The sequence below is a fragment of the Agelaius tricolor genome, unplaced genomic scaffold, assembly GCF_023055355.1.
Source record: "Agelaius tricolor isolate 1412-34295 unplaced genomic scaffold, bAgeTri1.0.p SCAF_8, whole genome shotgun sequence".
Classification (NCBI taxonomy): Eukaryota; Metazoa; Chordata; class Aves; order Passeriformes; family Icteridae; genus Agelaius; species Agelaius tricolor.
Genome location: NW_027269268.1, coordinates 34,300,964 through 34,520,289, shown reverse-complemented (window position 1 = coordinate 34,520,289; position 219,326 = coordinate 34,300,964). Strand labels below are relative to the sequence as shown.

General features: G+C 39.0%; 3 protein-coding genes across 9 annotated transcripts; 2 read left to right on the top strand and 1 right to left on the bottom strand.

The window, feature by feature from the left end:
* Window positions 1-17,625: 17,625 nt before the first annotated feature.
* On the top strand, window positions 17,626-68,073 carry SLC7A2 (solute carrier family 7 member 2). 2 transcript variants are annotated; one of them, XM_071432287.1, is made up of 14 exons: window positions 17,626-17,742; window positions 41,040-41,112; window positions 44,524-44,585; window positions 50,514-50,904; window positions 52,132-52,287; window positions 55,182-55,347; window positions 55,707-55,843; window positions 56,503-56,725; window positions 59,732-59,868; window positions 63,060-63,162; window positions 64,348-64,547; window positions 64,835-65,001; window positions 65,581-65,689; window positions 66,246-68,073. In XM_071432287.1, exons 4-14 carry the CDS (start codon window positions 50,529-50,531, stop codon window positions 66,422-66,424), a joined length of 1,953 nt encoding a protein of 650 aa, XP_071288388.1. In that variant the 5' UTR covers window positions 17,626-17,742; window positions 41,040-41,112; window positions 44,524-44,585; window positions 50,514-50,528; the 3' UTR covers window positions 66,425-68,073. The 2 variants fall into 2 exon arrangements, with proteins under 2 accessions (XP_071288388.1, XP_071288389.1); XM_071432288.1 differs by lacking the exons at window positions 17,626-17,742; window positions 41,040-41,112; window positions 44,524-44,585; window positions 59,732-59,868 and adding an exon at window positions 59,187-59,326.
* Window positions 68,074-68,086: 13 nt separating this feature from the next.
* Window positions 68,087-94,380, top strand: PDGFRL (platelet derived growth factor receptor like). Of its 2 annotated transcripts, XM_071432290.1 has the most exons (7): window positions 68,087-70,556; window positions 72,618-72,752; window positions 81,031-81,325; window positions 88,586-88,737; window positions 89,987-90,280; window positions 90,571-90,710; window positions 93,721-94,380. In XM_071432290.1, exons 3-7 carry the CDS (start codon window positions 81,126-81,128, stop codon window positions 93,907-93,909), a joined length of 975 nt encoding a protein of 324 aa, XP_071288391.1. In that variant the 5' UTR covers window positions 68,087-70,556; window positions 72,618-72,752; window positions 81,031-81,125; the 3' UTR covers window positions 93,910-94,380. The 2 variants fall into 2 exon arrangements, with proteins under 2 accessions (XP_071288391.1, XP_071288390.1); XM_071432289.1 differs by lacking the exons at window positions 68,087-70,556; window positions 72,618-72,752 and adding an exon at window positions 73,616-73,744.
* Window positions 94,381-94,636: 256 nt separating this feature from the next.
* Window positions 94,637-216,523, bottom strand: MTUS1 (microtubule associated scaffold protein 1). Of its 5 annotated transcripts, none has more exons than XM_071432282.1 (16): window positions 215,980-216,523; window positions 180,715-182,873; window positions 178,332-178,527; window positions 166,451-166,633; window positions 162,561-162,692; window positions 160,619-160,708; window positions 159,322-159,369; window positions 127,007-127,224; window positions 114,560-114,626; window positions 106,560-106,774; window positions 105,933-106,038; window positions 104,876-104,949; window positions 104,676-104,771; window positions 102,089-102,205; window positions 100,791-100,888; window positions 94,637-99,993 (listed from the first exon to the last, which is right to left on the bottom strand). In XM_071432282.1, the coding sequence occupies exons 2-16, from the start codon at window positions 182,689-182,691 to the stop codon at window positions 99,777-99,779; spliced, it is 3,834 nt and encodes a 1,277-aa protein (XP_071288383.1). In that variant the 5' UTR covers window positions 182,692-182,873; window positions 215,980-216,523; the 3' UTR covers window positions 94,637-99,776. The 5 variants fall into 5 exon arrangements, with proteins under 5 accessions (XP_071288383.1, XP_071288382.1, XP_071288384.1 ...); XM_071432281.1 differs by lacking the exon at window positions 215,980-216,523 and adding an exon at window positions 215,691-215,825; XM_071432283.1 differs by lacking the exons at window positions 166,451-166,633; window positions 178,332-178,527; window positions 180,715-182,873; window positions 215,980-216,523 and adding an exon at window positions 164,890-165,159.
* Window positions 216,524-219,326: the final 2,803 nt, after the last annotated feature.

Genomic DNA, 219,326 nt, shown 5'->3' with positions numbered 1-219,326 from the left:
CATTTTAATATAATACAAAATCAAAGAATACATTTAGGTACTTTTAATGCTTATTTTAAAGTTTAGTCCACAGATTTGTAGACATAAATTAAATACTGATATGTAGGCAGGAAAATAGCTGAAAATTGGTGATATAACAGCTTGGTTGCTAGGACAGCTATAGCCAAGGTGGCAGAATCCTCCAGCTGAAGAGTCTGGTATATGGGATGAAGATGTGGAGATTGGGCTCAGCCCATGTTACTGTGGGCTAAAGGCAAACAGTGCCATTTGAGTGCAGCCCTGGGTTTGTGGATAAGGAATGGAGCTTAAAAAAACCCAGCTTGACATTTCACCAAGGAAATGCTTTTGGACCTACTGATGGCAAAAAGTGGGTTTTGGGCATCAACTCTTTCTCATGCAATTCACCATACAGGTCTTTGTACATTATTTGTTGAAAATTACACACAAACCAAATAGGACTGTATCAGAGCCAACTGACTTTCTTATCAGTTTTCTTCTAATGAAAATATTCAGTAAGATGCATGGCAAAATCGACTTTTTATAATAGGAAAAGGGAAACAGTACCACTTTTTACCATAAAATATGGTATAATAATAAATTTTCAAACATAACATATCTACACCAGTAATACGCAAGAGCATCAAGAGTAGTTACAAGCATGTAACTTGTAACTACTTTGTTGTTTCAAAATTGTTTTCTTCCACAATTCCACAGTACTTCTTTGCTGGTTTAACCCCTTCATATGCTAAAAACCACCCTTATAATTTATAAGAATTATGGAATCTTTAAGTTTGGAAAAGACCTCTAGGATAATTAAGTCCAGGCATTAACCTGAACATGTTACCATTAAACATCATATCCAACCTAAACCTTTTCTGGCACAGCTTGAGTCCATTTCCTCTCATCCTGTCACTTGCTGCCGGAGAGAAGAGACCAACCCTCGCCTGGCTACAACTTCCTTTCAGGTGGTTGTAGAGAGTGACAAGGTCTCCCCTGCCTCCATTTCTCCAGAATAAACAACCCAGCTCCCTCAGCTGCTCTGCTCCTCATAAGATTTGTTCTTGTTATTTCCTTTTGTCAGGGTTTTTCATGCTACTTGTCAAATGATAAAGATTCATTCTATTGGAATATGCTTACGCCCTAGGTAATAAGTACCACAGATTCAGAAACAGTGTATCAGTTTATATTTGTTTCATAACTTTTGAACCTTTTTCAGGGAACATGCAACTTTCTCCTGGTAAATGAACTTGGACACACAGACTTCACCCCCCAGTTAATATAGCAGGAACTGCATGTACAAGGTAAAGGATGTGAGGAGCAGCTTCTACTTTATTGTTTAACTTGACTGTTACTAGGTTTGACCTTTTAACTTTTCCTTCAAGAATGGCTCAAAGTCTTTGATTTGGCCTTGTTATAAAACATTGCTACATTCTTATAAAAGCAAAATTTTTGCAGGAAAAATACCAGCCAACCTCTGGAAATTGGAATGGTTCTGCTGCTATTCTGCAGATAAACAAACTGACATTTATATCATGTAACATATACCATATAACATTGTGATACATGATATATGGTACATCACACATGATATCTGGCCAGGTTTGTGATAACTGTCCAGAAGTGCATAGTAGAGAAATAAAATAGACAAAACTCTAGAATTACTCAGGATATATGTACAGTTATTTACATGATGATTTCACATATTGAAGAAACAGGTAGGATTATGCCAAAGTGGTCACTGTTGATCAAATAAGAGCATTGCAACAAGATTAGAATGCTCAAACCTGTTGCTCTGAAATGCTGCATTTTACATAAGAAAGCATGTTAGCACAACCACCCGGAGAGATAGTGGGGGAAGGTGTGTCAGGATGTCCTGGAGCTGGTATTTGTCATCCACACACAGCAGTTACAGAAAATCTTAGCACTTACAGGAAGGGGTCAGTCAGTTACTACAATATGGATTGTAGGGGCAAAAAGGAGAGAAGTGCTTCTCAATACAGCCAGCAGAGACACAGACTCTTCCACAAGATAATTTAAAGCTCCTAAACTCCTGAAGTGATGAAATACTGCTTAGAGATTTGCCTCTGAACTGTAGCATCTGCCGTATGCTGACTACTTTTACACTAGCTTTTCCCAAATCTTAGACAGGAAATACTCCCCTAAGTGATATTAGAAAACAAAAATAACTTTAAAAAGAAGGTATATATTGTTAAAACCACCTTATCTTAACTATTTCCATTGAAACATTCAGTCAGAGGCTCAGCAACAACTCAGGAGAAGAAAACAAAGATGTAGAGTTGAAAGCAGACTGCAGCTCTGTGTAGTCTGAAGTAGTATTGCTCAATGAAAAATAACATCATTATAGCAAGGCAGGTTCCAACACTTTCACAAAGAAAATTTTCTTAACTTATGGGACCATACTAATGGTGTGCCTAGAGCATTTTTCCCAACATGAAGAAAAAGATATGGACACGGTATATTTGGGTTTAGGGAAAGAAGACTAGAGAAGAAAGAAAAAGTGGATAACAAAGGAAATTTATTCCCTGGCCTTTGTATAAGAATTAGTTAAAGCTATGTTTAAAATACTGAAGAGTTTATCCTGAAGTTTCCCATTGACCTATGGTGATCAGAATTCAGTGAAGTAATTGTGTCTTTTATAGTCATGCTTATGCATGAGGGTGTGATAGTTATAAATTAATTCTGATTACTCTCTAAATTTTACAGAAACTACAATGCTGTATGAAGTGAAATTTAAAATAAGGACAGTTGTTTCCCAAAAATATATAATAAAACCCTCAATGAAATTCTGTTTTATACTTCAAATTCACACAATATGAAAGTACATTTTTGAGATAATATGTTTCTTTCTGCCTCTAAAAAAACCCCTTAAGATTAGCCTTTCTTTTTCTTTCTTTCTTTTTTTTTTTTTTTAAATAAGATGCTGAAGCCAAACACAGTTCTTCAAATCTCTGTGCAGAACAACTGAAACTGATGTGATTCCTACCACCTGACTGACAAACAGCCATCACAATAAGTGGCCAGAATCAGTTTTGGCTGCCTTGCACTTCTTGAAATCCTTCTGAATTTCAGGTGATTGCCCTGGCCCCTTATCTACCATAGGATTATGGAAATAAGCTGACACTGTGGAAGCTGCCAGTGAAGTATCACTAAACCTCTGTGGTAAAGGGGCTCAGAATATGCAGTAATCTTTAAGCTACTGACAAGCAATTTAGTTTTTGAGAAATAGCTGATTAAGCAAGGGTCATAGAAACCTCAGTGTTCAGACTGAAAATGTGTTATGAATAAATTCACATGTGCTTTGACAAAACTTGCCCATTTTATACTTGAATTCACTTTGTTTCACCTGGTCAGTACTTTTCAGGGTCCATTACTGCTGCTTGGGCTTAGGGAAAAAGTTAAATTTTGAGTGGGTTCTGAAGAAAGTTCTGGCATTTCTGGGCTGAAAGCTCTGAAGCTCAGGAAATTTTCTAACTCTTGACATTTTTTCACCCTGTGTAGTATTACATTTCTGTTCTTTATCTCTGTCAATTATTTTCATGAGAAGACAGCATTTGATGTAATCTGTTCCCAGAGAGGAATGTCCAGAGTATTGCTAAAAAATACTTTTGCTCATTGGTAACAGGGTGCGTGAATTATTATGGTTGAATGGTCCTCATCTGAGTGGAAAGGATGCAATGTCTAGCAAAAAGTATCTGTGAGATGAGATGTACTATTAACTTCAGATGGTTCTGGACATGGTTGTACAAAACTGCCCACTTTGAGTCAACAGTTATAAAAGCCAAAGAGTTAACAGTTAACAGTTATCTGACTTAATGGCTATGGTCCATTCACCCAGCACATGTCTACACCGTGTTTTTTGCTGTGTGACACAACATGAGCCACTGAACTGGGTTGTTATTGCCAGCCTACATCTCTAATGCTGCTGATCTACATCTGTACCAGTATCAGGGGGACCATTCACATCCTAATGTCTCAAGCTATTCCATGTCTTGGTGCCCACACAGGGCACACAGGGCTCTCACCTCTGTGCTCACCAGCCACCTGCCTCATGCACCTTACACATCACTGGGTTAGGCAACATCAATGCTTCTCACTCTTGGCCTTTCTAGTCCTACAGAAGAGCCTGGGCTTTGGTTGGAATCCCCTGTGGTGTTCTCAGAGGCAGAAAATATTCTGTCTCTATAAAGCCAGAAATGAGACCTTCTATGTTCCATAGGCATCTCCTTTCTTGCTGAGATGAACAGGACAGCAAAGATTAGGGCCAAATCCTGAAGTGGCTGCTCTCTGGCATGTAGAACTTAGGTTTATTAGCACATTGTTTGGTGGTTCTTATAAGGATTGAGGGCATCTCAGGGCATCTTGGAAAATTTTGGATTTTTTCAGAGGGAGAGAGAATTGCACTTGGCAATTCCTGTTTCTACACTGTCAAGGAGTGCTCAACTACAAAATTTTCCTCCCAGCAGTTCCAAGTAAGTCCGGGGTGGATCTAGCTTCACTGTCTCTGACTATATCTGTGGGCAAAACAGGAGAGAGGAAGAAAGAGAAAAAAAAAAAATTGCCAGATTGACAAGGTAGAAGTACTTGTGGACTGGTATTAGAGGAACAGATTCCCTGCCTTTTATGTTTTGCAAAAGTTGCACTCCAGAAGTGTCTGTCTGTAGTATTTATTGCATATTCGTAGCTGGAAAATAAATTTCAGAGAACAAATTCTCTAAATTTCCAAGTGTCTAAGCCTAGCTTCTGTACTATTAACTCTATTATCTTAGAATATGTTTATCTTAATTGAATTATTTGAAGTCTTAATCTTTCTGCTGTGTTTTGCAAGAGGGAAATTTCAGCATTTGTAGAATCATTCCATAAAATACTGGAATTCAAGATAATTTTATTTCTTTCAGATGCTTTGGCTTTTGGTGTTATTTTTCCTTGTCAAGGTTCCTACTGTTTGTTGGACAAGCCCTTTATTGGAATATTTCCAAAATCAAAGGAGTCAATTCATTTGTTTCATATTTCAGTGAATTTTTAAATGCTTGTCTTTAAATCAGCATTTGTTGAAAAATAGAGTTATTTTATTTATTTGGCTTTTGTTTATATTCTCATTATAATGCAGAAATGGGCAAAAGAAATATGGCCTACATGAGAGAAACAGAGACAGTTAGATATATTTCTGATACATGGAACTTATAAGAGACACAAACCTCAAAAATTTACTTCTAAATAATAAACCCAGATATCCTATGGTTAAACATTTATTTGAAGTGAACCTTTAAAAACACCAAAGGTCTGGTGACACAAGTGAACATTTTTAGCATGACTAAAAAATTTGTAAAGTAAGAAAGATAAGGTTTGTCTGAGACTTGAGCTGATTAAACAGTGCAGAAATGCACTCTTTTGGGGGAAGACATGATGTTTTTACTAGTCTATCACTTATTAACACCCAAGTACATTTTTATCTTGAAGTATAATATGCCACTGTGATTTTTTTGTTCAATGTGATCATCAAAACATAATTTTTGGTACTTGACAGGGAAGATAAATGGAGGATATGAAAAGCAGATGACAAAATGAAACTACATAGTCTTAATTTTTATTGCCTGAATCTCTTTCTGTATTTGATATTGGTAAATATATTACACTGGTATGTTTTCCAGTTAAATAAACAATCAGTCAAACAAAGCCCTTGAGGGCTTATTTAAATAGAAATATGTGATGTGGATTTAGTAGAGTAGAAATCCAAGGTCTGTGTAATTTAGAACCTTGTGTAATTTTCCCATCGGTAAATCACACGTGGTTTCCCTCACAGCAGTGACCTTAGTTAGATTTTGATATGGCAGTAACTGTAGGCATAAATCATAATAAACTCCATGCTACATCAGTTCAAGGAAATCAAATTTCACAGTCTACACTAACCCCATCATAAGCTCATTTTTCCAGCATTCATTACATTAACGATTCATCGAGTCTATTAGCCATACAATGCAATACATTACTTTTAATATGAGAAAGTAAATTGCAATATGAATTACAAGCTAGAAGGGCTGGTTTTTTTCACATTTTTGAGAAATCCTTTTGTGGATGCTTCTCTTTGTTATACTCTTTGTTGGTACATATTGAAGGGATTAGGAATTCTGGCTGGCACCTGGACACCTTAATGGGTACTCAGAAGTTGTACAGTCAGATTCTTCATTTCCTGAATGATTTTTGTATTATTAACTAAAAACGAATCACAGAATTAACTGGTTTCTTAGCCAGCAACCCTTTGCACTTAAAAAGTATGACAGCTCCCTCTTCACCAGGTGAATAGAGGAGCCAAGTTGCAACAACTGATAGGCAGTAAATGCACAAGCACCAGAAGTCTTCAGGAAAAGACAGACTGACGTAGCATTGCCAGCAATAAAATGTCCACATAGATATATGCAAATCATACTGCTCAGTGCCAAGCCTTGCTCCAAAAATTACTGCACAAAAGCCAACCTACTAAACTGCATTATTCCACAGGTTAGAGCAAAACTAAGCAAGGAGAAAAACAGCTCTTCTACTCCAGGATGTGACATAGCAGATAGTGCTTCTCATTATTTCATCCGTAGTTGTCCTCTTAAAAGGACACTAAGGTCTTGCATCACCTTGGTAACTGTAGATCTTGGAGCAGATATTTTAAATACCATAAAGACAATGGCAGTATGTCCTCTTGCTATGAAACTCCCAGCAAGCTGACCTGGTCCAGGATTCCATTCCAGAAGATGATTTCACAACATTGAATTAAATCAGGATTTTTACTCACAGGTTTTTCAACAGATTTCAATGTTAGGTATTTGTTGGAGCCTGGTATGTATTTTTATATTTTCCCTGAAAATTTAGAGCTGTCATATTACTCAAAAGATGAAAAATGCAATAGTCAGACAGAACCAGTTAGTATCAAAAGAAATACAAAACTGTGTAATATTTCATAATTTTGTATATTTTGTATATAATACTCTGAGGTTTTTCTTTTGGTTTTCTTGTTGGTTTTTTGTTGTTGTTGTTTTTATTTTTAATTTGCATTTAACAAGGCTCATTAAGTCAAAGGAATAGTCATGTGCTTGTTCTTACTGGCAGTAGAGTGTGAGGTAGCTACTTTTTCTCTGTATGATTTTTCTGATCTGTAGAAATTGAGACATTCCTGGTTATTAAAATGAAAACTGGTAAAAAAATAGCTATTTTTCAGAGTTTTTTCTGGCACTGTCTTTTCTCTTGAATGTAACCTTTGACAGAAGTAAATAGTGGCAAGTTTGAGGCCACTTTTTAAAGCATCTTGCTAAAATTAGCCTTATTTGGAGGGTGTAAATGAGAACAATGTGAAAGTTCCTATTCAGCAGAAGGAGTCATAACAAATGTATCAGAGTATTGTTGGGAGGAAGTAGACCAAAGTCTCTTTCAAGCTGAATTACAAAAAAAACCAAAACCAAAAACCCACAACAAACAAAAAAACCCCAACAAAACCTAAAAACAACAACAAAAAAAAACCCCAAACAACAAAAAACCCCACATAAGTAGCAGTTTAGAACAGAAAATATGTTTCTGTTATTGCTGGTGGATGACACATTGTGTAAGACAGCTGCAAGTCTTCATTTCTCTGAACAATCCCCATCCTCCTTCCCCCTGAACTACTCTTTCCTTTTTAATGGAGGATTTTGTTTCTTCATTAGGAATCTAATTCTGCAATACACTGAACTCACCCAAACTCCAGGGGCTTTAATTGGGAGGATTAAAGTCATTAGAGAATCACAGAATCATAGAATATGTTGAGTTGGAAGGGACCCAAAAGGATCACCAAATCCAATTCCTGACCTGCACAGGACATCCCAAAAATCTTCCCAGGGGCTGTGCAACACCTTGCAAAATTAAAAACCAAATAAAAGGCATTTCTTCTATTGCCTTTGAACAGGCTTCCAGTTAGTACATCTGTTCAATGAATGAGAATTTCTGGGTTGGCACCTTCAGTACTGCAATACATACAGTCTTTGTCACCTTTTTACTATCAGGTTTAACATACATGCCAGCAAGTGCTCAGTATCTGAACCTCATTCTTTAGTCTTTGCATGACTTGAGTTGGAATGACTCATTGTATCCTTATTATGTAAGGGGGCAAAGGGGTCAGCAAAACACTTTTGTTCCTGTTGTCACTACAATGCTCTGTCTTTTTTGAAAAGGAGAGGAAAAACAGCTAACTTGCAGCAAATCCATCCATGACACAGTTCACATAAACCCACTTTAGGCACAGAACTTCAGGAGCTGATTTGGAAAACTCCACAGGTACTCAGTGCAGGCTGGAGGGAAACATTCAGTGCATCTACACTACACTGCTGCTCGGAAAGAGACAAGAGAGGAAAACTAGCTAAGTTAGGATTGTGTAACTCTATAGCATGAATGTTATGTGTAATGTAAGAGGAGTAACATCAATCCATCTCTCTGACATTGCTGAATCAGTCCTGTATTCCTGATAACAAGCTGGGCAAGAGAGCATCAAATTCAGTGGGAAGCTGCTCATGCAAGCTGAAGTGACAACGATACTCTGAGCCACTTTTGGATGACCTTCACCACTTTGATTTCTCTGAGGGGAGCTGGCTCCCACATTGCACTGCCAGATCCACCCCCATTCCCATATGTGATCAGTCCCTGTGGACAAGAACACTGACACAGCTTCTAGAGGCTAACTATTAATGTGCAGTAACACTTCTGGCTTCCATACTGGGCATGGGAAAGTCCACACTGCATAGACTGATGTGTTGGAAATGTGCCTAGCAATACAGAAAGCCTGATTTTTTTGTTAGGTTTTTTTTAATACTATTCCGTTTTTCAGCATTCTTGATTTTCTGGCAAATTTCTATGTACTCTGATGGCTTATTTTTCCCACAAAACTGGAGAGTTTATAAAAAGTGTAATAGTCAGGAACTGTACCTTGTCTGACTTTTAAAGGCAGTCAATTTTCCTTACTAACATCTCAAGGCAGTGAATATGGCAATGGGATTAATGATTAATGGCAGGGGATGGAGTGAAAAGAGAGAGAGAAAGAGAGAGAGAAAATTTCTGGAAGTTTTTGGCTGCTGTGAAAAGAAAGTGAGAGTCTCACCTAAACAACATGCTGCAATGTCAGCACAACCTCTACTAGAGACCAGGGAATCTGACACAAGAGGGTGTGGGAGAAATCCAAGATCCCTCTTCTTGAATTTAGTAAACCAAGCAATATGCATTTTCTTTCTTTCTACTGCGGCTAGCTTCCCTTTCACTTGTGTGGTGGCAGACTTAAAACTTAATGGCTTCGCTATGAAATCCTGTTTCTTTTTCACTTTCCTCTACTCGGGCTTTCTGTAACGTTTTCTTACTAAATGCCTGAAGTTCTGTCATATTGAAGTTTCAGTATTAGCAGTTTGACTCTTTGATTATTCTAGCATGGACTCCTAATTTCTCTTTTTAAGCAATCTTGTCTGAATTATCCCCTTAAGGTTCTCCTACTTGAATAAAAGACTTAATCACCTTCCATTTTTCATACTTCCATGAGCCAGATGTTTAAAATACATGAAACATTTTATACAAATCTGAAATTGCATGTAAAAAGAATAAATCAACTTCTTGAAGCAGTAGTTCAGACACAATAAAAGCCAACACAATCCTGGTTTGAATGCTGTATAGAAATACAGGAAGTATTAGTGTCCTGTAGCCAGTGTAGAGGACCTGGTAAGCTCCTATATGAAAGAGTCTACAATTTTTTCCATCCATATTCAAGAAATAGGAACTAACTTTGAATGGGTGTAAGAAAAGGCAATTAGCTTGATCAGGGATATGAAGAATCTACTGCACAAGAGAAGACTGAAAGATTTTTGCTTATTGAGCCTGGCAAAATAAAATCAGAGAGAGAATAGGGCAACTTCCTGAAAACATATCTGAGAAGAAAAGGGTGAGGGAAGGTTATTACAACTAGAGGATATTACTGATACTCTAGAAAAGAATAAAAATATAAATTGTCTATGGATTCACCTGAGAATGAAACAGGAATATCTCCTAACAACAGAGCAGTGAGGCTCTGAAATTCCCTTTTAGAGAGACAACTTGGAACTTTTGTACTTCAGTGACCAAAAAACTGCTTATATGATTCTGGTTATGATGAGTCATTCTGTTTCAGCGCGTAGCCTGAAGCATCCATCTTGAACACAGATTCTCAGTTTTGTGAAATTTGCATAATAGAGGATTTCTTAGGAAAAGACCAAGTCATAAGTTACAGAGAGAGAGCTGCACCTTTTCTGACCTTTATATTCACAGACATTTACGATGTAAACTGTAATAGTTGCAAGATTAGAGACTGCACCATAGCTGTTACCATTAGCTTTAGCACGAGAAATCTGCTATTTTTAAGCAAAATGGATACCACAAAACTTGGGGCTGGAAGGTCTTCAATACCAGGATTAATAGGTCATGCTCTATATTACTTCTGGCGGTGATGAAAAAATTACCCTGCAAAGAACTGCTTTTAAACCAGTACAGTCTGTGTCCAACAGGCACTTCCAGCATGTTACTTTCTATGTCTTATAAAGCCTTTAGAGCCAGCCTGTTAATCCTCGGTGTTGTTGTAACAACTTGAGTTCAGCTCTGTTTTGAATATCTTGCTTCTCTGGGTCATACTAACACACTTTTTTTCCTGGACTCTTTTTAATTGGGAAATAAATCAAACCCATGAGTGCTCATTCTTATAAAAAGCATACATCAAAAATAAAAAAACAAGTTGTCTCTAAATCATTGTGCTTAGGCCTAATCTTTCCTGGGCAACGTAACTAACATAGACAGTGCTCCCCAAAACTACTTTTGTAATTAAAATACTTCCACCCTTTCAGAAAGACAAAGGACTCAAGGGGATCTTCTGGAAATGATGAAGCTATTGTGAACTACTCCCCTATATGATCTTCTTCATAAATCAGACAGCTCCATTTTGCGACCAGTTACTTTCTTTCCCCTCTCCACATATATCACTACTACAAAAATTTAGATATTGACTCATGCATCTCAGCCAAATATATTCATGGGCTTCTTGTGCCAATATCTTCTTTTGCCAACATCTTCTTTTGCCAACGTCTTTTGCCAACCTAAACAATTCCTCTCTCTTCCCAAAACTTAGCCTTTTAAATATATGCTGCAACCATATCTCCTACCAGTCTTCTATTTGCTGTGATAAAAACATTCTTTTTGGAAGGTTTGCACTGCAGATTTCAGTATAATATACATACATCTTGAAGCAGGATTTGATGAGGCCAATTGTCTTGTGACAGCTGGCAGTTATTTGACAAGATTTTTCTTTGCAGTTTCTATGTATTTAGTAAGCTTACTATATGGTGTCTTGTGCATCAGCATTTTAACAAATGTAAAGATCAGCCAAAGAATAAGAAATGATAATGCAAACAGATATATACAAATGTCTTATGCCAATACTAATTCACATTTAAAGTTGTGATTCACTGCTTTCTATGCAGTAGATTGTTTACTCCTCCTGCATGAGTGTCTACAGGCAGGACTCAAGTACATATGTGGGTGGCTAGAGGGAAAAAAATATAATTATTGATGACATGAGAAAAATGAAGTCTTCTATCACTTGTTGCTCAGTTAAGATCAGAACAATTCAAGTATCAAAAGAAGAAAACGATAGTATTGCATGACTCATACTTTTTATTCAAGAAAACAAATAGCAGTGTACAGAAAGGTGGTGAGTACAAATCCATCATATGAATAATACCCTAGATTTAATACCTTAGAATCCTCTGGTGGGTTCATAAAATTTTGCAGGACACATTTTCAATGATGATTTCATCTCTTCCTGATGAATAGTAACTGCAGGAGTGGAACAATACCACCATTTTGTGGGTGCCAGTGGCAGTTGTAGGAAGTTATCTATGTGATATTTTTCTTTGAAGAAAAAGCTTGAAGAGCAAATGTTCTAAACCATGAAGAATTCTGTGCAATATCCAAAATTTTGCATTCTTTCTTACTACTTAAAAATTTAGCTTCATCTCATCAAAAAGCTGCAAACATATCATTTTAATCAGCTTCAGAGCACATATATGCATAATGTATACTTAGTTATAAAGTATACACATTGGAACACTGATGAGCAAAGACATATGCAATGTAGCTAGTCATAGAATCTGTGACATCGCTGTAGTAAATTACAAGCCCCAGTTGTAAACATTATTTTCCTTGGGGAATATTTATACTCTTTCTTTTGCAAGGGCAGAAGGGCTGTTTAAGTCTTTCACATCTGGCTGCTCTCTCCCACCCTTTTACTGTGGGAAGTTCTCTCACATCTTCAGCCACAGAGAAGGGGAAGAATAGCTTTTTGAGGGACTGCACAGCAACCCAAAGGTCAGTGAAATCTTCCTGGGAAAGCTGATTAAAAGCATTACTTTATTCTCAAAAGTGATTTTTAAAAAATTTTGGTCAGTTTTCTGAGCAGCAGAGACATGCTGAACCGCAGAGACATGCTGAACCACAGAAACTGATTTAGGAGAGCTGGAGGTTGTGATAAGAAGGAGATCAAGGATACAGTGTAAAACTGCTGAACTGAAACTAAAATGTATGGTGAACATCAAAGTAATAGACTGTTAATTAATTAAAGACCAGTGCCATTGATGTAGAATTGCCTTTGGCATTAAAATTAACTGTCTGACTGAAATGTGTAGAGCAGCTCATGTTTCTCATCATTTGTCTACAGTACACAATTGACATGGAGTGTTAAAGTGCCTCCAGACTTATGGAGAAACAAGTTCACATGTCAGGAAAAATGTAATAGCAGAGACACAAAGCTCTATATAAATAGTTACCAGAATCCAGAATCAAAAACTTGTCAAAAGATAACTTTGGCATCCTTTGCAGAGAAACATACAAACCTTTACACAGAACAGTTTGTTCTCAAGTGTGAACTTTTTTTCCAGGAATCCCAGAAGCCCAATGAGCCAAATAACCATTTGTATCTGGTTATTCAAGCTTTGTTTATAAATCTCAGGCAAGGTACTTTCTTCCCTCTAAACTGAAAATTTGGACTCTTCAAGACAGCTGAGTGTCTGAGGACATTAAGTCCTACAGTCTATGGGTTCTGTTGATGCTGGGAAAGAAGAGAAGTTAATGGTTCAGAAGCTATTCTGAGCTTGCAGAACTGATGACAGTAACAGTACACGACAGCACCACTTTTACAGGACCGTGTTTAAGCTTTTGCATTTAAATTCTGCTGCAACACATTGTAGCTCTCTTTCTGCTGCTCCCCTTACCAGACAAGCCTGCATCGGCAGATGCTAATTTTGTGCAGAACTCCACTTAGTAATGCATGTGATGCATAAATGCATAAGTAGTGCATACAATTTCTGAATTTAACTAACAGCTCCACATAGATGAGATTGAAAAACTTGCAGCTATTCCATGTCTTAGAAAAAGTAGAAAACCAAAATCAGCACCCTAACTTAATTTAAGAGATTACCTCCTTAACTTCTCTCAGACAAATTAAGGTGTCAATTCGATGCACAGGTCATGTGGAAAAGTAGAAGAGATGAAAAGAAGCCAGCCCTTACAATCCCATAAGGTACATTTTTTTCCCTAAATGGGCCAAAACTCATGCTGCTGGTTCAGCCTCAGCAGTTCACCTAATACTATCTTACTGAGGCCACTCATGTGATTCATTATGGCTAATCAAACCCTAAGGACTTAAGTAAATTCTGATCCCAGAAGAGACTGTGTTAAGCCTATGAACACAGACTGCTAAGCAGTGGTAAATACATCAGCAACCTGCTGAAAACTGAAACAAAAAGTATTTCTTTGCTGACTAGTCTGGCCAAGTTTCTTGGCATGCTCCTTCTCCTTTTAAAAGTTTCATTGACATGGCCTCAGTTGCTCAATGCCTGAGACTTGCCATAGGTTGCTGGAGGTAGTTATTAGTTACCTCAGTGCTGTTCTCTGGAAAACAGGCGATGATTGCAGCTCTCCTGCCACTCCCCCTTACACTCCCCTTGGTACACCCCCTGGAAGTCTCAAATGGCAAGCCTGCTTTTGGCAGCTGAGGATCAAGTCCTGCTAGAACTTTTTTTCCTACTGGGGAAAAGCAAAAATTTTTGGCTCAACACGGACAAGTTTTCTAAAGAAAATCAATCCCCAACTGTTAAAAATTGTCATTCAGTATTCATATAAATATTTTAAATCCTCATACTTCTTTTTTCCCCACAAATGGGCAATTAATTACTTACAGAGATTAAAAATACTTTTTGGCTTTTTTTTTTTCCTTTACAAACCTTCTTCCCCTCTGTGTTTGTATTTTAGAAGTTTAAAGGACAATCTATCCTGCATAATAAAAGTTCTTAGTTATTTAATGAGTAAATGTAGTCCAGGCAGCCAAAACATGAACCTTCTGCTTTGCTACATAAGTCCATCATGGCCATATCAGCATTAACCTGTTTGTAAGGAAGATTGCCTTCATTTTTACAGCATTTACATTCCTCAAAGGACCACTGTCTATGAATAACTTTGCCATGAGCTAGGTGGTGAAGAGGGAGAAGGCTAGAGCTTAGCCTACTCCCCCAGGTCACCAGCCAGCACAGCTCACAAGTTTAAACTTCAAGAGATTAAGTTTACTATATGTTCATTGAGTATATTAGTACTATCTCTTCAACATTTCCTCCTGTCAACAGGACACACAGGATAATAAATACTCAGAACAGAAACAACTACATACAAAACCACAGTGAAAACAGGAAAGTGAAAGGAACACATCAACAGAGGATAATACTAGAATTTTCAAAATGAGAACACAGTCTTAGGTTTCAATTGCTTCACTCAGGTAAATGAAGAATGAGGGAAAGAAAGAGGATGAGTAGTTTTTTCATTTTGTTTTGTACACGATAAAAATTTCCTTGCATTTATCAGCTAAAGAATGTGGTGGAGAATGATCATTTAATTTAATTCATGCAATAAAAGCACATACAGTACAGCAAGAATATGCTGGGTAACTGGAAATTTCACAAAAATAATTTTGTATCACAGATTTGGTGAGACTAATTTATTCTGTTGTGCTTAATTATTTTCACATCTGACTTCTCACATGTAATGTAATATATAGGCCATTTAGTGAAACATTTGTGTTTACAAATCCAATTACTCGAAAATTACCCTTCAGTAGTATTCAGAAGATTTAATGTATCACATACATAATTTCCTGAGATGGATTGGAATGTTTAGTCAGAACTGTTGTTCTGCACACATGGGAGGGCAAAGACAAATAGACAAATAACTTTCTGATTGCTAACGTTTGGTTAAATAGGCTGCCCCTTAGTCACATGATTTCTCCCAATAACTGAGAAAAATCTTCACTGTATGGCTTACTTTACTGATGTAGCTATTTCTTAGTAGACTGATGACACTGTCCCTGAAATGTTCAGAAACTGAAAGATAGAAAATTATAAAGAGAATTTAAATGTAAAAGGAGTCCAACCACAAGGGAACACAACATGAATGTTTAACAGAATGGTTCATGATTATTTTTCTGCAAACGGAGAATAATTTAATTTATAGCCATAAATTCACTTATGAAGTGCTTAGTCACTAAAAAGTCACCCCCTCAAATATGTTTCTCCTCTTCTTATCTTGTCAGATTGGCCCTCTATATGATCTTCTTTTGCAAGAAGAAAGGGACTCATGGAATGAGAACTCAACCAGAGTTATAGATGTCTGACTTCTTTCACATTTACAGTTCTGAAAGAGTTTCCCCTGTAGAAGGAGAAAGGCAAAACCTAGCCAGGTTAAAGATGGAATTTTTTGAAAGGCAGTTCCTGACAGTAGGGATGCATGTGTGTGGGTACATGAATATGTAATGTACATATTTACATATGTACGTACACACACCCATCCCATATCTAGTGACAGAATATCATAAAAAAGAGATGAGCAGATTCATAGCCAAAATTTGTAAAGGTGTGTCCAAGGATTTTATATATTCATAGAATCATACAGAGTACTCTGAGTTGGAAGGGACCCACTAGGATCATCACAGTCCAGTTCTGCACAAGACAGCCCTAAGAGTCACACCATGTGTCTGAGAGCGTTTTCCAAATGCATCTTGAGCTCAGAAAGCTTGGTGCTATGACCGCTTCCCTGGGGAGCCTGTTCCAGTGCCCAACCACCTTCTGGGTGAATTTTTTTTCCAAATATCTGACCTAAACCTTCCTTGACACAACTTCAGGCCATTCTATCAGGTCCTGTTGGGTCACCAGAAAGAATAGGTCAGTACCTGCGCCTCCACTATCCCTCATAAGGATACTGAATGTTGCTATGACATCTCCTCAGTCTCCTCCAGGCTGAAAAGACCAAGTGACCTCAGCCTCTCCTCATATGCCTTCCCCTCTTGACACTTCACCATCTTTGTAGGCCTCCTTTGAACACTCTCTAATAGCTTCATATTCTTCTTGTATTCTGGTGCTGAAGATTGCACACAATATTCTATGTGAGGTTGCAGCAGCACAGAGCAGAGTGGGATAATCACCACCCTGAACCAGCTGGGCGATTCAGATAATAGTGTTAAAAGGAAAGGACCTATGTAAGTGGAATATATGCAGAGAGAAAAAGATGATGACTTCTGGATATTCTCAACGTTAATCTTAGCAGTAGCTATTCTTAGCCTTAAAATGAGTTTTTAAAGATATCTAGCTGAGAGAAATTATTTGAATTATTTAGGTTGAAGAAGAGGGAGGTACTAACACTCTCCAATCTGTGGATAGATAGAGCTGCCAAGTTCCAGGTATCTCAAACAAATATGACAAGGATTGTAGGAAAAGGCAGTGCTTGACAACACTGGAATGAAAAGAAGCTGCATTGTACTTGTACCCATCCTATGGCACTTTCTGCGCTCTCAGGCAAATGTTGCCTATGATGTCTCCCAAAACAAGCATAGAAAGCGTTATCTGCTAGGACTGTCAGGGCGGCACTTCTACCTCCATTCTCATCACTGCTTGGAGCTTCCTTACAAAATCCCATCACCGGCTTCTGAAAGGTGCCTCGGAAAATAGATCCAGCAAGCGGCAAAGGGCGCTTGGGAGGCGGCCGGCCCTGGAGCAGCCTCGTCTCCTGCCTCCCGCACAAAGCCCGGGCAGGCAGCCCCCCCACCCGCAGGCTCCCCCCTATGATGCTGCGGGGAAATCGTTTCTGAGGGCGTATCACTCACGAACCCCCCGCCAGGGCTATTCGCGTGCGGAACATCCAACACTCGGGGCAAAGCAAGGCTAGAGAAGCCCGTGGTTGCTGGGAATGAGGAGTGGGAGAGCGTCGCGGGTGGGACCCCAATGGTCGCTCCCGCGGAGGTGCAGTGAGGACGGGGGCAGCGGGGATGTCTGCACAGGCTCCGAATCCGCGGTGCCGGGGCGGGCCGGCCCCCCTCCCCCGGGCTACACGGCGGGGAACGCGGTCCGACCCTTCAGGGAATTCTCCCATCGCCTCTGCGCCCCCGCGCCGCTCAGCAGAGCGCACTGCCCGGGCCACGGAAGGGAGGAGGAGAGGGAAGGGCGGGCAGGGGGTCGGCAGGGTGGGGTTTGCCCGCCGCACGTGTGGGAAGGCCGGGCATGGGGGCTCCCTGAGGGGAGGAGCGCCCCGGCTTTGGCCGCCGAGAGAGCCCCGCCGCTGGCAGCGCCGCTCCGCCGCCGCCGCCGCCGCAGGGAGCCGTGCCCGGGCCGCGTAAGTGGCTCCCCTCTCCGCCTTCCTCCTCGGGACCGGGTGGGCGAGGGGCTGGGGGAAACGCCGCCGTCCGGGCCCCTCGGCGGCTTGGACGCGGTGGGGAGGGATCCTCAGTCCCAGCTCCAGCCAGGCTTGTGCGGCCGGGGGGGCGCTGGTTCCCGCCTCGCTCCAGGAATAACTTGATAACTTGAGCTGGGCGGCTTGCGCGGGGAGAGAAGCACAGGAGTTCCCTGCTGCCTTTTAAAGCCCGCGGTCGAAAGAAGGGCGCTGGTCCTGGGGCCCCCGCTCCACCGCTGGGCTGCGGCAGCCGGGGGCCGCGGGGCTGGATGTGGCACAAGGGAAAGGCTCCTGAGGGTTCCTGGGCACGTGTGGCACCTTGCTTGCTGGTCCTGGGTTGGCATTTGCTCCTACTGTAAAGGGTTGGGGGCGTCGATGGGTGAAACGCCCCGCCTTGGGTTTCTGAGGAGCTCGCTGAAGGCGCTGGCTTTAGCTGGAGGTGTGGTCCGTGCCGGTGTTACTCACCCAAAGCGCGCAGTGCGACCCCAGCTCTGCAGCACCAGCTCTTCACTGCGTTTTGGGAAGTTGGGGATGTCACACTTCAGTGGAGAGCCTGAAGTAGGCGCAGATCCCTAACTGTGGTAAAACAAGTTTAGGAAATGTTCCTTTCGGCCAACTTTGCATGTTTAAATCTAGAAATGTGTTTGAAGTATATATATATGACCCTACATATAATGCTACTGACAGCTGGAAAAAACGAGTCCAGTAAAATAAGTTTAAAATCTAAGGTATCAGAAGCTGCAGAACATAATCCTTCCACTTTAAAATGTTTGGTATCAGTTGAGATTTGTGATATTTGGATACAGGGTCTGGGTGAACTCCATTAATTTGGCTGAATTACATTAATTAGGCTGAATTAGTTTTGGGGAAGGGGGGTGTCTCACACTACTTCAGTTCTGACAGCACATGTAGTTTCTGCTGATTTTTATGCTAGTGCTTAACACATCATTCCAGCAACTTGCCTGGGAAAGGAACAGAAGTTTCCTGAAGTTTGGCCTAAGGTGTGAAAGGACTTACTTCAAGGCTGCCCTTGCTTCAAGTATATTAATACCCAACGTTATTTTACAAGCTTTCAAACTGTTTTTATATTCTTCCAGTTAAAATAAAAACAAATCTATTGTGAGGCATCTGGATGTTTCAGAGATGGAGAAGGTAAAACAAGGGATCATGGTGTATAGAACTTGTATATATTGAAACAAGCTGATGGTGGTTTGTTTATGCTAGAAAGACAAAACACATTCTATAAAAGTTCCTGTAGACACTGAGCAGACAGTACACAGTGGGTCTTGGAACACTGTGGAAAATGTTTTCAGTTCTGGTTTGTGTTACCTAGTGGCATTAAAACATCAACAGTAAAAATAGGCATCATGCCTATACAAAAACTAAGTTTGTTTTCTTTGACATCTATGATGTACTATATGCCCTGACAGAAAAAGAAATGGTGCCTGCCTGCCCTGTTCCTGTAAGATCTCCATGGCTGCAATTGATTTCATTTGACTCTGCCCCTGACCACACAATTCTTCTAAACCCCAGTTCTGATACAAATTGGCACAGAAATAAAACAGCCCCACAAAGACATAAGTAGCCATATTGGTATCTTATGAAAAGTGCAGTGATGTTTTGTATGAATGACATGCATTTTTACTCTTTTGCCACATATTGTGATAAAGATTATTCATGCATGGAGTACTAAAATGCAATTTGATTCTTCAGATGTGGATGAAACCCAGCACTTTCTCAAGTTTAAATGCAATGAAGTTTTGATCCTAAAGCTCAGTATGTTGGCTACTGTGTACATGCATAAATGGTCTGACCAAGGTTCCTGATCTCAGTAAAAGTGTACTTGCTAAGATAAATGACAAAGTAGCTGTTTCTAGTTTTGTACACACAGATTAAATCAAAATGAGTTTCAATTTTCTTAATAATCATAGAATCACAGAATATCCTGAGATGGGAGGAACCCATAAGGATCTTTGAAGTCCAATACCTGGCCTGCACAGAACAGCCTGAAAAGCCATATCATGTGCCTGAGAGCATTGTGTTAATAAATTAATGCACTTAGCATATTTTAGTTAGGGATCTATTAATGCCATATAGCCAAAGGTGTAGAAAGCTAGCAAGGCCATTTCAATGCATATTTGTGGCTTTAAAGCAGAACTTCATGCATTCGTATTAGCTTTTTCCATACTAAGATATTAAAAATCATTTTTTATGTTGCTGAAATTATTAAAAAGTTTACAGTATAGTAAAGTACTTGGAGCCATGTTTCTGTGTCTGTAAATTTTCATGTGTCCGAAAGTGTCCATCTTCACAATGCCACTTAGCACATGGCCCTTGATTCTTCAGCATCATGATACAATTCTGCTCCTCAGGCTTCTCAATTCTTTATCCTTTTGTTCGTTCTGCACTTGGGGAGAACTTCATCCCACTGGTTTAGTAGCTGAGAAATTTAGTATTGGTAACTCAACTGACAGACCTCTTGGAAACAAACAGTTGAGCTTTCAGAAAAAGACAAATGTGTCCTCCTTTCTGCTGGGAAAAGCATTTGTATAAGTGATCTGCCACTAAAACTCCAGTGAGAGTTTTAAAGGTCACTAGTAAAGTGGCTTCTGGGACTCCTAAGCTTAGTCACTGCTGAAAATCATCCAAGATCACAGTAATATCTTGCCTGATCTCAAAATTATTATTTATCCAAGTGGACATACTCCAAGGAAAAGATCATTTAGATTGTCCTTGTCTTCACGAGTTCCTGCATGTGTGTGGAATGAGAGATTTCTGAATGGATGTACGACACTGATGGGAAATGTGACTGACCACAGGATGATTTCAGGACATCTTGTTCTACACACAACTGGAGAAGAAATTACCTCAAATAAAGCATTCCAGTTGCAAGATGATTGTTCCAGGTCTCTTAATGACAATACACGATCTACAGCAGTTGCATACATGAATGTCCCTCTTTCTCACTTGACTATGAACTGAACCCCTGTAGCAATTAGGGTTGGCAGGTTGTGACAGTCTAAAAAATTGATAGTTTAATCAACAGTTAGTTAAACATAGGCTGGTGTTGAGCCTGTGTTTATTGAGGCTGGAGAGGTGCTACTGGCATAGCATACATAGACAATTGTCATATATGTCCTTTCTTTACTGTGGCTGTAAAGATTCTGTCCTAGACTACATGGACTCCAAGTATATGTGTGATGGTTGTGAATATATATAAGCAGCCCCCCAACATCTGTTATGAAGAACTAAGCCACAAACTGGAGTAGAACATTTTATGGTTCAACTTAATAACAGAGGTCCTCACAAATAAACTATATCTCCATTCAGATATTGTAAAGTTTATAGAATCTCTAAGACAGATGGAGCCTCTCTAAATATTGCTGAGACAGCAATGAACTTTTGAATGGTATGGAATAGCAACACCAGAGCTCTGATGACAACTGTCTGCTCTAGTTTGGGTTATGGCTTCTAGAAACACTATCTAAAGCTTATTTACATAATAATTCAGGCTATAGGATGACTTTCACAACACTTACTTTGGAAGAGTATAGTCTCTCATTATTAGTGTCTGAATGGTTGCATGTGTCTGACAAGCAGTAGTAAACCAGCCACACAGGAGGAAGCAATCATACATAAACCATCACATTATCATCATGATTGCTCACTGGCTCTGGTTCTTCCCTTTCACTTTTGGAGTTAACTTTTCCTTCCACAGCCAGTAGTTAATGAAGGTGACCCATTGGGGAGAGGTGGGTTTTGGTGCTCTCTGTTCCCTGTGCAGTGGAGTGCACATATCTGCTGTTTCTGATAAGTAATCAAAACAGGCAGAGTCAGTGTTGGTGGTTCAGTGTTGTGCTGCAGTTCCCTCTATTGCTGATAGCAGGGTAGTTTTGCCTCTTTGTGATGGTAACATCAGTTTTCAGAGTTTTCTTGCATTGCTGTTCTCACTAAATGACCTCCTTTCTGAAAATTATGTTGCCAGATGTACTACTAGAAAGGGATGATTGCATTAATCCAGTTAACTGGTTACTGGAATTTTTGTGAATTTGTCTGTTGTAGCAAGGTAACAAAACATGGAAAGGTGTCAGCTGGCAAAATGCAAAATAATCTTTTGCAGGGAGCTAACTTAACTAGGGAACATTTGCCGGTTGGGACTGGAATGAAGCAAAAGATGAACTGTACCAAGTGAGTTTGCCAGACGTTTCTTCCATCGTCTGTATTTAATATACAAATTTACTCCACCTGTGCTTTTTCTTTCCAGAATATTTTTCTTTGAGAAATGCATGGAATAAACTTATTGTTGCTTTAAAGAACATTATGCTTTAAGTGACTTTTTTAGGGGGAGGGAGTTGGATTCAGTGCAATATGATCTTCATTTCCTTTATTGTAGTAACAGTGAATGGTGTGGATTAGCTGTTCTATAGCTCTGTGAATTCATGTAGCTGGTCTCTGCTCCTTGCTCACTTTGTCAGAGGTTAGTTATTCTTTGCCTGGAGTTGTATTGCAGGCTGCTTGACAACATGGGAAAGCAATTGTGCTTATTTTATTTTGTTTGTGCAGTACCATGCACATTGTGGTTATGGAATAAATAATCATTGAAACAGAATTTGGAAGGGATTATTATTGTTTCAGTCTCCTTAGACTAAGAAACATCTCCATATTATTTAAGGAAATTGAAACATTTGGATACTGTGCAGGTATCTGATTACTCCTGTGAGGGCCTAAATGAATTCCTCTGAGTACACTGCTTATGAATTATTTGGTCTGATATTGATTTTATTTTGCCCTCAAATGTTTTTGGACTATCATGTAGTTGAGAGAAAATGATGGGATGTGACTTGCCAGGAAATAACTTTCAGCACTGTGAATTAGATGAAAGTCTTGTGGATATATAGAATTAGCATGCATGTGTGATTCTTTTCAAAGGTACAGTGCTTCAGTGTGCTTTTTGGAGCCATTAGCTTAGATGAGTAGGCAGTATTTTTGATCCTTGTAATGACAGTCTAACTTTAAAGTATTGGTAAGTCTTTGAGTACAATCAGTTTCAGAATTTAGTTGCCCTGTTCTTTCTGCAAGGATTTGAAGACAAGGAGAACTTTTTAGGGTAGTACTGAAGAAGTATCCTGAAACATCAGGTTTTTTATGCGCAATAATATGTACATAGTAATTTACATGTTCTGTGGTTGTTGTTTTTCCTCAGCAATATGTTCTTAGAAAATCTTGATGCCTTATCTCTCTACACTGTTTACCAACCTGTGCTCACCCTCCTTCTTTACGAAGACTCAAGGAGAGGCCCTGGGCACTTTTTGATAAAGAGGGGCTATTCTACAGGCATGACAAGGTCTCATCCTGAGTGAAGAGGGAAGTCCTGAGCTGGAGGCTTTCTTCAGGCCTATTTGTAGAAGGCACCTTCTAGATCTATGAATTTGGCTTTTTTAAAAAAGAATATTTTTCAAGGAGGCATGAATATGCACTAGGTAAATTGCTGTGCCAGCAAACTAGTAAGAGAAAAATTGCACTTATCTCAAACTAGATTAGTAAAAAAGATTCAATATTAAAAATTCAGATATATGAATTACCAAGAAGTACATGGTGCTTGGTTAGAAACACCACGAAATTTGCGATTTTAGTATTCACTGTCAGATGGAGAAGTCCAGAGCAATAGAAATCAGTGTTTCTTAAAACACCACCTATGGGGAGACTTCCTATTGTATATAATAGACCTGCTTTGAGGTTTTCATTGTTTTAAGGTAGCCTGTGTACCTGTCCTTGCCATCCTTTGACAAATAACTTACCATTTCTCTTAGTTTTATTCAGTGCCCCAAACCCAAATTGGTCAGAATAGTTGCTACTAAAAAGATTAAAATATCTCCCAAGGAAGCCTCAAATGTGAGTTGCTGTTCCTCATAGTCTCAGAGTGCTGTTTTTGCTGTTTCCCAGCTCCTTTTTTCAGTGCAGTAAAGACTCCTATACTTCATGTTTACATCACTTTGTACAGAATAACTTCATGGATTTCTGATCAGGGAAATACATGGTTGGTGCAACACAACGTCTAGGAAAATAATGAGAGACCGTTGTGTTTGAAAGACCTCTTGGAGTGTGTGGTGGTGGAGCAGTGGCAAACTTGTGTTATGCCAGTAACATGAGAAAAAAGAATACTGTGAGGTTGCCTGTGGTAGTTTGTAGCTGAAGAAGAGATGCTGCATAGAGAAGCAATGGTGATTCCCATGGTGTGTGCTCCTGAGAGTTTGAACAGGTTTGTTCAAGACTTATGATAGATCCAGATCACCTGAGAGCTCTAGGTTTTCAGTCACATTCTGCATAAATTCTTGTGCTGCCTAGAATGTTATGACCATATCTGGTCTCTGGAAAATGTCAGGGAAATTGAATGTATTATAGGTAGAACATTCAGTGCTGACTTGCTTACAGAACACTAGGAGGAAGATCTTACTTTGTGGACTTTGGTTTTACTCTTGCTCCCTTGACAATAAAATAAATAGGTTAAAACACTCCCACAATGGACACCAAAATTATTTAACTGCATATTTGGACACCAAAAGTATTTAAATACGTCTGCAGGAATGACATGTTCATAAGTATGTTTTATATGGAAAGTGTTGTGACTTCACAAGTGATGTGTTCTCTGTTTCTTTCTTTATTAAGTATATTTTATTATCTAAAAACAATACAGAGTTAAAAATTGCTTGCCTAATTAGGAACAATAACTATTTTATTTTGCTGAAGTGCTTGACAGACACACCAGAACTTGAGTTCATGGAGGCTTTAGGCCAAGATCATCATGCAGACTAATCAGTGATCTTCCACTGCCTCCCCAAACACACATACTCCCAAAAATCATACATTCAGATTTTACAGCTTATTTTTATTGTAGGTTTGCCAATTACAATATGATATTAATATATGACTTTCCTACCAGTCTTGCTTTTTGTTTGTTTCTTCACATTTGCTTAGTTTTTCCTGCTCTCTTTTGAATGCCCAACCTCTGAAACTGAATAACTTTTTCTGGGGATTATTTCAACCAGCTATTGATGAGAGACCTTTAGATTTTTGAGGCAATTACTATAAGTTTTCAGGAGTTAAAAAGTAGATGTTGGTGTATCATTTGGAGAAATCCCATTTGTCCCATGAAAATGCAACTTTCATCATCATGGTAGAGCCTGATGCTGAAAAATACCATGTGGTAGTAATTTATCATTTGCCATGAGGTGTTCTGCTAGAATGAATGTCTTAGAGCAATGAGGGGTTCATTGTGTGGATTTTGCATGGTAGAGAGAGAAGGAACTGAGAGGGAAAAATCAGCCCTGTACTTTCTCTAAGTGAAGGAAATCTCTTCTAATTGTCTCAACATTTATTCCCTAGTGGAATAGTGCTTCTGAGTTTCTGGTCCAGAATGTTTTGCATTCTCCCATGCAAGGTACAGCTCTTAGAAATAATTTATTAGACTGTTTCAATTTATTTTTTAATTTATGCATGTGTCTTATTTTGAAATAATTAGTTTCAACATCAGACTTAATAACGCCATTTTGTATTTCTGATTGTCTCACTTACAAACATTTATAAACCTTTATTCAATTTTACAGTACTCTGCAAAGTCTTCTGTGGAGTTTAATTGCCTATATACTCCACTTCATTAGCTGTCTAAGCAAATAATTTTAGAGTTGTATTAAATAAGAGGGGTTTTTTTCCTATTTGACAGCTTTTCTGTCCTATATGGTAACAGATGGTTTGCACTTAGTTCAATGAACCAGATGCAAAATGAGCAGAATTTGCAGTTAAATGCTGTTTATGTTGCATTTTTATTCGCACACAATAAATTAAGTCAGCTTCCTGATTATGTAAAGTGAATGTTTACACTCTTTCATCGAAATTAATTAAAATGTATCCACTCTTCTCTGTGAAACAAGCAGTTTTCCGGGCCTGCATGGGCTCATAGGTACAATTTGTGCATTTCTTACTGAAGCAGTGTCAGCATAAGGAACACTTATGTTGTGCTCCAGGCTGCTATCTCTTGTTCCTGCTCCTGTAACCATCCCTGTGTGCCTGCACAGCTGCTTGTGGTTCTGTGCAATGAACTGGATTAGGAAAAATTAATCTCTTTTCTTAGGATGCTTTTGATTGAGGATCAGTTCCCTATTCCAATTGGAATGGCCACACACATGGCTATGCAGCCGCAGCTCAGAAATAGACACAGAGGAGAGAACAGACTGAGTAGTGTGAGCTGCTTCAATTGTACAGCCATTGGAAAACTATTTATCATGCTCCACGTAAAACATAAAGTAATTTCTCTTACACCCTCTGATTTCTGTCTTCACTTCCTTTAGAACATCTTTGTCACTGAAGTGACAAAGTTTTCATTAGTTGAAAAACTTTGACCGTGACAGTGGTATCCCTCAAATTTTAGAAGTTTTGGCATTTAGAATCGTTCTTTTCCTGCAACAAAGGAAGTCTTGTAGAATTCAGTTCCATAGTTTTGTTCCTTTGGACTGGAAATAAAGGAACTGTAACTTTTCAAACAAGAAGATAATACTTACCAAGTGCATTTTTTGTGATACTCTTCTAGACTGTCTTGGTGAATAACTTGTATGTGAAATGGTTCTGAAGGAAGAATTTTGGATAGTTCTTACTTTTATTCTGTCACATGTAACTGTAGCTCCTGTAGTGCATATTTGATGTGTTTCTTATCTCTGTTTGTCTGAAAATATAGAGAATATTTTCATAGGAACCAACAAAATTAGCAAAGCAGCAAATATCTTTCCTCTTCCCTCCCCATCCCAAACACTATCTTAACTCTCATTTGCATTTATTAGTAGACTATAATTTTCTAGACTATTATTTTTCTTCAAAATTATTTTCTTGTGCTTTTTCATGAGCACAGGCATATTTGTCCAAACAGCTATGTGATGACCGGTACAAATGACTCCTGTAGAGGATGATGAGTCGATAAGTATCTTCCTTTAATCTTCATAAAAGAAGAGTGAAATACAGTATTTTAGCTTGGCTGGAACCTAGCTAATAGAAGTGTGGGTTTCAGTGTTCCATATGCTTTCTAAGGATTTGATAACAAGCATTGCTGATAGCACAGAGACAGTGAGTTGGCTAATCACAGCTGTTAGCAAATAGCAGAAAGGCAGCAAAGGAACAGAATGATGTGAATGTTGCTCATAGTGTTCCCTGGAGGGGTGGCTGTAAAGAAACCTGGAACTGTAAGGGAATAAGCTCTGCTGGTACTTTGATTCCTTCTGTGTTGAGGGAAACAGGACTCTGGAAACACACAGCAGGGCATGTGAAATATGTGACTTTGGGTTTCATCACCTCACTGGAGGAGACTACAAACTCTGGAAAACATCATCTGAGTTGAAAGGGAAAGTCAGAGCAGTTGGAGACACTTCCAAGTGCTATATGTAGAATCTTCTTTGATAGTAAACACCCCCTTGGAAAACAGATCCAAAGGCTGAAGGAAGACCTGAAATGGTGGTATGAAGCAACTTTATTCACAGTGCTACTTCTGTCATGTTCTCCTGAACAGCTAGCATGGCTGCTGGCTTGAGTATGGAATACTTCTGCATTTCTCTTAGCAAACTTAGAAAGCAGGGTTTCAGGAACCACAACAAATAAGTCTCCCCAAAACTAACCTGGGAAATAAATCTAAGAATTGGATAGGCTATAGAAGTTGTTTCCCTCAGTATAAAACTTAGTCAGACAGGGAATTTGCATAAGGCAGAATATTTAACATGGACTTCTACTCTGGAGGCTCAGGAAGGGAAAGTTTGGATTGCCCCATCAGAAATACTGCAGTCCTTGACATTACTATTTTTTGTGACTGATACAGTTCTGCTGAAACGTATTTGGCTTGGTTCAGTTTTGCTGATAAATTGGGTAATTCACTGGGCAGAAGAGAAAGATAAGGTTCTGAGAATAGACTCTGAGGTAGAAGACATTAGAAGAAATATAGTTTTTTGCCTGAAGAGGTGATACTTGATATTGTAGTGGCCTTCAAGAAATGGAGAAGTGGGATATGCTTCAGACCAAGAAAAGAGAAACAATAGAGTTAAAATCCCACTCCCAAGGTTGCAAAATGTGAAACAGTGCTGTTCAAACTGATGTTTCAAAATATGCTCCCACAGCAGGCTGTACTGGGAGGAGTAGTGGTTTGTGTGTGTCTTCAGGCTTGTACAGTGAACGAGCTTGTCTTTAGGTAGTGGGAAGAATGTACTGCCCACATGCCTGCCACAGCCCTTTTGTTATACTGAGGCATGCACTGTGTACTAAGAAGGTATATAAGGCCCTGTCAAGCAGGTGGACAGTCATCAGTAAGAAATTTATAACTGAAAGGAAGGGTAAGAAGTCTGCTTTGTATGGAGTTAGATATATGAGCAGTACTTCCTACTTTAATTACAAGTTCATGTATTAACACCATCTCAGCATGTGGTGGGGATGAGCTTTCATAATGTTCTTCTCCAGAAACTGTGGAAACAGAAGACTGAAATAAGAAAGTAAATAAACCCCTCCTATACAAATGCAATCTCTGTAGGTTGCTGTCCTTGTCTTTCTTAGCTGCTTTTTTCCTACAGTTTGGACTGAAATGAGAGTATGCACACTGAAAATAAGGCATGCTGAAATAGAACCTAGGCTGTGTTTTCTTAGAAATAAAGCAGAACTAATAATGTCTGTATTATTTCTGTAGTATCCTTAATATGGTTTTTGTATTTCAGATCAAGTAACTTGTAGTCAGAGTTTCATTTGGCCTTCCCATGAGTGAATGCCACATCAGGGTGCAGGGTGTGGTGTCAGGATTCAATTAATTTCACAGAACTTGGAATGGAATAAGACTTAAAGTAACTTTTGTAACTGTTACATTCTAAATATCTTTATTCCCTTAAGATGTACCAGTAATGCTGTGTACTGAACAACTGAATTGTCCAAGTTTACTTAAAATGGATTTGTCTTTTGCACGTGTTCCTACCAGTGATGGACTCAGATTTTACATATTGTTACGAGTCATTCATCATCAACACTGCTGCAGTGTTCCAGTCTAGACTTTAATCTTGCCATTCAGACTGTTGTGGCCTTTCTTGAGAATAATCTTGTCCTTACTTGGACTTAAGGTTGCACCAAAAAGAGATGAAATATTTAAGTCTTGCCTACAGTAGTTAATCCTTCTCCATATGTATGTATCTTGCAGTAGTGCTGCTACAAGAACTTGTGCAGCTCTGTAGTAAATTGTATCAGGAGACCAATCTGGTTCAATATTGACTTACTGCCTGCCCAGTGTGTCTCCATTCCCCAGTTCAGTTCACTTTTTGCACCACAGAAATGTTTATGTTGGCCCAAGGGAAGAATACAGGAGCGAGTATCTGGTTAGGGTACACCAGGTATTTTGGTGGAAACGCTGGCTTCAGGTTTTAGTTCCAGCTGTGCTATAGCTGCTGATGAAGCAATGGCAGCACAGAGCTTAACTGTCTGATAAGCACCTTTGTATTCAGGTGGGTTGCAGACCAGCCTGCAACTTTTGCACCTGAGCATTCAATATTATCTGTGTGCAGTGGCAGTGTCTACTTCAGCAACTGGTGCAGCTCTACAGGAATGGAGCTGCAGAGGAAAACTTCTGATGTTGTGGATTCACTGACCACACCACTTACACTTTGCTATGTGTTGGGACAGTTGGGAGGATGTCAGGTTAGTTTTTGTCTGGTGCCACAGGTTGAATTTCCATTATCACTTGGAGTGTACTTGGTTGCTGTTCTGGAATACATATCCAAATTCCCTTTCATACAAAAGTATGCCTCAGGATTGTTCCATGGAGTGAACCAAGGCACAGTGATTTGTCTGGATGACAGGGAAAATATCTTTGAAAATATTCATCTGAGCAAAAAATGCCAGTGTAAACATACCAAGGGTAACTTGGCTCTGCCAGTAGATGCTGCAGTCAGACAGTTGCTCTGTGGTATCAGTGGGGTTTCTGTTGTTGTACATAACTCTCCCCTTCTTTCTGATTCCAGTTCAAAACTTATTTTGCTGACAGTTCAGCAGCTGGTCCCACTTTGATCTCCAAGCTTTGAGACTGATGTATTCATTCACTCTTTGTTGGTGGTAATGGCACTCTTTGTTGGTGGTAATGGTCAGAAAAAGAGATATTTTCCAGCACTTTTTATCACCCATCTCTATCTACCTTGGCAGTATTCTATGCAAATTGAGCTACGTATGACAACAGGAAATTCAAATAAAATAAAAGGGTTTTGGTTGGACTGTTCATGGTGTGCACATGTGTTTTCATAAAATTTAGTACCCAAAGAAGGGAATTTCTTATTCCAGACTGACTGTGGATCTTCCACTGATGGAAACAGAGAATCATAGAAAACCAGTTTGGAAGGGACATCAAGGATCATCTGGTCCAATCTTTCACAGCAAAAGCACGGTCTAGAAAAGATGGCCCAACATCCCATGCAGCTGAATCCTAAAAGTATCCAACACCTGGGAATCCACCATTTCCCTGGGGAAGTGGAAGATTTTCCTGGGGAAATCTCCCCAAGAACAAATTTTACTGCTTACCCTTGTCTTTGCCATGTGACTCCACATAGAAAGGGAGTATCCACCTCCATGAAGCTTTGCCAAAAAGAGGGAAGTGTAAAGACAGTGCTTGAACATGTTGCATTTGCTGTGTAAAGGAAAATGTTGAATCTGAATAGTCTAAAAAGCACCAATGAAAGAAACCTGGCTGTGTGTTTGGCAGATGAACTGTACTGACTGTTTCCATCTTATTCTTGTTTGGTCCTGTTTGACCAGCAGAAGCTACACTGGAGCTTCTTGGTATTTTGACAGTCAAGCATATTCATTGTGCATCTGTAGGAAAACAGATGAACCTGCCAACACATGCACATTTCACTGCTTAACTCTACTTTTTTCATGTTATCAATTTTTTTTTGGATTAAGCTCTAAAGCCTTGATTCTGAGCTGAGTATTACTGCAGTATGAATCAATGCAGAGATATTTTTAATCTTAGCATAGTTGAAAGTTTTTCGTTTCACTAACTAGGGCTCAAAGTATATTTATAGAGAGAATTATGCCATGTGGCTACAATCTGTAGTAAATTCAAGTGCTTTTATGACAAAGCCCTAATTTTGAAGGGATTTCAGTCTCTTTTGGTTATGCATGGATTTGAATTTCTGGATCAAGCATAAAGGATTAAGTATTTTCTTTTACTTTTTAAAAGAAATAAACTCCAATTCTTCCTTTTCCTCCTGTTTTGGAGCTTAAATATCTTGGCAGCAGTGTTTGAAAGAGTTCTAGTTAAACCAGTTTTGGAAAATAGTTTGGCAGGCTACAGTGGAGTAAAGCCAAAGTATGTACGAGGTAAGTTTTAAAAGCTAATTGTAAGCTAAAATTACAGCTATAGTGGGAGAGAGTGATGTGCAACTCAAAAAAAAAAGTATTTGGTCTTTCCTCACCTCCTTTTTTCTTCTTTCTCCAATTAGCCAAGCTGTGCTAGACTGCTTGAAACAGTACTCAGACTTCTCATGGATCCTACATTTCTTCTGCCTGAGCCTCAATCGGTGTAGACAGGAAATAACATAGCTAAGTAGTTCTTTGAAAAATAGCTTATTTTTCATATCATCATATCATATCATAATCTTATCACATCATATCTTATTATCATTAGGTAAAATTTCACATGCCTTAAAAATTTAGTTGTGTGGAGTCTATAGCACTGCAGATAACTGACCTTTTTCTTAGCTGCATCATTTCTTGCAAAATAGTTGAAGCAAAGGCCATTTCCATTTCCCTTGATACTTTCCACTGCTGCACAAACACAGCTACTTTTAAATGTTTTAGTTTATCTGCTGTTGACTTTAGAAGTACAATTTGTAATATGACAGGATGACTGCAGGATATTACTTGTAAAGTTTGCATAAAATGGATTGTGCATTTTTTTCCCACAGTGAAAAATGTCTAGACTCTTCAGAACCTTTGTAAAGCTGTTATCCAGACAAATTAGTTCCATGAATTTGAGTCACATAAACCTCAAGAATTATACAAATAAATGGGGTCACCAAGTCATTTTACTGTTAGTAATAATACAAAACTCTCAAAACTCTGCTTAAAATCTGTAAAACTGACAGAAAATTGCTTTTCTTCTTTCTTCTTTCTTCTTTCTTCTTCCTTCTTCCTTCCTCTTCTTTCTTCTTGCTCAGTTTTTCTTTTTTTTAATCTAAGTCTGTTAATCTAAGTCTTAAACATATTTCCCATCAGGGTGGGCATTCTGTTGCATATACATTTGGCTGTCTCTGGGCATTGCTAAATTGTATTAAGCACAGATGTCATAGGGAATAATTTGTGGCTAACATCTGATGGCCAGCCTAAGAGTAGAAGTCCGTGTAATACCCAGTTCATTCTTAGAGAGATGTTCATTCTGAGGAAGTAGTGATGTCATGTTCTTTATGGTCAGTATCTTCTTTTTGATCTTTTATACTGTTCCAAAATTCATACCAATGCCAAAAATTAATTCCTCCTTATCCATGACTTCTCACCTGGTTTTGATTGCACTTTTCAAACAGCCTCTGATCCAGCATGTGCTTCTTACTTGTGCTTTCTTTGTGTTCCATATACTCAGTCTGATAAATTTTGAACACAGAAGTACTCTGGACACAACTTGCATTCACTTAGAATCCATCTCCCTGCTTTTACACAAGCTCTGACAAATGTGCTTTGTTTTACTTCCAAGCAGTTAAAACTGTGAACATTATTTTGGTAAGTCTTTTGTCTTTTCTGGAAGGAAGGGGAGAAGAAAAGAAGCAATGTGAATAAATTGAGTTAAGCTAAGTTTAGGAAGTTCCAGATGCATAGTTTTAACAATTTCTTCAGCTGAATGGTATTTTCATGCTCTGTTTATGTGTTGTCTTTGAAGAGAACCTGTTAGCAGAACATAACTTTAATCATATGAAATAGCTTTCTGAGAGGTTTGGTTTTTTCAGAGTTGGCATTATAGAATTAGGAACAAATAGAATGAAAGGAAACATGAAATTACTTTAATTCTGAAAAAGTCATGGCATGTCAGCACGTCATTTATCCCAGTGTATATTTTATGGTGATAGGCATGAAATGGTAAAGTATCTGCTTTCTCAGAAGCATTTGCTGCTCTTTTGGATAATTTATGTCTGGATCATGACAAAATTTCTAATGTCACACACTCATACAACTATGATCAGAGGGCAAAGTTATAAATAAAATCTAAAAAGTGTCTTTTTTTCTGATGGAGTAGCTGTCTTTGATCTGTTTGATCTCTGGGCTCAGTAGCTCTACTGCCTTTTACTCATTTTCTCATGTTTTGGCCTAATAGCTGTCACCAGTTTCCTATGAATCATTGCAGTCCAATGCAGAGTCCACCAATATCTTTCAAGACTAAACCTATTTTTTCTGCTCTGGACGATTCATCCATTTGCTGTTGGTCTGCCCTGAATGCCCTTTCAGAAGTATGCCTGGCCATCACACAGTTGTCTGCTGTTTGTGGTGGGTTTTGTAATTCCCATCTGAAAAAAAAACCAGCCTTTTAAGGCCTCTTTTGAAGATAATTGATCAGTTCTAATGATTTGGAGTTTGTTTTGGTTTTGGGTTTGTTTTTTTTTCATTTCTCTTTGCAACTGTTGGGAATTGCAGAGTAAGTGAAATGTGTTCATCTGTACCCTTGTGAAGTCTTAGCTTTCCTGCTCAGGACATTACCTAGCTAATAGTTCACATGTAGAATGAGTTGTCTTGAAAATTTCAGAAGAAATACCTTTTTATGGTAGCTAGAAGAACAGCATACATTTTTCTTTCTCAGACTTTTACTCTCAATTTTCAAAAATTTCTCTCTACATGATGTCAGCAAGAGACTGTGGAGTGTCATCATCCAGTCCATCTTTAGGGATAACCAGGGTGAGGTCGGACAACTGCTTGTGCTACTGGAGAGTTACACACGAGGGGGGTAGAACATCTGCTGTCATTTAGAGGTGAAGTAATTGCAGATGTTTTGTACACAACAGGCAGGCTGCTATGCCAGCTTCCTTAAGTATCTGCAGTGCTGAAGCAGAGCATTAGATTTCACTGATTTTTGTCTTCTTTTTTAAAGTTTTGTGCATGCAGGGTTTGGAAATAGAGAGGAACTTAGACTTCAGGGAATAAATACCTGCCTAAATCAGAAGATGACAATTAATTCCAGGTAAATCACCTGGATTATCTTCAAGGTTGATTTTTTTTACCTTTTGTTCTAGTCAGAAATTCTGCTGTGTATATAATGATAGATTTTTAAAACTATATTTGGCTAGCACAAAAAAACATGTCCAATTTGTGCACCACTGAAACTTTGCTAGGAAGTACACAGCTCTTCTTAAGCCACAAAATTGCAAGGAGCTTTTCATCCTTCAAATCCTTTTATCTAGACCCAGACTTCCTGCCTCGAATTTCCAAACTTACATCCTATTTTGTTACTTCAATTAGAGCTTATTATTTGTCTTTATACCAGATTGATAGCATTTAACAAGGACTTTTTTTCAAAATGATTTATTATCACAGACCAAGTAACCTCAAAGAATCATGTTGTTACTAATGGATGATGAATGGACTAGTAATTGCTGCACTTCTCTTCTTTTTCCCCCCCTCTTTACCAAAAAAATTGATGGATAATGTTTTAGGTAGTTCAATAACAGATGCTGAACTCTAGATGGTTTGTTTGAGAAGGCTACATAACATTTGCAAAACTGGAGGTATTTTAGTCTTTCGACTTATTATTTTTAGATTTCAGTGGAAAAATGCTGAAGAGTAGCAGTGGTTTTCCTTCTGTTATCATCAAAGTATTTCTAAACTGTTTTTCTTCTAGGCATTAGAATTACGTTAGGGGTTCTTTTTGAGCCAAAACAAACAATTCTTACTATATAACTAGAAGCAACTTAAAGCATTTTCAAGAATATTTTCGTAGTGGAGCAATTACTGTAACTTAGTATTTTCCTGTCTGATGAATCATGATTGAAGTAGGCAGAAAATAATGAAAATTTGAACCTAGTATGTATGTGAAATGTGGAAAAAGGTCAAAAATGCATGGAAATAAAAGAAAGTAGCTGGAAGTTATGGGAGTCTGATCACAGGGTACATTTGGTTCTTCTTAAGCCTCTTCAGCTGCTGGAAATTGAGATGCGTGAGATATGCATGTGCATTGCTGGCTAAGATTCTAGGGACAGAAATAAAGAGCAATAGTTGGACAAATGCATGCCAAAGTGGCATTTTCTGAAGGCAAATAAAGGAATGCATAGGTGAGAAAGAGTCTTAGCCAAGGTATTCCTCTGTTGATTATCATTGAAACTAACTAAAAATTTTTTTAGATTAGGCATGAATGGTTTGACATTGATTATAATAATTGTAAGTAACAAAATTAATTTCTGAGTATCTGTTCCTGGTGTATAAAAATTAAAGATTCATGTTTTTATAATTTCCATGAGGAATATGTACTTACACTTCATGCCAATTTTTTTTTTCCACTATGAAAATATGTATCATTTACAGGTGGTACTTACCAGTGATCAGGTTCAATAAAAATCAGTAGGTTGCTGAAATATTCCATCTAGTACTAGTAAGGGAAGTGGTGGCAGTTTGAAATCAGAATTAATTTCTGTGACATTTTCCATTCAGTATTTTACCTCTTTGGGGTTGTATTCTAATTTCTCTATGAAACAAGATACGTGATATCCGAAGCTTTTTGCAAGCAGCTGCTGAATTAGATGTCTCATTTTTCCTGCCTGTGATTTCCTAGACCATTGCATTTCAACTGGCAGCTTGTTCTTTGGGTTTGGCCCTTGAGACAGTGACTCTGTCCTGGCCTCCTTTTTCTCCTGGGGCAGGTAAGGAATGGGTTGTGGCCAGACCCCACCTCTGCTCACACAGGTAGCCAGAACTGAATTTGCTGTCGTTGCTTCCAGAGCTCATGAGAAGTGAGCAAGCAGAACACTTTTACTCCAAAATTGTGATCCAGCCATAATAAAAGTATCTTTTTGCATAGTAAGAACTGGAAAATAATGTAGTCTGCACTCATGAATACACATAAAGCCACATATACACAACATACGCGGAAGGATATCTCCTTGGTGACAGCTACTCTACTTATTGCAGTGTTTGGACTTTTGAGGGCCTGACTTGTGCATTTGGAGTGGGTTTTTTTAGGCAAATATATTTATCTGTATTAGGATCTAGTGTTCTACGGGATTTTCCCCATGACTTATTCACAGGGTGGCTGAGGATGAGGTTAATTTTTGTATTGACTTAGAAGAAGTGATTGATTTAGCAATAAATAAGGGGAGAAATACCTCGTTTCACTTAAATAAGTAAAAGATAAGAAAAGAAGAAATATGTGTACATAGAATTGAAGAGCAAATATGAGTTACAAGTTGGTAACTAAGTGGGCTTGATGTTCTATATTGCCTATGTTCAGTACATCTCAGTTAAAAGAGGATGTTTGAGGGAATGATCTGTGTGATTTCCCCTGACCTTTTCAGTCTGACGTTGCTCATGCCATTCAGGATCATTGGATGTGGCAAAGGAAGAAAGTGACTGAGGGGAGGAGTGGTATAGAATGATTTTTGAGGCGCTTTGTGTTTGCTGAAGATAGAATAAATAGTTATACGTTTATGGGACCTTCTGTTGCCTTAACAAAATAAAATTGGAAAGCTGTATTTCACCTGATCTTCCTGTGGGAGAAGTAATGGCTGTCCCAACAACTTCTATTTGCTATGTGACACAAATTGTCACATGTGACCCTGCAAACACATTTGCTAGTATTTAACTGGTGCGTCATCAGTTAGTACTGCAAGTAGATTACTGTGGACAACCAATTCATGTGGTTTGTTCCTCTGGGCTATTTGGTAGTCAGTGAAGTAACTAGTAGAGTAAATGCAATTTAATGTTCAAATGACTTTTGATTTTTATAAGCAGAACTGCCTCTTGATAAAACTGTGAAACTGCTAAACTGTTTGCTTTTTCAATACCTCCAGATGATTTATATTGAAGATAAAGTTCCAAGTAAAAAACTATTGTGCTGGCTGGCTGGGAGTACAGAAACACACATGAACACCTGAGTTGGATTTTCTCTCAAATGTTTATGTTATTCTGTATATTATTTATTATTTACAGAACACTCATTGCTTTATGAACCAGTGCTTGTCCTTCCTCAAGGCTCTGCTGAAATGATTCTCCTGTTATTGCTGAACCTGGATTTATTCCAAGAGGTCTGGTTTCTTCAGGCAGACTTGCCAATGTTTTGGTCTTCATAGGTTATGTAAAATCTGCATGGATCTGAAAGCACGTCTTCATCACAATTATGCAAGTATCATGCATAGCTGTAATTTGATCAAAATACAATAGATACTTCTTTCTTAATGGAAGTTCACAGAGGGTTTTTGATGTACCCTCAGAAGATGTAGAAGGTATGCTCTGTTATGTTGCATCATGGAGCTCTGCAGCCTGTTCAGGCTCTCTGGAAAGCCTGGTTAGGGTCACTTGCTGTACCTATTGCTAACGGCCCTGGAAATCTGTCAGCAAGATCACAGTGGGCAACTGTTGAAGTCAGTACTGGCTTCTGCTGTGTTTTGAAGTCTTAGTCATGTTCTACTTGTGAGATGTTACGTGCAGTCAAGCTGTCTATTGACTTACTTAAAAAATACTGAGAAATTTGAAAGTCTTTCCAAAATATTACCCAGTTGAAGGTTGTAATTGTCGTCCAACTCTGTTCCTGAGGCATTAAATGTAGTGGTGCTATTTAAAGCCAAGAATGAAAAGGGAACGCTCTGGCATTAGTTTTCTCAGTTATAAATCATGTTAGATGTCTGGATTTATGTGATCTTGATATGTACAGTATATATTGAGAATGTCTGTCTAGAGCAGCCACATTTAATGTCAAAGGGTAGTGCTCTGCAACAGGATTGCTCTAATGACTTTGCAGGGACTTACTGTTCTGGAGATTTCATATTTGAAATAAGTAGTGTTTGATTTTTCAGGGTGCAGAAAGTACCTGCGAGGAATCCGGGGATGGTTTTAACAGCAGTAATGTCGGACCACAGAATGCTGTTTAATGCTTCTGGGATTAAGCATTGCAGATGCAGTTTATTTATATCGTGTGAAGTAACCCTTTATGTTTATGTTGTTTTGTACTGTTCTGATGTATAAACCTAAAATAAATCACAGCAGTTCACTTAGCAGACATGTTATGTCTGATGTGTGGCAGTGGTGCTGGCATATCACAGTTCCATTTTCACACAGAATGGAAGCAAACTCTGATTTAATATTTAAAGTCCAGTACAGATGCGGTGAAGAATCCTAATTTAAATACTTAGCCATTATTCCATAGTAATATTTGGTTTCAAAGGAGATTTTTCAAAACTTTTATGCAAGAATATCTTAAATTGATTCTTACTGCCTTTGGCTTAAGATAAAAGAAATATGGAATATAAATAATGTGCATCTAAATCTTGGATTTCTATAAGCAAAAGCAAGCAAACTTAAGTTTCAAAAACTCTTGTTTTTGAACTCTTAGCCAATAATAATAATAATAATAATAATAATAATAATAATAACCATGCTTCATTTTAGACATTGCATTATGAGAAAGTTGTGCCACCTTGATCAGACCTAGATTTTTTTGGGGTTTTTGTAAACTATTTGAGATGGCATCTTCTCCATGTGCCTTAAAAACTCATACAGAAACAAGATGTGTAATAGGAATTCCCTTCCTTCCTCTGCTCCATGATATTTTTATAAGTGAGGCTATTTCTGTGATTTCTTTTAGTCTTAAATTATATATATTCAGCTTTTCTTTCTTCTCCACTCACTCTTGTTCCTTTCTTGGCCCCCACAGAAAATAGGGAGAAAGGCCACTTTTTAATGCATATGAAATTGAGTTACTTTAAAGGGTTTTCAGTGACTGAGCACAGAATATTAATTGCATTGCCCTTTAAAACAAAGAGACCCACTGGAGCCCATTAGTGTATGCTGCCTGGTCAGATGGGCTGAGAGGGCTGGGAGTGGACAACCCCAGCAGAGTAGGAACCCCTGGAGCTGGTGCTGCCTAAGCCATGAAACCAGCCAGCTGAGGTTGGGAAGGGAGGAGAGAGAAATGAGCTGAATCATGAGTTCTTTGCTTAATCTCCACTCTTGCACCATGAAACCAGGCTGTTTTTTGGCTTTACAACTCCCCTCTGGAAGTGCCCAGGAGCACACAGGCAAAGCCATTTTAAAAATACAGACTTTATAGACATTCCAGAAGCCACCTCAGGATTTTATGCAAGTGAAAGGAATCTCACTATTTCTACTTCAAAACCAGTGTCTAAGTCCCTTCTAGAGATTCATCAGCTTTTGTGCAAATCAGTAAAATTTTCATCAGGGAAATGTTTGGGACTTAAAATTTGATCCTGCAGTCATTGTGTATCTTTCCTAACGTCACTGCAAAAAATATTCCAGGACTGTATTTGTAAATACATCTCTATTAATTTTTCAGAGTGTTATTTTTTGATTCTTTCAGGTTTTCAACAGAACAGAATACAGGGAATTGATCTGATTTAACTTTCTGAGAGGCTTTTGCTTGTGTCTTACACAAGAGGCTGTTACTGAAAACTTGGTAACCATGGGGTGAAAGGTAAAGCTCTGTTACTGATTAAAAAGAGTAAGTGAAAAAAGCAACCTTCTTATCATTTTCCAGAAGGGAAAGTGATTGTTAAGTAGGAATGGAGTTAATAGAAATTTTCTGGATGAAACTGTTTTTTATAGAAAAAAATGTTCATTTAAGATAGTAACTGGAAAGATTTCCCGTTTTGATACAGGGAAAATGATAATTTTTAGCCTTTCCAGTTGAAAAATTTTTAAAGAAAAATAAAAACAAAACCAGAAAAAAACACCAAACAAACCAACAACAACAACAAAAAAATCTCCTGAAAAAACAAACAAATGAACGAAACCACTCATCAATATTCCAGCAATAGAACATCCAAGTAAACTGAGGAAAGAGATTGATTGGCTGGGGTGAAAAACAGTAGGTCAAAGGAAGTCCTATATTATAGAAGGATTGGTTAATTCAGGTAGTGATGAAAGTGATAACTAGAACAGGGTGATCTTGAAAAGCATAATGAAGCACATTAAAACAACTAAAAAAACTGTTATCTCTGTACATGACAATACAACTTTTAATAATTAATAAGCCAGAGCCTCATTATTTGGGTAAAAAAGTTTGGTATTTTGTCTTTTTTGACATTAAGTACTACTTTTAAATGTTAGTTGAATTTACATAGGCTGGGATGATTTCTATGAAATGTGCCTAGTTACCAACCTAAGTGGCCTTTAGATGTGCAATCCCACGTTTGGCTCAAACATGGACTGTTGTCAGAAATTGAATACTTTTTTTCTTTTAACGTTTGCTTCAGTCCAATATGTTGTAATTTCTAATAGGCTTATAAAAAAAAAGCAGAGTAAGATGTTACCCAATAGCTTACACTGCAAAAAATCAACCATGCCTTAATAGTTTGTTTTCTGTTAGATCTTTGTCCTTGCTCTTACTGAAAGCCCATTTGTAACCTCCTGCTTCTGAGGGAGAAGTGTGCTCATGCTTCAGCTGGCTGGGGGTGCCTTCTCCTGCTCCTGTGCAAGCTGCAATGTGGAGCTGCATCTGACACACCTTTCCCAGGTGTCCAGGGAGACGCAAACAGAATCATTTCAGTTTTGGCAAGACATAGCATCATAGTTTATTTTCAATTACAGATCAAGTCCTAGTTTTAAATGTGATTTTCTTGGTTTTTCTTTATATATATTACAAACTTTTTAATCTAAATTTCCTATCTATATTTATCCTGCAAGCAAGGTCAAAGAAGGCTGTGTGGATTTTTTTTATAGAAAGTATGGCTTTAAATAGTTACTTTCCTTCTCGAAAAATCTGATTTTAGACTTAAGGGACAGCACTGTGAGTCAACACTACAAAAATTTCCTTTAGACCTCTGGGAATATTTGGAATTCAGCAAATGGCAGTTAGTAGCTGTTCGGGACATGCTCAATATTAGGTTAAATGACTCATTCCTGGATTAAAAAAATAACTGGAATTTGTGCTAATGTAGCCCTTCTTCCTGCTACATATGAAATTATGCAGGATTTCAGGTTTATTCTTCCTGCCTGGATTAGTCTAGTAGTATGTATTTATTTTTTATAAATTTCTTTTCCAGAAATTCAGGATTTGATGTATTTTCCTAAGTATGAACTGAAAAAAGAATTATTAAAGAAAAGTTGAGGGACTTGGTAAGTGATAATTTTATATTAATCTGTACAATATTTTGTAGGAACTAGTTTCAGTAATTTGCTTAAACCATGAGAAGCAATCTAAAATAAACATATTTTTATTTTAATAAATAGGAAGTCCTTTAAAAAGTGTTGAATTGTAATTTCTTCTCTTTAGAAATGATCCTGTCATAATGTTATAGAGACAGCCTACACTACTGTTGAGCTTTATAAAGATTTTTTTCTCTCTTGAATGTTTATGATCATCTTGTGTAGATTAGCACACAGATTGCACTGGATTTTTATTTTCAGAACCACAAGTCAGAACCACTAAAATGTAATTACTTTATCTTGAAAAGATTCTTTGTGGCTACTTGATGAATCCTCTTCTGAATACCAGTACATCTTCTCATAACCCATCAGAGCTGCACAAAGTGTACAAAACACGTTGTGTTTCTTTTTCATTGCGCATGACAAAAGTTGAGTTTGTTACAGTTGGTTGCAAAGTGGAGAGATTGCCATGGTTCACTAAGGCCTGGGCCTGCAAGCACTTTTGTTCATGTTTAACTTTGGCGAGTTACATGGGCAAGCACATGGATATGCGTGTGCGCAGTTAGCACTTCTGGTTATGTAAAACTCCACAGCCCCTAGCTGTGAGGCTGTGCCTGTGAGACAAGTCAGAATCAACAACAGAGCAGCTTTTAATCACTTTGTCACTTGGGCATCTGAGAACTCAGTTTCAGTTTGTGCAAGACTTTCAAAATTATTTGTTTGGGGTTTTTTTTGTAAAATTAAAATCCCCCAAGCGTGAATTTCTGTGTAACTGTATAAAAATATACTCTAATGAAAAGTCTTAAAAGGAGACTTTCATAGGAAAATAAAATAAAATAGTTTTGTCCTTCAGATAATTCCCTCTAATGTGGCCAACTGCTTCCTGGCAGGAAGAGAATTCCTGATCAACTTTTTAATGCAAAGAATGTGCTACAAAAGTCCTTGGGGTACGTAAAGCAGAGACCTCTTGGATGAGGCTGTTTAGATTCATCCAAGTGATGTAGTTTCTAAGGAGCAGAAAAGTCTCTAAAGTCAGAACTTAATGTTGTTGGTCCAAACACAGCTGGATTTGTAACTGGAAGGAAACTGGGAGCCACAAAGTGGATCTACCACAGCTCTTTCCTGGAGAGAAACAGCAATCTCCTCTGATAGAGAAGCTGGGTATACTACACAGGAAGCTGCCTCCAGACATCACTGTCTGCTCAGTCTTGCCCAAAGAGCAGCACGTCTGATGAGCATCCTTCACTGATCCCCACTAGACCCAGCCCTTTATGATCATCTCTCTCATGCTGCTTTGTCACACACCCTCAGCCACACAGATACACCTCTCAGCTGAATCTACAAAAATGACCTTTCCCGGGTGGCAACATGTTAGTTTTAAGCATGTGTTACTGAAAACACACCCAAAACTATGCCTGAGTGTCTGTCCATGGGACCTTTGATCCAAACACTGCGTAATGGGGATGTACTGATCTACCCCCAGTGCTCTAGGTCGAGGTGGCACAGATAAAAAAAGTAAACCAGAAATAAAGTAAACCACTTTATTTCACAGCCAGAGTGCTCTCTGCCTCTTGACTGCGAGTCAGGAGGGGCCTAGGTTTGAGTGCCTTTAGCTTCTGTGTGCTACTGTTCTCAGGATTAAGTTTTAGAAAGTTAGATAAACCAAAGCAGCCCAGTCCTGTCATTGTAATGATCCGTAAGTGTGGTGGTGCTACCAGGGATGAATTGTTATCACAGATAGGAGATAAGCAGCAAAGGGCAAAAATATAAGAGGCAAAGATAAGAGGCAAAGGGCAAAAAACGATGCACAGGAAGTTGGCTAAATACGAGGAAGAAATTCTTTACTGTGCAGGTGACCAGAGCACTGTCAGAGATTGCTCAGAGAGATTCAGAGTTTTCTTCACTGGAGACATTCAAAAACCATCTGACTAATTCTTGAGTCAGTCATGGACTCGTTAGAGAGTGCTAGTTTGATAAAAAAAAGATATTGCCTAGATGTTGTCACAGGTCAGAGTGATGTTCCTTAAAAGTGATTGTCATGCATTTCTGCACAAGAAACCTAACCTGTAGCATAACTTCTTGTTCTATCTTCTGACTGTGTATTAACTGTGAAAGAGATAAAGTTCATCTTTAACAAGGATGAGGTCAACATGAGAAGAAGCATTAGCATGGTCATCAGCAGACCTTCAGCAAAAAAGACCTTTTCTCTTCATATGTTTTTGCCTGTCAGAAGATAATTGGCTTGGGTAATGTAAGCTGGACTCCTGGTCTTGAAACACATCCCATCCTTGTGAAGCAAACTTTCTTGGATGCATTTCTCCTTGGATGAGTTGAGGAAAGCTTGAATTCTTCCCTTCTGTGTGGCTGCAGGAAGTCGGGCTGTTCATAAAGCAATAAATGCTCTGCTTCTGGAGCATTGGCAGACTTTACACTAAAGGAAAAGTAAAAGCTGAGAGAAAGTTGCAGCTGGCTGCTACACAATGTGATTTTCTACCTATTTTCCTAGGAAAGATCTTTTAATGATGAGAAGCATAGCACTTTTCTCTGCAAGGTTTATGTTATGTTGGCTGAACAAAAATAAAGTGATTGAAACATGAGTGTTTAGAAGGAAACAATATGATGTGAACAATACTGGCTGGAAATACTACTACATGTTTAGATTGGGGTTGTCTGCCATTGGAAGTAATAAAAATAGAGCTGTAAATTATACATTGGGGTTTAGTTTATTCTGGAAGCTAATTTTTAAGAAATTCAGATTTATTTATTGGTTGTGTCACGGGAATGTTTGACTTGTTCCAAGTCCAGTCTTCAGCATTTTTAATTTCAAGCCATATAAAAGAGAAGATCATCTATGGTACATCTACCCCAGTTCAACAGAATGGGCTCTAACCCATTTCTGTAAATATACTGCCTTCTGTGTTCCTTCTAGCCACAGCAATACTTTCAAAATTACATACATTATTCTAAAATGTACTCAGGTCTCAAAACATCGCAAAGCATCTTTCAATATGCTTCAAAACCAGTTTGCTTTTCACAAGGGCAATGGAAGAGTATTACAGTGGGATTTCCCCATGTATTTCCTTCAGGATGTGTAACTAGTTTCCCTGACATAGGCATTTTAAATGCAGGGAATGGCATTCTAGTTGGGTTTTGTGCACTGAAAACGTGAAGAGTGGATAGGATTTATCTGAACGCCAGCGAGATTCCCTCCTTCCCTCCCTGCCTCGCTGGCAAATAGCTAGCCAGCGAGCAGCCCTCCAATCACCTGGGCAGCCAAGCCTCCCCACCCACTCTGAGGGCTCCCACACGGTCTGCAGCTGGCTTTTAAAGCAAGTCTTTTAATAAAATCACCTTAACTCATTACTCTTCTATTTATGACAGCAGGAGTTCGGGACTGAGTAGGAAGAGCAGAAGTTTGCCCAGCAGAAGTTGCTCTGAATCAGGTTAGTAATGAAGTTTACTGCTGAAAGAAGCAACCTGAGAGCAGCCTAGGTTATCTTAGGGAACCTTGCCTTTAACTTATGTGCTGTTTGAGTAGCAAGAGCTGTGGTATGCAGTTTGTTTACATTACAGCATTATTCTGTCTTTGGTAAAGATTCTGTGTTTATATATAGAAGATGCAGTTATATTTTTCTTCCCAGTCTGCCTAGAAGGTGATTCTGCTTTTTGAATGATAAAACTCGCTTTGCTTTTCCCTTTTATGCATCTTATATTTCTGTTACAGGTGCTGCTTTCCAATTTTATGGTTTATTATTGAAATACGATACTTTAAATATTTCAAGCCGTTAGGAGTTTTGTCAAAGGCTTGAGCACCACATGAATTTTTAGGACACTTGCAGTAAAATAACGTATTGCCTGTGCATGTGTGTACACACACACAAATCATAGATTATACCTAGTTTTGCTTCATCTCTGTATTCTTTTACTTGCATTATTTCACAAGACCTTACTTTCATATATTATTGCACAAGACCTAATAAATGTAGTACTGCAATTTTGAATAATGCTACATGTACTTAATAGGAAAAAATGCATAAACTTTTACAGGTTTTTTAGGAGAAATTAGGCTGAAAAAATATGCTAAATTAATCTGTATTAAGCAGTATATATTTATATTTTCCCATTTTCTATATGTTACAAACTTATTGGAGTATTTTATCCTTAATTAGTATGCTGTTTAACATGTTTAACTACTGCATCTAAAATTAATAGTATATTATATAATACTAGCTCAACAGAATAGTTTTGAGTAAAACATCCTTATTTTATTTTGGCTTCAAAAATCATTAGACATAAATCTCAACATTACTAAAACTTTCAGAGGTTTCATATTGCTCTATAACATTTGCTTTCCATATGCAATTTTTATGGTTTTTTTATTAAAATTTTTAATGGAAAAATTTATGGGAAAAGTTGAGTGGCAACTGCAGCAAAACTTTGGATTTTCCCATGTGTAGCTTGGGTTTAACGTGTACTAACTTAAACCATGTATGAGACAATCAAATTAAAATTTTATTTTAATGGAAATAAAATTATTGGCACATGATGGAAGTTACCTTTTTTGCTCCAATATCCAAATATTTTTTGATTTTTCTGTGGAATAGGAGGTTAGATCAGATTATTTTTTACATGAAAAATACTTTGCAGAAATGGTAAATTTTGTATGACTTTGGAGCAGTCAAAGCAGGTTTAAATATTAATATAATCTTTTCAGGTAGAGACTTTGTCCCTTGTGTTTTTAGTTACACATTTTTTGACACCAAACATTTCCTGACAGAAGAGGGCTGACAACAGATGATGATTAAATGTTCCTGATCATCCACCTGAACAAAGAGCTGATATGAATTGTAAGGCTGAACTCATCTTCTTGGACTGGCATTCAGATGTGTAGCGGACAAGCATTAAAATTACCTGGTTTACAATTGACCAGGAGAGGCTCAAATTAAGATGATTTTATCAGCATATACTGTAGAGAAAAAAAATTACCCAAGACAATAAAGAACAAAAGGGTTTGGAGAAATACCTGCTTATTCAGGTACTCTGACAAATACTATGAAAGTCCACTAGACATAAGAAAGTTTTGTTTTGTTTTATCCTCTCTCTGTTAGATAAATCTGTCAAGTTCCTTTCCTGTCTAAATTATGTCCTACTCTCCTCCTTGCTGCATCTTTGCTGAAGGTGGTTGAAGGGGTCAAACTAATCTGTAGTGTGGATAGTTTAGCAGTTTTCTCTAGGAATTCCTTCAAGGAAGAAGAAGGTTTCCATAACGACTGGTCATTGGTCCTCAAGGCTAAGGCAGTTGAATTGAGCCTTGCCTTTTTTGAAGGGCTGTTGGAGGTGTATTTGGTGTTTATAGCGTAACCCGTAGCTAAATTAAAACTTGGTCCAAAGAGCCTTCAGGAGCTGGTGACCCAGCAGATGGGAGCCAAAGAGCTGCCATCTCGGCTGTGTGCAGCAGCAGGAGCATGCCAGCGTCAGTAACAAACAGACTTCACCGCTCTGTGAAGTGTAACAAAGTGAAACTTGCTGTGCTTGTGGCGCAGCGCTCTCTGCAAAGCAGACTTCAAAGAGGAGCCTAGCGCAGTTTGGATTGCATGAGACACTAATCAGGTCGTCTCCACACTTTAATTAGAAATAACTGTTAGTGAGAATTAGAATACTGTTGGTGAGCTCAAGGGGTTTTTCCTTTGTGATTTCTTATCACTCATTGCCTATTTTTAAACTCTGTATAAGGTGAGGATTCAATATTTTTTCTGTTTAAACTGCATGAACAGCACAGCCCACCCTGACTGGTGGTCCTAGCAGCCTACATGCCTAACATTGCTGTTCAAAGGCAGGCAGGTATCCAACTCTGCTCCAAGAAATGTAGGACAGGTGCACCAGAGATGCCTCAGAAGCACTCACTTCCTCCTTGATTGATGACCCAGTGTAGTTATCAAAAACCCCCTTTCCCAAGCTGTCAAATGTGCCTTCCCAGGAAGGCTCAGAGCAGAGCCAGTGCACTGAATGTGCAGCACATTTAGCAGGGGCCCAGGCCAGCACTGGCAGAGCTTACATCAGTAGAGGCCAAGATGAAGCAGAGCCCACAGTTGTGTGCTAGGATGAGGCACAGTGAGGCTGCAGCAGGGAAAGGAGGAAGAATCAAGGAGCAGATAGGAAAATACTGAAACCTGCTAGTCAAAAAGTAGGAGAGATAATTTTTAATATGCTCATTTACCCTAGTTCATTTTTCTCTCTGCCATAAAGATCAGCAGAGAAGAAAAGTGCTATTTGTCCAACTCAGAAAGCTCTGTAGGTCTGCAGGAATAAGACCCCATATAAGAAGAGTGTGTGGTGGCAGTCAGTATAAGCTTGTCTAGGACAATGCTGCCACCAAAAGGCACACCCAGCTGTTACCTTCTTTGCTCCTGTAGGTTTGTATTTTAGCATGAGATGTCTCTGCCTCAGTGTTCTGATAAACTGCTTGTGAGTCAGCACACATCAGCAGCGAGCCATTGCTCAGGCTGTTCTCTTGCAGGAGTAATGCATTAAAGGATCTGCTTTACAAGAGACACCTCAGAAAAACATTACACTTGTCAGTTATTTCTGAGGACACTTGTCTCCTTGTAGCTATGTCATTTGGTCCTGTGTGAAACCAAATATCTTTGTAAGATATTCATCAGTTCTTCCTGCTGCACTGTCTTATCAAGTATGAAGTCTTGGAATGTCTCAGCCAAATCTGAAAGAGGGCCATGTCTGAGGTACAGTGCTGGTCTTGGCACACAGCAACAGAAGTTGTGAAGCAGGGTTCAGGCATTTTTTGCTATGAATTTAGGCATACTAAGTGTAGGAAACTGTGGAAGATGTGCTGGATTCCACCGGTTGTTGTAAAAGGACATGTGTTTGTTAAATCCATGTTAGGATGGATATACTTAGAAAGAGAAGTTTGCCATGCACAAGGTGTTTTTTTTTCCTCTACTGACACAAAGTTTGTATACTGAACTTTGTCTTTGTTTGTACTCCAGTTTCTAAAGGCTGAAGAAGAAAGGCTGATCTTTCTGTCAGATGAGGTGTCTTTACTGGCTTGTGACTAGCAAGAACTAGCCTCCTTCCTTTCCCCAAGAAGCAGAAATCAGAAGCAGAAAAACTCCTCCTATTTTGCCATAGAGATTCCTTCTCAGCAGAGAAAAGCATAATATCCAGAGGTATTAGCATATAATAGCAGAGATAACCATAATATAATATCACTTACTGGCCACTGGCCACTGCAGTAAATGGCTGTACAATTTTCAGGACTTCTTGTCCCAAATGGCAGAGAAGCAAAACAAGCTGAAATGCCATTTGAATAACAACAAATTCCTTAGTGGTCTGAGAACAAGATCTGCCAGAATATTTCTTCATGTTAATGACTTACAAAATTAAATATTATCTAGTGGGGAGGGAGAAATAATTCCTTAAAAAATGCTATGTTTCTGCAACATTGAAATTGCTAAGGTGAAGGGCATGGAGTCACAAGAGTGGCCTCAGAATATTTGTCCAAGTACAGCCCAGGAGAAATAAACCTGGCTCTGTGGGAGTGGAGTGCCTCAGCCTCAGGCCCAAAGAAAGGCTGCTCTCCCTGAAGAGCTCAGGAGACACAGCAGGGAATTTTGCCTGAACAGTTCAATGCTAATTCCCTTAGAAGATGTGGATGTTGGCTGACATGAATATCATTGGAGTTCTGTAACTGGTGAGGTTTTCATAGTGGGTGAGTCTGCGTACCATGGGCAGATTCTTGTCTCTGGTGTGATGAAAGGACTGCCTGATTGCAGCAGAGCTTTGGAAACGTGCCTGTCTGCCTCCTCCCACTGTCCTGGACCACCTATCACTTTTCTAAGGGGATTAAGCATCACTATCCACAGCTATTCAATTCCATTCACTACCCTTTGTCAAATTCCCTTTACTTAAAAGGGAATAGAGACCTTTTTTCTAAGGGTGCTCTTTGAAGGCAGGAGTGGCATGTTTGAATGTTCTTGGGGAGCTATTACACATAGACGGTGAAAATGTTCTTTCTCTGGTGATTTTTTTTCCCCAAGCAATCTTTTATAGAGATGGCAGAGTTCCTGGTACTCTCTGCTTCTGACTCTCTGTTTTAGGATCAAGCACTGTTAATTGAGCTATCCATCTTCATACGAAATCCTCGCTGTTACTGGATTGAGCTAGTGTGAGTAGAAATGTCCTTTACTGTTCTAGGAAACTGATACAGACGAGGAAGAAATAAACCAGCAGAATATCTTTGTCTAAATTAAATAGATTTTCAGTTCCCAGGAGCGTTCCACTTAACAAATCACGAGCAGAGTATAGATATTTCTGGTATGAGTTGCAAAGACAAACATCAGTTTGGGAAGATGACAGATGGTCATACCAAGGTCTTAGCCATCAACGATACAATTCAAACAAATACATGAAGATAGAACTTGTACATTAGTATTGCCTCTTTAAAATATTATTTTCTATGGGATGCCCGTGGCATCCCTCCTAAGCAAATGCTTTGGACCCTCAGTGACCATTTGTTTTAGTTGGGAAGCTGGATCACTGCTGCTCCTAGCAGGCACCCATATCACAAGCCAGAGAGGCACTGCCCACCTGCTGGCCTCCAGGACCGGGTTGGTCACAGAGTTCGAGCTTGTGCGCTAGAGCTGATCACATCCCCCCACTGTGACGGGCACTGAGAATATTGAAGAACTGCAGCTGGCATGGGATGAACGGTTAGCCCATCAGGTTTCGTTAGATGATTGTTGGGCAGAGGTGTGGAAGATTTCTTGTAAGGATAATCAGATCTGAGAAACTTCACTGGTATGTGAGAGAGTAGAAACACTATTTTAATCTGCTTCCAAGCAGTTCTTACTGAAGCAAATTCTAAATGCAAAAGCTATGTATTTGAAGACAAAAGGATATTGAATTGGTGCTCTCAGAATAATGTATTTTAAACTTTTGCTGTTTATAGTCTTCGTCTTAGATCCCAAAACACCTTATTTATGTTGTTGATCCTTATCTTAAAAGGCTCTATGATATACGAGATAATAGTCTGTTTCTGTTTTAGAAGTGGTTAAGAAGTGGCCATTAGCAGATAATTACAAACCATTTCTTCTTTTTTACAGCAATGTAATAAACTGAAGGATAATGGATCTCCTTCCTTGGGGACATAAGTGCTACATATAATTAGGAATAGTTTATCCCTGATTTGTATCCTGGGGAAAAAGCACCTGCCATCTTATCTGATGTCACAAAACAGTGTGAATATATTAGTTAGTAGATGTGATTAAAGTTCTTCATGCAAATACTTTTTCCCATTGTTTTTCGCCAGAGTCTGCACTACCTTTTGCATTCTGGAATAATTTCCTTTATTTCAGAGCTCTACATCCACCATGTTGCCCTGTGGAACGGCTCTGTCCTTTATTCGGTGTCTGGTGCGGAAGAAGAACATTGGCGGCGAAAGTCTCGAGGACACCAAGCTGTGCCGATGCTTATCAACAGTGGACCTGATAGCCCTGGGAGTAGGGAGTACCCTTGGTGCTGGTGTTTATGTGCTTGCTGGAGAAGTGGCCAAATCTGATTCTGGACCTAGCATCATTGTTTCTTTCTTCATTGCTGCCGTCGCATCTGTGATGGCAGGTCTCTGCTACGCCGAGTTTGGCGCTCGTGTCCCCAAGACTGGTTCTGCGTATTTGTACACTTACGTTACAGTAGGTGAACTGTGGGCCTTTATCACTGGCTGGAACCTGGTTTTATCCTATATCATAGGTAAGCTAAAGAACAAACACCGCTCCCAGGGGTTTCTGAGACAGCAGATTAAAGATACAGACTTAGGGCTCTTTTTCTTTTCTGTCTCTACACTTAGCTGCTCTTTCTTTTTAGTCTTGTTGAGATGAAATAACCAAAATAATTTGATTAGGTTATTTCCTTCTGTGCATCACCATTGCAATCAGGTTTTTTGCAAGATATTTTTGTAACAGTGTGACGTATGAACCACATACTTTGTATGAAGATTGTGTCAGACAATTCTGTGATGATGCACAAGAATAAACAAGATTTATTTGCCATCTTTGGTCAGCAAAAATAATTTCAGTAAAACCAATAAACTTTTTTTTTTTTTTATATATACAGCAAGGACATTTACAGGGACTCCACTATAGTATCTTACAGGAAAGTCATGATGTTGAAGTACTAACTGGCTACATTGTGCTAATTAAGTGCTGTCCTATCAGGTAATCCCATAAAATACAAAGTTGACCAGAGTTGAATAAAATAAATACTTATGTTGCTGATAGTCAAACAGCTATTTCAGTGCTTCAGCAGAGATAGCATTTTTGGATTTAAGAGTTATTTCTCCTCGAGGAATGTGTTCCGAACTTCCATTATATTGTGTCTGAAGATGCCTAGCTTTAGATGTGTACCTACAGGATGGTTATTCAAATCATTACAAAACTGATGTTCCCCAGTATTGTATTAATGTATTTCCTGAGAGGAGAGTTATACAAATAAGATTGGCCAAATTGTATTTGGCCGTGCACTCTTTGCCACAGGAGTGTATTAATTTTAAATACAGACTCTAGTACCATATGTCTTGCTAGTAATTTTTTTTTGCTTTACTTACGGGTGGGCAAACTTGTCTTTATGTTCTTTCTTAAAGTGCTTTCTTATGTTACGTTTTATTGTTTAACATATGTAATGGAAATTAGAAATAGCTTGAAATAAGCTTCATCCAGGATCAGACATAAATGACAAAGAAATAATTCTGCAATCTTTTGGGAATAAACAAGGCAAAAAAAAATTGTATATTTTGGTTCTAGGAAAACTTTTTACCATTTAACAAGCAAAATTCTTAAGCATTAAAATTCCTCAGCAAAACAAACATCACAGGCTCTGCTTTTTAAAATACAAGTAGTAACAGACTTAGTTTTGTTTCCTTTTCAGTAGAAGTAGCTGTATCCCACTGTAAAAGCCTAAACATGCATATGTTTTATGAAGGTACATCAAGTGTAGCAAGAGCCTGGAGTGGCACCTTTGATGAACTTCTTGGAAAACGGATTGGTCATTTCTTCAGTGCCTACTTCAAAATGAATTACTCTGGGCTAGCAGAGTATCCTGACTTCTTTGCTGTACTCCTTATATTACTTTTATCAGGTAAGAAAATATATGGCTTAACTTATGGTGGTTGTGATATTTTACAGTTAAAAGTGCTAAATTGTAGGGTTTTGCACCGGAAATAGCTTAAGGAAGTTCAGAGCCACATTTTGTACTGGCACAATGGCTCTGTGAATTACATGTATATAACCAAATTTTCACATGCACCCTCTTTTCTTGAAACTGAGGTATGAACTAATCACTTGTTCATACTTTTTTTCAATAAAACCCATTCTACAGATTTATGGTAACAGGAAAATTACACAGTTCTCAGTGTTTTCATGGCTCTGTCACCAGTAAATGCCTCTGGAATGGCCTGGAGGTTAAGCTCTGTAGTTTGGTGATATGGTCTCCTTAAATTACAAGTTGTGCATGTAGTGGGCATTTGTAAGGGGGTTTTTCCACCTAAATTGTTCTCTTATTTGGTATAAAATAAAGTTCCCCTTTTTAAGTCTTCAGTTGTTTATCCTAGAGTTTGTTGACCTAAAGGGCACCCCGAGGTACTTATATGGACCAACAGACCAGTTTGAAACCTGAGTAAACCTTTCCTGTCTACTCTTCTAAGTCCTATTTTTGTCTTTACTCATGTATCATGCTTTTAAATCACAAACTGGCTATCTCCTATTTGAGGGATCAGAAAGCTCAAAAATACTGCAACTTATTTCCATGTTTGTGTTTAGCAATTATTTACCATATAGAAATGTTCCTACTGGCACTGGGAGTGAAGGAAAAAGGAAGTGTATTCTAAAGCGTGCAGTTTGTTTTCAGGCAATACTAGAAGCATTTCAATATTCAGTAGAGGTCTTACCCATATCTCATATACTTGTCATGTGCAGTCTCTCTTTGGATTAAGCCAAAGCAGAAGCTTTTCTTCTCTGGAAAGTGAAAATAAGTTATAAGTATATAACCTGTTCTCTTGTTCTGAGTGGGGTTTTTTGACACAGGAAAATATTTCTGTTCTACCTACTGCTAGAATGAATGACCAGTGCATGTGAAGATTTATTAGGTCTCTGTACATAAAAGAATGGCTTCCTATACTTAGGAAGATCTGGGAGTTGACTTGGTTTAGTCCAGCATCCTGCCGCATTTGTGGCTAAGAATTGCCTGTAGGACCAGTTCAGACCCTTATGTCCTCAGGAGGGTTGGGAATGAATGTGGAATATAACTGGAGCAGACCTTTCAGTTCTACCTCTTCCAAATAAAGGAGACAAAAATTAACACCCTGAAAAGCAGAGCACTGAAACACCACAAACCAAACTATACAGTCCTAGTTTAGATGCTGACATCTTTCATGTTTTCTCCATTGCCATTGCTGCTTCAGAACATAAGAATTAGAGGTTCTTGAAAAAAGGGGAAATGTTTCCCCTGTTGTTCATCACTGCTACTGAGTTTTCATTTGTATCCTGTGTTTTCATCCCTACCATCATTCTTTCTTCACTCCTTTCCTATTTTTGCTGCAAATTGCCTCTCCAGGTGTCTGTGATCAGAAGCCAAACCCTCAGTGACTGAACTGGGTGGAATTCCCCACTGCTGAAAGGAGGGAAGTGGGGATGGCTCAGGACTGTGTAGGCTGAGCATGATACAGTAATTGGATTGTGAGCTTTGTAAAGCTGAATCATAGGAGTAGCAGGTGATGTTTTACAGAAAATGTTATGTGCTAAGCACAGTGAAAAGTACACGGAAACCTCTGGGGTTTGGATTTTTTTGGTTTTGTTTGGGTTTTTTGTGTGGTTTTTTGGGTTTTGTTTGTTTAATTTTGGGGGGTTGGGGGTTTATTTTTTGTGTGGAGTTTGGGTTTTTTTGTTCTGTTTTGGTTTTTCTGGTAATGAAAGGACTTAAAAAATGCACAAACTATGATTCACACTGCATTAGGCTGATTGAGACACTGCCTTTTTGGGAAAAACTGAGCTGAAGAAAGCATACATCTATTTCAATAGAAATGTCATTGATGAAGAAAACCTGAGCAGCTCATAATTTCTGTATTCTGATAAGATAGCAAATATCTCATTAGAGGAGTCAGAAACCTTTTAGACATTACTTTGAGAGGCTTAAAATTTTCAGACTTAATCTCTAAATAATGAGGGAAAGTATGTATGTGATATTAGTGGAAATGCTTAGAGTGCAAAGGATCTGTTAAAACTTTCCAATTTAATTTTTCCTGATCTGCTTACTGCATGTTCCATTAAATTGCTAACACTCTAGCACTTAAAATTGTTTGTAATCTAATGATAAAGTAGAATCCCGATGGAATAACTTTCAGATTGTTTAAATGTTCTACTCTGTAATCTAAAGCTATGTGTATCTTGTATCTGACTGTTTCACAGAATCTCTGTGCATCACTGTTACAAACATGAGGTGTGCAATTCTTTTAAAGTTGCTATTAATGAACTAGGAAGCACACTCTGATGGGTGTGCCCTGAGAAATGTAGAGTCAATCAGTCATATTTTTAATTTAATAATTCTGCTTCTTTTCTTAATCTAACAGATAATTCTTCTGAAAGGAATATATTCTACCAATCTATTTTTACAAAGTACAGTATTCTTGTAGCTACTTTTACTCCATGGCATAAAACAGAGATATGGATTGGCATCTCTGAGAAGTAAAAAGTAGCCATTGCTAAAAATACTTCTAAATACTTAAAGAAGAAGCTTTCTCTTTTGTGGTTTCCAATATATTTGCCTATTGTCATGCTGTTAAAGAGTCTAGCAAGTTTGTGATAATGCTTTTTTTAAAATCTGGTGGGTGATTTTTTTAGTATTATTCACAGTACTTGCATATACATATACATGCACGCACACATGCGCACACCTTCTTTCACATGTATCCCTTCTTTAAATGCCATTTTATTAGTTTAATGGGCCATTCACATCTATAAAATATTTCTATTTTACAGGTCTTTTATCTTTTGGAGTAAAAGAGTCTGCATGGGTGAATAGAATTTTCACTGCTGTTAACATCTTGGTCTTGGTCTTCGTTATTATTTCTGGTTTTGTGAAAGGTGAAGTTGACAACTGGAAGAAAAGTGAAGAATATCTCAGAAACTTTACTGCAGTAACAGAGTAATTTTTAAAAATCTATTTACTTTCTCATATTCCTAGCAGTTTCCTCTTACACATGCTTTATTATAATAAACACTATTAGTGTTTGAATATGTTTTGTCACAAACTTCAAAGTAAGTAAGATGGTAGTTACTTGATTCAGACATTCTTCCTCTTGCTGTTATTCTTCTCTTTCTTACAAGTTTGGACATAAAAATGTAATCTCATGCAGTTTTGTAAAGCAGACCTCTGTTATGATGAGAACATTTAAACTTTTTTTTAGAGGTCTAGGGTAGGAGGGTGCATGTATTTATCGTATTATCGTACCAATAATGGAGGGGGGGAAAATTATCTTTCTGCTGTATTTTTGTCCTTTATAGGAACCGCTCATCCTATGAAAATGTGACAAGTATGTATGGGAGTGGTGGCTTTATGCCATATGGTTTCACAGGAACATTGGCTGGTGCTGCAACCTGTTTTTATGCTTTTGTTGGATTTGACTGCATTGCAACAACTGGTATAGTGTTTATAATTGTGTGTATATATGTTTAACATGGGGATATTTTTGCAAAAAAAAAAACCCCAAAGAACCACAAAAAATATAATACTCAGTCTACTCTTCTTACTTTGCTTTCTTCCAAAGCTCTTTCAGTCAATGTAGATTGAGTCTAAGTTCTTTCCTGAATGTGGCTGTCTTTCTGGTAAGAAGGAGGAGGTTCTGTTTATTTCATTCCTGTTCTAAAGAAATGATTGCTGCTTTCTAAGTCTGAAAAGTGCTTAGTATATTTTTTCTGCTCAAATAATGTTAATCACCTGCTCACTTTTACAGTTCTCTGATATAAGGTGTCTTTCCCAATGCCTGATAGGGAATGAGTATATCGAGTACATTGAAAGTGAGGTAAATAACTAAAAATTATGGGCTTGGAATACTCTGCATATAAAATGTATTTTATGGCCTTTAATTTACCACTATTTTAATGCTATTTCTGACAACAAAATACTGAGTTCTGTTCTGTACATCTCAGTTTATTTTACTCAGGTTTTTAAAACTTCTATTACAGATCTGATTCTCATGACTTAGATTAACAAGTGATTTGTCTTTGATGTTGTCTCTAAAAGCTGAAGGGGAAAAATAGTACAAATTTTTGGTGGGGCATTTTCTTTTTCTTTTTTCAGGAGAAGAGGTCAAGAATCCTCAGAAAGCCATACCCATAGGAATTGTGGTGTCCCTACTTGTCTGCTTCATGGCCTATTGCTTGGTTTCAGCTGCACTGACACTTATGATGCCATACTATCTCCTGGATGAGAAAAGTCCTCTGCCAGTAGCATTTGAATATGTTGGATGGGGTCCTGCTAAATACGTTGTAGCAGTGGGATCTCTCTGTGCTTTGTCTACAAGGTAAAGACATTGAAATACTAATTCTATTGGGAAAAGCTGATTAATAATATGTTACATTTGTTTGTATGTTCGTGTGTTCATTTTGAAGGCTCAGTCCCTGCAAAGAATTAACAATAAGTAATATAAGCAAGTATTAAACTTAAGCAGGTCTAGTTGACAATAGCTGTGTTAATTTGGGCTCCTTTTTTTCTAAACTGTACTGTTATTGAACTCTACCTCTTTAGTAGAAGCTTATTACACCTAATTTTTTTTAATGTATAAGTATTTTCAAACATATGACCTGCAAGTTATCTTTATTAACTGACAAAGTAAATCTCCCCCATTTTTCCTTTCTTTTGCTGTCTATTCCCAGTGACTCAGCAACTTTATGGGCTCTGTGTATTTGCAGGCAAAATTGAAGACATGATTAACTAGCTCCACTCCTCATCTTCATTGCCTGTCTCTGTTTTCCTCCAGCAGCCAGTCTGTCTTCTGACATCATCCCTTCCTGTGGTTTCTGTGTGGGTATTTGAGATGTAGACTATAGCTGTGAAAATACTATAATTTAATTCCCTATGTGAAATATGAATGTACCTTAACGTATTATTTTGATTAAAAAGATCAGGGAAGGCACAATATATATTAGTATGTGTTCAAATATATTACGCCCCAATTTTAATATGATACAAACACTTTAATAAAATAGAAAATTGCTTGATACTTGAATTTAGGGATAGAAAAATGCTGATGCCAATCTTTTACCTGAGCTTATGTAGGAAAGGAGTCATTTCCATGAGCTTCAGTGGTAAGAGCACTGGCTGCCTTTCCATGAAGGAAAACAAGTTCCCTGTGGAAGCACCAATAGTAACAGCACACCAACATAACCCTGCAGGCATTAGCCTGAATATGAGTTTGTTAACTGTGGGCAATGGTTTAAGGGAAAGGAACATTTAGATCCAGGAGAGGATAGAAACATGAAGTAGTTCCAGAAGGACACTAAAAGAAATGTAGGACTGACTGAAGAATGTCACAGTTACACAGTTCATCCTGGGATTATTTTTGTTATTTTCTATATATTTGTCATGGTCCCCTCAGGTTAGAGGGTTTCATTGATTTTTTTTTTTTCTTTACATTGATAAATAGTAGAAGTTATGTATAAGAAACCAGATTAAAGAAATTAATACTGGAAAACAAAACTAACTGAGATGGTAAGAAATTTTTAGAAATTTGAACTGTCGGTCTTTTTCCAATGTATTCTGAAGAATTATATGTACTCCGGTGGAGAGATTAATCTTTCAATCTGTTGACTGATGTTAGTCTAGAACAAAACAAAGGAAACTGTATTTCATGCTCCTCAGTTTAGAGGTACAATGAAGAAAAAACTTTGGGATGAATTGCTTTTGGTTTCCTGTTACTGTGCTATGTCATGAACTTGTTTGCCAGGCAAAGATGTTTGTTAATACTGCCATTATGAGTGCAAATGTACATAAAGAACGGTAGGATAAATGAATCTTACAAAGCTAAAACAACAAAAAACTTCTGGAATTTTTTGGAATGTACCTCCTTTGTGGAAGGTACAGTTATACATCAAAATCAGTTCATTTGCAATAAAACTTCTCTCCTGTCCACCCTTAATACTTGTGTCCCACAAGCGTTACTGGATGTACCTAGCACCTGTGGCATGTAAGAGCTGTGCCTTCTTTAAGTGATATAGTTGTTTCTCTAAAGTAAGAAAGGAAACCCTTCACCTGGTTAAAAACTTGTGTGCTTGCTGCAGAGGTTATACTGGCTGTGATTTCGCCTTTTTTTTCTTAATTAAAAGTATTTCTCTTTGAGGGAAAGAAACCACCTAATTTAAGAAGTATGTTTAAGAGCTTCAAGTTATCAATAGTTTAAAAGCTTTATGTGTTCTAATAACATCTAAATTAATTAGCTTTACTTCTTCCAAAATAAAGTCTTAATGCAGCTTGCCTAGAGGTGTTTTAATCAAAAGAATTAATCTGCCCAAGTACACTTGTATGGTGCTCACTTTGAATTACTTTAATCAGCAGGCTTACATGGAAATATAGAGTGTAAGGGATGCTGCTTATGCTTATTTATTTGCTGCTGCTGACTGACAGACTTTCTCCAGGAATACTAAAGCTGAATTGCATAGTTAGTGTGATCTGGAACATGTTCCTGGTCCATTAATACTCAAGAACTATGGTGATGGGAAGAGAGTTATCTTGATAATCTGGATTCTGTCTGATGAAGCAATTTTATTATCTAAATTAATATAATAATAATAAATCAACTTTGCAGTTAAAAAAACCTATTTGTGTCTGATCTGTAATACTTTGGGCTATGGGGCTTTCTGGTTTTGTCTTACAACCATACATTTTGTTTCTATACGTGCCATTAATTAACATTTTTTATCTTGTCCATGAATACAACTCTGCATGAATTGTGTTTGCCATGTTGCATGTGTTTGCTTTTTACTTAGTCTTCTTGGATCCATTTTCCCAATACCACGTGTAATCTATGCTATGGCGAAGGATGGGTTGCTTTTCAAATGTCTAGCTCAAATCAATTCCAAAACGAAGACCCCACTAGTTGCTACTCTATCGTCTGGTGCAGTAGCAGGTGAGACTAAGAGCTGATCCTTGTAAAGAAAGGTGCACTGCTAAACACATTGAATATATGGAAATAAACCACTGTTGTGCAGCTTTGACTTGCTTTGGACTGAAATGATCAAATCTGCTTGTTACTAGGTAAAGTAATCTACCAGTAAAATTTTTTCTACCTCAGATTTTTACTTGTTGGTTTATCTCAAGTGCTTTCAAAGCCTAGGGTCAAAATAAACAGTAACCCAAAACCAAGAACATCAGTCGACCAAACAAAATCCTAAGAGCAGCAACACAGAGCCTAAGCAAAACTATACCTAAACCCATTAACTTCTCCAAGCTTTCTTTTTGTGTAGTTGAGTTTACCAGGAAAGCATTGTGCTTTTAATAACCTGTACTTGAACTATACATTTTTCTGTTCTAGTCTTCTCGGCTCTATGTTCCCTTTGCCCCGAATTCTGTTTGCCATGGCACGTGATGGTTTACTCTTTAGTTTTCTTGCCAAAGTGAATAAGAGGCAGGCACCAGTTTCTGCCACCTTGACAGCAGGGGTCATCTCTGGTAAGCTCTCAAAGCCCGTTTTACTTCAAACTGAGATTTAAACACTCTATGCACGTGCATGGTACTTTATATTTTTGAAAAGGGCTACTTGTTAACTTCCCTTGCATGTACAATGGGAAAAAAATTACTGAGTAATCAACGGGTGTAAGAACTCCAGATCAAGCCAATCATGGTGGTGGTGATGGCCTTAATGCCACAGAATTCAATTTTTAATTTTTTTTTTTAATATTAACCCCCATATGGTGAATAAGCTTGTTACTTAATCTGAGTCCCTTAGGCTGATGCTCTACTGACAGGGCTTCCTTGTCTGATGTAGACCTAATATGTTTATCCCATCTTTAATGGGGGGAAAATAACTCACTTTTTTTTTTTTAATGAGATATAAGAAAAAAATGCATTTGCAGCAGGATCAACTTTTTTGTCAACTACAAGGATTTTTTCAATTGTCTTCCAAAGAAAATGATTGTATAGGCTTACGAGGTTGTGGTTGAGAGGCATGTGTGTGTTGGGTGCTTATATGTCTGCACATATATGTATACACCTAGGTGCCTACATATATTTTACCAAAACAGTATTTTGGGAGCCATTGCCAACTCCTAAGGTAAATTCTTAACATACAACTCTTTCACTTGGGTTCATACTTCTTGCAGAGGTACATATAGCTTTGCCCAAATTTCATCATCATTTTAGTGGGATGTCTAATCACCCGGGAAAACTGGAAGCTTTAGAAGTATTTAGCTCAAAGGAAAATATATAAGTTTTTTAAGTAATTCAAATATCAAATACATGCCTTTAGAACTTTTACAACTTTGGCTAAAATTTATCTCAAATAAGAAGTTCAGGAATGAGACAAAAATATTTTTATTTATAGTCAGAGTCATCCTCAGATGCCACAAGACTGGAACTTGTGTTCCACACTTGCTCAAACTGTGTACTTGACAATAATGCAGAAAGGCACAGTCTTTATCCAGATAGTTCCCACATGAAGCATTATTATCAGTTCCCTTTTATTTGGTCAGAGTACAAATAGATGGCATAGCATTACTTTTATTATTTCAACTTTATTTTATTTGAATTTATCTTATAGACATATTCTTCTATAAGAATTTGAAAGTGCACTTTTGTGGGATGAAATCAAGATCTTTATGTGAAATCACAGGAATGATGAGAAGAAAGAATAGTGTATTACCCAGCTGGTAAAGTGATTGGTATAGTTACACAGCCCTGCCTGTAGCTCTGCAGCAGCTCACATTGGACTGCTTCTAGACAATCTTTAGGAATTTGGTGCATCAACAGCTCACTGGAAAAACAACTTTCTCTACTGCTGGAGCAGCATTTCTTCTTCTATTTTTTTTTTTTTAATCCATATTTGGTAATTTGTGGTCATAAATAGTTTTGACAGAATAGTTGTGGATGTATGTGACTGCTTATGTTATCTGACTTTTCTATGCATTTGTAGCATGAATAATTTTACAGCTGTAAGAAATGTTAAGATGAGGCGCCTAATTAAAGTTATCAAGTCAAGACTACAGCTGAGGCAGCTGTCACGTGTTACTGTGTGACTGACCTTTTTACAGGTGGTTATCACCATGGCAGACCTCTGCACATGGCAAAATGTTTTGGTGTCAGTCCAGTTTCACCATTCATGGACCTACTGTTGTCTCTTGGAGTAGAACTAAGAGAGGTGGAAAAGAAATACTCTGCCTTTTTTTCTCTTAGTATAGAAGAATTACTAAGAAGAAACTTGCGGGCATTTTTCACCTTGTTTCTAAAGTTAAAGAACATCTAGGCTACAGAGTAGCCTTTTGAAACTGGGATTAAAAATTAAATATAGCTACTGTTCATGAGGTTTTAGTAGGTTCTGTTCTTCCTCAGCTTTGCTCTTTAGAACATGAAAAGCAGAGAGGTATTCAAAAATCTACACTGCAAATTGCTTTTTGGATTTAGGAACATCCACTCTCATTGAGGGAAAAAAGGATGGTCTTAATTGGAAAAAGAGACTCCGAGATTATATAAAAGTGATGAAATCCAGCAGTCTTGTTTTCAGAAAATCACATTTTGCTTCCTCCTTTAGGATCAAATAACCAGGAGTATGTGCCCATGTGTTTGTGCACTCATGCAGCTGTCTACAAATACATTAACAAATGCATATCATAAATATTAAATACAAATATTTTGAATATAGAATAATTTGGGTGTGCATATACACACTGTGTATAAAGACTACATTCAATAGTTTCTTTTGATGTTGAGATTACTGATGATTCAAAAAATCTGCATCTCAAAAATGTTAATAAAATACAAATACTTTAAAAGGCTCTTTGAGCACATGTATTTCAAATCAATTGGAATTAGCCTTTCATTTACTGATAGCTTCTCCTAATTTCTTTATAAATAATGTGCTTCTGTGTGCAAACAGCATAGACAAAAAAAATATTCCAGATTCTCCAAATCAATATGGCATTAGCTTTTACAAACATAAGACTTCTAGAATAACTTCCATTGCCATGGAAGTTTCTGCCTCTGAGTTCAGTGGTCATAAGAATATTAATTCTTGAGAGATGTTACTGGTTGTTCCTGAAGGTGAATTGAAAACTATTTTTAGTAAGATAACCATTAAACAAAACCCCACAAAACTATTTTTTTTGAGACAACTCCTGAAAGTCCTCTTCACATAGAGCTCTTTACCAGCTCAGCAGAAATTTTACACCACAGTGACTTTTCCTCAGTTTGGCAGTGGGATCCATCCTTTGGTGAGATTCTACTGCAGGATCTGAACTTCATTCTATAAAAATTTATTTTTAATATGGCCCAAATTCAAAAATATGTGTGCAAATACTTACATCCAAATAAGTCTGACATAAGCATTTGTTTATGCAGCATGACTGTAGGACTCATCAGGGACTGTCTATATGAATGAGATTCCCAGCTGTAGGGAATTAGGTTTGGAATGATACCAGTACTTTAAAAGATGTGGTTTTAAGGATTATCATGATTTCACTCATATTGCTGTCAGTAAAACAATAAGTTACGTTGCAGACAGGTTTTAAAATCTTAGCTTAATATATTTTTAATATTAATCTTGGCACTTATGCTTAGACTTGATGATCTTAAATTTCTTTCCCAGTGTAGATGATGCTACAATTCTATGTCAGTCTCCTGGAATTTTTTCCCATTTCTTTTCTTTTTAGCTGTAATGGCATTTCTGTTTGACCTAAAGGCTTTAGTGGACATGATGTCTATTGGCACACTTCTTGCTTATTCACTTGTGGCAACCTGTGTCCTCATTCTTAGGTGAGCTAAAAATATCCTTTGTATTCTACTGTGGTGGTTTTTTTTTGGTTTGTCAGTAAATAAACAGAAGTCATATTTACAAGACATGTTTTTTGTTAGATAGCCAGTAGCTAAGCATAGCCAGTAGCTAAGCTAAGCTAAGCTAAGCTAAGCAGTGACTCCTCTAAGTAAACAATGGTATATAAGTATAGCAGTGAGTCAGGTTAAAGCTTCTGGTGAAATCGAGACACCTTTTATTTTCCAGAAGTAGTATTGGTCCAAGCATTACTCCCAAAGGTACTAAATATAAGCTTGAGTACAGTGAATGATACTTGTATATGAATACGATCTACACTGTACATCAGGCATATTGCATTTTGGAGACTATATGTGAAAGGGGATGACATTCCAGGTGGTTCGCAGGATGAACAAGTTCTAATAGTTGCTTTGTATTATCCTAGTCAGAAATATAAGACCAGACAAGTGTTTTAAGATGTGGTGGCCCTAGAAGAGAGTGCAAATATGTGTGAGATCATAAATACTTCTCAGCAAAACTCTGGTATTGGTCATATTTGTAAAGCTATGGAATTATATATTCCTTGCTGCAGATCACTTTATTATGTATTGCTCTTCTGATTTTAAAAAGTCAGCCTTTATTACTTAAGGCTAAGTAATTAACTTTGAAAAGTATAACAGCTTAAATTCAGCTCAAATTCATTGTTGCAATAATTTGCACTTTAAAAGAGAAGCCTATTCTATTTAAAAAGAACTCACGGCAAGGATGTTTTAAAATACATTTAAAATCTAACAAAGCAGTTGCCAATTTTCAGTTGATGCCAGTTAGAAGCCTCTTAGAGTATGGAAAGCAAGTCAGAAACAAGATCCCTTACTCTTTCCTTGCTGTTGACTACCAGACCCTGTCGTTTCTTTCTGTACGGGACTGTTCATTTATCTGAGCTATTGATGCATTCTGGTAGCTTAAAAAACTGCAAAAAAACCCCAATCTCCAAGCAAACCAGTCCAAAAAGTAAATTGCCATAGTATTTTTATATATGACACTGACTATTAATGCTTTTGCAATGCAGTTATAACTTGGGAAGTTCTAAAGGTCTGCTGTAAAGAATTTAGGGCTTCAGTACATTCCTAGATTCATATTGTTCAAATTTAGAAGTGTGCTTTATGGTTATTACTCTGTTTTATGCATAGGTACCAACCCATCTATGAGGAGCCAAAATACCCTCCAGAAAAAGCAGCTTTGGCTGCAACTGAAAGAGCATCTGCAGTAAGTGAGTCACAGATAAACATGATAGAAGAAAATCACTTCGGTCTTCAGGCTTTGATTAATCCATCCAGTTTACCAACTGAGCGGACTGCAACTATAGTTAACTTCTTAGTGGGCCTCTTAGGTAAGTGTTTAGCTGTCCAAACTCATGTATGCATTAACATTTGTAGTGGGATTTTATTAAAGACAGAATTAAAAATCCACTGATAACATGCCCTCTTTCAGTCATACATGTGTCATTCTGTGCTTTTATCATTCATGAATCAATCTAATCTGTGGTCATTTTCATTTAATTAAACATATTCGTAACAACAGTTCATGTTGAAGCTTGCTATCACTCTTCTTAAAAGTCACTTCCTCTTCAACACAGAGATTAAGTGACCTATTTCTGTAATTTTGTTTTTCATACAGCTTGCTTGATTTGTGGCTTCAGTGTCCTCATTACATACGGGATTCATTCCATTGCTAACTTGGAGCTCTGGAGTATTGGCCTTCTTGCTTTATTGGTGATATCCTTCATAGTCACCATTCTCCTCATCCAAAGGCAGCCTCAGAACCAGCAGAAAGTAGCCTTTATGGTGAACAACTTATTCTCTATGTTATTCTCTGATGACAGCTTTGGATGGATTCTAAGGAGTGGGAGAGAGAACTTAAAGCTGGAAAACAACCTCATCAGAAGTTGATGAGTGTACAATCACTTGTCTGTGTAATCTGCAATCCTTTAGACTTAATACACAGTATAAATCCTTTAATTTTGCACTTTCATGTATATTCTAAGATCAGTTATTTAATGGAAATCGTGAAGTGTAGTGATGAAGGTCAAGGAATCTAGTGGAGGTGGGGGAGCATTTCAGAATAAGAGACATATACTGTTCTTCAGCTGTAAGTACAGAAATTCACTAGTATATGTTCACACAAACTGGAAACTTTTTTATAGCCTTAGAGAATATATATTAAACATAATGTATTTTAAAAGTTTAAGATCTATAGAAACTGTTGGTTAAACACAGTAAAAATTTCACTACATTACAACACCAAAAAAAAATTCAATTCTTTATTAGTGATTACACTTTACCTCTAGTTTGTGTTACATACCTGATATGTGACATGCAAAAAAAATTATGTTTAATAGAAACATATTAAATATTTCCTTTTAGGTTCCACTGTTGCCATATTTGCCATCATTCAGTATACTGGTAAATATTTACTTGATGGTACAATTAAGTGGAGAGACTTGGATGAGATTTAGCTTCTGGATGTTACTTGGTATGTACTTCTGTTCACTTCAGTCACTTCATACACTAGAAATCACGATTCCCATCTTAAAACATTCATTTCTTTCAAATATTTGAAAAAATCTCTGTGATTTAGTAAAAATCAGCTAATATTTCTGATGAAAAGGAAGAGCATGCTTCAGAAGTATCTATATGCAGTCAAAATTACAAATACAGTTTTTAGGTAATAGGAAGAATTCCAGTAAGCCCAGGAAATATAGCCAAAATTATGTAGAAACCTGCTTATAACAGGTTTCTTCCCAGTATATCAGTCTGTCCTCTTTTAGATCTAGAAAATGGTATTAATTCCATCTAGACATGAATTACAGATAATACTTTCCATAACTGATTAGAGCATTTAAGTATGCAAAAATGATGCACCAGAATTTCCTGTAGAAACAGGGAAGACCTGAAACATGAGCTCTGATCCAGATATCTGAAGAAGAATAGTCTTTAGCGAAAATCTGTTCAGCCAGAGAAAAAGATATTCTTTTTAATGCACTACTTGCCTGAAAACCCCATGAACTTTTTTTTTTTCCTTTTGGAAGGCTTCCTCATTTACTTTGCTTATGGCATCAGACACAGTGTTGAAGGTCATCGTGGCAATGGAGATGATGATTCTTGTTCAGAAAATAGTGGGATGCAAGAAAAGAACCCAGTGGATGACCCTGAAAATGCAAATGAAAGGGATCAATTTCTTCCACCTGAAAGGACAAGTGAATGTTAAACTCTGCAAACACACAAATCTTTTAAACCTTCAATTGGCATTTTAGTTGCAGACTGAAATTTCAGAAGATTTCTGCCAACATGTGCCTCTTGAAAGTGTTTACTACAAGGCCTAACTGATATTTTGGACAAGCTGCTAATCCATCTTCACAATTTCAGAATTGACAGCATGGAGATTAATATTTAAATTTTTTTTTAAAGTACCCTTTAGCAAGCAAAAATTTGGAGACATTGTTTGAAGTGTCATCCAAAATCACTGGCAATCATCAGATATGAAGACTTTTAGAACTGTCTGCAAGAAGTTCTGAGTATTTGACAATCCACTGTGAACATAAGTACCTTTCATACCTTTTCCTTATCTTTGTTATGTGTTTTGGCAACAATCTAAATTCTCTTCTTTCTGTTGAAGTAACTCATGGGAGATAAATTTCATTCATACAGGCCTGGAAAGTATTTGCAAAATGGTAATTGCATGGATTAGATACTTAGTAAAAATTAGAGGAGCATTTATTTATGTAAAAAAAAGGTAATTGCTTATCTTTTCTAATTATGACTATTAATCTGTAGTCATGGAGAACTTAAGCGGTGAAGATACTTAAGAGGTTTTTAGTCCCTCTAAGTAGCATTCAAGATTTCTACTTAAGCATGCCTTTTCTTTGAAGGATGCTTCTCACAACAGAAGCTCTTGTTCTCTGCAAAATCATCAGGGAAATCTGTTGGTTACAGTATTGACAGTGACAGTCAGATGTGATTTAGCAAATTCTGTGCTTTTGACTTCAGAAGGGCCAGAATTTCATCTGACTGGTACTTAGTCTGGTACTTACATAATCTGGTACTTACATAATCTGGTACTTACCTTCAGCAGTCATCCAGTTTTCCTCCTTACTACTCACTTCTCCCCCTATATTTTCTCCTTTATACATGTCCCAGAACTGATATTGCTGAGATTAGTGTTAGACATTGCTTCTAAAAAAAATTAATGCACAAAATCCCAGCTTTCTTTTCAGATGGTAGGGAAGGCTAAAAAAACCAGAGTTCTGGATTTTGGAAAAAAAAAACCTTATCAAAACAGTATTTAATTGCTTCATTACGTCTTAAAATGTATGTTAGCATAGGACTTTTTGTGAGCCAAGCCTACATCCACAAATCCATTCATGTGGGTATAATGTCTAAATGCTAATTTATGTAAAGAACCAAACTGGTGTGGCAGCGCTGGGTAAACAATTATTTTAATGCTGGTAAAACCAGAAAATGTTCTTCTTGCAACATAAGTCATGTTATCTGTCAAAGGCACACAGATATTTTTACACTTTTTCTCAGCAAGGAGTCGGTTCAAGTCCCATGAAGAATTCCACAATATGAAGTAGTTTTGCAAGAATATATTGACAAAAAGTCCTTCCGTAAAGTAAGAACTGTGTTGGACTTTGTCATGGAGAGTTGCAATCTGTTGCTGGTACTAACCATTGGTATTAATCTCCATTGTTAGGTATAAGAACTTTTGATGCCATGAGAGCTATGTTGGTTGACAGTGAAGAGCACCTTATTTTTTATAAGAGCTGGAATTTTATGAAAGAAAGAAAGAAAGAGAGAAAGAAAGAAAGAGAGAAAGAAAGAAAGAAAGAAAGAAAGAAAGAAAGAAAGAAAGAAAGAAAGAAAGAAAGAAAGAAAGAAAGAAAGAAGAAAAAAAAACCAAACTAGTTAGGCTGCTTCTGTCTCTCTCCTTTTTCAGAGCAGTAAGTTGCTCTTTTTAATCTGAAAATGACTTCTTTCACAGTAGTCTTAAATCCTCAGCTTCAAAAAAAGCCATTGCTGTGGGAGCAAGTCAGCTGTGCCCATGTGAAGATTTTGTGTGATGTCTTTACAAGCCTACAGTGAAACAGAGCCCTTAAAATTCCTTCCACATCTCAGCATGTGGGAAGCACAGACTTACTTTTTGCTATGGTTGTTGATGCCACAGAGCAGGCCAGCCAGGCTCCCAAGGCACAAACTGCTGCTGTTCTGTGCTGTGCAAGGAAGACTCCATTCCCTCCCAAGGCTATCCTGGAGAATGTATGTGTGCACACCTGTCTGTGCATTTGCATGTCTGAAATTAGCCCATAGCAAATTTGATGTACTGGTTAAAATAATTTCTGTATTGCACTGGACTTTTCCTTTCAAGAGATACTGCCAATACAATTAGCTTCTGACTAAAGCAAGTGCTAGCTAAGGCCTCTGGAGAGAACTAAAGGAAGTAAATTTTCTAGCTTAGTTACCTGATGGATGTGTCAGCACTTTGTGTATTGACAAATTCCCCTTTTACTTGCATGAATATTTCTCTCCACTTGTTAGCAAAATTAATTATTTTAAAATAATAGGATGTGCCTGTACAAGTGTTGCTAAAACAGATGGGAGGAGCTGCAGCACCAGAGCTATCCACATAACTAATGAGATATAAAATGAAATTAAAGGAAAGGCACTGGGTACTCTTAGTTGCTTCAACTGCGCAAAGCTTATTTATGCGTGTGTATAGTCATTATGAGTCAGTGGCTGAGTGAAAACAGGCAAGCCAGAAGTAAAATATTTATGGTAAATTTGATGTGCATTTGTATATGCAGTCTTAAAATTCCAGATGCTTTACCGGGACCCTGCAGAAGCAAAGGACGTGCCATGCTAGTCCTACATGGAAGTGATGGATGCAAGAGATCCTGATCCTTTCTCACATTTGCTGTATCTCTGCACTTGCTGAAAGATCAGCTGAAAGCACAAGTCCATTGGAATGAAATAATTGTTATTTTTTAACACAGTAGTTGGTATTGTAAATTGTTCTGTGCAAGTAATAACGGTACATATTAACGGTACGTATTAACGGTACATATTAACGGTACATATTAACGGTACATATAACGGTACATATTAATACAAAATATCTACTTTTGAAGGTAGCTTATTGGGTTTTTATTTCCTTTGTAGAAAAAAAGTTATTCTAAGCTTTTTTTTTTTTTTTTTTGGTAAATTCAGGATATGCCATTAGATAAATTATTCTTCCCTAGTTGGCTTTAAGAAAGTAAGCCAAAGCATATTTAACAGAGAACAAATAAATATTTTTGTTCTGATGTAAAGGAGTTATAAAACATTTCTGAATATTTCATGTTAACTGAAGTGGTGTTCCTGTGGTATTCCAGTCCTCATTCTGCAATGGGATTTTTATGAGGTAACCTAGATTTCACTGTCTGTTATCGTGGATAAAACTATTCTGTTAATGGTACGCTTTTCCTGCACAACAAATGCTGGTCAGATTCCTGAAATCTGTCATATTGTGCTTATGTTGCCAAGTGTTAAATACATTTTTATTATCTGCTGTAGGAGAATTAGCAGCAATAAATGTCAGTTGTAGTGATACAGAGTTACTTAAGCAAGAATTGACTTGTGTCATCCAGAAACTTAGAATGATACAATGAATTTAGAGGCAAAGCTTGGTAAAGCTTAAATATATATTCTGTATTTTATTACACAATAAATTTACAAGTCTAGTCACCTTTCCCCTAAAATTTATGAAAAAAGAGATATATTTGAGAAATATAAGGTACAGTGTATAAGGTACAGAATTTTTAATAAGTGCCAATATCAATGTGCCATAAGCATCCTGAGGGGGTGACAGTGCAGGAAACCTGTGTGGGACTGTGCAATTGGGTATGAGGCCTTTGACACTGAGACACATTTTTTACAGTAGGAATTCACAAGAAGTCTGGTGTGTCTTACTTGAGTGCATAAAGAGAAAATGAAAGCACCTTTTTAATGCTCTTGGGCCCTAATTCTTCCTGGACACGCTGGGAAGTCGGTACGAATAGCAGTATGTTCACTGAAGGCACTGAGGTTACTCAGTGTTAAGCAAATACAAATTTTACAGGAAGAGTAGGTGGTATTTCATATAGTATAGGATCTTTGTGTTTGCTTTTAATTTCCTGTACCTTTAGTATTTCTTTCTGGTATGTTTTGAGGACCTCTGCATTTTTAATAGTTTGACCTTTTCAAAACTAAATATGATGCCTTTACCCGGTGCTGATCTATTTTCTGTTTGATCTTAGAAATCAAACTCCTTACATGAGCTGAAGGATTTCTGTGCATAGAGATGCAGACATGCATTACAAAGAACTGTATGTGTATATATATATTTTTTATTGTCAGTTTGACAAATTCTGTTGTTTTTCTATGTTTTCATGAGCCTTGTATGAGGTCAACTCCAGGTTCACCAAGTTTAGTTGGGGTCAGAATATGAGGATTTGAATATATAGGAGAGCTTTTTTCTTTCGTGGTACCAGAAAGCAAAGCATGAAATATGTGTTACATATCTTTAAAATCAATTATGTGTGAATCATTAAAAAAAATTAGCATTCATATCCATCTTTTCTTTTTGTTTGTTTGTACATTTCAGTCATTATTTCTGTATCGTATGCTGCTGAACATTCAAAGTGTAGATAAGATGATTATGATGCAACTTAAACTACAGATTTGTATTTCTTTGAAGTGCTCTACCAGAATGAAAATCTTGAATTTTTATTAATGTAAAATTGCTTGTATTTAAGAATATGGTGCTTTTTTCCACTTTACAACAGAATTGTTACCAGTGACATTTTTAGATACCTTAGTTCCAAATTTTAATGGAAATTACATTGCTCCTCATTTACTGTAAAACATGCTTTGTGGGATAACAATAGTGCATTTGTTCCATATTTTTAAATAAAGTTGAATATCACTTGTATGTCCTTCATACAGTAGCTGTAACTTTAACCACTACTATCATTTTAGTTAACACTAAAATAATATAGTAACTTAACATCATGAGTATGCCAGATATCTAATGTCATGACATTGCACAAATCATAGTACATTTAAAAGAAATAACATTGTATGCACTGCATAGAGGGAACAGAGAATAACATCCTTTGATTTGGGCATTTTGTGTTACCCTGCCAAACCAGAGATGATGTTAGGTTTGATTTCCAGAGGGGGTGAGTGGCCCTTAGCTTCATGCTCAACTTTCTGAAGCACCAAGCCTTGTCCTGGTATTCACCCAACCACAAGAGTTGGATTAATAAATTCATTGTTGTTTCCTTGTTCCCTATTTTTCAAAAAAGCCCAAACCAAATCAACTAACCACAACACTAACAACAACCCCCTCCCCCAATCCCAGTCCTTAAAAAAACCCTCCAAAACCCAAAAAGACCCCAAACAAACCAACCCCAAAACCTTCCTCAATTTTTATTAGTACTGTGAGTATAGCAAGAGAATTCAAGCATATATCTAGGCAATGGATGACAATAGTCTGGACACAGAACCCTACTGACAGAGGAAGATTGTCATCTGGCACAAAGACATTTGAGTAGTCATCTTTGTTCACAGACTTAAAAGTGGCTATGACAGTATTTTTTCTGAGGTATATTCTTTATAAGGAATTATATAATAATATTCAAATTACTAATAATCACCTTACTGTACATACAGATGTACTAAGACTGGTCTTGAAAATCTTGGTCCCATGAAGCAGTGGAATAGGGCCACTGATTTAAATGAGGGCAAGTCATCTACAAGCATCTCATCACATTTAAAATATTACTCGAAAAATGTATTTAATCGATCAGTTTACTCATGTAGAGGACTGGGGTCGTCACATAAAGGTTTACATTAGTTTCATTAGTTTTTCTGATGGCTATAAATGAAAATTCATGCATACCCTTTGTAAAGTAGGACATGTAAAATCCATGAAATAACTTTCTTCATTGTACACATTTTCATAGGAAAAAAGAATATGCCAGTTTAAATATGTCTTAATGCAGTCTGAGTGTTATTTTCATGTGCTATTACCATATTTTCCACAATACACTAATACTTGCAGCTCAGACACCATAAGATCATTGACCTACCCTGTGTGTGAAAGCAAAAGGGAAATTTCACTTAGGAAGGCAAATAAGGATTGCAACCAGTAGTTTTGCAGATGACAGGGGAAAAAAACCCCCACTCTTCATCATAAGCAGGAGTTGTAAATATTTCCACTGCAAATTTGCAGTTTATACTACACAACTTTTTAAAGTTCTTTCTGAGATTCATTTACCTTAAAACAAAGACTGATAACCTTTTCAGATATAATACTTGTTATTCTAATTGTTTCAAGGGGGAAACACTGTAGCAACAAAATTTTTTTTCCTAATTTGTTACAGGTAATGGATGACACGTTTATGATAACAGAATGAAAAAGAGATCATGAAATTTCATCAACCTAGTCCACTCCTGGGCCTGACTGGTTTCTTTATGCTAACCAGGTGCCCCAGGGTGAAGTCTCAGAGCAGGGTTAGGTAAGCAAGTCTCCAAACTCTGCACGTGCGTGTGTTTATGAGGGTGGGGGAACATTATGCATGGACCTTCTAACTTTTTTTGTGTGGATACAGATGAAGTAAACCTTTAAGTAATCTGTAAATACTCTACTCTGACATCTGCTGTGGCCCTGGCGCTGTGGTCAGGGACACAATTTTTATTTATCTTTATTCATCTTGGACTGTGGTTGTGTCTACTACGGGGTCTGCCTTTGATCTCGGACAGTCATTACTTCCCCCCACCCCATTCAAGTCCAACCTTGCCTTGCATCTACCTTTGTGGCCCCTCCAGTCATATTTTCCTCTCCCTTCTCCTCCAAGGAAACCCTCAAATTTAAAGGAATAGCTTTTTACACCTCATTCTGAGCAGATACACACACACGGCAGACATCAAGTTTACCATTTTCATCCCTTTGCTAGCAGCATTGAGAGACGTGCGCCTTCCCAATGTGCTTCACCTGTGTCCAGAGAGAGACCGCCTCTCTTTCCCACAGCGACGAAACTTTCGGTGTGGCAGGCTGGTACGAGTGCAACAGTCTGACGTAAAAATATGTTTTTGCTGTCTCAGGCCAGCACTGTTCAGTGCCCTACGTGCAGCCCCGGGGTCACCTGCGGTACCGCCCGTGCTCCGCTCTGCCCACCCGGCTGTGGGCCCCAGGGCAGCCGCAAACAGCCGGACCTGTGCAGAGCCTCGTAGGGAGAGGGGCAGCTGGCACCGAGGAGCTGCTTCAAGAACAGCCCTCCCGCGGTGTCCCCGAACGTCCTGCGGCTGCAGCCCCGCTCCGCACGCCGGGTTTCCAGCGAGGAATGGAGCGTGGCGGTGGGAGCGGCCCGGCCCCGGCCCCTCCCCGCCGAGGCGCCCCGGGGCCGCCCCGCGCCGCGCCCGCCCCGCTGCCGCCGTGCCCGGGCCGCTCCCGCCATGCGGCTCTGGGTGCTCCTCAGCGTGCTGCTGCTGCAGGAAGCGCTGCCACACGGTGAGCCGCCGCCCGACGGGTCCCCCGCTTTGCGAGGCGCCGCCGGCTTCCCTTTTCCCAGCCGCACCCGCCGGCCCGACCGTCCCAGGGACGGGAGCGGGAGCCATCACGGGAGGGGCGGCGGCGGGGCTCCCGTCCCGCTGGGCAGAGGCGGAGGGAAGCCGGGTTGCTCGCGTCGTGTGAGGGCAGCAGGTCGCCGAAGCCTTCAGGCGAAAATGTGGGTTTGGGTTTTGGGGAGAGGCGTTGGCAGCGGCCCCGGCTGCTCCTGCCGCCCGCTCTCTTTAGGGTAGAACGTTTCAGTCTGCGTCCAGTCTCGTGTGGCGCCTGAGGAGGGGACAGGGCTGGACGTGGGACAGCGTTGGGTGTGATGCTTGGATTTAAAAAAAACAACAAAAAAACATTTGGCTTTCTGCATCGTTGTTCGATTGAGAGCATCGAACTTCACTCATAACTTGAGTATTATGAGAAAAGTTCTCATAACTTTTTTCTCACAGCCGCTTCAGGCTGTGAGAAAGTCTTGGTGGAGAAGGGACATCCGTAACTAATTTTTGATTTAGGTAGACTTTAATCAGCAAAAGGGAGACTCTTTCCCCCTTGCAAAATGTAAATGAACTTATCAATACTTATTCGGAAGAAACAAGAAAAAGTAATTCCATTGTTTTTCACTGTGCAGGGGCTTGGGGATCAAGGCCTGCATAACCCATGGAAGGGTTTGTAGAGAAATAGGAGGCAGGCTCTTAGGTGTGTGTTGGAAGGCAATTACCACAAGTACTTTAGTAGGTCATAAGGAAAACATTCTTATAAGAACATAAAAAATCCTCCACCCTAAGAGCTGATAAATATAGAGAGAATTTGTCAGAGGAGGCTGTAGAGTCTCCAGCCTCTGGGAAAATCAGAGCTCAACTGGACATGGCTCCGAGCATTGAACAGAGATGGGAAGGGAATTCCAGAAGCCTTTTCCAGCCTAATTTTTCTCCTGGCTACATGCAGAGGAATTGCATTGTGGATTAGATTGATGCAGGAGAGGATTTCTGTTGAAAGATCAGAAAGATATGTGTATACCACATCAAGAAAAGTGGTTTCTATTTGAGAAGTAGACAATAAAAACAGAATAAGAAATGAGTTGTAACTTGGGTTTCAGAAAGATTTCCCAAGTGTCTGTTCTTGTCAGTTTCTTATGTTTATACTGTGGTGTGACTGGGTGCTCCCCGCTCTGCTATCCAGAAGCTTAGCAATGGAAGAAAGCAACCAAGTATATTTAATTAGAATTTCTTGTCTAAAGCTAAATGTAGAAGTCCTAATGTAGGAATTGTAATTTCAGAATAGTCTTCCTAATTTATCCTATATTAATTTATGAACTAATGAAACATGCCCCTCCAGATTGGCACTGTGTTTGGATGATTAACTTTTTGTTTGAAGTATCCCAAATGATGTGTCCAGCTTGTTCTATTACTTGTAATCACAAAGACTCTTTCCTCATATAGTAATCCTGCTGGTTAATTATACTTTATGGTAATCTGACAATTTATTTTTTATTTCTATTTTAAAATTTATTTTTAAAATGTATGGTAACCTCACAATTAATTTATTTTCACCTCAAGGAAGAATTAATCAGTATAAGCTGAGAGAGTTCTCAGTCTCTGGTGGTGCCAAGATGTAGCATGGGACCAGCCTTGTGGAGTGGGTATGTCTGGTGGACAGTGAACGTGACTCCTTTGTACTTGTGAGACCAGGCTCACACACTGCTTCTTGTTCTCTGGGTTGGCACTTGAAGATCAGGGGCCTTCTTGAGTTATAACCTGTTCATCTGTGAGACTAGTGGAATGTGCATGTGGATATAGGGGATGTCTCAAAAAACAAATGCTTTTTAGGATTGTATAACTAACACTCATTTTGATATTGTTGTGTGGGTTAACATTTGTGAGAACAAGGGGCAGACATTAAAGAATAGGGTAAGACAAATACTGTCAACCAGGAGCAAAGGTGCAGCGTGATACATTTCTGTGGCATATGGATGCATAGTCTCCTACTTTGGCATGATGAGTTATTAGGGATCCCGAATGTACTGTTGCAGCTGAAAGTTAGTACAGTGCCTCTTTAGAACCAACTTCAGGAGCTGATCAGTGGTAGAAATGAGGCATTTTCTCGATTAATATTTTTCTAAGTCTTAATTTTATTATATTTTATTATATAATAAGGAATGCTGTTGCACTAAAGCAGTGCAGCATTAGGCAGTGCAATGTTATTGAAACAGTGAGGGCTCAGTGCATACCTCTGGTGAGATAGTGAAATATCCCAAATGTGGCATATTCATGTGCTTGCATAAATGGGCTGGTTGACTTTGTTCCCTTTCTTGGGAAAATCTTGCCGATTGCATAAGCAAATGGAGGATTCTTGGTGATGGTTTCTGTGTTCCTGGAGGGATTTGTGTATCCTCTTTACCTTGGGTGATACTGTAGCAGTTAATTTTGTTACCTGGCATAAAAAGACTTAATTCAGCTGAGAGAAGACAGGACTGTGAGGTGCAAAAGAGGTGCTAGAAGTGGTCAGTAGATATCTGGAAAGACAAGGGAGTGTTGGGAAGGAGCATGGCCACAGCTTGCTTGGAAACTCACCTCTTTGGGAGGTGCAACAGAGGCAGAACCAGGTTTTCTGTGTAAGAAGATAAAAGCTCATCTGATGTGTTTCCTGAAATGCCCCTGCTGTCACCTGGAGGGAAGTACAAGGTCAGGCAGACAAGGCTCTCACTGAGCAGCTGGGAGTGTGGTGTAGGAGGAAATGTGAACTTGCTGAACTGCAGAAACATGAAACAGAGAGAGCTTGTGTGGAGAGGAAAGACTTAATCTTGAGAAAATCAAAACCAGGCTTCTGGCACTTAAAATTGGAAAGCTTTCATAGGAGAGTCTTTAACAGTTTCTTAAAGGCAGAGTCTCAGGTGTGGCAGAGCACACAGTATGGGATGAAGCATTTCCTAGGGATGAGGTTGCAGGGTCCATGTGCCTTAGAAATAATGTCAGGATCGAGCTTGGCAAAAAGCAGTGGAAATGTCAAAGAGTAGTTTGAACAAATTTCAGTAGGGTTTGATGGGGGGGCGGGGGGAAAGAAAAAGGATGGCTGAGCCAAAGCTTGTGTGCTGCTACAGAGTAATCTGGAAAGTTCAGCAAGGAACTGGAATGGCCAATTTGAAATGGGAATGCTTATTCAAAAGGCTTATGGGGCCTGTCAGTGGCACCTCCCTGTACTATGGCACAGCAGTGTGATGGAATCCCACTAAGATGGAATAGCTTACCCAAGGCAGAAGTGGCAGTATGTGTTGAAGAAAACTTTTAAATCTGTTTCCTAGTGGGTTTTGGTGGTAAAAGTTGCCGGGGCTGAAATACCAGCCCTGTGGAGAGGAACCAACCTGGTAACTGACCACCCAATGTGTAGTGACTGCTCTGCTAAGGAAAATCAGAGGGGCAGCAAGATAGAAAAGCAAAAGGAAGAATAACTTCCCCTCACATGGGCTGGGTCACGCACATCAAGGCGTGGTGCAGAATGCAATTGTTTAGATGGCCACAAATAATGACTTAGAGCAGCTATTCAGAGAGCTCCTCAGAAGAGCAGCAATTCTTGACTTGCTCTGAAGCAGTACTCAAGTAATTGGATTCAGATGTTGTTGTGGAAAGGCCTGACTGTAGTTCTAATATTCTTTCAGGAATAATAAAAGACAAAGAAACCACTGATGTGTTTAATTTTGGAAGGGGGAATTACATAAGAGGAGGAGGCTCCTTAACTCACATGTGGGTTAAATATAAAAACCAGAATAAAGCAGACCAAAAGAGCTTGAGAAACAGCTTACAGAAGGATAAAATCAGCCATAAATTCTCTTTCTTCTTCTGATGTACCATGATGGGGCAGGGAGACATGGCTGCAGAATTTTTATGACTGGTAGGAATGGGGGATAAGAAAGAGCATCTATAGAAAGTGAAATTTAAAAATTTATCAGTGTACACCCATGTTAACTATGGAAGTGCTTAGAGAGGTTTTAATGGCAAATGGTGACATGATAAGCATAGAAGAAACTTAGAGTGCAGCATCCTATGAAGCACTGTAAGAGCAGGTTCTGAAATAGAATTTTTCTCTATGGGGAGAATCATTAAAGGACATCTCATTAACATGCTAAAAGAATCAGTTCTCAGATAGAGAAAATTAGCAACATAAATTGTTTAAGTGCCAAGATAATATGATATACACCTGAGTTGTAAAAGAAATTTGAATCTGAAATTAGTGAAGCCTTAGCCCAGATGCTTGTCATTACTTATCTTTTTCCAGAGAAGGGCAGTGAAGCTGGTGAAGGGTCTAGAGGGTAAGTTCTGTGAGGAGTGGCTGAGGAAGCTGGAGTTGCTTAGTCTGGAGAAAAGGAGGCTCAGTGATGACTTTATCATTCTCTAAAACTACCTGAAAGAAGGTGGTAGCAAGGTGGGATTTGGTCTGTTCTCCCAGGCAGCAAGTGACAGGATGAGAGTACAGAGCCTCAGGCTGGGCCAAGGGAGGTTTGGGTTGGACATTAGGAGGAATTTCTTCACAGTAGGTGTGCTTAGACATTGGGATGAGCTGCCAGTGGAGGTGGTGGAATCACTGTCCCTGAATGTGTTTAAGGAAAGACTGGATGGCACTTAGTGCCATGGCCTAATTGACATTGTGGGTTTTGATCAGAGGTTGGACTCCATGATCTCAGAGGTCTTTTCCAACTGAATTGATTGTGTTATCACTGCATATCACTATATCATGTCAAAGAACTGCAGCTTTCCAGTGAAATGGAATATCCCAGTATTTTACAATATTTGGAGGAGGTAGAGGCACAAAACCAGATGTCTGTATTTTGTAAACTGAACTAACGAATTGCTGTAAAGTCAGTATGGCTTTGGCATGACTGCCTTTTTTTTTTTCTTTTTTTTCTGGTTGGTTTTTTTTTTTCCTTTAGAAGTTTTGTTCTTTGGATCTGCTGAGGTTCTCTAAGGACTTTTTGTAAGAGTGTGGCCATGGATGAGTTGGTTGATGTAGTTGGATTCCCAAAGGCTTTTATTGTAAGCCTGTTGTAAAAGATTCTTTGGGAACCAATGTGCTGTGAGACAAGGGAAGACCTCTCATGGAATAATAACTAATAGGAAATAAAGATTAGGAATTAGTCTTTTTGCCATATGGATAGAATTGCTTTTAACCAGCTGAATTTAACAGGGATCTTGTAAGGCACATGATTTTCAGGATGTTTAAGTAGCTGTTAAAAGAAAAGAAAACTGTCAGTAAAGAGTTGTAGAATGATCTCTCAATTTTGAAGAACTGGGCAGGGAAAATAAGACTTCACATTTCATGTTGGTGGATGCTAAATAACACAAACTGTTCTAACTTCATGTATGCCTTGATGGGTTTCTACTTATGAATTTTTAACCAACACTTCCTACGTGGGAAAGTGGTCCTGGAATTACACTTGATTTTTTTAAAAAAAGTCAGTTCCTAATATTGCTATCTTGAAAAGTAATGAGCTGTTTAGACAGGAAAGAAGACACCATTAATATGTACAACTAGATCTGAGCATACCTTGAACCTGGTGTACAGTGTGCTATTGTGTTCTTGCCTTCAGCCAAATGTGGTGTAGCTGAACTGTTGTAAGATGCATTTTCTTTACAGGAACAATTAGAGTTGGACTTGTCAGTCTGGAAAGAAAATTAGTCAAAAACCCTCAAGTTCTGTAAAAGTATTTGTGTTAGAGAGAATGTTATTGGAGAAACATGAAACAAAAACTAGAAGGTATCTGGTATTTATGTGTAATTTGTGTAATTTTCAAAATTGACCAGACAAATCAATGAAGGAAAACATCCAAGGACAATATTAAAAAAAACAAACAAGAAAACCCCCAAACCCAAAACCAGCCAAGCACAATAAAAGCATGACAACTGTGGTTCACAGACCCCTTGAGCTAAAGGTTCTTGGAAGCTCAGGAGAGTAATATCAAAGGAGCAGAGTGGTTGCCCTGTTCCCTGATTGGCATCTGACACTAGGTGGTGTCAGTGCAAATAATTTTGGCCTGACCCACTGTAGCCTTTCTAATGTAATGCAAAGAAAAAATGCTACAAACTCCTGGTTTTTAAATTTGTGTTCACAAGGCACTGAGTTGTTTAAAAGAAATGTGTTGTGCATCAGCCTGGACTTGGAGAAGTCAAAGCTGACGCAGTGCAAGGTGTCCAGCTGGGGTTTGAGGAGTGTCACAGGAGCCATCAGTGGCAGGAATCTGGAAGTCCTGCTGTTCATACTGGCAGCCTGTACTAGTTTTAATTATGCTGAGTATGTGTGTATGCTGAGTTTTTCATTCCAGAGGGAGCCTGTTGATTGATTTGTAAAATGAAATACCTCAGTGTTTCCATGTGGAAAACAAGAATTAGCTGTCAGGTGCAGTTAGTGGTGTTTCTGGTGTCTGGCAAAAGCAGTTTTAGGCTTGTCTCACAGAAGGACTGTGCTTCCTGATGTCACTTAAAGTTGGAATTTTTTGTTTGTTATTATTTTTAAATATTTGAGACAGCTCACCTTTTCTTTCTGTTTCCTTTGTTTGTTAAGGCAACTGGGCATCCTTGTTGTCTCTAGGAGGTAATGAAATCTCTTATTGTTTGTCTCTAAATAAGATATTGTCTTCATCTGGACTGTCAAAATAAATGGCTCTTACGGGAGGAGTGACAACTTAAGTAAGTCACCTTCAAGTGACTGAAGTATCACTTGCATTTCAGTAATTACTGTAAACTAAGAAACCTGCATCACTATTAGTATTTTATAAATTGTCATGAAGTTCTAAACTTGTGAGTTCTTAGTGTGTCCCTTATGGAAGTGTGGTGTGTGAAGAGGTCATGCAGAAGTGATGGGCACGTGACATGGACGTGGAGAGCTTGTGTAGCCTTGAGTGCTGCATGGCATCACCAGGAGGTGGAAATGACAAAAGTGCCTGCAGATAGAAGTGCTGTATTTCTTTCCCTTACCATTTGTAAAGTTTTCATAGCTTGCATATTTCTCTGTTTATGTAAATGTAGATTTTCCACATGTTCTTGAAAGCTTTTTTTCCCCTTTTTCCCCAGGAAAATGGGTCATGGCAGACTTCAAAAACTTAAGGAAATTAACTCTTACTAAGTTCTATTCATCTTTTCTAGGAAGAACAAAACTTCAGTTATTCTCTGGGATAATAAGATTTTTTTTTCCCAGAGGACTATATAAACTTTTTTCTAATCAGTAACATTGCCTTCTTTTCTTTATTTTACCAGTTATTGGACAGCCTGCAAAGAGTAAGCGTCCCAAAGAACCTGGAGAAAACAAAATTAAGCCTGTTAACAAGAAAGTAAAACCCAAGAATGCCAAAATGAAGGAGAGAGAGTCTGTGGACTCCTCTTTGAAGTCTCAGTCCATACTGACACAGGTGATGGATAAAGGTCATTTCCAGAAACTAGCTGCCACCTTAAGCCTGGCTGCAGGACAGAGCATAGAGCTGCGATGTAAGGGGAGTAATGTTACTTGGAGCTATCCTTCTTATTTAGACACCTTTAAAGACTCCAGACTCAGGTAAGCTATTCTTCATTTTTTGCAGGAAAAATCCAGAACATTTTTTCTCTTACTGTGTTCAGCACCACTGGTGTTTTAGTTTGTGTGTTTATCTACATTTTTACAGTTGTGATGTTCTATTTAATAGTTTTTAGTGTCCACAAAAAAGGATGAGCAATTTTTAGTCATCAACTTTTAGTCATCACCAGTTACTGCCTTGTGATGTGCAGTCTGGGATAGTCTTACAGCATGTGAACTCTGTTTCCTTCAGATGAATCTAAAATGAAGATGTTGTTCACCATTTGCTCCAGCCACAAACAGGGAGCCATGTTAGGGTTGGTCCAAAGTAAAACTCAAAATGTGTGTGTGGATGTCAGGTGCTCACTACCAACCCTGTTGCTCTGCAGAGACCTGCTCGTGTTGGGCTGTACTGGTTTCTAATGTGGCTACCAGGTGAGGTAGTAAGGTTAATTTCCTGAAGAGACTCAAACCCACATCTCTTAACTAGCAAAAAACACACCAGCCTTCAGGAGCTAGTGAGAGTAGTGGTTCAGTCAGAGTTGCCTTTGCGTGCAAATGAAATTGCAGGGCTTGTGTTGCATCCCAGTTTAATGCTGAGGGTTATTACTTTAAATTGAGGAAAGCTTTTTCTTTCATCTTGTGACATCTTAATGAAAACCACAGAAAGATTTGTTAGAGCAGGAAGAGGAACTGACTGCCCCACCATCTGAGTGTGTTCTGTTGCTCTGAGTATCTTTTCTGAGACTCTCCATACATTAGCTTCCTGGTTTTTTCAGGGTAGTACACGTAGCTAAATGTAGATTAAATGTAGTAATTTAGTTCTGTATTAGAAAGAGGAGGGGCATGTAAGGAGCTTAAGGATGTCTTGCACAGGCATTTTATTGTTCTGAGAAGTGTTTGTTTTCAGTGGCTGTTTTATGGAGACTGTGAAGCACTGTGAGTGATACCCAAAGAAAGAACAGTTAGGAGCTTTTATTGGATTATTAGGTGAGAGGGACACAGAGGTATGAGTCAAGGTGTCTGCTGCTCTTGTCCTGTTGTTCCTAAATGAAGTACAAGTGAGTATGCTCTCACTAAGTCCCTCAGGTTATCTGAATCTCAGTGTCCATTATAAGTACATTATTTACAGGTGTGATGTTACCTTAAAATCACTCCCAGTTAATTAGTTTTTCAGATATATACTTCTTCTTTCCACTTCTCTTTCCCAAGGGTAGTGTTGATGAATGGCAGTCACCCACTGTGATCTCTAGCACATCCTCCTGTAATTCATGAGCCAGTTCTCTGTGCCATTGTGTGCTTGTCCCTTGCTGGCTGAGGTGCTCAAGGACTGCCCTGGCTGAGTGTAAGGCTTCTGCCACAGTAAGTTACAGCAGCAAGCTGCTTCCTGCTGCGGGCTTATCACAGCAATATCTGTCAAAAGGCCTCTTTAACCTGCTGCTGCATATTCTTTTGCAAGGAATACTGTTCTATCCCGGCTTCTTTCAGCAGGTGGCGTTTATTAGCTGCAGTAGAGGCCTGCCCTCCCAGCAATCAGAGCTGGAGGAGCAAACCAGCAGGGAGTGTGCGTGTAGTGGTGGTGGCATCGTTCTTAATGTTTTGTGCATTTGCAAATAGCTGCTGGCGTGGTTTGGTCCTGTAGACCTCCAGGCCACGCCATCTGTGTGTCAGAATCTGGCATTGAAGAAGGCAGGGTGAGTATTCAGGGTTTTTGGAGAGGAATCTGAATCTTTCCTAATTAGTTATTTGACTGTCTATTCCTCTCATGCAAAATTAAGTGTTCTCTCTGATGCAAGAAATTGAGATAGTTTGGGAAAACAGAAAAAAGATATTTATGTCATGATTGTGTAATTTTCTGGTTTCCAGTTTGAAGTAATTTGGGATCCTTCAGCAATTTACATTTTTGTATTCAGTCAAGTTAACAGTGGTAGTTTAACCATACAACAAAAGTTAGTTGCACCACATAAAATAAGTGCTGTAAAACATTTTGACTGGGGAGATGTAACTTGCCTAAGTATCTCTTTTCTTTTAGAAGTATGTAAGGCATATACTTAAGGATCAGTATTGAAATATAATGGTCATTGCTTTTGAAATAAGTTGTTAAAGCAGTAAGGCTGTGTTTGACTAAATAATCAGTTTTGAATACAAGCAGAAGATCCTAAAATTAACTAGAAAAATTGAAAACATAGATTAGAAGCAGATTCCAGAGTCACAGAATAGTAATAATTTATGGAGACATTGACCACAGAAACCTGTGCAGTTACATTTTGATCACGTTTTTAGCATGGCTTTGCTAATTATATCAAGGTCTTTGCTGTAATAGGTGCCTGTGAAACAAAGTCTGCTCTACAGAATGTGAAATTTGAAATTTATGTTCTGTGGTTTGAGAAAGGTTTGATGGATTTTAACTGGAAGTACAATAAAGGTACCATGTTACTCAGCTCAGCTGGCAGTGTTTGTAAGTGAGCTGGCAATAGAAAAGGTCAGCAAAGCTATGACCTTTCAAGAGGAGCTCAGATCTTCCTCATGGAATATGCACACCATGCACCAAGCATCAACTGCAATAGGCAATTTAAAAAATTTTATTAATACATTACTTTCATTATTTTAAAACAAAATGATTAATATAGGGCAGAGGGGGGAGATTCAGAAAACTTATTAGCAAATAACCTACAGCAGAAATTTTTTAATCATCTAGGTAGATAAATGTCCAGTATCTTCTGACATTTTTGAGTACTTAAAGATCAAGTATAAGATAATCCCCTCATTACCAGTTAGTGAGGTGTGGGCCAAAACCCAAGCTAATTAACTGGGCTGGGCCTTTTTTACCTCAGATTTCCATGTGGGTCTTGCTGGGCTTGGGGCACTGGTGCAAACCAGAATTGATGACAGCAGCAGGGGGATGTGATGGGGCCAAAAGGAGGTAATGGAAAATGAAGAAGGAGTGAGAAGGTGTGCCAGAGGAAAAGTGAAAAGGAGGAGAGACACTGGTGATGAGATATCCCTGCAGTTGCTGGGGACTAATGACTACAGTTCTTCTGTTCATAGCAACAGATGCTCAGGCATCCAGTTATTACTTTTCCCTTAAATAATAGAAGGTATGTACAAATTCAACTACTCTGGCATTTTGGCTTGCAACTAGTTAAATTTAGCATCAATGTAATGTATTTTGTATGGGTGGTTGCAAAAAGAAGTAGGGATAAAACCCAGATGTTTTGCCTCCATTCTATGGTTACCACATTTTAAACTCACCCATATGGTAAGGAGAGTACCACAATCTGGGGAACAATATGCCTTTTCTAAAAAAAAAAGATTTTCATTAGAAAAGCCATTTCTGTAGTATTAGTGGCTATGCTTTCATTGAACTTGTCCTTGTAGGCATACTCTACAACCTGGTAAATAAAATATTTTACTTGCTGTACTAGAGAGTCTCGGTTTTTAATGGGTCTGGAGCTGTTACATGCACTATAATTATCACACCTGAGGGAGTGAGAGGAGGAGGAGGAGGACTCTTTGGCTGCTTCTTGCTGAGATTGAGCAGAAATTCAGCCTTTCCACTGCTCTAACTGGAGTACACAGCAGTACACACTGAAACAATTTACTTAGCTTTAGAGACTGTAGTGTGCCATACAACTCTTGAGAGAAAGCTTGAATCATGCAGACATGGTTCCCAGCTTAAGGACACTCATAAGCTTGCTGCAGAACTTCAGAACTTGCCTGTTATCTGTAAATGCTCTCTTGCTTTGTGCAGCACTTAAATACTTTTTGTCTGAAAATTTTGGGTGCTGGCTGAAGTGGCCAAAAACATTGGTGATGTTAACAGTCAGAGGCTGCTCTTGCACTCCTAGTATGGGAAGGCTGGAATGCTGTTTTGTAAGACTGTGAATAACAAATTAATGACTGGAGGCTCACCCAGAAACTGGATCTACAACATAAGAGAGGGATAAAAATAAGAGCAGGCGTATTTTCCCTTTACTAAAGCTTTATAGGAGAAAGCTGTTCTGACTTCACACAGTCCTGTGCTGCCTGGCTGGAGCATGGGTCTCCTCTGCTGAAGGCAAACTGCTTTTGACTTTGTCTGATAAATAAACTGACACAAAATGGAGCTGCTCTGATGGAAGAAGCTGGAGCAAACAGCTGGATGTACATCACATGTGCATTCCTGTGAGAGGAGGATGTCTGGACAGGAGCACTCCCACAAATATTGAGGAACCTGGGTGTGGTGGGGGCCAGAATTAGACTGAAATTAGACTGCTTTCACTGAATGCAGTGAATGCATCCCACAGGCTTAGTGGAATGTCAGTTGTGCTCATGTGTATGTATAACTGAATTTGATTTTGCTGCTTGTGCTTTGAAGTTTAAAAGCTAAGGATATTTTTCTTGTGTAAAACAGCAAGATGTTATGTTCCTGACCTAGTGAGTGTGTATTTGAGATAAGCTCTCTTTTGTCAGTATGAATGCAGCTACTTGAGAGTGGTTGGGTAGATGGTCTTTGAGTGATGCCATGTACACTGTCTTTATATTTTTTATATAAATATATATTTTAGCTTCTAAATGTGGCATAGTTTTCTGGCAAAAAAATCTTCTGAACTTTGAATAAAGTTTATTAATAAGATGAATGTATGGAATAAGATTTTGGGCTATGTTTCTAGTTTCTTTAAACAGTCTGGTAGTGTTTGTATATACATACGTGTTTGTAATACAACATTTTTACTTTGTGACATCTACAATGCAGCAAAGTTTTGGCTTCTGGGTCAGATTTCCCAGCATCTAAAATACTAATAAGATACTAATGAAATTACACATTTCCCTGGAAATATTGGTTAGCTGCAGGATTTACCATTTATACTTTATTTTTTATGGCCTGTTTTGTCTGCTTAATATGGTCATGTCTCAAGTTTTCAACACCTGCACTCTCAGATGCCAGGTTTTGTTATTGCATGTTTGTGGATGACTGCCTTGCTAGGTTATTACTGAATAGCTTGTTCACAGTTAAGAAGAACACACTGTACAATAATTAATTAACTCTGACCTTATTTTGCTATCTGTTGGGATTTCAAGCTATAGCTCAGTGTCTGCATTAATGATTGGAGGCAAAAGAGTTCTGGCATAATGGTTCTCTGTATTGTAGACATTTATTACTTGATCTTTGGAGAACATTTTATTCTGAGGTTGTCATATAACCTGTGAAATGTGAACTGTGAAACTAAACAGTAATAATACAGACTAGGACATGCTTTGGGTTTATCTTTTCTTCCTTTTGGGTATGAAACACAGCATGTTCTCTTGCACAGATAGGAATCTCTCAAAAGCTATCCAAAACCTGAAGATACTTTATAATGTAAGGTAGTGCATATATTAAAAATGGAAAGGCTACTGCACCATAATTACATGATTCTAAAAAGTGGAATCAGACATGGTTGGGTAGAACAAATGCATTAGTGGATAGGAATTGTGATTTGCCTGTTTATTGAGGCAGGCCTCAAAACTGCCCTGTGGTGGATCCATGTGTTTCTGTGTTGGTGTGGGTCTAATGGTGTCTGAGGGCTTACTGGAAAAGGCAGCTCTCAGTTATCTCTGTTTGAGGTGTGTACTTGGTGTATTTTAATCTCTGAGCTGCTGGCCTGGCTGAAGGCTGAGATTTGGGTTATGTGGACTGCTGCTTGTGATTGCTGCTAATGGTGCAAGCTGCTGGCAGAGCACCTGAGGAGCCAGAACTCCTGGGAAGCACATGCAGCTGAAGTGGTGGCCTCTGTTTAAACAGTTATTCTGCCTGCAATGGACAGTTAAACAAAACTCTTAAAAAGAATTACAATTTCTTCAAAGATGCTAATCCTGGAAAGAAATTATTCAGTCAGGTATCTGCCTTACAGAATAACTACCATAATAGTAAGAATTAGGAGGGTAATAAATATTCAAAAAACCCACAGTTGAATGAGTATGAGAGCTGTTCAGACTTAATGCAAGGTGTATATTTGTCCAAATCCCTTTTAAAACAGTAAAAGGAAGTTCATTATCAAATACCTAGCTTGGAAAAATCATTTCTGACTTGATTAGAAAGAAATTACCTTGTAACTCAATTTCTTGCAAAGGAAAGAAGGAACCCTTCATTACCTAGATCCAAGTACCATGAGAGGCAGCTGGTTGAAAAGAGCATTTTTAAGGGTTGGAGCAGCAGCAGAGCGCATCAGTACTGCCACGTGGCTGTGCTGACAGCATTCCCTGAGAACTGGTACTTTTGGGCCATTGCTTTTGCAACCCATCAAAAGTCAACCCAGTAGACTGCCAACCACACCACCATCTGTCGGCCAGAAAGAGCCAGGAAGGTAAAGTTTAAAATATATTAAAAAATAACAAGGTGAGACTGTAGCTGCTGTATTTCATAATACAGGACCTTTGCCTTTTAGAATAATTGTCAGTATCTATGTAAATGTCTGCATATTTATAAATATTTGCACATTTACAAATGTTAATCCACATTGAGAGATGTGCCTGGGAAATTCAGGAGAAGGAAAAAAAAAAGGCAAATCAAGTCTGAAATAATCACACAGACTGTATTTTGTGTAGTTACGTGATGGCACTGCCAGTACACTTTCAGCAGTTCTCAGGGTCATGCTCTAAAATAGCCAAGGGATGTGGAGGAAACTCCAGTGAGGTGGCTTAGATCACAGGAGTAGGTCTTGCAGAATGACTTAATTTGCAGGACAAATTCAAGCTGAGGTAGCAGCTCTTTGCAGGTGGAAACTTGGACTGGTATGTTAAAAATTGGAAAAGCATTCATACTGAAAGCAGGCAGAAATTATTAAACAAACTCTCAGTAGAATACCTGCTACTAACTACTTGTCAATTATCTTTGTTAGATTTTATTGAAGCAGTATTACAATATTGAAAAAGGACTGAGGTGCATGTGGGTTGATGTGTAGAATGAAGGAAAGGGCTATACATGGACAAACTAAGCCAAAACATAGATGAACATCTGGCCTAGAACAGTCAGAGCCCAGTTTCAAAATGGAGACTTGAAGGAATCCAAAAATGAACTGTACAAGACTTTTGCAAGTTCTTGTATGTAGTTAAAATCAATAAAACTGCTCATGTAAACAGTCTCTGCTGGAGCAAAAGGGAAGTGGCAACAGAGCTCTGAAAGTAAAAAGTTGTTAGTTGCAGAGAAGGAATAAAAAAAATAAAAAGTGGAAATGAGCTGACAGAAATATACAAGGAAATACATCTGTGCTTGTCTTTGCTTTTGTTTTTATTTTTCCACAGCATAAAGCAGCTTGACAGGCACAGTCAGCTGATCCTTGCAAACTCCACTGCAGCAGACACAGGTGAATACAGCTGCTGGCTTCAGCTGTGCAATGGTAACAAATGCAGGAAGGATGAGACTAAAACAGGGTCAACATACATCTTTTTCACAGGTAATTAACTCACTGGGGGATTATTAGTGGAAATATATTTGCTGGTAAGGCAGGAATAAAGCTATATCAGTGATTTCATCATCAAGATTTTACTGCCACAATTTTCATCTATTTTTAGTGGATGTTAATTAAGACTCTGTTGGTGGGCAGAAAATTACTTGCTTAGTGTGATTTTTTTTTTTTGAGTCCATTTTCTCTCAGATTATGCAAAATACCCAAAGTAATGGATAATGCAATGAAAAGCACGTACTTTATAACAGACTTTCTGAGGATTTTCTACAAAACTAATAAAAAATGTTATAATTCTTGAAAATGTATCTTGATAAAGAAAATAAATCTGTGCAGAAGATTCATTTTGTCATGGCATTCAGATGACCCCATGGACTCTCCCACTTGTCACTTCATTCCAGTTACTTGCACTGCCTTAAAAAACTCAATAAGGCCACAGTTTCTCTGAGGAGTCATTATAGCATGTTGAGAGGCAAAACACTCTTCAAGTGCACATGAGCCTGTGCACAGTTTGCAGCTGCTGGGTACAACAGAGCTGAAATCAAATGGTTCATTTTTTCTTCTGGAAAGCATTCTGAATAGTAAAACAACCTTTGATGCCTCATTAGAGCTGAAGTATTCGTGGCTAGAAAATGTTTTAGTACAAAATGTTAAGATAGAATTGTTTGCAATACATTTTGGAGTTAAATTGGACCATGAGAAAAAAGAGCTTAATGTTTTTAGGATACATTCCTTAGAAAGGCTGGAATAAACTTTTCAGTCAAATTATTATATAAATGCTTGTGCTAGAAAGAGGAATTTCAGATTTAGATTTCCAAGAAGCATGCCAATTACAGAAATGCTCCTTAACTGTGATTCTGAGGGCACTAAATATTTCTTCTACTTAGTACAGTAAGCAAACATTTTGACTAAAAGCATAGGTATAAAAAGTTGTAGCTTCAAAAAGTATATTTTTCTAATAGTCCTTATCTTACCAGTGGTGATGGGATTCCAGATAAGTATTTGGAAGCTTACTAGAAGACATTCCAAAGATTAAAAAAATACTTCAATTCTTAAGAATAAAAAAATACTTCATTTTTATTTTCAATTTAATGTGTCTTTTGTGTGTGCATATTAAAATTAGGCCAAAGCTTTTTGTTTTAAATGTTGCTCACAGCTGTTTTCTCTTGTCAAATGTACTTTTCTTTCTGTTAAACCAAGATGTAATTATTTCTGTAATTATGTCATCTCTTCTGCACAGACAAAGAGGAGCTTTTTGTACCTACTCCCAGTTATTTTGAGATTGTCTACCTGAACCCAGATAAACCTGCAGTCATCCCATGCCGTGTTACTACTCCTTCAGCAAAAGTGACTCTTCACAGGGAATTTCCAGCAGAAGAAATTGAAACAGATGGAACTGATATTTTTTATGATGCAAAGAAGGGTTTTGTCTTCCCTCACCCTACTTCTGATCATAAAGGTATTGTCTACTGCAAAGCAGAGTCACAGGGAGCACCTCAGATTTCCATCAAATATCACCTACTATATGTGGAAGGTAAAGTGCAGTTTTCTCTGTCCCTCAATTGACTCTTCTGCTGACACTAAGAAAATAATTTTTAGAAGGTAAAATAAGTGATGTAATGAGAGTTTTAAAATCTTGATCAAAAGTATATGTGATAAAACATTTATCAAGTTTAAAGTCCAGCAAGTTTCCCAGTTTAAAGGGGAAAGTTGCAGGTGTAAAACACCTGTTGCATTAAGCAGACTGAGTCCAAAACTGACTCTTAGTTTTATCAGTGTATTTAACTTTAGCAGCTAATTTTTTGTTTCTAAACACTGTCTCAGTTCCCAAGGGCCCACCCTCAACCTCCATCACGGTGTCATCGGGCAGAGCTGGACTCAGTGACGGAGTTCGTGTCGTCTGCACAGTCCTTGGGGAGCCAGATGTGGATGTGAGCTTCAGGTGGCAGTATCCAGGGCAAGAGGTAAGAGGTGTATGCCCTGCCTGAAAGGGTTTGTTCTTCACAAAGGCAGCATTTTGAATGCTCTTGCCAGTTCAGGCATGCTGGCAGGAGGAGGCAGCATATCCCCTTTCAACTTCAGCCTTTCTTTCCCTGAGAGTCTCCCTGAGAAGTCACACAGGGATGAAGCTGGAGAGCCCTGTTAGTAAAAATCAAATTCAGCAAAGCTCACTCCTCTGTCAGATTTCCATTCCAAAGATACTTTTCCTCTGGCAGGATTTCCTCAGACAGGGTCAAAGCCAGGCAGCATCAGGAGGCTGTTTTAGGGCAAGCCACAAGGCCCACTGCTGTCTCTGTGTTTGATATCCCTTCTTTCACCATGGCTTGGGTGCGTGAATTATGCCAGCACAGAATTTTTAAGCTTGCCGATATCCTGAAGCTGAATCTGCTTCTGCCCAGCCTCATCTGAAAGAATCCACAGGAAACACAATGTGAATCTGTGGTCTCTTTTCTTGCACAAAATAAGATGTATCTGTCTAGCATTACTGAAGGTCCCTTCTCTTTTCCCTCTAACCACCCTCACCTGTTACAGTAGGAGCTCATTTCTTAATCATTCTAGACCCAGCCTGGCCTTCCAAAACTCTGTATCTTGTTAGTGTCCACCCTAGTTTTGCATCTTTCCCAGGCTGCCCCCAGCCTGGTTTGCTGGCTGTTATTGGCCCAGCTGTTCCCAGTGGTTTTAGTGCACCTGATGCATGCTGGCATGTGCATGTTTACACCTCTGTAGCACTGATAGAATATAAACAGCTAAAGCATGCAGGTTATCTCCCTGGTTTGCTATGGATACCAGAGCTGCAATGCAGGGTACATGGGCTATCAACAGAGGACTACACCCTCTCACTGCACCCACCTACGGGGTGAGAGAGGCTTTGGCCTGTGGCCTGCCTCTGTGCTTATCCACCAGGGTAAACTATCCCAGCTCCAGCTGTGCCTGGGGATAGGGAGGGGACAGTTGTGTTTGGGTTTCTGCCCCAACAAAAGGATCAAGTAAATGTCAGAGTAGAAGCACTGCACACTTGTTGAAGACTTAACATTTATTGAGTGTGTTCACATACTGCAAAGAAAAAAGGTAGGGTGGAAGGAGAAGAGACAGGACCATCAGTGATGCTGGTCATATAGACCTATTATACAAGAAAAAGGACTGACATTGTTCTAAGATTCACTGGATGTTTCCATTCATGCTGCTGCTTTCAGTGCTGGGAGCTCAGGGGTGGTTTTGTCCCAGCCCACACCACCCAGCAACTGGGCTCTCACCTACTGCCTGATTCCTGAGCAGAAGCAGCACATCAATCCCTGCTTGTCCCTAGGTATGGTGCATTGTGGAGACCCTCCTTTTACCTCTGTAGTCAGTAACCTCTCCTGGTTTTTTTCCACTTGGTTAGTTTTTTTTTCTTGTTTCCCCTTGCCACTCCCTGACAATTGCTGTGAATGCATACAGATCCACCCTTAATCTGATTCCATGCAACAGGCTTCAAAGCAGGCAGTTAGTTTGAGGAAAAATGGACTAGCAAGAGCCTAACCAGGTAAACAGGGTCCACTTTGTACAGTCTTCACTTTCAGCAGGGTTAAGGAAGTTCCACTTGCTATATTTAAGAAGTAACTTAGACTTGAATTAAGTGTGCAGTATTACTTGATTGTAGATAGCACTTAATTTTCAGGCTTGGAACAGGAGGTAGACCTTTGCTAAGTGGCTTAATTACTTTTAAAGGTTTAAGAATTTTTATTACATTTACAACTGCCAAGAGTTTTTATGGGTTTTTTTTTCTAAAGCTGGTAATGCCTACCACTTCCTAGGCATTCACTGACTGCAATGTGACTCATCCCTAAGTTTCAGGAAGACTGAGAGCTGCCTTTGTACTGGTCATTTTGCAAGTGTGAGATTGTAGCTTTGACTCTGCTTAAGTGTCTAACTTAACCTATTGCTACATTTAGCTTAAGCCTTGTAGCATTCATATTGGTAAGTGGTTAATCCATCTATGTCATGAGGCAAGGGAGGATGGCTTCCAGAGAAATCTCTCCCTTGCATTTTTATCCCAGTTATTGGTGTAGCAGAAACCAGTCTGCTTAAAGCTGCTGACTAGCAGCTGCTGGATTTTGGAAGAAAAGAGACTGCCTTAGTCTATCATTGGGCCAATTTCTCTTATCCAGCATTTTGTGACCTCCTGAGGTGCCAGGCAGTGTGACCTCATAACTAGTCCATTAGAGAACTCCCTTATAGAATTAAAAAAAAAAGCACCTTTTATTTAATAACGAAAAAACTCCAAACCAAAAATCCAAAACAACACCAACCATGAAAAGGCATTTTTTTATATAAACGGGGGTGGGGGGGGGCAGGGGTTGTACTTTTGGCTTTGAAGTTACATATACATTTTGGAAAGCAGAATGTGAAGATTATTAACTCAGAAGTATTTGAGAATTATTACTGTTTTTTGCTCTGTTATCTGATGTTTCTAAAACTAGAGGAGGAGTTAGTTTTCAAATGTGACTTACAGCTGTTCACTGTGCTAAAAGAGAATGAAAGCTCAGTCAGCTACCTCATGCCACTGCCACTGCTGCCTTCTTTTTGAGACATGCTTGAAGTCTGAAAATGAGCTCACACATCTATCTTGACACCTCCCCCAGGACACCCCACCTATTTGATCAAGTACTCAAATGCAGCTTTAGTTAAGTGGCCTAAAACTGAGCTCATGCACAGGCTCCAGGCAGAGCTTTGGCAGGCCTGGTACCTGTGCTTGGAGTGGAAGAGCCATTGCATTATCCTCATTTGGCATAGCTTATTTAATCAATATTTAATGCAGCAATGTTGCTGCCACTGCCAGACACCTTCAATTCCCTCACTTAGGGCTGACTTTTGGATATAGGCTTGTACTCTCCAACCTCCTGCTTCAAGGTGCTGGGGTGGTGTCACTAAATACACTTTGTGAAATCACCTGTTTTGTGTGGGTGGGTTGTTTTTGTTTTGTTTTGTTAACAGTCCGGGAGGCCTGTGATTATTCAAAACTTCTGGAGATTGATAAACAGAGGAATTGGCCATACTACAAGAATCTCAAAGAGTATTCTTCTTGTGGAGGATTTTGAAGACACAGATGTGGGAAACTATGTTTGTATAGCTCAGAACCTACAAGGAGAAACAACAGTAGCTACCAAAGTTGAACTGAAGTGATAGAAAAGACTTCTGGTTGTGGACTGACCCGTATGTTATTTGACATTATAGCCATTAATTTTCTTTATTAATGTTTAAATGTAACTTCTCTCTCACTGTTTCTTTTATATGTCAGTGCATTTCATGTTGACTAGCTTGACAGGCCACAACAGAGTTCACTCTGTCCAGCAGTAGTGAGTTAGTGAAACTACAATGAAGCAGTAAAGCGTAAGTCTGAACATGCCTAGGGTGTGTGCATATTTGGAAACAGGTGCTCTTTGGGCTTTCCTTTGCATATGGTCTTTCCCTCAGACTCTTGCAGGAGGTCAGCCTGCTGTGTGGAACGTGCAATTTTAACATTAAGAGTACTGTACACATTTAGAACAACAACAACAAAAAAGCAAACTAAAAAAGCCTTGTAACAAAGTTAGCCAATAGCAGTTGTTTATTTTGCAAGAATAATTAAATTTCTGAACATTATGAAAACATAAATGTGTGTGTGCTCATTTTCATATGTGTGTAAAGACAAACACAAAATTTTCTCTCCAGGTGAAGATGAATACCCTCTAGGACCTAAATATATATTTATTATCTCCTTAATATATGTTTAATATCTAGTTGGGTATGCTCGATTTTCCTTATGTTGCTGCATTCTTACACCCTTACAACATGTAGCTTACTTAATAGTTCACTCCTCTTTAGATGTCTGGTGTTATGTTTAGTAAATTATGTAGCAAATTATGGTTGCTAAAGGTAAAACTTGCATTTATTTATATATTAGCATTTACAGAACAAAAAAAAAAAGCAAACATTAGAATACTGTTCAGTTTTACAGGAGAATTTCCTCTTAGGTTAATAACAAGTTCAACTTCATTGTATTAATTTACTTAGGAGAAAAGGAAAGATATTTTCATTTACACAGAACTATACCTGGATAAATAAGACACTGTTTTTATCACCCTGGGTTCAGTTACCAGTACAAAGAAAGAGCTTGCCAGAGGATAAGGTAAGAACTTGATAACAACATTGTTGGACATTTTGGCAATGTTTGATTTTTTTCTTAGTCTCAAGCACCATCTTCATGTGGGCTAGAACTTTAAATACAAATCCACTCCTTAGTAGTGAAATGACAAAAAACATTTAATACAAGCCATGTTACTTACAAGGCAAGTGAAAACCAGCTTATTCTGAACAGACAAGGAAGCAGAGCAGGAACTGGTCCCTTGGTCACACACTTCCCTGTTTCAGCCTGAGTTTGGAATTCCTGAAATTTTCTTCTGCTGAAGGCCTGAGGTAGCCCTGTGCTCCAGCTAATTCAGACCTTTGAGCAGATGTGTGCAGCACTGTTTGGATAGTGGCAGCTCTAAGTGCTAATGTAGAAATGGCAGATTCCCAATAAAATCAATGATCTGATTAGTAGAGTAGCTAATGAAAACATTAGACACGTTTGCTGAATGTGTTTTCTTCCGCATGTAGGAACCTAAACCAATTTAACTTATAAGAGAAATAGCTCCATGGTAAAGACTGAAATGGTTCCATGCCAGTTTCATGTAATAGCCTACATGGAGAACATTCCCCAGGAACTTTTTTTACCTCTGGCCTCTGAAAATAAGATATCTAAAAAAAAAAAAAATTAAAACAGCATGCAATAGAACTGACTTTGAAGGTGTAAGAAGTGAGGTCAATCTGTTAAAATGTGTCAAGAACATTACACTGTAATCCAAAGGACTAAGTAGGTTATACAATTTCATAGTAATACCTAAAAAGCATCTTGTACTATTGTTTTAGGGAAAAAATTTCCTTGTATCATGTGGTTTTTTTTATTCTGACCAAATTAACAATGTTTGACCTTCTAGATGAGGCTGTGCAATGTGTTAATTCCTTTTTAGCATTTTCATTCCTCAGAACAATGTCTTTCCCTTTGAACTAAAGGAGTTGTGCCAGCTTTTTGAATTTCAAAGTGCATTTGAGCCTGTAATTCAATAATTTATTTCCTTCTCAGAGTATCTGGGAAGTGGGAGATCGTGTCACCTGCCCACCCTTGTTCAACAGCACAGTGAAGGCATCACTTCCTTGATGACCGTTTGGCAGGAAAAGATGGTGTAATTCCATTGCTTGAGTATTGCCCTGGGGTGTAATGGTTATGCCTAACCATCATGTGCAGGTCTCAAGCTGATACAGAAGCAATGCCTCTAAGGAAGAGTTTTGGTGGGTGTCACATCCTGTCCATCCTTTCTGTCCTTGTCCTCCCACCAAGAATGAGAATAATTCTTGTAATTGAAAACTATGAGAATTCTTTTACTATGTATTTTACACAGTTTTTATTTTACCAAAAGCGTCTTGGGCAGAGCTGATGTTATATTGATGCAGTTAATTGCACATTTCCACCTAAATGAACAGTGACAGGGGAAGAGAATGAGGCCTGGAAAATAAAATTTACGTGACTTGTCAAAGTTACATGCCTAAAGCTGCCAGTGCTGTTATTTCCATTTCCATACCTGTGTCACTGCTCTTCTAAGGCAAGGCAGCAGCAGTGGTCAGAAGGTATTTTTTTCTTCAGGGTTCAGTGGTTATCCCAACTTTATGATGACTGTTTTAGCTGCAGCTCAGCCCTAAATGATTTCCTGGCTGTCAGACAAGATCAGTGGTTGATTACTGTCTAGAAGGAATTTCATGCATGAATTGCATGACACCAGTTTACATGGAAGTGTCTTTGGTGTTAGCAGTGAGAAACATCAAGACTTTAGTTAGCTCAAGGAAATGATTCACTTCAACTTTTATAAAAAATACAGTACAACTCATATAATGACCTTTAGAGAAAAGCATTGAAGGTGAACCATACTATGAATACTTTGAATGGTAACAAACTATGTGGTACAGCTGTTAAATGTCACCATAGCTTCCTCTGAAACCCATCATTAGAGTTGGAACTGTAAAGTTGGAGAGTAAAGTTGGATATCTGAAGAAAATCACTTGTTCAATTGCTTGACCTTTGGCTTATGATGATGAGCAGGTTTCTAGCTTTTCCTGAAGAAACCTTATGCTAAAGGAAAAAACCCCAAATATGTAAAAGTTACTGGATTGAACAAAGTCTTTACTAACACATGGTACTTAAGTTAAAGCTTGAAACACTAATACTCAAACAGAGAAAAACATTGAAACAGTATTTACAGATTAGCAGAATTATTTAATTTGTTGAGACCAACAGGACAAATGCTAAACAGGTATTTCTGTAATCTGATTTCTACACACAAGCAGCCTTCATTTCTTCATAAAAGCATTAAAGAGTCTACTTGCAAGCAGTTTATAGACATGAAGAGTCACCTTCACTGTGGACGTAAATTATCAACAAATTAACAGTCTTTGTATTATCTCCTACACCATACTTACTTTTCTTGTAGGGTAGCCTGGAAAAGCTTTCCCTGCTCTTGCTACAGGAAGGGCTATGCCATAATTAACTTTCAAACATCTGTGTGCACTCTGCTTGCATGTTTTATTTGAGGCATTACACTGCAACTGAAGTAATAAAGTTCTTACTAGTGGCTAGGTAAGTGTCCTTGTGACAGGACCTGTTATACTGCTAACCTCTAACTGGGGCTTTTCTCACCCACAGAATGTTCTGAAGAATCACAAGCAACCTCCATAGATTTCCCACCTACCCATAGCTAGGCAGGTACCTATCCTACCCTTATGTCTTCTACCCATATATCTAAGTGGAGGAACAAGGGGAAATTTTCTAAGGATAGCTGAATAATTTGTGCCATGAAGCTTCACCATTGTGGTTTGGCTGTGCAGAGCAGATACCAAGAGTTTTTAGTAAATGGAAAAATGTTCCTCAGATTAAAGATCCTTTGACTAACATAAGCAGAAGAAAAATCCTTCAGTTGGTAGAAAATATTTATTGTAAAGCATTCAGCTCAAATACATGCAATCAAATCTCTTTGACTGTAGAAAGTAAGAATGTTCTGAGACATACTTAAAGCCAAGTTGTAGCCAACATAGGATTTTCATAGTTAAATTTGAACCTCCTAGTAGACATTTTAAGTACTGACACCACTAATAAGTGGTATGTACAGTGCCCTAGAAAGGCTTAAAAGAAAGCATAATGTTGTTACCTAGAAATGGCACCCTCAACTTGTACATTATGAGAGGTTTAAGTAAATTTAATGGTGAAAGAGTCAATCACAAGTTTAAATATATTACAAATTTACTTACTGTATGAGCACTGTTAACAGTGTTGTTTCTATGTCTGTGTTCCTCATTATTAGCCAAGATTTCGCAAGTCTTAGGTAAAATACTTTGAAGTGGTTCTCCAGTTGAGTTCCCTAAATGCTTTCCCATGCCCTTGATTCCTGTCCCCAAGCTACTGAAAAAGTCAGGGAAACTCAGCCAGCTATCAGCATGAGCTAACCAGCAGTGTAACAATGTCGTGGCCCTGCTGTGCAGCCCAAGCTACTGTAAGAATCAGTAGTATTTTCTAAGACTAATCTGAAGCTGAACCTGTTTTAATAGGTACAGAGCAGTCATCTTAAACAGGTCTGATCAAGGGTGGAGCCAGGCTATCCAATTACCCTGCTGAAGCCGAAACTCAGCATGTGGTATTTCCAGAAATGCTGACACTCTCATCCTCCAGTTCCAGCAGCCAGGACAACTTTTTCCCCTACTCTATAGAATCTCTTGAACAGGATTTTTCACCTGATGAACTATCAAAACACCAATATCCTGTAGTCTAAGAGGAAAAGTATGGCAGAATTAGCAAGGTAAAATACCTTCATCCTCAGGTGAATTTAGCTAACCCTGAGGAAAGTTAATATAAATGCTAATGCTTAAAAAGGCAAGGTGTGTCACCAGCTATATTGGGATTCACAAATTACTTAATCTTCTTGAGAACTGAATTAAGAATGCACCTAGTTACAATTATTGCATTTCTCTTTGGCTTTCAAATCTACATCTTGTTTATCCTCAGGAACAGACATGCTATTTTGGGGAAATCAGTGCCTCCTTTTCAGCAAGTAAGATGCTAGGTCTAGGCTTCTAAACTTGCAACTCAGCTAAGAACTTCTGACCTTGAGGGCTACTGTGGTTCTGACTACAACCCTGTTGACTTGAAATCCAAAATCCATAGCACTCTGCAAAAAAAGTTCTCCTCATAAATGGCAGAGTTGTGCACAGACATGAAACCAAGAACCCATGCAAAATATGGCTGCAATTCAATTTGTTTTTAAAATTAATTCAAAGTTGCATACTGAGGTTGGCCAAGACACTAATAAATCAGTTGACAGAGGTCTTCATGGCATTTTTTTACCAGCCAGAATGATGAAGGAAATTACCTTACAGTACCAGTGGCAGTTTCTCCTCATTCCCAGGCAAGGGTACTCTGTTAAGCATGCATACTGAGAGCAGTATCAAGGAAGTACATGTCAATGTATAGTCTTCAGCTTTTATCCTTTATTACGTACACAGCAAAGAAGGCAGCATTAGACACACGCACAGTGTGTTACACCCACTCCATCCACGGCACACGCACACGCACACACACAGCCTTAAAAAAGTGTTGGTGATAAGGAACATATTATAAAGGTTGTGATCTTTATCTCTAAGCCCCTGAGCTTCTTCTTATGGTTAGGTGAAAAGGCAACAAACAAGTCTTTCCTTGCTCTATAAGTGCTTTGTGCAACGATGTCCATAGAGGTCATAAGTCTTTTTGGGAGGAGTGAATGTCTTACTCCCATATTCACAGTCTCCTATCGCTGTTTTTGCAACACATAGTTTCCAGTTATGTTCAGTTGTCATAGGCGGCTAATATAGCTCTTGCTCCTGTGATTAAAGTTAGGAAAAGTTCTGCAGATCACAAATGAAATGCAGGCCCCTTTTTCTCTCAAGAGATGTCATCTTGGTGACACTGCAGGACTAGAGAAGTTACCAGAATTTCGTGGGGACTGAAGAGGCACAGATGAAGAACTGGGAGACAGTTTTCTTGGGCTGCATAGATCACCATTGTGCAACTTCCACAAAAGTTCTTCATTTTCCATTGACAGGCGTTTGTTTACTTTTGATTCTTTCTCTAGTGACTCCTGTAAAACAGCTTGCTCTGTAGAAAGTTGCCTGCAAATGGAAGATTTACATCAGAACACATAACCCAACTTGGAGGCTGCAGTATTAAAACTTAAAGAAAGGTTTGAAAGTGCATGAGCCTTTGCTTGGCTCACAACTGAATTCCAGCTTTAATAGGAGGACTGAGCATGTTCTCATCCTAGCTATATTTAAACTGGTAGCTTGCAGAAAGCAGGAGAAAGTCCCAGTAAGAAACATCCCCAAGGACCAGAAAAAGCATCAGAAAAGTGAGGCTTAAAACAACACATGCTTTTAAACAGCTGTGCTGGAGCCTTTGGGTCTTGTTGCAGGCTCAGCTCAACATGGAAGCTACAGATTTCTTCACACCAGAAGAGTCTGGCCATCCATTTAAGCAACCGCTAGGAGGAGCTCAGACCCGTTTTATTCATGTTAAATATTACTGTTATTGCTAAATAAACCACACTGATCTAAACTGGGGAAAAATCACTCACTGAAGTGGTTATAAGTATGACCTAAGTCTAGCTTACAAGCCAGTAGTACTTAAAAAGGTCAGTGTTTGTATGATGGTATTTCTGAGTTGCTTTTTCTTCCCTAAAATACTGGAGTACTAAGAACATACTAAACCTTTATCCCATTTCAAAATGTTCCTGCTTGTTAACTGTACAAAGGAATGCACATTTGTAGAGATACAAGTGGGGAATGGATATGTTCTTTCACAGAGTACTAAAAAATTGCATTCACCAATACTTCAAGAGAATTTTCTTTCTTGTCACAGGAACCCCTTCCCCCTGATTAAAGGCATCTAAATGTCCACAAATGTTTTTCACCTTGAAAGCTCCATGTGCTTGTCCATCCGAGCTTTTAATTCTTCATTTTCTTGCTGAACCTTCTTTAATTTATCCATTAAGATTGTGTTGTTCTCCACCTTGGAAAGAAGGACACAATTTGAAATAAAACCCATACGTGCACTCATCAAGATTCTAACTGAGCTATCAGAGATGCTGGCAATCTAGAGTTTGCAGAGCTTGTTACAGTACACACAAAAACATCCTACTTAGCTTATCCTTGCATAACACTGGCACTTGGCCACTTGTGCTGATTAGATGCCAACAAGGACGATTGCTGTTAACCACACATTCCAGTAATTTCTGCCAGTGATGGGCAGTTTTAGACACTGTAATACCTTTCTAGACAGAAGACTGTCTAGAAATAACACAACAAATTCAAGAGTTCCCCTAATAAACAGCTTTCCCTCTTGCTCTTCTGATTCCACATCACTGCTGGAAAACATTATCAAAAATAAAAGGAAAAACTGATGAAGTGGTTGCATGGTCCAAGGCCTTTTACACTGAGGCCAATGTCTGTTGGAAAAGATGAAGGTTTGCGAGCAATTTGCCAGTAACAGCAGACTAGAGTAACATACAGTGCTGCACAATAGTGAACAACTGACATCAATGTGTTCCTTTGCATCCAAACCTCTTTCTATACTTCCTCATTAAAGTCTTGCTTAAGCAAGTATTACAACAGTGCTCAAAGGCCCCACCCAGGAGAAGGACCCTGTCCTGTCACAAATAACAGCATGCTAAGGGATTACAAGTCCTGCCTCTGAAATTGAATTTTCATGTGGAATTACACACAGGTCAAAGAGCCAGTAACACAGCTAAACAAACAGCTTAACAGGTAAAATGACTGGCCTGAGCTAATCAAGACTTACTCCATTTCATGTTTGATCCCTTCTTGTTAAATTAGGATCATTTCCTTCCTAATGTTTTCCTGACACTGCAATCTATCTTCCATACCACTTGAGCAATGTAGCAGGTAAGGATTTTGCTCTTTAGGGGAAGAGGCTCCCAGATAACTGTACTGACATAGCAATAGTTTGTGCAAACCAGTAGTTGTCTTAAGACCTTAAAAGGTCATTTAGAGCATCGGGTCATTTTTTTTTTGCCTCTTGACATACATCCCAAAACTGTACCTGCAATGTGAGCATGTCCCATCATGAATTCCTGTTTCCTTTTAAACAAAAACTATTAATTCTTGCATGTAAGTCCATCCAGCCCAAGCTCATTATAGGAACACAAGTCAGAGACACAGCCCCAGCATGCCAGACCCAAGGAATGCTCACCAGCTTTTCCATCTTCATTAGCTTTATGTCCTGCTGATGGAGTTTCTCATTCTTGATCTCCAGCACTGCTTTCAAACTTTCCAGCTCCTGTTCCAGGTACATAATCTGTGGGTTTTTCTGAAAGATTGCCAGAGAGTTTGCTTAGTACCCTGAATTTAGGAATAATTTAGATGTTTCTCTGCTATTCTGAAAAAACAAGGAAATAATTACAGTAACAAGTTACTTGTTCTAAGTGAACTCAAGTCAAACACGAGAATAAATAACAAGATCTGATATCACTTTCTCCTTGTTTTTTGTTTGTCCTTCAGGGTAGGTGGACAGTTGCAGTTGCTTCATCAGAAGTTGTTCAGAAAACACTTAATGCACAGACATGAAAAAGCCTTGTGAATCAAAGGAAGGCATGAATGCTGTCACAGCAAAACTTGTTTCACAGGAGTGCCCAAAGGCCTTAAGGCTAGGAGTTCCAAAATTTATTTCATATTACTCATAACCCATCCCAAGAGATAATTAGAGTAAACATTTCAAGAGTTTTCAGGCACTGGAATACTTCAAAAAAGCACTAGAAGTTTAAGTTCTGAACTTGACTGTAGCTTATCTTCCCTGGTTTGAGTCTGAAAGTAGCTGGCTCATAAGCAGAAATTGAAAGTTTTCAGCTTTACATTCTTCTGAAGCCTGAAAATGCACCTATACATAAAAATTTTGCACTGGTACACATCCATAACTTATCTACAATATAGCAAGTTAGGACTTTTTTATTTTTCCTTTTTGTATTGTTTTCTGGGAGGTGGAAGGGAGATCAGGAGGAGGCCGCAGCAGGGTAAGATGTGGCTGCCTCAAGGACCTGTTTTCCAGAGTAAGAAACCATTCAAACACTGCAGAGTAAAACAGATTGTCTGCATTTCAAGGCAGTCACAGCCAAAAAAAGGGAAAATAGAGCAAGCCTGAGTCCATTTCCAGATAGTGAGAATGGAACATGAGCTGAACTCAATCAATGATTAAGCATGTTGTGTAACTAAGTTTATCTTCAAAATCAAACAAAACTTGTTTTAGTGCATTTGGGTAAGAACACAGGTGCACTGCACTGAGTAACAGCTTCACTGCCACACCAGAAACCTCGGACAGGAGGGCAATGCCTGCAGCCTTGTGGGGTGTGGTCCCAGAAGCACAGGGCCAGCACATGTCACAGGTAATAGGGGCTCCATCACCTAGTTCATTCTCCTGCTTGTTTTTAAGGCCTGTTGCAGTAGTGGTTCTTGTTTAACTTTTGAGAAGTCAGTGTGAGGGTGAAGCATGCTGTGCTGCATCAGTGAAGGCAGCAGACAATCTGTTCCTGTTTTGTGACTTTAACATGGAATCTAGGAGCTAACAAGGAAAGCAATCCTGAAAAGTTGAAATGTTACAGTATGTTCAATATTCACTTTATTTTCTTTCCCTCAAGTCCAATGGTCTTAAAACGTGTTTTTAAAGTCAAGTCTGAGCCCCCACATTAGCTACTCAGAGAAGAACACACAGGCAAATAAAAAGACTGAAAGGCCTACATTTTTTTAGCAAAAAAACTGGGAATATCAAGTGACACTATCTAAATGATACCAGAGGGGTGGAAATACATCTCTCTCTTCAAAGGGCTATTCCAATACTGCAGAATTTGTGCTTAGTACAGAAGAGTATGCTGAGTCAAACTGGTGCTTTTCCAAAGACAAGTCTCAAGCTCATCATGCATCTTAGGCTGCCAGGAAAGCACAAAGCACATTTGCAGCTATGTAAAGGCACTTGACTATTGCTCCTTTAATTTAGGCAACATCTGAGCGTGCCTGTGGAATTACAGCTCAAACTCAACATATTGTGGTTGCAGATTCTTCTTGTGGCAGCTTGGCCCTGCTACTAGAATAAGCAATAAGAGAAAACAATACAGAACAAATTCCGGTGAAAACTAGGGCAACTTCCACTAGAGGCATCCTAAGTGAGTCTTTAACATGGAATTTCTCTTTGTGGAATAAACAATACTACTGGTACTCCACTTACTTCTGGGTAACCAGAAAGATAAGCATGTTTGTGTCTAAGGCCCACCACCCACTGCATAAAAACAACTCTCAGAACACATTTCTCTCCCAGGAGCATCAGAGGCAACAGCAGCCTTGGGAGGAAAGGCAGGACAAAATCAAAGTTTCTTTGAAGGATAAATCAGCAAAAAGTAAGAATCGACATTTGAATAAATGCATTAGAAATGAGCTTTGCAGTAGTGATGCAAGCCCACACTGATCATAGCACTGGTACAACAGTTACTGACTGTGCACAAAAATGCTGTGGTACAACTCCTGTACACACATGGGTCTTCAGTTAGCTTAGGTAGGCTATTATTTACACCTCTGACTTAGATACTCAACAGCTTTATAGAATTATAATGGTAAAGTTAATACACAGCATCACAGTGCTTGGGAAGAACATCTGGCTGATGAGCCATTTACAAAAAAATATTACTAAGTATGGGACCCCTATCAGGCTTCATTGCAAATTTTTTGCATTATGCAATAAAATAAACCCAGGCAAGATCTGTTCATCCACATTACTGTGGAAGATCAAGACTTACGAGATTGGCTTTTTCTTTGGCTATTTGTTTTTGTTCTTCTAATTTCAGCTTCTCACTCAGAGAGTTGTTTTCACTTTTTAGTTCATCGATTTTTTTCTGAAATGTAAATATATTGTATCATTAGGCCAAGAATTCAGTGCATATATCCAAACTGCTTTTCAAGTTTTAAACTGTTGCAATGAACCCAGCCCTTAACAAACCTCCAGCAACTCCTGCTTCTCTTTAAAGGAATCTTCAAGCGACTTCCTTTCAGATTCATGGGTACTCTTGAGCTCTAAAACAATATTTTTGCAGATTTTAATACCACATAAGACATGAAAATTCTTTTTGAAAATAAACAGCTTGAAGAGCCAGCCTACAAATATATGCATAGATACATACAGTTGATGGCAACACAGAACATTTATCATTAACTGATGCAAAGCATTTATGAAGTATCAGATTTATTCCCACTTCAGATTTGCTGATTGTCCCCTCACATATCCATTTCATTAGCAAACAGCCTGCCAGTTTTGGGAACATTCATCTGCATGCAACAAATGGACTTACTAAGCACAGGTCACATCTGACACAAGTTGAGTTTATGGAAGGAAACAAAGCAAAAATTGAAACTGTTGAAATTGAAACTTCTAAAAAAACATTTTTTTCCCACTTTGGATGCCATGCAGAGGAGTTTGCTCTTTGAAAGCAATTAGAAGCATGACCAGTCTTCAAGACAAAAAAGTATCACTGAAAACTTAGCTATCGAGTGGAAGGAGTATGGAAATCATCATCCCTTAAATCAATGAGACCCAATGTCATTTAAACCTGAGCATGTCACCACCCCCTCCCTTGAGAAACACCTCTGCCACAGTGTACAGTACACAGTGTAGGATATTTCTTAACATAGCCATGTCATTATGGAAAGCACACAACCCTACTCATCCTCATTTTCAGTTCTGAGGTGCTCCTTACAGAACTAGGGGATGGGAGGAATTACTCAGTCATTTGAAATTTTGAGGGCAATTCAGGTGTCTTTTACTGCAAGAAAAGTCATTTTCACTCAAACTGTTTATAAAGTTTCATTCAACTACAACTGGATCATGGTTTTTGCTGTATGTAAAATAAGACTTGTCAGTTCCAATGGAAGGAATTCAGCCAATGTTTTTAAACATTAAACAAAGAACAGCAAAGCGGACACAATGATCAAAACACCTGAATACTTTTGTTTGTGACTAGCAGCACTATAGCATACATACTTAAATACAAAATACTTGCCTGAAAAAGAGGATTCATACTCCTTTTTCAGCTCCTCTACTTTTTCTGAGTGCCTGTTTTCAAGTTCCAGCTTAAAGCTTTCATGTGTGGTATTTAAATTGTCCACCTGCAATATGACAACATGATTTTTCTCCCCTTATGTGTATCAACTTAACCCTTGTTGAAAGCATTGTTTCAATGGCTTCATGTACTATGTCAAGTATATTTAAAATGGTCTAGCAGGATTCAAAAAGTAGAAGCTAAGCCATGTACAAGACTTAATAAATGAGAATGATGCCTTACAGTTTACCACTACCAAAGGAAAATGTGTGCATCTCTCACAAGCATGGAGTTGCAAAGCAAGGTCAGAGGGCAGGTGTGTTTACAGAAATCTTAAAACTCAAGCTGACCCAAATATCCCATGGAGCTCTAGAAATAACTTAAGCTGGCAGAACACAACCAATCTCCACCACATTTAAACATAAGCCCAAGATCTGTACAGCTTAGTGTGGTAATATTTTTTATTGCTGCAATGAAGTGGAATTTCACATTAAATAACTGTTATTAGCAAAACCCAGGATTCTCTGAAGGCTCATTTGTAGCAGAAAGCAGTTGCTAGAGAACTTTTCTACTTTAAGTGTTACAAACCTGCTCCTGGAGTTGGGCTTTATACTTTTCAGCTTCCTCAATGCAGATACTTCGGAGTTTCTCACATTCTGCAGTGTAAAACTGTTTAAGCTTCTCCTCCACCTCAGCTAAGTCATCATTATGTTTCTGGTTTAACTTCTGCAAATACCCTTCATAAGCAATTTGCAGTTCATTCCTGTCTCTTTCCAATTTCTCACAAGCTGCAGAAGTGGTTACTGAAGATGTCAAAAGGAAAAAAGAAAAGAAAAAGAAAGGAATTGGATCAAGTTCAATACAAAAATCACATCTTCATTTACAGGTACTAAAAACAGTGAATACATTACACAGCAACATGGTTATATACAATGATAAATATGATTTATCCATTAAATGTGTGCCTCCAAGGACACATGAACAGATCTTCTCAAAAATATCAAATTCCATGTTTCTTAGGATGAGAATTAATTGAACCCAGCTAAGCCAGGAGCCCACATAAAAAGCACAAGTGTGACAGATTGACATGACATGGAAGGAGGAATGTCTCATGAGAGACACTGAAGAGCTCCAATATAAAAATTAATTGTATTTGCTACTTTACCTTATTTGATCCCATTCAGTAGAATATTTGTTGGAGTACTTCACTTTTTGACATAGAAACCACTTAGCTAAATTTGAAAGTCCTAATTTCCTGAAAACTGTATGTTTAATGACATCCATACTCAGATATACAGCAAAGAAGCAATTCTAGCTTGACATGGACCTGATACAGATCTGCCAATCTGAAAGGTACCCTCATGTGTTTATGCATGAGATATTTAAATATGCAAGACAGAAAATGGTTTTAGGCAAAAAGTGAAGAGTACTAAGAAAAGATAAATGCTCTGCAACTCTCTTTACATCTGCATTAACACAGGTCTGCTAAGAAGGCTGCCTAAGTTTGTCTCCCCATATTTGCAGCTGCTTGAAAGGCAAAACAGAAGTCAGCAACTTGCATTTTTGAGTTTGAAATATAGCATGCCCAAGTCCAGCCAGCCAGGCCTGAATGGGAGGAGTCATCCTCCTACTGTTAATATGACTGCAGTAAATGCTTGATGCAGTTCCAGCTGCACCCAAAGCCTGGAAGCAAGGTGAAACAGCATCTCTAACCCAAGTGTGTGGTCACTTGTGCAAAACCAGTTCTATACAGACTCTGTAGTGCTATGGTTTAAAATAAATTAGTCAGATGAGTGGCTGTTTAGGAGAAAAATCAACTAAAATGTTAACTTGATCCTCAAAGGCAGGAGAAGTCATGCATGCATGCACTTCACAGCAGACTGGCACACTGCCCAAACAGTGTAAATATAAACTCTATGTAAAAGTATGGGAAGAGGCAAGGATTTCTGTAGAGGCAGTACAGGAAATTCTCATCACAAGAGTGTTTGAGCCTTAAGATAAATAAATTACAGTATCCTCAGGGACTGATTCCCAAAGTAGTAATGGGTCAGCTGAAGGGAAAGCAGCCTGCCCCAGCAGAGTGCCTCAAGTTACACGTGTCTTACTCTTCTTTGCTACAGCTTATTAAAAGCATGTGAGTAACTTGATGGATGATACTCTTTTAAGGGAACTGTGAAGAATCTTGGCCTTGCTACCATCGCTTGGAACCTGCAGTGGAACTAGAAAGTGTTAAGAGAGTGAGCTGTACTGCACGGAAATCAATCTACATGTGTGTCTACCTGAATTAGGCTTAACAGCAAGCTTAGCTATGCTGGGTCTGTGCAAAAGATGTGCTGATCTGGACAGATTTAGGCCAAGCTCTTCGTTCTCTGACTGGCAACGATGCAACAGAGGCTCAACTGAAACCTACCACAACATTCTCTGCAACTCAAGCAGATTTCACAGTTTTTGCTACCTTCTGCAGCAGCACCAAAATAAGTTTTTGCTCCCCTATCTTTATTCCTTTCAGAAACTTCTCTTACAACTGCTCCCTTAGGGAAAGGGAAAAAAAAATAAATTAGCTTTCACACTACTACCACATTGCAGTGGCACAAAGTTACTGAATATATATATACTCTGCATTGCCACATTTCTGGAGAAGAGGTAACACCATTGTTAGGGGACATTGTATTACAATGCCAAGAACCAGGCAGCAAGCCAAATGGAGGTGTTACACAGCCAGCCATGTGCAGATGGAGTTGACCTTCTACAGCAGAGTAAGGGCATAGCTGAGAGGTAGGCGACTTGCATGGCTCAGTTGAGGTAACTGCAGCAAAATGCTTCAAATCATCCACTTCATTTATAACCAACAGAGGAAGAAGCATCAAATTCCTTATTTGCAAGGCCAGAGCTATTCATTTGCCTCCAGTTAGCCAGAGAATTTGCTGCCTATCATTGCCTTATCTTTAAATGTCAGCACACAGAGCTTCAGATGATGCAAAGCACTTCAGAAAAAAAGCAAATAGCAAACCACGCCTTTGTCAAAGAAAACAGACACATCAGTTCCCCTTCAGGCAGTTTGCAATTCAGATTTATGAGAGGACTAATGTTACAAAGGCAAACAAAAAACTTTTGAAACTTGCACTAGCAGTTCAAAATTGTTACCGTAAAGGAAACTCTGGCCTCCACAAAGCTGGAGGCGGCAACGCTTCCTTGCACATCACAAGCCTGACTTATATCCCTGCCATGCAAACAAGAAGCAGAACTCCTACATAACCAGTGAGCTCCCAGTATCATGGTGGTGCAAGAAACTGACCGTGGTTTTTCTTGACTTCGGGAAAAACACCAACTAAAGAACTGTTAATTTGAAATTATGAGGTGTCCCATAAACCAAAGCTTGTCTAAATACTTGAGATTGAAATGTGTGCAGCAAGTATTTTGCACAGTCCTATCCCTCTGCAGACTGAATCATGTATTTTATGACTGCTCTGCTTTTTTTTAAGAAAGTTGCCTTTTTCATGATTTGTCCCAAATTCCTTAATTTGGCCATTTAGCCACTGGCTAACCAAAGCTGATTGCTGCTCAACTGAAGAGTAATCTCACTGAACTCATGTTAAACTTGGAAGAAAAATTTGTAACTGGAACATGTGCTCTTCCAGTAGCAAACACACAAATCTATTTCAACTTCTCATCCACTTCAGAGATACCTGAAGTGCATACTTCATAGTTTTTGTACACTACTACTGTGTTTCCTTTCCCTTCTTGAAGTGCTTTTCTCCACAATTCCACATCTTTAGAACACAAACCTTGAGAAAAAAAAAAACCCAACAGGAAACAAATGGTCCAACAGCATTTCAGGGAAAAATCAAGCCAGAGAGATGAACAGATGCACAATTTGTCTGTGAAGTTTGCTCCATTTTACCTGTAACACTAAACACTTTTAAGGACAGTGTATATGGAATGCTATACTTGGCAGCCAGAAGCAATCCTTTTACTTCTTCATTCATATAGCATAGCCATTAATTCATTTTTTCCCCTCCAAATATTTTGCCTCCACTTGGTTGTCCCAGCCTCTCTTCCCAATCATACAACTGTCTCTCCCTATATCAGTACAGCATGGAGCAAGATTAATCTGTGGTTTTAAGCTTCTTAACACCTCTAATTATAAATGAAGAGCCTCATTCTTTTCCATTCAACCATGACCTTTAGAAATCATGAAAAGTTTCTGAGATTTGGTAACAGCAAATCTTCAGAGCAGAAATGCTGGTTTTGACATATAAAATTACCCTTTATTTGTAGTAGTTAACATCAGCCACTTGCATCTTGGGTATTTCACTACAAAGCTTTTTAAATGCCAAAATCATAAAACAAATGCTTGCAAGAGCAGCATGGAGAACCAGGCACATGGCAACTCCCTGCACAGTGCAACAGCAGCACATCCAAACCACAGCAACAGTGGCTGCAGCTGAAGGAGAGGACTACAAAAACTGTCTTTATATCTCCTAGAAAGCTATTTTGTATTTTCACTAAAAGTAGCCAAGAGATAAGACCTTACAAGTGTGCATCTCCTTTCACTTTTTTTTTCTTGTTCTAATTATAAAACCATCATCCAATACAGCCCTTATGGCTAAACTGCTTAGCTTAAACATTTTTCAATTTACATTCCCCTAAAGCTACCATAACCATAGCTCTAAGATAAAATACAATGGATTTTTTGAACCCTGAATTAAATGGCTTGCAAACAGTAGTTATCTTCATAAAATTGTCCAAGTCACTCACTGGCCTAGTTATGATTTATGAAAAGGCATTAGACTGTCTGAAATTCTAAACCAGAGTTCACTAGGACAGTAAACTGTCAGCATTTTAATAGATGTGGGGGATGTGAAATGTGAATAATTACCACAAAAAAGGCCCAAGTATTTAGTACTACGTGATATTACACTGCACTAACATTTAATTGCTCAAACCTTGTATTTCACACTGCAAGCTGTATGTTCACTTGACCAGTAAATCTGCTACAGACAGGCACATTTCCTTCTCTATACAAGATATATTTTTATATATTTTGCCAGATTGTCAAAATTTATGTATAGAGAAGGAAATTTATGGTATTGGCAGATTGTCAATATTGAAAATTCTTCTTCCCAAAAACGCTTTCAAGTTTATGACCAGGTTTCTCTTCTTTCTCTTTCTGGTGTTACTTCCATAATGAGACTAATTATACAGGACATTAAACCACATTGCATATTTTTGTTCTTGGGCAAGTTAGACAAGGCAGGTAGCCAAAAAAGCCTGCTTTAAGCAACATTTAAGCAGGTATGATTGAATAAATAATGTGAAGCATTCAATTCTCTGCTGGGAAGTAAATTCACATCCCATGTGCTGCAAACACTGCAAGTGACAGAATGTTCAAGCAGGCAAAGAGGCAAGTCTGTGAAGTGTGGCAAGTCAGGCCCTGTCTCAAATAAGTGAAAGAAGCATCTACCTATTATTAAATATTGTTACAGATCACCTTAACCTGAAAACTGAATCACATTCACTGTAAAAACACAACGGTCTCTTCTATCTGAACTTCCAAAGCATCTTGAAGATAATTTAGTAATAAAAAAGAACATGAAGGTATTCTGAAGGAAATACAGTTTAGCACTTGCCATGCAGCAGCTGGAGGTGAGAGAGAGGGGTTTGGCATTTGGCTGTCTGTCCAGGGTACACACAGGCCTCTGCAGGTCATGGAGAAAGGCTCACGAATGGAAATGTTCAAAGCGCCAAGGTTGGCGCCGGCTGAGTCAACTTTGCACCTGCTACTTTGTAGCAGGACTCAGCTGGATCACATCCAGCATGACTGCAAGGAGGCTCTGAAATGATGTGGAGTGCAATTGATTTAGAGGAACAGTTTCAATACCTCTCAAGAAATATGCAGCCCTTGCAATTTCTACTCAGTTAATTAAACAAGTAATTAGAAGTTTACGTACTAGCTTGCATCTTAAGAGAAACAGTTGATAAGCAGGACATCCTTAGCTGCTCCAGGCTCCCAGAACTATGGTGCTTTCATTTCAGCCAGTATCAGTAAAACAGTAGCTGGAGATTTTAAGGAAGTCCAAGTTCAGAACCTAACTGTTACTGAATTTTAACTCCCTTTGGAAAAGCCCATCCCCAAACACCTATCACTGCTAATCCTTGCACATGTTTCCAGCTACTGAGGGCAGAAAGCATTGTCTGGTAACCATCACCTGGCTGGCACAGTCACATTCTGGGACAGGAATGCCTATTTAAACCATTTAACAAAAGGTATTTTGGTAGAAATGGTCATACACAATAACCCAGCAAAACAGACCATCTGACAGCAAGTCAATTCGGTCTTGCAAGGTAAATCAAGGAGCTTGGGAACGTGCACAGTTAAACTTCAAAGTAAGAAACTGAGAAGTCTGAACTGCACAAGCTTCAGGATACCCTCAAACTCAGCAGCATTCAGGGAACAGGCTCCACTGGGCTGTGCACATCTGGTTCCTCTTCTCAGACTGCCTGTCCCCAAACTGCAAACCAACAGTCATTAAAAACATGGCAACTGGGACTCCACAAAACATTACATGGCCAAACTAAGACTCAAACTGCACTTATCTTTCCCAGCAAATGTATGCTTAGATTGTACTGTGAATGAAAATCCACAGTACTTACGTCAAAACAGTCTATGGAAATCTTAAGTTCAGCTGAATCCATTTAACAGTGTCAATAGAAAGCTGATTAGCAGGTATGGATTTAAGCAGATTATTTTCAGCTAAAGCTACTGTTTTAAGAATGCCTTTCTCACACCTTGTCAACAAATTATTAATTTAACTTCAAAAAAAGCCCCAAACCAAGTTCTTTTTAAAGGTAGATAGAATTGAAGACCTGGATAGTTTTTCATTGCTATAATTAAATCCACTCCCTTTACATGCTGAGGAGAGCAGTACAGACAGGCTAGACATGTGACGTGGTTAAGACAAAGGAACTGCATGAAGATAAATAAATGCTTCATGAAACCATGGTCTGGAAACCTTACAAAGGAAGTGAGCCCCAGGCTGCCATTCAGATACTCCTGCAGAACTGACCCAGGAAGATCAGCTCTGTGAAGGGAACAGCTGATGATGGCATCCAGCAGCACATCAGCCAGCATCCCTGTCTGAGAGCTCTGGGCACTCGGGTGTCACAGATCCATCAGGCACAGCTGCATTTGAAGACTTTTCTAGTTATCAACCTACTGAATGGCACATGCTTGCAATGGGAGTCTCATTTATGAGCTCATCAGGCTGCTGATCAAAGCAGGAAGATAACAAGTTTATGGAAAGCTCATTTAAGCATGAGGCATCCTTACAAAGAGCTAAGCATTCAAAAAAAACCTGAACTCCACCAAAACCCTCAAATGTGGTAATGGCAAAAGTGTTGGCCAGCTTTTGGTCTACCCATGTAAGCAGAATTTTCCCCTTCTAGGTAAGTGATAAACATAGTACCTAGGTTGATTAAGGAAAAATAATATTGAAGATGCAAGCCTAGAGAAGGAGACTTTTTTGCTCGGATAGCAATCCTCCTGAAGTAGTTTTCTTGAGGTAAACAAATGGGGTTGCTCAGAGAATCACATTAAGTACATAAATAAAAAGAAATCTGGTTTATAAAGTTTATAACACAACTTTTTGTGATGCAAGAAGGCCTTTTCCACATTAAAACTCTAGTCCTGTTGTCACTTTAGGGTAATAGAAACATCAGTTGCAGCTGATGGGGGACACAACCCTGCACCCTGCTACTCCTTCCCTTTTCTCTGCTCCAGTCCCAGTATTCCTTCAGTCTCATACTGAAGTCAGGGCAGGCAGCTTTGGCAAAACAGACTACCAGGCAATAGTTTCAGCTGGCTTAGGTCCCCAGGCAGCTCACTGCATCGGTGGGGGCATGGCTGTCCCTGCAGCAATGCTCCCACAAGGAGGACAGGGGGATGCAAAGGCAGGGGAAGGCCAGGCTCTTTCAAAACCAGCCCCTACTGAGAGCTGCCTGGAACATCTGCTAAGTTCAAATACATTACATGGAGCTACCTCTAAATGCAGCTAAATCAAACTTCAAAGTTGGCAAAACCAGCCCCTGCATATAATAGCTCAATTTCATGTTATAGCCATCCACTAGGATGAGTTCAAAGATTTAATCTCATCAGCCTGAAAGCATTTCCTTCTTTTAATTTTACACTCATTCACCTACAGGTCACTAAGGCAAAAATGCAGATTTTGCACACGTTTTACAGGTTTATAAATTTTTTGCCAGCAAATCTCTAGAAGACAGCATACAAATGAGTTAGGGATCAAAGAGAAGTACATATACTGTCAGCCATCCTCCCATTTTTTAGAAGTGAGTGCTGTGGTCATCAGACACATGTTTTGTAAGGAGGCCCTGCAAGGCGCAGTGAGATCAGTGCCAGGAATTCAGTGAACCTGGGGTCACGCTGTCAGGGCTGCGCAGCACTGAAAGCATCTGAGCGGAATTCAGTCAGGGAATTAAATGACTGCCATTACAGTATCAGGGCATCTGCCTTCTGCAGATCTGCTTTGCTGCATTTCTGTTTCATGATGAATGCAAAAATAAATTCTTACCTAGCTCTCCTCGAAGATTAAGTAGCTCTTGAGACAACGCTTTCCGCTGCTTCAGTGCTTCCTCCCTCTGCAGAGAAAAGAACAAAAAAATCCAAACGTTTGGTTACTAGTGGTCTGAGCAGGGCACCTTCCAGTTATTAACTTCCATGTGTTCTGTAGGAAAAACAAGAGCAAGAAGCCAAGATATGACTCATTTATGATAACAGTTCAGCTGTCACAATATACACAGATGTTCTTCTGTTGTTAAGGAAGTTATACTTTAAAACAAAGAACAGCTTTTTCCAGGACATCTCTGCAATTAAAATCCTACTTTGCAGCAATTAATTATATATTTTATGGTGGGTGTAGCAACATAAGCCTCCAGAACAAATCAGTGGTAGATGTCAAGGGCACAGAAGTATAGTGTATATGTGAAAGAGGCATGCATTAAATATTTATCTTAAGCTTACTCAAACAGAAACCATCAACTTTGCTAAATGCTTAGTCTTTCATGAAGAAAAGGCACAGCCCTGTTCAAAGTTGAATACAACCCACCCTGCCGCTCAGAGCTCCTAACGTTAAGATAGATGGTGTTTCCTACAGCGAGACCATCACAAGGCATGTGTGAACAGACCATACCAAGGCAGAAACACCATCTACCTCCCTGCTTTCCCCAGGAGCCGTGCCCCGGCCAGGAGGCCAGGCCGCTGTGCCGCGGACCCGCAGCCCGGGGGCGGCGCAGGCACGGCCGGGCAGAGCGGCTCCGTGGCCCGGCGGTCACCGCCTCACGCCACGCGCGGAGGTGACAAGGTCCACGCGTCCGCCTGGCAGGGCGCTCCTCCGCTCCCGGCCGGCTCCCTGTGAAACAAGCACTCATTACCCTTGCTGCAGCGCACTGAGAATAGAGGCACAGCTTGCTGCTAGAGCAGCCCATCTTCCAGCGCCGGCAGCCCCCCGCTCGGCCCCCGGCCCCTCATCGGCGACGCGCGGGCGGCGGCGGCACCACCGAGCCGGGCAGGTCCGGCCAGGGCCGGGCGGCAAGGCTGGACCTTGCCTCCGCAGGTTATCGTGCGTCCGCGCCCAGCGCTCCGACAGCGGCAGATACTGCAGCTCCTGCAATTGGCACAAGCAGCCAGCGATTGCTTAAAGCCACAGCCCTTCTTTTATGCAAGGCGAGCCCAGACATTAGATCGATCGATCTCCACTTGCTCCGACGGCAGCCGGGATCACCGAGGGAACGCTGCCCTTCTCTGCAGATAACCGAGCTTATTTTTAGCTATTTCGAGCTTGCTGTACGCTGCTTTCACACTTAATTTGTTGATGCAAAAATAAGCCATAGGAGGCCTAAACTGAATGGGAGAGCCACAGATACAGCAGTTTTGCTGCTGTCAATGCCCCCGGTTTATGTTCAATAGCCCCAGTGCACGCAAATAGCTTCAAACTTTGCATGCTTTTCCTTTAGCGAGGATACACGAGGGAAAGAAAAAAAAAATCCTCGCACTTGTCCACAACTGAGCACAGCAGATGAATTTGCAGACTGGTCAAGCCACACCTACAGCTGGTTCTCCCCAGGGAAAACCTCACCTTTACAGCAAACTCCCCCTTTGCCCTTGGTCACTCTCACTACAACCTGACCACAGGCTTGCATCTTAAGAGCACCCCATCCTGGAGGTAGGAGATACTCACTGCATGCCTGCAGAACAAATAAAGCAGTAAAACACACAATTCTTAAGAAAAACTAGAAAGAAAAAGCACCCAAAACCCAGTCATGTATTAAGGTCCGACACAAGACTAATCAAAATGAGTCATTTTTACGCTATGCGCTCATTTGCAAGTTTTAGGAAATTATTATGCAGCTGCTAAGGCTGTTTGAAGAAACTGCCAGCCCTTTACTAGAAATATTTGTATTTTTGACGTTGTATGAGAAATACTCCCCTTTAATCACTCAATTAAGCAGCCTTAACAATTCTTTGGACACTTTACATTTTGGTAGGGCTATTAAGCAGCTGTGTTGCAGCTTTATATTAAGCACTTAGAGGCTTTTTACAGTGTCAGTGGGCTAAGATTGACAACCACACCTCACCTCCACAGTAAATTCTCAGGAGAGCAGAGAGCTCAGTTATTGAAGGGACTTGCCCTGCTCTTCCCTGCTTCTCTGCTCAGAAGGGAGAGATGAGTCATCTCACTCCGGTTCAACACTATGGACACAGCATCTGATGATGAAAATGGGAATGCTACAGTGAGTTATTTGAGCTGCATCCTTGCACACTGGGACACAACCTGCTTTTTTCCAGCCTTTGTCAGTAGAAGATCTCAAATTCTCCCTGCTGGCTGTACCATGATGCAGACCCTTTTTGTTTAGTGTTTCCAAATGGGCTTCTTCGTGGTCTACACATTTTGTATTTGCTTTCAGTTAAAGAAATTTGATGCAACAAGGGCATGTACAACCAGCATATACTAAGGGCTAACGAGAGGCTAAGACTAAAAATCCAAAACAAAATCAAATAACACTGCCTGTGTAATCCTCATGGTTCTTGCTGCTCCTAAGCCCTGTTGCTCTCTTTACTGGTGTTGCTTAACCTGTTGCCTCAGTTCAGCTTGCCCATTCATGGTTTAACAAATCCAAGTAATCCAGATGGACTTGTATCATCACCTCCTGCTCACAAATACCTTCAGAAAAAACCTGACAGCCTAAAATAAGAAGACCAAGCTGCTCATATGGATAACCAGCCACCTAAAGTAGTCAGACTGACTAGCAGTTAATTTAGTATACTTTTATCTAAGTTCTGAGAGAACTGGAGCTGCAGGCATGGGGGTTTCCCCAAGAAAACCTTGAAGTTGCCAAAATCTGAAATCTAAATGCAGAAAAATACCAAAAATACTTGAATAATCCAGTAAGGGCCTATCTTCAGTATTTAATTTAAAGACAGGTATGCATATGCTTTGGGCTGGAATATCCAGCAACCTTCTAGTTTATGCTGAACAAGATTCTAGTTGAAAAATCAGTACCAGAAACTGGGAGAGCAGAACCAAGCTGGAACATACAGGATCAAGCAATTTTGGCATTGTTATCCACATAAATCCAGCAATAAGGATCATCCTCATTTAGTTGTCAGAGACTCATGAAGCATCTTCATACCCCTTTACAATTTCTTCTGGTACAATTTATGAATTTATGTAAAGATCAGGTAGATTATTTGGTACCTATTTTTTTCTTTTTCACAAAGAACCTATTGTAGGTTGCACTTAAACCAAAATATCCCCCTGCCATGAACATGGAAGCTTCAGGAAAGAACAAGAACAGAGTTTAGGGATAAAAGATTTGCCACAGGCAATATTAGAGCGGTGCACCTCTGCCATTGAATGCTACAAAAAAGTTCTCAGCATAATGAGGGAGACCTGGACACTTCTTGTTCTGAGGAAAATGAGACCGTTAAAAAATCCTTCACATTTTGAAAATTTGACAAGTTCAGGTTAACATATGGCCCACAGCAAAGACACTTGAAAAGGTGAGGCCCAAGGTAGAAGGTTAAAGAACACCACAGCTTCAACATGGCAAAAACTACCAAGTCAGGAATGGAATAAATTACGAAGTTTGTCATCCGTATTTGTTTTGTTGGCAGTTATGCAGCCCAATTACAGGCTTAAGAGTATTTTTCCTGGTAACTAGCTGTTTTTGCTAGAGCTTGAGATTCAAACAGACCAGCCTAGGGTCATTTTAGATACAAACAAGGGTGAGGACATATCACTGTTTGAACAGTTTCCATTGCTCTGCTTTGAAAGCAGGAAGCTCTACAAAAGTCCACATTCCAGAATGAGCAAGAGGGATATTTGTACCAAGCACACAAACAAACAGCCTTCCTGCCTACATACCTATACCAAATCTTCACATAAGACAGACCCAAGTTACCTCCAAGACATCAGGTTCTGAGCAGCTCTCAAGCTAGAATAGGTGGGCATTCCTCGAGTATGCCACAGCAACTTTGCAGACCACAAATATAAGAGCATGAAGTTTTACAGCAAACTGGCAACTTTGTATTTCCTTGAGAGGATGTGCAACCAGACAGACTAACCATTCCAAGTTTCCCAGCACACTCCTGCTCCTGGCCAGGTGGGGTGATGCTGGTGTGGGAGCCCCATGCTCTGCCTGCAAATCATGGCTTTGAGAGCCACAGATAGGCTGTGCCTGGTCAAAAAGTCCTAATCACTTTTTGTAAGTTTTTAATCCATGATAAGAGCTGCAAGTCCTTCAACAGTTACTCAATATAAAAAAGCAAATCACAACAGAAAACAGGTTTTGAGTATGTGTGTCCAAATAAGCTAACATTGCCCAATCTGGTAGTAATTATCCAAACATCACAGTTCACATTTTAAACAAGGCACATTCCTTTGGGAAACAAAATATGTACTCTTTTGGAGCTGTATTAAAGAAAGAAAAATTCACAAGAACCAATAATGAAAAGTTCCCGTTTACATACCAAAATACAGTAATTGTTGCTTTTTAAATTTCAAGCAGCTATATCACACTGATATCTATGTGATAAGGCACCTGCTACAGTTGCCTAGTCTACCCCCAGTAACAGATTCAGAAGAAGCATTATAGATCACTGCAACCAAAAACTGCTAAGCACTGGTACATTGTGAAGAAAGAGACACAACTCACTTTGAGGCCATGAAATACCCCAGGGAATCAGGCTGTGTTGTGGCCATTTTCCCATGACACAAATGGAGCAGCCATCCTGGAATGTTCATCTCAGTGCTGGGATGCAAGGTGGTCCCTGCCCAGGGAAGGTGGAGAAGGGCTCTGACAATGCCAGTGCCAATCCCTCTGCAGTGTGCAGACAGGACAGGCAGATGCAGGTCTCAGGCAAAGCCCAGCAACTGAACCTCTCACTGGTGTAACTGGCAGGTGGGAACACCTCTGACTGGCAAGGCTGTAATCAGCCTTCTAGTTTCCATCAGCACTACACTTCATAAACAACTAATTTCAGGACTCAGAACTTAAAGGAGTAGAAAATTAAGTGTTAAATATAAAAGCATCACAATGCTCTTTTCAAAAAACATTTTATTATAACAGACTAAATAAAATTTGTTCAGAGTGCATAAAGCAAATTCATCAATGCAAAGAACGGAAGCACTTAAATGTGTTTTACTATCATACACAGGGCCAAATTAATTCTATTCTTGGAAAGAAGAGTCTGGTTTTTGTAAGATGTTTACTGTCAAACCAAACCACAAGCACTTACTCCTAATATTAAACTTAGAGAGAAATGCTGAGGATTTAAAAAACTTAATAAATTAGTAAATTTCCAAGCACTTCTGTAACGTGTATGGTTACAGCCTACTGGAGATATGCTGCAGTTGTATGGAAAAAAACATCATAATTTAAATATTTTTTAATACTGGTACAGTCTCAGTTGTCAACAGGATGTCTTTCTCATCCAAGGAGATTTTCCTCTTGGGTACGAAGCATTAGAAATTTATGTCTACTCGATCCTTGTGCAGCTCCAGTAATAAAAACATGATCACCATCACTGGCTGTAGTGTAGAAATTGAGTCACATCTTTGCATAAACTCCAGTCACTCATGTGTCATCAGCTACAGCCTGGAGGTAATTAGGAAGGGACAACAAAAGGACCATTCATATCCGCTTTGCAGTATGACATTTGACTTGAGGATTTTGGTCCTTATACCACAGTATTTCTACCTGTCCCTGTTCCTTCTTCCCTAGCCAAATCCAGTCCTCTAAGTAAGACTTCTCATTAGATACTAGCAATTTTGGAAATGGATTTCTTATAAACTCACCTACTCCCTACCTCACTTAACACCCCCTTGCAGTGTCAGTTCCTCTGCATCATTCAATGCAAAAGCAAGCTAAAGACATGAGCCAAGGAAGCAGTACAACAAACAAACAGTCTCTGCTCCAGCAGCAGACTATTACTGTGATAAAATAAAAATGTCATTAACCCTCTCAAATCAATAAATATACAGTGAAATGAACACTTCTCATTTACTCTTGGCCTCATTTGTGTTAGCCTCTGTCTTCTTACCACATGAAATATGCCATCAGTTTTCACCTTGACATACTTCAAGCAGAATTAAGACTCAGAATACAGCATTTACATGATTAGCTGATAGAGATTTACTGCAATTTCTAATATTTTACTTCTTTTATCTACTAGGTACATCTATGGAGAATCAGAGGTTTTTTCCCTGATGTTTAGTGTATGAAACACTATAGCAGAAAACACTAAAGCAGAGAACCAGCCAAGCAGGATTCCTATGAGTCACTATGTATTTAACACATTTACTTGCAGGCTCTTTATGCTTTTGCAAGCTTTACACAGGATCTTAGGCTCGCAGGGACCTTTGTTTTCCAATTTAGAAGTCATGCCCACCTTCATGCAACAGCCTTGCAAAGATAGGGAATAATATGGGCTACTTAATTTTATTTCTCTATAACAGCCTGTTTGCTACTTTACAGTTTCTGAATGCTAACATTAGTTCTTGCTTCTCACACAGAATGACTCCTTCCTTCCCTGTAGAAACTCCAATCTCATAAAAACTAAGTTTACCTCATCTAAGTGATCTCTTATTTCTCACTATTTTGTTAAAGCTTTTTGTCTCAGTCCAACTCATCTGAATGACACAGCAGCCACCGGATACCTTATAATTTTGACAAGTTATACTGTCACTATTTTTCTCATATCTATAAAACTATTATTACCATTATAAAGTTATTCAAAATGTTGTAATAAGAGCCTATGCTTGAGCATAATATGCACTATTAATTTCATTTTTAAGACTGTTTAGAATTTGACCTGAAAAGGTAGTACAAATCAAGAAGGAAACAAGATAGAAACATGTTGCCTTCTTTCTTCTACAACTGCTCCCTTAAATTTTGCAATAGATAACTCTATTTTGCTCCTGTCATTAATTCTTCAGCTTCTTGAAAAAAAATACAAGAAATAACAAGATAGTCATGAAAATCAGGATCTTTGTGGAAAGCAGCACTGGTTGCCTGAAACACCAAGTTTGTTTCAGTCAAGGAGTAGCTATAGGACAGGAGTAGCTAGGAGTAGCTATTGGACAAGACTCCCAATTCTCTTTAGCTGTAACCCATTCTGAACACCCAGGTGTACCATTTAAATTGCTTAACTGACGCATCTTCTAAAAGATTATTTCCATCAGAGCCTAGTTTCAGAGTAATTAATGGATTAAAATGTTTTTCTGGATGTTAGAGCTCACAAATTTTCAATCTGTTGCCAAAACATTCTTGTTCATTCATACCATGTTTTATAGAGACATTGAGAATCACCTGAAACTTCCTTGCTTTCCAAGTGCTTCTCATCAGACACAGGCTTCCAGAGCCTAGGTCTTCTCTACAGGGGGAAACTACTGTGCTATTACTCAAATCCTCTCTGTTATGAAACAGAAAATATTTGCATTCCTCAAAATCAGGATATTACATTTTGACTTCTAACTGATTTTTCTTTTTTCTTTTTTTAAAGTAGCCACAAAAATTATCTCAATTACATATCCTTATTCTCTCTCATACAAAGTTATGCCCATATTTTGGGAAGCCAGATACACCTGGTATGAGAATTCTAAAAAAAACTGGCCAAGTTTGATGTTAAGTTCTAGAAAATCAAAACTAAAAGTTTTCCTCAGAGACAGCTGCTCTAAACAACATAGGTCAAAAGATATGACTGTTCCAAAACTCTTGGGGTCTAGTGATGCAATGTGTACTTCTGCCCCTTAACCTAGATATGCACTTCTCATTTGATAAATATAAACATTTTCTGCTGAACTTCCACAAAGGCCAAGACAAACATTTCTGATAGATGTGCTCATGTATTCCGAAATGAAAAAAAAAAAAAAACCAAAACAATTTAAACTGCTAAGTTTCCAAGGAAACAAGCATCTTGACTCTTACAGTCATGCACATGTCAGGAAATGCCAGTTACTACAGCTCATATACTAATGGTTAATTTCTATTTCCACCTAGAAATGCTGAAGCCTGCTCAGTCACACCATTTCTAGCATATCCCTCATGTTGTTTCCTGTGTCACATCCACAATTAGTGTTACCCACTGTCAAGGCTCTATACCCTCTCAAATGGCCTTTTCCTCTACTAAGGAAACTTATTAAAGATGGCACCACAACATTCCCAAGTAAAGTCTGACCAGTAAATAGCAGCATTCCCATGACCATACCAAGAAAAGCACAACAGTAAAGCTTTTTTTCATCTCTATAGTACCCTGTTTCACAGATACAAATTTGAAGCCCATGTCCATATCAGAATCTGTAGACAATTACTGAGATGCTTAATTTGGATTAATTTATTAAACTAGAAAAATAAAAATGGATATTCATAACTAAACATTTTACCATCTAATTTTTTTTAAACAGCTTATGTAGTAGTTCTGAATGTAGCAGTTTATGCACTAAAATTAGATGAAATATCTATCAATTCACACTTTGAACAGTTACAAAGCCATTCTAATTACACATTACCCTTTCCTCTGACAGCCAAATCTGCCTTAGACAGACAAATGTGAAACTAGATTTAAAACCAAGCTAGTATCACACTGCTAAAACAACCACCCTCCACTCCCAAAGATGTAAGAGTTTATACCCAGCAGTGAGCTGGAGGTTAGAACAGCCCAGGTGCAGGGCTCACACAGCCTCGGGGGACAGCCCTGAGGCAGGGGAAGGGGCTGAACACCTCTCAGGAGGCAGGAGACACCTCTCAGAGGTTCAGGCACAAGCTGCCATAGCCCCAGCCTCATCAGCTGGTGATGTACTGGGGGTTTTTTGCTTCCCAAGGGAGCAGCTGGCTCCTAGCCACAGCTGCAGACCTCTCAGGCACACATTCCCACCCCACCCCAGCACTGGCAGTTCTTCACTTCCACTCCTTCTCAGTGTGAACCATTGCATGGGGACATACCCAAAACACTTTCAGCATGGACAGACCTGTAAAACTAGACCCAGAGTAATTTTTTTACTGGCTTTCCAAAGAAGCCCAAGCATACACAAGGGCTAGGGAAGAGAAGAGAGAGCTGCAAGAGTGGCATCCCCAACCTGATTATCACAGACATGCTAACCACATTTTTAAAGCATCTGTGAACATATCTCTTACTGAAGGGACAATAAATTCAAAATTAATACTAGTGGAAGTTAAAAGATCAACTCAAATGCAGTAGTGCAAATTTCAGAACTCAGTGCAGTTGAAAGTTAATGGAAAACTGCTTTCCTTGGCACTTCATGCACTTATTGTAAATGGCCAATTTCACCATTTCCTCTGTACTGCCACTTTTCTGTCACTTAAGAAACAGGAAAGCAGTCATGAAATAACAGGAATTACCAGGGGATCAGGGGAAGCACAGTACTCTAGAAAGCCTCAACTTGCTTTTGTGATCAGTGTGCAGTTTAACATGTGCTCCTATCACTGCCAGCACACACACAGCTGTCCAACAATGGAAAAACTCTGTGTTCTCATCAGCCCCACTGCTCATTGCCATCAAATATTCTGGATGCCAAGAGGTTTTCCATCTAGCATTAATCCAGTGCAACAATAGCTCCTGTGAGGTAGAAATCAGACTTTTAGGATTTTTTAACTCAGAAGAGACTTGGTAAAGGTAGCTAAGCATAGACACCCTCCCTAAAGAAACACCAACAGATCAAGTGGGAAGGTTTTATCAGAAGCAGCTGTTACTACTGACAGCTCCAAGGTAACTCTTGCAACAAACAGGTTTGAGCTCAGGGTTTTCTGAGAGATTCCTGCTCAGCTAGAAACATCAGAGCAGCATTGCTCAATCCCATTTAACCCTCTGACAGCAGCCTCTCAACCTCACTCCAATGGGCTAGCTGCAGTTTTGGCAGAAGCCATTGCCAGCAAGTCCTGATTTTGTTCTCAGCTATATTCCACTTCAAATGAGCTCATAAGAAATAACTTTAATCTTTTGTGCAGAAATATATCGGGAACTCTTGGGGAAAAAAAGAAAAAAAACACATGACAGTAAAACCAAACAAATCTAACAGCAAATCGTATCCCAGTCACCTCAGCTTTGGGGATAAAGCAGGAGAGGCTGCAGCAGATTTTGCCAAGAGGCTCAGGCTGGGCTGCCCAGCCTTGAAGTGACCCAAGTGCTCACTGCAGTACTTTACTCCATTTGGCCAGGCAGCCTGTCCTTCACCCCATCTCACCCTCACACTGGCTCTGGCAATCCATGTCAGCACCTGGCAAAGAAATGCTCCTTGGCTGGTTTAGCTTTCTGGTAGTGGTGGGCTGAACTGGCTCTCTGCAGGGACAGAGCAGCAGTAGAGGAGTCCAGAGCAGGCCCTCCCCTCCCTCTGGTTCCAGCAAGCTGTTTCTTAGGCTGCATCATGTCACTTCACACTTGCTCCAGTGGGAAGAATGGAAGCACAGCTCTGTTCCTAGTGTAATCAGCTAAGTATGTTTTTTTTTTTTTTTTTAAAAGACAGAAGCTGAGGCTACTTTCAGTTGGCTATGCAGTAGTTAACCTATGAAAACCTACCTCATGAGTTAACGCCTAACTTAAGTTTTTCCCTGAGTTTATCCAGAGTTTGAAAACTACATCAAAGAGTTCCCCAAGTGATACTTCAGACAAATAATCATATGGGCAGCTAAGACTCTTAGCTATACCAGACTCCACCCCTCACCATAAAGGAAAAAACTCAAACAAGCAAACAAAATTAAAACTACTCTTCACAGTGTTCCCTTGAACAGTGAAATCCTTCAGGATGTCTGCCACAGCTAACTAACAAGTAGTGCTTAAGTATTCCTTACAGCACCAAGAGTCCTTCTCATCCCTGTGGTACTTCCACAAGATTAGGGCAATGAGTATTTGTCTTACCCCAGGAAAGGAGAGAGCAATCTCAAAATCAATAACTGGTATGAAAATACATCAGTGTGTCATATCTAGCTCAATTTCATGTGCTCAAACTTAACTGTCCAAGATTACTAATTTTATATCATTTGACAGAGTTATTTTTTCTTTCCATCTGCAAAAGACTAACAAAGAGGAATAAGGAAAAGAATCACTAGTTTCTTCTATGCAGTTCTCTCTTCTCTCCTTCAAAATCACTTTTTCCTTAAACCCCCCTTTCTTTAAAAAAACCCATACATTTAGGCTAGAGGAACCTGTAAAATAGCCTAGAAAAAGTAAATTAGTATGATGATCTTCTTCTTACTAAACATGACATTTATAAAGTATTTGTGAGTTTTAAAATGTTGCAATAAAAATAATGGAGAGAAGAAACTAGGCCAAGACATTTAATTGTAAGAGTTACTGAAAAAATCATTGTGCTTCTTCTACTGTAATTAGAAGACGGTGCAGAAGTTTAGCAGGGAGAATTTCACTTAAAATTTCACAATATCATATTGGATGACAGGCATCCAAAAATCCTGCATCAAATTGCTTTGAAGATCTCAAGCTAGTTCCTTAGGCAGAGAAAGGTGTTTCAACCAAGAGTTTAAAAAAACCCAACCAAACCAATCCCAGAAAATTGGCTGAGAGCCACTGCTCTTAAGAGTTGAAGCAGACTAGGAGATAAATGCAGTATTTTTAGATGAAATGAAAGCAAGCAGATATTATCCCATGAGAATGTTACATTTTTGCCTGAATACTAAGACAATTTAGTGCTTTTTTGTAAACAGACTCTAAAATCACTACGTAGCAGAAGAGTTGAAATGAAATTGATACCAATCTTAGCACATTAGTTATAAATGCAAGAGTAATGGCTATTAAAGCCTGCATCAGCTGTGCAGTATAAACACATAACTGTTATAATTTTCTTGACTTCACATTTTCCTTTTCTCAATAGTTTTCAAAGCAGACCAACAGTTCCTAGTGTAGTATCAAACTATTAAGTCATTACATATTTCAAACAGATTAGAAGAATTAAGATTAAGCCACATCCGATTCATTCCACTCTATAATTCCAGATGCATTTCTGTATTTTTATTGGTAATTTTAAAAACTCCATCAACAATGCAATGCAGGATTCAATAAATAAAACTGTAACAACTCAGGCTCTATTCTGAGTAGCTGAAAAACATATCCACCCCTTAAATACTCTTCCATACAATGTCAGATAACAAAGCAAGGCTATGTAGATTATCTGTTGAACCTAGTCTTTCCTACAAGGGCAGAACTTGAAGAACATACTTGGAACGCTACTCAGCCCTGAAGGACTCTCTGACTACAAACATTTAAAAACTCTTTTAAAGAGCACGTGAAGCATGCAGAGGCCACAAAGCCCAGTATCATGGGTTTGATTCTTTTTCTAGCTAACTAATGCTAGAAGTATAACCTCCACAGGGAAACAGAAACCACTGGAATGGAAACAAAATTTATTATCAGTATATAAGTATTTTCTGAAGCCCTTGCTGAGAAGAGTTCAAACAATTAAAGCCAAAATTGATGAGCCATGAGTTTTTACCTCAGACTGCAGGTGCTGGATGACAACTGTTAATGCTTCAAACTTTTGGTTACTGGACGTTAGGAATTTTTTCAGCTGCAGGATGATTCCACTTTGGGTCTCACATTTTGTTTTGTACTGTGTCAACTCGGCTGCTTTAGTGCCAGGTGAACGTGCATCTGTGGAAGCCTGAGTCCGTATGCATGAGCTCTTGGCACTCCGCTGCTTGCCCTTGTCAACTAAGAAAACAACAACAACAACAACAAATCAATATGCATTTCATGCTGAAATCTCACCACAATGTAAAGGACAGGTGCAAAAGAAAGTAGTTATAAATTCCTACAAACACTTGCTGAAATACTAACTAGGAGAAAGGGTTATTTCAGTAGCATTGGAGAGCAGGTACTACCAATTTGTTAATTCCTAACACCATAACCTTGGATGCCATGGTCTGTACTTCATCCTCACCTTCATGTGATCTGCAGCATACGTTTCAGCATACTCTTCACACTGGGCTTTGAAAAAATACTTTTATAAAATGCAAGATATCTGTCCTCCTATCTATTCTGTAACTTATTTCTAACATAAGAGTTGTCCTCTTTTGTGTGGCCCATAGAATGCAATCTAAAGTAACACTGAATACAAAACCATTTTCGCTACATTTTCTTTGTTATTTTTTTTCCTTTTAAAATTTTAGTTATAAAAACTCCCCTCTCTGCAGCTGAGACCTGAGCTTTATTAACTAGAGGTCTTGCAGCATTTCTTAGTGCTAGCAATTTTCAGTCACAAGGATAAGACTTTAAGAAAGCTCTAAAATGTAATATATTTCAATATATATTCACAGTCCTGAAATTACATTATTAATTTAATATTCTTAGTTTTGTGGCAATCTCAATGCTTTCACGGTACACATTCATCTCATGTCAGAGGAAACCAGATTACATAAATCAGCACTTGACTCATAAACACTGTATTTTCAGGTTTCCCTGCTGCCTTCAGACTGGAAAGGGAGTACAGTACTGCTGTCTTCCCCCTTGATCACAACGGGAATGAGCAAACAATTTTGCAATAAAAGGCTGATGCAATAGACAAATATCCCTTGGCAATTTAGTGAAGACATCTAAGCAGATTACTTTGTACAGTTTCAACTTAACAAGATTTCTTCACGATAGAGTGAAAAAACCTGAGAGGTGAGATCTGGATAAAGGAAAGATAGGAACATGTGAAAAAAAAACAGGGGACAAACTAAGCAACAAGAGTCAATCTGTTCTGAATCCCAAGCACCTGGTTTGAAGGTTGTCAAATGACCCTAGAATCATGCCAGCAGTGTAAGGTTCAATCTCACAACTGGATAAAGTATTAAGAACAAAAGCTTTAATTCTCAGTTAATGTTAGTCTGACTGACATATCGGCATTGTATTAATACATCAGTCTTCCACAGCCTGCATTTGTTTTTAAATTCTTTGAAAATAGTTTTCCTGTTCAAAATACTAACATCCTCTATGCCTTCCTTACTGAGCCTATTAATTTTCCAGATAAATCTGCTCTGGGCAAGAATTTCTGCTAGTTAGAGAATTGTCATCATATCGTGCTTTATAATGTTCAAATGCCCTTGTACTCTTGGAGATCTCCGTACACTTCTGCTCAGAGATGCAGACTGTTAAAGACTGTTAAAATTAGAAACATACAATTGTGCAGCTTAATATTAGAGCTATTAAAAGGTGTATCAACCCAAATCAAAATACAAATGTGTAGGACAAAAGCATCAAGGCTGGCTGCCAGTTCTAGCTATTTTTACCACTATTTAACTAACATGACTACTTCTCTCACTGTGTAACAACATCTTTTAAGTAGACACTTTTACACAAATGCCAGTTCACATCTGAGAGCAACTGTGCCAAATTTCCAGCAATCTTATGGACAATACTGTGTGAAGGAAACTACTGGTTACCTTCTGAAGCTCCTTCAAAAATCACAACAAATAATAATCGAGAAGGGGGCGTGGGGGGAAGAACAGGGACTAGAGAATAAACATGTAGAGTCAGTTCTTCCCTTCCCTACTGCCTTACATACTCCTACTCTCTCTTATATTCCACCTCCCTTCCTGAATGCTCCACTTATGACAAATAGAGAACAAGAGCATTCTTCTTGATGTAGGAGTATTGGGTAAATTCACTGATACAGATGCTAGTGTCATAATTTAATTAAATATTTGAAATTAGTTTTACAACCACCACACTGACAGAGTTGTGTTAAACCTGAACAATTGCAGACAGTTTTTACGCTGGGGAAAAATTACATCACACAGTTAATTACCTAATGAAAAAGTTTCATTTAAATACAGTGATACAACAGCTAATCACAAATGACAAAAGGCTCCAAATACTCATTATTTCTGTAGTTCAGCCAGCCCTTATCATTTTGTCAGTTTCATGCCACTGCTTCTATCCTGCTGCCCAGACCACCAAGTATTTTCCAAGAAGCTCATTCAAGCATCCAACCAAGCCAGCGCTTGATACTACACTAAAAAAAGCTGAACAAAAAACATGCATGAAGTGAAACTCAGTGACATTCCTGTTGGCAATTTTATCATAGACATGTGCTATACACAGCCACTTCAAATGCTGAAAAGCATGAGCCCTCTGTAGCATGAACTGCCTCTACAGATTAACACCACTGACACTACGATGTTTATTTATGGCCTACGTACCTCTGGGCAATGACAGATCGTTTCCAGATTTGTATAGAAGGCATGCTGTGGTGTCAAAACAAAAGCCATGCTTTCATTAAGACAAAAGCATCATGATTACTGGTACCACCACATCAATGACAGAGACTAATTTAAAGATGGTATTGATTAACAGCCCAAGCCCTTCTCACTTGGGCCGGTTCACCTACCACCTCTATACAGTCAGACTTGTAATACAGAACAATTTCCACCTTTAAATCAGGTTCTGGACTCCTCTCCAGCAGGCCTTTCCCAATGGAAAGCTTGGTAAGTTGGAAAGCTTGGTAGTTGGAAGACAGAAAATCAGATTTTCAAGTACTACATGTAATACAGTAACTGGACAGAATCACCATCCTAAGTCCTATCCTTCACACCAGTAAAGAAAAAAAATAGCAGTGATTTTGTAAAGACTAAGCCTTTTGATGATTAAATCATTCACAGAAGATTTGATTTGGATCTTGGACAAGCTCCACAAATCCTCTCCCTCTCCCCAGAGCCATTATATGGATGGCACAGCAGTCTCCAGTTCACTGGGGAGAACATTAGACCCACTCCAAGCTTCTCTGTGAAGCAAACTGTTTCTCATGCATAGCTTCTCTAGTTAATAGCTGTTCAGAGGCAAGAAATACACAACTGTCAGTACATAGGGTGTGTTCCATAAAGTTACATTTAGGTGCTGGGAGTTTGCCCAGTGCTCGACACAGTATTTGTCTGGCTGGCTACCTCAGAGCTTGCATTGTGCTACTGGTTTCCTGAGCCTCCCTATCTTGTGCATTGTTGCTGGATCACCAGAAAAATCTCTAACCACTTTTTTTGGATTGCAGAACCAAATCAAAGCCTTCCTTTGCATATCATGTACTAGGAAGGTATGTGTAGTAGTATCTACACTAACTACAAATTATTTTAGGCAAGAGATTCAATTTCTAAAAACAATTAAATTTCTTAAAAGCATTTAAAATAGACTAAACAAGTTTCTTGACAAGCACAAATAGAAACAACCTCACTTCTCTCCCCACACCGACAGTCACAATTGTCTTACCCCCAAGCACAGTCTTTTCACATTCATCATCCAAACTGTTAGCTTCTACAGGTCTTTCAAAACCCACGTGCGTCGGGTGTAAGCATTTTTCAAAGAAAAATTCTTGCTCAACATTTTCTGTCATGGGAAGATGCAGGCTGGTAAAAACTTTCTGCCTCTCCTCCATTTTCTGGAAAGCCTTGTCTACACATGTTAAATTGGTGCTCACTTCTTTGATCAGTAGCACCAGGTCAGCCTGAGTATTTAATCGAGCTTCCATTTCTTCTCTTACTCTCTGGATTTCCTCAAGGACAGTTCTTATATCCAAGTGACTGGACTTCATTTCTGCTTTGAGATCTTCTTTCACCTGTTGCTGGCTCCTCTGCAATGCTAACACCGTTCTGATTTCCTTCTGAGAGGTTTCCACATCATGCCTTAGTGCCTTCTGCCCAGCCTGCATTGCCTCCTGGCTAGCTTTCACTTCTGCCAACAGAGCAGCAATGCACTCCATCCCGATCCCACGGGAGTTTCAGGACCTCTTCCAGTGACACAGCTTCCACACGGTCAGGGACATCTGTGAGCCAGTATCAGATTTCCCCTGATGGCAAGCCAGCAAGCACACAGCCCTTGGGATGGTATCCTACCACAATTTACAGCACCCTGCAGTGAAGGCACTCGGTAAAAGTCTCGTACAAGGTGAGCCAAAGGCACTACGTGAAAGACTTCAGCAGGCAGGGCTGTAGTCAGAGCTCCTTCTCAGGACTCAGCCAGAGCACTAATCAGTTTAATTGGCAGATTATGCCACACCTGAATTTTTTAAAATCTTTTGCTGACATCACTGTATGTGGGACGTCACCTCAAAAGCCACTCCCAACAGTCACTAGATCTGTGCATCAATCAAAATATGCCTGGGCATCAGTAACCAGGTTTGTTGCAACGCAGCCAAACACTCTGCGAGAACACACTGGCCCCTTCCTGTATGACACAAAGGCTCAAAGGAAGCCTGAATTGCCTGCAGGAGCTGAAAGCCAAACAGTTCAACAGTGTGTAGTTATTTCAATTGTATATTCAACAAGGTGATTATGCACCTGTCCTGCTAATGTGAGGTTCAGGTGTACATCTGAATGTTTGATAATGCCCCACTCACACTGAGTGCTCTCCTTATTCACACAGCAAGCAACACCCTTCTGGCAATCTCTGGAAGAACACAGTTCCTGAGGAAACCCTCTAATCCACAAACAATAAAGGCTTATCGCAGCAATATGGGGAAAATTACTAATGAGATATTTTTGCCATGTTAAGGAGGCCAAGCCTTTTAGCTCCCATGTCTGAGTGTTAACTTTTCTCTGGTAAAGCTAAGGCTTCTTATTTCTAAGCACAAAACTCTTAAAAGGTCTAGGCTCCATGTGAAAACAGGTAGATTAATGGCACTGGGCTGTTGGCTGTTGTGTTATACAGCAGTTTAATTACACAGGCACCGCATTCAATTTGAAAAAAATTACCAACACCATGTAGATCTTCGTCTACAGAAGGTGTCAGTCTCTGCTTTCAAAGAGTTGAGCACATACTCAGCATGGCACCCAGCAGAACAAGGACTCAGACCACACAACCTGGAACTCAGGAGAACTTCTACACCACACCACACCTTTGGCCCTGTCATGACTCCAGGATGCTTTAAGAGGCAGTGATGATCCCAGAGCAAAAACCCATGCTATCCATCAATAACTGCAATAACTCTCCTCAGCATTGTTTTGGGCTGGGAAGCATCACTAGGAATGCCAATAGCCCATGCATGCAAGATTCAGGATTTCCAAATCACCACAGTGCTGCTGGCCAAAAGGCCAATCTGGGGACTCTTGCCTTCAGTGAAAGTTTACTGCTGGTTTGCCAGTGCTCCTCCTACACTAGTCCAGGCACACTAATGGGATGAGGAAGGTCCCATTAGTGTGATACAAGGAAGGTATCAGAGATGCGCCCTCCACATAGAGCACCTCATGGCTTGCAGGTATTCCCAATTCTTTTGCTATCACAGCCCCTGATAAACACAAAGTCAATGCTGGAGGTTTTTTCCAAGTCACTGCATCACCTGTCAGAAGGCCAGACATGGATTTTCTGATGGGATTTCCCAGCACAGGCCACAGACATATTTTCCTCCCATTTTGGCTCCTTGCACCATTCCTAGCTACCCCAAGAGCTCCTAAGCATTATTATTCACACTGTCACCACTAAAGACTAGCACATGGGTTGCAGAAACCCAAACTGAAGTCTGAATCTAGTTAACATGTTTGACAGAAGATTTAGGTAGGTGAAGAGAGCCAGGTAAGAGCAGTAGCAGTACTTCTGCGTCCCTTGACCATCAGCTGGAGTAATTCAGCTGAGCAGTGTAAGTTTTCATTCCACTTTTCACCATACCTTAGTGGTTACTAAAAATCTCACTTGGTGAACCATTTGTGAAGACCTTGTCAGAAGCAAAATCTATCTGAAATTATTTCCACTATTTCTGCTGTGATAAAGCTGGAAAACAGGTGAAAGGGAGGGTATTTCCAGACTCATGCATGTAACCTCCAAGATCCAAATCTTCCTAGAAACTTTAGGCAGCTAACATGAATCCTGTGTTTATAGTAAGATAAATAGCTTAAGTGCCATCCTGCATAATATCACTTTCTGATGATTTTAAAGGCATGGTTACACAAAGAGTGATTCCATGAAGCAGTGATTTCAGCTGAGTTAACAAAAAAAAAAAACAAAACCAAAAGACCAAAACCAAATCAAAATACCTGCACCATTAAAAATGTTTGGGGACAAAAAATGTCTCCAACTGAGACCCCTCTGTAGTGGAACAGATTCCTGCAGATACTTAGAGCAGAATCCTAACTACAACATCAATAAGTACTTGAAGGAAGCCTTTCTCTACATAAACTACATTGAAAACCTGCCTGACAAAGCTCAGGTGACTAAATTAGGTGCTGTAATTGTCCTTCCTGTCCAGCATCATCAAATCCAAAAGCTGCAGCCTCCTTTCTACAAGTGTGAGCACCCACCCTAATTGCCAAGTGTTCTCTGCTATAATGTAATACACTGAGAAAACCTGTCCTTGGAAGCTGGACTCTTGCTCTATATGAATACATTAATTCCATCCAGAATGCAGTCAATGTGTTTGGTACCTTCCTCACTGAAACGAAGATGGGCTGATTGATCATAAGGAATCTTGTCAATTTGTAAAGACCACCTTCTTGACATAGATTTCAGAAAGATTTCCTTTACTTTTCCCCACTCTGAAAGACACTCTTTAAAACCTTACCTAAAATTAAATTTATAGGTTAATATTACAAAGCAAATTTTAAGTCCACAGAAGCTGTTGCTACTCTGAATTTTACAACATGTCTCTCAATTGGAATACTTGATAGCCAACAACAGATGGAGAACATTCCATCAATGCACAAGTTTCAGAACCTAGAATTCATTGTCTCAGAATTATTCATTTCACCTGCTGCACATCAGCTTCTGCTCCAGCTGAGATGTCTCTATCCTTGATGCATCTCAAGTGTGTTAACAGATTTTCCTGTTTAGCAAAAAAACTCCTAATTTCATAGAGTAACATGGATCAACCACTGTTGAGGATTTCCTCTCAATTGTACATTAAGAATTAGGGCAAAACAAAAAAGGACTTATTTTACTTAAATAAAATCTGGTCTATTTTGTGTGAGATATGTTTGAGGGTTTTTTTGTGGGTGTCTTTTGTTTTGTTTTTAAGGTATTTCTTTCGCATTACAGAGATACAAAAATCTTCTACACAATTGCCAACCAGCAAACACAAAGCACCCCTATTTCTACAGCTCTAATTATGCTTTTCCCCCAGTACAATGTGTAGAAGTTATTTGAGCAATGCAACAGGAAGACTGATTTGCCATTTAATCTCATGGCTGTAATTTTAAAGCTTGCCTTGTGACCAGCTATGCCCATTAGGAGAGGACAACTTAAGAACACCCATGCAAATAAGGAAGCTGCTGGGTTTAGTCTGCAGCAGTACATACACTACGTTTGAGAGGACCTGGAAATTCAGCTAGCTGTAAATTACCACCTTAAATTCTTCCAAAACTCCTGCTCTGGGCTATAATATAAGCCAGGTCGGAGAAATACACAGGGATAGCAGTCACAAAACTAAATTAATGGTGTCTGCAGACAGCCTGGCAAGGCTGGACTTGGATGGAAGTCTTCAAACCCCCCCAGGCCCTCCACAGCTTCGTCAACTGTAATTTTTGCCCGCATCCATCTTGGCAAGTGGTGAATACACCTTCCTCCTGTGCCTCTCACAGTCCTGGCTGGTGATTGTACAAACACAGACTCCTGAAGAAGTGATGTTTTGTTTCTAAGCTCTGCCTCAGGCCTGTCTGTATAAGCTGGTGCAGACAGTCCCAACTTGCTCTGTTCACACTTCAAGCATGCCAGTCAGGAGCCAGCTCTAGTTTGCAGCAAGAGATTTCATTCTTCAGAGTTGTACCTGGATTATCTGCTCAACTGAAATGCTTAAGATGCTGTACCTCAGAAGCTTCTTTATCTGTGGTCTTAGCTCAAAGCAAATGGGTGACGAGAAACAGCACTTCTCATCTTGCATCTCCCCTGCATCAACATGGTGTGAAGCCCAAGAAGACAACTAAATGCTTCCTAAAGCAGTATAGCAGCTCTCCCTTTCCTCTACTCTTACTGTAACCTCTTGAGTTTCCCTTCTTTAATGTCTAGTACTAGCCCATGTCCAGGAACACCAGCTTATTTCAGCTGTCATCAAATCTGTTTCAAGCTGTTCTGAAGAAACCTATCAAACACCACAGAGGCTTTTAAGAAAGATGCAAGAACTGAACAAAATTTAACTGCAGGTAGGGGAACTTGACCTAGATGCTTCAACTGACTCAGCAGGACTAATAGACACAGCAGAAATCTCTCAGCATTGTTTTTTTTTCAGGGGTACAAAGGTTCTTCAGCATGTATTTTTTAAATGTTGTACAGCCTGGAGGGGGAGTGCAGAGTCATCACATATTATTCCAGGCATTCAGTTTGAAGTACTGTTCATGAAGTCTCTGTCTATCCTCACCCACTGACTTTATTACAGCACTGACTTGTAGCCTCAGTGCAACATTTTAAATCCATCCCTTTTCATTCCTCTTTTCCAGCCAGAACTCGATATTATCTTTATACACACAATAATAAAAAGGAAAGGGAAATCTCAGAAGTATTTATGTTCTTCTAAAATCTCACTATAGTTCCCATCACATCTTTTATTTTATGTACCACAGGTGTGTTTTACAGAAACACTAGTTGGGCTTTGAACACCTACTATACAAAGTGATTTTGCCTTTGCATTCACAGTGTATATTTTGTCAAGTTAACAGGAACTGTAATATGTAGAACTGAATTAAGTCTTCATAGCTCAGTTGGTTAGAGCATGATAGGGTTGTGGGTTCAATCCCTCTAAGGCCATTCACTTGGGAGCTGCACTCACTGACCCTTGTGGGTCCTTTCCACCTCAGAATATTCTGCATGATTGTGTGTGATCTAGCTAGTAAACAGCAAGCATGAATATGAGACACATGTCTACTACAAAAATAAAAATATTAATAAGCTCACCATACATTCAGAGATGACCACAAACAAAACAAACAAATTTGGAATGCAATGCAATTCATAGAAAACAACTCTAACATTCACCAGTTAGGCTACCAGTGCATCAGGGCTGTCCTGGTTATTTTCCAAACAACCAAGGGTGATATTGATGCTTGATTTTTTTTTAATATTTTTTAGCTTGTTCTGAACTAGGACAAAGCCTAACACATGTTAGTTACCCATACAGTGCTACATACCACTGTCTGAGGGGAAAAAAAAGGAAGATGGCAGAATTAGTTTATTGTACTAGAAAGCCTAGAGCATGGGTATTTTGATATGAGAGGGATTGACCATATCTACATTAATAAAACTACTTCATCCACCTTAAAAAACCCACTGTCATCCATTTTTAATGAAAAAGATGACAACAAGATGGAAAATAATTGCATGAGGATATTACAGTGCACTGATGCTTTGGCCAGTGAGGACTGAATGAAAGACTAAACTACATCTCAATGTATTATCCTCAGTTTAGTTATCTGAACTCTGCTACATCAGTTCATCATATACATTACAGGCAACCTTAAATCTTTGAATTTCCTAACTTTAAAATATACAATATAGTGGAAGCTATACTTATTTTACATAAGGGGTTTGTGTTTCATTAAGTTTCTAGTTCAGGTATTTCTCTGATTAGGCAAAGAAATATGCGAACCAGTTCTCCTTTTTCTTATAGTTGCAGCTCTGCCATGTCATCCATGAAGTACACAACTTCCCAAAAAACCAAGCCCAAGCATGGAGTGATGTTGAAGACTGGTGTCTCTCCCTCCTGCTCCTATTTCCTCAGTCTGTTCTTTCCCTAACTCCTGTATAAAAAGTTGCTCCTTACTGTCTGGTGCCCTCTACTGCTTCATTGCAAGTACAGGATATGGCACATTTTTGCCCTTCATTCTGCAGCCTCTATCCACAAAACTAGAACTCAGAGTCACTGGGGACAGGGGTCTCACCATGATTAGTTCATACTGCTGGCAAACCTTCCCAGATCCAATGAACTGTCCCCCCAATACAAATCCTGATCCCTTTGGTTCTCCACATCCTCCTTGGATACACTCAGAAAGTATGTGTGTTACAGACATGTGTAGAAAACCCTCACACAAGACCTGAGAGCAGAACGATGCCAATACAGGCCTCTTCCTGTTTGAGCCTTTGTGAAATCCCAGCCCTCACATGTTACCATGGGTGAAATGGCTGAAACACAGCCAGAAAGGAGGAAGCCATTTAAGCTGCAACACTTGAATGTATTCCTTCTTTAATACTACAGTCCGCACCACCTTGCTCAACATCAAGAATACAGGGCTGGAAAAAGCCTCCTGAAACCATTTACATCACTCCTTGCTGAAGCAAGGTAAACACTACCTAGACACAAAGGGCATTTCACCAGACTGCTCAATTGTTTTACCTCAAAAAGTTTTTTCTGCTCAAAAGTTTTACCTCAAGTGTTATCACAAAGAAGGTAAGACTTGCTGCATTTTTTCATTGTATATTTTCTTCCATATGAAACCCAACCTGATTTCACATAGATGAAATCACTGACATGAGTTTTTTCTTCATGCCACGTTTCACACAGATACTAAAAAACTATCTGAGTTTTCTCTTCTGCTCTCACGCACGCAGAGCAGTCTCCTATGTTCTGAAAAGTCAGATGTGAGAACAGCTTAATTGTTTTTCAACTATTTAACACGCTTCCTTCTGAAAGAGCTGGCAAGCATTATAAGTTATGCTAGGGATAAACATAAAGTGACTGGGAGAGGCACTGTTACTTACAAATCCAAGTAAGAGAAGAAAACAGACTTAATTTTTTGCATCATAAATTAAATCTATATCTACATAAAAAAACTTGGCTTCAACAACCCAAGAAAGGACTAGGAGGAACTCCAAACAGGACTCTGATAGCATATACAACTAATATTTTAAATTTGCAAACTGCTTTCTGCTGATGTACTATAGAGGTCTACTTTGTTGCAGTAAAGGCAAAGAAAACAAACAAACCAATCAAACTGGAATGAATTTGGAATTTTGACTGAATCACTAAACTTCATTTTGTCAATTGTGCCTGCTTCTAATTCAATATGGCAATTCTTTCTTCACAACTAACACATTAGCTAACAGTCAGAACATATATTAGCTCAGACTAATGTTAGATTCAAGAACTTGATTTTTTTTTCCTCAGCAATTTGAAGTCCTTCAGAGAAGAGCCTATGTAAGGCTTAGAAATTTGCAAAGAATCATAATCTTCCCTTGAAAACAACTGTACAAAGAAGAGACTTGAAAAATACATTTTTGACCACGAGACTAGTACATTAATATGCAGCATTTTTCCTTGTGCAGTATCTGCAGCTATCTTGGATAGAGAGGACAGAATGGCTTTTAGTTTGAACTCAGAAGCTATTTATCTAATCATACTAGTGTGAGCTGATGTTATATGACTCTAACAAATGTCACTGATTTAACTATGGCACTAAAATCCTGCCTAAAGGATATACTGGAAGAAAAAGTAGGGCAGACATTGGGAATTTAGAGAGCCTCCAAAGCCTTGCCTGCATTATTGTCTTTGTACCAAAAGTGTTTCTGAAGCTGAAACACATCTTCTTGTGTTCATGAAACTCTATAACCATTTAAAAGCAAATTCAGATTAAAAATCAAATCTGCTGATAATGCAGATTTGACTTTTAATCTGAATTTTCTTTTAAAAAAATGTTCTTTAAAAAGGAAGGTGACAGCATTTCTAAGCATGTAGGAAGCAGTATAATCAGGGCTAAGTTATCCAATATAATCATAATTTATCTACCAAAAGATCATTAAGAAGTTAACTTCTAACATCTTCCTCAAAAAATTGATGGCCACAGATTGCAATATCAAGTTACAAAACTAACAGTTAGCATCCAAATTCTCTTTTTTGGTACATAAAGATTCACTTTGTAAGAGAAGTCAAAAATTTCTGAGTATAAAATAGAGTATAACCCAATGCAGAGACAAAGCTAGTACGTGAATTTTTACCAAGGATTAAAAAAAAAATAATTCAGTGATGATATAGGCATGATTAAACTTATAGGCTGGAAATGAACTAAGAAAGGTAGCTGACAATAACTGATCAAATTCCCAAATCCCTTCAAGAATCAGTCCTAGCACTCTTAGGGGCTATGCATAAAACACTGATGCAGTGGTTTCAACATTGTTGACTATGGCATCAGTGACTTTGCTCCAATCATTATCTTGATTGGTTTTAATCACAGCCCAAAATAGTAACCTAGCAGGCTGCTCTTCCCCAGCTGCACTGACTTCATTTGACAAGTTCAGGATCAGTCCCAGATTTAGTGTTTTCCCATGACCAAAAAATAACCAAGCAATTACTTTAAAGAAGTGTTAATTTGTACTGTCATTTCCACACAACAGGGCAGAGACATACCATTACCCTCTTGGCAGATGACTACCTTGGCGTGACAAGAGCACATAAGGGAAGTTGCAATAAACTTTTCTGTGTCTAAGTAAAGGATTATCTATTTCTACCTTGTTTTACAGCTCAGTTAAGACTGAGTTACTATAGATCAGTACTGATTTTCTAAAGCACTAAAAATATTTCTTGCACACGATCACTTCCACTGGGCTGGTTCACACAAGTGAAAGTTGTTTTTCTAAGGTGAAATTTAAGCACTTGTGCTTTTCATCCTTTTGATTACATATATCAGAACAATTAACATTAAGGCCCTGAAGAATAAAAGAAAATTTAAACTATCAAAATTAAACTCACAACTTTAGGAAAATGTATTTAAGGAGACAGCAGCATAGCATGTTTTAAGGAATACCAAGGTAGATGAACATGTGTATAAAACTAAACTTGAAATGGTACTTTAAAGCTACCCTAGCACTGAAAAACCATTTGCTGGTCAACAGAATAGCACAGCATCTTAACAGAAGCACTTCAGTTGCTGCTGGTTAAAATCATTCATGTGAACTCAATCTTCCATGCTTCACTGCAAGTTCAAGACAGAAAATATCACATCCCAAGTGCCTCATACCAGCTCTAAGTGCTGCTGGAAATCCACATTTTCAAAAGACACACAAAATGTGCTTATATAGATCTTGGCAGTCACACATCAAGGACCTATTTATGTCTCTCCTGTCATGTTAAGCAGTTTTCTTGCTATTAAACAGCAAAGGTATCTCCCCAGGGATGTGCCTGGGACATTGCACATCATTGTTTCAGGAACACCCTTAGTGCAACATTTCGGAGCCTATTTGAAAACATCTTGCCAAGCTGAAAACAAAACAGAGAACAGGGCAGCATCCACCACTTTCATCAGCTAACAATATGTCTCCACCCTTTGAGAGGCACAAAGTCCTTCTGCTGCTTGCTGAGCAGTTAAGGGACTTATCTTTCCAGCTGCTTCTAACCAAGCTGCACAACTGAAGACCATTTTGGCAAACGTTGCCTGACTGCTACCAGTGCTTCCATCAAGGAGGGGCTGCTTGTCATGCTTACTGTGGAGACCAAACAGTTCCTGTGGAGAAGGTTTAAAACATTCAACATATCATTCCTTGCACTTTATGTGCCCCTGAGTCTCTTCTGTTCAAGCTAACAAACTACAAAGATGGCAGACAGATTTTGGCTTAACTGGGTGGTGGGCTGGGAGGGAGGAAGAGAAAGAAGACATCAGAAATCTTCTTGAGGAGCTGACACTTGAGGTAAGTGTGGTGTTCATTGGGGCATACCCACAACATATCACAAGGACCAAAATCCATATGTGAGGTCAATCCTCAAGAAAAATCTCCAAATATGAGCACCTTTAATTGCCACTAACAAAGGCAGCAAGATAAATATTCACTGCACATTACACACACATCTTGCTTTCCTTTACATTAAATCCTAATTGAGGTCCCTGGTGAAATACAGGTTTAATAGGGTTATGCTACTCATTTCATATCAGGACCTTTAATCTTTTTAACTGGCAAAATGTCTTAACTTGATAAGTGAGTTAAGCAGGTGGCAGATTGTACAGTAATATTTGTGGAAATAAGGAAGCCTTATTATATCTGTTACACAACATAGCCATGTTTAAGGCTAAGAAAAGCAAATTTTTTTCTAGTCTTCTGTTTTATTTGGAGTAGAATAATTGCAACTGGCTTTCTAAGAAAGTTCACTTATTCTTTTGCAGAAAACATTTCCAATAATCCTGTCTTATGACTTAAAATAGCTGACAAGGCTTAGCACAAAGTCTATTCATGTAATAAATACAAACAATACATTTTTAATAACTTAGATGCTTCTGATATAAGCAATATCTGAAGGTGTAAAATTATTCTTACAGAAGTTAAGCAATAAATGAGTATAATTTGTAATACTGTGAATTTTCTACTGAAAGACTGCTATTCTTTGAGAAAAGGATGAGCTTTCATAAAAAGAATTTCACCACAGATGTTCCCAGCCGTTCTATTTCCTGCCTAACTAGAAGTATTTCCATAACATCACATACAAACTGTTTACACAAGGATCCTGAGGATGATCTTTTACTTGCTATAAGTGTACAAGCAGCACACTATCATGACAAGAAGTAGCAAATATAAATTTAACCAGGAGTTGAACACAGGACCCCAGATTATTTAATGCCCTAGCTACAATTACTACACATCAGTAAAGAAGATACCAATGAAAGGTTTGTAAATAGCAACTGTAAAGCAATATCATGTGCAGATACAACTCAGGTTATTTAAGGTGAATTATTTTCACATTTGAGTATCTGGACAGATAAATTAAATGGGATGTTGTTTTTGGGGGGCCTTTTTACGCTATTTTAAGACATAAGTAACACTGCCAATACATTCATTTTTCACCAGATCAAATGCTATTTTGTTGTCCCTGTAGGAGAAAGAACAGAAACAATACTCCATGACCTGTTGGTGTACATGGTCAGAAAGGTGCTGGTGATAGTGCTAACGTTTTTAGTTGTTACAGCAACAACTTTTAACTTGTTACTGTTTAACTGTAACAACACTATTCCAGCTAGACTGCTTGACCAGTGCAGCCTTCACAGATTCTTTTTCTAAAAGACAAGCCAGGAGAGATAGGGTCTGCTTGCAAATAATTTATGTTTTGGCATGATATTGGGCAAAACAGTCAAGAGCTGTTTGGAACAACACAACTTCCCTAAAGACATCAAATCCAACACCTTTGGATCCAGGTTATTTCTATGCAAAATCCATCACCTTTGGATCCAGGTTATTTCTATGCATTGCAGTACTGAGAGATTACAATTTTTTTTAAAATAAGGAAAACACTAGCAATACTGCTTCACTACATGATACTAAATTAATAGCAAATATCTATAAACAGAAATCATAATTTCTTGCCATTCGTGGCAGTAAGAGTGGCAACTGTGGTCCCAATCTACACATTGCTTAACATAAAATGAAATTAACTAGAAATGGAAGAAACTCTATTCTCATTCACACATCAGTTTTCAGTGCCAGCAAAGAAAGAAGGGTAACACAAGACAGTGAGACAGTTGGCTAACACTCAAAACATTGCATTCTCCCACTGAAATGTCATGGTATGTTCCACAAAAGAAAGCTATTGCTGTATGTTTCAGGAAGTTCAGATTAGAAGGGATGAATAAGTAGTAATACTTCATTTGTCTGAATGCTGCAAGCCATTTCTACTATGGTAACAGATTCATCTGCACAAACTGCAAAACTGGGAGAGGCAGATTTAGAAGTATAAGCCTCGTTTTACCACACTGGGAATACCCTGAAGTAATTTAAAAGCTATTCAAGTTTTTAAGTGTAAGTGTAGCTGCCTGTCATTTTCAAACCCTAACCTACTTCACAGCAACAGAACTTGCAGCCAGACGCTTTTCACCTATTAGATCTGTCAAGTGGGAAAAATGCACACTTAGAATATGCAGTGGTACTAGTAGAGATTATTTGTTGTGTCTTTTATATTTACTCTCCAACTTACTCCAACAATTTACTCTCCGATTTTCTTTTATGAGGTTGAGCTTGAAGCAACAATTCTATTTACTTCCTACTGGCAAATACTTGGGGCATCCTTCACATATAATTATCTATTTAAGTGAAGGAAGAAAAAAATCCAGCATCACTTGCTACAGTGGAGTAGAATGCAAGTTGCTATGCATCTGTTTTTCAGTAGCACACCAGTTATTCTTTTTCCGATTTTTTGGGGCAAAGCTCCCCATTTCAATTCTTTTTCATACTTTATTAAATATATGCACAGGTTAAATGTTAACATCACATATAAGTTACCCTGTTTTGACTCTGGCATGTTTTTTGTTGGGCTGGGAGTTTCTTTTGTTGTTTAGGGGGCAGGGTTTTGGACGAGCTTGGAAGATCCTTTCTGCTGCTGAGACTACCTTTGAAATTCCTAGTGCTATCTTTATTTTATAGCTATTGTAAACACATCCATTGAATTAGACTTGCACAGAGTAAAAATTGTACTTACAAACCCAGAAACACCTGAAAATAAGAATCTCCATTCAGTTTTCATGTACATGCCTACTGAAGCTATGACCTAGGCACATCAGGCAGGTCATTTAGTATCCAGTCTTGAATAGATTAAGTCAGGAGCAGAATGTCATTGACTTAAACAGGAACATGATTAAATTCAAAATCCCCCATGACGACTGGTTTCCAGCTATTCAACTTCTCTTGCTCAGAACAGATAAGCTGGCTTTACTTCTGAACTATTTTTTTCCTTGGAGGGTGACACAAATATTTAGCATACTTGTCCTGTATAAAATTTCTTCAGCAGACTTCTGGATTTAGAATACTTAGTAGGATTCAGTGTGTTGGGTATCTTTCAGTGGTGCTGTATTAAACTGCAATGTCAGACATTTAATCAGTATTTCACTTATTCTTCAGGGGGATGGGAAAAAAGTGATATGAACAGTTAAGCAACCCATAACATCTCAGGCTTTTAGAATCCTTTTTTAAGAGCCCTGCTTTGCAACACACAGAAGTCATTTTATAGTTCCCGATGTGATCAAAGAACAACTTTGGGAAGAAGTCATTGAAAAAGGATGTCAGCTGCCCAAGTAAACCAACATTTATGATGTTTGCTTGTTATTAGCCAGGGAGCTTCTAAAACTGGTATTGCTGAAAAGACATGTTTAATAAGCAATGGAAATCACCAGCAAGACAAGAGCACCAAGTGCAGTTTGCTTAAGGGAAGGAAAGAAAGAGGAAAAGCAGCAAGAGGGGCTGGATGAAAACATTTTGAGACAAAACAATATAGAAACATTGACAAATTCTCAACAAAAATCACAAGAGCTTTGACCTCCATTTGCAAAGCTAGTTTCTTGTCTGGACTTTTATCCTTATACAAGAGAAAGCATAAGCAATTCAAAACTAGTATTCTGAATCATTCATTAGAGAATGTCTTTCTCTCACAGTTTACACAGAACTGATGATCTACACAGAGATGATGATTTACTCTGTCACACCACTGAAGCATGAAGAACATAAGAGCACTTTAGTCACTCTGGTAAAAATCCTAAATGGCTCAATAAAGGAAGCAAATATAATATTTCATCACTGAAAGACAGTGGTTCCCACTCTCCTCTGCCATGTTTATGCAGTTCTGAGGTGTTTAGATTTTTGCAGTTACTTGCTACAATTATGTTTTATAAGTCACAGGATGGGAAAATAAATTATTTCCTTAAGGTATCAGGATTCTATTTTGCTGAAGAGGGCACTCATTATATACAGCTAACAATGCAGGTGTAGTATACTTCCAGTTGCTGAGAAAAATGATACTTTGATGTCTGCCTGCATTTAAGGAGAGAGAAGAAACTTCTGGATATCTTGACCTTGAAGCAGTGCAAAGCACAGTCATGGAAGTTAGACACAAGGCAACAAGCTGCAACACCTTAAAAACATGTTCAATATTACATTCAATTTCATCTGGATTTATTCCCTTCCTATGGGAAAAACATCTGATTTTATTTGGCTTCCCCTGAACAGACTGCATGGTTATGCTGCAACATATCTGAATTACTCTAGGTACTTGGACACCTCCACATGAATGACAATACAAGTAGTGCAAAGATATCCAGCCCAAGGATCCATTCAATGCTAAAGTGCAATGACTAATGTAGAATAACTTAACACCTGTGTAAACAACTCTCTGTCCCCCCATGCTCCATGTGAAGAAACTTCATCAGGCTGCTGCAAACTACCCTCAGGTCATACTGAAAACCCAAGAACAAGTTCCATCCTCTTCCTCCCAAAAGTGCTTACATCCTAACCTCACCAACTCACTGCACTGCAATTGTCAAGCACAATATGACAACAGAAGAATCCAACCTGACCTGTGCTCTAGATTACTTCAAAATTCTACACTTCAACAACTGCTGTATCTCAAGGGTGGTCTATAGTAATAAAGGCAGTCGAGATCTATGCTATGAACAAAGAGAGCAAAGAATGAAATTCATGATAAAGCTTCTTAGAAGTGCAATCTACATGAAAACTGGAACTCAGGGTTGTTTACATAACACTCATACATATTCATGTTCCTAGATGGACCCTGAAATTCCATCTGGCAGTTACCCCTTCCCTTATTTATTGACACACTCTCAACTGCTTATTGTGCCTACTGCTCATGTGACCTTGGAAAGAAGCCACACGTCATTTTAATCAAATTAAACCACTACAAGAAAAGACAGTCATATTGGTGCTGCAAAACTAAATATGGCTCCTCCTGGCATTTAACAACAACAGAAAATAACCTTTTAGGCTTGTGATATACACAGTCATTGCCCCATGTACTGTTGCTGAGTTTTATGAACCTGAAATAATCACTAACAAGCTTCAATGCATTCTGCTGTTTCAAAACCCGCAGTATTATCTATACATACTTGCATTCTCCACTACAGACTATGACCTGGTTTTCACATGCCCTACTTTTTTGGTATACTCAGCTCTAGCTAACCACTGGTCATCTTTCTGCTAACATACTAACTTCCTACAAGACACAAGAACAGCAAAGCAGAAGGAGAAAAGCAGGCAAAAACCTCTGAGTCTTCAGTGCTGTGCTATTAGTCTGTACAAACTGTACATAGAGAAAACACACAAAAGGTCTATTCAGCACTTCTTATTTAATGTAGTGCTGCTCAACTAGAACACAGGGCTTGAAATCTATTTTTCATGTTGTATTTCACAGACACTTTCAGGCAGGTTTTGCTTTCACATCCACTCAAAATAAATGAAACCAAAAGCTGATTCTTGTAATTGCAAAATTCTCTTAATACATGCACTGACATTTATTTTTCCAAAATTACACAAATTTCAGTAGCATTTAATGAACATTTGGAAGACTGAGCATTATCTCCCCTTATCTTCTTCTATAGGATTTTTGATCCTGGAGTATGTGTTATGTAGAAATTTCACATTATTTATATAATTATATGCACAAAGGCACCCTTTACATAAGAGTTTTTGGCATCAAGGTATTTAAATCCTAGTTTAAAGCCAACACAAGCAACCTACAAACAGAAGCCTATATCGTACAGTTAGCCTGTATTATGTTCATAAATGCATTTATCGTCCCAGAAGAACTTTGAAGCTGGATTTACTTTGGCAAGGATAAGAAATGATAAGGCAAATGGTTTAAGCTGCTGTGTGAAAAGACAGGACAGTAAGGAAAGCTGACTGGTAGCACTCAACTCCAAGAAAATAAAAGCAGAAACGGTGGTATTCAAGTGAGAGAGGAAATTCTTGAAGAACTTCTGCAAAACTAGCTTATGTAGCTGCTTGCTCCCCTCTAAATAAAATGAAAGAAAATTGTAAGTAGTACAGTGGAAAAAAATACTTATATAAGATGCTCTTGGGTATCTCAGGATGTCACATAGCTCAGCTCAAACAAGAAAACAACTTCCACCCCTCACCCCCAAAATGACACATGCATGTCCTGGAATAAAGCCCACCTTCCATAAACTTGCTTTTTTTATTTGCTTCACCTGACACTGAAAATAAAATCAGGTCAGACGCAGCTGAGAATTTTGTAATTTTTTTTTTGTTTGTTGTGTTCTCTGTGTGTGTGCGTGAATTAAACACACACACATACACACTTGTCTCCAGTGTCTCAAAATGTTGTACCTTTTACATTTCTCTCAAAAGAAGAGGCACAACAGTTTGTTTGTTCCACTTGCAAGTAAGATGTATTTAGCACAACTGTGATAATAGATATGTACAGGTAAGTATTCAAATATTTCCCACAGACAGAAAGCCACACCATGACAGCCTGTATTCATTCTACTTCCCTCCCGGCTTTCCCCCTTGCACCCAATCAAGATACAGAAAAGACAGTGCTCCCAGCAGATAACCATTAAAATGATTAGATAAATATTTAATAGCACAGACTTCCTGATACTATTTTTGGATTTGTGCAAGGAAAGAGCAAATCCCAATTTGCATTTCACAAACAGAATAACTATCTTCCAAACACACAGCTCAGCACACATGCAGAGGCTTAGAATATGAAACTACTTTGCTTGAAAGTCAGACTTCTGTCTGAAATTCAAAAACTTTCATGCCCAATACAATTCTTACTTGCTAAAAATAAGATGCTGTTAAAGTAAACAAGATACTCAGTGCATGCTCTAATCATCATATTAAAAATACACAAACCTGTATGAAATATAACAGTGCTTTTCTTGTAGCCAGAAGGCAGACGAATGTTTCGGAGCAATCCCTTTGCTGTCAGCCTTATGCGCATGTTGGATAAGGAAAATTTCGGGGACCATAACATGTCTTCAGTGCAGTTGGAAGATAAACAAGCAAGAAATAGCCTCCATGTACCGTCACATACTATGTTTTTAAATCACTACTGGCAGAAGTGAGCAATTCTTGCTAAAGAAAACAGGCTTGAAGAAATAATCAGGTCTCCATTCCTTTGCTGTTACTCCTTATGCACAGACAAGCAAAAAATCAGTAAAAGCAGATATCCACAATGTAAATGCTGCTGGCAGCTTCTCCTCACCAGATGTTCTGGAAACAAAGCTTGTCCTCAGAATAAAACCGACTTAGTGATTTCGAAAACCAGCAGCCTCTGAATTGCATCACAGTACCAATGCTCAATCTGCTATGGGACTCTGTGAGCTGGGAACTGGAAAAGGAGAAATGGGAGGAGGAGGATGAGGAGGGAGGAGGAGGAAGTGGGTGGTCTCACCAGCTGAATATATCATCCGGCAATGTCACAGTCCATGTAATTTTTCTTTGGAAACTGTAAGGAACATTATTTGAATATTCCTGGAGGCATAGTTCAGCTTTGCTCTCCAAAAATCTTCACAGGGTGCACTTTTTAAAACTGTTTCTTTCAATCAAATATTATGTCCACATTTAAAGTACTAACAAATTCAAAGACACATGTATTCTCTAAGAACAATTCACTATTTGAGAGCTGCTTAAGGGAAATTCTGCTTAGCTTGGCAGCTCAACACTGCAGATGCTTCCATTTATCATCAGAGGAGAAGGACTCAGGCACTAATTCACATTAAAGCAGTTCTCTGCCAGCTCGGTTTTGAAGGCACCCAAACACTGAGGCTTAAATAAGCAGTGTTGGAGGAATTCTTACAAAATAGATGTACTTCCCATATTTGATTAGCCCTCATATAAAAAGTTTCCTCTTACTATTTAACAAGTTCAAAAGTTTTGCATATACTTTGTTGAAGTCCACTGCCATTAGCAAAAATTAAATTAAAAATAAATTTATAAAATAAAGGAGTAACTGTTTTACATATTAGAAAATGTCACATTTTTTACCTGCGACCATGAGTAGACACACATGCACTGGCCACGTTCCTGTGCAAAAAGAAACCTTTCACTATTTTTCCTGAGGTCAGCAGCTGCCTTACCAGGCAGCCTCTGCAGCAGGGACCACCCAAGTACTCTCAGCCAGAGGTGGAGACAAGACAGTGGCAGCTCATACTTTTTTGGCGTTGTTTGAAGAGCTGGCCTCCACAGACTTTGTTACTCTTTAGAGACAAGAAAATTAGGGACTTTTCCATTGATTCTGCACTTCTACCATTTCAGCAAACCCCAGTCAATGTTCCCTAACATCTATACCTTTGAACAGTTTTTCCACTTCCAGAACAATTAACTCAGCTTAGTCTGAAGCAGGTATAAGCCAAATCAAATATCACAGTGACAGGTCTCATTTCAGCAGTGCCTTACCTGTCCTCTGTTTACCTCCTTACCTTACAAATCTAACTTTTATATTTTAATAGCATGTCTTACTTGCTCAAGATGCACTTTAAATTTATAGAGCTTATTTTCCACATCAGCTAGAACTAAAAATAGCATGTTGCTGCTGTATCTGGGTATCTCTGAGATCACGCAGAGCCCGGTACAGTGACAGTGAAGCAGATGCTCACTGTATGTAGAGCAGAAGTGCTGCAGCACAGCACCCAGAGAGACCCATCAAGGCAACCTCCACAGCAGACTGTGTGAGAATACACCAGCATGTTTTCAAAGCAGGTACCAAAATATTTATTTCCCAGCACACTGATGAAACACCAACTCTGAAGTACTATAATACATCTTCGGTCCACACGAAACCATTCAAAATAAGTACAAAGACAGTTTTTTTTGACTGTCTTTGAGAAAATCCTTTGACAAAATCAGGTTTTTTTGTTTGGTTCCCAGGGCAGCCTCTGCACACAGCAGGGCATGCATGTCATTACTGCTATAAAACCCCATCTATTCCTTCTAGTCTGAAGAGCTTTGGCACAAGCAATGTGTGTTCATCTATCTTTCCAACAGCCTGCAGTTCCAGACTCTTTCCTCATCCAATAGTATTATCAAAGACATTGCCCCTTTCTGGGCTGCATTATTATGATGCTTGAAAACCCCACTGAGCAGTAAACCAGAAGGCTTGTTACAGCACAGTTCAGTAGACTTGTGTATTCACACATGCACAGTTTCATTAGCACATCTCATCAAATATTAGATCATTACTGTCAAATCCTTTCTTAATTAAGGCATTTTGAGATTTTTGCTAGGCATACAGCCAGTCTTCAGACATCATTTAGCACCCTGCCACACCAAGTTTTACCCTTTTGCCAGGGCACCCCCAGAAGAACTCCCTTTTATTTCCCTCCTATTCCCACATTCCTCCAAGGGAGAAACTGCCCTATGTAGTAAATGTTTTCTCACCTTCCCAATCTGATGCTCTCAAAAAGGTGGAAACAATCCAATCAGGCTAAAAAAAAACCCCAAACCACTGCAAACCAACACAACACATCCAAAAAACAACCCACCACTTCTCCCCATCCTTGCATCAGTGCTTAGGAGAAAGGTAAAGAACTCCTCATTGGCTGTAAAACCAGAGAAGATGGAACACCCTGCTGAAACCTCCTAGGAATATGAGGTAGAACAAAGAATCTTACAGGAAAAACATGATGTAATGAACCAGTTTGGAAACTGCAGAAGGAATGAATCACCAAACAAAATATGAGCAGACCAAAGCTCTATATGAACATCAAAATCCTTTTAGGAAAGACCAAAACTACTTTTACAGAGATACACAAATAATACTTATACTACCTCTTCTTTCCTGCTCTTTGTTTGGGTGAAAATAGGCCATGAAGAAACAGATACATCACACTACTTGTAAAAAACCTTCTAATCTGACAAAAATGCCTTTCCAGCCTCTAGAGTTTTAATTCTATTAAACCCCAGAAACCTGAAACAAGTCTGTGTTATTCAGAAGCAGACCTGACAGCACAAATAAAGAGCAATGGATGCATGTCTCATCTAGTGCCATCTAGTACCCCGTGCTCTGAGTGCTTTGACAGCAGCCAGCAAGAGCACTGCCCATGCCAGTCTGAACAACTCCCAGGCAAGATTCAACTTGCAGAGAGGCTCCTCCAATAATCTTTCTAGAGCTCAGTGTCACACCACAGCACAGCCCCACTGTCGTGGCCATGCATGTGCCAGCATGGTTTCCTTGGCTCAGGAAAACAGCACCTTCCACTCCTGTCTGCACTCCCATGAAAGTCATCTAGGGCCTCGTGATGCCAGACTACAAAGCCAGGGTGTAATCCATGGGATCTTAACAGAGCATGCCAGCAGCGTGCACTGTCTACATTTCATGCATAATATGAGGATCACAGACAGGTCTTTCTCTTTCTTGACATTAGAGAAGGGTGACAGAAAACAGCACCAGAAAAGAGCAGAATAAAATAGAAAGCAATACACAAAGGACAAGACGGATTTTATTTGCTAGCATCTTACTGCTGGCTTCCCTCTGACTCCAAGGGCACAACTTGTGATCAACATGGACAAAGGGGCTCTATCCTGTTATGACCCTGTAATTCAGTCTGGGTTGCTAAATGCATCAGTACCTGATGACACCATCAGATTGATGGAGGGGCCACACCTATTTTAACCCCAGCAGATTTAGTATATCTGCCATTCCTGGGAAAATTAGCAACATGAAAAAAAAGAAGCAAAGCGCACTGGCATGCATAGGCTCTCAATTCAGCCTCACGAGGCCTGCAATTCTGCTGCCCCTTTCCCTCTCTCCTCATCCAACAATCTCTAAAAATGCCATTGGAACACAGTTAAGTGTCTCACTGTATAAAGGTCTAAATCAGGAGCTAGATATTTAGATCCAAGAAGTCCATGTAAAGGACACTTGGCTCCATGTCACAAGACGGCAAGAGCAGTGCAGAGCAGATGGATTTTACTGGCATGCTTTACTTCAGGAAGAACTGAAGGGTAATTGCTTATGCAAAGAGAGATGCAAAAAGCAGGAACCTGCTAAGAGCCAAAGGGTCATCTGTGTCCTCATTTTTATTTCTGGAAAATGACTGCTCCCACTCCACTCTCCTGTGATCTGCTTGCTCTAGCCAGTGCTCCACTTTGAAAAGCTAATCGTCCTGTAGGCAACAGTACCTGCTGCCACAATGAATGCAAACTGCAGCTTCAAGACTAATTTTAAGCTCAAATCCTCTCCTGGAAAAAAAAAAAGGAAATATCTTCCTTCCTCAGAGCAGGAACTAAAATCCTAAATAATTTATGTTTCTTCTTTCTGTATACAGAAGCTTTTAATCATTATAAATTCAGCAGCCTGTCAAACTGAAGGTGATGCTGCAGTGGAATCCCAAGCAAACTGACACAGGAATCAGGCTGATCTGTGTCTCCCACATGCAACAGTGGTATTTAAATTATCTCCACTCTTCTATAATTGAGAATAGCCACAAAACACTACAAGAATAATTTCACTTTTAACTTCTGATTTAAGGGAAGTGCATTTGCAGGATATCCCTTTCAAAATGGCATTTTGGTTAGACTTCCTCAGTCAAAATCCTACAGAGCTACTACTCTACAACACTGTACAATACCACTAATGTTAGAGTAAAATGCCCTAAAATTTGAAATAAAATGCCCTTCAATGATCTGGCCAGATGTGAAAAAAATTCGCAACCACCTCTTAGCTGCCATTCAGAAATAGGGTAGGTGTATGCTTAAGTTCTTGTGAGCTCAAGCCTCAAGCAACACAAGAAAAATAAATGCTTTAACTAGACCCACAGCCTACAGATCTATTAATTATTTATTTACACAATACTGATTTATATTCCCCATGCACGTGTATTTCACCCATGGCCTCACAACAATACCCAGAGAGCCTCTAAGAAAGAGCAGTATTGTAAATAAAGTCAATTTGGCATGTATATGTCCTAAGACATGACAGTGGTTTATCTGGACAGCACAAAGCACATTCAAGATAACTCATTGTCTTTTGCTCACCTGTGTGGGCTCTGTACACCCTCCCTCACTGCAGACATGCAGAAAAAAGGCAGATGTACAAGTTGTTTAACCATCTTTGTCACAAGGCCATGAGTTTCACATTTCTGGGACAGCTCAATGATCTCTCAAGTATTATGTCCACTTAAGCCCCTAACAGGGTCCAACGAACTCCAGCTCCCAACATGGGAATTTTCTCTATCACTTGGACTGAGCTGATGCACTCTGTAGATATCCCTTTCAGCTGCCCTCTCTACTCACACAGAGGCTGGCCTATCCAGTATTTAGACAAGTGTGAGAAAACCAAAGCTCTGTGCTGCTCTCCTGTGTGGCTTGTTATTGTGAAACATCAAAATAAATACCAGGGAAGAGAACCACAGACATTCCTCCCCACAACAGAATAAATACCACAGAAATAAACTACAAACATTCCTGCTGCAGAAAGCCTGCATACTTCTGCATCACCACTTGTTTGGGGTATGGATGTGTGGAGCTGGAGAGCAAGGTTCTCACAGAAGTTTGGAACTAAACTAAATAATAACAAAGAACTCTGAAATATCTAACCTGTAACCCACAAAACAGGTCCTTATTTAAAAACATTAACAGACGAAACAGACCTGGTATTGTGAAAACCATTTTGGTTGGGCTACAAAAGGCCTTAATGAATGATCACCTGTCACGAGAGCAAAACTGATAAAACCCCTACCAAGTCCTCATTGCTGGAGTTTTAAATATAATCCCAACATTTTCAGTCCATCAATCTCACAAACTGCCCACACAATACTACTACCACTTAAATTAGATGGCTCATACATTATTGAAGGCACAGGGAACAGTGCTGCTAGCACCCAACAACAGACAACCTTCCCAAATGGCTAACTTTCAGAAGATCAAGTTTGAGAAGAACACAAGGAACATGAATGCAAATACACTGATGGACTCAGCTGAAGGGACCAAATCTGGTATATGTTAATATAGTGTTGTCATGTACCTCTGGCTTTTTTGCATCCTATTGCCTATTGTAACAAACACACTATATCAGGAAAACACTATTTCTTTAAATATAAACAATCAAACCAAAAAACCCCACCCAAAACAGATTACTTCAGCATTCTCCGATTATCAAAACCAGCCATTCCACTTTGAAGACTTCTGGAGCATTCTGGTTCTCACCCAAGAAATTAAATCCTTAGATCCAGTTGTTGTACTATATTTAGTAACAGTGAAAAAATCTGGCCAAGAAGGCAACAGCTATTGTGTTTCAAAGATTATTTCAGGTTTATAGACATTCCTTTAACTCTTCAAAATAAATATCATTATATGTCCCCAATGAATACAATCATTAAAAAACTCCAATTCATACATTTAGATTATATGTATTTATTTATATAGAAATGGCAAAACAAATGCCAGCTTTCATAGCTAGTTCACATGCAGCAGCTACTCTACTTAGCTTTGCTGTCTGTTTATAAGAGCATTAGCCTGAGGGTATTCTAAGGTTAGATCACGAGACAATTGAGTCATTCAGATAGTCCTCATAGTTCACATGAATGAAAAAAACATCTAAAAAAGACTATAGCCAGCTTTCTATTGCAGCTAGGAAGGCAACAAAATTGTGCAGCCACAGTAAAATATCTGCAAAAAGAGGTTTAAGCCTGATGTCTGTTGCTTTTCAAGGGATAAAGGGAAAATATTAATTTGCATTGTTCAACTCCCAGAATTTCCAGTGTGTAAAACATTAACTGTTTTAAATGAATACAGAATACAATCTTGTACTAATCTGGTCCCCACAAAACATACAAAGCTGTTTCAAGTTCTTCTTCAGGATTTCCTGGCTTTTCTTGTGGAAATAGGGACAGAGACAGAAAAACTGATGAACCCAACTTATTTACAAATGCTGAAGCTCTTAACACCAGAGACTGAGAATCCAGAGTATCCAGTGCTTCTGTATTAAAATTCCCACTTAGAGCTAGTCAGAAGTCCCATTTCTGTAATGTAGAAGACTTGCACCTCTTGGCTGCCAGGGCATGTTATGTTCACATACATATCAAGGCCTTTTCAAGTCTCCAAGCAACACCACTGCCTGCACAGATTCTTCTACACTTGCAAAAACTCTTACAAGCAAATACACACCACTCTCCAATCAATAACAAACCCCTAAAGATCTTCTAATCAGATACAAAAGGAGAAACAGAGCCCTAATGAGTTACTTGAGCAGATATCCCTCATCAGTTAGGGTAATTTCCCGTACATTGCTGAATGCCAGTCAACTGAAGACCTAATTAGCTGGCACTCAAAACCATGTGCATCACACCTCAGAACAGTCTTCCCAATTTTTAAGAAAAATACACATTTTGACACAGTATAACATATAATTTTGAAATATTAAGTCTTGTTTGTTGTTGACAAATCACAATCAGAGTGTGATAAACATCAATCCTTGTTTTTCAGACCTGGAAAGTGCAAGTATTTTGAGAGTAACCTTTTCTATCAAAAAATCTACAACATAAGAACTGCTTCCTCTCAAGTTTCAACAGGGATGACTAAGAGCATGAAAGAAAGGGGTGTAAACTGAACCTTAAAGCATGCCTCCAACTTTTGTCTGAACCAGAGTATTTTGTTAGTATTTTGTCAGTATAAGGGTTTGAGTGAAGAGTCAGACCCCACCTTTAACAACCTGTTCCAAGGGACAACTTCTTAGACTGTTACATTTATACATTATTCTTTCATTTGAGCTTGATCTGCACTATTACTCACTGCTACAATAAGCCCCCTGACTTAATTTATTCCCTCTCTCAGTGTTATATTTTCTCACAAACAGCCGAACTAAAACAAACATCCTTTCTTTAAGATAGTAAGAAAACAGAACACCATGGTGGAGCATGTACCATTTTTTGATAAAAGCTTCTTTGATTTTCATGGCTTCTACAGCCTTTAGTAACCAATTCTATGCTGCAAACTCCATCGCAGTGCTAAAAGATACAACATAAATCACACTGTTTATATTGAATAACACTTTACAGGTGTATCCATCAGTTGTTCTTGCTGTTATCCTGACAATGGTCTTATCCTGCACATGTAAGTCTAACTTGTCATCCATAATACACCACAGATCCCTTTCAGGGTCATGGAAAAACAGGATAAGCCAAATATTCACATGCTTTATTCCCAAAGTGATTGCTTTACCTTTGGAACTGCCAAACAGGATATTTGTTTTTGCTTGACTTACATGGGTTCAGAGATTACTGCGCTGTAACTTAACGTTTGGCCAGTAACAGAGACCTGAGATGTGAATACCCACTGCCTCCACACACACTGCACTGTAATATACTACAGAGGGATTAGACACAGCCAGCTTTTTCTACAGGGAAGCTGAAATAAAAAGGAAACAGCACTTACTTTATGCATTTTTAGAGGCAGTTTTGCATATAGTTCAAAATTCCATCTCATAAGAGACAACATTTTTATTCATATTTACCTTAAGACATTACAGCAAGTGCACATAAACATCATTACTTGAAGTTAGAAAGTTAAGAAGTATAATAAAACATTCCCAAGAACTTAATTCTGCCTTAGCTTTAAAGCCAGTGCTGAAGAAATACACCATAGAACTTGTAGAATTTATCTAATGCACTGAACATCACCCATGAAAAATACAGAATTCAGAAAAAGAAGCCTTGTGAATGTTTTAACACAAACAAGAAACAAACTGTTGCAAACAGGCAAGTCTGTCCAGTTTTACAGGCACACTAACAGTATGTTGTTGCTTGCTTCATCAAGCAGACTCTGGCTGTGCATCATTGCTGTAAATGAATGGAAAATGGAGAAACACCACCAACATTAAGGGAACAGAAGTGTATCTAGAAAAACCTGCTATTTTTTCATCCGTGAAGAAATGTGAAAGGCAGCATGAACAACTGAGCTAGACACTTACTTATACCTTAATATCAGAATTCTGATATTAAGAGTTAATATTTTAACTCTTGGTTAAGAGTTAATAAATTACCAGAATTCTGCTGTAACAAATTAGTCCTGGGCACATGGGTGGGAAATAGAAGTGACGTTGGAACTTCTGACTGGATAAGGCTAAAAACTGTAGACTTAACTACGGCACTGAAATAAAAGAACAAAAGCTTTATACTAGCTGTAGTCATTAGAACAAAGCTTCACTGTAATATCAAAGCCAAAAGAAAAAAAAAAAAAAGAAGATACTGGGCCTCATTCTACATGGTACTGGCTGGCATTATTTCAGTTCATTTCAAAAAAGATCATTTGTCTTTTCTTAAAATGTAAGACATTGTACTGCAGAATATCCAAGCAGTCACACAGTATTTTTATTCTGTAAGAACTATCTGCAACTGTAAGGATGGAAAAAAGCCTCTTAAAAGTGCAAAATACTCCACCAGACAGCTCTGCATTCATAAATGGGATATTATACTAATTCTCTGTACAAATTAGAAATGTATTAAGCTGAATGTCTAACATCTCCAGTTTTGGAAACTGATTCAGTACAGTAAGCAATTCAGGTTTGTTAAAACAAACTGAAATACCGCCATTTTATAGGCATAAGTATGAGTAAAGAGAATTTATTAAAATATTGCTAAGTATTACTGTCAATTTGGAGTTTGGCTGTGTTTTTCAAATCCAACACTTCAAAGTTATGTAGCTACACTTTTCTTTAGGTCAGAAAAGATGAATCATAAGCAAAAGTCTACTAAACCAGTAAAAAGGGGAGAGAACACTTTCTGAAAAGCAGAAAGAAAGGGCACATTGAATTTTGAGGGAAATAAAGTTATATTTTGAGACTACTGTAAGCAAGGGTAAGAGAAATTTACTTTTCTAGTTTCTAGTCCAGACACGGATTTTATTGCTTATTAGGAGTTTCCTCAATTGAGCTGATGAATGTTGCTAGCTTAATCATGCCCTACGTCCTTATACAACAGACTAGGTTTGAGTGTTTGAGCTCTTGAAACTCAGTGTCAGGCTTTACCTAAACTAACATTAGTTCAGTCAAATATCATTAAAAGCAACAAACAGAGCAAACTTTGGGCAAAGTCTGACAGAAGCCCTGACTCTTAACAGAAGATATTGAAGTACTCAGCCACAATTAATATGAATATATTTGACACCCAAGAGAGGAAAAGACAAAAGTATTAAATGCATGTTATGACTACAGGAAATGTAAAAAATACTGCCACAGTTCCAGAGTTACAGGTCAGAACTGATTTGCCCAGTAATTTCAGACTCAAACTTACAACATCTGCTTGGCTACAGCCCCTCTTTCAGAAAGACATCTGCTATTCACTCAGGGGACACAGGGCTTTCCGGTGATCTTCAGTCTCTTTCAAAAAGGGCTTTTCAATGAGTAATTAATTACAAGTAGCTTTTAATTCAACAAACACACACTGATTCTCGGGAAGCTAATTTAGACTGCCAACTCTCTTGAAAAGACCTGGAAACTGCTGCAAGTAGAAGCATCATCTGAAGACTTTTCAGTCTCTTGGCAGACAGAAATTGGCACCAGGTGTCCTGACTGGCGCAAACACCAAAAACAAACCCAATATGAAGTCCTTAAAACTCTGCCAGATTTTGAAACGCCATCTGCCATTTAATCAGCTGCGATTTGTCCCTCTGCCACATGAGCAGACACTCACATCAACATGCTCTGATAACTTCAACTTCTTACACAAACATAGCCTACAGTGATACACAAAGGCAGCTCACACCGACAGGTGATCTACAATGAACATACCAGAAATGTAAGGTTATGTGGGATTCTTCTATTTGTTTGGTTTTGGGGTTTTTTTAATGCTGCAACACACAGGTTCATTCAGTACTTACTTTGGCTAAAAAGTAAAAAATACATCCAAATTTAATTTCCTTTTTCTTTTTTTTTTTTGCATACTGTTTAAACCTCCTTAGATTTCACTGGAAACAGAAGAAACAGAACAGACTGTATAGCCTAAGCTGGGTAGCCAGAAGACAGGAAGGAGACAAAACCCAGGAAAATAGGCTTTTTTTCCATATTCCTTGAAATTAGAGTCAGTGATAGTTTACAGAATTATCCATTATGCATCTGTTCTTTCCAGAAAAAAAAAACAACACACTAATATAATGTATAAACTTAATTTGAGTTGCACCACAGAAAATATAAAATGCACTCAGAAAACTCACCAGGACCCAAACAAGATAGGCTTTGGTGTGCATTTCTTCCAGGAGTACCTTCAGAAAGGAAACAAACAAAACCAAAAAATTATACTTCAAGCCAGTAAGGGGCAGTAGGGCTGCCTTTTTTTAAGATTCAAGATTCTTTCCACATAAGCTCCTCCAACTTTGCAATTTCAGCTTCTTTCTTCTGATGGCATGATCTACAGCAAGATTTAGCATTATAAGAAACTGTTTGGGAAATGTAGGATGCATTCCCAATTACAATTATCCCATTACAATTACTATATTTCATTTAAGTCAGGTAGCACTGTTTCACTTTACTCATTCAAAGAGGACCGCAGAAAACGAAAAACTATTGTCTATACTGGTATTAGAGCATTTTTTTTCCTTCTGTATGCTACAGTTATGTTATTTGCATAGAACAGCAATAAATTACCAACATTCTCAAATGTGCTAACAATCAAGTTAGACATAAATGACAGCACTGAGAAAGTTACCCCACCCTTACTGTATTACTTAAAAGTTACGTGAAAATTGACCTACAAACTTTATTATTTTGAAGGATATTGAATGAAAGCAATCTTTTGGACTGCTAGGTGTAAGTGCAAAAGTCATGTGCAGAAGTTCATAAAAGCTCTTTTGACAACACCTTTCTGCAGGCTTTAGGAATAGTGTGGATCCTATGGCACAGGTTTCCTCAGGAAACAAGCTGCCTGGTATCACCACTGTACTTGTTTCCCCCCACCTCAGCCTTTCAAATAGAGCTTTGCTCCCAAACTGAAAATTTGGTCTTACAAACCTTGTCCTAAGGTTTTTATCTGTTCTTTTGATTCACTCTAGCAGAAATAACTAATTTTAATTCAAAGTTAAAGGTAAAAAAAACATCTGATACAGAAACATAAAGTGGAGTAAATATCCTCAGCAGCCAGGGCTGATCAGCATGCTGTTGCAAGAATCTTGCTTAAATTAAACACAAACTTGGCAAAATCCAGTCTACACTGTGTCTTGCAAGCATGCAACCTTATAATCAGGTGACAGAACATCATTTAACACACAGATTAATTGTGCTGTATTTTTAGTCCTTATGGGATGCAAGTTTCAAGCAGACAGTAGTAGACAATGAATATCTCTAAAGCAAATAGGTAAGGAACAGAACCTTGCAGAGCCAGTGTCCAGTCTGGTGAACTGCAAAGAAAATGAGTCAACTATCCCAATTATTCTGAAATCATAAACATAGCTGCTCCTCCTCAAGCCAGAGAGATCCAAGAAAAAGTGAAAAATTGACTACCCAACAGCTGATTACCTCTAGTCTCACCAACTTTCCTTGCTAAGTGTAGAGGCCCAGATGATTTTGGTGTGCACTGGTTCAGTGAAGCAGACCTGGCCTTGGCTCCTAAAAGTAAAAGCTCAGATTAACTTTAAAGTAGAAATATTTAAAATTTTAAAGTAATTAAAGACATATCTTACATTTTCACATTTAAGTACAAGATGAACAAATCTATTCAAACTCAAAAAGAGAAACCTAGACTGTTTAGGCTGTATTTAAACTTAGCTCTGCTCTGCCAGAACTCACCTTGGAGGAAATAAAAAGATAATTTAAAAAGCCTTCTAAGCAGGAGAAAACATTAGTAAGGATTTCCTTTTAGCACTAAGATCAAGTTACTGAAGTCTCAAAACAGCAGCAAATACAATGCAGCTAAGGAAACACTGGCTGAAAGAGACCTCCAGAGGGCAGATAGCAACACTCCCATTCAGAGCAGGGTCACCATTAAGATGAGATCAGCTGACCATGCTTTTGTCTAGATGGGCCTTGCAAACCTCCTGGAAGGGTGGTTCTACAGCACCACTGGGCAAGGATGCATCTCCCACTCTACAATTTGCAAGCACTTCTGATTGCTGCATGATCTGGTGCTACTGAGAAGAGTTTGGCAGCATGACCTTTATAGCTGTCCTTTTCAAGTTACTAACTGCACAGGCTCAACTCCCTCAACCTCTTCTCACTGGACAGAGACCCCACCCATCTTCTTAAGCATCCACTGGGTCTGGAAAGAACCCAAAACACAACACCAGAGTCCAGGTAATGCTGATCTGAAGGGGAATACCAGCTTCCTTTGGCCACACTGCTCCTGCAGGTGCTCAAGACACACTGCCAGGTCACTGAAGATGATGAGCTATGCATAGCTGGGCTGCATGTGCTGGACCCCAACAGAAAGCATCAGCCTGTCAGAAAGCCATATGATTCGTGTTTGTTTCAAAGTGACTTATAATTTGTGGCCAATTCTGTTTCTTTTCACTGTTTACTGTTTTAAAGCATGTCATTACAGCGAGATATTTGGCTGGCATCTCTTATTCATTCTCCATTATGTCAGATACCAGCTTAAAATTTAAGTCTAATGCAGGAGTACAGCATTTAATTAGGTTTTATCCAATTACAATAACGAGTTCACCACAAAGATGGTCAGAAACAAGCTGATTACAGCTAGGACTTAGGAAAGAGACACAGCAAGCTTGTTTATCTGCTCCCCTTATGTCTTTAATTTTGGTCAGAGAATGACTTGTCAACCGCTGTTTGTGGCCTGAGTGGAAGTTGCACTGTTGGCCAATCAAGAGTTCCTAGCTCGAACCAAAATAGGAACCTGAACAATGCTTAATACAAAGTTGGGAAGTACAAGTAATATTTCTTTTAGCACAAGGTGATAAAACACAAGTAATTGTCTCGTCTCCATTAAATCTTCTAATTCAGCCCAAGAAGAATATCAAGAAAAAGCAACATGAACATCTAAGTTTCTGTAACTCTTCCCTTCAAAAGATGGGACAGTGTCACTGATCTACAGAAGAAGATACATTTTAACAATATCTTATTCAAAAATATATCCCCATTCCCCAAGACCCTGACGGTCCTGAAACGGGTGAAGATAATACAAAGTCTGCATAAAGACAAGAACAACCAAACACTCAGGATAAATTCAGGTGTGTCTGTTCTGCAGATTACCAGCAGTGGTAAACTCTTTAAAACAACACAAACCCCACGCAATGACACCTGCCATGTAGCAAGATGCATTTAGTCCCTTTACCATGCAAACCTGAGCTGTACCATGGCATACACCTCTTCATTTCCCTGAAATACCTCCATCAATTAATTATGTCAATACAAAGAATATTTCAGCCTTCCTATGAAGTGTTACAACACTTGAAGCACCACTGATGTGATTTTACCTCCTCTGTCTACAAACAGACTCATATACCTTTTGGAGTTGACCTCAACGAGTGCAGTCTAGGTCTTGGTAGTGCTTTCAAAGGGACAGACCCTGAAGTGCCATTCTGGCAGGCTGGTTTTGAAGGCCATTCTCCATTCCTGATGACTGTGGCACTTGCAGCTGCAAAACAGAATCACAAAGGATTTGCTCTAGGCATATATAGTTTACAGAAAATTAAATCATAAAACAAGTCAGTTTTACCAGAGACTAAACAACCTTGAAAGAGGTTTGAGTTTATGGTCACAAGAGAAACTTTTCCTTGAAAAACAAAAAATGAAATTTTGGGCAACACTGTTTCTGTTCTCTAGGAAAAAAACCGAAAATATTTCTAAAGTACAGATTGAGTAGACTTTGCTTTGGACACAAAAAAATTATGTATACTAACACGTTAAAGAGTAAGAATTCACATGGCATTTGCCAGAGACAAAAAAATTTAAGTCATTGTGGAATTGTTTGTCACAGCTTTTCTCTCTAGTCACTGAAAAACAAAAGGGTGGGGGAGGGGGAAGCTTTTATCATCTATTACCAGGTTTGCCTCAGATAAGTGCTTTAATGAGACTGGGTTTTTTTAAAGGCAATGTGAACTACATGTCTGATATTGTTCATCAAAAGATGGAGCATGCAGTCTTGAGATCATTTTATTGTCTTTAAACAGACTAGTATAAACCATGTAAGTTAACTACTTCAAAAAGATGCAATTGGCCACTAAGTATTTTCTACCACAGAAAGAGGATTTCCCTTTAACAAACAGATGCAACTGAAGCCATTGACTTTTTTTTAAAAAAAGGAAGTTGGAGCCTCTCTAAAAACACAAATGCTAAGTATTTGCCAAAAAAAATCTATGCATGAGGAGCAATTTGCATAACACATCAGCAACACAGTTATTGTGTGGGAACCTGACCCTGATCAACATTATATAATTAAAACAAATTTGTTTTAGTAAAGCACAAGGCGTGAAGCAGTCCTTAACTGTGTTTGTGAATCACTAAATTAAGGATGTTTGCTCAGAGTTCACTGCAAGGAGTTAAGAATTGCCTGCAAACTAGTGTGCTACTTCCTCTTCTCAATCAGCAGCATACCATGGTTGTACGGCTTTGCGTGTGTGAGCAGCCTTCTGGTGCAGGACTAGTTAGGGAACTGTTCTGTCCTATTAAAACTCCAGAGTCAGCTAACCAGGCTGTGTGCAAGAATTAAAAAAAACCAAAATGACCCCACAAAAACCTCCCAGGTTTACAGAGTTGGATCACTTTTGGATTCAAATTCAGAGCAGCTATTGCAATCCTGAATAAAGATGGACAGGTATGAAATTATCTTAGCCCAGTAAAGATCTGAAAACTCAACTCATTAGAAGAATTTTAATGAAGTATTGGCTGTACAAAAATGGCAGATGCAGGTCAACTGCTAGGATCAGCTTTTTAACTTTTGAAACACTATTTACTAAATATACAATTATTCTAATGCAATTAAAATCTGGAATCTTTTTTCTTAACCTCAGAGTGAAACATTTTGGTATGTTCAAAAGAATAGCATTTTCAGCTCAGCACTAAAACTGAAATTAATGTTAAAAAAAGTTTGGTTTTCAATGCTCAAACTGACTGCATACAAAATATGTTTTTATTAACAACAGCATTTCAAACCTTGTGATTTTTGAGCTTCTCAAATAAGAAGTCATTTTAGAGAAAAGAATCATAAAGTTCAAGTGCTCATTAGACAAAAAAAACAACAAGGCTAATGCTGCCACATGGAATTACCAATCCAAGGACATCCCGTAACAAAGGGCTGAGCTGATAAAGCAGCAGCTTGCCATTTTTTTTCTCTGCTAACAGAAGACAAACTCCAAACAAGCCAAGCACGTTTTTGATTTAATATTGTTGACAGGACCACAGTAGTTTGTCATACATTTCATGAAACACACAGCATAAGCCTCCCATTCTGATCTTTGTGTGTCCCACCAATCTAATGAAAACACTTAAGCTTAAAAATTTTTTTTCTGAAATTATTACATAGTAGACTAAATGCAGGAATAGAAAACAAGAACAGCACTGTACTTAGCATTAGAATACAAAGAAAATTCCTTAGTTCTTTCCAATTTGATTCAAAGTTAAATTTCATTAACATATGAATTACACATAATCTTAAGTCATTATACTCACAAAACCTTACTATTAGATATAAATAATTCTCATCAAGTGTAAAAAATTCCTTAAAGAAAAATAATATCACAGAAAATCAGCAGATCAAAACATTGCATATATTTACCAACCTCCACAAAACAAAATACATGCTTTAGAATAGAAATAAAAGGAATACAACCTACTTCTCTTCCCAGTAAACGTGGCTAACAAAGGAACAATACAAAAGCTGTAAGACCCCACTACCAGCAGTGTCAGTAAGGTAATATCATAGTGGCTTCCTGAGTCAGTCGGTGGTGTTAGTGTAGAATTGAAGAAAATAACAGGAGAAAAATTAGTTTCTGTGCAACTGCGGAGTCCTCCTGGTATAGTCATTTAAAAAAGATCTAAGCGAGCTTAAAGTCTATGAGACTGCAGCCATGTTCAGCCTCTCATATTGCTCTTGCTTGGTCTTCGTGAATCGGAGTGGAAAAAATTGTAAGCTTGAAGGCAGTGGACAAAACAGATTACAGCAGCTAGCAAATCAGGCTAAATAAGGAGTCATCTGTTTGGATACTTAATCTGAATACACTCCTTTGTTATGAAGCGCTGACCCCTTCCTTTGTTACACGAGGGAGCAAAACTAAGAGGACAAAGCTGCTTAGCAACTTAGCAAGATACAGTTCTAAACCTGAACAGCAAAAGTCAACATGGCTGTCACAGTATCAGAACTGATCCCATTACAGAGCAAGATGCACATGCATATTTTATTACACATATTCTTATTCATTAGAGGAATATGTGAGGTTTAGTTTAATGAAGGCAGTATGAGGTGGGGGGGGAGGGGGGAGAAGAATAGGAGAAAATGTTGTTATGTGTGCATGCATATGCGCATATATAAACCACAGACGTGTGCTAAATCACAGCTCTCTTTTTCAGTCCATTGAAGACAGATTTAAGTGACATCTGGCACAAATATAAGGTCTTTGCCTAGTCTTCAAGATATAACAGGTGATACAATACTAGCAGAATATTTGAATGTATTTATTTAAATATGCATAGCTGGGAATACTAATATGTCTGATAGTCACTTGCATGATATTTTCTTAATATTTTTTCCCCCTCAGAACTCCTAAGAAGTGCTGTAGAACTTCAAATCAAAGCAAATCCTGGTATTATTCTCACTAATTTTAATCAAGATTGATTTGGTTAGGTCATACACCAATGTTTACAGCTATCTTAGAAATTACAGAAGTCTACCCATACAAAGATTCATCTTCTAAAAAAAGTTTCACTTATGTGCCTGAAATTTGATCTACATATTTTGTCCTAAAACGCTGAAAGCAGATATAAACTGGTTCAAGAAAACATTTAGCATCGGAAAACCTGTAACACACTGTTCCAAATATTTTGACAAGTAAACCATTCTGTTCAGACATATTACACTACATGTAAACACTAGGCGCTTAAAAAGACATGCTGATTATGTAGTGTTTCAGAATGGAAGAGCAGTTATACTAAAATCTCTACTCATCAACCCAAAATCCAGGGCTCAAAGCTCTTTCTGACAGTATGTCTCAAAAAGGAAAGTTTTAAGTAAAGAGGCAAAAAGAGTAAGACCTAGAACTAATAAGTAGTACAATCAGAATTCACTCAGGTACTTGTCAGACAGGACTCCCTTCACTCCCTTCCAAGAGGATTTTTACCAACAAACAGTTGATGTTGGCTATCAATCAGTTAAAACCCATAACCCTCACATATACTTACAATTAGTGCTGAAAAGACTTTGCTCACTCTGAGCACTGCTGACTGATGAGAGGCTAGGTGTTCTCTCAAGCACTGATCTTTTCACAGGCACTTTGGATTTGGCAAGGGATTTACCAAAGCTAGTCCATGAGGCTGGAGAATTTTTCACTGAGGCATGCCTCTCTCCTGGCAAAGATCCTACACCTGTCAATTAGGGAGGAAAGAGGAGGGAGAAATAAGAACAAAAGGAGTAGGAAAGAAACTTAAATGATTGCTTCTTTTAAGTGTATGCCTACAAATAAAAATATTTACACAGTAAAAATCCATATAAAATGGCTTAATCTACTTCTTTTTGGCATGGTAAAAAGTGCTGTAAATGCATAAAAACAGTTCCAACGACTTAAAGCCTTAGAAACAAGTCAAGAGCTTAATAGATTTGCCTTCAGTGCAGACATCTGCATATATTAAAAAAGTCTTCTTTGTATTTTCCCACCTCACATTATGGTTTCCTGTACTGGCAATCCCACAAAAATATAACCTCCATTTCAAAGACAGTCTAAGAAAGGATTCTTCTGTTTATTCCTCCCCAAAATAGATCCACAACCCCACTCCCCTTGGCCAGATAATTATCTATTATCTCAAAAAGATAAAACCCTTTCAAGGAATTAGCATGAGAGTATCAAATTGCTTTGTACTCATATAATACATATCCTGAAAACTGAGTAGTTCTACAGAACTACTTTAACAGCACTTCCAAAAACAAGTTCTTAATGCCAGTTGGTGCAGAAACATTTTTGCATTAAGTCCAGTTTTCATTTGAGCTTGTTGAATACCAGCACCCAACAGCTAAGTTAATCAAACAGGAAAAGCACCTACATAAGAGATAGGTGTAGGAGGAGCTTACTCTTGCATTACTAACAAAGCAAATACACTTTCCACAAGAAAATCTGAGTTTAGACAAATTAAGCTTCTAGTTTATTTCCTGAGAAGCGGGCACGCAGATTAAAATTTCAATGGCCCAGAGAAGTTATACACACACAGACTTCTCTTGCCAGCTCTGAGTTTATTCCTGCCAGCCCCAGTATCAAGATCTTAGTATCAGCTTTCTGAATATGGATAAAAGTTTTTCATTTTTGTGGAAAAACAGAGAAGACAAACTTAGTTTTTCTTATAACAAAATATTTTCTAAAAAATGTATCTACAATATGTTGATTTCTTATGCCACTGCCATTTTCAAAGCTGACAGTTTATCTTAAAGGAAAAGAAGCAACTACAGTGTCTAAGAATTTACATAGAACAATCAAATTTCTATTTAAAGGGAATACCCTTCCATTACTTCTTGTCACTAAACAACATTTCAATTTTGCTTAAGCTAGAAGACTGCTGAAATATGACAAAATTAGCCAGTAATTTCACTTTAAGCAACACTAGCTTTACTACACGATTTTTACTCCTAAATACTAATGACCAAGAAACCTGCAATTTGCACCAAACCCAGGAAATCATGACATTAAGGGGATTGGATTAAATTTTAGAAAATAAAAACATGCCCAATGTCTGCCTTTCAACAGTAGGTGGTGTGACAGGATTAGGTAACTTGCCTCAAAACATCCTGTATCAAGTAGACAAAACCAGGAACAGGATTGGTAAATGAAAGTATGTCCAAGCTACTTCCCTCAGTTCAGATCAATTCAGAAACAAAAGAGAAGCCTCATAATATATACTAAACCTGCATTAGCCTATTACATACTACTGGTCACAGAATATAACACACAAACTTCAATGAGCAATTAAACAAGCTTTGCATCAGATGTCTCTTCACAGGAACACTATTACTACCTGTCACTAATTATGCAGAACTCTGATTCTGTACATAGCTTTACTGTAGCTTGGTATTAACCCTCTGAGACAAAATTATCAGCCGTATTTTAGAATTTTTTGGAAATTATTGAAAGGGACAATTGAATATATGGAACATGCTAAAGAGCATACAAGCTTTGTTGTGCTATGAGAACACCATAAATTCACACTTTTTAAAAACACCTCTGAAACAGCACTCCAGACAACATAACAGAAACAAATTTATGTGTTTGACCAAAAAAGTTTCTGTCCCATTTGCATGTCATAGAACAAACCTGACAGCTTTATAAAGCTTCCCACAATGTTTTCTAAAATTTTTTCTCATTAATGAGTCAACATACCAGGAAAATAACTAATCCAAACCAGTCAGAATTCCTTTTGTAAATACCCTCCCAGCAAAACAAGGTACAAACCCAAACAACTCCCCCAAAAAACAAACAGAAAGAAGTGTCACTGTGCAAACACTGTGTTTAAAGTTTGTATGACTCACTCATAACCCAGTGAGTTAATGTTCTACATTACAAAAGGGAGCTAGAGGAACAAATGCATTTTATCAGCTGTATTTGATTACTTAAAGGTGAAGGTAACATGTTTGATTGCCATTGTGCTGGACTCATTCATCCATTCCAAAACATACCGGAACAAAATCCTGTTTTCTTCACAGTGATTTTCACTCAAGAGGAATCAAAGTAAGCATGGGAAAATGTGAGTCTTGTCTAGTACAGCATGTTCTCTATACATTATCTGCAGCAAGCCCAACTTCTCTGCAGAGGCTGCAGTGTGGCAGTGCTCTGAGCGCAAACCCATCCAGTGAGCACAGCAATCTCTACCACGTCCAGTTTCAAAAGCATGTCAAACCTTTCCCAAGCAGATCACCTTTTCTCTTAGCTTTTCTGCTGCTTGATACTTTCCTATAATGCTTCTATTAAAGTAATTACTCAAGCACTCAAATGCATTTTTCAAAAGCCCAGCTCGAGGGAGAATTTAAGAAATGACAAAAGATTATTAAGAAACTACTCTAGGCATTACTTCAACTAATGGTTTTAAAAGTTTTTTAATAAGTACCATTCCCTAAGAAAGGAGTTACACAGAATTAAATGCAAAGGTTTTGAAGACAGAAGCAGGAAGATATGGAATACAAACAAAAGTATTGGAAATGAGCATAAAAGCAGGATATTTAGTCAACCATTATTATAAACAAAACAAGCAGCAGCATCAAAGTAACAGGCTTTCATCAGTTATTTAATCTAGTCACTGAAGTGGGATACCAGCAATACTGCATTCCTCTACAGTGAACTAATGAGTTGGCAATTCTTTAGAAAAAAGTCTCCATGCAACAACCATGTTACTTGAACTATATTAAAGTCTCTCTTGTATTGGAATGGAAATCAGCAAAGAACAAAGCTCATTCTTCAAGAAGCTCTGAAGTCAGCTTTCATATCCTTACTCAAATAATCATCCTTTCATATCAATCCATCATAGGTGGTTATTGTCAAGAAAAAGTTAAGGCTTCCTTTAAATAGCACTGGAGCCTAAAAAACCACACAATGACAGAATGTTGACATGAGGCAGACTTAAAGCCAAATACATACATATTCACAAATTCTGAAATTTCATGTCCACCATTTCAAAACACATCAACACATTTTACATCTAGAGCTGAACACTGAGCAATTGGCATTCACTGAGCTACATGGTACCTGGAAATGAGTGGTTGGAAGCCTTTTCCAAACATGAATTTTGAGCACACTAAGTGCAAAAGGAGTTTTCTGAAGGATACTGTTTGCTGTGGCTGCTTTTGTTTAAGCCTAAAGCTAACACTAATAGTTGTTTCAGCCCTTCAATGCCCAACCTCTTGGAAATGTTGAATTTTGGATTTTTGTTTAATGCATTTCTGATTTTCCCTGTGAGTTTAAAAATCCAAAGGGCTCTGTTTTAAAAATGCTAAACTTCTTAGCTGGTAAAAAAGTCCTGTCTAAGCCTACAGTACAAGGTCTTGATAATGCACCTTGGGAGTAAACCTCCAAGAAAACAAGCTTTTTTTGGCATCTACTGAAAAGTACAAGTAAATAATGGAAAAATAAACTGGACTTTGGTATTGTTTCCAGCAGACCGATCTTGCCATACATGTAAGAGTGCCTATGCTTGCCATTTTAAACAGTGTGAAGCAGTAGCAATACTAACAGTTTTCTGATGGCTGCAAGCTCCCCAGTTTGCCTGATTAGCCACTCAGCATTATTAACTATACTATCTATTATGCTATACATGTATCAGTGTTCCTTCAAGGAAGGAAGACTGCTTACAGTATGTTTTGTAATTCTGAGGTAATGTCTTTCTAATTATGTCTCCCTTTTAAAGTCTCAAATTACTACCAAAATTACCAAAAAGGCAGGACACAGTTACATTATGTTGCTATGAATGCTCAAATGTTCAACATAAATGTGGACAAAAGCGGGGAATTTCAAGTTATTTCTGGGTCTTAAAATATTTACAGGAGAGACATTTACTAGTTTAACAGGTAACAGCTGGTCAGAGAACAGTTTATATGCTATGGCAAGATTCAATTCTCCATTGATACAGACTTGGACAGCATTCTTCCCTTTCCCCTACAACCCTCAGACAGGTAGCAAGGAACCAGCAGTAAGCTAGTGCCAAAAATCTAACTAGAGTGTCAGCAGCCATGCAGGTAGGTGTTCACATGTTCTTCCCCCCTCAGCTAAACATTCTTGGACTAAAACTGGAGAACGGATCATCACTACTACAGAGCATTTATAAGCAGTTACCAACAACAAAAACAACCCTTTTTCTTCCCTCAAATGATCCTACCATCAGAAGAGTGACTGGGGTGCTTTCAGTTAGAGGAAGCGAGAGGAAGAGTAGTGTCTCGTGTTTGCCTACTGTTCAATTTCACTTTTTCCCCTTCCTAGGTCCAGTTTTGAAATGTGGCAGATTTCCTCCTGGTTAAACCCTTCCACAATCAGAGACTTCTCCCTTCCCCATCTTCCTTTCAACCCCTTGCATTATAACCTCTCCAGCACCTAGAAACAGCCCTTTTTTACCCTGGCCTCAAGTTTGAGCTCACACCCGCTCTCTCACCTCCTGTCTGCCCACAATGATGCCTACTGGATTTAGTCCATCTTGAGTTTTTCCTTCTGAAGACTGAACTAGAGCAGCCCCATGAGGGACCATGCAGTCTGCACAGTCATGCTACCAACCTCCTATGAGCCCAAGCAAAGCCTATCTCTGGACAGCAGATAGTTTTACACCAGCTTCCCAGGCACAGTAGTGCTCACAAAGCTTGCCCACTCCGGTTTTGCCAGGAGACTCTCGTAGGCTGCATGCTGACTTAAACAATCCAATCCCAACCACTAGCTTTCACACAGCCATGGTAAAGCTCAGTCTGTTTAGGAGTACTGGGCACAAGAAGTCAAATCAATGTACTGCAAGGAAAGCTGAGGCAGAAGCAAACCACCAGGTTGGTGGATGGGGTTCATCCAATCATGCTTTTCATTATTGTACAACTCTCCATACCACACAGCCTTTATGTCTGGCAGTGAATTTTGTTTGACTTAGATTGTTTTAAATCTACACGTTATCTACAAATCTTATGTTTTCTGTTGTGGGACTTCACGTGTTTCTTGAATGAAAGAGGAAGCTCGCTGCAGCCAAACAAACATAAATTTCTTCTGGAAGACAATTATGCGTACTTCCCTCCTCCTTTACACCTACCCTGAGAGAATTCAGAACTAAGTAGTACAGGTAAAGAGTTATTGAAGACACACCAGCATGCCCTAGCAAGTAAATGACTAGGCACCAAGAAATTCCCCTGCAGGGAAGTAGTGCACACCTCTCTCCTAAAGGAGAATATTCTTATAGATACATTCACACTTCTGACAGCGTCAATATGCTGACTGTTAGAATCAGTCTCTGCAAGTACGATCACGCTTCTTGGTACAGGTACAACATACTAAAACTTCAATGGGGCTAGTCACAAAATTGCCTGTAAAAAGTCTGGGAACATATGGGAAAAATTTATTTCCTGAACTATGGTCACTGATGGCACCTTAAGCAACACTGACAGAATGAAGTGCCCCCTTTTGAAAGCCATATTATCTGAATTATCCATAAACTCAAATATTTCCAATTCCCTCTGTCTCTTCTCTCCCATCCCCTCAAAACTCAGATAACCCCATCCAAATTATACAGAGATAAATAATCCAGTTTACTTTGAAGTCATTCACAGCAACAGATCCCATACCACCTCACAAACAAAAACCCTTTCACTTTTACTTGTTTTTCATGGTCAACTTGACTTCCAAAGCTAAATAGGAAGTATTTTATTCCAAAATACATTTTTTTGAAAAACCTATGAAAGCCTTGCAAAAACAAAAGCTGAACCTATCCCACAGGAAGAGTTCCTTGTTAATGAAAAGTAACAAAAGAAAATAGGTGTCAAAATTATGGTAAGCTTTTCTGATAGTGTATGTAGTCAAGGCCAAAAGCAAATTGACAAAGCTTCAATTCAGATTACATCATTTTATAGCTCCTTTCTGGCCTCAAATTGTGAATTGACCATTTTTTAGCTGAATGATCAACACCTGGGCCAGGAATTTAACAATCAGTACTTGGCACAATAAATAAATATATTGCTCCAGGCAGCTTCCAGCAAACCATTCCTGTTGAGGATGTCCAGGAAGTAAGGGCGAAGTAGACTGGAAACGTTACCAGGCAAGTCCAACTCAACTGACTGGAGAAACAGTAAACAGCAAGGCTCTCAGGCCCTCACAATTCACACTGTTTTCTGAACTCTCACAAACTCATCAACTGGACAAAAGTCCTTCTGGATACACAGTGTAATTCTTCCCCAGTTTAGAGAACTAGTTACGAGATACAGAATCACTATGCAGAGGAGATGTCTGGATTATGACGACCAAAGAAGGAGTATGACCCAAGCTTTGTGTCATGTTTTAGTTTCCTCCTTCCTATACCTCTGAAGGGAAACATGCAAGTTTTAAGTTCACTTTTAACACAGGCTTTAATTAGTACAGATATATTAAAGAAAATGAGACTGAAACTCACTAATCTGGACTAAGAAAGACAAATAATCATCCTGGGTAAACTAGTTTATGAAGAACCTGCTTTTAGGATCCATAAAAGAAACTGGCTGCTCTGTAAAAAAAAAAGCATAAAAGGACTGTCTGAAATGAAATTTTAAGCCTTATTTTTTGACCCTGGTGCATTCCAGACCTGTTTGTGAGAAAATATATGAACACCTTTAAAAGTGACTGTCTATTCTAGGATTTTGAGTAAAGTCGTGACTGTTTCAATCCAGAGAACCTGGAAGTTATATTTGTCTTTTTAAATATTTTGTTTCCTCTTGGCAGCATGTCAATCCAGCTTTAAAGAGTCACATGGTAGATAAAAGGAATGATACAAGCTGAAAAACTGTTTTCAGTAACTACATTTGGGTTGGCTCCTAGATCAGTGTCAGAACACAGACTCAAGGACTGTGAGAATGCTTAGTGGAACTAAATTGTTTTGGTCCTGCTTCACTAGTATTGTGAAAGGCTGTACCAAGAAGTCCTGAATTATCAAGTTTATCTATGTCTCCAGCTCTATCAGAACTGACTGAAACCATTTGGTTTGAATTTTCCATCTGAGAAGCCTTTCTTTGTGCAATAAAAAGCAATAACACTCAGTAACAAACTGAGTCTTAATCTGTCCCTGCCTGTTCTGTTTAACTATGGAAGCTTCTCTCAATCACACATTTAATGTATGATCAAGCCAAAATTCAGCTACAGGAATTTAGAAATTATGAACTACAAAGAAAATCAGTATTTCAAAGTATCACTAGTCCTGCATACTGATTTTCTATACCATTTGGGGAATTATTTTTCCCATGCTTCTGGTAGTCGCAGAACACAGGAAAAATCCTTCAGTATGATCAACTTGTCATCAGGGAAAGGACTCACTTGTTCAAAAATATCTTTAAGGAAACACAGAATTCACACTTTAAAGCTTCTCTGTATCCAAACTTTCAGTGGTCTTGTTAAATGCCATAAAAATACCCTCAAGAGAAAAAGGGAGTGACCACTGGACTAGATTAATGGAAATTAGAAGTAAAGCACAGGGCTACTATTACTGCTGAAGGAATATCAGTGACTTAAATCAGAGACAAAAGGGTACCCGAAATGTCAAAAAAAAACCCCACCAGACAGCAAGAGACATTTTTGTTACACAGATGATTTATGTGGTTTCCATTTATTTCTGCAAGTCTTTTAACAGTAAGCAGAGCAATAGTATTACTGACACTTTCAGGTTCCCAAAGAGTTTCAATTACATAGAAAGCATCTTGACAGAGCTAAGACATCCAAAAGAATGTGAAGGTTCTTACAATGAGAAATAATTTAAACTAATAGTGTAATTTTAAGGCAGAACTGAAGGTGAAGTTATAGCATATCAGAACTCTTACTTGCAGGTAAAGCTCCTCTCCTTTACATTATTTCAGGTAGCTTGTCCTAGTCCTAGCTAGTTCACAAAAGGATGGTTAAAAAGGCATTGGTGGGCATATACATTTTTAGATTTACTGTAAATCATTTAGTTTCCTATTTGATGCTGTTTAAATAATTTCCTGTGGCTCAGACTGTCACAGTGCTTTTGTTCAACTGCACAGGTGGTAATATGCAGTTGCTGGGGCACATATGATAGCAGAAAATCATGGAGTGATGTTCCATGGGAACACCAAAGCTCCTTGGCTTCTCCAATCCCCTTCAACTCCTCCCTCCAGGTGAGGCAAAGACATGACTCTTCCCAAACCACAACACCTCAACTATTATCAGGCTATTACTCCTCCACATTGGCTATGACACATCCAAATCAGAAGGCTCTGTGTATTTCATGAGAACAGAAACAACAGTTGCTTTGATTTTGAAACTAGTTCAAAGTCCTCTACCAGGGCTCCAAAATTATATATCCCTTCCAGTAAAAATGGGTAAGTCAAAAATGTTATTCTGTGTTTTAAATTCTAATAAATGTTTTCATTGACAGAAAACAAACACAGCAAGAGACATACAGCCCGCCATCCAGTACTACAGAAACCTACACACCACTCCATGGAAGAGTTACCTGTAGAGAACTCAGATTTTTGTCTTCGAGTGAGTGTCTCATCCCCTCTTATGAAGAAAAGAGATAAACAGTTACAGAAATAATTTTGAAGCATCTAGCTTGCAGCAAATCTGGTCACAGTTGCAGAAATGGGGCTTCATCATTTCCCATATGACTTTGGTACACTGGATCAAGGTGGGCTTGTCTTTTCGAGAACCTATTTCTAATTCAGCAAAAACTTCAAGTTCCAGCTAAAATACACCAATACTGGTGAACAATGCTCAGCAACCATTTTGAAATAAATAAACCTAGTTATTTCTAGCCTAACATGCTCTGCAAATAACCTCACAAAAATAGTGTTTGGGATATGAGTTCTTCTCTCCTTCTGCTGTTCAGGTGAGAATCAGGAAACTTCCTGAGAAGAAATTCTTTCTATTAGGTTAGTATGTTACCACTGAGTACTTAAGTTTTACAAGTGGTAAAAAAAATTACCAAAAAAAAAAATCTTAACTCCTGACAAGTTCCAAGGATCTTTTAACTGGTGTTTTATACATGGCATTTTTTTCTTTCATTTCTTGAACAGCCATTATATGAAGACAGCACTCACAAGCTCTTGATTATTCTAGGAATAATACACACACTAGTACATTTTGGACAGATGCACCACTTCTGTCCCTCACCACACACATGTGAGAGCTGACATAGAGCTATACTATTATTTGTCTTGTTCAGAGTATTTAATGAATTCAACTACATAAACTTCTCTTGTTGCCCAATGATCCAAATACTATCAGTAACTGGAAAAGAAATAGCTGCACATATGTTAATACCTCAGGAAGAAACAAGTTCATTAGGATTTGGACATTTTTAAAACTCAACTTGACAAACAACTGAACAACCTAGTCTGAATTCAGTAATGACCCAGTTACAGGCAACAGGGGCTGGACTAGGCGACCTTCAGAAGTCCTTTCCTTTCTGGATTTAGCTAGTCTGTTTGTAGTCTGACAAAATCCTGACAGCAAACAACTGTACAGCTACTGAATGATTTATCTGGGGGCTGAAGTTTAATACCAAAGTATTCAAATGACTCCACAGGCAAAAACAGTTATACCCCTTCAGGAATGCTTTAGCCTAAAGAGGTAACTGGGTTTGGTTTACAAACTGCCACTTTGTCACAAAAAGTGTATGTACAGTTTTACTTCAAAAATGTTAAAAACAGAAGGGGTAAGCAGCAGTAAGTATGGTTTTACCTGAAAGGTGTGGTCACATAATACTGTGGGGGTTTAGCAGCAATCCCAAATAACTCCTACTTTGCCCCATATCCCACCCCATAATCCTATCCTATGATTTGCATCAGTACAAGGTTTGCCAAGGAGCAAGGACACATTTTTAAAAACTCCCTTTGTAAGGGATGAGGAAGCTAATCTGATACAGTTGAATGCATCAAACCCTACTTCGTCGCACAAAAACACTGCATAAGGAAGATGAAGGGTAATATGTGCTGGCACAAGTAAACTAGGAACATGGAACTGGAGAAAGGGCATGGAGAAAACAAATTTCTTCTCATGTGCAGCATTAAAGTTCCAGTCTTACCAGATCATACCACAAGTTTGAAATGTTGAAGTGCTACTTTTTGCTTTTAGTTTAAGCAGCCTTTTTCCAGTAGGAAAAATTTGGAAAATATTCTACTGACTACCATCATTTCAACGTACATCAATTGGCTAAGGAGTGACAGGTTTATTTAAAAAAACAAATCTGGGGAGTAAATGTTTTTATTTTCAACAGCAAATGACTTCTGTTTCTTCTGAAAGTAATTTTTTTTTTTTTTTCTGAAGGGAAGTAGTCCTATAACTCACCTGTGCTTACATTTATTTCTAGTGACAGTATCATAAATCCTATCTGGATTAATAACCTAAAGGAAAACTCTGTATCTATCCATCTCTCTTTTTCTAAGGCCATAATTACAGACAGGAAAGGTTTGGGCTGGTATTTAGGGGGGTGATGAGTTCTCCAAGAAACTGGCAGCCTACAGGTTGGTGCCTGGTTCACTGAGCAAGTGCCTCACATGAGCAAGCCTCAAATGGGAGAATAGTCTATGCCCACTTTCTTTGAGGGACTCATCTCATAAAGGCCTACATGCATACACAGATTTTATCACACTTCACCACCTGTATATAATTAAGAGGACTTTTTTTTACTGTTTTATAATCTTAGATTGAGTGGGTTAAAAAATAAAAAAAAGAACAGGTTTTACTGGGTACAGCTGGGTGTGTACTCTCCAAATTACAGTGCATTGCAGTGTAGTCATTCATAGACAGGCTACCTTTGCAGCTAGTTATATTGCCACACTTGGTTAAAAAACCCCAGCACATAATCTACCAGAGCACTTCTGAATCCCTGTAATACACTTACAGAATGTAGTTTCTAGTCATGAGACTTGAGCAGCAGCCTACAGACTAGATGAGAGATTCATCCCTGCCCTTGCTACTAATCAGTCTGAGTTTAATTAGCAGCTCAAGCAGTAGTCTCACCTTCAATTATGTTCTCCCCTTTCTAGAAACTACAGAGCTGTGCTAAAATTAGATTGAACAAAATATGTTGTGTCCTGAAATAAGGACTCATTCCCATTGGGGTAGCATGCAGTTGCTTATCACAAGAGCACTGTACTTGAGCACTCTATTTTTCCCTCTTTCAAGTAATTTTAGTTGTAATTTCCCAAAATCCTATAATAGAACAAAATATAAATAATATTTAATATTGATTTTTGTAATAGCACCACACCCTGTATTAGCAATTTACAATTTAGACAGTATTGTATTTAAGACTGACATATAGCTCTGTACCACCCTAAAAGTTGTGTCAGAAAGTACCTTAAGTATGATACCTTAATTTTAAGAAACTAGTTAAGTGGTAATATTCCAGTGAAAAATTCTCTTACCAGAGTTTGATGACATAAGAGCTTCTTTGTGAGAAGGTGTTTTAATAGTGCTGATAGTTTTATTTTCACATCCTTTCTTCAAGGTCAACACAGATGGCACCATTTTAACCTTGGGAGTTAATACATTTCGTAATGTGATTTGGTCTTTCTTTGGTATGTTTTTCCCTTGTGTTGTTCCATCTTTCACAGAAGGCATCTGTTTTAAGAAAAAAACAGAAAGCAAAAGCCAACAACAATTCAACCCACACACCACCACTGTGAGAAACTAAAGATCTCTCTCTGCAGCATCTGCAATGAAATACTGACCACTCAAGTAGGAAACATGCTTAGTCTTTATCCCATTGTCAACATCTGCAGTTCAGAACCTCAAGAACAATCCCCTGAATGGCCTTCAGCAATGCAAACCTATTAGTTTGAAGCTAATCACTAGTAATGACCAACACACTAAAAAGAGGTTACAGAGGTCATCAGAATTTCTTCCTCCCCAGACTCTAATTAAACCACTCAATTACATGACTACACCTACTCTCAAAATCAACGAACTACACATGTTCAAGGCCCTGAAAATTTAGTTGTCCTGTACTACCTGAAATGTCACAGTCCTTGTAATTAGTTTCCTGACCTAGGTCTTATGTCACAACAGCTTAAAATCCTTCACATTGAGGTGCCATACACAAAACATAAGTGCAAGAGTAGATCCAGGACAGGTATAAAATAACTGGTTTATATGTGTGAAACTGGTTTATATATGTTTCACACAGAATTCTTGCTCCAGTTGATACAGCCTTTAGTTCACAGCCACTCCTGTCAGGCCTATAAAGACACACTTGACAGTTCAGCTCTTCATGTGCTTTTCTGTGACTCAAGCTGAGTGCAGCAGTTCGGTCAGAGTACCAGACTTTCCATTTTCAATGACAATCCTCATGCTCATTTTCAAATGTTAATTTGTACTTTTCCACTTAAGAAGACCATTCTTAAATTTAATCCAGCTGATTTGTCTACTGTGCATTTCATAGAAATTTCTCTATTGCTTCTCCAGGTACAAGCAGAACAATTAAAATCACAAAGTTTTCCTTTTTGGCAATGGAATGAATTAAAAGCACTCTCTCCAACTCTTCATGCCAAAAGTAAGGACTGACAAAGAATGCAAACTCATAAAGACTGTAGAATTAAAATAGACCATCCTTGCTTTCATTCTTACTTAGGTTTTCAAGTTAAATTATTAGCCAAATAATAGTACTTTTTACTTTCTTGTGCAGTGTTTCAAAAATGTTCTAAGTAGCTTCTCCCGTATACTGAGCTTCACTGAAATTTTTCTGGCAAATTAGTAAGTCCTGTCAAAAATTCAGACGACAGTTTTACCAGTAATAGTTGCTGCCTCCATTTCACCAATTTAATGTAAGCTATTGAATCCACAAGCCAGCAACAAGAGAGACTCCAAAAAGCACTGTGTCCCTACTACACCTCCTGAAATCCTGGTCAACCCAATTCTGACACTCTTCCTTTCTTTCCCCTTCTCCTTGTCTTTTAACCTTCTTTCAGTGCATTTGAAAGCAGCATGTTTCTCCTGACAGGCAGCTGACTCATCCCAAAATATTTCCCAACCAACCAGCACAGGAATACCTCCCGGCCAGGAAGTTTGCACCTTCCAGCTGGCAGACTGCCTAAAACCAGGTATATGCCCTCTGCATGAGAAATATTTCCTGACTACTCCCAACTATTCTAATGAGTCCCAGCTCTACTTCAAACAAATAAACTCCTACATTATACAAAGGAGACAGTGAAATTAAGTTGTTAAAATAAAATGTTTCACCAATTTATTGTCTCTGGGTTTTGTGTGACTTAATGTTACTGTTCATATAAGCACAACATTTACACAACTAATTTTTAAAAGTCTACTTTAGTTCTAAAGCACATTTTGAAAGAAAATTCCCAAACCAGCACTTTATCTCTAACGTCTATTTGAAGTTACAGCACCGCTAGAATAATCTTGAAGAAATGTACATTAAAAGCTGTATTTAGAAAACCTCACCAAGTTAGGCTAGGCAATTTTACAAGGTTGACTAAACTAAGACTTGTTTGCTTTTTTTAGACTTCTTACAAACTGTATTGTCTTAAAAAAGGACTTTACTAAAAAAAATTGTGTTATGGAACAAGATGAAGGTGGAGACACTAAATTGCAGCTGAAGCCAACTGCAACTAATCTGTAAAACAATACTTCTTCAGTGCCTTTACTAGGGAGAGACTCCGTGTAGAAATCAACACTACAGCTACATTTGCAGACACCAAACCCATTCCATAATTTTCACACTGTGCAATACTGAATTTCCTTTTCTGCAAATGTACAAAACAGACAAGTAAGCATGAAAGCAAAAAAACTTACCAAAGGAACAGAGTGCACTTCAAATGTTACATCTTTTACCAATGTGTCTTCTAGAAACACTCCCATGTTGCTGCTTTGCTCTTCTTCACCTTTGGTCAGGTCGATGTTTTGAGAACAAGGTGTCATTAAGGAGTTTAAACTTTCCATTTTATCATTTAACATGTCTTTTGAGCTCTCTCTAGATGCTGGAAGTGCAGCAGAAGCCAAGGAGCACACCGGATGGGAAGCACTTGCTTTGTCAATGTCTTGCAGACTTAACTTTAATGCAGGTGTTTTTGAAACCTTATGGGAAGCATTTCGGGGATGTGCTGTGGCATGATCAACTTGGCTAGTGAAAAGGTGTTTGTTAACATGTAGCTTATGGGGCTTATTTACAGGCAATTCCACCTTAGTATCTTTAGCTGGATCTACTGCTTTCTTCAGCACTTTTATAGAGGAGGACAATTGCCTTGGGGAACCAACCCTTGAAGGTGAGGAGACAGATGATAGTTGACGGGACTGGGGAGACTGTTTTAATGCTGCACTGTCTCTTGGCTGTGGCACAGGTCTAGACACAACCTTTGGCTTAACATTTTTAAAATTAGGTTTGGGAAAACTAACTATCTCTGATTTCCTTGCTTTGGTAATTGTTGATGCAATAGGAGACCTGCCCATTGATTTTCTTGCAGTTTGATCTGAACTAGCTTTAAGCCCAGACCTGCTACGCCCTCCTACAAATGCTTCACTTTGTCTTAGTCTAGAAGACTTGTCTCCAAGTTCTTCCAAAGCTGAAACAGAAAAAGTCCTATTTTTTGACCGTTCTTTAGGAGTTGAAGTACATAGAGATGAATTGCTTTCATCAGCTGTTGGACTGAAGACTAAAAAAGTTGCTTCGCATTTCAGCTCAGGCATAACCGTCTTCTTTAATTTTGGAACACTGCAAGATACAGAAGGAATGTTGTGCATATTCTGAAGAGCAGCATTTCCAGAGATACTCTGTTCTTTGGTTAAAGGTTCACTAGTTTTGTTTGATACTTGTTCTCCTTCTATTTGATCTACTGGGAGAAGGTGCACACTATTTACAACACTATCCATGCATGTTTCAGCATTGGAATTCCCAGTTCCTTCATGGAAAGGAGTAATCTGCAAGGATTTCACTTGGTCATCCTCATTAATATTAATGCATGGTGATAATGCATCTAGCTTATAAGGATCTATACATCCAGCAGGTAGCTCTACAGCCTGTGCTTCTGTTTCCTGTGATTCATTATCATTCTTGATAGGGTTTTTTTGATAGGGCTCAACACCTGCAGAGGTGAAATTAGGTGTTCTTTCTGAGCTGGTTCTATCAAATTTCTCTGAGATAGATACTTCAGAAGAGACCAGTGTTTCCCCCAGATGCATGTCATCTTTTTGATCAGTTCTCAGATTTTCACCTGTAACATTAGTAACATCCAATGTGCTCAGCTGGCAGCATGCCCTGTCATTTTCCAGGGACTGCATGTTCTCCTCTGAAGCAGGAAGAGTTAGTACAGACTTAGAGTCAGTCTGACTGTAAGGCACTGAGTGTTTGATACTCTGATTTTGCATTTTTGCCATAGCAAAATCACCTTTCACTAAGCTTGTTGTTGCTTCCAAGCCACAGTTCAAAGGACACATACATGTCTGCTCAGTCCCAGAAGACCTGTGCGCAGCATCTGTATCTCCCAATGGAGCTCCTGGGCAGCCGTATTTACCAGGTGTCTTCTGCAGGTCAAGCACTTCAATACACTGCTGTTTTAAAAGACTTCTGAAGTTGCCCTTATTTTCAAAAATGGTATCACCCTCATGCTCAGCCCCTATATTTTGGGCAGTTGAATTACCATGTATCTTGGTGGCACAATTCTCTGAGGAAGGTGTACCTCTGTCACATGCATAGCTATTTCCATTTTCATCCCTTATAAGTAAGGAAGACTTCAACCCATTCTTTGCTTTGTCATCGGACTTCCCAACATTCATTTTGAAAGCTAAATTTTAAACTTTTTTCATTTTAGAATTCTTTAAAATCTCAGAGAATGCAGATTCTTCTGAACTTTGCAGGAAAAAAAACAACTTCTTTTCCCTGGAATGTGTCAATTGTCCTGAAAGATATTTAAAAAGCAGTTCTTTGTTTTCATGTTTCCCAAGAAGATTCAAATGTTCTGGAATTAAAAAGAAATTTTTAAAAGTTAACCAAACCAGGATTTTAAGACAGTAAGCATTCCCAAGTTCCTAGTCTTCAGACATCAGAGCAGCAACACAGAAGCAACATTCAGAACCCCAGCAAAGAAAAACTTCAGTCTTCACCCCTTGCTGCAGAGCACCTAGAGACTGCTGTTTCTCTGCACTGAAGGCCTTTTTCCTGCCCTTCAAGGCAGGAATGCATAGCAGAGGCAGCTGAAGATTTTGGAAGAGTTACTTAAGACATTTGAGTTGAAATAGAGAGGAGAGGGAGGTTTGGGATCAGTTCTGGGGCTACAGCAGTACACATGCCCCCATAGTGGGGCAGCCAACTGTAAATGCACGTGGGATCCCTTCAGAGTCACTGGAAAGCAATTCCATATCAGTTAACTGCCTCCATCTTCTATAAAGATGAGCCAAGATTAGCCAAGTGACAAAACAATTCCAATGTCCTCTCCAGCAGAGCGGAGCCATATACCCTCACCCAAAACCCAATGGAAAGGCAAAGGGGTGGGACTGACATGGACAGACGATGGAGGACAACTGACCACACACGGAGTGGAGATTCACAAACAAAAAACAGCACAGAGCCCTTGCAACATATAGTGACAAGCTCCTAACAAGCACTGAGACTGCACCCAAGTACCAAAACCACAAAGATGTGAATGAGAGAGAAGATCAAACTGTCCAAAGCAGCTGGATGACCTCTGGAGCACTCCATATGAAAGGCTCCTAGTACCAGAAATGAGACCAGAGGCAGGAAGAACCTCAGATTTATAACATATAGTTGCAGTGGGTGGGGAATCTGCCAGAAGGAAGCTTTTGGAGCAATTAAAACCTGAATAGGTGGAAGAAGTTCAATAGATCTGACAAGGCAATCTGGCTGAAGATGCATTCTTGGACAAAGGTCAGCTTCCCAACTGAAGAAAATGAACACCTTGAACACCTTCACCTGTCTGGAATAACAGACTATACTCTTCAACCAAAGAGTAGGAAGAAGGACACTTGTCATCAAAAACAATGAGCAAACAGGTCTCTGGTGTTCAAATAAAAATGCAGACTGATATCAGAGTGTGGTGTCCTCAAACAAGAGCACTGATCTAATGACATATTTGAAATTTGGTGCAGCAGTACATGTAAATCAGGATTAAGTATGGAAGGTGGGCGGAATAACTCATAACTCACATAAGAATTATATTAAAGTCCAAAATTATTTCACTGTTTCAACTATGGTGACAATACTGGATGCAATACAAGACAGTTGCAACAAGATCAGAAAAGATTATAATAATACTGATAATACTAATATTAGATTTCTGGTATCGCAATGTTGCTTAGGAACATTGAAGAATAATTCTGTAATCATATTTTTGTAAAGGAATCAAAGACTTCTTTGGGAAACAAGTTTGTTCTGAGAAGCAACTCTTGATTTGTTCTTTAACAAGTACGTTTGAATCCTCACAGAAACCATATAAACCATTCTGGAAACCACAGCAGGGGAAAGAAAACAAACTCTCATGCACAAATACTTTGGAAAGTGTAAAATGAAGTCAGCACACTAAGTAGGGAAAGGTAAGTGATTTCTTGCATTATTCAAAATGCAAGAATTTTTTTTTTTTTTAAACATCTTGCAAAAAACTTTTCTTTAAAACTTTCTTTGTTCAGCTGGAAACACAGCTTGAGTGACTACATTCAAATAAAGCCTTTATCGCACTAATGAAAAGTATAAAGCTGCAGGGCCGATAAATAGTTTTGAGAACAAAACAACAACATCCAAAGTAAGACTACTATAGAACTTCAAGAATTTGTCTGCTCACTATGAACCAAACACAGAGTGGATTCTGGTCAATAACCCATTTTCTTTACATGGTACTTTGAACATCTGACTCAGATTGAAGGTAAAAAGACCATGAAACAAGGAAAAAAAAAAGCTACTGAGATCAGACAGCACACCTTCCTCTGCCCCCCTCCCATGCCCAAGATGAAAAGACTTGTCTAGTTAAAACATCTCCTGCTTCTTCAAGGCTGATCTAGATCTTTTGCTTACTGACTATTATTCCATCCCTAAAGAAACATAAACAACTGTAGTACCTTCACTTTCACCTTTAATTAGGAAACTTATGCAGATTGAAGAGTTCTTAAAAAGGTCTTCCCTGAAGGCAGGGCAAGAATCTGTTCTGAATAATTTTCCATTAGTTTAAGTCAATCACAGAATCAACTGCTGAAAAATATTTGCAAACTTTGCTTTCACTGTTGTTTTGACACATTGAAACTTGTTTCTGCTTGTCTGGATACTAGCCCTTAACACAGCTTGCTCACCTAGTCATGCAACAGAAGTTAAGATTCCATTTTGTTGCAGCAGTAGCTTTGATCAAACCAGAAGTCTCACCTCTTTCAAGAGTTTTCCTTCTGAAGAAAATAGGCAATTTCAAGCCTTAGCAAGAATAAAATCCCAAGAATTTAAAGAATGTTGCATTACCTTACAGTATATGTAGCTAATAATGCCAAAATTTGAAACAACACAGTTAGGTAAGTAAAGCTTGATTCAACTGATGCTGAAGAAACTCCAAAAAAGTAAAAGCAGATTTGATACTGAGTAGAGAAATGAGGAAGCACAATAAAGTTGCACATACCAAGGTGGACATATACATATATAAGTCTGTTACTCAAGGCTCTGGACTTTCAAATAGCCAGAGCACCTGTAGAAATCAATTACTAATTCAACTATTTTTAAAGCAAGCCTTCACTTTCACAATCAATACTTTCATGAACAAGTAGACTGGCTTCACATCCATATTTAGAGTCCTGAAAGCATCCTGCATAAAAAGAGAGGCATTCCTAAGGATCAGCTATGGTATTTAAAAATCTGATGAGCATTACTCCTTAAAGAATTGGCATTCTGTAACTTTCATATAACAAAGAAATTCATTAGTTTTAGATTTGCCATATAAGGCTGAATGCAAAATTAACCTCAGCCCAGCATCTCCTCCATGGGGAGGGAGTCAGTAGCAGAAACACAGACATAACAAGTCGCCCTCACTGAGAACACACTGTTCCTGGCAACTCGTGACTGGAGGAATTCTCTAAACTAAATACTAATAAATTTGCTTTGACTTGGTCTTACATCAAGCATTATGAATGCTTGGCCTCCACAACACACTACAGTGCAGTGCAAAACAGTTCAGTCTGGTTTTGCCTTCAGTAAAGCTCAGCTTTACTGAAGCTCAGCTTTACTTCAGTTGCATACTTCCAGTGCTTATACACAGCAGAAAAAGTCTGCAGTACCTGAGCTCAAAGTTTTCCCCTTCCTCAACTGAAATAAGAGCTTGGGGTAACAGCAGGACCACTTAGAAAACAAAAACAAAAAATCCAAACCAAACCAAAACCAAAACCAAACCAAACCAACAAAAAACCACAACAAAAGAAGCTTGGCAAGTAGGCTCTCCTAAAAAGAGGAGGGATTGGCTGCCAACTGCCCCGGATCCTGGAGAAATACACTAAATACACTACAACATACAGAACTGGGCTCAGAGCAAGATCTTGTCACTTCTACTAACCAACAAGAAGCGTCCAGGGGTGTGCTGTTAAAGGGCAGGGGGATAGTCACTTGTTCAGGGTGAGGTAAACAGGAATCAAAACCAGATAATTACAATACATAATTCAACTCACAGGTTGACAAATTACTACAAGAATTCAAGTTAGTTTGTGTTAGTGTCACCATGCAGACGTTAATAATTTTTAACTTTTCCTGGTACTCCATCTGGAACTTGATTCTTTCAAGCAAATCATCACAGAGCATTTACTCAAACCCATCAGCTGTTTGTGAAGCCTGCATGAAGGGGGGGACATGGGGTGGGGAATAAATCTGAAAGGAGAGGGCATGCCCAGACATGCAGGGAGGCTGTCTAGAGTGCTCTAATTAACTGAACATGCTTTGATACCAGGCAAAATGCAGCATCAGCATTACCTCACAAAACCATATTATATGGTCATGATTACCTGAAATTAAAAACCATACAAAGCATTTCATATGTGAATGCATTACACTACAACCAGTTTACTTGCCCATGTCCTGGAACACAACACAAAAACAGAAGTATGACTTTTTCAGCACATACACCTGAAGGCAGAGATGGCATCACCAACAGCAACCAAGCATCCCTCCCAACATGCTGTTCAGTGTTGCTTGAATATGCCCCATAAGAAAGCACTAGGAAAACACAAAACGGTTCAGGCAATATTGCATTTACACAGAATTGCAAATTTCAGAGCTCTCTCTGCTGCCTCAGTAATGTCACATTCTAATGTAAACTAGCCTATTGCCAAGCTAATTCAAACTATACTAGAGAGGATTAGGTTAAGCTCCTATAACAACTTCACACAAACATTTATAACATTACAAGTACAATCTACTCCTAAAAGTGGATTACATTAAGTTCTCATATACTCATGGCATTGCTTGCTTCAGAATACATAGTATCGTCAGTGAGTTTACTGAGAAGATGTTTAGAAAAGAAGAAAAAACCCCAACAAACTATCAAACCAAAGACAAACCCACCCCACAGGGTAGCTAAGCAATATCTGTACACTTCAGTAAACGACATTTTAGAAATCAGAAACCATGTTAGACCCTTGATACAGTAAGGAGAAATAATGCGCAAGCTATGTTTGCAAGCAATCATGCAGGCATTTTTGATTGAAGGAATACTATCACTTCCAAAGGCATAAACCATCAGGTTTTGCCTTCTACTGGGCTATTTGCTAGTCTGTTTCAAGACTGAAGCAGCAGCATAACATAAAAGTTACAGTAATCAAGGAGCATTAATTTTAATCAGTTACATCTTGGCTCTAAGATATGGAAGAAGTAAAGTAGAACAGCAGTTCCACTTTGCTAAGATGAAAAGTCCTTATCTACTTAACTACTTATAAACTCTGGCCATCCTTGTTGTCCTGTTTTTTAGAATATTGTACTGTTCTCTCCATCTTCAATTTCAGACTATTTGTAAGCACATAACACACAGAGATACTTCAACAGATTTATACAGCGTCTTGACAGTACCATTCTTCCTTTAATAATTGACAATTTTTGAATTTTATTGTTAGGTAAGTTTTAGGAGAACTCTGTATTCAGTTGTGGAGCACTAGTCCAGTAATTTTTTTTAAAGAATAAAGCCCATCTTTTACTTAGATAACCAAGATACTTAATAACATTGTCTAGAAATGTCATCCAGTATTCTAGTGATTTGGAGGTACATGCAACCTCCTAGACCAGAGTGCTCTGCAAGTGCAAATTTCTTTTCCCCCACTCTGTTTTACAGCAACTGCCAGGAGGAAACTCACATAAGAAAGAGCTAAACAAACACCAGCTACTAACACACTGAAAGTAAGGAAGTGTACTTTATTGTCTGAGATTAAGTGCATGATCAAACAAAACCAAAGGTACCTATCTCAATGTGGAAGAGCAATAAGTCCCTCACTTGAATAGTTCAGCACACTCTCATTAGTAAATCAGACTCATTTGCAGCTTCATTAAGACAGCATTCATTGCTAAAATTGTCAGACTACTCACAAGGTTTTCAACATGGTCAGTAATACACTTAGTTATAAATTGTTTATATATCCATTGCCACCACAAACAAAGTCTGTGCATGGTTTTCCACGAGATCAATGTCTGTTCCTCTTTAGGAACTTGCAAGAATGCCATTAGGTTCTTTCTTAATGGTAAATTAGACATTACCTTTTCAGAAAGAGACTTTGGGGATTTTTTTTTTTTTTGCTATTTTATCACTACTAAAATATTTAGCAAGAGCATATGTTATTATACAAGGAAGGATAAGCTTTCAGGTCAAAATGAAAATAAGGAGCTTGAACTTGAAAAAACAAACAGTACATTTATTATGGCACTTCCTTGCAAGGTCAAGGTTCAGGTACTTCTTTTTGAAAGATTTGATTGAATAGGTAAGCACAAACAAGCCTGAGACTGTCAGAGCTCAGTGTTCAACAATCCTCATCAGTCTTCAAGTTATTTGACTAGATAGGGATTACAAATCAGATCACCTTCTCTGTTTCCTGCAATTCTGCTAAACTCGTTTTGTCCACTGCTACTATTTAAAGGGTACATTCATACATTTTGGTATTTTGAAGCTATGAAACAGTGAGCAAGGATTATTCACAGAAATTTCCCCTCTGATTGAAATGTTATTCCCTACTAATGGAAATACTATCAGTATAGGAAGAAAGGCAGTAATGTATTATGCAGAACAAAAACACTTTGTCAACTCCTGCTACGTCTGCTATCTGCTCACAGACCAAATAAGGTTTGTGCTCTTCAAGAGTGCTCTCAAGTTTCAAGCTAGTCTTCAGACATCCAGCAATTTTCCTGACACCTCTTATCATACGTTCTTGATCATAATTTCTCATTCTCTGACAAAGTTCCATCCATCAGCACCCTTGCTGCCCATTTTCCTTTAAATCAACTTCAAACAGAAGCTGTTCCAAACTAACAGGTCATTCCTTCCACCAGACTTTCTATCCTGCATTGTTTCTCTTCTTTTACAGACCTGTCAATCCTCTTAAGTTTCCCCATGTTCTTCTGTTCTCATCCTAGCTAAGTCAAACCTAGTAGAGAAGCAGGTACACAGGGAAGCAGGAATAGTCAGTCATAACACCTTGGATTCTTAAGACAAATGGCAAAGTGTTTTTGCTGCTGGCTTTATGGTGGTTTGGTTTTGGCTGGTTTTTTTCTTTGCTTGCGTGTGATTTTTAACATTTGGGTTTTAAATATCCTGGTTATTTAATAATATTTAAGTGAAGACTGTCTGCTGTTAATCTCTTGTCTGACAAGTACAAAGCTTTCAAAAAAGCAGAAATACTCTGCAGATGCAGCACAACATTGCAAGATTAGTGGCTAAAATGCCAGTTGTAACCTTTGGAGGAAGAAAAAAAAAAGGTGGTTGTTCTCTAAAAATGAGCCACAACTTGGCAGGTGAGAGTAGAAATGGCTTTAACCATTTCCACAATGTGCCAGGCAGCATACACTGAGAGTTCTTAAGGTTATGTGTTAACTTGAAGCTTTTCATGTCCTGAACTTTTTACAAAGCATCAGTGCCCACAGCCCTAGAGTGAGTGCTCCAACTTGGAGATGACAGTAGCAGCACTCTCTGCATGGACTCTGTCAATGGAATCAGACTGTTACAGACACAGATTCAGCTGCTCCCATGCATTGCATGTCCTTCAGATCTTCACCTACAACTGAAAAGCCTTTCAGCATTTGGCTATATTTAACAGAGACAAATGACATATATGACATATTTAACAGAGACAGAGACTAGACATATGATCATATGTCTAGAGGAGTGTTCTGTGCAATGCATCTATAACTTGATTAATTTCTATGAAAAAGCAGACCAAAATGATAACTAATGACTGAAAGAGTAGCACCTTTGCCATGATACTGCTTTGCAGTAGAAATTGAAGAATTAATCAATATGCTTAGGATTTCTCACATTAACCACGTCAGAAATTTAACCAGCTTGCTGTTTTTGCAGACTCAAAAGTTGTTTGCTGTGCAGAAGTGGTCAATTACTCAGTAAAGACTACAGCCAGCCAAGAATAGTTTCCACTGACACATCAAGAAGTTCTACCACTGAGTTAGGACTGCACTTTTGCACAGCAACATCATCACAGCAGAATTTAATTCTGAAGATGATGCCTTTGCCAATTAAAAAACTGCTTTTAGACTTAAAAAACTATGTAGGCTATTGATTCTATATAGTGGAAAAAAAATTAACAAAACTGCAATAAACTGGTTACAGGAAATAATATTTTGGTAGCCAAACAGGAAGCAGCATCAACCCAATGATTAGAAGTCCTAAAGGCATAATGGTTTTTAAGGACTTTCAGTAAGTATTGCTGGAGAGTAGTTTAAATACCAACAGTTTTCCCAATATTTCACCTTCACTGCTGCACAGCTGGGATCTGGAGCAAAGGGGCAATTCACAACCATTGTTTCAAATGTCGTAGTCTCAGGCAAAAATAACCCAAATAAAACACATTTGGTTTACCTTCAAAAGAAAATCTTGTTATTTTTCCTTCAAAGGAAACTGTTTCTCGCTGTGAGATCAGTCCTGATACAAGAGTTGTATAACTTCTACATTTTTTGGTTGTTTTCCTTGGGACTCAGGAGATAAAAGTCCCCAAATCCAAGAGGGACCAGCTCTGCAAAAGCTACACACAGCACTGCACCTCTGAAACAGACAAATGGCAAGAAATATGCTGTGGCAGTTTTGCAGAGCTTGTTTAAAAAAAAAAAAAAAGGCAACAGCTTGATTTATGCAATGCTATTGGGTAGCAGGTTGCAGTCAATGCTCTCTGGAAAGCACGAGCTCACCGTGCTGCTTCACACAGCTGATGCCAGGCTGCTCACAGCTCCACCAGGGCTGAAATTCCACCAGGACCTGGAGGGTGAAGGACTGGAGAGAAGGGCAAGCTGAGCACATGTTGCTTGAAAGGCTGCCAGGGCAAGGTTACCCAAGGGAACCTCTGAGAAGGATCCAGACATGCTGGCTCGCTGGTTGTGCCCTGCAGTTTCTCCTTGGCTCTTGGGATAGGGCTCCATTTGAGCCCTGAGCAGCAGCACTCCGAGAAAGGGAGTGCATCTGCAGGGCAACAGCAGGACTCAGAGCTTCTGTACAGAAATCATCCTGTCACTCCATTTGAGATCCCACAAGAATGCTGTAGATTAGCAAATAATTATAAATTTCTTCCTTGAAACTCAAGTGGTACAAATTAGTTTTAAAATATTTTTCCTTTAATCAATTTGCTTGAAGTCAAGCATAAAATCCAAATGGTGCTTGTTATAGTCTACGTATTGTTTTACAGTATAGCCAAGCCTCTTCCAAAACTTTCTTCAGAGAGCTGGATGTTATAACTTCAAATGTAAACTCCTCAAAAAGTTCTCCCCATTCAACCAATAGCTGACTTGACAACTTCCTACAAGAGTAAAGTGTATGTACATCATCACATCATTGCAGATACCTTGGAACTACAGTTATATGGGAGCATTAGCTTTGATTTCAACCCAAAACTGACTAAAATAAATGCCACAGGCCCTGACAGAAGTGTTACACACCCAGTGCCACATCCATACTTGATGTCCCCCAGTGAGTTTCAGCTTCTGTACAAACTTCCATTGGATGAGAGATATGCACAGCTAGAGGACATTGCATGCTCTGGCACTGTCTCTGTGCTAACAAGTGAAAAAGCAACCCTCTGATTTTACAATAAATTAGATCATAACCCTTGAATAACTGACAACCTAATTGAGTCTCATGATTAACAAGCAAGAACTGCCTCTCTCTTGCTCTGGCTGGTTTTTTCAGAGTCAGCTTTGTCTTTTTTGCAAGGACTGATCACACATTAACTTATGCCATAAAGTACCCTCAGTCAGGCAATTTACTTATATACATGGATTTGTCCTCTGCAGTCTTTAGGACTTGCTCACCCCACATTTAACCCTTTTGGCTTTCACTTCGCTGGCTTTATAAGCCTGATGGAGTGAAATTGCATACAGGCAGTGACAGCAGCATGAAGATTTAAAGTCATCACTCTAATCTGGTACACTTTCAAGCAGTCATTCTACAACCAGACATTCAGTCTTCTTAGCAGCAACCTACACAATACCATTTATTGGGCTAAAACACATTTAAGACATGCAAATCTGCAGCAGTAAATAACTGGAAGAACACAGATAAAGGAGCTTCTCACTAGTACTATCCAAAAAATTTCTTAGGAGGAAAAAAATTACTGCAACTTCTATAGATTCTGCACAGAGACAGGCAAAGATCCTATTTAAATGATACCTTTATATTCGTGCACTCAAAATTCAAAGCTTCCCCAGCTCAAAACTGTAGAGAACACCGGGGTTAAAGCATCACTGTGCACAAGCTGTGCTGTGCAGGCTGTTCATCTAAGGACATAATACATGTCCATTATTAACTGAGACAGAATATTACTTCTTGGATTTACGTGGGTCACAGGCCTTCATTATTTAGTTCTGCTAAGTACCAGCACCAAAAGGCAGCTTCTGGGTCAAACAGTCACTTAACAGTACAGAAATCTATGGAACTACCATCCATATGAAAGGCAAGTTGGAAACACCGATAAGGCAAGTTTTTCCCCACCCTGCAGTGCAGGTGGAAAGCTCCTACACAGGGCTAACACAGAGCACACTTGAGTAACTTCATACAGCTGACATTAGTTTGGAATTCAGATAAGGAACTCCTGCATTTCAGCTTAAAGAAGGAAGAAAACAATTCGCACACACATAGCCATGTATTTGGGCTGCACATTGCGGGGGGGAGCATTAGGGAATGAGGAAGAAAAACTTAGAAAAAAATAAACAAAAAAGCAAAAAACTGATGCTCAGGTACCTAGTAAAAGTTAATTAACCTTGCACAACCAAATACTGTCCTGTGAAGGGTAACCAACTTCCTTTTGAAAGCAATCTCAGATCATTTAAGTTTGCATGACAGAATTACTTCCTCTACCAGCAGCAAGTTCAACAGTTTGTCAATGCTGCAGTTTCTAAATTTTCATCTAGAAATCCACCAATTCACAGGGCACAAACAAGGATCCTCATGTCCTGCTCAATCAGGACTCTGTACGCGCAGCTTGTTGATACAACTCTGGTAAATGAAATCCCAGAATGCTGGAGCAGGCTGAATATAGAAGGGTTGTGCAGGGGGGAAAAAAAAACCAACAAAATAAAAAACCCAAACCACAACACACACCCAGTGCTGAGTAATCTTAGAAAATAAATAGGGGGAAAAGTCATTAAGCTTCTCCTGCTAGGAAAATACATAACCCTAACTGCCAAAAGCTGAGGAAGAAAAGGTTGAGCTGAGCAAAACATCCAGGAGAATCTATAAGATCCACTGGATCTCTCATTTCTGTTTCTCTAATTTTAGAGACTATTTAAGAGTACTTTCTCCCTCCTTCATCAGGTATTGCAGGATATTCCTGGAAGAGGAAACTGTTTCTACCTTGATGTTTTTCCTTCAAATCCACCACTGGGGTTTTGGTCTCTCTGTGCCAAATTAAACATACGAGAGCTGTTTTCACAAGCCATTTGGGTCATATACTGCTCAGAAACGTCAACTACAAGCCATTAATCCTGTATTAGGAACTTTCTTCAGAGGAAATTGCCTCACAAGAACCAGGGGTGGAAAGGATTGGCACCTGGAAACCAATTGCTTCCATCCTCTGAGAAGTCCAGCTACAGAAAAGCCTTCAGGATTGCAAAGCAATATTTGGTGGTTAGACTTCAAACTGTTCATAAGTTTGCTGAGAGAAGTAACAAGAAACAGTAGTCTGCAAAATAGTTCTATGAAGAGGATGGTGACAATAAAGTTCCTTGGACTGAATTTTTCCCATCTACAAGGAAGTTCCTAATCAAAATGAGGTATGCCAAAAGTCAGAAGGAAGGACAGCACCCAGGAACTGGAACAATTATCATGCAGGAGAGGCCGAGGTTCAATCTGTGAGCAAGTACTAAGTGCTCAAGTTAGTCCTGCTCTTCTGACCTTGCACATGACAGCCTGACTGGTACACTGAGTACTTCATTTCTGACCACTGATAAGGGTTTAAGAAAAATAAGATTTTTTTTTTAATTAAAAATGAGAAAAATGTGTATTCTTAAATGATCCCATGACAGGTAAACAACCTCTACTGAGGCATACATATTGGTCTCAAAATCATGGCAGAAGTTGATAGACTGAGTCCTTTGACTGTTTTCTTCACAAATCACTGCAATACAGAGAATGGCAGGCGTGAAAGGTAGCAAAAGCAACTGTTTTCATAATAGTAAACTATACTAAAGTCTTCTGAACTGTTTCACAAAATCTTCCTCTCCCCATCCAAGGCAGAAACAAGAGCAACTGGCGGCTTAAACTTCCAGTTTCTACAAGTTTTAAGTCCTACCAGTTTACCACCTGCCTCTAAGTCACACCAAAACTAGTGTGTGTTTCTCCCCATCACATCCTTGAATTCGAAGTCTGCATAACAAGATTGTCAAATTTGGGGTTTCAATTATTCTCATGTACATTTCAAATTAAAAGTTAGCTACTAACAAATTTAAGTGCTGTGCACAAGCTATGTTTATTCCTAAAAAATATTTAGGTATTCAAACCTGCAATTCCATGTACTTTAAAGAAACTGCAATTTCATGTAGCAGGTGGTAATACAAACTAAACCCAAGCCAATCACATGCTAGAGCAGAGATGCTGGAAACTCTATGAGAATGCTTTTTATATCCAATATACTTGAGGGATTCCCACAGACTCCACTCAAAGAGCCTTACACAGAGAGAATAAACTGGCATTTAGCCAGAGAGAATATTGTGGTTTAAGCAGAGTAATCTTTACAAACACAAGAACACTGCTGCCATCAGTGCCTTCTCATGTTCAGTTCTGTGCTCCAGCCTAGCAGTCAATTTTTATATCTTCATCCTCTCACATGATTCAGTTATTTTGCATAGAATGGACAGAACACAAGAAACACCACTATTACACTGTGCTTACTTCAAAAAGCTTTCTCAGCGTTAGATTCCACATGCAGAAATAAAATGAAATAAGCCTCAGTGTTCTGATTTTTTGTATGTCAGTACCTGTATGTTTCTTTATATGGACAATGGAAAAATACATTTTAAAACCTATTTGACAACACAATCACAAGTCTTATCACAATCACTGATTCAGTGCAATAATACACTGGAGCTTGCAGCTAGGTTAACTCGACGAATCAGATGCCTATCTCTACCTTACTCTTTGATATAAAGAGTAACTCCTTTATAGTGTACAAGGACAAAATACAATTCTAGGATTTAACTATAAAATGCTCACTCACAACACAAAATATATTTACTAAGATCTCTGTTAAATTTTCAACATCAAATATGTATGTAAACCAACAGTTAGATCAGCAAAAAATTTGGATTCCAAACCAACCACAGGTGAATTGATTCTGTTCTGAACCCAAACTATGTAATAAAGCCAAATTCAGGCTCTGCTAACTGAAATTACAGCACCAGAACCATGAGCAGAAGCTGGCATTTGCACAGACTCACCCCATGGCCTGGGCAGATCCATCTTGCATGTACCTAGAAGGTCACTACATTCAAAACGTTAACTATGGAAGGAGAAACCAAGTATCAACTTAGAGAACATTCCTGTGTTCTTACCACCAGACTTCTTTCAAATTGAGGCTGCCAAATTTCATGTCTCTCATATTACATGAACTACACGAGTCTGACAGCCCTGGCATGACATCCCACCTCTTTGCCAAGATGCACAGAGCCAGCTGAGGTCCAGGAAAGCTGAAAGCTTCTCTAACACAAGCAGAACCACTGAGGCACATTTAACAACCAAGCAGATGCAGCTGCAGCAATCACAACTGCACTCTCACTTGAAGAGTAACAATTACAAAGAGTATCATCAGGACAATGGGACACCCCAATACCAGACTCTCCCGACTGTAAGCTGCTGCATCTTCCCCACAATCAGAATAAACCCCAATAAGTTCACACACTCCAGATGCCTGGGAAAAAAAACCAAAAGTTCCAGTCAAAGTAGGAAGAAAATAAAGACCCCTTTTGGAAAATGGTGTCTGAATAAAAGTCTCCACTCAGACCAGAATGGCAAAACTGGCTTTCAGACTACTGACTTGGGTGGAGGGGGGGAAGAGTTAGAGGCGAGTCAAGAGTCACAAGAACACATTTCGCTTAATAATCTACCATATTCAGAAAGAAACAAGATGCTAGTACTGCCATGCTTACTTAGAAAGAATACATACAGAGAAATACCAGGCACTAGCTGCTTCTGACAGAAGATACTTGCAAACTTTCAGGTATTGGTTAAGTGTTTTAATAGCAATAGTGTATTTCTTACACAGAACAAATTCAGCCACTATACTTACACAAATACAAATCACCTGCTTTCACTGACTAAAGCCTCATGGGTAAATCAGAGTCAAGGTGAAAGCTGGAAGTCAAGAGGCTTCACTTACAAGGCAGGTGGGCACATCTGCTTTATAAGCACATGAATGAGTTGTCACAGACAGCCTCATGTACAGCTGAGTGACCAGGCACAGGACAAGACGTACAAGAATCATACAGTTCTGGCCAACAGTTGGTACTGTGCAATACCCTCAGATCCCACACCCCACCTCGGATCATAGTAAGGGAAACAAAGTTCGTGGACCCCACCACTGTCTCCACAGCCTGCACTCCCCTTCACTCCATCTGCTGACGAAATGATCAGTTTTGGAGAGAAATGAAAAGCTGCATGTTAGTGAACTGTGACAATGGTTTCCCTTTCTCAGTTTGAAAAACATATCTGGGCTTACACACAGAATGGGGTACAGGTCAGAGTCCACAGCAGTTTTGTTAAACATTTAAGCAGATTCAACTTAATGCACTTTTCCAGACCTTTTGGCTGGAGATGTTAACCCACTGTGCTACAGGTGAAATCTGCCTGGCTGTGAAGGACACCTTGATACCAAGCACCAGCTTGCACTTTGAGCGCTTAAGTGTTTAAGACACTGCTCCTCACATGCACACACTCTTTTGCATGCACTCTTCACCTATCAGCATCAATAAGATAAAGACATTTTATTAAGAAAAATCTTGAGCTTTTTGGAAAAAACATTGCTACCAGTCGTACTCAATGAAAACAGAAAGCCACAGGTGAAGATGTGAGGTATAGAAATGTAGGCACAAAACTAATTCTTTCTCTACCATTTCAGGATTAGAATGTTAGAAAGGGAGAATGCTGAAAAGGGATACTATTCTCAAAAGATTGGTTAAATACCTTAAAAAAGGGAATCTTAAATTTAAGCTATTGTCACTGTAGTACAATCCTTCAAAAGCTACTTCCAGGATTTCTTTAGAAATAATTACTACTTTCATCTGACAGAGACCCACATGCAGACTGCTGCATCCAGCATTTCCCCCTGCAGAGTTTGGGGTATTTTACCTTTCCTCCTGAAACAATCACAGTGAAGCTGAAAGTTAAGGCGAAGCTGTGGCCACTTGCTTGTTTGGAAAAACCCCTGAATTACCAAAAGATTGAGGCAGCAAGAGGCAGCCAGCCCACTACCACTCAAATTATGAATTTTTACACAGTCACTGATTTGCTTGCCCCTGGTGTTGAACTCTGTGCTTGAGCATGGGATTGTGCTTTTTGTAGGTCAAATTAGTTCTGCCTACAGAGTATTTATCACAACTCAATAATACATTCAAATTTGCTTGAATACATTTTGCAATAGTAATTTCCTCCTTTTTTTTTTTTCCCATTCTAGTTTTAGGTCTTCTCCTCTTCCATAAAGAAAAAGAAATTACACTTCCTGTATCACCTTTAAAGGTTTGGTTGATATTTCCTTTTAATTTTGTAATCAAATACTGGCAGCTCCCGTTTTCAGTATTTTAGCTTAGCTAAAGATAGCAGGATCAGAAAACATCAGCACAGAAAAGCAGTACCTTAACATGCAAAGATCAATGATTAAAGACCACTTCAAATACTGAGAATAGCAAAAAGACCCACTAAGTAGAGGCCCTTTATCATCCCCAACTCTCCATTTTAAGAGCTGGAACTGACAGTCCTTTCTAAACTTCTATTAGAAAATAGCATATTATAGTAGTTTTGCCAACACATCAACCAGCCTTCCAGGAAATAGTGTGTCAGCAACATATGGAAACTACGTGAAGGGAGTTTTTGGCATTTGTCTCTCAGCCTGGTATGTCTTTAGCATTAACTGTGGAAGCCACTAACAGTTCTGTTTTAGCTGTAAAATTTAAAACAGGGAACATGATATCAATGACAGTACATGTTTATCATTTCAGTACAAGCCACCAAACCTCAATCTCAAGTACTACCACATTCTATGTAATTTTTACAACAAAAATATTTACTTTGAACCACTTTTAAGCAAACAGCTTGAGAAAATGCTAATAATCTTTTCAACCTCTAAGCAGTAAAGAATGAACTGGAAGTGTCACATATAAAAGCATGTTTCTATGTTTATGGAACAGACAACTTCAAGTAATAAATCTGGGAAGTTATTTGGTGTATAACAGCAACTTACACTAGGGCACAGTAGAAAGAAACATACCCCACAAACTACTTACTTAGTCAAAGCACAAGCCTTTCAAAAGAGACAAGTCGAGGCTGAGTTTGATTACTCATCAAAAGCTCTCCCCAGTGGCATACAGCAGAGTACAAGAAATCAGTGAGAGTGAGGGAAGAAGAACTGAAACAAAACCATATAAGCCAGATTAGAGAGTCCTGTCATAAGATTTCAACTTTCAAAGATCAGTTCAGCCATGCAGTAATAAAAGACTCAGGCTAAGGAATTTCCTTAGACGCTCTGCCAGCACTGCATCAAAAACTCCCTGCACGCTACCAACACATTCGGCAGGTCTGACAAGGGCTTCACAAATTTGACAAATGCTATTTGTAGAGAGGTCTCTTCTGTAACACTTTGGATCATGTTCCCACTGTAGCTAACAAAATAAGCACACCTTTTCCTGGCCAGGTCTGAAGTAAGAGGAGGATGGACTTACTCAGCTCACTTTTTTTTGCAACTGAGGAACTCAGAAGACTTTAAAACCACAAACTAGTGTTTTTGTAAAGCTGTGGGTTACCACAACTCGAATACAGTCAGGCTACAAAGTTACTTCAGAGCAATTGCTGTGCCCAGGAGCTCCTGCAGCCCAGTGCCATTAGTGCTGTCAGCACAAGGCTCCACAAGGCCCTGGGTGCTGAGAGCACATGTGGGGCCATGGCAAAACATTGACCCTGTGCTCCAGGTCACAGAGAAACACACACACACAAGCAGGTGTTTCCCTCACTGTCGCTGTCCTTCACCTGTGCATGACAAATTACCACATACAGTTCCCTGGAGGAGAATTTTATACTGCAAATCTGCAGAGCTGCTTGGATAAATGTAATCTTAGCCTACCTTCAGAAAGCCTGAGAAAAGAACAGTTGTTTGGAAAAGTCATATTACAACACATCGAACAATTATTCACTTCTGCATTATGGAACTAACAGTTCTCCCTCACCTTTTATAAGTGACATAAACCACAGTCTCTTAACTCCTGTCTGCTACAGGCAAGTAAAGGTGAAAATGGTGCTTCCAAAAAACTGAAGAGTTTCTTTACTAAATTAATTTAACCACATCATAGAATTAATCTGGAAGTGTATAACTTGCTGCTAAACCTATTTACTCAAGGTTTCTAAATTAATTCAGCATTGCAGGCAATGTGGAAAGAGAAAAAAAAAGAAAACTAGAATACATTAATTATGTGAAACAGTGTTCAAGTTACTTTCACTCTTTGAAAATATTTCTTTCCTCAGGGTACAAAGGAGTTGTAATAACAACAAACTACTACATTTTAACAAAGTCAATTTAAATGTGGAATTATCATAGTTATATTTAACTTCACTCTAACACATTCCAAATTTAAATTACACCATTTGAGTGGTATGTGCTCATTGACACTTCTCAAAACAGACAAACCACTACTTTTGGGTACATGGATTTAGAGTTGAAGAGTTAAGCATTTCAGAGTAATTTCTGGTTTTCAATGAGAACCTTCTCTGCACTCAATTTATTCAGTTCAATGTCTGAGTTTTCAAGGTATAAGGAATAAAGCCAACTGAAATCTCTTGGAAGATCACAGAATTAAACACTTTTTTTAAAGCAACAACTTCCAATATTTCAGAAACAAAGTTATGAATCTTAGGTATCTAGTAGATAATGTGCATCTAGTTGGTGATACAGAAGTATTACAAGAAATGATGCAGTTATCTTTAATTATAAGTGAGAATTGATAATGCATCGTTATGGAAGAAGGCATAGAGCATCAGCTCACTCTTTTGCCTTTAGAGAAATAGGTGAGAACTGTTACATTACTAAGACATCCTTTAAGCAATAGAGGCTAAATGAATAAAATTATTGCTTTTTGAAGAGGAAACAACTCTTTCAGCTATCCCATGTTCTTGGATGACAACCTCTCTATAAAAATGAGCTTTTTAGCATTTAAGTTCTTCAAGGAGTCAAACTAATTTGACAAATCCAAGTTTTTTTCTGCTTTGCAAAACTGAAGTGGATGGCAATAAGCTTCGTTCTCCATCTAACACACAGCATACTACAGCTCCATAGCATTACCAATGGAAGAATATGATACTGGAAGAGCCAAAATTTCGGCACTACACAGCTTGTCATTGAGATCCCACCTCACAGCCTCAAATACTGACTACCAGTTCATTGCACTTACCATCAGAAAAACACTATGTCAGAAATTTAATAGAAAAGTAGAGAGTTGACCACCTGCAGAATAGGAACAGTTGTCTCCAGGCTATAATCATCAAGGCTGAGAGAATTGGGATTATTCAGCCTGAAAAAGATACTTCAGGGTGACCTAATTGCAGCCTTCCATTACCTGAAGGAAGCCTACCAGAAATATGGAAACTATTTACAAGAGCATGTAGTGACAGGCCAAGGGGGAATGGTTACAAACTGAAAGACAGTAGGTTTAGATTAGACATTAGGAAGAAATTATTTACTGTGAGGATGGTGATGCACTGGAACAGGTTGAACATAGATGTTGTGGATGCCTCATCCCTAGAAGTGTTTAAGGCCAGGTTGAGGTGGGGCTTTGAGCAACCTGAATCTAATCAAACATATTCCTGCTCATGCCAAGGAGGTTAGCACTGGATGACCTTTAAGGCCCCTTACAACCCAGGCCATTCCATGATTCTGTGATCTCTGAGAGAAAACAAAAACAACACACAAAGATGCAGAAATCAGAAGGAACTAAAGCAATAAGTATATAGCTATTGGCTGGGAGGATACTCAGGCTGAAGAACCTCACCCTCAGCACCACAAGCATTCTGCATTCAGAATCACTGGGTGGTGAATGCTGCTGCTGCTCAGCTGGCACAAAGGACAAGGCAGGGTACGTTAACCACAGCCATCTAACAGCCACGTGCAAACACCAGCAGAAGCTTGCACACACAGGCCCTTCCTCCCCTGCTGTGCCAAGCCTGCCTCATCTCATCATTACCTGACTTTCCTCAGTCCCTAGTTGAACTTGTTATGGCTTGATCATGCCTTTAAGGATTTCTTAAAAGCTGCTCTTTAAGGTTAGTCAATACTGAGCTCTGGACTTATGATTCGACTTCATTACTCCCCATTTTGCCCATAACAGTCTCTCTCATGGAGATTAACATACTTTCAATCTATTTAAATACAGCAAATATCTCCCTGTAAAAAAAGTGATCACCAACCATCTGCCCTCCTTCTCCTCTCCCCTTCAGAACAGATCCAAATTTATCTTCTCTTTGACCCATACATTCATATTTTGTAACTGATTAAATCTGAAATCTGAGTGCTTTCCTGAATAGGCTTTTCTAATTTCTTGCCTACCACTTTTGACTGCTAGATTCTTTTCCCAAATGAAAAGTTTTCCTAGACTAAGGATGCTTAAGAGTGCTGCAGGAGCAAGCTGACTACACATGGCAGCACCAGGCACAGATCACTGTAATCTTTTAAGAGTTAAGCTGACAATTTGAACATATTGTTCTCCTTCATCTCATTTAGCACACAAGGGGTAAAAAAGAGTATTTTTCTTCAGAAGTAAGATTTGCAAATTTCCTATTGAAAGCTCCTACTGCAAGTTTTCTAGCTGAGGTATTTAATATGTTATTTCTTGAATGAAACACAGATTGTCTTTTTTATATACATCTATAAAGCACTCAAAAGTAAACTTTTCTTTGTCTTGATCTTCCCTTTACCTCTGAACCACCAGCAGGAAGAGGCTGGTCTATAAAAAGCAGTCTGTCTGTCTGTCCTCCCTTCCTGAAATGGCCCATGAAACAGTCATTTAAGTAGAAATTTCTTTTTCCTTTATAAGGAAATCACCAAATACATTAAACTGTGATAGAATTGTCTCCAACTACTGACATAGATGATGTAGAAGAATAAGTAGTTCATACCAGTTTTAGAGTTGTAGCACTCATGTGGAGGATGCTTTTTGGTACTGTGCAGATTTCCTAACCATTTATGAGGGGACACCCCTTTGGTTCACATAAATCAGATCATAGTATGTGATGTAGAAATTCTGTGCTGGACGTTTGCAGTATCATTCCTTTCTCTAGGATGCAAACATGAGCTCAAGCAAATACCTAACACTGGCCCAGACAATTTCACTTCTCTGCTGTAGTACAAATACCACACAACCAAGAGTTAAGCAAAATACTAGTTTGTCTGGGAAGTTGTTGCAACTCAAACTCAAATACTTCTTTAATAGGCTTGGAGTTATGGGATTTATAATTATTTTCATTAAGAGTTCTAAAGTGTGAAGTTTCACATCTATACATGAAAAATTCACATACTTGTTTAACTTGGAACACAAGATTTGTACAAGAAAGCCCAATGAGGAAAGAAAATTGTCTCCCCCACCCAACCCAGTTTACCTTAGCATGCCTTGAACACTGCTTCATTCTCTCAACTACAGACAGCATGCAGTCACCAGCACAGAATGTGAAGAAAATGAGAAAATCCTTGGGATACTTGGCAGAAAACCTGGGCTTGCATCATTTGGCACGAGAGGCAGGAAAAGTTCCCCTGAGTTGGATGCTTTTAGCAAAGTTCTTGGTAAACTTAAGGTCAGAATCTGACTGGATTAGAGATGCAGTCTCAAGGCCAAAGCTCCCACCTCTCTTCCAGGCACTGGTAACCCTTTGGATTAAGGTAGACAGCCCTAGAGATGTGAAGAATGCCAGGTGCACTTACTCTTGCCTTTCTTCTTTAACTTCTTCCATTTCAAGTTGTAAGTATCAAGACTCTCAAACTAAGCTTTATACTCATCAAACCTTTGTTTAACCCCTATGTTCCACCCCAAAGAAAGAGAACTAAAAATAAAATTTTCCGAATTTAGCAAGTTACCCAGTTTTCAACAAGTTTAAAATTATTTCATGCAGATCAGTAACCTACACTAGAACTTGTTTATACTGGACTTCAATCCACAGATGAGTGCTACCACTTAGCCTAAGAACTTCTGTAAAAAGTTCCAATAACATCCGTAAAAATTGCCCTCAACAAAATAGAAAAAATAAGACAGATAGTTCTCCTTTGGGATAACCCGGTTCAGGGTTAGGGTTAAACTATAATCTTTCAATTTACCAGATCACTGCAGTATTGAGTAATTTATTTTTTTGGCTACCCAGGGAACTGTTTGAGTTTCAGGTTAAGCACATTCTGTTCCACTTAAATGGCAACATGCCAAATCCATTTAAATATTTAAACATTAACCTCAAAGTCACTGGTTTGTAGAAAGGCAGCCGTTAGTCCAGAGGGATAAAAATTTTCTCTAGGCAGTATCACTGAGTACAAAGGCCATTTGCCTCTTTCTGAAAGCAATTTCTGGAAGAGCTGAAGAGCATGGAAAAGATACTACAGCATTCATAATCACTTCAATGACAGACTTCTTCCCAAGAGTGGACAGACGCACGTTATTTGACATTTTCCCTTTTCAACACAACAGATTCATCTTCTGTGTTTAAAAATGCTACTTTTTTGCCGAATGAAAAAATACAGGGTTGCTACAGTTACTCTTAATAGTTTTATATTGTATGGTTATCCAGTTATTCAATGTTACTTTGAGGCACAAAGATGAATTTGCCATCTAAGACTTCTCTATAACAAAAACAGAAAACAAAACATATACACTGAAAGGCTATTAACAGTTAAGAGATTCAAGGACCTGCCTGTCTGTACACTGTTCCAAGTGTTCACTCATAAGTAGAGATGGGATGTACTTCAACATTTCTAAATGTTTTTGGGTTTAGGGGTTTTTTGTGGGTTTTTGTTGGGTTTTTTGGGGGGGGGGAGGAGGGGGGTTGGGGGGGCAGGGGGGAAGACTATCATTGCAGGAAGCTCAGGGAAGGAGCCAGTCCACCACTTTCCAACCGTGTTGTAAGCCACCTTCTGCTACCTGCAGATCATGATTAGTCCTGGAGATTGAGAAATTTAATTCTTTATAGCATCTAACTGTATTCACATTTGACAACCACAAACATACTTTTACATGAAGCCACTGGTTGGCAAAACAAAACCACCACCAACCAGCCACCAAGAACACACTGCAACTGATTTTTTTTTTCCTAGAAACCACTTCCCTCATATTTTTTTAAGAACAAAATTCTAGGCTGCCCCTCTACGGGAAGCTTGAGTTCTCTGTGTTTATAAATAAGTAAGCAGTTTGTAACAGCAGCTTTATTCTGACACCATTCAGATAAAAACATGCACTAAATATAACTTACGTAAATACTATGGAATGACCTCTACAGAACCAGACATCTTTTATCAATGATAAGCAGCCCATTACAGATTAGAGAACAGAAATATTGATCTCAAGGTTTGCCACACAGTTTCTACATGGCCTTCAATAAGAAAGCTGAACAACTGGAAACATCTGAAAGCCTATGATGGAGTAACCTTGTAGAACACAAAGCTCTCCTGCTTATTTTACACTGAAAATAGCCCATTGCAGGGGAAAAAAAACACCCCCACTACACAGGCTTACTATATTTAGGTGACACCTTACCAACAGGGTAACCCCTAGGAGAGTAAAGGCTGGAGGCATGCCCACATGCCAAGCTACACCACTGAAGTGTCAAATGCTCTGCTGGGAAAGCTGCTCTAACCACTGCAGTTTCTTACCTTCGTTCTTCTCAGTTCTGAGTACATTACAGTAATTTCTTTCAAGGCTCCACAGTGCTTATTTTGTCTAAAAAGTGCATTTTTTACAAATGCGTGCTTGTGACTAAATATTGTTGTAGAGTAAGGCTTACACACCAGCACAACAGTGCTGTGACCTGTGTGAGCACAGCAATTCAGCTTACTGCAATAAAGATAGCTGGGAACCAAGGGGAAGAATTACAGTCCTGATTGCCACTAGGCTGGGACAGGTGGAAAAACTGAATGCTGAAAAACATCCAGAGACCCCAAATAACAGGGCATGCACCACCAGCTCTGCTTGAAGCACTTGGCCAACAGTCATCTGGGCAAGCAGGGAAGCCACTGGTCCAATACAACAACAACAAAAAATATGCTCAATACTTTTCTTGTTGAAGTAATAGCTAAAGCTGCAATACATCTTTCAGTAGAGGCAGCTTTTAGCAAGACTTCAGAAGGTCTAATGATACAGCCTCTGCATGTAGGGAACTGAATACAACTCCTATTCAATTATCACCTTGCAATTAAGGTATTAAATGAACTACCAGCTCAAGCTGGCTGAAATTTGGAGCCAGACTTACTAACTTCTTCAGTGTTGAGATGCAGCTTGATTAAAACAGAGAAGCATGAATAAATACTAGCTATACCAAATAAAACTACTATGAAACCTATGAGAAATCTGTAACGAAGACTGACTTCATGGTATTTGACTTTGGAGCCCACTTGCTGAGCAGTAGGACACTTTATTACACAAAATATTTGGCCCACAAACCCAAACACAAAAACAAGTTAAGGGCAAGGAAAGAAAGGTAAAGATGAGTCTTAACCATATACAGAAGCTGCTCAGATATCTTGATCTGTGTACTTGTGCAATAAAGTAGAAGCAAGCTTTTACCACAAGCAGTATACATAATGAAGTGGATGCCCAAAAGGATGTCCAATCTTCTGAGAAAACTGCCAAGCTCACAAGGTTTGTATTATCCGCTATTAGAATATCAAGGATCTACAGAGCACAAGAATCCTTAGGTGAAGCAGTGGTCTGCACAACTCCAAATCAGAAGCTGTCCATTACACGAGAGCAGAGCAAGAACATTCATTCTGTTACTACACGCTAAAGTAGGTGACCTTCCCAGCTGCTTGGCAAGCCTCTGCCATCCTTGCAGGCAGATACTGAGAGTGCAAACACCTAAAGGCATCCAACTGCCCAAGGCCATCAATCTATGCTGACTGCAGAACCAGCCTTCATTATCTCCTGGCATCAAGGTTCTGGCTGATTATAATAATGTGTCAGGAGACAACACCCAGACAGTTCAGTTTCATAACACTCAACTATAACAATTCCTCAACAGGTCCTATGAATTGTTTATGACAATGAAACAAAGCAGAGGAAACACAGATGCACTACAGGGAACATCCGTAGCTCTGAGATGCTTGTATACTGAGACACAAGTGAGGATGCAAACAGAGCAAAATATCCTAGGAATTCCTTTCATTTTGGGAAAGCTTGCAAAGGAACAACTCCAGCAATCCACCTGTAGATACAAAAATTTAATTACCTGAAACTCAGGAACAAATAAAATTACTCACACAAAATCAAAAGAAGCATCAAAAAAAGTACACAGTAAGTAAGTAATCTACTATGTGATAAAAAAATAATTCTCAGACAATTCTGGCGACAAATTCATTAAATCAAGTCATATGTGAACGACAAATCATACCAACAGATTTTATTCCAGCACCTTCAGGCTGCTGATGGCAGCTGCTGCTAACAGAGACCTGAAAAGGATGAAATTTCACAGACAATAAAAACAGTTCATGCTCCTTCCACACTTCATGAAAGATAAAGGAATAAGAATAAAGTTCCCTAAGTTTGGCTGGGAACACTAAACGAGGAGCAAATAAAGCATACAAAATAACATTCTCTTTGGCAGAAGGCTGCAGCAGACTTCAGCTCCTGCTGAAGTATTACTGAGATGATACAGCACCATATAGGCTGCCCACTTAAAAGCATCTGGTAGAGAGCACACCTGAAACAGGGAGTTGTTCAGATAGTACTAACATAAAGAAACACCACATTTCTGCAATTTTTTGTACACACATTCTAGATATCTACAATGTAATAAAATGGTCAAGTCAGCACCGAGGGCGTCTTGCAGAGGTGAAACTGGCAGACAAGCCATGCAATTAGGTAAGATTGCAACAGTGGAACAGCAATCAATAGGCTTCCCAAGATTAGACAGCAGTCAGCCACAGAGTAATGGTTTTAAGATCCTTGATGATTGATGGGAGGGAAGCAATAACCAGTGCACACATCAGATGAGAGCACACTGCAACAGACAGAGCCTGCTTACACTGCCAGGAACTGCTAGGCCAGTACATCCAGAAATGGTCTGCATCACACAGCCATCAACCAGCAGCATCAAAGGTGAGCTGTCCTGCAACTCAACAGCACAGGCAGCACCAGGGCTTCACATGCTTAGACAGCATCAACAAAGAAGTCACATGACCTTTAAGAGCTTCAGCCAGGAGTCAGAAATAGTCACGTACATGACAGAACTGAAAGATTAATGTCCAAAAGGTGGAAAGGAACAGTTCAATACAAGCATTCCTTTTCTTCTTTCTTTTTTCCTCCTCAAATGAGTAACCAGAAAGAAGTGGGAAGTCAAAAAGAGACATACAATTATTCAGTAATGGTTTGAACACCAGCACATCTGCAAAACTAAAAGATGTCAATCCTCTAAGAGGAAATCACAAAGTCCACATGCAGTGATGGACAAAGCACCGTCTAGTTTCAACCACCACTTTTACAGAAAAAAACTCAAACCAAAACAACAAAAAAGCAGGACAGGATCACCTGTAGCAAACTGCACTGAGCCTTACATGGAGAACCTGTACATGGCATCAAAGACAACAAAGGAGGCTTTCTCAAGCACACTAAGTACAGTTGTCCAATCTCCACAGAAAATTTTCTGATGAGCCAGGGTATATGTCTGTGCTAAAAAAACAGTATGAGAGGACAGTTTCAATGCTAATCTCAGAGAGACGCTAAACAAGCTACCCTTTCAGTCCAAAATGTTGAGCATAATGTATCCTCCTGGGAATTAAGATAGATGACCACTAATAGAAGTTAGTTTTTACATTCCACAAAGTGACAACTCCAGTACTGCACACACCTTGCTGCAAGAATTAGTTCTTCAAATAACCCATCCTTTCACTCTAGTGGGTTTTGGGTTTATTTAAGCTTTACCATGTTTAGTTGTCAGCTCCTTCACCAACAAACGTCAGCTTTCAGACAAATGTGGGCAGCAAATCAAGGTGCAACCGTTCATTTTTTATTACATTTAGTTCTCCAGTTTCTGGGAAAGTTATACACTGATTTAATGATGGGACTGAATTTTCTGAAAACTGTGACGTTTAAGTTTGCTAACCTCAAAGAGCACAATTTAAGTATGAACAAAACCAATGCAAATCTGCAGAAGGTTTAACAAATGTTTAAATAAAGCCCAGTAATCAAGATGTTAGGGAAGTTCATGCTTTGCAACAGGTAAAACTCCATCAATAGAATACCAGAAGAGTTTAATCTCCAAGTGACATCATTGCAGATGACATGACAGTCCACAAAACACTGCCTGTGGCAGAGAGGAGTGTTAAAAGCCTTTCAAACCAAATTTCAAGCTATTCTTCAGTTTCTTTCCCAAAAGAACATCACAAAGATTCAAGAGGACAGCATCCTGACACTATTAAAGTTTTATGTTGCTTTGTAAGTTAAATGGTGAATTAATATTGATATAAATAAATATATTGATATAAATAATCCTAATATTGGGATGTATGCTGCATATTTGTTTTCTGTATCAACCAGTATGTCCCAAAATAAACATCTACCCAGGTTACTTCCAAATGTTCACAGTGAATGACTTTGCCATAAACTGTCTTTTTAATTGAGCAACTTAAAGGCCAAGATAGACAGAAGAAAACTAGCCACATAAAACATGGCCACTACAGAGAAGTGACATTAAATAACACAGAATTCAAGACATCAAAAGCAATAAGATAAGCAGGAGAAGAAAATAACAAAAGCAATTCAGACTGAAAAGTAGATTAAATTTTGACAATTTCCAATCAAACAACCTTTTATACATCTTTAAAACTGGACATCCAGTTTGAAAGTAACAGCTGTGTATTGTTGCTTTTGCTGCACAGAGTGGAAGTTGTACTGACCACTGCAGAGCACAGGTTACCAGAACTCCAAAGCTTTTAAATAAAGCTTGCAAAGACAGACTTCCAGTTTTACACACTGTATATATGCCACTTTTCTAGAGATTAATTTTTTTATCAAGCTATTACTTCTATCCACTAAGGAGTCTTCCAATTATTCAGCATTTACCAATAAACCACTAAAAATAGTCAAATTTCATGCTAATTTCACCCAGAAAACTTAGAGATTTTTCCCCCCTCAAACTAAAAGCAATGCTAAGGACATCTGACACATCAAAACTTCATACAACTGAGTGAAATGACAGGCTCACAGAGGAGCATATGAGAATTTCTTACAGCAAGAGACAGCATTCAGAAAACTGCAGAACCATAATCTTCTTGCAACTCAGAGCTGTAGTAATGAGCTATGGTCCTGCTCAGGGACAGAATTAATCACCTGATCAATGTCATTTCAGAGGCAAGGGCCACAACAGCTCACCTTACATCAATTTCCTTGTAGGTCTCAGTGTTTCATCTGAAAGAGTTCAGTACCAAAAGCAGGTACAATTGCCAACTAACTTCTATAACAACACTTGCCTATAATCCTGTAAATGGCTCACCAACCATCCTAGTTCAAGTTTTTTCTTTGCTTAAATGATGTTATTTGCTAGATTACCCAAAACAGGTTACAGAATCTCCAGCTACAGATTTGCAAGATTCAGCTGCACCCTGCCATGTCTGACCTGATCTAGCACAGGCTGTAGTCCTACTTCAGTGTGAAGGTTAGAAAAAGACACTTCTCAGGCAAACTGTAATTCTGTAAATTAAAGCATTTTTTAAAGAAAAATACAAACCTGAGGAAAATATTATGACAGTACTTCCTGACTTCCCTTTTAAAGTCACATCACTGGTATTTCAAATACCTCTAATAATTATAGAAAAAAAAAATTCACTGCCACGAAAACATTTGAATCAGACACTAAGAGCAAGCAACTCAGACTCTGTCCAAGAACTGATGATTCTTGCAGACTGTGCATTAACAGGATGTGTGCTGTGCATAAGCCAGCAGCATCTTCCATTTATATCTCCAATTAAAAAATGGTCTCACACCATGGTCTTGAATCAGTCCAAGGATCTTACCTTTAGCATCCTCAGGTAAGAGTAATCATATTTGACTCACTAGAAGCATACAGGTAAAGCACCAAGTAAAACAGGAAAGGCAGATCCACGTTAATTAGGAGAATGGGCACACAAACCATATTTAATGGACAAGTCATGGTCTTTCTTGTTTAACAGTAGTTTATTCATCAGCCCATAGTCTTTACCACAATGCTCTCAGACTGCCCAATGGCATACAGATCCCAAACCCTCCTGAAATGATGGTGCAGCAAAATCCTCCTATTTTTTAAATTCTTCAATCAAGATTATTCAGTCTGCTGCAATTCAACACTAGAGACATGACAAGGCAGCAGCCTCAGCTACAACTCCAACAGGGGATGAATGGAGGCAAAAAGCAGTCTCTAACACTTGCAGCACCAACCACTCACACTCATCCAAGAGTACAATCACAATCTTTGAGGAGCCCAGTGATGTTAATAATTTCTTTTTTGGCCAGTCTCATAGGTTTACAGTGATCTCAGAAAGAGAAAAGGAACATCATTTCACAAATCACTCCATTCAGACCTCACTGGTGTCAGCTAATGCTATCAAACTGAACTAACAAGCCCAGAATACACTATAGGGACCTCATACATTGACAGGAGATCAGGGGAAAAAAACCCCATATAATGTATCTACAACCATATTTTTTATAGTAATGACAATTCCTGCTTCAATACTCTGGTTTTGCTTGAAAAAGGCTTGTCCATTTCTTCACTGACACGAATGGAGCAAACACAGAGGAAACTGACTCGGGAAGAAAGCTTGTCCTATTTTGTCCTGCTAGACACAGTATAGAAAGTACAGAGTAAAAGATATTAGTGATACTAGGAATACCAGCCACTGGAATGAAGTGCTACACCACACACATGCCAACTGTTTTACCCCACCTCGGGATTCTGCTGTACAGCTGATGCCCACTGTCACTCTGAGCACACAGACAACCTCTGTATGCACACTCACAGGGGTCTGCACTAGAACTAGTTCATCAAAACCCAGTGTGGCTGACAACATCTCAACTCCCAGTGCCTTGAGTGCACTAGTTTCATTTCCCTGCATAATTACCATGTTGCAATCTTTAAATCCACATTTATATTAAATGCAAAAATAAGCTTGTTTTAATTTTTTAACATAGTTATCTAAGACTGCAAAAGAAAAAAAATTGTGAAATGTTTAAGTATTTGAATATTGCTGAGAGCACACTGGCAACTTAGCTAAGTTCGAAGGGCTCAAATAATTTCTGTGGCAAACAAAATGACAGACATTAAGGGAACCATCTAAAGAGAATGACGACAGACAATGGGGAGTCAATACAAGTGGGCAATTCACAGATGACATCAAAGTCATCCACTAAGAGCAGCTGCAGTTTTTCCTGATGCAAAAACTAAACAGAGTAGTAACTAAAGCAGCCTGAGTTAACTTAGTGTAAAAGGATTAATGCAATTCATGCAAGGGAAGGAGAAGTCCATGAAATAAAACTGAAGTTAATTTAGGTGCTAGAGATGGGAAAAAGGAAATTTCCCACTGACATAACTTTTTGGCACTGAAAAAGTCCACTCATGTAGAAAACTATGACTCACAATTAATATTATTTTTTTACTTGGAGGACACAAAATTAGCACTAGCAGCTAGCACTAGTTAGCTAGCACTAACTTTCTTGTCAGATAATAAAGCATACCTATGCACAGCATACTCTGTGGAATCATCTCGGCAACAACAGAGAAAATAGGAAAGCAGAAAACAATTCTTCCCATGACCTCCATGAGAGCAACTACTGAGTCTAAAAACATCTTCATACGTAAATCAGGAAAAGCAAAAAGCTCCACAGTGCAAGCACTCCCTTAAAAAGAAGTAGGCTGTTATCATTCTCACTTCAATGTTTGCATAGAGCAAACTGTACAACAGCCAGTTCCACAGCACAAACACTGAAGAAGCACTGATTCTTGCAATCAAGTAAAGCAGAATAAAGAGCATTAACTTTCCCAGCTTTAACTCCAAACTACTCCATAGAATGAGCATTTCACAAACTCACAGGTAATCTTCTATATTAAAGGGATAAAGGCAACTAAAAATGCTTGATTTTCCCAATAAAAGAGTAAATCAGGATACTTCATGAAACTGAATGAATAGAACACAATGACTTGAACAGAAATAGGGACTTAGGACAGGGAATCACTTCAGCAGCTTCTGTTGAATCATACATACCACACGTGTCACTTCTGACCACATAATCTGATCTCTAACCATCAAACAATCAAACTACAGAAGTGGTGCACTTTCACATCTTATATGAATATGTAATATGCCGTATTTCGATACAAAACATATACATTTATACATGTACATGGCACATATATATGTATAAAAATATTACTGCATCTTTATTTCTGTAGATTAAAAAAAAAATCGGTCCCACACTATCAACTGGCTAATCTGCATTCCACAGTTCCTATTACAAATCTTAGCAATTATTTTGCTAGATTGTTGAGACCATTAGCTACCTGACATGTTAAATCTCAGCTCAAGAGTAAATCCTAAAAGATTAAAAAAAAAAAAAGCCTCCTTAGAGTTGACATTTTTGTACAAGAACCTTGGCTCTGCCTAAAAATGAAACCCACTTCTAACGTATGTGCCTGCAGACAAAAGTTTGAAACCACAAAATGCAAGAGTTAGAAACAGAAGCACCAAATGCATTTAAAGTGTCATTACTCTGTCAAATCTTGACTTTTTCAAGGCCTTGACACTGCACTCCTGCAGTTAGTCAGTATTCAGATATTGATTTCAGGTGTAAGTAAAACACATGAGAATAAGGAACAATTATGCATCTGGCAGGAAGCCTTCCTATTTATGAATCACAACTGCTCAAAAATATCATGAAACCAAATTAAGGGGTTAGCTACAAAAAATTTAACATTTGTTCAAATATTTTCAACTTATGGCATCTTGACAGACAGAATCATGCTAACTCATAACAGGAAATCAGATTAGGTGAAGTTTTAGCATCAGATTTACCAGATCATGATCACTGTTTCAGCCACAGTTCTGAAGCAGACTGATCTCAGCCTGAAGTCAAAGCTTTGCAATATTTTAAAAGGGACTACATGAATTTTTAGCAGAGCCTTGTTACCACACATACAATTACTCCATAAAAACACAGTCAAATGCAATCCATTGCTCACCCAGGATAATTAGTACTAGGAGAACTAAGCTAACCCCAGTGGCTGGTGTGCAGTCACGCGAGCCAGCTGCTGCAATGCTGCTCTGCAGTTCCACCAGAGCACGGTGCATGTCACAAGGAATAAACAATTCTTAATACCAATCTTATTTAGCAATCCAGAGAGGAAGATCCATCATATTAGTTATCACCATCCACTCTGAAAATCTTAGTGATATAAACGATGAATGTTAAAGCTTTTCTATTCCTGAAATTAAAGTTTTACTATATGAAAAGCTTCCATCTCTCCTGACTTTAGAGAGAGGTGTTACTGTGTACAGAATTAATTCAGAAAAAGAAGAAAGAAATTGATTACCCATTAATATATATTCAACAGCATAGGTATCATCCAATTTTTCAGACTTAGTGTTAACAACATTTTACATAATAGCACCTACAAATAGCATTACAAATGCATTTTACAATGCATAGGCAGTGACCAGTAAGGATTTCTTCTACCTAAGTGAAAGTCATATATCTGCCAGTGTGAGACTTCATCTTTCAGATAATCCCCCAGTGTGGGGTTTAACCAGCTGGACCGTCCATCACATCACAAGCATAATGCAAACAAATAACAAAACCAAAGTACAGGCTTAGATCCCATGGCAGAACATCACCTACATACCCTAACCAGAAAGGGCCGCTCAGCTCTCTGCTTGGATAATGCAGTAGAAAAACAGAGAGGTAGGGTGTTTTCACGGGGTTGTTTTTTGGGCATTTCTTTGTTTTGTTTTATTTTAAATACCTGCACTTTCTCGCCTTGGAACAATGGTATCAAGTTAAAGCTCAATGTCCTTTCCGAACTCTAGCTCTCCTCTCCTTGCCAACCTTGCATGGTATAAATAGCAGCAAGCAGAGGAGCGAGCATTAAAAATACTCCGTTAAAAATCTCAGGAGAGTTCGTGCTCGTAGTACAGGACGAAAGCACTCCGCGTGCACGAGAGCGAGCTGTAGCACATTTTACACATATCAAACACGGTGTCACTGTTCATCTAGATAGAAAAAAAAAAGAAAAAGCTGCGACACCAATATACAATTTCCGTATCTCTCAATATCGAAAACTCCAAACACCCAACTTGGGCCCGCCGAGGCTGTGGCCCCTCAGTGCAGGGGAAAGGGCCCTCGGGGCGGGCCCCGCTGCAGCCGCACCTGCGCTGCGCTCCGAGGCCGCGGCTCAGCCTCACCTCGCCGGGGCCGCGGAAAGGCGGTGGGCGGCAATCGCCCAAGAGCACAGGAGGAAAGTAAGCTGGAGCAGGACGGAGCGGCGGCAGTGACCCGCTTCCCCCGGGCAGCCGCAGCCGCGCTCCGCTCCCGTGCCCCGTTATCCGGCCACCCTGGGAAGCGCTCGCTGAGAGAGCGAGGAGAGAAAGAAAAGGAAGGGAAGAAAGGGGAGCACTCACACTTCTGTAAAAGACAGCAAGTCAGCACTTACGGCGGCACGCACGCAGTACCCCTCACTTGTAGATCGGCGCCGCTGCAGAAAACTGCGCCGCGGCCGCTCTCGCCGCCGGCACCGCCTCCCCTCCACCCCCGCGGAGGCCCCGGCAGCGCCTCACCCGCACCAGCCCGCCCGCTCCTCGCCAGCGCCGCCGGCTTGGCGTTCGTGGCTGTCCCGCCCCGGGCTGCGCCCCTTCAGCAGCCCCGCGCCCCCTCCGGGCCGTCCCGTGCGAGGCGCCGCCGCCGAGCTCCGGGCGCACCTGCCCCGCAGCAGCCCCCCTCACCTGGCGGGGCCGGGCCGGCCCTGGGCGGTGCGTTTGTCGGCGGGGGCGCCCGGCCGGGCGGTGAGAGAGGCGCAGGTAGCCGAGCGGGGGAACTGGGTCAGCGGCTAAAAATACCGCACGGGATGGAGGAGGATCCGGCCGCCGCAACCGGGGGGGGCGGCCGCTCCTCCTGAGGGCAGCCGGTGGGACCGGGCTGGCGCGGGTCTCGGCGGATGGTGGGCCCTGGCCGAGCCGGGGCACGCAGTGACCTTGCTCCAGCCGGGCTAAGTGCGCTGCTTCAAACTCACAACCGACGGCGACAAAACCTGCCTGGTCTCGTTTCAGTTCCTAAACCGCGTGTGGCTTCGCGGCCGGCGCGCGGAGTTAGAAGCCGTGGGATACCCCGGTGCTGGAGAGCCGGGCTAAATCACCCGCCCGGGGCAGCGCCTGGGCCGGCCGGGCCGCATTCCCCCGGCAGGGCCCTGCCCCCGCCGCGCCGCGCTGCCATCCCTGCCGCCCCGGGCTGCTGCGGGAGCCGGCCGGATCGCTCCCGTGCCCACTGCTGCCGGCCCGAATGAGGCAGCGTGGATAACAAGTTTGTTCCTGAGAAGTTCCTGCAACATATTGCGATGCCCAGGGAGGTGGTGGAGTCGTCGCTCCTGGAGATGCTTAAGAGGCATCTGGTTCCGGTGCCTGGTGATCGAGTTTACTGATTACAATGGCAGTGCTGGGTTGACAGTTGGACTTGATCTTAAAGCTCTCTTCCAGCCTCGAGGATTCTGTGAAATCAGCTGAGAGCTACCTTAGCAAAACAGTGTGTAGCAACACTAAGGCAATGTCTAGGTTACAACAAGAAGTCTCAGGAGGTTCAGGCATAATTTTCTTGATGGCCTAAGCTGTGCAATGATAGTCTTGGGCTATGTTTGTGTTTATGCAGAGTGGTTTATAAACACAAACCAGATAGAAAGTGTGTGAGTTTACTGACTGGCCACAACTTTAAACTCTGCCGTAATCTTTTTAGCATTCCGTCCACAGTATTATTTGCTGCCACTTCTTAGGGCTCGACATCCTGGATTTCAGTGGTAGTAGAGCCAGCACTTCCCTCCAGCATATGTCCACTTGGATTTCAGTGGAGAAGGTTCGTATTGTGGTAGTCTCCCTGACCCAGTGGAGTAGCTGCTGGGGATTCGGGACTAAAGTTGTGTCTTCACAGTGGTGGCACTACCTGTAACATGAAGGAAAAAGGAAAAATCTTTTACTCATCATTGCAAAGCCCTAAGAAGTAAATTATACCTATGTGATTTCTGGGGAAGAGAAGCTTCCAAATGCCAGCAAGGTTGGAGACACTTACCTGGCATGTCTGGTGCATGAGAGCACAGCTGCCTTTAGGCTCCCTGTGTGCCAACATAGGAGTCTGTATCCAGGACAGATTTGGTGACTCCACAGGAAATGCTTTCATGACATCAAGCTAGTTCCTGACCTTCCTCTCTGCCCTCCTCTACTAGATACAGTTGCTGGCTATTTATATATGTGATGAATATGATTCAGAATTAAACATGCCAGGAAGACACTGCTTCTTTCAACCTAATAATTAGAAGAGGAATACAGCATGATTGCTTTGTTTCATCACCACATGAAAGGGAACTATTTATTGTGGTTGGCTTAGTAGTAACAAACAAAATATTTTATTCCCATCCATGAAAAGCAATCTTGTGTGTCTTTATGGGCTTCATTCAAAGTGTGCTGGAATCAGTACTATTATGTATGGGTTTTCAGTTAGCACGTGACTGCAAATCTAGTAAGCTGGATCAGAGCAAGAGTGCTTTTGGGCTACAATGCTGAGCATTGTACAAAACTTGAGCACCCCAGGATAGTCTATATAGTGCTCCAGACCTTGGGAGGCAAACACTTCAGTAGCACAGCTGAAGCACCTTGGCATGAGTCTGCTGCTGTGGCTGAACGTGTGGAGCAAGGGACATAGTGAGATTTTTGTGGTGTCATTAGGTTACTGCTCATGTGAAACTGAGTGATAGATAGTTTACATAGCTAGCCTTTTAGCAAAGTTCACAGGCATGGCTCCAACTGTATGTATCAAGGCTAATCTCAATTACAACTTAAAAATGCCTCTGTCTTTGTCACCGTGGGGATGGTCTGGAAAGTATCGACTGATCGCTACAGCTGAAAGCTTGTGGTGTTGATCTTTATCCTGCCAAAGATCACAGTTCATTCAGCGTTTGCTGCAGCCATTCCACTCTGATGGCTCTTTAATTTTTCCTGGTTTTGTTGTTTGTCTAAGCCTTTCATACAGCAGCAATCAAGGAGAAAAATCAAATTGAAAACCAGATACTTAGATTTTTTTAAAAAGAGATAATGAGATAATGACTTTTGCTTCTCTGCCTTTTTTTTCTTCCTTACTTCTGCTGGTCCATGCATTTTTGAGTTTATATAAATGTAAGAGGAATACTGCAGGATCATGTCACTGAACGTTGAAATTGAAGGGAAGGAAATGAGGAAAAAGAGGGAAGACAAAATGACTTAAACAAGGAAGATAAATGAAAGACAAAGGGTGATGAGGTTGCAAGTAGCCTGGAGCCCCAAGAAGAATAAAGCATGGGAAAGAATTGGAGACACCAAAGCAAGAGGTGAATATCACAATAGATGGGAAAGGGAATAAACTAAGTAACAAGTCTTTTTTATATTATTTCCCTGTTTCTTGTCAGTAGGAGTAGTCAGGAGGAGGCTCCACAAATGGCTCTGAATGATACTTTCAGATGCATTCATACTGCAAGATGAATGTATGTCTGTCTTTAATAATAGATATGATTGCAGCAAGTATAAATAATTTGAAATAGTACCAGGTAACTTGAGTATCAATAACAGTAAAAATGCAGCAGCACAGGACGGCCCAGTCTGTGTCCTGCTGGTATCCAGGGTAATGGATGGTTTTGAATAGGTTATTAGGGAACTCAGTTTCTGTTCCTGACTCTTAATGGTTGCTTGTGTACTTTAATATTATATGGTAATTGCCTAGAAAAGCAGTGTTGTAATAGGGATTGAAATGTCAATTTCCCTACTCCCAGCTAGGGACCTTAATTGTTGCATTGCAAAGTGATGCCTTGCTTCCCTGGTCCAATGAATGTGGATTAGTTTGTTCAGAATAACAGACTTTCAGCAGGCACAATGAAAGACATTCCTCCCAGCTAGCCTCTGGCCTGGTGATGAAGGGAATTTCCTGGGAATTATCAGATAGGACTTCTGACTTTGTCAGATTGGACTGTTATCCTCATGACCCCCCAGGTCTTACATCTGACTGTTTAGCTGCTGAGAGACCCTCTCCTTCCTCCTGTCATGTTTTTGAAAAATGCCAA

Coding starts and splice junctions, on each gene's coding strand:
- SLC7A2 (XM_071432288.1), top strand. CDS start 50,529: ATGTTGCCCTGTGGAACGGCTCTGTCCTTTATTCGGTGTCTGGTGCGG. Junction 50,905..52,131: donor GGTTTTATCCTATATCATAG/GTAAGCTAAAGA, acceptor TGTTTTATGAAG/GTACATCAAGTGTAGCAAGA. Junction 63,163..64,347: donor ACCTGTGTCCTCATTCTTAG/GTGAGCTAAAAA, acceptor TTTTATGCATAG/GTACCAACCCATCTATGAGG.
- PDGFRL (XM_071432289.1), top strand. CDS start 73,690: ATGCGGCTCTGGGTGCTCCTCAGCGTGCTGCTGCTGCAGGAAGCGCTG. Junction 81,326..88,585: donor TTTAAAGACTCCAGACTCAG/GTAAGCTATTCT, acceptor ATTTTTCCACAG/CATAAAGCAGCTTGACAGGC. Junction 88,738..89,986: donor AACATACATCTTTTTCACAG/GTAATTAACTCA, acceptor TCTTCTGCACAG/ACAAAGAGGAGCTTTTTGTA.
- MTUS1 (XM_071432282.1), bottom strand. CDS start 182,691: ATGAATGTTGGGAAGTCCGATGACAAAGCAAAGAATGGGTTGAAGTCT. Junction 104,950..105,932: donor GTATGAATCCTCTTTTTCAG/GCAAGTATTTTG, acceptor ATATTGTTTTAG/AGCTCAAGAGTACCCATGAA. Junction 104,772..104,875: donor AGAAGCAGGAGTTGCTGGAG/GTTTGTTAAGGG, acceptor TTTACATTTCAG/AAAAAAATCGATGAACTAAA.